The sequence below is a fragment of the Rhinoderma darwinii genome, chromosome 1, assembly GCF_050947455.1.
Source record: "Rhinoderma darwinii isolate aRhiDar2 chromosome 1, aRhiDar2.hap1, whole genome shotgun sequence".
Lineage (NCBI taxonomy): Eukaryota > Metazoa > Chordata > Amphibia > Anura > Rhinodermatidae > Rhinoderma > Rhinoderma darwinii.
Window position 1 is genome coordinate 640,133,515 of NC_134687.1, and position 288,358 is coordinate 640,421,872.

Genomic DNA, 288,358 nt, shown 5'->3' on the forward strand with positions numbered 1-288,358 from the left:
AAAATAAGTAAACGTAATCGCCACATCCGTTAAGGTCAAAATTATTGTAAATATCAAGTTATTTAACCCGCAGAAGAAATTATACGCAGTGTGACCGTCGCTGTTTTTGGTCGCCACGTTTCTCCAAAATATGGAATAAAAAGTCATATGCCCCTAAAATGTCACCAACAAAATCTACAGCTCAGAAAAAAAACAACGCCCTCACTTCCGCTCTATCACCGGAAATATAGAACGTGCTGTCTCACAATACGGCAACGTAAAACCATTTTATTTCTTGAATAAATCCTTTCCTTGTAGAAGATAAATATATATATTTGGTGTCGCCGTAATCGTATTGACCCGGAGAATTAAGGTAACGAGTGATTTTTACCGCATGGTGAACGCTGCTAAAACGAAACCTAAAAATACGATAGGATTCACTGGTTTTTCCCCTATTCCACCCCCCCATTGGTTTTTTTCCTTTTTCCCAGTACATTATAGGGGACGTTAAAGGGGTTTTCCACAATCGGACAACCGGATAGGTCATCAGTAAATTATCTTAAGGGGTCTGACACCCGGACCCCGCACCAATCAGCTGCCCGGGCTGCCTCCGGGCACCAGACGTCTATGCTGAAAGCAGATGGCTCTGGTCACGGAATATCGGCCGTGCTGCAGTAACCTGCCCGCGTAGACTGCACTCTAAAGTTATGTTCACACGGCCTAGTTTCAGGCCGTAAACGACCCGAAAAACGGCTAAAATACGGAGGCTGAACGACTCCAAACATCTGCCCATTGATTTCAATGGCAAAAACTGTGATTCGTTTCCACTGGGAATTTTTTTCCGCGCCATTTGTAAAAAAAAAAAAAACACCCTGTAAAAAAGAACTGCAGGTCACTTCTTTAGCCGTTTAAAACGCATCAAAAAACGCTTGATGCATAAAAAACGGCTGTAAATCATTGGCTGTTTTCCATTGAAAACGGCTCCATATTTTACAACCATTTTTAGTTTAGCGTGTGAACATAGCCTAAGAGAGAAGGAGAGACCCTGCCCGCATAGACTGCACTCTACAAGAGAAGGAGACAGTAGGTGAGGGTAGAAGCCGGTCATCCGGTGGAGTAGTGGCAGCTGGTTATTTCGGGATGTAACCTTTTCTGAAGAGGGGGTGATCAGGTTACTAGTGAAGGTTTGGATGGTCAGAGAGATCTGATGTGTTCGGTTAAAGAGTTCCAGATTATGTGGGATGCACGTGAGGAAGCTTCTAGATGATGATGATGATGGTCGGAACCTATAAAAGGAGAGCAAAGAAGGTCTTGTGGGGACTTTAGATTATGCGTGGGGAGGTATCAGAAGATTAGGGCAGAGATGTATGGAGGGGACAGGTTGTGGACTAGAGATTATGCGTGGGGAGGTATCAGAAGATTAGGGCAGAGCTGTATGGAGGGGACAGGTTGTGGACTGGAGATTACGTGTGGGCAGGTATCCGGAGATTGTGGCAGAGATGTATGGAGGGGACAGGTTGTGGACTAGAGATTACGTGTGGGCAGGTATCCGGAGATTGTGGCAGTGATGTATGGAGGGGACAGGTTGTGGACTAGAGATTACATGTAGGCAGGTATCCGGAGATTGTGGCAGAGATGTATGGAGGGGACAGGTTGTGGACTGGAGATTACGTGTGGGCAGGTATCCGGAGATTGTGGCAGAGATGTATGGAGGGGACAGGTTGTGGACTAGAGATTACATGTAGGCAGGTATCCGGAGATTGTGGCAGTGATGTATGGAGGGGACAGGATATTGACAGCCTTTCATGTCATTTTTAATTTAGTAATTTATGGGTGGCCAGTGACCGCAGAGGGGGAATGAGGGGAGAGATAGATTTGCAGCAGAGTTGAGAATGGGTAGGAGGGGTACAATAGTGTTAGATGGGAAGCCACAGAGAAGAATGTAGTAGATGTGGAGTAGTCTAGACGGTAGATGATGGGGGCATACAGTTCGGTCCAGAATTATTTGGACAGTGACACAATCTTCATGATTTGGGCTCTGCTGCCACCACATTGGATGTGAAATGAAACTGAATTGCATTTGAAGTGTAGACTTTCAGGTTTAATTCAAGGGGTTGAACAAAAATATCGAAAGCGCAATTAATCGTTGTCATCTTGCGAATTTTGGTTTTATCAATTATTTTTATTCCCGGTTTTAAACTGTTTCTGCATCTTCAGGACGTAGATAGTTGAATCCAATGGTAGAGCAGGGGACCATTCACTATGTATCGCTGGACGCGGGGCAGTGACGTCATCGCACCTGTCTGTGCTGAGCTGCACAGACCAGAGGAGCAGAGGGATCACCTCCACTCATCGTTGCAACGGGGTTAGGTGAGTATGTATATTATTATTTTTATAAAGGCACTATTGGGGGCAGCTGTGGAGGCATTATACAGTATGGGGGAGTTTATACTGTATGGGGTGCATTTATGAGGGCAGTAATGGGGGCATTATTCTGCAAGAAAGTTAGTTATAGAGTCATTATACTATGTAGAGGCAGTTATGGGGGCATTATACTGTGTGAAGGGCAGTTATGGGCGGCATTATACTGTGTGAAGGACAGTTATGGGGGTATTATACTGTGTGGGGGCCGTTATGGGGGGTATTATACTGTGTGGGGGCAGTTATGGGGGGTATTATACTGTGTGAAGGGCAGTTATGGGCGGCATTATACTGTGTGGAGGGCAGTTATGGGCGGCATTATACTGTGTGGAGGACAGTTATGGGGGTATTATACTGTGTGGGGGCAGTTATGGGGGGTATTATACTGTGTGAAGGGCAGTTATGGGGGTATTATACTGTGTGAAGGGCAGTTATGGGGGTATTATACTGTGTGAAGGGCAGTTATGGGGGGCATTATACTGTGTGGAGGACAGTTATGGGGGGTATTATACTGTGTGGGGGCAGCTATAGGGGCATTCTAATGTGTTGTGAGCACTATGGAGCATTATACTGTGTGGGAGCAGTGTAAGGGGGTATATTATATACAGCAGGCTCAGGGGATAAAAATGTATTGAATGGCGTAGAAGGCAAATAGGGGTGTGGCCTAAATAATCGTTCAATAATCGTAATCGAGCTTACATGTTCAATTAATCGTGATTTTGATTTAGGTCTCAATTTCTCAGCCCTACTTTGTAGAGAATCCTTTGTAGGCAATGACTGCCTGAAGTCTGGAACCCTCGGACATCACCGAACGCTGGGTGTCCTCTTTTGTGATGCTCTGCCCGGCCTTTACTGCAGCGTCTTCAGTTGTTGCTCGTTTGTGGGTCTTTCTGCCTTAAAGGAAAGCTGGCATGAATAATTATTTTTTTAAATTAATTTGTTTTTATTTAAAGGGGTTGTCCAGGAATACATTTTATTTATATTTTAACTTAATTGGACATATTTAAGTACATTTCTAATATAATGTCTGTTTGCCTGTGGCAGCGTTACACTGTTATGATCTGCGGTCACGTGACTGCACCGAGAGTAAATTTTTAATATCCTGTGATGTTCCGTGTCTTTACTCAGCCAGCATTTCCGGCTGAGAAGAGGCACGGTGCGTCCTCAACTACCTTTACAGGCAGTGGGCCGGGCGGGTGTTTCATGAGCTCTGCCTCCTCTGATCCCGCCGCCTGTAAACATAGTTGATGACGCGCCGTGTCTCTACACAGCAGGAAGTGCTGTCTGAGCAGAGACATAGGACGTTGTCTCTGCTTGTACACGCCCCCTCCTCCTCCTATCTCGGAGTTCCCGCACTGCCTGCCCGTCTCCTCTCATCTTCCAGGCTGCCCCCCTATGGCCCCACACCCCACCTGATGGTATAAACAGTTATTACAGGGGTTATTTAAATACAGGGATGATGGGGCTATCATCCCTGAATATAACTCCCATCGTCCCTGTGTATTAGCCCCATTAACACTGTATATAACCCAAACATCCCTGTTTATAACCCCCACCATCCCTGTGTATTACCTCATCATCCCTGTATATAACACCGATCATGCCTGTGTATCACCTCATGATCCGTGTATTACCTCATCATCCCTGTGGATGATGAGGTAATACACGGATGATGGGGGTTATATACAGGGATGATTTGCTAATACACAGGGATGATGGGGGTTATATACAGGGATGATGAGATAATACACAGATGATGGGGTAATACACAGGGATGATCGAGTTATATACAGAGATGAAGAGGTAATACACAGGGATGATGGGGGTTACATATAGGTTGTATACAGGTATGATGGAGTTATATCCCTGTGTATTACATCATCATCCCTGTTTATAACGCCATCATCCATGTCTATAACCACAACAAAGATTGTTGTCACAGTGGTAGCTGGTTTGAGAAGAAGGGATCACAATTGTTCCCTACCCAGATGACTGGCTAGTGAAGGCTAGATCTGCAAAGGTTTTTAAAGGACGGGTGTTGCAAAAAAAATATTTTTTTATATAATATTGCTTTTAGTATGTTAATAAAATACATTTTATTTGTGTGTTTGTGTTTTAACTTTTTCTTTTTTCTAACTTTTGCTTCACTAGGGGGGCTGCCATTTTTTTTTTTCATCTCTGTGTGTGTCGATTAATGACACATACAGAGATGGAATACGGCAGCTACAGGGCATAGGAGTCAATGAACGGCTCCCGTCCATTGCTTCTGCTCTCTGTCTCAGTACTGACCAGACGCAGGTCAGAGTCACACAGCGGAGCAGCTGTTTGCAGGGAGATAGCAGGCGCCATCATGAAGACCAGCTGCACTGCAGGTAAGGGGTGTGTCTCCCTCTCTCCTCTCTCCCGCCCGGTCCCCTGTAGTCGTGCAGGAGACTCTGTATAAAGGACACATGATGTAACTGTCCTGGGAAAGCTGGGTGATAAACAATATGCCCGCTGTTAGTGTGGCACCCAGCTTTCCCAGACCCCTGAACGATAAATCTCTCTTGTGCTGAGACTGAGAGGTTCATTAGTCACATTCCCAAACCGTCTCAGTACAACTAGAGAGATTTACCGTTCAGGGGTCTGGGAAAGCTGGGTGACCACCATTACCCTTCCTACTGGAGTGTGAGAGGTTCATTATTCAGATCCCCAAACACTGCAGTAGGAGGGGTAATGGTGGTCAACCAGCTTTCCCAGAAGCAGATATAACCAGGAAAGGGCTGGATGGACGGGCTGAGGGTGCACATGTGACTACAAATCTGTCCATAACAAGAGACAGTTCACTCAGGACAAGCCCTACCCTCATTCCATAGTTGTATGGTTCTGTCTGCAGTGATGGCGGTGGGTGGCTCTGACACCCGCCTCCCCCGTCGGGTCATCTCAGGACCGAAGGGGTGTCTGGATTGGAGACACAGCACCGCACCTGTCCTCAGGTTGTGTCTGGTATTGCAGTTCACCTCCATTGAAGTGAATAGGACAGAGCTGTGATACCACACATGACCTGAGGACAGGTGCGGCGCCATGTTTTCCTGGACGACCCCTTTAAGACTTTTCCCGTGTGTGGGTGTGGCAGAGCGGAGTGTGCACGGGCGCCGCTTATCAGCTGTTTTGAAGAATCAGCGGCGAGCTCCACACACACGCACGCAAAATCAAGTGTAATCAAGCGTTTTTTTTTTATGTGGTTTTTTGCACGTAAAATGTGCAAAAAAAAAAAAACGTGTCAAATACACGGCGTGCGAACCGGTCAACTGAAAAGTCATTCACTTCACTTTCATCATTCTAAGGGTATGTTCACACACAATGTTTTCAGCTGAAAAATCGGAAGCAGAAAGCCTACAAGCATCTGGCCATAGGTTTCAATGGGAAATACGGCGTTCTGTTCCGACAGGGCGTTTTTTACGTGGTCGTTTTCCAAAACCGGAACGTAAAAAGACGCCCACCAAAATGAAGTGCACATCACTTCTTGGGACGTTTTTGGAGCCGTTTTTCATTGACTTTATAGAAAAACGGCCGTTAAAAAACGCGAGTTTGATTAAAAAATGGCTGAAAATCAGGAGCTGTTTTCCCTTCGTTTAGTAAGCGTGTGAACATACCCTTAGCCTTTTGGGCTGTCCTATAACTTCTGCCGGCTGCAGAATCACACCCAAAATGGCTGCCAGACACCGCTTAGCAATTTGAAGACACCTTTTCCTGGCTTGTAGGAAGGGGGGGGGGGTGAGATTCCCTCCCACATTTACAGCAGCTGTGAGTCAGGTTGCTTTGCCTTATTCACCTTGCTGTAATTGTGGGAAGTGCTCCCCCCTGGTGGCCAACATAGGAAAACATGTAAAATTATTATTTAAGTTTTAATACTTTCCACCATATGGAAGAAAAAAAAAAATACAGCAAAAAACGTAAAAAATATCATAGAAATAAGTAACGACACTTAAAAAAAAAAAAAATTTAATTCGTGACACATTCTCTTTAAAGAGGCTCTGTCACCAGAATATAAGTGCCCTATCTCCTACATACTCTGATCGGCGTTGTAATGTAGATAACAGCAGTGGCTTTTATTTTAAAAAACCATCATGTTTGAGCAATTTTAGATTTAGTTTCTTAATGCCCAACTGGGCGTGTTTTTACTTTTGACCAAGTGGGTGTTGTAAAGAAGTGTATGAGGCTGACCAATCAGCCTCATACACTTAACATTGTTCCAGCCCAGCTTCTTTCACTGCACAATCACACTGTGCTGTGGATCATGCTGGGCTGGAACAATGAGAAGTGTATGAGGCTGATTTGTCTGTACTGCTCTCCTAGTATGGGTCGATATTTTGACCAACGTATCCTTCACAGGATGGGGGGTGCTCACTTGCAAGGTCTGATGGTAAATGGTCCTGGTCACCAACATAGGGAGACTCTTGTCCTCGAATCTCAGGGAGTTGAGAGCAGTTCAGAAGGCCCTGATACACATTCACCATGTCATCCAGGGGAGAGCAATCAAGATAAAGTCCGACAATGTCATGACAGTCTCCTATATAAACAACTAGGGAGGAACACGATCCATAGCCCTTCTTGTAGAAATGGAACCAATCTTGAAATGGGCGTAGATCCACCCGTGGCAACTCTCAGCTGTCTATACCAAAGGGACCAACAACACTGTAGCAGACAGATTGAGTCACAATCTACCTTTACTGGAAGAATGGTCTTTAGATCCAATGTTCTTCATAAGGATCACAGCGCATTGGGTCGCACGACACAATGCAAAGGGGACTCGGTTTCCCTGTTCAGGTACAACAAATCATTTCTGCCGGTCTCTATGATCCCAAAGATCTTTGCTGAAGATCAGACGTGAACAAGTCTCAGTGAATGCCATTTGCCCCTACTAGCGGAGAGAGCTTGGTTTTCTCAATTAATGACCATGAACACGGGAGGCTGCCCCTGATTCTGCCCCTGGTGACACAGAACTGTCAATGTTGTCCACACCTGGACCGTCATAATCTGACGGCATGGATGTTGACCGTTCCTTTTTAAGGGGATCTGGCTTTCCTCAGTCCAGAGGTAAGAGCACCAACAACATCTATCTCAGAATTAAGATAGCTTCTGTCAGGTTGTACAGAAACTAACAGGTCTCTTCAGAACATCCTTCTATCTGGGATATACAAAATTTTCTGCAAAATCAGAGTGCAGATTTCTGCCTTATCGGCAGTCCTGGGAAAGAAATGTTTAGGGGAACCCCTAATACAAAGGTTTATCAAAAAGGTCCATGGAATACGGCCTACCATCTCTGATCCAGTTCCAAAATGTGATCTTTCTCTTGTCCTTGACTAGCTTTATCCCCCTTTTGAACCTTTGCAGGAGATTGACTTGAAACATCTAGATATCAAGGTATGTTTCCTGGTGGCTATAAAATCACTGAAACATGTCAGTGAAATACAGGCATTGGACGCTGCTGACCCTTCTCTAATTTCATCCCTAAGGTGCCTTCATTGCAGAATATTAACCAGCAGATTGAACTGCCTGTCTTCTATGCAAATCTCTCCTTAGAGGAAGAGCAGAAACTCCATTCCTTGTATGTCGCTAGGGCTTTGAAAGTCCATGTAAATCGCACTGTGAATAGGAGGTCGGATTATCTTTTATTTTCCTTCCATGTCAGAAGTAGAGGCCAGAAGGTCTCTGGAGCAAATGTGTCCAGATGGATAAGGGAAGCGATTACCATCTGCTATAACCAAGCAGGTCTTCAGGCTCTACGACTTATTAGATCCCATTCCACTCAGGCAGTTGCCATGTCTTGAGCCGAGAGAAATCTTGTTCCACTTGAACAGATCTGAGGGGCGGCCTGCAGGACACGTCATATGTTGGTAAATCATTACGGACTAGACATCAGAAGAGCTGAGGAAGCAGCCTTTGGTTAAATGGTGTTAAAATCTGTGCTTAATAGTAACCCAGTGTAATGTCGGGGTGGGGAGACAGACAGATGAGCCCTAATCTACCCGCCAATCAGTCCCTGCCTACTTGCACGGCCCATCCTAGGCGACGGCGTACAACTGGGCGACGGTCCTTACGCTCAATATGTGCACGACAGACAAGGGTACACAGAAGCTAAGGGAAATTAGGCAGTTGCCCACGGCAACACCCTGAGCAACAGGAGTAGTGAATGAGCCGAGTCAAACCAGGAGTGTACGAGGTACCAAATGCAGAGCAGGAGCGTAGTCCGTAAAGCCAGGGTCAAAATGAAGCAAGGTCAATAATAATAGCAGGAGCAGCAGAGCCAGGAAAATCACAGGCAAAGGACAAGCAACAACTGAAATTATAAATAGACCGAGTGCGGGAGCTAGAACCGTCTGGCCAGGCTGTGATAGGTTCTCCCACTCCTCAGCCTCCCAGCCTGAGTGGTAGCAGATCCAGTCACTATCGGACCTAGGCACAGATGCAAACTGATTAACCACGGGCGTCGACACAGAAGCTGTGTCTGGCAGATCCTTTACAGTACCCCCCCCCTTTTATGAGGGGCCACTGGACCCTTTCTAGGTGGACCTGGCTTATTGGGGAACTGAAGATGGAACCTCTTGAGCAATACCCCAGCGTGAAAATCCCGGGCGGGTACCCAAGTCCTCTCCTCAGGCCCGTAACCTCTCCAATGGACCAGGTACTGGAGGGAGCCTTGGACCATCCTGCTATCCACAATCTTGGCCACCTCGAATTCTACCCCTTCAGGGGTGAGAACAGTGACCGGGGGTTTCCTCGAGGTAGCCAAGGACGGGGAGCAGCGTTTCAGGAGTGAGGCATGAAACACGTCGTGTATTCGAAAAGACGGGGGTAACTGCAGTCGGAAGGAGACAGGGTTAAAAGTGTCCTGGCAGTTATACATGGCACAGATCTAACATCCATCTCTCTTCTCTTCATACAGGTATATAATCCATTTCATTCCTGCATGAACCTCATCCCTGCTGTAGCTGCATTTCAAAAAGCTGAAACTTTTATTTTATGGTATATAATCCATTTCATTCCTGCATGAACCTCATCCCTGCTGTAGCTGCATTTCAAAAAGCTGAAACTTTTATTTTATGGTATATAATCCATTTCATTCCTGCATGAACCTCATCCCTGCTGTAGCTGCATTTCAAAAAGCTGAAACTTTTATTTTATGGTATATAATCCATTTCATTCCTGCATGAACCTCATCCCTGCTGTAGCTGCATTTCAAAAAGCTGAAACTTTTATTTTATGGTATATAATCCATTTCATTCCTGCATGAACCTCATCCCTGCTGTAGCTGCATTTCAAAAAGCTGAAACTTTTATTTTATGGTATATAATCCATTTCATTCCTGCATGAACCTCATCCCTGCTGTAGCTGCATTTCAAAAAGCTGAAACTTTTATTTTATGGTATATAATCCATTTCATTCCTGCATGAACCTCATCCCTGCTGTAGCTGCATTTCAAAAAGCTGAAACTTTTATTTTATGGTATATAATCCATTTCATTCCTGCATGAACCTCATCCCTGCTGTAGCTGCATTTCAAAAAGCTGAAACTTTTATTTTATGGTACTCTGCTTTCCTGTCTTGCTATATAGTCTAATGTTATCTCAAAGTTTTGTCAAAGTGTTTGATCGTCGTTAAGTTTTATGATCATCCAGACCTGCTAGTTTGTTTGTTTATCTCTGCATAGCTTTTCACCTCATGTGTCTAGTTGATTTGATTAATAGCTGAACGAGCTTAATTAGGCCTAGATCTGAGCATCTACTCCCTATAAATTTAGATGTAGCATATGGGGAAGGCACTCGTGCAGGGGGGCACGACGGCAGAAGTCATCTCTGTCTAAGTGTCCTGGCAGTTATACATGGCAGTTGGTCAGTGACAGGTAAGCTACATTACCACACCAGACAAACTAGCCCACGCTCTCAATATTAGATTTCTAACTATCTGTAAACAAACATGTTTGCCACCGCTCTCATCATTATAGCTGCTCTTGGTTTTCAATCCTATCACCCATTTAAGACTTGCCCAAAAACAGTCCGCATCAGTCCTTCTCTCCTGGCCTCACCCATGTACAGCTCCCATTCACTATTCACTTTCCTCAGTCAACTTAACCCATCTCATCCCACTGCCCAACATAAAAAACGCTCTCATAAATCACAGAACCATCTGCTGTCTCTCTCCATTCTCCTGCTATTAGCTGCAGGGGACATCTCTCCCAACCCTGGGCCTCCCTTTTCTTCTGCCAAGCTCAACCACTTACCTGCCACACATAGAAACCCTGCAAATCTTCTTGCCATTCCTTGTATGTCTTCTCCTGTCTCTTTTAACTGTGCTCTCTGGAACTCTCGGTCCGTGTGCAACAAACTCACCTTTATTCATGACTTATTCCTTTCTAACTCTCAACCTTCTGGCTCTTACAGAAACATGGCTACACCTGTCTGACACTGCTTCCCCTGCTGCTCTATCTTATGGTGGTCTCCAGTTCTCTCATCCCCCCAGAACTGAGAACAGGCAGGGTGGAGGAGTAGGTATACTTCTTTCCCCACACTGCACTTTCCAGGTCATTCCCCCGGTCCCCTCACTCACATTTCCCTCTTTTGAAGTCCACACCCTCAGACTCTTTCACCCTTTTCCCCTCCGAGTGGCAGTTGTCTACCGCCCACCGGGCTCACCCCGCCAATTCCTGGATCATTTTGCTGCCTGGCTTCCACAATTTCTATCCTCTGAAACACCCACTCTCATCATGGGTGACTTCAACATCCCCATTGATAACCCAATCTCCTCATCTGCCTCCCAGTTTCTATCTTTAACCTCGTCCCTCGGTCTGTCACAACTTACTAACTCTCCTACACATGAAGACGGGCATTCACTTGACCTGGTCTTCTCCCGGCTCTGCTCAGTTTCTGACTTTATTAACTCTCCTCTCCCGCTTTCTGACCACAATCTTCTCTGCTTTACTATCAAATATTCTCTGCCTCCTCAGGTCATCCCTACGTATCAGACATACAGAAATCTACATGCCATTAACACTGTGAAACTCATAGACAGTCTACAGTCCTCATTGTCCCCTATCTCTTCCCTCTCCTGTCCCAATCTGGCTGCCAAACTTTATAATAACACTCTCAAAAATGCATTGGATGAAGCAGCCCCCACTACACTCCGAACCACCCGACAAAGACGACGACAACCCTGGCACACGCCTCATTCCCGCTTTCTTCAGCGGTGCTTGAGATGTGCCGAACGACTGTGGAGAAAATCGCATTTGGATGCAGATTTCCTCCATTACAAATTCATGCTCAAAACTTACAACTCTGCCCTTCACCGCGCCAAACAAGTCTACTTCACTTCTCTCATCTCCACACTATCTAATAATCCAAAACGCCTCTTTGATACTTTTCACTCCCTCTTTAGTCCTAAAGGGCAGACGCCAATCACAGATCTCAGTGCTGAAGACCTGGCCAATTATTTTAAAGTTAAAATTGACAACATCCGGCATGATATTATCTCCCAGTCCCCTAGTAACATCGATCCCCTTCCCCCCCGCACTCCCTCTTCTTCACTCTCAGCATTTGACCCAATAACTGAAGAAGAAGTCTCGAGGCTCCTCTCTTCTTCTCGTCCTACTACCTGCCCTAGTGATCCTGTCCCCTCACACCTCCTCCAGCCCCTCTCCCCAGCTGTCACTAGTCACCTCACTAAAATATTTAACCTCTCTCTTTCCTCTGGTATCTTTCCCTCCGCTTTTAAACATGCCATTATAAACCCATTATTGAAAAAACCAACACTTGACCCATCCAGCGCTGCCAAATACCGACCAGTCTCTAATCTGCCCTTCATCTCCAAACTCCTGGAATGCTTGGTCTACTCTCGCCTTATCCACTATCTCTCTGCTAACTCCATTCTTGACCCCTTACAATCTGGTTTCCGCACTCTACACTCCACAGAAACTGCCCTTACTAAAGTCTCAAATGATCTCTTGGCGGCTAAATCGGACGGTAAAACCTCTCTCCTGATTCTTTTGGATCTCTCTGCAGCCTTTGACACTGTAGACCACAAACTCCTACTTAACATGCTCCACTCTATTGGCCTCAAGGACGCGGCTCTCTCTTGGTTTTCCTCCTATCTCTCTGACCGCTCATTCAGTGTGTCATTTGCTGGTTCCACTTCTTCTCCTCTTCCCCTTGATATCGGGGTTCCTCAGGGATCAGTCCTAGGTCCGCTCCTCTTTTCTCTCTACACAGCTCCTATTGGACAAACCATCAGCAGATTTGGCTTCCAGTACCATCTCTACGCTGATGACACCCAATTATATACCTCTTCCCGTGACATCACCCCTGCTCTAATACAGAACACCAGTGATTGTCCGCTGTCTCTAACATTATGTCCTCTCTCTATCTGAAACTGAATCTTTCTAAAACTGAGCTCCTTGTGTTCCCACCATCTACTAACCTCCCTAAACCTGATGTCTCCATCTCTGTGTGTGGCACTATCATAACTCCTAAGCAGCACGCCCGCTGTCTCGGGGTTATTTTTGACTCAGATCTTTCATTTACTCCTCACATACAATCACTTTCACGCTCCTGTCATTTTCACCTCAAAAACATCTCCAGAATCCGCTCTTTTCTTACGGAGGAAACTGCCAAAACTCTCATTGTTGCTCTGATTCACTCTCGTCTTGACTACTGTAACTCATTACTAGTCGGTCTTCCCCTCACTAAACTCTCCCCTCTCCAATCTATCCTCAATGCAGCAGCCAGGCTCATCTTTATGACCAACCGCTACACCAACGCCTCTAATCTGTGCCAGTCACTGCACTGGTTGCCCATCCCCTTCCGAATAAAATTCAAACTTATTACTCTCACCCACAAAGGTCTCCACAGTGCTGCACCTCCTTACATCTCCTCCCTCATCTCTGTCTACCACCCTACTCGGGCTCTACGTTCTGCCAACGACCTTAGATTAAAATCCTCCATAATCCGAACCTCCCACTACCGTCTCCAGGATTTCTCTCGTGCTGCACCCGTCCTCTGGAATGTGCTACCCCAGACAATCACATTAATTCCCAATATCCACAGTTTTAAACGTGCCCTGAAAACACATCTATTTAGACAGGCCTATAACATTCCCTAATCTGACTCCTTTCCATGGCCCTCCATTTAGATTAGTCATCAGAATAAGATTCCCTCACACTCCTTCTCTTCATGTCCGTCATACACGGATACTGGCTGGTGACCGGCTCATGCAGCTTTATGTTACCACCGCATGTGTATAAAAATGGCCGGACCATTGTACAGAACAAACACTATTACACTTTGTGTCTCCCTTATGTCCTCATAGATTGTAAGCTCTTGCGAGCAGGGTCCTCACTCCCCAGGTTTGAATTGTAAATGAACTTTGTCACTATGTAATGTCTGATATTGTTTGTTTCATGTTCCCTCTAAATTGTAAAGTGCTGCGTAATATGTTGGCGCTATATAAATAAAGATTATTATTATTATTATTATTATTATAAGGACCTCAATGACCTTGTACGGCCCTATATACCGGGGAGCAAATTTTTTGGACGGGACTCTAAGGCGCACATTTTTTGAAGGCAGCCACACCAGATCCCCGACCACAAACAAGGGGTTAGCAGAACATCTTCTATCTACCTGAGTCTTTTATATGCTCTGGGACGCCTCTAGGTTCTTCTGAACCTGGGCCCAGACTGTGCACAGTTCCAGATGAACGACATCTACCTCGGGATTGTTGGAACCACCAGGTGAAATGGAGGAGAACCGTGGATTAAACCCAAAATTACAGAAAAAGGGGGAGACCCCTGACGAGTTACTGACCCGGTTATTAAGGGAAAATTCGGCGAGGGAAATGAAGGAGACCCAATCATATTGACAGTCAGAGATAAAACACCTTAAATATTGTTCTAGGGACTGATTAGTCCTCTTAGTTTGGCCATTAGTTTCAGGATGGAAGGTCGAGGAGAAGGACAGATCAATCTCCAACTTTTTACAGAAAGCTCTCCAAAATAATGAAACAAATTGTACCCCTCTGTCAGAAACAATATTGACAGGAACCCCATGGAGACGCAGGATGTGTTTTACAAACAAGGTAGCTAACGTCTTAGCATTGGGTAGTTTCTTGAGGGGCACAAAGTGGCACATATTACTGAAGCGGTCTACTACAACCCACACCACCGACTTGCCAGATCGGTGATAAAATCCATGGAGATATGGGTCCAAGGTCTCTGGGGAATGGGCAAAGAACATAGTAAGCCCGCTGGACGGGACCTGGGAGTCTTGGACCTAGCACAAATTTCACAAGCGGCGACGTAGGCCTTAACGTCTTTAGGCAACTCAGCCACCAATAGTTTCTGGCAATGAGGTGCTTGGTACCCAGGATGCCTGGATGGCCAGATAGTGCAGAGTCATGATTTTCCCTGAGTACCCTTAGACGGAATTGCAGGGGAAGAAACAGCTTGTTCTCAGGAAGGTTCCTGGGAGCTGAACCTTCATCAGCCGCAATTTCGGAGACTAAGTCAGAATCAACAGAGGAAATGATTATACCTGGGGGCAAAACACAAGCAGGATCTTCCTCCGAAGGAGGGCTGGCCATGAAGCTACGCGACAGTGCATCAGCCTTAATATTTTTAGACCCAGCCCTATAGGTGACCACAAAGTTGAATCTAGTAAAAAACAACGCCCATCGAGCTTGTCTCGGGTTTAGCCTCCGGGCAGATTCTAGGAAAACCAGATTCTTGTGGTCGGTAAGGACCGTTACCTGGTGCCTAGCCCCCTCCAAGAAGTGGCGCCACTCTTCAAATGCCCATTTAATAGCTAAGAGTTCGCGATTGCCAATGTCATAGTTACTCTCAGTGGGTGAGAACTTCCTGGAGAAGTAGGCACAGGGACGGAGATGGGTGAGGGACCTGGTACCCTGGGACAAGACAGCACCCACTGCCACCTCGGAGGCGTCAACCTCCACGATGAATGGCTCCATTTGGTTAGGCTGAATCAGCACTGGGGCCGAGATAAAGCACTTCTTAAAGAGGCTCTGTCACCAGATTTTGCAACCCCTATCTGCTATTGCAGCAGATAGGCGCTGCAATGTAGATTACAGTAACGTTTTTATTTTTTAAAAACGAGCATTTTTGGCCAAGTTATGACCATTTTCATATTTATGCAAATGAGGCTTGCAAAAGTACAACTGGGCGTGTTGAAAAGTAAAAGTACAACTGGGCGTGTATTATGTGCGTACATCGGGGCGTGTTTACTACTTTCACTAGCTGGGCGCTCTGATGAGAAGTATCATCCACTTCTCTTCACAACGCCCAGCTTCTGGCAGTGCAGATCTGTGACGTCACTCACAGGTCCTGCATCGTGTCGGCACCAGACGCTACAGTTGATTCTGCAGCAGCATCAGCATTTGCAGGTAAGTAGCTACATCGACTTACCTGCAAACGTCGATGCTGCTGCAGAATCATCTGTAGCCTCTGGTGCCGGTGTCCTCGCTCGTCTGACACGATGCAGGACCTGTGAGTGACGACACAGCGTGATCTCTGGAGAACACGGCTGTGTCTGCACTGCCAGAAGCTGGGCGTTATGAAGAGAGGTGGATGATACTTCTATACACAACGCCCAGCTAGTAAAAGTAGTAAACACGCCCCGATGTACGCACATAATACACGCCCAGTTGTACTTTTACTTTTCAACACGCCCAGTTGTACTTTTGCAAGCCTCATTTGCATAAATACAAAAATGGTCATAACTTGGCCAAAAATGCTCGTTTTTTACAAATAAAAACGTTACTGTAATCTACATTGCAGCGCCTATCTGCTGCAATAGCAGATAGGGGTTGCAAAATCTGGTGACAGAGCCTCTTTAAGGACCTCAAAAGCCTGAACCACCTCTGGAGGCCAGTGGAGGAGATCAGCACCCTTGCGAGTAAGGTCCGTAAAAGGCTTAGCGATGACCGAGAAGTTAGCAATAAATCTCCTGTAATAATTAGCAAACCCCAGGAAGCACTGTAACGCCTTCAGGGAGGCAGGTTGGACCCATTCAGCCACAGCCTGAACCTTGGCAGGGTCCATGCGGAATTTATTAGGAGTGAGGATTTGACCCAAAAATGGTTTCTCCTGCACCCTAAACACACATTTTTCGGTTTTAGCAAAGAGTTTGTTTTCCCGAAGGGCCTGGAGCACCTTCCTGACATGCTCAATGTGGGAGGACCAGTCCTTGGAAAACACAATTGTGTCATCAAGGTACACTACAAGAAATACCCCCAGGTAGTCTCTTAAAATTTCATTTATGAAATTCTGGAAGACCGCGGGAGCATTACACAACCCAAAGGGCATGACTAGGTATTCGAAATGACCTTTGGGTGTGTTAAACGCAGTCTTCCACTCATCCCCCTCTCTGATGCGGATAAGGTTATAAGCCCCCCCGAAGATCAAACTTAGAGAACCTTTGGGCCCCCTGAACCTGATTGAAGAGATCAGGAATCAAAGGAAGGGGATACTGGTTCCTTACAGTGACCTTATTTAAGTTTCGGTAATCGATGCACAGCCTAAGACCACCATCCTTCTTCCCTACGAAGAAGAAGCCAGCACCTACCGGAGAAGTAGAGGGGCGAATGTAACCCTTGGCCAGGCTTTCCTGGATATATGTTCTCATGGCTTCACGTTCGGGACAAGAGAGATTAAATATCCTACCCTTAGGGAGCTTAGCTCCTTGGTACCAAATCGATTGCGCAATCGTATTCTCTATGAGGAGGTAACTCTTCGGAGGCCTTTTTAGAAAAAACATCAGCGAAGTCCTGAATAAACTCAGGTAGAGTGTTCACCTCCTCAGGGAGAGAAATAAAATTAACAGAAAAACATGACGCCATGCATTAATTACGCCATTTGGTAAGATCCCCAGTATTCCAGTTAAACGTGGGATTATGCATCTGCAACCAGGGAAGGCCTAAAACCAAATCGGACGATAATACCTGCATCACCAGTACAGAGCACTGTTCCAAATGAATGGAGCCAACCATGAGTTCAAATACAGGGGTATGCTGCGTAAAATAACCATTAGCAAGTGGAGTCGATACCCACTACCGGGACAGGTTTAGGCAAATCAATCAATGGCATAGTTAGAGACATGGCAAATTCCACAGACATAATATTATCAGAAGACCCTGAATCCACGAAGGCACTGCCGGTAGCAAACCTACCCTCAAAAGAGACCTGAAAGGGAAGCAAGATCTTATTAGGTTTCATATTTACGGGAAATACCTGTGTGCCCAAGTGACCTCCCCGATGATCACTTAGGCGCGGAAGTTCTTCCAGCTGCTTATTCTTACGCCTAGGACAGTTGTTCACTTGATGCTTGTCATCCCCACAGTAGAAGCAGAGACCATTCTTCCTGCGGTGCTCTCTATGTTGTTGGGGAGACACGGAGGCCCGAGTTGTATTGGTTCATCCGAGTTTTCCGTGGAAGAACGAAGCAACGGAACCTCGGGAGCCATCATGGGGGAGCCAGAGGAGAAAGCACAAAAACTTTCAAGTCGTCGTTCCCTGAGACGTCGGTCAAGACGTACCGCTAAACCCATAACCTGATCTAGAGAGTCAGAAGAGGGATAGCTAACTAACAGGTCTTTCAGAGCGTTCGACAGACCCAATCTAAACTGGCACCTCAAGGCAGGGTCATTCCACCGAGAAGCTACACACCATTTCCTAAAGTCAGAACAGTACTCCTCAACGGGTCTCTTACCCTGACGTAAGGTCACCAGCTGATTCTCGGCAAAGACAGTCTTGTCAGTCTCGTCATATATGAGCCCGAGAGCAGAAAAAAAAGGATCAACGGAGGAAAGTTCAGGGGCGTCAGTAGCCAAGGAGAAGGCCCATTCTTGGGGCCCGTCCTGGAGCCGGGACATAATTATACCCACTCGCTGGCTCTCAAAACCTGAGGAGTGGGGCCTTAGACGGAAATAGAGCCTACAACTCTCCCGAAAGGAGAAAAAAGTCTTCCGGTCCCCTGAGAACTGGTCAGGCAACTTGAGGTAGGGTTCAAGAGGTGAGGTGGGGGCCACTACCAGGGTGGCATCACGCTGGTTGCCCCTCTGAGCCAGGGCTTGGACCTGTAGGGAGAGACCCTGCATTTGCTGAGCCAGGGTCTCAAGGGTGTCCATAGTAGTGTCAGGGACCAGGGTAGAAAAGGTATATGGGCCTGTGATTATGTAATGTCGGGGTGGGGAGAAAGACAGATGAGCCCTAATTTACCCGCCACTCAGTCCCTGCCTACTTGCACGGCCCGTCCTAGGTGACGGCGTACAACTGGGCGACGGTCCCTACGCTCAATATGTGCACGACAGACAAATAGACAAGGGTACACAGAAGCTAAGGGAAATGGGGCAGTTGCCCACGGCAACACCGTGAGCAACAGGAGTAGCGAACGAGCCCAGTCAAATCAGGAGTTTACGAGGTACCAAATGCAGAGCAGGAGCGTAGTCCGTAAAGCCAGGGTCAAAATGAAGCAAGGTCAATAATAATAGCAGGAGCAGCAGAGCCAGGAAAACAGGAAAATCACAGGCAAAGGACAAGCAACAACTGAAGGTATAAATAGACCGAGGGCAGGAGCTAGACCGTCTGGCCAGGCTGTGATAGGTTCTCCCACTCCTCAGCCTACCAGCCTGAGTGGTGGCAGATAGAGTCACTATCAGACCTAGGCACAGATGCAGACTGATTAACCACGGGCATCGACACATAAGCTGTGTCTGGCAGATCCTTTACACCCAGCCTTTTTGTTCAGCAAGCTTTGAGCTTTGCCATTGCTTGATAGAAAAAAATGTGGCTAGTGGATATTCTATATAGGGTGCCTAATTAAATAATTAGTTAATTGATACTGTCTGTCCCATTTTCCAGGAGGATAAAATTCCCATTGGTCCTGCTTGGTTTAAAGCAAAGAGAATTTACGATGAGTAGAAATTACACTTTTCTGTCACTGTGTTTCAAACAGATGGATCCAGTAGGAGAAATCCACCAGATAGTCCTCTGTATTCCCAGGACTACCCAGAGGAAAATCACAATGTCCCAGAGAATCCGCAGGTAGATGAAGCTGAACCTTATACCAGATCTATATAGGGGTGTGTGGATCTTTTTGGTCCTTCGGTCATAGATTTGGGTGGTTTCTTATGTTTATCTCTTAGATTCTTCTCACTGTCTGCTGTATTGTACCGAGTTGTTACATATGTGAAATCAGGGGGAAGATCTGACTAATATTAAAGTGGAGGTTGAATCAGAAGAAGAGCGGGTGAGGGGTGATAAAGAGTGTAAAGACGCGGAGGAGGAAATTCCAGGATGTGTTACCACAGGTAAATAATAATGGATTTAAAACGTGAATTCGAGGTTTCCACATTACAGTAACACTTCAGACAATGTGTTATAGTTCAGGACCTGAGGGAGCTGTGACTTTCTCTACAAGGTGTTCTATGAATACGATCATGCACTAGTCTTAGCATCAGTTTTTGGGGGGGCACCAGCTGTGATTAGTAGCTGAACAAATGTTAGAACAGAGAGAACTCAATTTAACCCCATCCAAAAATCCGCCGCTCACAGCTTTATGAGATGAGTGTGTTGCCTGTAATTTACAGTTGACACTTCAGTGCAACAAGCAGGATCCTGCTTGTTTAACCCGTTAGATTCTACGGTCTATAGCGATTCCAGCATCTTATTTGTTAGAAACGGGGACAGATCCCTCTGATGCCCCATTGGCCCCCCACTCCACGTAATCGCTGGGTTCCGATAGTTGTAATAGCAGCCTTGGGGCCCTATGAAGGACCACGGGTCTGTAATCTTTGTGCTCCTATTAAACCCTGCCAGAAGCACAGCTTAATGGGAGCCTGTGAAAATCTCAATATTCTGCAATATATTAGTATTGCAGTATATCGTTCAAGTCTCCAAGGGCAGGGCTTCTGTTGACGCATTCCTGGCCAAAATATATTAGACTGAAGGTTTAGATTGGTGTGTCAGCAGACACCTGTCAGTACATTTATCCAGATTCAAATCCATTAGATATATCGGAGAGAAGTAAGACACAAAGAAACAACACTTTGTAAACCCAAATATACTTCTCTGCTTTATTGACAGAATGTAATTACAATAATATCTTTCAAAAGGGGATTAGGCTTGAGCTCAGCCAATCATTTACAATGTTGTGTTGGCTCTGCCTCAGCCTATCGTGTACAATGGGGAGTTGGTCGTGCTGAGCCAATCACGAGCGACAAGGACTAAAATTTCCCGTAACATGAAACTTAACCACGACTGATGGGCCATATCGACCTCACAGCTGCAAAATCACCAGCCTATTCCTTATAAAAATGGTAAACAAACTGTATTTCCAGACGGTATGAGGCGTCCGGCTCGTTTCTCATAATAAAGAACTGGTAAATATTTCGCTATATTCTCCATAACAAGGAATACTAAGAAACAAAAACCTATAATTGTTCAGACGATCCCAGCATGAACTTACTTATTTTAAAGAAACCGATGATTCTTCAAAATACAAAATGGATACTTCATACGAGATAGTCACATAAACACATTTTGCTCATTTTCACAGCTTCTCACCAGCAAACAAATACTACTGCACATTGCAAAACAAATATTACCGTGGAGCGCTTATATTACCCCCAGCAGCGCTAACCAAATATCACTATGTAGCACCAAATACCCTAGTACAGCACAAAATCCCAACTGTTAGGCTACGCACTGTGAGAAGGGTGGAGGACAGTGCAGCGTGTGCAGTACACTGTGACAAATCTCCTGGCTAATGTATGTAACCCCTGCAGAGAAAGAATTGTGTATAGTGGATGCTGCAGTTAATGCCAAAAAGGGACTCTCATCAACAGACATTAGCACTTCTTCTTCTGAAGTGCAGTAGACTACATGTCCCAGCACCACTTGTTTCTCTATACCCCTGCAGCTTAGGACAGGAGCAGGAGAGGGGAGCACTGATTGGCTGAGCAGGGGATTGTGGGACAAGGCTGAGCAGGGAGGAGAGACAGTGGCCATCTTTGGGAGATACACATGGTCAGGAGATAGGGAGACGGTGAGTGCATTGCAGAGTGAAGAGAGTCCTGCACTGGGGCACACAGCACAGAGACCCAGAGACAGTCCTGACAGCCTAGCAGCTCACTGTATGAGAGGAAGAAATGCTACAGCAGCATCACCTCTGCAAAACAGCCTGATTCCCGGGAGGTTCCCTGCTCTGCAACACAGGAGGATTTTGCCCTCCCTCTCCATTGTCGTCCATGCGTCTGAACGCTGCGGCCCTGAGCTGGATCCCAGGGGAATATCATCTTTGCTGCAAGAAGTAGTGAGTACACACTGGAACTTATTCTGCTGATATTGAGGACTTAGTGAGAGAACTGTTCTTGAGAGGAATTTCAGTATTTAAGTGCACCAACGGTTTCTGAAAAGCGCGCCAACGTCCACGGCAACAGGGCCCCAACGTTTGGACTGTGTTCATTGCATTACTACAGCCATTAGTAACAGTATAAGTGTGTGCCAGCTATTACCAGCAGTATAAGTGTGGGTGAGTGATCATTATCCTGTGTGGGTCACTGATATACTGTATATATATCTTAACTGTTTGTTATCCCCATAACATTTCAGGGAATATTGATAAGTGTTGTACCAGCCAGGCCTGGCATATAGCCCATGCCCACCACTAGGGGGGTCAATCACACAAAACTGTAACTGTTATGTCATTTGTGCTTTATTTTTGGATTTGCGTTATTCTTATTCAGATCGCCCTTGTTTACCTTTCCCTAAATAAAACGGTTGAGTAATTTCACCATAATCGCTTGTGAGTGTGTACTGAGCTCAGGTGCGGGTTTCCTGAGTCGACCCCTGGCAGAAGAAGAAGACCCTTCTGCTTTCCTATAGAGCTCCTAGCAAGATTCGGGTGGAGGCACTGCGCCATAGTGAGGTGAGAACTACACCCTGCCTACAGAGGTCGGCCCAAAGGGGTGTTACATGTACATATATGACGGCAGAACCAAGCTCTGTACATAAATACAGCACCAGAACAAGTTCTGTACATAAATACAGCACCAGAACCAAGCTCCGTACATAAATACAGCACCAGAACAAAGCTCTGTTCATAAATACAGCACCAGAACCAAGCTCTGTATATAAATACAGCACCAGAACCAACCTCTGTACATAAATACAGCACCAGAACAAAGCTCTGTACATAAGTACAGCACCAGAACCAAGCTCTGTACATATGTACAGCACTAGAACAAAACTGTATATGTTGGTATATATATATTGTAAGGGAATTAGGTATCGAGACAGTCGTCTCCTGGGGTAGACGAGCACTCGGTATCAAACTCGCCAGTAAATTTCAGTCCGCACAGCAAAGATGTGGTACTACTGGCCTCAGTTAGTTTTATTTACAGCTTTGTACATGAAATTTAAAAGAAAACAAACAAAAGAAAACTCTATACCTGTCCGGCACTAACTATACAGTAGGTATCCTAACTAACACAGTGCAGGCCTAATGCCTGGCACCATAAACCATGCAGACCATACAACCTGTTATGAACGCAGTCGGTTTGCTCTCACAAGCTCCTCTCCCCAGGCTGAGAGAGAGTGTGACTGAACTGCAGCCTTTTTAAAGGGCTATCACACCTGACCCCTGATTAATAGCTAGACAGCCCAAGACCAGGACTGTGGATGGAGTGGGGAACCACCCATCTCTCCCCACTCCAACAACCAGGCCCTTTTCCAGGTTTTAGATAAACCTATTGCAGAGGGAGAACCACATTTTCTGCTGAATTTATTCCCTGGTTGTTTTCAGATAGCAGAAGACAGAAATCTTGTCACAATATGCAGCCCCAGAACTAAGCTCCATACATAAATGCAAAACCAGCACAAATTCAGCTCGGCACAGAGGTCATTTGCAAATTCAGGTTAGCCCCATGCCATATAATTTTGTGTTGGGTAAAACTACAGCATCCAGTATGGCATGAACATTGATAACCATTTGCTGCACACTATATGCCCTCAATGTAATAGCACTATACACTGTGCCCTTGAACACAATAATGTCAAACACTGTAATGTACAGCACCACACACATGGTGCCCCCTGTACATAATGCCATTCACAATGCCTCCTGTAGATAATGCCCCCTGTAGATAGTGCCCCTCACAACGCCCACAAAAAATAAATAAACGTTATATACTCACCTGCCCCCGTTCCCGCGTCATCCTCCAGCGACACAGGCCTTGTCGCTTCTGACTAGGCCTGCTCCAGCTGAACGATTTGGTATTACTGTAAGCGTATTGACCCACAGATTAAAGCTACCATGTAGTTTTGACTGCATGTTGAATGCAGTAAAAACAAAACCCAAAAGGAGGGATCACAGTTTTGCCAAAAACTACAATTCCTGTGAAAAACAAGCCCTCATACGGCTGTATCAAAGGAAAAAATATTTTATTTAGTGATGGTTTTTAAAGGTGGGGAGGAAAAAACAAAAATGAAAAACGTGCTGCAGAGAGAAGGGGTTAGCCACTTAAACCACACACTCAATGCTGGGGGACTCCCTTTGACACTGCAAGGGTGGTATTACACACAAAAGCAACAGCCAGATGTTACATGAAAGTCCTTTAGTGATATATTAAACGAACTACAAACAATGCATTTTTCTTGCCTCTTTGAGTTTTTATGTCCATTTCACGTTTAAAAAAAATAAATTCTAAACCCAGCATGCTCTGGTTATTAAAAATTCGAGAAGAAAAACAGAGAACAAAAACTGAAGGAGGCCTAAGGGTGCAGATTTGTTGCAGATATTTTTGTGACAGTCACCTTCATACGAATGAGGTTTGTGGAAATCCATGACAGAAATAACCCTATTCACATGAATGCAACAATCTGCCACATGTGAATTTACCCTAAATGTCAGCACGTGTGTCATTCTGCAGGAACTTTACACCCCACATGTATGTCATTTTGCATAAAATGGTTAAGCACCATTTTGGGATAGTCAACAGAAATTAAAATAAAAACATAAGTTTGTAACTCCTTCCATCCAGTCGACGCCCTTCTGTCCAGAGATGTCTGCACATGCGGCCGTCTTGTTCCGCAGTGACCACCAGGGTGCGCTTGCGAGCTCAGTCCAGACTTGAGAAGCCAAAGCGCACGCATGTGGGTGATTGAGCTGATTGCTCCCTGTGCTATAAGAAGGTCCCAGTTCCATATTTCCATGCCTGACTGTTGTTTGTCGTATCCTAGTTTATCTTGCAAATGGCCTCCTAGTGGTTTCCAGTTCCAGTGTTCCTGTGTCCTGTATCCCGTGCTATCCTGTTCCAGTGCCGTGTTGTGCTGTAGCCTGTCCTGCTGCTCCACCCCTGACGTCTACCTGCTGCCTAGTCCCAGCCGAGACTGCCTTGCTACTGTCCGAGCTGCCACAGGTACCTTATACGAACTGTGACCTGCACCCTGTTGGCCAGCTGCCATACCGCCAAGGTGGTACGGCCCAGTGGGTCCACCAACCCTACGTGACAACGTTTTGGGGATTTACTTTGTAATTTATTTGGTTCTACCATTACAAATCCCCTAATAATAATAAAAACTGAGAAGAAAGGTCCCCATTATAATTCTCTATTTAATATTGGGCTGGGGACACGAATTGAGGTGTATACATCAATAATAATAATAATCGCAGCTCACACTGAAAGCAGATAAGCTCCCTGCTGACAGTCAATAAGGAGAGCAGGAGGAAATGGAACAATTGCAGACTGGACATACATCTGCTGTGTATTAGCCTTGATAGAGAAGGGGTTGGCTTAGTTAATGAACTGAGCCAGGCCGATAGACCCTTCATCACGTTGCCGACATACAAGGAGGATGGGGGGGTTCCCTGCATCCTGAGGCTGTGTTGGCACGTCACAGCTAATGGGAGAAGCTTCACTTCCAAGACCTCTTAACAGGACAAGGCAGTCTGGACATCATTGCAGTTTCGAAAGTGAAAGTATATTAGTAAGTGTCTCCATTTCAAATCTCCTAACCGATTAGGAACATTTTCTGTCATCAGACAACCCCTTTAAAGTGATGTCCAGTAGGTATTGAAGGGCCTAATGGTTTGACAGAAGACAGGCTTAATTGCCATACATGGTTGTGCTTTTCACATTTTTATGTTTTATCAAGTCCATCTTTATGTAATAAAAGTCATGTCTCTGTGTAGACTATAATCCTGTACTTTGTCATGGATGCATTTTAAAGGCTTATACAAAGCTTCATAAGGCTAGAATCACACAGACGATTTTAGGTGCACTTTTTTGAGCCAAAGCCAAGTGTGGGTTCGGTAGAAATAGCTTATACTTTTCCATTCTGCTGGAATCCCTTCTGACTTTGGCTCAATAATTTGCAGCCCTCAAACTGCATAAAAAACTGCATGTGTGTTTGCATCGTAATAAGAATGTTTATAAATGTGTCTATTTTGTTTGAACAAAAATAAATCATGATTTCCATCTTTTTTGAAATAAAATGTTTTTTTTACTGAGTTTTACAGGTTTTTTTTAAGTCGGAATGACATAAAAGAAAAAAAAAAAAAGGCAGAGATCAACATGACACATCGTGAGAAAAATAACATCGGTATTACAATCAATATTCTAAAGTAAAGACAAAGTGATAGCATACATGGAAAGAATATGATACAGTATAACTAACATGACTATTTCTGATGCAGTTAGCTTGAAAAATAAACTTAAAAGAAGAGGAAGGGAGGAGAGGGGAGAAAGAAGGAAAAAAAAAAAAACGGGGGTAGGCAAACACATACATAAAGCAGTGGTGTAGGAGATCAGGCCTGGGCATCCGTAAGGAAGACATTCAGCAGAGGAGATGAAGTGGAGCCAAAGGGACCACTTTTTGTCAACCGCTTCAGTGTGTTCCCTCCCGAAGGTGGTCAGGCATTCCATACGCATTATTTAGTTAATTATAGATAACCATTGAGGAATGGTCGGTGGTGAAATGGATTTACAAAGAGCCAGAATACATGCTCTCGCCGCATTCAGAAGGTGTCTTATAAGCAAGCGTTTGTATTTGTGCAAAGGGATATCGCTGTGATGGAGGAGGAAGAGTCCCGGCTCATAAGGAAGGGTGTAGCCTGTGACCTTAGAAGTAATGGAGTGAACTGCTTTCCAGAATGAGGAGATAAGACCACAATACATGCAGAAGAGTACCATCCTCCACTCCACATCTCCAGCATAGAAGGGAAGTTGCAGGAAATATCTTCTGTAGTACTGTCGGCACTCTGTACCAACTAGAGAATATTTTGTAATTAGTTTCCTGATATATAGAGGAGACAGTAGATTTATGAGTCAGAGTAAGAATCTTCAATTTGTGCCCAGCTGACCAAGAGGTCTGAAGGTCTCTTTCCCATTTTTAAATGAATGGGGGATACCAGTTCAGTAGGGGGGATTAAAGCCATCCATTTATCAGGGAAAGTGACCGTCGTACTGGACCCTAATCTGAGCATAGTGACTAAAATTAAGTGAGAGCGCGGTCCGTGCGGGTCGATGGAGGCAGTGAAGAGAGAAAATGTGTAAGCTGAGAAGAACGCTCCAACTTGCAAAAGAGTCTGGAGGCCAGACGTAATGTAGGTCCGATTGTCGGATGTGAGCGTATGACAGTATCAACAGGGGTTGTGAGCCAAAAGATATTAAAGTGGGGAATAAGTGTAGATGCTTGTTCCACCGCTATCCAGTATTTTTGTGAGGAATGACAACACCAGTCAATTATTCTTGTAAGGTGTGCCATGTATAGTATTTATAAGGGTCAGGACATACCACTACCCCGTGATTCTTTCCTAAGTGACAAAGTGGACCTGGCTATACGCGGCAAACCGGGATGCCAAACGAACTTAGACAATACACGACGTAGTGATTGAAAAAAGGGGGATGTGAGTAGGTAGAGCCTGAAAAAGGTATAAAAAAACAAGATGGAATATTCATCTTTATGATCCTACATCTGCCAAACCAGGAGAAAAAACCTGTTTGCCAGGAATCGAGGTCAGATTTAGTAGTAGCTAATAAGGAAGGGAAATTTAGAGAAAAGGTACATGTAAGATCCGAGGGTAGCCAAATGCCGAAGTATTTGAGTGCATTAGTGTAATGGCAGGAAGGAGGTGAAGGGAACAAGTGAGCCCTAATCTACCCACCGCCCTGTCCCTGCCTACTTGCAACGACCCGCCCTAGGCGACGGGGTACAACTTGGCGGCAGTCCCTACGCTGTCTAAGTGCAAGGGAGTACAAACAGGGAACACGCAAGGGAAGGGGCAGTAGCCCACGGAACGCCGCGAGGAAATGGAGCGGTGAATGAGTCAGTCAGGATCAGGATGTAGTGGAGTATACCAACGAGAGCACGGAGCAGGAAGCAAGCCAGGGGCAAAGCGAAGCAGGATAAGCGGAACTGAAGCAAGGCAGAAGCACGGCAGAAGCAGGCTGGAGCAAGGCAGCAGTGGGGCCAGGAATCCAAGAAGAATAACAAGCACTGAGGAAGAGAACACGTTAGGTATAAATGGACAGGGGGCGGAGCTAACTCCGACTGACCAGGCCGCGATAGGCTCTCCCACTCCTGAGCCTGCCACCCTGGTTGGTGGGAGCCGGTGTCAGTCTAAGAGGTCTGGCCTCAGGTGTCGACTGATTAATCCCGGGAGTATACACAGACGTAGTACCTGGCAGATCCTTTACAGTACTCCCCCTTTTATGAGGGGCCACCGGACCCTTACTAAGAGGACCCGGTTTAGTGGGGAAGAGAAGGTGGAACCTCCTCATCAATACCCCAGCGTGAACATCACGAGCAGGTACCCAAGTCCTCTCCTCCGGCCCGTATCCTCTCCAATGGACCAGGTACTGGAGGGAGCCCTGGATCATCCTACTGTCCATAATCTTGGCCACCTCGAATTCCACCCCCTCAGGGGTGAGAACGGGAACAGGAGGTTTCCTCGAGGGGGACCAGGACGGGGAGCAGCGTTTAAGGAGGGAGGCATGGAAGACGTCATGTATGCGAAAGGATGGGGGCAGCTCCAGACGGAAGGATACAGGGTTGAGGACTTCAATGATCTTATAAGGTCCAATAAATCGGGGAGCAAACTTCCTGGACGGGACCTTCAGGCGCAAGTTCCTGGACGACAACCAGACCAGATCCCCGACGACAAACCGGGGGTTAGCAGAACGTCTACTATCAGCCTGAATCTTTTGTACGCTCTGGGACGCCTCTAGGTTCTTCTGAACCTGGGCCCAGACTGTGCACAGTTCCCGATGAACGTCCTCTACCTCGGGATTATTGGAACAACCAGGAGAAACGGAGGAGAACCTTGGGTTAAACCCGAAATTACAGAAAAACGGGGAGACCCCTGACGAGTTACTGACCCGGTTATTCAGGGAAATTCGGCGAGGGGAAGGAATGAGACCCAATCAAATTGACAGTCAGAGATGAAACACCTTAAATATTGTTCCAGGGATTGGTTAGTCCTTTCCGTTTGGCCATTGGTTTCGGGATGGAAGGCGGAGGAGAAGGACAGATCAATCTCCAACTTTTTACAAAAAGCTCTCCAAAATAAGGAAACAAATTGTACCCCTCTGTCAGAAACTATATTGACTGGGGCCCCATGGAGACGCAGAATGTGTTTAACAAACAAAGAAGCTAACATCTTGGCGTTAGGTAGTTTCTTAAGGGGCACAAAGTGGCACATCTTGCTGAAGCGGTCTACTACCACCCACACCACCGACTTGCCCTGAGATGGAGGAAAATCGGTGATAAAATCCATGGAGATATGGGTCCAAGGTCTCTGGGGAATGGGCAAGGAACGTAGTAAGCCCGCAGGTCGGGACCTAGGGGTCTTGGACCTAGCACAAACCTCACAAGCGGCGACGTAAGCCCTAACGTCTTTAGGCAACCAAGGCCACCAATAGTTTCTGTTAATGAGGTGTTTGGTACCCAAGATGCCAGGATGACCAGATAGTGCGGAGTCATGGTTTTCCCTGAGTACCCTTAGCCGATATTGCAGGGTGACAAACAGTTTGTCCCCAGGGAGGTTCCCGGGAGCTGAACCTTGATCAGCCGCGATGTCAGAAGCTAAATCAGAATCAGTGGCAGAAACGATTATACCAGGGGGTAAAATACAAGCATGATCCTTCTCGGAAGGAGGATTGGCTATGAAACTACGTGACAGTGCATCAGCCTTAATATTTTTGGACCCAGCCCTATAGGTAACCAAGAAATTAAATCTGGTAAAGAATAGTGCCCAACGAGCTTGTCTAGGATTAAGCCTCCGGGCAGATTCTAGGAAAACCAGATTCTTGTGGTCAGTAAGGACCGTTACCTGGTGTCTGGCCCCCTCCAGGAAGTGACGGCACTCTTCAAAAGCCCATTTAATGGCTAAAAGTTTGCGGTTGCCAATATCATAGTTACTCTCCGTGGGCGAAAACTTCCTAGAGAAGTAAGCACAAGGGCGGAGATGGGTGAGGGAGCTGGTACCCTGGGACAAGACGGCCCCCACTCCCACCTCGGATGCGTCAACCTCCACAATAAATGGCTCCCTTTGCTTGGGCTGAACCAGCACGGGGGCCGAGATAAAGCACTTCTTGAGGGTCTCAAAAGCCTGGACGGCCTCAGGGGGCCAATGGAGGACATCAGCACCCTTGCGAGTAAGGTCCGTAAGAGGCTTAGCGACGACCGAGAAGTTGGCAATAAATCTCCTGTAATAGTTAGCGAACCACAAAAACCACTGTAGCGCCTTCAGGGAGGCAGGTTGGACCCATTCTGCCACAGCCTGAACCTTGGCAGGGTCCATGCGGAATTCATGAGGAGTGAGGATTTGACCTAAAAATGGTACCTCCTGTACCCCAAACACACATTTTTCGGTCTTCGCAAACAGATTATTTTCCCGGAGGACCTGGAGGACCTTCCTGACATGCTCCACGTGGGAGGACCAGTCCTTGGAAAACACCAGTATGTCATCAAGGTACACTACAAGAAAATTACCCAGGTAATCTCTCAGAATTTCATTAATAAAATTCTGGAAGACGGCAGGGGCATTACACAACCCAAAGGGCATGACCAGGTATTCGAAATGACCTTCGGGTGTGTTGAACGCAGTTTTCCACTCATCCCCCTCTTTGATGCGGATAAGGTTATATGCCCCCGTAGATCGAATTTAGAAAACCATTGGGCCCCCTGAACCTGATTAAAAAGATCCGGAATCAAAGGAAGGGGATACTGGTTCCTTACGGTGACCTTATTCAGGTTCCGATAATCAATGCACGGCCTAAGACCACCATCCTTCTTCCCCACGAAGAAGAAGCCAGCACCTACAGGAGAAGTCGAGGGGCGAATGAAACCCTTGGCCAGGCATTCTTGGATATACTCCCTCATAGCTTCACGTTCAAGACATGAAAGATTAAATATCCTACCCTTAGGAAGCTTGGCACCAGGCACCAAATCGATGGCGCAATCTTAATCTCTATGAGGGGGCAACAACTCGGAGGCCTCCTTAGAAAACACATCAGCGAAGTCCTGAACAAACTCAGGAAGCGTGTTTACCTCCTCCCGGGGAGAAATAGAGTTAACCGAAAGACATGACATCAGGCATTCACTACCCCATTTGGTGAGATCCCCAGTATTCCAATCAAACGTGGGATTATGCAGCTGCAACCAGGGAAGACCTAATACCAGATCGGACGATAATCCCTGCATCACCAGTACAGAGCACTGCTCCAAATGCATGGAGCCAACAAGGAGTTCAAAAACAGGTGTATGCTGAGTAAAATAACCATTAGCAAGAGGAGTGGAGTCGATACCCACTACCGGGATAGGATAAGGCAAATCAATAAAAGGCATTTTTAGAGACATAGCAAATTCCACAGACATGATATTAGCAGATGAGCCAGAATCCACGAAGGCACTGCCAGTGGCAGACCGGCCAGCAAACGAGACCTGAAAGGGAAGCAAAATTTTATTGCGTTTCATATTAACGGGAAATACCTGTGCGCCCAAGTGACCTCCCCGATGATCACTTAGGCGCGGAAGTTTTCCGGCTGTTTATTCTTGCGCCTGGGACAGGTGTTCAGTAGATGCTTGTCGTCCCCACAATAGAAGCAGAGACCATTCTTCCTGCGAAACTCTCTACGTTGTCGAGGGGACATGGAGGCCCCGAGTTGCATAGGTACCTCCGAGTCCTCCGTGGAAGAGCGAGGAGACGGGACCTCGGGGGGAATTGCAGGGAAGTCAGAGGGGAAAACATTGAAACGTTCAAGCTGACGTTCCCTGAGACGTCGGTCAAGTCGTACTGCTAGGGCCATAACCTGGTCTAGGGAGTCAGAAGAGGGGTAGCTAACCAGCAGATCCTTCAGGGCGTCAGATAATCCTAACCTAAACTGGCACCTTAGGGCCGGGTCGTTCCACCGAGAAGCTACGCACCACTTTCTAAAATCAGAACAGTATTCCTCAACAGGTCTCCTACCCTGACGTAAGGTCACCAGCTGACTCTCGGCTAAGGCAGTCCTGTCAGTCTCGTCGTAAATGAGTCCGAGGGCAGAGAAAAAACGATCAACGGAGGAAAGTTCAGGGGCGTCAGGAGCCAAGGAGAAGGCCCACTCTTGGGGCCCTTCCTGGAGTCGGGATATAATGATACCCACCCGCTGGTTCTCGGAACCTGAGGAGTGAGGTTTTAGGCGGAAATAAAGTCTGCAACTTTCCCGGAAGGAGAGAAAAGTCTTACGGTCCCCTGAGAACCGGTCAGGTAACTTGAGGTCGGGTTCTAGAGGTGAGGTGAGGGGTACTATTAAGGCAGCGTCACCCTGGTTGACCCTCTGAGCCAGGGCCTGGACCTGTAGGGAGAGGCCCTGCATCTGCTGGGTCAGGGTCTCAAGGGGGTCCATGATAGCGTCAGCGTAGGAGAAATGGTAGACTAGGTATGGGCTTGTTATTATGTAATGGCAGGAAGGAGGTGAAGGGAACAAGTGAGCCCTAATCTACCCACCGCCCTGTCCCTGCCTACTTGCAACGACCCGCCCTAGGCGACGGGGTACAACTTGGCGGCGGTCCCTACGCTGTCTAAGTGCAAGGGAGTACAAACAGGGAACACGCAAGGGAAGGGGCAGTAGCCCACGGAACGCCGCGAGGAAACGGAGCGGTGAATGAGTCAGTCAGGATCAGGATGTAGTGGAGTATACCAACGAGAGCACGGAGCAGGAAGCAAGCCAGGGGCAAAGCGAAGCAGGATAAGCGGAACTGAAGCAAGGCAGAAGCACGGCAGAAGCAGGCTGGAGCAAGGCAGCAGTGGGGCCAGGAATCCAAGAAGAATAACAAGCACTGAGGAAGAGAACACGGCAGGTATAAATGGACAGGGGGCGGAGCTAACTCCGACTGACCAGGCCGCGATAGGCTCTCCCACTCCTGAGCCTGCCACCCTGGTTGGTGGGAGCCGGTGTCAGTCTAAGAGGTCTGGCCTCAGGTGTCGGCTGATTAATCCCGGGAGTATACACAGACGTAGTACCTGGCAGATCATTTACAATTAGAGGCCCATTTGAAAGGAAAGTTAATACGAAGTCTGGAAAGAATAGACGTAGAGAGCTACAGAAAGAGCCTCTGAATTTTGGAAATGTATCTTAAAGTTAGATAGGTAGCTAGCTGTATGTGTTTTAGTTCTTTCATAAGGTTGGGGAGGGAAATATGGGGGTTGGTAAGTAAAAACACTTTGTGTTGACGAGAGTCAAGAGATGTCAGAATTATTACGTACTGTGTGAAGGAAAGTTCCAAGAGAAAGGACAAATAGGAGGGGTCAGGGGAGGCAACCCTGTTGTGTACTGTTTTGTATAAGAAAAGGGTCTTAATAGAAACCATTTACTTTAACTGAGGCGGCTGGGTTCGAATAAAGAGCTAAAATCCAAGAGAGCATGGAGTGTCCCAACCCCACATGCTTCAGTGATTAAGCAAGAAATTCCCAATCCACCCTGTCATACCCCTTCTCAGCATCAGTGGAAAGAAGTAACATGGGGGTATTACGCATGCGTCTATGGGAAATGATGTCCAATGCCCTCGGGGTGTCATCTCCTCCCCTATGGGAAGGAATCCTGCTTGGTCTACATGTATGAGTGATTAAAGGTGAGGTGTGAGTCTGGAGGCCGGTATCTTAGCAAGCAGTTTTGCGTCTACATTCAATAGGGAAATAGGGCGGTAACTTGCACAACGGGTCAGGTCTTTGCCCTCTTTGGCAATCACTGTGACATGTGCAAAAACTGTATCTCTTGGCATGTCAAAATCTTCAGTGAGGGAATTGTAGGCATGCAGGAAACCATCTGAGAGGGTATGGAGAAAGTGTTTTGTAGTAATTAAGAGTAAAGCCGTCCGGTCCTGGAGCCTAGCCAGTAGAGGTCTCCTTGACAGCCAAGGATAATTCCAGAGCAGTCAAGGGGGTCTCCAGTGAGGCAATGACCTGTTCTGGGAGTGAGGGTAGACCAGATTTGGTAATATAGTCCCTGATCTTCGATAGGCAAGAGGATGTTGGTGAGTCAAGATTATAAAGGTTGGCGTAAAATTGTCTGAAAGAATTGGCAATTTCCTTAGGGAGATGATGAAGTGTGTCCGACTCATCGTATATGCAGGGAATATACGTACGTGCCTGTTGTTTACGTAAGGCATTAGCTAGGTCTCCCACTCACTAAACTCTCCCCTATCCAATCTATCCTTAATTTAGCAGCCCGGTTCTGCCAACAACGTTAGATTAAGATTTACTATAATCCGAACCTCCCACTCCCGTCTCCAAGATTTTTCTCGGGCTGCACCAGTCCTCTGGAATGCACTGACAATCCGATCAATTCCCAACATCCACAGCTTTAACCCCTTAAGGACACAGCCTGTTTTGGCCTTCAGGACGCAGCCAATTTTTTCAAATCTGACATGTTTCACTTTATGTGGTCATAACTTCGGAACGCTTTTACCTATCCAAGCGATTCTGAGATTGTTTTCTCATGACACATTGGATTTTATGTAACTGGCAAAATTTGGTCGATACATTAAGTATTTAATTGTGAAAAACAAAAATTTAGCGAAAAATTTCAAAAATTAGCATTTTTCTAAATCTAAATGTATCTGCTTGTAAGACAGATAGTAATACCACACAAAATTGTTCCTAATTAACATCACCCATATGTCTACTTTAGATTGGCATTGTTTTTTGAACATCCTTTTATTTTTCTAGGATGTTACATGGCTTAGAACTTTAGCAGCAATTTCTCACATTTTCAAGAAAATTTCAAAAGGCTATTTTTACAGGGGCCAGTTCAGTTGTGAAATGGATTTTAGGGCCTTATATATTAGAAACCCCCGATAAGTCACCCCATTTTAAAAACATCACCCCTCAAAGTATTCAAAACAGCATTTAGAAAGTTTCTTAACCCTTTAGACGTTTCACAAGAATTAAGGCAAAGTAGATGTGAAATTTTCAAATTTGTTTTTTTTTTGCAGAAATTCATTTTTCATTTTTTTTTTTGTAACACAAAGTTTTACCAGAGAAACACAACTCAATATCTATTGCCCAGATTCTGCAGTTTTTAGAAATACCCCACATCTGGCCCTAGTGCACGACTGAAACACAGGCCTCAGAACAAAGGAGCACCTAGAGGATTTTGGGGCCTCCTTTTTATTAGAAAATATTTTAGGCACCATGTCAGGTTTGAAAGGCTCCTGCGGTGCCAAAACAGTGGAAATTCCCCAAAAGTGACCCTATTTTGGAAACTATACCCCTTGAGGAAATTATCTAGGGGTATAGTGAGCATTTTAACTCTGCAGGTTTTTTGCAGAAATAATTGGAAGTAGGCCGTGAAAATGAAAATCTACATTCTTTAAAAGAAAATGTAGGTTTAGCTAATTTTTTCTAATTTCCACAAGGACTAAAGGAGAAAATGCACCACTACATTTCTAAAGCAATTTCTCCCGAGTAAAACAGTACCCCACATGTGTTCATAAACGGCTGTTTGGACACACGGCAGGGCTTAAAAGGGAAAGAGCGCCATTTGGCTTTTGGAGCTCAAATTTAGCAGGAATGGTTTGCGGAGACCAGGTCGCATTTGCAAAGCCCCTAAGGGACCAAAACAGTGAAAACTCCAAAAATGTGACTCCATTTAGGAAACTACACCCCTTGAAGAATCCATCTAGGGGTGTAGTGAGCATTTTGACCCCACAGGGGTTTCATAGATTTTATTAGAATTGGGCAGTGAAGATAAAAAAAATCCTTTTTTTCCAATAAGACGTAGCTTTAGCTCAAAATGTTTCATTTTCTCAACAAATAAAGGAATAAAAGAACACCAATATTTGTAAAGCAACTTCTCTGGAGTACGGCAATACTCCATTTGTGTTCATAAACTGCTGTTTGGGCACACGGCAAGGATCAGAAGGGAAGGAGCGCCATTTGGCTTTTGGAGCACAGATTTTGCTGGATTTGTTTCTTGACACCATGCCACATTTGCAAAGCTCCTAAGGTACCAGTACAGTGGAAATTGCCCAAAAGTGACTCGATTCCCGAAACTACACCCCTTGAGGAATTCATCTAGGGGTGTAGTGAGCATTTTGACCCCACAGGTGTTTCATAGATTTTATTAGAATTGGGCAGTGAAAATAAAATAAATACTTTTTCTTCAATAAGACGTAGGTTTAGCTGAAAATTTTTCATTTTCTCAACAAATAAATGAAAGAAAGCACCCCACAACTTGTAAAGCAACTTCTCCTGTGTACGGCAATACCCCATATGTGGTCATAAACTGCTGTTTGGGCACAGAGTAGGGCTCAGAAGGGAAGGAGCGCCATTTGCTTTTGGAGTACAGATTTTGCTGGATTGGTTTCTGGGCGCTATGTCGCATTTGCTGCAAAGTCCCTGTGGGACCTAGGGGTGTAGTGAGCAGATTTTTTCCATAGATATGTCAATATGTGGTGCCCAGCTTGTGCCATCATAACAAGACCGCTCTCTTATTATTATGCTGTGTTTTCCAGTTTTAGAAACACCCTACGTGTGGCCCTAATATTTTGCCTGGACATTCGACCAGGCTCAGGAGTGAAATGTAAAATTAAGACCTAATTTGGCAATTTACAAAGTATTGGATCACAATTGCAGAGGCTCTGATGTGAAATAATAAAAGAAACTGCAGAGAAGTGACCCCATTTTGGAAACTGCACCCCACAAGGCATTTATTAAGGGGTGTAGTGAGCATTTTCACCCCACAGGCCTTTTCCATGAATGATTGCGCTGCGGAAGGTGCAAAGTAAAAATGTCAATTTTTCCCTAGATATGCTATTTCAGTGGCAATTATGTCACACCCAGCTTGTGCCACTGGAGACACACCCCAAAAATTGTTAAAAGGGTTCTCCCGGGTATGGCGATGCCATTTATGTGGAAGTAAACAGCTGTGGGCACACTGTAGGGTTCAGAAGGGAGGTAGCGCCATTTGGATTTTGGAGCGTGGATTTTGCTTGGTAGTAGTTTTGTTTGGAGTCTTACTGGTGTTTCCGTTTATAATGTCGGAGTACATGTAAGCCGGGCGGAGTATATAAGGGGCATAGTCAGGTGGTATAATAATGGGGTAAAAAAAAACAATAAAATAATCCATAGATATTTGTTACGCTGTGACACAATCCTTTCTGCACAGGCCGGTGTCTCACTAATAAATGGTCTTTACTTATTCCCCTTTTGGTCCACACTCGGCATCTTTTCAGTTTGGGGAATTCTGCTGGGAAGTGTTGTCCTGGTATAATATGGGCGCTCTCGCTTCCAGCGGATATGTTTGGGCCCTCCCCTTCCTGGTTCCCTAATTTTAGGGACCTTGATATTTCGCCACTTGAAACAGAAGAAATGTTCCCTTACGGGTCGACACAACTGCATATTTTTTCTTTCCTGACTTATTGGAGCCTTAACTAATTTTATTTTTTTATAGACCTAGTGGTATGAAGGCTGTTTTTATTGCGGGATGAGCTGTAGTTTTTATTGGTACCATTTTGGGGTACATACGACTTTTTGATCACTTGTTATCCTTTTTTTTTTTGGGAGGCAAGGTGACCAAAAACCAGCAATTGTGGTATAGTTTTTTTAGTTATTTTTATACAGCGTTCACCACGCGTTATAAATTACATGTTACCTTTATTCTGCGAGTCAGTCTGATTCTGGCGATACCTTTTATAACTTTTGTAAAGAGAATGGATTTTTTCTGTCACCAAGTTGTGAGAGCCATAACTTTTTCTTTTTATCGTCAACTAAGCTGTATGAGGGCTTGTTTTTTGCAAGACGAGTTATAGCTTTTATAGGTACCATTTTTAGGTACATGCTACTTTTTCATCACTTTTTATTTCAATTTTTGGAAAACAAAGTGACCAAAAAATAGCAATTATGTCAGTATATTTTAGGGTTGTTTTTTTTTACGGCGTTCACTGTGCGGAATAAATAACATCATATTTTTATAGTACAGGTCGTTACTGTTGCAGCAATACCAAATATGTATGGCTTTATAATTTTTTTCAATAATAAATGACTTGATAAGGGAAAAAGGGCGATTGTGTTTTATGTTATTACTTGAAACTTTTATTGTATTTTGTACAACTTTTATTTTTACTTTTTTTACACTTTTTTTTTACACTATTCTTTAGTCCCACTAGGGGACTTGAAGGTCCAACTGTTTGTTTGATGTTCTAATACATTGCACTACCTATGTAGTGCAATGTATTATAACTGTCAGTTGTTCACTGACAGCAAGCCGATCAGGCTCTGCCACCGGACGGGGCCTAATCGGCTTCCGTAATGGCAGATAAGAAGCCATTGTTAGGCCTCCTGTTGCCATAGTAGCAGTCACCAGCCTTGCCATCGCATGTCAGGCTGCCAATTTGATACAAACCACTTTGATGCAGCGATCGCATTGGATCGCTGCATTGAAGGGGTTAATGGCAGGAATCGGAGCTAGCTCTGGTTCCTGCCGATACATCGGGGTGTTCGCTGTAAAATACAGCGGACACCCACTGTTGATGACGCCGTCTCAGCTTCTGAGCCGGAAGCTGAGCCAGCGCCATCTTGCCGATGGTACCGGAAGCCTTTTGGGCCCTGCCGACGACGGAGCATAGGAGGATTTCGTTGCTGACAGACCGGGAGGTAAGTATTAGGCCTCCGATCGCCTTTGCAGCCACCGGCAACCCAGCGATCACGTTGCTGGGGTGCCGGTGGCTATAAACTCACATGCTGCGATCTCTATTGAACGCAGCATGTGAGGGGTTAGTCGGTCAGATCGGAAGCTAGCTCCGGTCCTGGCCGATACCTATCTTTGATAGTATAACGATGCACACGGCAGATGATGTCGCAAATTCTAGTTCCATCATTGGATCGAGGCCCCAAGGCACGATGAACTCTGTCAAGTTCAATTGTTTCAGTGGAGGAGCGACCCAGTAGAAAGTTGAATATTCCCTGCACTGTGGCCGCCAGATCCTCTTGGTGAAATGCTTCAGGCACACCATTGAGGCGTATGTTATTGCGCCGGCTCCTATTTTCATTATCGTCTAAGTGTAAGACAATAGTGCGCAGTGCAGCTTCTTGGGAGTCCTGTCTGCAGGCCAGTTTATTACTAAAACCAGACTTGGAGATTATCCGAGAAGTCACACAGGAAAGAAACCATTTTGATGTTTTATATGTGGAAAATATTTGACACTAGAAAAACTCACTAGAGAATTCATATTCTTGTTTGAAATGGGGGAAAAGCTTTAAAAGCAAAAAAAGTTTTTTAAGTCATCAGGTTCTTCACAGACATTAACAGCCAATAATAGTGTTGATTTTTTTTTGGGATGGAATTCGTCTCGATCTGCCAACTTCACAGATCTTTTCTCCACCGAAGGAAATGTCATAAGTATATCTATTACTATCTTAACCCCTTCCCGACATTTGTCATATGGATACGTCATGGAAAGCTAGTGCTTCCCGCATTTTGCCGTATCAATACGACAAATGGTGGACACCAGCTCAGAAGCTGAGTCGGTGCCACCATCGCCGAATGTCAGCGGTATCTTACAGCTGACATCCGTCTGTAATGGCAGGGACCAAATTAGCTTTGATCCCCGAAATTAACCCCTTAAATGCAGCGTTCAAATGCGATCGCTGCATTTAAAGGGGTTGTCCGAGATACCATCATATTTTCAATAACCCCTTTAATGCATGTAAGTTATAAATGTAACTACATTTGTAATATACTTATGTTTTCCAAAGTGGCCCCGTTTCCAGATCCTGCCGTGGGAAACTTGACTGGTGACGTCACTCTCTGCTCTGGCTCTGCCGCTTTGTTGATCTTGAATTCTTTGTCGCGTATATGACACGTCACTTGTGACGTGGTGTATATCGGCTTGTTCTGTTGTAACGCGCATGCGCGGCCCCTGCTGTTATCTCGAGAACAGCAGGGACCGCGAGAACAGCAGTGACAGCGCATGCGTGTTACAGACTGTGAAGCAGAACAAGCCGATATACACCACGTGATAAGTGACGTGTCGTATACCATCCGAGGTCTCTTTGGTACGAGACCATGTGATCGGGATACGACACGACAGTGGAGGAGGCTGAAATGGTGACGTCAGAGCTCATGTGAGCAGAAGGAAAAAGCAGCCAGAGCGGAGAACAGAAGCAAGATTGCACGGGTAAGTATATTATGCAATTGTAAATATGTGCAATGTAGGTTTTAAATGTACAAAAAAAAAAATCTCGGACAACACTTTAAGCTGTTTGCAGCTCATTAGAACCCCAGCAATAAAATTGCTGGGGTTCCGGTAGCTGAAATGGCAACGGAAGGACTAATACTGGCCTCCCGGTCTGCCTAGCACAGAAGCATTTCAGGATCCGCCCGGCGGCGGAGCGTGAAAGGCTTCCGTAGCCGACGGCAAGATGGCGCCGGCTCAGGAACTGAGCCGTCGTCCTCAGTGGTGGATGTCAGCTGGATGTTACAGCTGACATCCACCTGTAACAGCAGGAACCGGAGCTAGCTCCGATCCCTGCCATTAACCCCTTTGATGCAGCGATCGCTGCATCTTAGAGGTTGCTTGCAAATCGCCAGCCCTGGAGACTGCTGCTATGGCAACAGGAGACCTAACAATGGCCTCTTGCTCTGCCATTACGCAAGCTGATTGGGCCCTGCCGGAAGGCGAAGCCTAATCTGCTTGCTGTCAGTGAATGACTGACAGATCTAATACATAGCACTACATAGGTAGTGCAATGTATTAGAAAAAAAAATCTGACAGTTGGACCTTCAATTCCCCTAGTGGGACTTGAAAAAAAAGTGTAAAGAAAAAAAGTTTTAAAACCTATAATAAAAGTTTAAAGTAATAAAATAAAACACAATCACCCTGTTCCCTTATCAAGTCTTTTATTATTGAAAAAAATAAATAAACCATACATATTTGGTATCGCCGTGACTATGAAAATATTTGTTATTTATTCCACGCGGTGAACGGCGTACAAAACCCCCATAAAAAACTATACCAGAATTTCTGGGGTTTTTTTGGTCATTTTGTCCTACAAATATTGGAATAAAAAGTGATCAAAAAGTCGCATGTATCTAAAAATGGTACCTATAAAAACTATAGCTCGTCTCGCAAAAACAAGCCCTCATACAGCTTCGTCGACGAAAAAATTAAAACGTTATGGTTCTCACAACTTGGAGACAGAAAAAATACATTCTTTTTACAAAAGTAATTTTATGGTGCAAATAGTTGTAAAACATAAAAAAGTGCTACAAATTTGGTATTGCCGGAATCGGGCTGACCCGCAGAATAAAGTTAACATGGAGTTTTTAACGCATGGTGAACGCTGTATAAAAAAAACTATGCCAGAATTGCAGTTTTTTCGGTCCCTTGCCTCCCAAAAAATAGGATAAAAAGTGATCAAAAAATCGCATGTACCCCAAAATGGTACCAATAATAACTACAGATCATACCGCAAAAAAAACAGCCCTCATACCACTACGTCTATCAAAAAAAATAATTAGTTAAGGCTTACATAAGTCAGGAAGATGCAGATACAGTATAAATCTGAAAAAATAATTGATAAAACCGAAATTCGCAAGATGACGTCGATTAATTGCGCTAAATTTCATTTTCGATTATTTTTCGAATAGCCCTACTCTGATGCCAGATCCTTTCCTGTAGGTGGCGCCTCCAACTTTATTTGGAAGCTGGCAAAGTATAACCTTTCCTGGGGATCATGCAGTCCAATAGATTTTCATTTGCTTCCTCAGGAACGATTTCTCATACTGCTCTTTTTACATCAGGTCAACCTGTGAAGGTTTTGAGGTACTAGGCACAAGGCTCAGGGTCTCTTACTGAGAGACACTTAGGGTATGTTCACACGGCCTATTTACGGACGTAAATCGGGCGTTTTTGCCCCGAATTACGCCCGAAAATAGCGCCTCAATAGCGCTGACAAACATCTGCCCATTGAAAGCAATGGGCAGACGTTTGTCTGTTCACACGAGGCGTATATTTACGCGCCGCTGTCAAAAGACGGCGCGTAAATAGACGCCCACGTCAAAGAAGTGACCTGTCACTTCTTTGGCCGTAATTAGAGCCGTTATTCATTGACTCCAATGAATAGCAGCGCTAATTACGCCCGTAATTGACGCGGCGTTCAAGCGCCTGCACATGCCGGTACGGCTGAAATTACGGGGATGTTTTCAGGCTGAAACATCCCCGTAATTTCAGCCGTAACGGACGCCCTCGTGTGCACATACCCTTAATGTTTAGTTAGAGGCTGGACAGCCTAGGGTTTACTTTGTAAAGGTTTTGTTACACTGCTTGCTGTGTTGAAGACAATAAAGCTAGCTGTGGCTGGTTTAAACCCTTTAAACCCTGGAGATGGCGATCCTGTGAGATAAGTTATCCCTCAGGTTGTCACAATATATATATATATATATATATATATATACATATATATATATATATACACTGGTTGCAGCTCTTTAAGGGCATGCCCACACGTGGCGGATTTCCTCCGCAACTGTCCGCATCAATGCTGCACAGAATCTGCGTTGCAGATTCTGCGGCGGATCTTCCCAAAATGTGCAGTAAATTGATGCGAACTAGCTGCTGCGGACTGCGGTAAAAGTGCTTCCCTTCTCTCTATCAGTGCAGGATAGAGAGAAGGGCCAGCACTTTCCCTAGTGAAAGTAAACGAATTTCATACTTACCGGCCGTTGTCTTGGTGACGCGTCCCTCTTTCGGCATCCAGCCCGACCTCCCTGGATGACGCGGCAGTCCATGTGACCGCTGCAGCCTGTGGTTGGCTGCAGCCGTCACTTAGACTGAAACGTCATCCTGGGAAGCCGGACTGGAGACAGAAGCAGGGATTTCTCGGTAAGTATGAACTTCTATTTTTTTTACAGGTTGCTGTATATTGGGATCGGTAGTCACTGTCCAGGGTGCAGAAACAGTTACTGCCGATCGCTTAACTCTTTCAGCACCCTGGACAGTGACTATTTACTGACGTCTCCTAGCAACGCTCCTGTAATTACGGGAGCCCCATTGACTTCCTCAGTCTGGCTGTAGACCTAGAAATACATAGGTCCAGCCAGAATGAAGAAATGTCATGTCAAAAAAGCAAGACGCATCCGCAGCACACATAACATGTGCATGACAGCTGCGGACTTCATTGCGGAAATTAGAATCTCCATTGAAGTCAATGGAGAACTTCCGCCATGAGTCCGCAACCAGTCCGCCACAACTCCGCAACATCCATTGCATGCTGCGGACACCAAATTCCGCACCGCAGCCTATGCTCCGCAGCGGAATTTTCAGCCTCGTCTAAACGAACCCTACTAAATAGAAGTGGAAGTCAATGGAGAAACGGCTCCGCTGCGGATTAACGCTGCGGAGTGTCCGCAGCGGAATTCAAGAGCAATTCCGCCACGTGTGGCTTTGCCCTAACAGTTAGCCTTCTACACTCTCCAGGAGAGAGGAAACTAAAACTTTCAGTACCTCATCTGCCCAAATAACGAGCACACTGGCTCCGTTATCTCTGGGCAGAAGCGACGGAGGGGGGAGGCATTGACACACACGGGCCGAGGCATAATTGCAGACTGTTTCATTGTGAGCAGCGCTGCACTTGTAACTTAAGTTTTATAAAACAAACACGTTTGTTTTATGAAACTAAGTCAAAGAGGTGTTGGCACTTGCAAAGAGAGCCAACACATAGATTAGTGCAGACCTGCTCACGCTGAAGCAGCTTTTTCACTCATTAAACCCCGATGCACGCTGCTAATGTCTACATACGTGCTAACAGCATGGGGCAGTTAGAACGTATATCGCTGTATGGCAGTCGTGAAGGGGTTAAAGGGAAAGTATCTATATTTATTTGCCTAATTAAAACCATATAGTGAAGCATATTCTTTGTTATAATCTGTTTTGTTTTCTTATTATAGATTTTTGTTATTCTATTTTCTGTATATGATTATGGGGCATCTTGCCTGAGCTGCTGTCAACAGCATTTGGAGATATGCTTTACAGAAGACACATAGACCGTAGGAACCTGTGAACAGGAGGGGACCCATTGTGTGCTATGGGAGCGTTTTCTAGGCATGTTCTGTGACTTATGCAGAAACGGATAGGAGGGGAGCTATGTGCATCACTCATTGTCAATAGTGGATTCTGTGTTATCTATATATAGGTGTTACCTATAACAAACAGCCGACACCTGCATCGTATGGAGCGGGTTCACTCTGTGAGCACGCTCCATACTTCAGCTACCCGGCTATGACATAACTGTATGTCATATGTCGGGAAGGGGTTAATATGGGGTTAATATGGCGTTGGTCCCCATTTAGTAGCTAAAACAGTTTTCCTTTTTTTGGGAAGGCTTTCTACAAGATTTTGGAGTATGTCTGTGGGAATATTTGCACATTCATCCAGAAGATTATTTGTGAGGTCATACACTGATAATGGAGGAGAGGGCCTGGCTCACAATCTCCGTTCTAATTAATCCTAAGGCTGGGTTCACACGACCATGTTACGTCCGTAATGTACGGAACATATTTCGGCCGGAAGACCCGGACCGAACACAGTGCAGGGTGCCGGGCTCCTAGGATCATAGTGATGTACGATGCTAGGAGTCCCTGCCTCGCTGCAGGACAACTGTCCCGTACTGTAATCATGATTACAGTACGGGGCAGTAGTTTCACGCAGAGGCAGGTACTCCTAGCGTCGTACATCACTATGATGCTAGGAGCCCGGCTCCCTGCACTGTGTTTGGTCCGGGTCTTCCGGCCGAAATACGTTCCGTACATTACGGACGTAACATGGTCGTGTGAACCCAGCCTAAAGGTGTTCGATGGGGTTGAGGTTATTTCTCTGTGTGGGTAAGTCAAATTCTTCCACACCAACCATGCCTTTATGGACCTTGTGCACTGGGGCAGTGACATGCTGGAACAAAAAAGGGCCTGCCCTAAACTGTTCCCGGAAAGTTGGATACATATAATTGTCCAAAATGTCCTGGTATGCTAAAGTTCTAAGATTTTCCTTCACTAGAATTAAGGGGCCTAGGCCAACCCCTGAATAGCAAGCCCATAGCATTATCCCTCCTCCAAACTTTACATTTGGCACAATTCATTTAGGTAGGTAAAGCTCTCCTGGAATTCTCAAAACCCAGACAGACAGAGAAGCGTGAATCGCCACGCCACAGAACGTGTTTCCACTGCTCCAGAGTTTAGTGGCTGCGTGCTTTAAACCTCTCCATCCGATGCTTGGCATTGTGCTTGGTAATATACAGTAAGGCTTTCATGCAGCTATGCGAACCCACGGCATTAAACTCACGGGGCACAGTTTTTGCGCGGATGTTAAGAACTTTACAGTTATTAGGTCAGCAGAGCGTTGGCGAAATTTATGCACTAGGCATCTAAGCAGTCCTCGACCCCAGTCTGTAACTTTACATTGGTCTGTGGTTTCTAAACACTTCCACTTTGCAATAACACCGCTCAATTAATCGTGGAATATCTAGGAGGGAAGAAATTTCAGAAATTGACTTGTTGCAACGGTGGCGTTCTATTACAGTAACACACTCGAATTCATTGAGGTTTTTTTTTACAACAACCCATTCTTTGACAGATGTTTGTAAGGGCAGACAACATGGCTAGGTGCTTGATTTTACGGTGTGGTAAAAAAAAAAAAACAACGCACTTGTAATCTGGGCTGTGATGATAATGAGATGACTGCTGATAAATGATCTCTACAGAACGGGAAGGGTCAGTCTGTTATGGATGGTGAATCCTGTGTTATCTATATATAGGTGTTACCTGTCATTGTAACCCTGTGATGATCATGAGATGACTGCTGAGAAATTATATCTACAAAACAGGAAGGGAGAGTATATTATAAATGGTGGATCCTGTGTTATCTATATATAGGTGTTACCTGTTAGTGTAATCCTGCCTGTGATGATGAGATGTATGCTGAGAAATGATCTCTACAGAACAGAAAGAGTTAGTCTATTATGGATGGTGGATCCTGTGTTATCTATATATAAGTATTACGTGTCATTGCAATCCTGTGATTATAAGATGTATGCTGAGAAGTGATCTCTACAGCACAGGAAGGATCGGTCTATTATGAATGGTGGATCCTGTGTAATCTATATTTAAGTGTTACCTGTCAGTGTAATCCTGTCTGTGAGGTCAATGAGATGACTCCTGAAAAATTATCTTTACAGAACAGGAATTATCAGTCTATTATAAATGGTGGATCCTGCGTTATCTATATATAGGTGATACTTGTCAGTGTAATCCTGCCTGTGATAATAATAAAATGACTACAGAGAAAAGTTCAGTCTATTGTGAGGCTTAGGGGCCAGCGGATTTGTTTAAAATATAACTTATTTCAATGTGGAAGGGTTGAAATCCAAGGTGAATCTGCAGCAAAATACACATGTGGATTTTTACGTGAATTCACCACAAATTTTGCGGCAACAAGCCACAGCAGAAAATGTCTGTCCTGTGTGAACCCGGCCTAAATGTTTGATGGCTGCCATGTTTTGTATATGTCTCTGACTTAAAGAAGGGGTTCAAAGCACCCAGAAATGTGTAGTATTGTTGAGACAGCCAATAAAGCTTTAGGGTATGTGCACACGTAGTGACCAAAAACGTCTGAAAATACGGAGCTGTTTTTAAGGGAAAACAGCCCCTGATTTTCAGAAGTTTTTTGAGCAACTCGCGTTTTTCGCTGCGTTTTTTGCTGCGTTTTCGCTGCGTTTTTTATGTCCGTTTTTGGAGCTGTTTTCATTGGAGTCTATGAGAAAACGGCTCAAAAAACGTCCAAAGAAGTGTCCTGCACTTCTTTGACGAGGCAGTCATTTTACGCGTCGTCGTTTGACAGCTGTCAAATGACGACGCGTAAATTACAGGTCGTCCGCACAGTACGTCGGCAAACCCATTCAAATGAATGGGCAGCTGTTTGCCGACGTATTGGAGCCGTATTTTCAGGCGTAAATCGAGGCTTAATACGCCTAGTTTACGCCTGAAAATAGGTCGTGTGAACCCAGCCTTAAAACAAAGAAATGCTTTGGTGATTCTTTATCCAGATGAGGATTGCGCAAGACGAGTGCCTCTTTTCTTTTGGACACGGAATCCGGTTCAGTTGTCTGATTCCCAAATGTCCCGACGAGGTGGGTATTGCACACAAGGGGCAGCATCCTCATTACATACATGCTCTAATATAGCATTGTACCTATATAGTTGTACACCCAAAGGTAAGTCTCCCACACCCACTGATTTTATTGTGCGTGTGTTGAATGTACTCACCACTGTTCATTTTTAAGACCTTATTACTTTTTTATTTTATACTGGAACTGGATGAGATGATTTCAGCCTTCCGCCAATCCTTTGTGGATTCTAGATATCTTTGGACAGTTCTCTTTACATTTACAGTATGGAATTTCTATTCCTGTTTTGCTCATGGTTTGGACAAAATAATTTGAACAATCTCTACATTCCTGTGCAAATACGAAACAAAGTTTGGCTCTTATTTCCAAGACAAATTTCTACAGGGAACTTGGCCTCAGGACGTCTGGTTAAGAACTTTAAATTATCAAGAACTGAGAGTGGTCTAGAAAACTCTAAAATTGGCGTTTCTACAATTAAGACATCACCATGTCCAAACAAAATATAGGAGCTCCACAGTAATGGAAAATATAGCCGGTGCTAAGCCTCAAGGGATCTTGACCAAAACCCCTTCAGTAAGGCTGGATTCACCCGAATGTGGCGTTTTTGCGCGCGTGAAAAACGCAGCGTTTTGGTTGCGTGGTAGTTGCGTGTGGCATCCGTTAGGGCTGCGTTAGGACTGCGTGATTGCGTATTTTACGCGCGTATGGCATGCGGTTTTAACGCGCGTCAAAACAACGGAGGGTGGAGTAATGGAGAGGGCAGCCTACAAAAAGACACCTTCTCCAACACCTGCTTGATGTGAGCACATGTTCGCATCAAGTTTGCACCTTGCAAACTACTTTTGGCCGTGTTGGGTGGTTTTTGGCATTTTTCCAGGTAAAAAATCTACACTATGCCCTTGACTCCGCTGGGCCGTGTGCTGATATCATGGATGGTTTCTCGGAGATTTGGTGAGCGCCGACCCATGCTTCAGGAGGGAACCCGGAGAAGAGGGAGGATTTGGGTTCATCCACTTGTGGCCCAGCGCACCTCCAAACGCCATTTTAATACTCTATATGATGACCTTCGCAGCCACCCCTAGATAATGGTAATGGGGAGTTGATCACAGGGGATCAAGAGAAGGCAGAGTTACTAAATGGGTTCTTTAGCTCTGTATATACAACAGAAGAAAGAGCAGCTGATGTAGCCGGTGCCAGTGCTGTTAATATATCAGTTGATATACTGAATTGGATGAATGTAGAGATGGTCCAAGCTAAATTAAATAAAATAAATGTGCACAAGGCTCCGGGACCAGATGGGTTACACCCTAGAATTCTTAAAGAGCTTAGTTCAGTTATTTCTGTCCCCCTTTTCATAATATTCAGAGAATCTCTAGTGACTGGTATAGTGCCAAGGGACTGGCGCAGGGCAAATGTGGTGCCTATTTTCAAAAAGGGCTCTAGGTCTTCCCCGGGTAATTATAGACCAGTAAGCTTAACATCCATCGTGGGGAAAATGTTTGAGGGGCTATTGAGGGACTATATACAGGATTATGTGACAATAAATAGCATTATAAGTGACAGCCAGCACGGTTTTACTAAGGACAGAAGTTGTCAAACAAACCTAATCTGTTTTTATGAAGAGGTGAGCAGAAGTCTAGACAGAGGGGCCGCTGTGGATTTAGTGTTTTTGGACTTTGCAAAGGCATTTGACACTGTCCCCCATAGACGCCTAATGGGTAAATTAAGGACTATAGGTTTAGAAAATATAGTTTGTAATTGGATTGAGAATTGGCTCAAGGACCGTATCCAGAGGGTTGTGGTCAATGATTCCTTCTCTGAATGGTCCCCGGTTATAAGTGGTGTACCCCAGGGTTCAGTGCTGGGACCACTATTATTCAACTTATTTATTAATGATATAGAGGATGGGATTAATAGCACTATTTCTATTTTTGCAGATGACACCAAGCTATGTAATATAGTTCAGACTATGGAAGATGTTCATGAATTACAGGCAGATTTAAACAAACTAAGTGTTTGGGCGTCCACTTGGCAAATGAAGTTTAATGTAGATAAATGTAAAGTTATGCATCTTGGTACCAACAACCTGCATGCATCATATGTCCTAGGGGGCGCTACACTGGCGGATTCACTTGTTGAGAAGGATCTGGGTGTACTTGTAAATCATAAACTCAATAACAGCATGCAGTGTCAATCAGCTGCTTCAAAGGCCAGCAGGATATTGTCGTGTATTAAAAGAGGCATGGACTCGCGGGACAGGGATGTAATAATGCCACTTTACAAAGCATTAGTGAGGCCTCATCTAGAATATGCAGTTCAGTTCTGGGCTCCAGTTCATAGAAAGGATGCCCTGGAGTTGGAAAAAATACAAAGAAGAGCAACGAAGCTAATAAGGGGCATGGAGAATTTAAGTTATGAGGAAAGATTGAAAGAATTAAACCTATTTAGCCTTGAAAAAAGAAGACTAAGGGGGGACATGATTAACTTATATAAATATATTAATGGCACATACAAAAAATATGGTGAAATCCTGTTCCTTGTAAAACCCCCTCAAAAAACAAGGGGGCACTCCCTCCGTCTGGAGAAAAAAAGGTTCAAGCTGCAGAGGCGACAAGGCTTCTTTACAGTGAGAACTGTGAATTTATGGAATAGCCTACCGCAGGAGCTGGTCACAGCAGGGACAGTAGATGGCTTTAAAAAAGGGTTAGATAATTTCCTAGAACAAAAAAATATTAGCTCCTATGTGTAGAAATTTTTCCTTCCTTTTCCCTTCCCTTGGTTGAACTTGATGGACATGTGTCTTTTTTCAGCCGTACTAACTATGTAACTATATGTAACTATGTAACCCCGAGAAATTTCGCACATTTTGCCGCATGTCTGTGTCGATTTTTGATATTCTGCTGGACCTGATTTGCACAGGAATAACCTACCAGGACACAAATATGCGGTGCTGCATTTCCCCCGAGGAGCGACTCCTTGTGACGTTGAGGTATGTGTGTTTTAAACAATTGCAGCTTACAGGATGGTGTGTGGTTGTCATGTCCTACATCACGTTTATTTGTGTGTTGTGTTTTTGCATCTCGCCCATGTAGATTTCTAGCTACCGGAAACAGCTATCATTTGTTACATTTCGAATTCCTTCTTGGAGTGAGCACAATTTCGGGCATTGTGACAGGCACCTGTGTTGTGATGTGGCTGCGATTGAAGGCCACAGTGATGCCTCAGCCCACGACAGAGCACTGGCTTTCGATTTCTGACGACTTTATCACCACCACCCAATTTCCAAATTGTATTGGTGCCCTAGACGGCAAGCATATTCGGGTCAAGAAGCCCCCCCACTCAGGATCCCGATTCTATAACTACAAACAGTTTTTTTCCATCGTCTTGTTGGCCTTGTCCGACAGCAATTATTGTTTTACCATTGTACATATAGGGTCCTATGGAAGCTCAGCTGATGCCCGCATCTTTCGCACATCCAGGATGGGCCATCGTCTGATGTGCAATCTACTTTCCGTGCCGGCGCCGAGCCACCTGCCTGGCTCGCGAGGACCACCAGTCCCTTATGTAATCGTGGCAGATGAGGGTTTTGGACCCACAAGTCAAGTAATGCGCCCATTTGCTTGAAGAGGCTTGGATGACCGTCGGCGCATATTCAATTACCGGCTTAGCAGAGCACGCCGATGTGTGGAATGTGCATTTGGCATAATGTCCTCCAAATGGCGTGTTTTTCTCACCACCATGCAACTGACGCCGCAAAATGTCACCCGTGTCATACAAGCGTGTGTCGTGCTTCATAATTTTTGTCGCATACATGATGCCGGTTGTGATGCCGAATATATTAGGCAAAATGTTTCAACATCAACCATTCCGCAGCAAATTCCACTCGGAAGGGCTCAAACATCTGGGATTCGAGTACGCGACATATTTGCACAATATTTTGACAGCCCCGATGGAGCTGTGCCATGGCAGGAGGATGTTCTGTGAAGGGTGTCCTAGTGTAGATTAGTGGCCCACTGTAGCATTTTTTAGTTAAATTTGTTGTTATTTGGGGAGGGGATATTTTGATTAGGGACTCGCAAGACATGAGGACCCTTGACGTGGGTTGCAAGCTTATATCTTTGGTGGTTTTTCTTTTTATTTGGAATGTCCTCTAAACGAATTAGCATGGGAGGCAGATTGGCTTAGCCCATGTTCACTAATCCCAAGCCAAAATACATTTGTTCGACATTTCTCACACCACTGCAATGCAGGCGAGCACAATATGAGGAATGGAGGAAAACCACCAAAGATATACTAATACCTCAATCATGGCATGCAACAATCTTGCTCCGTCGGCATAATGTTTGAACATTACCTAAAAGAACCTTTTGGGGAACCTGGGTTCCACCACATAGATGGAGGCAACACATCAAATCTTACTTGCAAACAGAAAAAAAAATTAATGTGTAATTTCGAACGGTAACTTTTAACAGAAACCAGCAGGCATCCAAAAATAGAAAACGCACCAACATGATGCTACATTTACAAACTCGAACTTCGATGTTTACATCACCACATCGAGCCACCAGTAATCTGCCTACACACATCTATAAATCATGATACCGCTGTGATGGCGACTGATGGCTCTGAATTTCAGCACCACTATACTGTCCCTGGGCCTGCTAAGGATGTTCCTCAACAGCATAGTGGTGCTGATACAGAGGGTTGAACCCTGCCGGGGGGCCCTGGCCAAAGGGTGGCTGGGGTCTGACGTAGGGGGCGAAAGGGCGCTCACGAGGCACCACATGACCAGGTGACATTATGCTCACCATCGGCCGTTGGTACTGTGGCCGTGGAAAGGTGTGTGCAGGCTGGGAAGGGAGAGGTGCAGTAGAGGGCACCAAATCCTCAGGCAATCCACGCCATTGCTCTATTACCTGGAAGCACTGGCTTGGATTGTTAGGAGGAGTGGCGGAGTCAATTATAGCAAGGATGGAGCCTTGGATGCGTGCCATCCGGTAGTCCGGTACTCGCCGGAGTAGCGGCGCTATGCTACGGCCAAAAGCGTCACATCCATCCTCCGAACAGCGCCGGAGGTACTCCAGGACTCTTGAGTCCACGTTGGCACCTGCTGTGGCAACCTGGGTGCGCCGGCGTCTGGCTGGTGGCGTCCGGGGATTGTCCACGTCCCGTGGCAGCTGTGGTTGGCTGCTTAACTGGGTGGCTGCTTGTGTTTGCGTAAGCTCGGGGGTCAAGGGCAACACGGGATGTTGTTCCGTGACCAGCTGCGACTCCACATGGCCAGCCTCCTCCTCGGTGTCATTGAGATTATCACTGCATCTGCCAGAAACATTTTGCGTTACTCCTTTTAACATGTCCACAAGGGACAAACAGCCATTTTTGGCCGATTATACAGTGAACACACACATGTCATCAAGGTACAGTCAGTACATACGGCCGCATCTCCATAAGGTCCTTGAGGAACATCAGCTGTTTCATATATATGTAGGGTCGTTTTTTGGACGCCCCATCCCCACTTCGCCCTCTGCTTCCAAATTCCCTCCTGAACTGATCCCGACAGCTCCTCCACCGGGTTTTAACATCATCAACTGGACATAGGAACAGCAAACAGACAAAAAAAGGAGAACATGTGACCTAACTGAAAACTGCACTTGTCCGAAACGTCGCTAAACTTTAAACACAACTAAACATTAAACAATTGCCTAATGATGCAGTGACACACCCGCGACCAAGCACAGTAGAAACATGTGAAACACAAGGATATACACTACAGCATGGCCGATTGCATTAGCATCAATAGAGATCTGCGCTTACCTATGCTTTTGCGGTCTCTTGTGGTGCTTTTATCCCACTCCTGTCCGAAGAGGCTCTGCGCGACCTCATCCCAGCCAACCTCCTTGCCCGTGCGGTCGTGGTAGGCCTCTGCGTTGGTGTTCCACAACTGGGGTCTGTCATGGACCAAGCAGATACGTTTTTCAACATCGCATGCACGTTGCATTGCAGCAGATGTCGGTTGGAACTGTGCGCATGTGCTCAGAAAGTGAAAAGCCACTTCCTGGTTTGTACTTGTTTTGTCTAGTTTGGTCAACTCATTTACATAGACTTAACAAGTGTTGCGTGAAAAATGCTGTGCGTACGGAGGTGCTTCCATGTGCCGTGCGTTGAAAACGCAGAAAGAACGGACATGTCGTGACTTTTTTGCAACGGAGCAACGCAGCGCAAAAATCACGCACATGTCTGCACGGCCCCATAGACTAATATAGGTCCGTGCAACGCGCGTGAAAATCACGCGCGTTGCACGCACGTATTTCCCGTTCGTCTGAATAAAGCCTAAGGCAAATGCACAAATCCAGAAGAAAAAAATCAGCACTCAAAACTGTTTTAAAAGATGTTTATTCACCTAGTGCATAGGCAACGTTTCACCTACCCATTGAAGGCATTTTGAGGCAATGAATAAGTGTGTGCACAGCTTATATATAGTGTTTCAGTGATACAATCATGTAATTAGGATAATCAGATAATATTAATATAAAAGAGATATAAAGACGTATTATGATGTGACATAAAAGTTAGTACAGAATCCACACATATAATGTTACAACCATGTATAAATACAAAATACCAAGTATATAGAAGTTATGCAAAAAGTGCTAAAATTACAGTGTCATCAGTATCAGCTGGCACTCACCTCTGAGTTGTTAAACACAAGTACACATGTCTTACATAACATGAGTTGTAAATACACAGGGCATATGGGCGTCTAAGCGTTGCATAAAGCCCATTTGCGCATGCACCAAAGCATCATCTATTACGGTAAGTAGTGTCTACTCCCATGATAGGAGGAAAAGTCACCTGACCAATCACGTACTGCGCGAATGCGTGTGTGGCATAACCGGCACTATCACGCCATCTTTGTAAGGCCTTATTCACACGAACGTGTTATACCGCGTCGCGCGGACCTATGTTAGTGAATGGGGCCGTTCAGACTATCAGTGAATTTCACGCAGCGTATGTGCGCAGCGTATGAGCGCAGCGTATGAGCGTTTCCTGACTCATAAATGACACTGCAGTAATTTGTCAGGGGCTCACAGAGTTAATAGAATAGACCCTCTGGCATTCCAGAGGTCTGTGTAGACAATGCATTGATTCTGTGATCATCCTTGTCCTATCCGAATTTATTACATATGTCAATGTAAAGTGTGCAAGCACTAGTGAACGAACTTTATGGATACAATTGTATCACTATCTTAAATTGTTAAAAAGTGAAATAAATCTCACATTAAAGGTTAGGTTCTAACCAAAAAATTCCCATTGGTATTTATCCAGTGAAACACATATATTACTCAAGGGAAAAACCACGTATATTTATTATTGCACAGTGAATAAAAGCGTATGTGCGCTATGTGAAACTCACTATATGTCCTATACGTGCCCGTGTATCGCGCAGCATGCACTCATTGAAGTCGGTGGGTGCGTACAGATCGTGCACGGCACACAGAAGCACTTCCGGGTGCCGCGCGTGATGTGCGCTACTGTAGTAAAATAAATGAATGAAAACAGAAAAGCACAAGGTGCTTTTCTGTTTGTAAACATAAAAACAGTGTCATAATGATGCCGGCTGCGCGAAAATCACGCAGCCACGCACCATATGCTGATGTTACATGGACCTTTTGCGCGCGCAAACGCAGCATTTTTTGCGCGCGCAAAACGGACACGTCCGTGTGAATAAGGCCTAAAGGATATAACAACCAAATTGGCAGTTCACTACCTCTAGCCGGGGATTCTATATGGACATAGTGATGTCAGGGCTTCTGAAGCGGAATCCCCGGCGATGTGGTCGGGGATTCCACTCCAGGAGAAGTCCCTGCCTTCACTGTCCATATATGGACACAGTGACGTCAAGGACATCTGAAGCGGAATCCCCACCACTGTGGCCGGGGATTCCGATCCAGGAGAAGTCCCTCACTTCACTGTCCATATATGGACAGTGAAGTGAGGGACTTCTCCTGGAGCCGTAGGGGGGGGGTGCCATCTATGGGGGGTGACTATATACAAGGGGTCTGTGTGGCATTACCTATAGGGGGGCTGTGCGGCATTACCTACAGAGGGCTGTGTGGCATTACCTACAGGGGGCTGTTTGGCACTACCTACAAGGGAGTCTGTGTGGCATTACCTACAGGCAGTGGCGTGACTACCACCGTAGCAGCCGTAGCGGCTGCTACGGGGCCCGCGGCATGAGGGGGCCCTCCATGGCCGGAGGCTCCGCTAGCAGCCGCTATGGCTGCTACAGTGCGACGCCACTGAACTCTATGGCAGAGCAGGGAGGTATCTCCCCGCTCTGCCATTAAACAAAAGACATGTATCCCCTATCCACAGGATAGGGGATACATGTGTGATCGCTGGCATTGATAGGGAGAACGGGGGACTGAAAGTCCCCTGAAGTTCTCCATCACAAACCTCGGACTTCCGGGGTCTCTGTTGGCAGCTCCGTAGAAATGAATGGAGCGCCGGTCGCGCTTGTGCGCATGCGTGACCAGCGCTCCTTTCATTTTTATTGAGCTGCGCAGACGCCGGAAGTCAGAGGTTAGTCATTGAGAACTTCAGGGGGACTTTTGGTCCCCCATTCTCCCTATCAGTGCCAGCGATCACACATGTATCCCCTATCCGGTGGATAGGGGATACATGTCTTTTGTAGGACACACTATAGGTCGGCTTTTACAGGCGGTTACCTACAGGGGGGGCTGTATAGCGTTATCTACAGGGGGGGCTCTATAGCATTACCTACAGGGGGGGCTGTATAACGTTACCTACAGGGGGGCTGTATAGCGTTACCTACTGGGGAGACTGTATAGCGTTACCTACAGGGGGGGCTGTATAACGTTACCTACAGGGGGGCTGTATAGCATTACCTACAGTGGGGGCTGTATAACGTTACCTACAGGGGGGCTGTATAGCGTTACCTACGGGGGGGCTGTATAGTGTTACCTACAGGGGGGCTGTACGGCGTTCTCTACAGTGGGGGCTGTATGGTGTTAGCGCCATACAGCCCCCTCTGTAGATAACGCCATACAGCCCCCTCTGTAGATAACGCCATACAGCCCCCTCTGCAGATAGAGCCATACAGCCCCCACTGTAGAGAACACCATACAGTCCCCACTGTAGAGAACACCATACAGCCCCCTCTGTAGATAGCGCCATACATCCCCCACTGTAGAGAACGCCATACAGCCTACCCACTGTAGAGAACGCCATACAGCCCCCTCTGTAGATAGCGCCATACATCCCCCACTGTAAAGAACGCCATACAGCCCCCTCTGTAGAGAACGCCATACAGCCCCCTCTTTAGATAGAGCCATACAGCCCCCACTGTAGAGAACGCCATACAGCCCCCACTGTAGAGAATGCCATACAGCCCCCACTGTAGAGAAGGCCATACAGCCCCCTCTGTAGATAGCGCCATACATCCCCTGTAGATAAAGCCATACAGCCCCCATTGTAGATAACGCCATACAGCCCCCCCTGTAGATAGCGCCATACAGACCCCCCTGTAGATAACGCCATACAGCCCCCCTGTAGATAACGCCATACAGCCCCCACTGTAGAGAACGCCATACAGCTCCCACTGTAGAGAATGCCATACAGCCCCCACTGTAGAGAACGCCATACAAAACCCCCCCTGTAGAGAACGCCATACAGCCCCCTTTGTAGATAACGCCATACAGTCCCCTCTGTAGACATTAAAAAAGGCACTATCTACAAGGGGGGGTTGTGTGACACCCAGGGGAGGGGGGACCCAGCAAGAGTTTGCTATGGGGCCCAGTCTTTCTTAGTTACGCCCCTGCCTACAGAGGCTGTGTGGCACTAGCTACAAGGGGGTCTGTCTGGCATTACCTACCAGGGGGACTGTGTGGCACTACCTACAGGGGGGCTGTGGCAGTATCTACATATGGCAGTGTGTGGCATTATCTACAGAGGAAAGTGTGTGGCAAAAAATTGACAAATTAAATTCATCCTATTTTAAAACGGACAGGGAAAAAAACGGGTCAAAATCGGCAACACGGCCCGGAACGGATGCAAAACGTCCTACACTCTGACCCTGTCATGTGAATAAGGCCTAAAGGTAAAGAGTAATAAACACATGCAGGTAATGTAAGCCTTTATTCACACGACAGGGTTTCCCGGCCGGGTGACGGCCGTCCATAAATCGGCCGTCACCCGGCTGCATTAGGAACAATAGACCCCTAATGGGGCTATTCACACGACCGATTTTTTGACGGCCAGGGAAACCTGGCCGTCAAAAAATGGGACATGCCCTATTTTCGGCTGTTTACCCGGCCGCCCGGCTCCCATAGAAGTCTATGGGGCCGGGTAATACACGGCCATCACTGGAATGTGTCCCGAGTGATGGACATGTATTCCGTCGCTCGCTCCCTCCTCACAAAACAGAGTGCATGTGAGGAGGAGGAGTTGATGCCATTCGGACGAATGGCTGTACGCTGTACACTGTGTGGCAGGGCCGGGGTGTACAGCAGGTGGAAGGGAGTGCTGCGCTGGCTCCCTTCCCCTGCTTGTTTTAAAAGCGCCCTGGCCCGGCGAAAGCTTCGATGGTGCCGCTAGCAGCTGCTGCTGCTGCGGCGCTACTGTTGTTGCGACGCCACTTTAGCAGAGCAGGGAGGTATCTCCCTGCTCTATGTGCTAGCCCCACTTTAGCTCCCTGAAGGAGCGGAATCCCCGTGTGTTCGGGGATTCTGCTCCTGGACAGAGCGCTTGATGTCTCTGTCCATATCTGGGCAGTGACATCAGGGGAAACTCCTGAAGCGGAATCCCCGAACACATGGGGATTCTCCTTCAGGAATTGCCCCTGATGTCACTGTCCAGATTTGCCCGGCCCGGAACAGATGCAAAACTAATGCACACCGGCCGGGAAAAATGGCCGATTTTATCGGCCGACACTCGGGCTCAGGCGGGACCCTGTCGTGAATAAGGTCTAAGACATCATCTCGATCTATAATTTTCTGCCATTATGCAATCTTTGTTGTCTTGCCGCGCTATATGCTGTGTCGCTAACCATTTTGATATAGCAAGGTCCACTCTTCTCTGGATGTACAAATATTATGTTTGCATTTATATATATATACATATATATATATATATATATATATATATATATACAGTGAAGGAAATAAGTATTTGATCCCTTGCTAAATTTGTAAGTTTGACCACTGTCAAAGACATGAAAAGTCTAGAAATTTTAGGCTAGGTTAATTTTACCAGTGAGAGATAGATTATATTTAAAAAAAAACAGAAAATCACATTGTCAAAATTATATATATTTATTTGCATTATGCACAGAGAAATAAGTATTTGATCCCCTACCAACCATTAAGAGTTCAGCCTCCTCCAGACAAGTTACACGCTCCAAATCAACTTGGTGCTCCAAATCAACTTGGTGCCTGCATTAAAGACAGCTGTCTTAAATGGTCACCTGTATAAAAGACTCCTGTCCACAGACTCAATGAATCAGTCTGACTCTAACCTCTACAACATGGGCAAGACCAAAGAGCGTTCTAAGGATGTCAGGGACAAGATCATAGACCTGCACAAGGCTGGAATGGGCTACAAAACCATAAGTAAGACGCTGGGTGAGAAGGAGACAACTGTTGGTGCAATAGTAAGAAAATGGAAGACATACAAAATGACTGTCAATCGACATCGATCTGGGGCTCCATGCAAAATCTCACCTCGTGGGGTATCCTTGATCCTGAGGAAGGTGAGAGCTCAGCCGAAAACTAAACGGGGGGAACTTGTTAATGATCTCAAGGCAGCTGGGACCACAGTCACCAAGAAAACCATTGGTAACACATTACGCTGTAATGGATTAAAATCCTGCAGTGCCCGCAAGGTCCCCTGCTCAAGAAGGCACATGTACAGGCCCATCTGAAGTTTGCAAATGAACATCTGGATGATTCTGAGATTGATTGGGAGAAGGTGCTGTGGTCAGATGAGACTAAAATTGAGCTCTTTGGCATTAACTCTACTCGCCGTGTTTGGAGGAAAAGAAATGCTGCCTATGAACCAAATAACACCGTCCCCACTGTCAAGCATGGAGGTGGAAACATTATGTTTTGGGGGTGTTTCTCTGATAAGGGCACAGGACTACTTCACCGCATCAATGGGAGAATGGATGGAGCCATGTACCGTCAAATCCTGAGTGACAACCTCCTTCCCTCCACCAAGACATTAAAAATGGCTCGTGGCTGGGTCTTCCAGCACGACAATGACCTGAAACATACAGCCAAGGCAACAAAGGAGTGGCTCAAAAAGAAGCACATTAAGGTCATGGAGTGGCCTAGCCAGTCTCCAGACCTTAATCCCATCGAAAACTTATGGAGGGAGCTGAAGATCCGAGTTGCCAAGCAACAGCCTCGAAATCTTAATGACTTACAGATGATCTGCAAAGAGGAGTGGGCCAAAATTCCATCTAACATGTGTGCAAACCTCATCATCAACTACAAAAAACATCTGACTGCTGTGCTTGCCAACAAGGGTTTTGCCACCAAGTATTAAGTCTTGTTTGCCAAAGGGATCAAATACTTATTTCTCTGTGCACAATGCAAATAAATATATATAATTTTGACTATGTGATTTTCAGTTTTTGTATTTTTATATAATCTATCTCTCACTGGTAAAATTACCCTAGCCTAAAAATTCTAGACTGTTCATGTCTTTGACAGTGGGCAAACTTACAAAATCAGCAAGGGATCAAATACTTTTTTCCTTCACTGTATGTCCCTCAATCGTCAACAGGGATTCCCTGCGATGCGATCCAAGGGGCATCCCCCCTGCTTATTTTCCCCTTGAATGCTGCGGTCAGCTTTGATCGCAGCATTCAAGGGAATAGCGACGGAAGTCAGAGGTTTCTCTGATCTCTGCCGTTAGAGCGGGGCTGCGGCTGTTTAATACAGTCATTGTCCCACTCCTGCAATCAAGTGTGCGCATGCGGTCAGCATGAATTGAACCGTTTGAGGGTGCACGGCATCGAAATAGTATTGATATTTCGATGCATCGTGCAACCCTAGTACAGACAATTCCTCTCTTCCTCCCAGGATTCTTGAAGATTTTGCCCTGGTTGAAGGGTTTGCCGTCATGCGTGATTTCTCATTCCCAGCAGAAACAATTTCACCAGGGTTTTGGCACACCTCACTATCAGAGTCCAGCTTCCTCCAGTTGTAAGATTCATAGTCTATTTGCTAATTCTCAGTTTGAATGACAAATCCTGGCCTCTGAACACCCACACGCCAAAGAGTGAACAGTCATTTTTGGTCCCAAACAGGATAACGCTGGCAAAGCCTGTTTTAAACATTGGAACATACCTGTAGTGAGGTGGCAGCTCATGAAGGACTGAGTAAGTTCATTAGGGAAACGGTATTCAAAATACCAGATGGACCAGCCCTCTTCATCAAAATGCTCCCAGAAATAAGGCAGAGCCACTGTGTATCTTTATTAGAATATTTTCATTTAAATTGATCCATAATAATGGAACTCTTAGGGAGGTGAGCATAGTGGTCCTTTGACTTAGGCTCCACTGCAAGAGCTTTTTTAGACTCATCAAGATCATTCTCTGCGGCTGGTGCTGGGGCAGGAATGGGCTTCTCCTCTTTCTTCTGCTCTTTCTTGAGGGTTTCTTTTTTAAGCTGTAGTTCTGCAAACGTCTTAGCATCATACTGAGCCATCTTGTTACACAGCTTTACCTCTCCCAAGACTGCATGGAACTGGGGTTGATTCACACATGTGACATGCCACCTCGTGACGAGTTTATCATTACCCACATAGTGAGCGATGTAATAAAGAGTCCATGTGAGAGTCTACTGTGGGGGAATTGATGCTGGATGTAATGGGATAGCCTAATGGGTGGGTATTTTGTTTGTGAATTTTTGACAGAAGATGGATAATAGGGGGTTAAAAGATGATATATAATCTCATATTGGGAAAAAAATTCATATTTTGTTCTTTTCTTTTAGATTTGTTTTAGTGGCTTATTTTTTGTTAATTTTACAGCCTCCTCTTTTTCTTTGTGTCTTTCTTTTCTTTTTGTTCCTGTTGGGTTGTTGAAGTATTGTAAGATTGTGTTCGCTTTCGGGTTTGGAAGTTGCGGAAACAAGGGCCCTGTCAGTGACTGGGGGAGTTCTAAATAAATAAAAAAGAATAAAAAAATAAAAAGAGACCGATGACATTTCGGATGAGGTAGTGCTGATAATTGGGGTTTGACTGTGGTTATAATGAGTATTTGTCGACTGTTAAAGAAATTAATATCACTAGTTATGGTGATATGCTCCTCCTGTGTGGTAAGTCCTGAGGGATTGAGGAGATCGATATTTCTAACTTCAGCTTCCAGGTCAGCTGCTCTGATGGCTGTCATAGGTACCATATTGGATAAGGCTCTGGGTTGCGCGGCAAACCCGGTGGTCTCTAGAGATGTAACGTCCCGGGGTTCCCTGATAGTATTTGTTTTATGTGTGAGATTCTTGGGCTGGTGGGTGTTCTACGGCATTTCATGTTATTGTGTATGTGAATAGGAAGGTATAGGTTTTTGTCAGTTTTTTTTAATTAATGTATGTTTTGTTGAGGGTGGACTCAATGAATCTATTGAACACACCCTATAAATTTGTAAAAAAAATAAATCTATTTGAACCGTGTAACCAAAATAATTATATACTACGACCTGTACTAACAGTTCATAATTACCTCCACACACTTAGGCCTCATTTACACGAGCGTGTGCGTTTTGCGCGCGCAAAAAAACGCTGCGTTTTGCGTGCGCAAAAGGCAATTGACAGCTCCGTGTGTCATCCGTGTATGATGCGCGGCTGCGTGATTTTCGCGCAGCCGCCATCATAGAGATGAGGCTAGTCAACGCCCGTCACTGTCCAAGGTGCTGAAAGAGCTAACTGATCGGCAGGAACTCTTTCAGCACCCTCGACAGTGAATGCCGATCACAATATACACCAACCTGTGAATAAAAAAAGACTTTCAAACTTACCATGAACTGCCTGCTTCCTCCAGTCCGGTCTCCCGGCCGTTGCCTTGGTGACGCGTCCCTCTCTTGTCATCCGGCCCCACCTCCCAGGATGACGCGGCAGGCCATGAGACCGCTGCAGCCTGTGATTGGCTGCAGCCTGTGCTTGGCCTGTGATTGGCTGCAGCTGTCACTTGGCCTTAATTGTCATCCCGGGAGGTCGGACTGGAGGAAGGAGCCGGGACTTATCGGTAAGTCCGAACTTCTGTTTTTTTTTACACGTATATGTATATTGTGATCGAAAGTCACTGTCCATGGTGCTGAAACAGTTTAAGTCTTTGAGCACCGTGGGCAGTGACTGTCTCCTGACGTCGCGTACCCGAACATTTTTTGCCGGGTTCGGTCAAAACGAGTTCGGCCGAACCCGGTGAAGTTCGGTGCGCTCATCTCTAATTTGACACTCCGTTTGGATGTTTGTAACCAGAAAAGCACGTGGTGCTTTTCTGTTTACATTCATACTTTTGACAGCTCTTGCGTGATTTTCGCGCATGCAACGCAGGACCGTCCGTGTGGCATGCGTTGTTTTCACGCACCCATTGAAGTCAATGGGTGCGTGTTGCGTGAAAAACGCAAGAATATAGAACATGTCGTGAGTTTTACGCAACGCACTCACGCAGCGCAAAATTCACGCATCGTCTAAACAGCCCCATAGACTATTATAGGTGCGTACGACACGCGTGAAAAGCACGCGCGTCGCACGCGCGTATAATACGCTCGTGTAAATGAGGCCTAATAGTAATAATAATGTCCACCATATGTCCTAATATCGACTTAACTACCCCTACTTAAACACCCCCATTACATTATATATATATATATATATATATATATATATATATATATATATATATATATATATATATCTTTATATGTAGACATATAGATATATATACACACACACACACACACACACACACAAACACACACACATTTATACATGTTTCCATCCATCTGTGATTCCATTTATCTGTGTTTATGTTTTAGACTTATATTGATATATATGGATTTTATACTGTACTGTACTGACTAGGGATGTCACGATAACAGAATTTGGACTTCGATACCGATACTTTGTGTAGTATTGCGATTTTGATACCCAAACGATACTTTGCCAACAGTAATAAAAAAAAAAGTTCTTCCATTTTCTGATGTGAGGCGCGAGGTGTGATGATGAATTTAATCTCCATGTAATAGTGATTAACCCCATTATGTTTCTCAGTCTTAGGGCTTATTCAGACGAACGGGATATACGTCCGTGCAATGCGCATGGTTTTCACGCGCGTCGCACGGACCTATATTAGTCTATGGGGCCGTGCAGACAGGTGCGTGATTTTTACGCAGCGTGAGTCCACTGCGAAAAACTCACGACATGTCCGTTCTTTGAGCGTATTTCGCGCATCTCGCAGCCATTGAAGTCAATGGGTGCGTGAAAATCACGCGCACCACACGGATGCACTTCCGTGGAACGCGCTTGATTCGCCGAACAGCAGTAAAACTATGAATGTAAACAGAAAAGCACCACGTGCATTTCTATTTACAAACATCCAAACGGAGTGTCATAATGATGACGGCTGCACGAAAATCACGCAGCCGCGCATCATACAGGGCTGACACGTGGAGCTGTTATGTGCCTTTTGCGCACACAAAATGCAGCGTTTTTTGCGTGCGCAAAACGCACACGCTCGTGTGAATCCGGCCTTAATGTGTGAGGTACATCATGGGGTTAAAGAGGCTCTGTCACCAGATTTTGCAACCCCTATCTGCTATTGCAGCAGATAGGCGCTGCAATGTAGATTACAGTAACGTTTTTATTTTAAAAAAACGAGCATTTTTGGCCAAGTTATGACCATTTTTGTAGTTATGCAAATGAGGCTTGCAAAAGTCCAAGTGGGTGTGTTTAAAAGTACAAGTCCAAGTGGGTGTGTATTATGTGCGTACATCGGGGCGTTTTTAATACTTTCACTAGCTGGGCGCTCTGATGAGAAGTAACATCCTCTTCTCTTCAGAACGCCCAGCTTGTGACAGTGCAGATCTGTGACGTCACTCACAGGTCCTGCATCGTGACGGCCACATCGGCACCAGAGGCTACAGCTGATTCTGCAGCAGCATCAGCGTTTGCAGGTAAGTCGATCTTACCTGCAAACGCTGATGCTGCTGCAGAATCAGCTGTAGCCTCTGGTGCCGATGTGGCCGTCACGATGCAGGACCTGTGAGTGACGTCACAGATCTGCACTGTCACAAGCTGGGCGTTCTGAAGAGAAGAGGATGTTACTTCTCTTCACAGCGCCCAGCTAGTAAAAGTATTAAAAACGCACCGATGTACGCACCTAATACACGCCCACTTGGACTTTTACTTTTAAACACACCCACTTGGACTTTTGCAAGCCTCATTTGCATAATTACAAAAATGGTCATAACTTGGCCAAAAATGCTCGTTTTTTAAAAATAAAAACGTTACTGTAATCTACATTGCAGCGCCTATCTGCTGCAATAGCAGATAGGGGTTGCAAAATCTGGTGACAGAGCCTCTTTAATTACTATTAATGTGAGGCACATGGAGGTTAAATTCATCACACCTTGTGCCTCTCATTAATAAGTGAACAGTTTGTGTTTTTTCCCATTTTTTTTACAGCGTACACATCATAAATGACGCAAAAAAATTGTTGTGCAGGTTATTACGGCTGCGCTAATACAGAATATGTTTTATGTATTGAGACTTATTTTAATGTTTATTGTAAAAAAAAGGGTATGTGTATTTTTTAAAATTTAATATTACTTTTTTTTTAAACTTTAATGTACTGGCATATATCTATATGCCAGTACATTAGCCTGTGTACAGATAGTACACAGGCAGTTGTTAGGACATACCAAAGTATGCCCTAACAGGAAATATGTAAGACAGCCCTGGGGTCCTTCAATAGACCCTGGGCTGTCTTCCCATATATGGTATGTCCCTCAATCGCGTCACAGGGATTACCTGTGACGCGGTCCATGGGCATCCCCCCTTCTCATTTTCCCCTGAATGCTGCAGTCAGCTTTGATCGCAGCATTCAGGAGAATAGCGGCGAAGATGAGAGGTTTCTCTGATCTCCGCCGTTATAGAGCAGGGTTGTGTAATACAGCCATTGCCCCGATTCTGAGAATATGTGAGCGTGCGGTCAGCATGTGATGCGGCCGGCACTGCACTAATGAGCGGAGGCGCAGGCACTGAGGACAGAACATGGGGGTGTTTTTGCAGCGCGCCCGCCATGTTCGGTCTTCAGTGCTGCCGCTCATTAGTGCAGCGCTGGCTGCATCGCATCATCCTGATGGCGCGCACTTGTCAGGACTCCGGAGCGGGGCAGTAACTGTATCACACAGCCGCAGCACTGCTCTCATACATTCATGTGTTACTATACTAAGCCGTGCAGCCGCACAGCTTAGTATCGAAATGCATGAAACAACGGTATCGAATTGTTTGGGGATGCACAGTATCGAAACAGTATTGAAGTTTCGATGCATCGTGCATCCCTAGTACTGACACTATGTATTTATAGCATTAATATGCTGCTTTTTACTCAGTGTTAGGGCGGATTCAAACAAACGTGTTTTGCATCCGTGCCGGCCGCGTGGTTTTCACGCAGCTTGCGCGGACCTATACAAGTCTATGGGGTTGTGCAGTCAGGTGTGTGAGTTTTGCGCAGTGTTAGACCGCTGCGTAAAACTCGCGACATGTTCTATGTTTCGGACTTTTTCGCGCATCACACACCTATTGAAGTCAATGGGTGCGTGAAAATCACGCATGCCCCACGGAAGCACCTCCGTGGGACAAGCGTTATTCGCGCAATAACAGTAAAATAATGAATGTAAACAGAAAAGCACCACGTGCTTTTCTGTTTGCAAACATCCAAACGGAGTGTCATAAAGATGGCGGCTGCGCGAAAAGCACGCAGCCGCGCATCCATATGAACAAGGCACACGGAGCTGTCAAGTGCCTTTTGCGCACGCAAAACGCCGCGGTTTTTGCGTGCGCAAAACGCACACGCTCGTCTGAATCTGGCCTTAATCTCCCTTACATAACCAACCCCATTTTTCAACTTACCTTTGTATGGACCTGAGGAAGAAATCCTTGTCGATTTTGAAACGCATTGTCCTGAAATAAAGAAATACTTTTGCATACACGTCTGGTTAATTCCCAACCCAATAGCAGTGCTATTCTAAGAGCGATAATTTTCTACAAAATTTAATGAAACGACCTCTAAAATGTACATTAGGGAATTGCTCATATTAGAGTATTTAACCCTTAAAATGTTGGCTTTAACCTGCCTATTTTAGGTCTTCAAGGGGTGGTCCAGATTAGATAAACATGGCTGCTTTCTCCCAGAAACAGCACCACACCTGTCAATGTCTGGTATTGCAACTAAGCTGCATTGAAGTGAATGGAGCGAAGCTGAAAACCACACACACACAGCCTAAGGAGTGCCACTGTTTTTGGAAGAAGGCAACCATGTTTCTCTAATTCTAAACAACCCTTTAAGGACCAAGCATTTTTAGTTTTTTAATCCTCGCATTCCAAGAGTTATACCATTTATAGTTTCAGTCAATGTAGCAGTAGGAGGCCTTGTTTTTGCATTTTTGTTACCCGATGTTTACCATTCATTCAACATTTTTATCTTTATTCAACGGTTCTGCATGATAATGGAGATACCAAATATGTCATTTTTTTATGTTTTACTTTTGCACAATAAAAACATGTTTTATGGGGGAATTTTTTTATTTTTTTTGTGTGGATGCATAACCCATAACTTTTTTAATTCTTCATTGACATAACTGTATGAGGGCTTATTTTTTTAAACTCATTTTTAATTTTAAATTATTATTATTTTTTTTTTAAAACCGCTTACCGCCTGCTCCATGTAATTTAACAAGCTAATGCACTGGTGTCTGTGCCTGCAGCCTGTTAATTTGCGTGCTGTGTTTAATAGCACTGTGTGCTCCTGAACACAATGGCATCTGCAGGATCGGGGTGTCACACTGCAAGCGTAACCCTGTACTTTGGAAGGGCACTGAATTTATCCGTTCCCTGTCACAAAAACCCTAAACACAGTTTTTAGTGACCTATATATGAGGAAACGGCAGGCAACTCAAAGATCATCTGTTCTCTGCTAACCTGTGCCACCACAGTAAAAAAAATACAAAAAAAAAAAATCATAAATACAGTACACCATAACTATACATTTAGCAGCAATTTGTCACATTTTGCAGAAAATGTAAAAAGCCAATTTTTTTAGGGACCAGTTCAGTTTTGAAGTAGCTTTGAGGGGCCTATATGTTAGAAACCCCCATAAATCACCCCATTTAAAAAATGGCACCCTCAAAGTATTCAAAACAGCATTTAGAAAGTTTCTTCACCCTTTAGGGTATGTTCACACGGTTCAAACAGCTCCTGAATTTCAGACGTTTTTGCATGTACTCGCGTTTTTCACGGCGTCTTTTACGGACGTAATTGGAGCTGTTCTTCATTGGAGTCAATGAAAAACGTCTCCAAATACGTCCCAAGAAGTGTCCTGCACTTCTTTGACGCGGGCATAATTTTACGCGCCATCTTTTGACAGTGACGCGTAAAATTACACCTCGTCTGCACAGAACATCGTAAAACCCATTGCAGGCAATGGGCAGATGTTTGCAGACGTATTTGAGCAGTCAGTCAGGCATAATTCGAGGCGTAAAACGCTTCCATTACGTCTGAAAATAGGTCGTGTGCACATACCCTTAGGCGTTTTGCAGAAATTAAAGCAAAATGGAGGTGAAATTTACCAATTTAATTTTTTTGTAGAAATTTCATTTTAATAATTTTTTTTCTGTGACGTATAAGGCTTAACCAGAGAAACACAACTCAAAATGCATTACCCAGATTCTGCAGTTTTTAGAAATGCCACGTGGCCCTAGTGTTCTACTGGACTGAAACACAGTCCTCAGAAACGAAGCAGCACCCAAGTCGATTTTGGCGCCTTATTTTTATTAGATTATATTTTAAGAACCATGTCAGGCTTCATGAGGTCTTATGGTGCCAAAACATAGGAAACACCTACAAAAAGACACCATTTGGCAAACTATACCTCACAAAGAAATCATCTAGGTGTCTAGTGAGCATTTTGACGCCACAGGTGTTTCATAGAATTTATTAGAATTAGGCTATGCAAAGTAAAAATTATTTTTTTTTACAATAAGATGTTGTTTTAGCTCAAAATGTTTAATTTTTACAAGAATAAAGAAGAAAAAGCACTCCGACATTTGTAAAGCAAGTTCTTTCGGGTATGGCAACACCCAATATGTGGTCATAAACTGATGTTTGGCCACACGGTAGGGTTCAGAAGGTGCGTGGTTTGGCTTTTGAGCACAGATTTTGCTAGATTGGTTTCTGGGCGCCATGTCACATTTACAAAGCCCCTGAGGGACCAAAACAGTGGAAATCCCTGAGAACTGACTTCATTTGGGAAACTACAGCCCTTGAGGAGTTCATCTAGGCATGTAGTGAGAATTTTGACCCTACAGGTGTTTCATAGATTTTTATTAGATTTGGGCAGTGAAAGTTAAAAATTGTAGTCTGAGCTCAAAATGTTTCATTTTCTTTACAAACTTTTTTTTTTTACTTTATTTGTTGAGCAAACATACCCAATATGTGTTCATAAACTGGTGTTTGGGCACACGGTAGGGCTCAGAAGGGAGGAAGCGCAGATTTTGATAGATTTGATTCTGGGCACCTTGTCGCAGTGTAAACTCCCAGGAAGGCCCTCATTTTGAAAACAAAACCCCTCAAGGCATTTACCAAGGGGTGTAGTAAGCATTTTGACCTTACAGGTGTTTTCCAGAAATGAATGCGCTGCGGATGGTGCAGAGTGAAAATTGAAATTTTTACACACACACCATTTCAGTGCCAAAAAAGTTGTGGCCAGCTTGTGCCACTGGAGACACAAACCACATAAATTGTTAAAAGGGTTCTCCGGGGGTTTGGCAATGCCATATATGTGCAAGTAAACTGCTGTTTGGGCACACTGTAAAGATCAGAATTGAAGTAGTGTCATTTGGCTTTTGTAGCGCAGATTTATCTTGGTAGTAGATTTGGTTACGCTTACACTGCTAGCAAGCCTATTAGGCTCCGCCTCTGGCAGAGCCTAATAGGCTTCCATACAGGGCAGTCCTAGAGGTCATTGTTAGGCCTCCAGTTGTCATAACAGCCCTCACACCGATCGTCTACAAGCCACTTAGATGCCGCGGTTGCTATTTACTGAAGCATATAAGGGGTTATTGATGGGGATTGGACCTAGCCGTTACAAGCAAGGTGTACAGCTGACACCCACGACTGATGGAGCATGGTAAACAGTAGTAAAAAAAACATGCGTTTTTTTTATGCATTCAACGGTAAATCAACCTTAATGTCTAGCACCCTAAGAATATGTAGATATATTGTTAAGGATCTGCCAAGCACAGCTTCTGTATCCACGCCCATAGGTAATCAGTCTGCACCTGCTTCTATGTCTGTGAGACTGACTCCATCTTCCACCACTCAGGATGGCAGGCTTAGGAGTGGGAGAGCCTATCACAGCCTGGCCAGACTGAGCTAGCTCCCGCCCTCTGTCTATTTATACCTGCCTTTCCTGTTCCTCCTTGCTTGTGATTCTTCTCGTTTTGTTTCCTGGCCCTGCTGCAGCTTCTTGAACCATTTGACCCTGCTTCATATTGACCCTGGCTTACTGACTACTCTCCTGCTCTGCGTTTGGTACCTCGTACACTCCTGGTTTGACTCGGCTTGTTCACTACTCTCCTGCTCTGCGTTTGGTACCTCGTACACTCCTGGTTTGACTCGGCTCGTTCACCGTCTTGTTGCTCGCGGTGTTGCCATGGGCAACTGCCCCTTTCCCTTGCTTCTGTGTACCCTTGTATGTTTGTCTGTCGTGCACTTATTGAGCGTAGGGACCGTCGCCCAGTTGTACCCCGTCGCCTAGGGCGGGTCATTGCAAGTAGGCAGGGACTGAGTGGCGGGTAGATTAGGGCTCACTTGTCTGTTTCCTTACCCCCATCATTACATATATAAAGGCCTTTTTAGTCATTTTTTAGTGGTTGCATTTAACATTGATACAATAACTTTATTGTATAGTTTGTTTTGGGTATAGGAATATAAGTATATGCATGTTCTCTACCAATAACGGTCTTATGTGATATTTATTTTATAGTTAGATGTGAGTATAGGAATACAAGTATGTGCATGTTCTCTACCAATCACTGTCTTATGTGATATTTATTGTATAATTAAATGGGAGTACAGGAATACAAGTACATATGTATCTGTTGTCGCGGTACGAGGTGTGAACCCACTGGGCCGTACCGCGTAGCGAGATGGCAGCTGGCCAAATCGGTAAGTACACAGTTCGATAGTTCAGCGAGAGTACCTGAGGCAATCATAGGCAGTGGCGAGGCGGGCACGTCCAGGGCCAGGCGGCGGGAAGTCGCCCGGTTTTGGCGTAGCAGGGCAGCGTATGCTGTAGCACAGCACGGCAAGTAGCACAGCATGGCAATAGCACTAGGTAGCACGGAAACAGGATACGGGATACAGGAGCAAGGTACACTAGGAGGATGGAAAACACTGGGAGACCATAAGCAAGACGAACAATGGAAAACTAACAACGCTCTGGCAAAGGGCAAGAGGGCAGAGCCCTTTTATAGCCCAGGGCATCCTGGGCCAGATTGCAGATTTACTGCAAAAATGCGCGCACTGGCCCTTTAAGGCTGTGCATGCGCGGGCGGGCGCGCTCGCCGGAGACACTCAGAATCCCGAAGTGAGTGCTGGCGCCTGCCTGGGGGACGATGCTGCAGGGAGGTAAGCTGTCCATGGCAATGGCTGTCGGGGTTAATGACCGAACGACGGTGGCCATAGACGTTACAGTATCCCCCCTCTTACGCCCCCTCTTCTTGAGACCAGAGCGAGAGAGAAATTTCCTCACGAGGACAGGACCATCGATGTTCTCCTCTGGCTCCCAAGACCTCTCTTCTGGACCAAACCCCTTCCAGTCCACCAAATAAAATGTCCCTCCTCCCACCTTCTTGGTAGCCAGAATCTCCTTTACCTCGAAAATCCCTGATGAGCCACCAGGGACCACTGTGGAACTAGGAGTCCTGGAGTAGCGGTTCAGGACCACAAGTTTTAGCAGGGGGACGTGAAAGGAGTTAGGAATCCTGAGGGTAGGGGGTAGCCGCAGCTTGTAGGATACCGGGTTCATTTGCAGCAGGATTTCAAAGGGACCAAGTATGTGCATGTTCTCTACTAATCACTGTCTTATGTTATATTTATTGTATAGTTAGATGTGATTACGGGAATACAAGTATGTGCATGTTCTCTACTGATCACTGTCTTATGAGATCAAAGTTAATAAAATGTATGTTTCTCTACCAATCACTGTCTTATGTGATATTTATTGTATAGTTAGATATGAGTACAGAAATACAAGTATGTGCATGTTCTCTACTGATCGCTGTCTTTTGAGATCAAAGTTAATAAAATGTATGTTTTGTTTTGCCAAGATATTTTTAAATGGTATTTTTAATCAGTTTAACATTTTTATTTGTGACAGTGAGGAACTTCATGGTTTTGTCATGTGATGTCATATAAAATCCACAGGCAATGCTAACCCCTTCACAACATGCACTGCATATGTATAACGGAAGATGGAAGGGAAACTATTAGCTATCAGCTAAAAATGAAAAAAAAAACAAGAAAAAGTTCAATTAAAGTCAAATGAAAAAACACAAAATCAAATATTTGATTATAAAAAATTGGCTACAAAAGATGTGAATAGCAGAAGTGGGATTAAGCTTTTTTTTTTTTTTTTATCCAAGTCATTTCTCGGAACGTATTGTAGTTTTTAGTAGTGGTAAATTTTGCTCCATGCATTCGGTGTTACATAGTTAATAAGGTTGAGAAAAGACACGAGTCCATCAAGTCCAACCTATAATCCTACCGTGTTGATCCAGAGGAAGACAAAACCACCCATGAGGTCGATGACAATTGTCTCAGGGAAAAAACTCCTCCCCGACTCCAAATCTGGAAATCACAATAAATCCCTGGTTCAACGTCCCATCTCCAGAATTTAGTACCCATAACTTGTAATATTAAAGAGTACCACCAGTTATACTAACATATAGAAAACTATTATACTTCCGCAGTGTGCTAATAATAGTCTTTCTAAATTACTTGTATTACCATGTTTACTTCTAACTACAGCACGGACTGCCCATAGTCCGCGCTGCCGGCTGCTCATAACTCTGCATTAGGAAACAAAGTGTCCTTGTAATGGCAGGGGGTAGGGAGACGGACAAGTGAGCCCTAATCTACCCGCCACTCTGTCCCTGCCTACTTGCAACGACCCGCCCTAGGCGACGGGGTACAACTGGGCGGCGGTCCCTGCGCTCAGTAAGTGCACGACAAACACGACAAACATACAAAGGAACACAAGCAAGGAAAAGGGGCCGTTGCCCACGGCAACACCGTGAGCAACCAGAGTGGTGAACGAGCCGAGTCAAGCCAGGAGTGTGCGAGGTACAAAACGAAAAGCAGAAGAGTAGTCGGTAAGCCAGGGTCTGTATGGAGCAGGATCAAAAATAGCAGGAGCTGTAGCTTGGCCAGGAAACCACAAGGAAAGAAACACAAGCAATAACAAGCACCGAGGGACAGGAAGTGCAGGCTTAAATAGACCGAGGGCGGGAGCTAGCTGAGTCTGGCCAGGTTACGATAGGCTCTCCCAATCCTTAGCCTGCCAGCCTGAATGGTGGAAGCAGGAGTCAGTCTCAGGGATGTATTCTCAGGTGCTGACTGATTAGTTCTGGGAGTTAACCCTGAAGCTGTGCCTGGCAGATCCTTTACAGTACCCCCCCTTTTATGAGGGGCCACCGGACCCTTTCTAAGTGGACCTGGCTTACTGGGGAAACGCAGGTGGAACCTCCTGACCAATACCCCAGCGTGAACATCCCGGGCGGGTACCCAAGTCCTCTCCTCGGGCCCGTATCCTCTCCAATGGACCAGGTACTGGAGGGAGCCTTGGACCATCTTGCTGTCCACAATCCTGGCCACCTCGAATTCCACCCCCTCCGGGGTGAGGATGGGAACAGGAGGTCTCCTCGAGGGAGCCAAGGACGGGGAGCAGCGTTTGAGGAGGGAGGCATGAAACACGTCGTGTATCCGAAAAGACGGGGGTAACTCCAGCCGAAAGGAGACAGGATTGAGAACCTCAATGACCTTATACGGCCCAATAAACCGGGGAGCAAACTTCTTGGACGGAACCTTGAGACGCAAGTTCCTAGACGACAACCACACCAGATCCCCGACCATAAACAGGGGGTTAGCAGAACATTTTTTATCAGCCTGAGTTTTTTGTACGCTCTGGGACACCTCTAGGTTTTTCTGAACCTGGGCCCAGACTGTGCACAGTTCCCGATGAACGACCTCTACCTCGGGATTGTTGGAACTACCAGGTGAAACGAAGGAGAACCGTGGATTAAACCAAAAATTACAAAAAAAAGGAGAGACCCCTGACGAGTTACTGACCCGGTTATTAAGGGAAAATTCGGCGAGGGGAATGAAAGAGACCCAATCAAATTGACATTCAGAGACAAAACACCTTAAGTATTGTTCTAGAGACTGATTAGTCCTCTCCGTTTGGCCATTGGTTTCAGGATGGAAGGCAGAGGAGAAGGACAGATCAATCCCCAACTTCATACAGAAGGCTCTCCAAAACAATGAAACAAATTGTACCCCTCTGTCCGAAACAATATTGACAGGGACCCCATGGAGACGCAGGATGTGTTTGACAAACAAGGTAGCCAACGTTTTGGCGTTGGGTAGTTTCTTGAGGGGCACAAAGTGGCACATCTTACTGAAGCGGTCCACCACCACCCACACCACCGACTTGCCTTGGGATGGAGGAAAATCGGTGATAAAATCCATGGAGATATGTGTCCAAGGTCTCTGGGGAATGGGCAACGAACGCAGTAAGCCCGCTGGTCGGGACCTGGGAGTCTTGGACCTAGCACAAACCTCACAAGCGGCGACGTAGGCCTTAACGTCTTTAGGCAACCCAGGCCACCAATAATTTCTGGTAATGAGGTGTTTGGTACCCAGGGTGCCTGGATGGCCAGATAGTGCGGAGTCATGATTTTCCCTAAGTACCCTTAGCCGGAATTGCAGGGGAACAAACAGCTTGTTCTCAGGAAGGTTCCTGGGAGCTGCACCTTGATCAGCAGCAATATCAGAGACTAAATCAGAATCGATCGAGGAAATGATTATACCTGGAGGCAAAATACAAGCAGGATCTTCCTCCGAAGGAGGGCTGGCCATGAAGCTATGCGACAGTGCATCAGCCTTAATATTTTTAGACCCAGCCCTATAGGTAACCAAAAAATTGAATCTGGTAAAAAATAACGCCCATCGAGCTTGTCTCGGGTTTAGCCTCCGGGCAGATTCTAGGAAAACCAGATTCTTGTGGTCGGTAAGGACCGTTACCTGGTGCCTAGCCCCTCCAGGAAGTGGCGCCACTCTTCAAATGCCCATTTAATGGCTAAGAGTTCGCGGTTGCCAATATCATAGTTACTTTCAGTTGGCGAAAACTTCCAGGAGAAGTAGGCACAGGGGCGGAGATGGGTGAGGGACCTGGTACCCTGGGACAAGACAGCCCCCACTCCCACCTCAGATGCATCAACTTCCACGATAAACGGCTCCATTTGGTTGGGCTGAACCAGCACCGGGGCCGAGACAAAGCACTTCTTAAGGACCTCAAAAGCCTGGACAGCCTCAGGAGGCCAGTGGAGGAGATCAGCACCTTTGCAAGTGAGGTCCGTAAGGGGCTTAGCGATGACCGAGAAGTTAGAAATAAATCTCCTGTAATAATTAGCGAACCCCAATAAACACTGTAACGCCTTCAGGGAGGCAGGTTGGACCCATTCCGCCACAGCCGGAACCTTGGCGGGGTCCATGCGAAATTCATGAGGAGTGAGGATTTGACCCAAAAATGGAATCTCCTGTACCCCAAACACACATTTTTCGGTTTTGGCAAACAGTTTATTTTCCCGAAGGACCTGGAGCACCTTCCTGACATGCTCAATGTGGGAGGACCAGTCCTTGGAAAACACCAGTATGTCATCAAGGTACACTACCAGAAAAATCCCCAGGTAATTTCTCAAAATCTCATTTATGAAATTCTGGAAGACCGCAGGGGCATTACACAACCCAAAGGGCATGACGAGGTATTCGAAATGGCCTTCGGGCATGTTAAACGCAGTCTTCCACTCATCCCCCTCTTTGATGCGAATAAGGTTATACGCCCCCCGTAGATCCAATTTAGAAAACCATTGGGCCCCCTGAACCTGATTAAAGAGATCAGGAATCAAAGGAAGGGGATACTGGTTCCTTACCGTGACCTTATTCAGGCTACGGTAGTCAATGCATGGCCTAAGACCACCATCCTTCTTCCCCACGAAGAAGAAGCCAGCACCTACCGGAGAAGAAGAGGGACGAATGTAACCCTTGGCCAGGGATTCCTGGATATACACTCTCATAGCTTCACGTTCGGGACAAGAAAGATTAAATATCCTACCCTTAGGAAGCTTAGCTCCTGGTACCAATTCGATAGCGCAATCGTATTCTCTATGAGGAGGTAACACTTCGGAGGCCTCCCTAGAGAAAACATCAGCGAAGTCCTGAACAAACTCGGGTAGCGTATTCGCCTCCTTAGGGGGAGAAATAGAATTAACAGAAAAACATGACGTACAACATTCATTACCCCATTTGGTTAGCTCCCCAGTATTCCAGTCAAACGTAGGATTATGCAACTGCAACCAGGAAAGACCTAGAACCAAATCGTACGATAATCCCTGCATCAACGGTACAGAGCCTTGCTCCAAATGCATGGAGCCAACAAGGAGTTCAAAAACAGGGGTATGCTGTGTAAAATAACCATTAGCAAGAGGAGTGGAGTCGATACCTACTACCGGGACAGGTTTAGGCAAATCAATCAGAGGCATAGCAAGGGACATAGCAAATTCCACAGACATGATATTAGTAGAGGACCCTGAATCCACGAAGGCACTGCCGGTAGCAGACCTACCACCAAAAGAGACCTGAAAGGGAAGCAAGATCTTAGTACGTTTCATATTTACGGGAAATACCTGTGCGCCCAAGTGACCTCCCCGATGATCACTTAGACGCGGAAGTTCTCTGGCTGCAATCTTACGCTTAGGACAGTTGTTCACTTGATGCTTGTCGTCCCCACAGTAGAAGCAGAGACCATTCTTCCTGCGGAATTCTCTACGTTGTTGGGGGGACACGGAGGCCCCGAGTTGCATAGGTATCTCTGAATCTTTCGGGGAGGAACGAAGCAACGGAGCTTCGGGAGGCATCATGGGGGAGTCGGAGGAGAAAACACATAAACGTTCACGTTGTCGTTCCCTGAGACGTCGGTCAAGTCGTATCGCTAAAGCCATAACCTGGTCTAGGGAGTCAGAAGAGGGATAGCTAACTAGCAGGTCTTTCAGGGCATTCAACAGACCCAACCTAAACTGGCACCTTAAGGCAGGGTCATTCCACCGAGAAGCTACGCACCACTTCCGAAAGTCAGAGCAATACTCCTCAACAGGTCTCTTACCCTGACTTAAGGTCACCAGCTGACTCTCGGCAAAGGCAGTCCTGTCAGTCTCGTCATAAATAAGTCCGAGAGCAGAAAAGAAACAATCAACGGAGGAAAGTTCAGGGGCGTCAGGAGCCAAGGAGAAGGCCCACTCTTGGGGCCCTTCCTGGAGCCGGGACATAATTATACCCACCCGCTGGCTCTCAGAACCTGAGGAATGAGGCTTTAAACGAAAGTAAAGCCTACAACTCTCCCGAAAGGAGAGAAAAGCCCTCCGGTCCCCTGAGAACCGGTCGGGCAACTTGAGGTGGGGTTCAAGAGGTGCGGTGAGGGGAACTACCAGGGTAGCATCAGGCTGGTTGACCCTCTGAGCCAGGGCCTGGACCTGTAGGGAGAGACCCTGCATTTGCTGAGCCAGGGTCTCACGGGGATCCATAGTGGTGTCAGGGACCAGGGGTAGACTAGGTAGTGGCGGGTAGACTAGGTATGGGCTTGTGATTATGTAATGGCAGGGGGTAGGGAGACGGACAAGTGAGCCCTAATCTACCCGCCACTCTGTCCCTGCCTACTTGCAATGACCCGCCCTAGGCGACGGGGTACAACTGGGCGGCGGTCCCTGCGCTCAGTAAGTGCACGACAAACACGACAAACATACAAAGGAACACAAGCAAGGAAAAGGGGCCGTTGCCCATGGCAACACCGTGAGCAACCAGAGTGGTGAACGAGCCGAGTCAAGCCAGGAGTGTGCGAGGTACAAAACGAAAAGCAGAAGAGTAGTCGGTAAGCCAGGGTCTGTATGGAGCAGTATCAAAAATAGCAGGAGCTGTAGCTGGGCCAGGAAACCACAAGGAAAGAATCACAAGCACCGAGGGACAGGAAGTGCAGGCTTAAATAGACCGAGGGCGGGAGCTAGCTGAGTCTGGCCAGGTTACGATAGGCTCTCCCACTCCTAAGCCTGCCAGCCTGAATGGTGGAAGCAGGAGTCAGTCTCAGGGATGTATTCTCAGGTGCTGACTGATTAGTTCTGGGAGTTAACCCCAAAGCTGTGCCTGGCAGATCCTTTACAGCATGATGGATAAGTATCTGCCTGTATTTCTAAGTATTAAAGAGAATGTGTCGCGAATGAAAACATATTTTTTTAGTAAGTTACTTATTTTGATTCGTTTTCTTTTATGTATGTTTTTTCATCAACAAGGTGGGAAGTATTCAAAATTATTATTACTCACCGGTAATTTGATTTTTATTTAACCTCCACGACAGCACCACCAGGAGGGATTTCCCGCCTCCAGAAGGACAGGAATCAACAGGAAGCAGTTTAAATTCCCCCTCCTCCTTACCCTCTCCAGTTAATACCTGAGACTTGATAAAATGCAGGTTAAGAATCTTAATATTCTTCAATAAATTTAATAGAAAAAGGGTGATAAAAAAACATGGTGCTGTCCTGGAGGTTAAAGGAAAATTAAATTACCGGTAATTAATAATAATTTTTCCCTCTACACCTCCACGACAGCACCACCAGGAGGATTAACATATATTTTTTCTAGGGGCGGACAATGGCCTGTAAAACTTTACGGCCAAAGCTAAGGTCTTGGTTGGACATCACATCCAATGTATAGTGTTTAAAAAAAAGTATTTGGACTTGACCATGTCGCAGCCTTACAGATCTGCTCAATTGGGGCAGAAGCACTCTCAGCCCAGGAGGTACATAGAAACAGCTATGGTTGAATAAGCTTTAAGCAGCAAAGGAGGAGACTTCGCCGTGACTTTATAGGAATGGGAGATAGCTTCTTTGATCCATCTTGAAATATAAATCTTGCTTGCCTTGAGACCTCGGTTTTTGCCATGGATCTGAATTAACAATTGTTCCTGACATCTGAATGATTTTGTTCTGTCCAGATAGGTAAGGATACATCTTCTGACATCCAACGTATGAAATTTCGCCTCTTTTTCATTTTTACGGGAGGAGCAAAAAGAAGGAAGGGATATCTCTTGCTGAGAATAAAATCTGGATACTACCTTCAGAAGAAAAGATGGTAAGGGCCTTAGAATGATTCTATCTTCAAGGATGCTTAAATATGGAGGAGAAGATGAGAAGGATTGTATTTCTCCAACTCTGCGAGCCGATGTTATTGCTAGAAGAAAAACAGTCTTCAAGGTTAGGAATTTCAAGGAAGCATCCTGAATTGGTTCAAAGGGATGTCTGGTAAGTGCAGTCAGTACTAAATTCAGATCCCAAGGAGGAACTCTGGAAACGATTGGAGCTGCAATACGAGAAGTTGCTCTGAAAAATCTCTTAACCCACGGATGGTCTACTAGTCCATGATCCAGGAAGGCACTGAGAACTGCAGTATGGACATTTAAGGTACTGGTTCTTAAGCCTAAGTCGAGACCTGACTGAAGAAAATCTAGGATAGTGGATATCTTGGGTTGGAGAAAATAATCTGTTGAAGAGGTTCGTTTCAGAAAGGAGAGGAAGGTTCTCCAAACCCTGTGATAAATCTTGGAGGTGACCTTTTTCCTGCTCTTCAATAATGTATCTACTACCTTTTTTGAAAGGCCCTTCTCCATCAACATGCTCCGTTCAACATCCAAGCTGTAAGATGAAGCTGTTCACCTCTGGGTGAAGGATTGGACCCTGGTAGAGCAAGTCCCACCTGAGAGGTAGATGCCAGGTTTTTTTTTAGACATCCTCAGCAATAGTGGAAACCATGACTTCTTGGGCTAGTGTGGGGCTATTAGAATAACCCTTGCTTTTTTCTTCCAACACTTTCTTCAGTACCCTGGGGAAGAGGAAATGGAGGAAAAGCATATAGGAGTTTTCCCCTCCAGGCTTGTGATAGGGCATCCACTCCTGACGGTTTGTCCTTGTAGGACAGGGAAAAGAACTCCATTACCTTCTTGTTCTTCCTGTCTGCAAACAGATCTATTTCTGGCTGTCCCTATCTTTTGGTAAGGTCCTTGTAAATCTGTAGATTTATACACCACTCTCTGGGAAACAAGGTCTGTCTGCTCAGGTAGTTTGCCACCTGATTTTCTGTTCCTCTTAAATGTATGGCTGTTAGAGATAGAATGTTCTCCTCGGCTCAGATGAAGATTTGCTCTGATACCTGACAAAGAAGATGGCTTCTCGTTCCTCCTTGTTTGTTCAGGTATGCTACTGTAGAGACATTGTCTGAAAATATCCGAATGTCTTTGCCCTTTAGTAGACCTTCTAAGGCTTTCAGAGCTTCCCAGACTGCAGTTAGTTCTTTCAAATTTGATTAAGCTCTTGATGGAGAGAGGTTCCATGATCCCTGGACCATGTTTTGACCTGAATGGGCTCCTTATCCGGACTGACTGGCATCTGTGGTTATGACTACTGGGTACTTGATAAATTACCTTCTTGTGTCCACCACGTCAGAGATTGTTTTACCCTGATAGGGATCCTCTATTTGTGATTTAGAGATTTCTGGTTGTTGTCCCAACATGACAGAAGGAGTGCTGAAGAATTCTTAAGTGCGCCTGGGCCCATCTGACTGCTGGAATGGAAGATGTCAGTAACCCAAACACCAACATTATCTCTCTTATAGAAGCCGATGTTCGATAAATGAAGGAAGTGACCATCTGGAGTAGCTAATATCTCTTCTCTCTTGGAAGAAACGAAGTCTGAGCCTGAGAATCCCTAGAAATACCTTTTGATTGCTCTGGTGACTGGTCTGATTTCTATAGGTTGATTAGCCAGCCCAGGGATGACAAAAGCTGTTGAGTTGTCTTTAGAGAGTTGAGATTTAGTAACTTAATCTCTGATATGATTCTGCTGAGATTAGTAGATCGTCTAAGTATGGGATGATTAGGATCTCTTTCTGATGAAGATAGGCAGTGACCTCCGCCATAATCTTGGTGAAGATCCTGGGGTAGATGTGAGGCCAAATGGTAGTGCCTGGAACTGAAGATGATGAACCTTCCCCTTCGATGTTACCGCAAATCTCATGAATCTTTGTAAGTCTGGATGTATTGGTATATGAAAGTAAGCACCCTGAAGGTCTATTGAAACCATGAAGCAATAGGGTCTGAGCAGATTAATGGTAGAAGCAATCATCTCCATCTTGAACTTCTTGTACTGGATATGTTCATTCATTTTTTATCGTCTCTCAATACCAATAATATGAACATTAGATGGAAGTATAGTAAGTCATCCGTGGAGTTTTTGGACGTTATGATCTCTAGAGATTCTAATGGTGCTGTCTCTACAGATATTTATAGGAAAGAAACCGCGACCAACTCACTACTTCATGCCACTTCATTCCATTACCCCAAAGTCAAGAAGGCCATACCCACAGGCCAGTTTTTAAGGGTCCGGCGTATCTGCTCCAATATGAGTAGCTTCGAACATCAAGCATCTGACATGTCGGCACGTTTTCGTGACCGCGGATACAACAAGAATGACATCAAACGGGGGTATTTGAGAGCTAAACATTCCTCCCGAGAGGGACTACTGGTGAGTAAACCAAAACAGAAGCAAATGTTTGATCAGAATGTTAGGTTCATCACTACCTTCAACTCTCAATGGGTGGAAATTCGCAAAATATTACAAAAACATTGGAATGTATTACTTACTGACCAAGATTTATCTAGCAGTCTGCCCCAGAACCCCTCCATTACTTGGAGGAGGTCAAAAAACTTACGGGATCTTTTAACATCTAGTCACTATATTTCCAAGAGTCAAACCAATTATTTTGGTAGTCGGGGTCCACCTTGGGGATCCTTTAACTGCGGGAATTGTGCGGCGTGTAAATACATCCTACGCTCGTTCTTGTTCTACAATTCGAGGAGATAGAGATTACAAAATAGTGTTCAACATTACCTGTAAAAATGGAAATGAAATGGATCACCTTGCTCAATACCACCACACCTTTTGGCCACAATGAGGCCACAAGCTTCAAGCCTTTTCTTTAATTACAACCAGCGCGAATTTTAACTTTGTGGGGTTTTTGATAGATGGGAGCTTTTTTCTGCGGTTTTCTATTTTCGTGGATTTATTTCTAATCTATGTGTTTCTATATACTTTCAGTTCTAATGCATTTTCCGCTGTGACTCTGCTGAATACATATGGTCAACATTGACACCGTCCATTATGAATTTGGATCATCATTGAATCTACCTGGAAAATGTCTTTTGAGTGGATCTCTATTGTGTACATTTTTTTCTTTTTATTATTATTATTATTATTTTTATTTAGTATTCATTATTCTTTTTTATTTTTATTATTCTTTATTTATACTTTATATTCTATATTCTTTATATTTATATTTATCTTTATTATTTTTTATTATTTATCTATTATTATTGATTATTCTTTTTTATTATTTATTACTAATATTTTTTTGCCTAATAATATTTTTGGTTTGTCTTGTATACTCTTTATTATATATTTTTTTGTTTATATAATTGTTTTTATTATGTCGGGATATTTATTTACGTGGGGTGTTTTTTAGCACGGTGTCTGCTTTTCATTTTGATATTTGTGTGTATTTGTTTATTATTAATATTGTATTCATAAAATAATTTGGTTATTGCGTAATCACATTTTATTATTTTTATGTATTTATTGCACCTATTTCGTGATCACATTATTCTTAATTTATTATATTTACATATATAATATCTTTTCGATGCACACACTCTATTCATATTTATATGTACATAGATTTTTTCACTATTATTTGTCACAGTTTATTTAATTCCCTGTAGGATTTATTATTTATTACTTTTTATTAATTATAATTTTTTTTATATTCATTTTTATTTTTTATTTTTCATTTTTGTTTGCGTTTTTTCGTTGTGTTCTTTTCGTTTTTTTCATTTATTTATTACGATCTGATTAATTGTATATATGTATTTTTTGCATGTATATTTATGAAATAAGTACATATATATGGATCTGCTTTAGGAATTATGAATTTAAAATCATTGTAATTGATCATGTCGATTTTGGCTTAGGTATGATGTATGGATTTGAAATATGTGGTTATTTATTTGGATGTATGTATATGTATGTGTATTGATTCAATTATGTTTAATGTATTCACTTTTATGTATTTATTTATTAATATTGCGATGTATATGTATGTGTATATATTGTTTATATATAAAAAAAAATTATATATATATTTTTTTCTCATTTTTTACAATTATGGATATATATCTCTTTTTCTACTATATATATATTTAAAATCTAAATGATATATATCCCCTCTTTTTCTTTTTCTGCACAGTCATGTATATGTTTATATATTTATATATTTATAAGATTCATATTATTTATTATTTATGTAGTATTGTATTTCTATGGATCATGCATTCCACCTTACATGTTTTGGGACGGTAATATATTGACCACATATTCCGGTTTATATGTGTCTCAGGACGGTAATTGTAGTCCTTGCCCAACACTTTTCTCACCTGTGTGCTTTCTGCACAGACGCCTGGCGACGCATGCGCTGTGAGCGCCGCATCCCGGAGTGCCTAAAAATGTTTCTCTGTGTTACCTTGGCGATGAGCGTCTGACGAGGCGTCTCTGCGACCATGCAGTCACATGGCACTTCCGGCGATGTTTGGTGCGGATCATAATGCCCGTCACGCGCCGATTTGCGGTATCTTCCCACAGGTGAGAATCGGATTATTATTATTTTGTGCTTCCGGTGCCTCTATAAAAACCCCTTTGATTTTAAAGTAGTCAGCCTCCTGACAAAGCCGGTCCCTGGTGAAACGCGCGTCGAGGTGCTCTTTGTTTTCTGTGCCACATCCAGGTTGATGTCCATCTCCTAGCACCATGTCTATAGGTATGCTATACTTTTCTTGGTGATATGCCTTTTCCCTATCTGATTACTCTCTGTTTAGGGCTGTATATATTATCATACACGTACCTATAGTTTACTCCTTGTCTGGGCTGTGTATGCATGCTGTTTTTTTACAGCTGCACATGTCCTTTTATTACATAGGTGTCTATGTGTATTTGGCATCATTCTTCTGGATAGGTTATTCTGTATGCCCTCAGGTATTTTTTCATCAATACCACTCTCATGCTGTTCTTGGAATTTGACTTATTTTATCATTGTTAATATTTTTGCTATCACGTATCGTTATTTATTATGTATTAATAAAGATCTTTATATTTCATTTAGATACGTGTCAGTCATATATTTATAGGTATATATTCTGGGTGTTTTGTCCCCTGTGTTTTTTGGTTGTTCTGCATATAGTGGGGACTCCCTGTTTCTTCTGTTTTGAGGTCTTTTTAGGCTTATATGTTGTCCCAACATGACAGAAGGAGTGCTGAAGAATTCTTAAGTGTGCCTGGGCCCATCTGACTGCTGGAATGGAAGATGTTAGTAACCCAAACACCAACATTATCTCTTTTATAGAAGCCGATGTTCGATAAATGAAGGAAGTGACTATCTGGAGTAGCGAATATCTCTTCTCTCTTGGAAGAAACGAAGTCTGAGCCTGAAAATCCCTAGAAATACCTTTTGATTGCTCTGGTGACAGGTCTGATTTCTATAGGTTGATTAGCCAGCCCAGGGATGACAAAAGCTGTTGAGTTGTCTTTAGAGAGTTGAGATTTAGTAACTTAATCTCTGATATGATTCTGCTGAGATTAGTAGATCGTCTAAGTATGGGATGATTAGGATCTCTTTCTGATGAAAATAGGCAGTGACCTCCGCCATAATCTTGGTGAAGATCCTGGGGTAGATGTGAGGCCAAATGGTAGGGCCTGGAACTGAAGATGATGAACCTTCCCCTTCGATGTTACCGCAAATCTCATGAATCTTTGTAAGTCTGGATGTAGTGGTATATGAAAGTAAGCACCCTGAAGGTCTATTGAAACCATGAAGCAATAGGGTCTGAGCAGATTAATGGTAGAAGCAATCATCTCCATCTTGAACTTCTTGTACTGGATATGTTCATTCAGACACTTCAGGTTTATTACCACTCTGAATTTCCCATTTGATTTGGGGACTTGAAATAAAGGGGAATAATAACCTTGGTTGTGCTGCGAAGTCTGGACTAGAATCACAACCTGTTTCTGCAGTAGGATCTCTACTTCTCTCTCCAACTCCTGCTGACGGGAAAAAAGAGGTTAATATCTGTGTTAACACAAAATTCTCTGGGGGAAGGGAACTGAACTACAGCTGATAACTCCGAGACACAATATTCAATATCCATGAACTTGAAGAAATCCCTGACCATGTATGGGAGAAGAATTTTAATCTGCCCCCCCACAAATTCCTTGGCGTCATTGAGTATTTTTGGGGGGCCTTCTCCAGCGTTGGCATTAAACATAAACCCTCTGGTTTTTTTGCCTCTGATTTTGCCATCTTTGATTGCCCTCTCTTTTCTTACCCTCCTTGAGGGTTTATCCTCTGGTTCCGAAAGGGCCGTCTTTGTTGGAGGAAACGAGTTTTAGAAGGAAATCCGTTTTTTCTGTCCGAGGCTTTCTCCAGGATATCGTCTAGCCCGGAGCTGAAAAACCCTCACAGGCTATGGAACACAATCTGGATTTACAGGCCGTGTCTCCTGCCCAGGAATGAAGCTAGATAGCTCTTCTGGCAGAATTGGAGAGAGCGGCTGTTCTGGCATTAAGCCTGACAGAATCAGCCGAAGCATCGGAATTGAAATCCACTGCCCTCTGAAGTACTGGCATGGAGGCTAAAATGTGGTCTCCTGGAGTATTGGATTTTAGATAATCTTCTAGTTGCTCCATCCAAATTTTTAAAGAACTTGCCGTACATGTTGCAGCAATACTTGGTTCAAGGGCAGCTGTACTGGCCTCCCATGTTCGTTTAATAATCCCATGTCCATGAATGGTAGGGAAGTGTGTTTCGAAATTCTCGCTACCAGGGTATCAATTGTAGGGGTTTTATCCCATTTTTCTGAATCTTCCTCTGCAAATGGGTATTTACGTTTAAGTTTCTAGGGACAAATAACCTCTTCTCAGGGTCTGTCCACTCTTTTTTAATCAACTTTTTAATATTCTTGTGAACTAGAAAAACTTGTCTTCTTCTAGAGTCCAGTCCTTCAAACATTTGATCCTGGACAGACCTGGGCTCTTTGATGATGATCTTCATGGTGGCCCTGATTGCTTTAAGAAGCTGATCTGTGTCCTCTGCTAGTAATAAGGGTCTTCCAGTATTGTCATCTGATGAATTGTCAGAATCTAATTCCCCCTCTTCCTGATGGATATCAGAGTCCGTCATCTCCTGTCAGATAGATCTAGAAGGGGAAGGCATGGGAGACGGTGGGCGGCTCAGAGACAGCGCTGTATCCATCTCCTCTCGTGTCATACTTCTGATATTTTGAAGAAGGGACGGGGACTCTACACTCACAACTTTCTCCAAACATTTCTGCCATAACGCTTTATTATGTGTGGTAGGAACCGATTTTTTGCAAATTCCACATTTCTTAATAGGTCAGATCTTTTGAATTCCCTCTTTACCTCACTGAAAAAATCAAACATATGTAAGTTTTTTCAGTCAAATATTTGAGGCTTTCCAGAGGGAGGGGGTTATATAAAAATCTAACCACATTCTTACCGGGCTAGGGGCTCTGGATGGGTCAGCGTACTCTGCACGGGACATCTCGGCTGAACTCATAATATATTCAGCAAGTAGCAGCCCTTAAATAACTCAAAACTACTACCATGAGAAACCAGCACAACTGGTTTTTGAAGAGGTTTTGGCGCCAAAACACATTTAGAAAATTTAGATACTGTACTATTAAGAGGCTGGCTAAGTCGCGCGCTTATACGCTAACGACCACTGGACGCTAGATACGCCGGTTCCATGTTCAGCAAGGGATTTCCTTGCCCAAGGGAAATCCCTGAGTCTAGTGCTGCCTAGTTAGCGCTGACCCGTTACCTCGGTGGATAGGTCCGGAAGCCCAGGGCCCCCTGCACTGCAAGACTTATGCCAAGGAGCTGGAGAGGAGGCATCTGCCGATTAGAGCCCTGCTCCCTGCCCTGGTCCTTCCTGATAGAGACACCACTCGTATGTCCCGGGGAAGTGATAAGACTGGGGAGCTTGAAGAAAAAACTGATCCCACGGAGCTCTGCACGGATCCTGCTTCCCGTGTCCTAAGGGACAGGAAACAACTGGTGAGGGTAAAGAGGAGGGGAAATTTAAACTGCTTCCTGTTGTTTCCTGTCCCTCTGGAAGCGGGGAATCCCTCCTGATGGTGCTGTCGTGGAGATGTAGAGGGAAAAATTAAATAATAAGTTGACATGTTTTTCCTATGTTGGCCACGAGAGGGAGCACTTCCCAGCAAGGTGAATCAGGCAAAGCAACCTGACTCAGAGATGCTGTAAATGTGGGAGGGAGACTCACCCCCTCCCTATTTTTGTCTACAAGCCAGTAAGAGGTGTCTTCAAATTGCTAGGCAGTGTCCAGGTCCATTTTGGGAGTGATTGTACAATTGTAGAATGTGCTAATCACAGCAGCTATAGGACACACCAAAAGGCTAAGAATGATGAAAGTCAAGAGGGAAGACTCTGTGGTGAATGACTTTTCAGTTGACAGGTTCACAGGTGTGTATTTGGGCGCTTTTTACGTGCTGAAATATGCATAAAAAATGCTTGATTAAGTATGCCATTTACATCAATGGGAAAGTGCCTCGGTGGTACATACAACGCGCTTTTTTACACAAGTGTTTTTAAAAAACCCATTGCGTAAAAAAAAGTGTTGAGTTAATTCTTTGGCACGTAAAACGCGCCACATTTTCCCATAGTCCTATTACTAACTTTTTTTTGTTTTGCAGGTTCCACTGGACATATTGGACTATTGCCATAGTCCACCGGATCTACGACATAGTCCAATAGGTCCAGCTGAACCTGTAAAACAAAAAAATAAAGTTAGTAATATCAAAAATAAAAAATCTTATACTTACCTACAGCAGACTTCTGTCTTCTCTCCTGGGCCACAAATTGAAACTACAGGTCAATGAACTGTAGTTTCTATTGTGGGGTTTGGGACCTAGAAATGAGCTAGAAATACTAATAGTTATTAATAATTCTGGCGCATCATGGAGCGCCCCCCCCACAAACCTCCCCCACCGCTCTGCAAACCCATGCACTCCCGCCCCGCATGAACACCCCCAACATATCCAGCCGCTCTGAAAACCCACGCACCCCAGCCTACACACACCACACCACCCCCAAACTAAACCCCTCGCAGACACCCCTGCAACCCCACAAGCACCCCCGCAGGCACCCCCTAACACACCCATCATTCCTGCAGGCACACCCACCCCCTCCCACACACACAATCCCCCCACACACAAACACAAAACCCCCCACCATACACATGCACATACCCAACCTCACCTTTCAGTCTTGAACGGCAGAAGCATAGTTGATAGGGTCGACTCACGACTGCACTCTCCTATGCCCTGTAATGGCCATACTGCATCTGTGTATGTGTCGTGAAGAGTCACATAAGCAGATGCAATAGAAAATGGCAGCCCGCATAAAAATAAAAAAGTGTCTATAAAAAAACGGTGAAAAAATAAATAAATTAAATATAATATTTAAATAACTGAAAATACATAAAATAATAATAAAAACATTTTTTATGACACCTTTCCTTTAAGGTCACCATTAATCCTGACCAAATCCCTAGATCCATTTGCTTAAATTTAGCCCCAAACTTGCAGGGAACCTTCACCATGCTTCACTTCTGCCTGCAGACACTCATTATTGTACTGCTCTCCTGCTCTTCGGAGAACAAATTGCCTTCTGTTACAGCCAAATATTTCACATTGTGACTCATCAGTCCAGAGCACCTGCTACCATTTTTCGGCACCCCAGTTCCTATGTTGTCATGCATAATTAAGTGGCTTGGCCTTGTTTCCACGTTGAAGGTCTGGCTTTTTGGCTGCAATTCCTCCATGGCCAGACTTCTCTGAACAGTAGATTGGTGTACCTGGGACCCACTGGTTTCTGCCAGTTCTGAGCTGATGGCACTGCTGAACATCCTCCAATTTTGAAGGGAAGTAATGTGTCTTTGAGCTGCTTCACTAAGTTGCCTTGGCCAACCACTGCGTCTACGGTCCTCAATGTTGCCCGTTTCTTTGTGCTTCTTCAAAAGGGCTTGTACAGCATATTTTTTTCCTTAATGTTATTTGCATCTGCCAGGTTCTTTGTTTATAGTCCAGAAACCTGCCTTCAGCTAAATTCTTCAAGAATAATAGGTGATTAATAAGGAGGACCTGTCATGAGTAATTTTTTTTTTTTTGGCCCTCCTGTTGTACCGCTACGTCCCCCACTCTGCTTGGTGCCTAATATGCTAATTTTGTGTAAAGGTAGGTGCCTCCTGCATCACTATGATGCTGTCTGATCAGAGCAGACAGCCTAAGGGCTTTTTCAGACGAACGGGATATACGTGCGTGCAACGGACCTATATTAGTCTATGGGGCCGTGCAGACATGTGCGTGATTTTTACGCAGCGTTGGTCCGCTGCGTCCAAAGTCACGACATGTCCGTTCTTTGAGCTTTTTTCGCGCGTTAACGCACCCATTGAAGTCAATGGGTGCTTTAAAACCACGCATGCCACACAGAAGCACTTCCATGCGACCAGCGTGATTCGCGCAACAGCTGGGAAAAGGATGAATGAAAACAGAATAGCACCACGTGCTTTTCTGTTTACAAACATCCAAACGGAGTGTCATAATGATGGCGGCTGTGCGAAAAGCACACAGCCGCGCATCATACGGGGCTGACACACGTAGCTGTCAAGTGCCTTTTGCGCGCCCAAAACGCTGCGTTATTTGCGCGCGCAAACGCACACGCTCGTGTGAATCCGGCCTTACAATGATGAAGAAGACCCGCTCTGATTGGACAGTGACACGGTGATGCAGGAGGCAGCGCCTACTGAGGAGAGATGAGGTCTCCTCCTCTATGTATTTAAAATTAGAATATTAGGCGCCAAGAGGAGCAGAGGACACAGCAAGAAAACAAGAGGGCCACATTTTTTCTTTCTTACAGCGATGAAATCGAGAGGATGCCAGAAATAAGCTGACGTATATGGTTTAGAAAAAAAAAATACCTGACCTGTAACAAAGAATGCCAATCCCACCAGCAAAATGGATGACGTGTTTTAATATAGGAAACTTTATTGATATTTGGCAATGGCATCCTTGGCTCCAAAATACATTACAAAGTCACATGATATCACAACATTCCATGACATCACAAGGCTACATGATACATGATACCTAAACATGACATCACAAGGCCACGTGATACCTAAGCATTCCATGACCACACAAGACCACATGATACCTGAGCATTCCATGACATCACAAGACCACATGATACCTGAACAATCCATGATATCACCATGATGTACTTGTAAATGAAGATCATAGACTATTTCTACATAAAGAGACTGAAGTCCTGATGAGAGCTATCCACATGATTATCACCAAGAATATGTATATATGGAAGTATACAACCCACATTTATGAGCTGACATATGTCCATGCTGAGGAGATTCCGGGATCTGAACTTTCTCTATGACCACAGAACACAGTGGGGGAATTTACTATGACTGGGGTTTCATCTTCCAGTCTTAAACTGGAGTATTGATTGATATCTACATCTGCGTTGAGCAGTAGAGTTGCACAATATTTTATGCCAATTCCTGCTATGTGATGGTAAATCTTTTGGTCCATGAGAGTCCCCACTTCTCCTGTAATACCCTGCTTACTTTTCTCATCATTTTTAAAAGTGTTTGAAATGTGTGAAAAGCTGCAAATATGGCGTGCACCATAATTTGCAACTTTTCATACTCCCTAAAAGTGCTGTTAAGCATTGGATACATTTCCCTCAGTGCATGTATGTAAGTGTATATCTGTAATTACATATGTATGCTGGATGATATGTATGCTGGATGATATGTGTAACGTCTATGGCCGCTGACCGTAATCCTGACTTACCCCTGACGGCCGCGGCAATGGACGAGTGAGTGCCGGGCAGCATCTCCCTCCTGGTAGACGCCGGCACTCACTTCCGCTTCGTGGTACTGGCTCCCACAGTGTGCGCGCGCGTTGGCATGTTTGGCCTTAAAGGGCCAGTATGCGCACATGCAGAATATCTGCAAATTAGCCCAGAAAGCCTCTGGACTATAAAAAGGGCTATGCCTTTCCATTCATTGCCTGAGCGTTGTTGTGTTACCTCAGTTTGTCCCTGTAAATGGTTTCCTAGTGCCTTCCAGTTCCCGTTCCTGGTTCCAGCATCCTGTGCTACTGGGCCCCTGTCCCTCAAAGTGTTGGAGTTGTGTTGTGCTCTCTGCTGCATCTGCTGTGTTGCACCCGCCTGGTGCCTGCCTACTATCGGAGCCTCATCTCAGCCTGAAACCACCGCTACTGTCTACGTTGCCTCAGGTACCCTTTCCAGAACTATAGACATTGCCTATACCTGTTTGGCCAGCTGCTATCCCGCTACGTGGTATAGCCCAGTGGGTCCACAACCCGCGCCATGACAGTACGCTCAGGCCATCGACCCCGCTGGTCAATTCATGGGCCTGTCACCAAGCCATGAAAGCAGATCTGCAGGACCTGCGAACATGACAGGATCAACACCTTGTAGCAGTAAACGCCATGGCACAACAGCTAGGTGTGCTCACTGCTTCCTTCTCTGCTCCTGTTCCAGTTTCTCCAGCTGATCCTCCTGCTACAACTCCTGTCAGCACCAGTTTTGCTCCCCGATTCTCGCTGCCAATACCGCCTCATTTCAACGGAGACGCAAGTGCATGCAGGGGATTTCTCAATCAGTGTCAAATTCACTTCACCTTGCATGCCAGAGCATTTCCCACGGACGGCACCAGGATCACCTTCATTGTTTCCCTGCTTGCTGGCAAGGCCCTGGCGTGGGCGAACCCTATCTGGGAACGACAGGGACCTGAGATCCGTGACTTTCAGGGGTTCCTGCAGTTATTCCGCACTGTGTATGAGGAGCCTGGATGAGTCTTGTCGGCAGCTACCTCTCTACTGAACCTTCGCCAGGAGGACACCTCCGTGGGCGAGTACACCATCCAGTTCCGGACCCTGGCAGGTGGAGCTGTCCTGGAACGAGGCGTTGGTAGCTTCCTTCTGGCATGGACTGTCATCAGAGATCAAAGATGAACTGGCTGCCTGTGATCTACCACCTACCCTGGATGGCTTTATTTTACTTGCTGGTTGATATGAGGCTCAGGGAAAGATCCCAAGAGGTTCGTCGGGAGCGGAGACTCCCTAGGTTGGCTCCCAACTTCCAGCAACCCCTCTTCTCCTCATCTGTTGCCCCACCTGAGGAGCTTATGCAGGTGGATCGACTTAAACTTCCGGACTTTGTCTATATTGCGGCCTCGGAGGCCATGTCGTGCACCTGTGTCCCCAGAAGCCAAAAAACTCCAACTCCTAGGATTGGTTGGGGAGACAACCCTGGGTGACACAGCAGAGAACTTTCTTCCAAGTTGTCTATTCTTGTGACTATTGCCGTTGGCGGGAGGACCCACCTGGCCTCTGCCTATCTGGACTCTGGCTCTGAAGCCAATTTTATATGCAGATACCTAGTGGATCTCCTTCACTTTCCTACAACCCTTCTGGAGAAGCTGTTGATCGTTGCCTCAGTAAATGGACTGCCTCTGCCCGACCCAATATTGTCTGTGACCAAACCGCTGAGGCGTAAAGTGGGAGCCCTCCATTCCGAGCTCATCTCCTTTTTTGTCCTGTCCAGGACCGTCAACTCCGTGCTGCTGGGTTTGCCTTGGCTCCGTCTACACGCCCCAATCCTGGATGGGAACTCCGGAGAGGTCCTCCAGTGGGGTCCCAAGTGCCTCAACCGCTGCCTGGGGCACATCCATCCGGTTCAGCCTCCTCCGCATCAGTCATTGGCAGAGTTGCCCCCTTGCTGCTCTCAATTCTCGGATGTCTTCAGCAAGAAGGAGGCAGAGACGTTGCCTCCACAGCTGGCATATGACTGTCCTATTGACTTGGTTCCTGATTCGCCTCCTCCCCGTGGTAGAGTATACCCTCTCTACTTACCTGAGACCCAGTCTATGTCCGCCTACATCAAGGAAAATTTAGAGAGGGGCTTCATAAGCAAATCCTTATCCCCAGCCGGGTTTTTCTTTGTTAAAAATAAAGACGGATCTCTCCGACCCTGCATTCACTACTGGGGCCTCAACCGGATCATGGTAAAGAACAGATACCCATTGCCTTTGATTTCAGAACTGTTTTATCGTATACGAGGGGCTAAATTTTTTTCCAAACTAGACCTGGTCGACGAATGGAAGATGGCATTTAATACTCGAGATGGGCACTACGAATACCTGGTGATGCCCTTCAGCCTGTGTAACGCTCCCGCAGTCTTCCAGGAGTTCGTAAATGAAATTTTTCATGATCTCCTCTATGTCTGTGTTGTGGTGTATCTTGTTGACATTTTGATTTTTTTCCCCAGATCCAGCGACTCATCAAGGACATGTCCGTCAAGTTTTGCTTAGATTAAGGGAGAATCGCCTGTATGCCAAGATGGAGAAGTGCGTGTTCGAGAAAAATTCTCTACCCTTCCTGGGCTACATCATCTCTGATCAAGGTCTAAAATTGGATCCTGAGAAGATAAAGACTGTCCTGGAATGGCCACGCACTCAAGGCTTAAAGATGCTCTGTCACCAGATTTTGCAAGCCCTATCTCCTATTGCAGCAGATCGGCGCTGCAATGTAGATAAGAGTAAAGTTTTTTGTTTTTTTTAAAGCGAGCATTTTTGGCCAAGTTATGACCATTTTTATATTTATGCAAATGAGGCTTTCTAAAGTACAACTGGGCGTGTTTAAAGTAAAAGTACAACTGGGCGTGTATTGTGTGTGTACATCTGGGCGTTTTTACTTCTTTTACTAGCTGGGCGTTGTGAATGGGAGTGTATGATGCTGACGAATCAGCATCATCCACTTCTCTTCGTTAACACCCAGCTTCTGGCAGTGCACAGACACAGCGTGTTCTCGAGAGATCACGCTGTGACGTCACTCACTTCCTGCCCCAGGTCCTGCATCGTGTCGGACGAGCGAGGACACATCGGCACCAGAGGCTACAGTTGATTCTGCAGCAGCATCAGCGTTTGCAGGTAAGTAGCTACATCGACTTACCTGCAAACGCCGATGTTGCTGCAGAATCAAATGTAGTCTCTAGTGCCGATGTGTCCTCGCTCGTCCGACACGATGTAGAACCTGGGGCAGGAAGTGAGTGATGTCACAGCGTGATCTCTCGAGAACACGCTGTGTCTGTGCACTGCCAGAAGCTGGGTGTTAACGAAGAGAAGTGGATGATGCTGATTCGTCAGCATTATACACTCCCATTCACAACGCCCAGCTAGTAAAAGAAGTAAAAACGCCCAGATGTACGCACATAATACACGCCCAGTTGTACTTTTACTTTAAACACGCCCAGTTGTACTTTAGAAAGCCTCATTTGCATAAATATAAAAATAGTCATAACTTGGCCAAAAATGCTCGTTTAAAAAAAAAAAACAAACGTTACTCTTATCTACATTGCAGCGCCGATCTGCTGCAATAGGAGATAGGGCTTGCAAAATCTGGTGACAGAGCCTCTTTAAAGACCATACAGCGATTCATGAGATTTGCCAACTTCTACCGGCTGTTCACCCCCAACTTCTCCTCACTGAGAGCTCCCATCTCTACCCACACCAAACAGGGCATGAACCCCAAGGTGTTGACTCCAGAGGCAGAATTCAGGAGCTTAAAGGCCTTCACTACAGCCTATTACTCCAAGCTTTTTTCTCCTGCAGAGCGCAACTACTCGATTGGAGATCGGGAGTTACTGGCCATCAACTGGCTCTGGAGGAGTGGAGACGCCTACTAGAGGGCACTGCTCATCCAATCCTAATATTCATAGACCACAAGAACCTCACCTATCTTCAGACGGCCCAGCGGCTGAATTCCCGTCAGGCCAGGAGGTCGCTGTTCTTCGCCCGGTTCCAGTTTGAGCTCCACTACCGCCCTACCGACAAGAATGTGAGGGCCGATGCCTTGTCCAGGTCGTTTGAGACAGAGGACACTATGGAATCTCCACAGAGTATCATTGATCCATCCTGCATCATCCCTGTCAATCCCCTGCAAGTTAGAGACATTCCCCCGGGAAGGACTTTTGTGCGTCTGGCTGACAGAAGAATCCTCTGCTGGGTACACAGTTCCAAATTGGCAGGTCACGCGGGTGTCCGTAAGACCCGAGACCTGATTGCTCGTCAGTTCTGGTGGCCCACGCTGCCCAAAGACATCACGGACTTTGTCTCCTCCTGCATGGTGTGAGCAGCAAATAAAGCTGCCCACTCCAAACCGACGGGCATGCTCCAGCCGCTGCATGTGCCCGATGCCCCCTGGCAACATATTGTTATGGACTTTGTCATGGACCTTCCTCTCTCTGCTGGTTGCAATGTTGTTTGGGTGGTGGTGGACCGATTCTCCCAGATGGCTCATTTAGTTACACTGACCGGCCTACCGTCCGCTTCCCGACTGACCAATCTCTTCATCCCACACATCTTCCGTCTGCACGGCTTGCCTCTACATGTTGTGTCGGATCTGGGGGTTCAGTTCACCTCAAAGTTCTGGAGAGCCCTCTGCGTACTCCTCGGTGTGAAGTTGGACTTTTCCTCTGCCTACCATCCCCAGTCCAATGGTCCACTTTATCTCCAGAAAGAATGACTGGGTGTAGCTGCTTCCTTGGGCTGAGTTCTCCTACAACAACCACACTGGTGAGTCCACCTCTAAGAGTCCATTCTTCATTGTCTATGGCCAACACCCTTGAATACCTCTTCCTGTGTCCACAACGTCCCAGGTGCCTGCAGCTTGTCACGGTCACAGGGTATGTGGACCCACTAGGCCGCTCCGCCGTAGCGGAGAGGCAGCTGACCAGGTCAGAGTCTATATGAAAGTCAATAGTAACGCTTGGGTACCTGAACTAGTCCAGACGGTGGCTGTGGCTTCAGCACGGATGGAGGCCGGTGCAGCAAGTAGCGCCAAACGTGGTGGGCAGTATCCGATGTGGCAGAAGACACTGGACGTGGCAGGAGACACTGGAGGTGGCAAACGAGAGTAGGTACAGTAGACACGACTCCAACACTGGTAGGCACAGGAACAAGAACAGTATGGGATACAGGAACAGGTAACAGGGCACGGGTAACAACTGGAACGGGAAACACTAAGGGACCATTTGCAAGAAAGACTGGGATAAACTAACATTGCTCAGACAAGGATCAGGAGGGCTGGGGCCTTCTTATAGACCAGGAAATCATGGCAGGTGATGATGATGATTCCATTGTCCGCTGGCCCCTTAAGGCCGGGCACGTGCGTGCGCGCGCACCCTACGGGACACAGCAGAACAGAGCGGAAGTGAGCGCTGGCGTCTCCTAGGAAGGAGATGGGGATCAGCGCTCACGGATCCATGGCTGCGGGCGTCGGGAGGTGAGTAAACCCAACGGCCCGCAGCCATGGAAGCTACACAGCGGACTCTGCATTCAGGGACTTTCTACAGATCTGGCAGCAGACTCGATCTTCTATTCTGCTGGCGGTCAACCGCATGAAGAGAAAGGCAGACACAAGAAGACGAAAGCCTCCCCAGTTCCTTCCAGGCACTAAGGTCTGGCTGTCCTCTAGGAATATCCGGCTGAGGGTGCCATCGTACAAATTTGCTCCCAGGTTCCTTGGACCCTTCGAGATTTTGCAGCAGGTCAACCCTGTTTCCTACAAGCTTCAGCTGTCTCCTACCCTCAAGATCCCCAACTCCTTCCATGTCTCCCTGCTGAAGCCGGTGATCTTGAACCGCTACTCCAAGACTTCCACTCCTACAGTGGCTCCCAGCAGTTCATCAGAGACTTTTGAGATTAAGGAGATCCTAGTCACCAAGAGAGTGGGTGGAAGAAACTTTTATTTGGTGGATTGGAAGGGGTTTGGTCCTGGGAGCCAGAAGAGAACCTCAATGCCCCTACCCTCCTGAAGTTTCTATCTCGTTCTGGCCCCAAGAGGAGGTGGCGTAAGAGGGGGGATACTGTCATGCCCATGGTCGTGGGCCTTCAGGCTCACTCACCTCCTGACGCCCGCAGCCATGGAACTGTGAGTGCTAATCCCCATCTCTTCCTCGGGAGACGCCAGCTCTCACTTCCACGTCTCCCGGCCTGATCCCATAAGGGCTAGCGCACACACCTGAAATTAAATACAGAATTAGCCCATGAGCCCTGGACTATAAGAGGGGTCCAGCCCCTTCCTCCCTTGCCTGAGCCTTGTTGTCATTACCCTAGTATGTCTAAGCAATTGGTCTCCTAAGTGCTTTCCAGTTCCCAGTGTTTCCCGATCCTGCTGCCTGTATCCCGTGCTAAGTGCCGTGTTGAGCTGAAGTCGTGCTGGGATGTGTACCACACCTGTCCTGCTACACCACGCCTGGCGCCTGCCTGCTGCCAAGTCCCAGCCGAGCATGTCTTGCTACTGTTTGAGCTACCACAGGTACACTATACGAACTATAGACTGTCACTTGTGTCCTGTTGAAAAGCTGCCATACCGTCAAGGTGGTACGGTCCAGTGGGTCCACGTACCAGTGACACATAGGTGACAAATGGTAAAACGATTTAGTCAGTAAATACTGTGGAACAAGCAAAATCGTTTGGCCATTTGTCACCGCATATGGGTGTGATTTCGGGTCCGTCGACCGATTCTAATTCTAGGCCTTTAACCCCTTCCCTCTTTGGCCACTTTTGATCTTCCTGACAGAGCCTCATTTTTCAAATCTGACATGTTTCACTTTATGTGGTAATAACTTTGGAATGCTTTCACCTATCCAAGCGATTCTCGTGACATATTGGACTTTATGTTACTGTCAAAATTTGCTCGATCCATTCAGTATTTAATTGCGAAAAACACCAACATTTTAAAAATTAAGCAAAATTAAAACATTTGCATTTTTCTGAATTTAAATGTATCTGCTTGTGAGACAGGCAGTTATACCACTCAAAATTGTTGCTAATTAACATCCCCCATATGTCTACTTTAGGTTGGCATAATTTTTTGAATATTGTTTTATTTTATTTTTCTAGGACGTTACAAGGCTTAGAACATTAGCTGCAATTTCTCACATTTTCAAGAAAATTTCAAAAGGCTATTTTTACAGGGGGCAGTTTAGTTGTGAAGCGGCTTTGAGGGCTTTATATATTAGAAACCCCGAAGTCACCCCATTTTAAAAACTTCACCCCTCAAAGTATTCAAAACAGCATTTAGAAAGTTTCTTAACCCTTTCGACGTTTCACAGGAATTACAGCAATGTAGAGGTGAAATTTCCAAATTTCCTTTTTTTTTTGAAGAAATTCATTTTTAATCCATTTTTTTTTGTAACACAGAAGGTTTTACCAGAGAAATGCAACTCTTGCATTTAAAAATATCCCGCATGTGGCCCTAGTGTGTTTATGGACTGAAGCACCGGCCTCAGAAGTAAAGGATCACCTAGTGAGTCTTGGGGCTTCCTTTTTATTAGAAAATATTCTAGGCACCATGTCAGGTTTGAAAGGGCTCTTGCGGTGCCAAAACAGTAGAAACCCCCCAAAAGTGACCCCATTTGGGAAACTAGACCCCTCAAAGAAATTATCTAGGGGTATAGTAAGCATTTTGACCCCACAAGTTTATTGCATAAATTGAAAGTAGGCCGTGAAAATTAAAATAACATTCTTTCAAAGAAAATGTAGGTTTAGCTAATTGTTTTCTCATTTCCACAAGGACTAAAGGAGAAAAAGCACCGCCACATTTGTAAAGCAATTTCTCCTGATTAAAACAACACCCCACATGTAGTCCTAAATGGCTGTTTGGACACACGGCAGGGCTTAGAAGGGAAAGAGCGCCATTTGGCTTTTGGAGCTCAAATTTAGCAGGAATGGTTTGCGGAGGCCATGTCACATTTGCAAAGCCCCCGAAGCGACAAAAACCTCCCACAAGTGACCCCATTTTGGAAACTACACCCCATGAGGAATTCATCTACGGGTGTAGTGAGCATTTTGACCCCACAGGAGTTTCATAAATTTTATTAGGATTGGGCAGTGAAAATAAAACAAATCCTTTTTCTTCAAGAAGACGTAGATTTAGCTCAAAATTTTTCATTTTCTCAATAATCAAAGGAAAAAAAAGAACCACAAAATTTGTAAAGCAATTTCTCCCGAGTACGGAAGTACCCGATATGTGGTCATAAACTGCTGTTTTGGCGCACGGTAGGGCTCAGAAGGGAAGGAGTGCCATTTGGCTTTTGGAGTACAGATTTTGCTGGATTGGTTTCTGGTCGCTATGTCGCATTTGCAAAGGCCCTGTGGGACAAAACAATTGAAATCCCCACAAGTGACCCCATTTTGGAAACTACACCCCTCAAGGTATTCACCTAGGGGTGTAGCGAGCACTTTAACCCCACAGGTGTTTTGCAGAAATTAGTGTGCATTCGACGTTGCAGAGTGAAAATTGTATTTTTTCCATAGATATGTTAATATGTGGTGCCCAGCTTGTGCCACCATAAGACAGCTAACTATTATGCTGTGTTTCCTGGTTTTAGAAACACCTTACATGTGGCCCTAATCTTTTGCCTGGACTATCGACACGGCTCAGGAGTGAGAGAGTACCATGCGAAATTGAGGCCTAATTTGGCAACTTACACAGTATTGGTTCACAATTGCAGAGGCTCTGATGTGAAATAATAAAAGAAATCGCTGAGCAGTGACCCCATTTTGGAAACGACACCCCTCAAGGCATTTATTAAGGGGTGTAGTGAGCATTTTCATGCCACAGGTCTTTTTCCATAAATGATTGCGCTGCGGATGGTGCAAAGTAAAAATTAAAATTTTTCCCTAGATGTGACATTTCAGTGGGAAATATGTTGTGCCACTGGAGCCACACACCCCAAAAATTGTTAAAAGGATTCTCCCAGGTAGGGCGATGCCATATATGTGGAAGTAAACAGCTGTTTGGTCACGCTGTAGGGCTCAGAAGGGAAGGAGCGCCATTTAGCTTTTGGAGCGTGGATTTTGCTTGGTAGTAGTTTTGTTTGGAGTTTTACTGATGTTTCAGTTTATAATGTGGGGGCATATGGAAGCCGGGCAAGGTACATCAGGGGCATAGTCAGGTGGTATAATAATGGGGTAAACAATAAAATGATGCATAGATGTGTATTAGACTGTGACACAATCCTTTCTGCACAGGCCGGTGTCGCACTCATAAATGGTGTGATTACTTATCTCCCATTTGGTTCACACTCCGCACCTTTGCAGTTTGAGGAATTTTGCTGGGAAGTGTTGTCCTGGTTTAATACGGGTGCCCTCGCTTCCAGCAGATGTTTGGGCCCTCCCCTTCCTGGTTGCCTAATTTTAGTGCCTTGATAAATCGCCTCTTGAAACAGAAGAAATGTTCCCCTCAGGCCGGCACAACTGTATATTTTTCTTTCCTGACTTAGGGGAGCCTTAATTTTTTTCATAGACTTAGTGGTAGGAGGGCTGTTTTTTTTGTGGGACGAGCTGTAGTTATTATTGGTACAATTTTGGTGTACATGCAACATTTTGATCACTTGTTATCCTTTTTTTTGGGAGGCAAGGTAATAAAAAAACCAGCAATTCTGCCATAGTTTTTTTTATACAGCATTCACCATGCGTTATAAATTACACGTTACCTTCATTCTGCGGGTCAGTACGATTCCGGCGATACCTAATTTATAGAACTTTTTTATGTTTTAAAACTTTTTGCACAATAAAATTACTTTTGTAAAAATAATGTATTTTTTCTGTCGCCAAGTTGTAAGAGCCATAACTTTTTAATTTTTTCGTCGACAGAGCTGGCTGAGGGCTTGTTTTTTGTGAAACGAGTAATAGTTTTTATAGGTACCATTTTTGGATACATGCAACTTTTTGATCACTTTGTATTTAAATTTTTGTAAGACAAAGTGACCAAAAAAAAAAGCAATTCTGGCATTATTTTTTAGGTTGTTTTTTACGGCGTTCACTGTGAGGGACAAATAACATAATATATTTATAGTTCAGGTCGTTACGGACGCAGCGATACCAATTATGTATGGTTTTATTATTTTTTTTACAATGATAAATGACTTGATAAGGGAAATAGTGTTTTATGTTATTATTTGAAACTTTTATTTTTTACAACTTTCATTTTTTTTACAATTTTCTTTAGTCCCACTAGGGGACTTGAAGATCCAACTGTTTGATTGATGTTCTAATTCATTGCACTACCTATGTAGTGCAATGTATTAGAACTGTCAGCTATTCACTGACAGCAAGCCGATCAGGCTCCGGTCGGGGCCTAATCAGTTTCCGAAATGGCACACAGGAGGCCATTGTTAGGCCTCCTGTTGCCATAGTAGCAGTCGCCAGCCTTGCCCTCGAATGGCAGCCTGCCAATTTGCTAAAAACCACTTTTATGCAGCGATCGCATTGGATCGCTGCATCGAAGGGGTTAATGGCAGGAATCGGAGCTAGCTCCGGTTCCTGTTGTTACAGCGGGGTGTCCACTGTAACATACAGCGGATACCCACTGCTTATATTCTAAGCCGGAGCCATCTTGAAGTTGGTACCGGAAGCCTTTTAGGCCCCGCAGCCGAGTGGGGCATAGGAGGCTTCCGTTGCTGGCAGACCGGGAGGTTAGTATTAGACCTCCGATCGCCTTTGCAGCCACCGGCAACCCAGCGATCACGTTGCTTGGGTGCCGGTGTCTAAAAACTCCTCACATGCTGCAATCTCTATTGAACCCAGCATCTGAGGGGTTAATCGGCCGGATCGGAAGCTAGCTCCGGTCCTGGCCGATACCTCAGGGTGCCAGCTGTAACATACAGCTGACACCCGGCGGTGATGGTGCGGGCTCAGCTCCTGAGCCCGCACTATCACCACAACGTAATGGTACTGCGCTTTGCGGGAAGACCTTCCCGATTGCGCCGTATATATACACGGCGCGTGTCGGGAAGGGATTAAGGTAGTGATAAATACACTTATGACATTTCCTTTTATGGAAAAAAAAAAGGATATGTGAATTTTTATTTTATTCAATTATAAAGCTAATTTTTTTTTCGATTCCTTCACCTTTATTTTTTTATACTGTTTTAATGACCGTCAAAAATAAAAAAGTCCATATGTGTTAAAAAGAAAAAGTTTACATTGCCCTTACTATCACCCTGGATTCTCTTGCAGTAATAAGGCTGGGTTCACACGACCACATTAACGTCCGTAATGGACGGACGTATTTCGGCCGGAAGTCCCGGACCGAACTCAGTGCAGGGAGCCGGGCTCCTAGCATCATAGTTATGTACGATGCTAGGAGTCCCTGCCTCTCCGTGGAACTACTGTCCCGTACTGAAAACATGATTACAGTACGGGACAGTTGTCCTGCAGAGAGGCAGGGACTCCTAGCATCGTACATAACTATGATGCTAGGAGCCCGGCTCCCTGCACGGAGTTCGGTCCGGGACTTCCGGCCGAAATACGTCTGTCCATTACGGACGTTAATGTGGTCGTGTGAACCCAGCCTAAGAAGCAAGGTTCATGTTGACAATTTAGCTTCTTCTTTGCATGTAAACAAGTCTCTTCTTTTCTTCCTTATATCCACAATACTTTTCCTTCATCGATCCTTTCACAGTTGACATCAGGTAAATATAGTTTGGGTGTTGGAAGATCCAGGCTAACACCACCCAAAAAACTGAACAAACACTCTTATTGGCTGTTTAATATTCATAGAAAATCTGATGTGTTTAAAATTAGTTTTTTGATCATTTCCCACATTATAAAAGAGATTATTGTTTCTACTCCATGTGAATTCTCTGACAAATTAAAAAATTTAAATTTCTAGGTAAAACATCTTCCACATCTAGAACATCGAAATGGTTCCTTCCCTGTATGGTTTCTCTGATGGGCCCTAAGTTTGCCTTTAGTAGTAAAACATTTCCCACATTCTGAACACTAATCTAATCTCTCTCCTTTGTGACTTCTCTTATGTACAATAAGATTTGATTTATCAGTAAAACATTTACCACATTCTGAACATGAATACGGCTTCTCTCCTGTGTGAATTCTCTCATGAGTAACAAGGTTTGATTTTCGTGCAAAACATTTTCCACATTCTGAACATGAATATGGCTTCTCTCCTGTGTGACTTCTCTCATGGATAACAAGAGTTGCTTTTTCTGTAAAACATTTTCCACATTCTAAACATGAATATGGCTTCTCTCCTGTGTGTATTCTCTCATGTTTAATAAGATGTGATTTTCGTGCAAAACATTTTCCACATTCTGAACATGATAATGGCTTCTCTCCTGTGTGACTTCTCTCATGGACAACAAGAGTTGCTTTTTGTGTAAAACATTTTCCACATTCTAAACATGAATATGGCTTCTCTCCTGTGTGTATTCTCTCATGTTTAATAAGATGTGATTTTTGTGTAAAACATTTTCCACATTCTGAACATGAATATGGCTTCTCCCCTGCGTGTATTCTCTCATGTTTAACAAGATGTGATTGAACTATAAAACATTTCCCACATTCTGAACATGAATATGGTTTCTCTCCTGTGTGAATTCTCGCATGTGTAACAAGATTTGATTTTTGTACAAAACATTTTCCACATTCTGAACATGAATATGGCTTCGCCCCTGCGTGTATTCTCTCATGTTTAACAAGATGTGATTGAACTATAAAACATTTCCCACATTCTGAACATGAATATGGCTTCTCTCCTGTGTGAATTCTCGCATGTGTAACAAGATTTGATTTTTGTACAAAACATTTCCCACATTCTGAACATGAATATGACTTCTCCCCTGTGTGACTACTCTCATGTTTAACAAGATGTGATTTATCAGTAAAACATTTCTCACAAAATGAACATGAATATGGCTTATGCCCTGTATGAATTATTTTCTTTGTAAAAAGACCCCCTTTCTGAGCTGTACTTGTGATAATCTGTGATTTGTCAGAAGGTTCCTCATGTTTAATGAAATTATATGATAGGTCTTTACTGCGATGTCCTGGATGTACATTGAGGGTAGTGGGGTTTTCTCCTGAAGAGTGCTGGATGATATCTTCATCTTCTACTTTATAATTTAGCAATAATGTGAAGTTTCCCTCAGCATTCCTACTGGGATTTCCTGTTAGGATTAAAAATTAGTTTTGTGATTTTGTTTCAATATAAAAAAAAGTTTATCAATTTATAACATTCATATTAGGCTGGAAACACACATGTAGTGTTTTGAGCCAAAGTCAGAAGTGGATAAAGCAGGAAGAAGTTTAAGCCATGCCTTTTGAATCCACTCCTGGCTTCAGCTCAAAAACTATATGTGTGATTCCGGCCTTATAACGCTTTGTATAACACTTTCGGATAAATCCATGACAAAGTCCAGGATTCTGGTCTACACTCAGTCCCCCACTTTAAATTTATTACATAAAGCTTGACTTGATCAAATAATTTTTTTTGAAAAGCAGAACCTTGTCTGGCAATGGAGCCTGATCTCTGCCAACACATTTGGCCCTTTAAATATTACTAAGACATACAACATCTTAACTTAATATTGTTACAGACAGTCTAATATTGGGCACAGTCTACAATTAACAAGATAATGTGTCATGAGATAAAGCACACATCACTGGCTGAATTCACAGACATGATAATGAGGTCTGCATATCCTAATGGATGAACAGTCACCAGTGAGGTTATCAATCAGAATATGTAATAAAGGTTTCCAGTACATTGTAATATCACTCGACTAAGAATTCAGGCTGCTCTAAGGGGAAAGAGGGTGGTATCAAGTACTGATAATATGAACCTAATGAAATGAAGTGGCCACATTAAAGTTTTAGTCATGTGACAATTTAATAGCAAATTGTTCTATTCCTCTGCCAACCTATTTTTATTTGGTCTTGTTTTCTCAGAACATATAGGGCTTCGATATTGTGTAATAAAATAAGTGATATATTTAACTCTGATGGAGTAGGAGAGTAGAAATATCTGCTGTATGTTTTAAAAGTTCCTTTCAGAGATAGGTGTGGACCACAAGGACGTTTATAGTCTATGGGCAGTCAATAACTGGTCAAAATACCATATTTTTTGGACTAGAAGACTCACCGGACCATAAGACGCACCCTAATTTTAGTTTAAAAAAAAAAAAATTTGAAAAAAGAAATTCAGACCAAATAGTATGCTAAAAGATTTAATAGAGTAAGCAAACTATTTTTCAATAATGTTTAGGTCAACGGCAGGCTGTCAAACAAACAAGTAAGGTGAAACCTCGGACTACTGTGGATGACGCACTGTTATGGGGACATCTGTGGATGACGCACTGTTATGGGGACATCTGTGGATGATGCACTGTTATGGGGACATCTGTGGATGATGCACTGTTATGGGGACCTCTGTGGATGACGCACTGTTATGGGGACATCTGTGGATGACGTACTGTTATGGGGACATCAGAGGATGACGCACTGTTATGGGGACGTCTGAGGATGATGCACTGTTATGGGGACGTCTGCGGATGACGCACTGTTATGGGGACGTCTGCGGATGACGCATTGTTTATGAAGCTCTGTGGATGACACTATTATGGGGACATCTACAAATGAGACACTTATGGGGAGAGGGTATTTGTACCTTACTACACTTGTTCTCCTTTTCTCTAACTTGCTGTCTGATGATAATAATAGGTAACAGCAATATGTTGTTCTGTAATGATTGCTCCCTATTATTATGCCGACAGTCCGGCCAATCAAAGAATGTTGTAGGGCAGAGAAAGGTGTTTGTTTTTATTATATTTTGATTGACAGAGAGCAGAGCCCATCTCTGTCTCTCTGTGTGGTACAGTCCAAGCTCCTCCAACTGTGCTGTCCTGATGAACTCTGAGCAGCTACTGCAGAGCGATTCCTGCTGACCTCCCCCACCCGATCCCCTTCCTCTAGCTAGCACACTGCCAGAAGCCAAGGAAGGAGCAGAGAGAGAGTTTCAAACACTCTCAAAAGACTGGACAGTGCACAGAAATGATCTGTCCTGACCCCCTCCCCCAACCTCCATGCTGCCGACACTACAAATAGCAGAAGCACGGCAGCCGACGGGACACAGAATCACACAGAACGCTGGAAGGCATTTCAACATGCAATAAATCCCTCCTGCACTCCCCTGCTGCCTTAACGCCAGAAACGTCTTTAAAAAAGGTACCTGCACTCCATAAGACGTGGGTCAAATTGAAGCCACATTTTATGGGGCTCAAAACTGCGTCTTATGGTCTGAAAAATACGGTAGGTGCTTCCTCATAATCATGCAGGGGAAAACAGAGAAAAAGTTAATGCGGTCTTTAGGTGACGGCACCAGGCTAATAAGACCAATGGCAATATGTATAAAACTTGTATTTCTTTATTCGTGCAGACTACGCGTTTCAGGACCGTACCGGCCCCTTCGTCAGGTATCTGAAATTTTATGCATACTGCAATTCTTCTTACTAGCCTGGCGCCATCACCTAAAGACTACATGAGCTTTTTCTCAGTTTTCCCCTGCATTCAATCTCATCCCGACGACAAGAATTGATCGTTCCAGGCATCACAGGAGGCTGCGGTCATACATTGCTACAATATAGATTCACGACCGCTGGGTACTCTGGTGTTATGCCTACTACTAGAGAATAGGTCAACTGCTGAGTCTTGTTTAACTCATTAAATGCTGCGGTCAATAGCGACCACAGCATTTAAATCATTAGAAAGAGGGGGGCACCCCCTCTAACAGCTCATCGCACCCCCCGCAACGCAATCGCGCGGGGGGGGGGGGGGGGGGGAGCGATGGTTGCTATGGCTGCCTGGGGGCCTAATGAAGGCCCCCAGGTCCGCCATCTTTGTGCTCCTATTAAGCACGGCCTCCGGAAGGGCTTAATAGAAGCCTGTCAGAATCATGATATACTGCAATAAATTAGTATTGCAGTATATAGTGCAAGCGATCTGACGATCGCTGGTTGAAGTCCCCTAGGGGGGCTAATTAAAAAAAAAGTCAAAATGTGTAAAATAAAGGTGTTTCTTTTAAAAGGTAAAAAAAAATTACAATTTAAAAAACAAAACCTTTTCCCCATTTTCCCCCTAGAGCATAGTAAAAAAATAAATAAACATAATTGGTTTCGCCGTATCCGTAAAAGTCTGAACTATTACAATATATCATTATATTTGGTTTGCTAAACAAGTGGTTTGTATATCAAGTGGAGTTACAATACCGGATTGACTTGCTGTGTTCTTGTGTGACAAAGTGTGGGATATTGTGTGTGATATATGAATTGAGTGCTTGCTAAAAGAAGTTTGCAAAACTGACAATTTAAAACCCTTTTTTCCTTCTTCGCGTCTGTCCTGCTGTGCAGCTGACTAGGGGGAGGGATTAACTGCTCCCAGGTGGTATAAATTAGCCCTCAGTACTCTGTAGAGCCTACTCTGTTTTGGCTTGCTAAACAAGTGATTTATATATCAAGTGGAGTTATAAAACCAGAATTAAAAAGTTGAGTTAAAGCCCCTGTAAGTACTCTTCTTTTCTTTTACTTTAACAATTATTCACAGTTTTTTTGTAACTGGGATAATGGACAGCAAGATTGGAGGTTTTCTTCAGTGCACAGTTTGCCATATGTATGCACGACTGGACCCAGAGTTCCAGAGTGAATACCTCTGTGGCAGATGTGAGCATGTTGTTCGCCTGGAAGCTCACATTAGAAATTTGGAGGAGCAAAATGCATCACTGAGGGCCATAGACAATCTTGAGCGGAGCATGCTGATGACTGAACAAGCAGTGGGGTAGTACTGGAGGGTGAAGACATGGGTCAGCAGGATCAGGCAAGTAGCTGGGTTAATATACTTAGGGGCAGTAGAAAAGGGTCAAAGAGAACGGAGGCCAATCCTGTTTCTGATATTCCAAGCAAAATTGACAAGTTGCGTGATGATGCGAGTGTATCGGTCTCAGAAATGCAAGCCCTAGTGGATACTGATCTCCCTAACAGCCGGGAGAACAGCCCAGCTAGTAGTCGGCGGGATGGAAAAGCAGGTAAGGCAAGACAATTGGTAGTTGTAGGGGATTCTATAATCAGGAAGACGGATAGAATAATTTGTCGCTAAGACTGCCTCAACCGAATGGTTTGCGGTCTCCCTGGTGCCAGGGTTCGGCATGTGGTGGAACGGGTGGATAAATGAATGGGAGGGGCTGGTGATGATCCAGCTGTCGTGGTCCATGTAGGTACCAACGACAGAATAAATGGCAGGTGGAGGAGCCTTAAGAATAATTTTAAAGAACTAGACTACAAGCTGAAGGGAAGAACCTCCAAGGTTGTATTCTCAGGAATACTGCCTGTGCCATGCGCATCACACGAAGGACAGTGGGAGCTCAGGGAGTTAAAAGCATGGCTTAAGTCTTGGTGTAGAGGAGAAGGTTTTGGGTTCCTAGAGCACTGGGCTAACTTTTCATTGGGGTACAAATTGTATTTCGTAGATGATTTGCACCTAAATGGAAGGGGGTCCGCTGTGCTGGGGGAGAGAATTCTAGCTGGGGTGGCGGAGTATTTAAACTAGGGCTGAGGAGGGAGGTCAATGTAGAAAGTCAGGTTAGAGAGGGGTCAGATTATATTGGTGGGGGGAGAAAGAGACTGTGGAGGAGTAGACAACAGGATAGGGAGTTCCTTTTGTTACAAAACAGCAATGAAAATAAAAATGCCCAAATAATGTCAAATAATCACATTTCTGATAATGAAAGTGAAAAACCGAAAGCCAAGTCAAAGTGTATGTTTACAAATGCCAGGAGTCTAGCAAGCAAAATGGGGGAGCTGGAGGCCTTGGTACTGGAAGAAAATATAGATATAGTTGGTGTTGCTGAAACATGGCTAGACTCTTAACATGACTGTAAAACCCTGTAGATATATAGGCCACTTTTTCGGAAAGACAGGACAAATAGGAAAGGCAAGGGTGTATGTCTGTATGTGAGAAGTGATATGAAGGCGAGTGTGAAAGAGACATTAGAGGGTGAAGATTGTGAGGAGGTTGAAACCTTTTGGGTGGAACTAGAAAGAGGTGAACACTGAAAAAATTACTTTTGGTGTAATCGATAGACCCCCCCAATATAACTGCGAAGATGGAAGGTCAGCTATATAAACAGATGGAGCGGGCTGCACAGACGGGTACTGTAGTGATAATGGGAGATTTTAATTGGCCTTATGGTTTGGCTTCAACTGCAAAGGGGAGACATTTCCTCAACCTGTTGCAGGAAAATTTTATTGGGCCAGTTTGTGGAAGACCCGACTACAGGTGAAGCTCTGTTGGATCTGGTCATTTCTAATAATGCAGAGCTTGTTGGGAATGTCAATGTTTGGGAAAACCTCGGTAACTGTGATCACAATATAGTTACATTTTACATATACTGCAAAAAACAAACAAACAGTCTTGGAGGGCAAAAACACAATTTTAAGAAGGTCAATTTACCCAGGGTGAGGGCTGCAATTTAGGATATAGACTGGGAAGTAGGGATGTCACGATACCAAAATTTGGACTTCGATACCGATACTTCGTTTAGTATTGCGATTTCAATACCAAAACCATACTTTGCCAACAGTAATAAAAAACAAAAGGTTCTTTCGTTTTTTTAATGTGAGGCGCAAGGTGTGATGAATTTTGAATGTGCCTCACATTAATAGTAATTAACCCCATCATGTTTCTAAGTCATAATGGGTTAATGTGTAAGGTACATGATGGGGTTAATTACTATTAATGTGAGACACATGGAGGTTAAATTCATCATCGCACCTCGTGCCCCACAATAAGTGTTAAAAAATTGTTGTGCAGGTTATCACGAACGCGCCAATACCGAATGTGTATATTTTATGTTTCGAGAGTTATTTTAATGTTTATTGCAAAAAAGGTGTATGTGTATTTTTTTTATTTAACATTACTTTGTTTTTACTTTATTTTTAAACGTTAAAGTACTGGCATATATCTATATACTCATAGTACACAGGCATATATCTATATGCCAGTACATTAGCCTGTGAACTGATAGTACACAGGCAGTTGTTAGGACATACCTAGGTATGCCCTAACAGGAAATATGGTAAGACAGCCCTGGGGTCCTTCAATGGACCCTGGGCTGTCTGCCCATATATGGTATGTCCCTCAATCGCGTCACAGGGATTACCTGTGACGCGATCCATGGGCATCCCCCCTTCTCATTTTCCCCTGAATGCTGCAGTCAGCTTTGATCGCAGCATTCAGTCCATTACCGCACTAGGGCCACATGTGGGATATTTCTCAAAACTGCAGAATCTGGGCCATAAGTATTGTTGCGTTTCTCTGGTAAAACCTTTTGTTTTACAGAAAAAAAAAAAAAGGATTTTCTGACAAAAAAAAATAAAATATGTAAATTTCACCTCTACTTTGCTCTAAATTCCTGTGAAACATCTAAAGGGTTAATAAACTTTCTAAATGCTGTTGTGAATACTTTGAGGCGTCTAGTTTCTAAAATGGGGTGTTTGATGGGGGTGTCTAATATATATGCCCCTCAAAGCAACTTCAGAACTGAACTGGAACCTAAAAAAAATAAATTAGGCAATACTTCGCTTCTTACATTATACTGATAATGAGCAGCGCCCACCCCGAGATGACCCCAGTTTTGACCGTTTGTATAAACGGAGACCCCTATTAGGCCATTTCAGTGCCCGGTTTGCCCAAGCATTCACCCCCGAGAAGTGTATTTCTATTGATGAGTCCTTGGTAGATTTTAACAGGAGGCTTCAATTCCGCCAGTACCTGCCGAGTAAGAGGGCAAGGTATGGCGTGAAGATGTATGAGCTGTGTGAGAGTGCATCAGGGTATACCTACAAATTTAGGATATATGAATGGAAGGACACCAGTATTCAGCCCCCAGAATGCCCCCCCTTACTGGGAGTTAATGCAAAAATTGTGTGGGATTTGGTGCACCCACTGCTGGACCACGGTCACCACACCTACCTAGATAATTTTTATACCAGCGTCCCACTCTTCAGGTGCCTCGCTTCACGAAGTACTGCGGCATGCGGCACTGCTGGAAGAAATCTGAGAGGCCTCCCTAAGACTCTGCTTGGGCAAACACTCAGAAGGGGTGAGAGCAGGGCACAATCCAGCAGCAAAATATTGTGTGTCACGTACAAGACGAGAGATGTCACACCAGTACCCATGTACCTGTACTAGGCACCAGTACAGAGACCCCCAAACCAGACTGCATCCTGGACTATAATAGGTACTTGGGAGGGGTGGACTTGTCAGATCAAGTCCTGAAGCCCTGCAGCACCATGCGGTGTGGTATAAGAAGCTGGCCGTGCACATCATACAGATGGCATTGTACAATGCGTACGTGCTACATCGATGTGCAGGCCAGAGGGGAACTTTCCTGGAATTTCAAGAGGTGGTTATCAAGAACCTAAATGTTTAGGAACCAAGAAGGGGGGGCACCCAGTACTTCTGCAAGCGAGGCTACACACATTGTACCAGGGCAACACTTTCCAGGAGAAGTTCCCCAAACTGGCAAGAAGGGAAAAAGTCAAAAGAGGTGCAAAGTCTGCTATAAGAGGGGGATAAGGAAGGACACAATATATCAATGTGACACGTGTCCCGAAAAACCAGGGCTCTGTATGAAAGCGTGTTTTAAAATTTATCATACATCCCTTCGATTTTTGATCTACCCTGACGCACTCCGCACAGTTTATCCCACTCATCTTTCCCCTCTGGGCCCTGCTGTGTGCCAAGGCAGCTGATAACAGCCACATGTAGGGTATTGCCGTATTCCTGGAGAACCCACATTACAATTCATAGGGTGTATATCTCCGGTGGCGCATGCTGGGCACAATATATTGGACATTGAAATGGAATACATATATAGAAAATTGCAAATCTCACACTGCACCATCTGCTGCGCATTACCTTTTAGACCAGGGGTTAGGAACCTATGGCTCGCGAGCCAGATATGGCTCTTTTGATGGCCGTATCTGGCTCGCAGACAGGGCTCCTACCCAGTGGTGGATTATCATTAGGGCGTTTCGGGCGGTCGCCCGGGGCCCAAGACTGCCAGGGGGCCCAAGGAGCCTATGACCGCCCGAACCCCCTCATGCCCAGTGGCGTCGCTAGCACCGGAGGGAGCCCCGGTGCCAGGACCGCACCTGTCAGGCGAGGGGAGCTTTGCTTCTACTTAGCAGCCGTGGTCTGTGCTGCTTTAGAAGCTCCCCCTCCAGCCCCCCTTCCCTGCTCTAAACATCTCTGCTGCTAGCTGTCGGGACATGGGGGAGGGGAGACTGTCGGCGGGCTCTGTGCTGTGAGCAGGAGAAGAGCTGCAGTGAAGACATAAAAGGTAAGTGCATGTGTGTTTAATATCCATATTCATGTGTGTTTAATGTCCATATTCATGTATGTTTAATGTCCATATTCATGTATGTTTAATGTCCATATTCATGTATGTTTAATGTCCATATTCATGTGTTTACAAGGTGTACTTTGTGTATAATGTGCATACTCGTGTATAATGTGCCTACTTAGTGTATAATGTGCATACTCGTGTGTACTTTGTGTACTATGCATACTTTGTGTATAATGTGCCTACTTTGTGCATAATGTGCGTACTTTGTGCATAATGTGGGTACTTTGTGCATAATGTGCGTACTTTGTGTACTTTGTGCATAATGTGTGTACTTTGTGCATAATGTGCGTACTTTGTGCATAATGTGGTACTTTGTGTACTGTGCATACTTTGTGCATAATGTGCGTACTTTGTGCATAATGTGCGTACTTTGTGCATAATGTGCCTACTTTGTGCATAATGTGCGTACTTTGTGTACTTTGTGCATAATGTGCGTACTTTGTGCATAATGTGCATACTTTGTGTACTTTGTGCATAATGTGCGTACTTTGTGCATAATGTCCTTACTTTGTGCATAATGTGCGTACTTTGTGCATAATATGGTACTTTGTGTACTGTGCGTACTTTGTGCATAATGTGCCTACTTTGTGTACTTTGTGCATAATGTGGTACTTTGTGTACTTTGTGCATAATGTGCGTACTTTGTGCATAATGTGCCTACTTTGTGTACTTTGTGCATAATGTGCGTACTTTGTGCATAATGTGCGTACTTTGTGCATAATGTGCGTACTTTGTGCATAATTTGCGTACTTTGTGCATAATGTGGTACTTTGTGTACTGTGCGTACTTTGTGCATAATGTGCCTACTTTGTGTACTTTGTGCATAATGTGGTACTTTGTGTACTGTGCGTACTTTGTGCATAATGTGCATAATGTGCGTACTTTGTGCATAATGTGCCTACTTTGTGTACTGTGTGTACTTTGTGCATAATGTGCGTACTTTGTGCATAATGTGCGTACTTTGTGCATAATGTGCGTACTGTGTGTACTTTGTGCATAATGTGCCTACTTTGTGTACTAGTGTTTAGGTAGTGTTAGCAATAGTTACGGCGCGGCAGGGTGGTGGTGGAGAAGGGGGGCCCAAGTTTGGGTAACAGCCCAGGGCCCATGATCTTCTTAATCCGCCACTGCTCCTACCTGTCTATGGGAAGGATGCATGCACCGCGCTCCATCAGCCCGTGCACCGCGCTCCATCAGGCCGCGGTGCACGCTGATATTGGTAGTTCTTTGATGGCCTGATGAGCATTGGCGGCAGTGGTGAGCGGCAGGGAGCATGGACTACATTTCCCATAACTCCATGCATAGCCGCGCCGTCTGCAAGCACGCACCTGCGTCCCCTAGTGAAGCGGCATCTGCCTCCTCCCTTGTGTCTCCCTTGGACGTTAACGGTAGGAAGTATTCTATTCGTCGTTGGTTAGCAACAGCATTAAAACGTTATTATGTTATAAAAAAAAGAGTTCGGAGATTTGTTGTTCTTTAAAATTAAATACAAGTCAATGTGTGCACTTTATGTACAGTGAGACTATTTAATAAAGTTCAATTATTTATTACGCTGGGTGTGCCTGCTTGTATGTACCACTTTAAGTAGTAAATGCTTTAGTTCCCTATGGGTCTGAGCCTCTCTTTTTTGTTCATTTTCTGTAAGACCAACACTTTTAAAAGGGCCACTGACAGATACAATTGCTCCAGCGGTCACTTAGTACACAAAGGAGTGTTCCTCTCTGCTGCACTAAGCCACCGCTGGACCTAAACAATAATTCGTGTAAAATAATAAAATAGATAATTGACATAACTGACAATGCGTTGTGTGACATGTCCAACATTCCAGCTTCTTTCTTCTGCGAATGCCTCAAAGCTGGCATTCTCTCAACATCAGGTGGGAAGAATGCCAGCTTCCAGTCATGCGCAGGAAAAAGAAGAAGCCAGACTGCTGGACTGATGTCATGCATCGCAAGCTCACAATGTAAGTTATTTATTTAATTTTTTTACTGCTAATTACCATTGTTTCAGTCCAGTTGTGGCTTTATACAGCAGGGAGGAGCATTCCTTGCTGTACTAAGTGAACATTGGAGCGATTGATCTGTCAATGGCCCTTTAAACATATTGTACGGCTCTCGCGGAATTATATTTCAAAATATGTGGCGTTTACGGCTCTCTTAGCCAAAAAGGTTCCTGACCCCTGTTTTAGACAATACCTGTGGGATCAAAATTCTCACTACACCTCTAGATGAATGCCTTAAGGGGTGTAGTTTACAAAATGGGGTCACTTCTGGGAGGTTTCCATTGCTTTGATACTTCTGGGGCTCTGCAAATGCGACATGGCACCCGAAAATCAATCCAGCAAAATCTGGACTCCAAAGAACACATAGCGCTCCTTTACTTCTGAGACCTCCCATGGGCACTTTATCACCACATATGGGGTATTGCCGCACTCTGGACAAATTTGGCAACAAAATGGGGTGTTTTATTTTTTGTGAAAATAAGAAATTTTGAGCCAAAACGACATATGATTGGAAAAAAATTTCTTTTTTTTTTAAATTCACAGCCCAATTCAAATAAGTTTTGTGAAAAAACTGTGGCGTCTAAATGATCACAACACCTATAAATTAATTCTTTGAGGGGTGTAGTTTCCGAAATGGGGTCACTTCTGGTGGGTTTCTATTGCTTTGATACCTCTGGGGCTCTGCAAATGCGACAGGGCACGCGAAAACCAATCCAGCAAAATCTGGACTTCAAAGAGCACATAGCGCTCCTTTCCTTCTGAGACCTCCCATGGGCCCAAAAGGCAGTTTATCACCACATATGGGGCATTGCCACACTCTGGAAAAATTGGGCAACAAAATGGGGTGTTTTATTTCTTGTGAACAAAATTTCTTATTATCAAAAATTACATCTTATTGGAAAAAAAATTTCATTTTTTAAATTTCACAGCCCAATTCAAATACGTGCTGTGAAAAAACTGTGTGGTCAAAATGGTAACAACAACCATACATGAATTCCTTGAGGGGTGTAGTTACCAAAATGGGGTCACTTTTGGGGTATTCCTACTGTTGGCACCTCAACACCTCTTCAAACCTGGCATGCTGCCTAAAATATATTCGAATAAAAAAAAGAGGCCTCAAAATGCACTAGGTGCTTCTTTGTTCTAGGTCCAGTGTTTTAGTCAACGATCACACGAGAGCCACATGTGGGACATTTCTAAAAACTGAAGAATCTGGACAATACATATTTAGTAGTGTTCCTCTGGTTAAACCTTCTGTGTTACAGAAAAAAAATGGAATAAAATTGAAATTCAGCAAGAAAAATGAAATTTGCAAATTTCACCTCCACTTTGCTTTATTTCCTGTGAAATGCCTAAAGGGTTAAAAAAAACTTTCTAAATGCTGTTTTGAATACTTTTAGGGGTCTAGTTTTTAAAATGGTGTGTTTTATGGGGGTTTCTAATACATAGGCCCCTCAAAGCCACTTCAGAACTGAACAGGTACCTTAAAAAAAAGGCTTTTGAAATTTTCTTAAAAATATGAGAAATTGCTGTTTATGTTCTAAGCCGTGTAACGTCCAAGAAAAATAAAAGAATGTTCAAAAATTAATGCCAATCTAAAGTAGACATATGGGAAATGTGAACTAGTAACTATTTTGGGTGGTATAAATATCTGTTTTACAAGCAGATGCATTTAAATTCCGAAAAATTCTATTTTTTCAACATTTTCTCTACATTTTGCAGTTTTTCACAAATAAACACTGAATATATCTAACAAATTTTACCACTAACATAAAGCCCAATGTGTCACGAGAAAACAAATCTCAGAATCGCTTGGATAAGTGTAAGCATTCCACAGTTATTACCACATAAAGTGAAATATGTCAGATTTCAAAAATGGGCTCTGAGCCTTAACCCCTTCCCGCTCCTGGACATACTATTAGGTCATGGCCAGGGCCGGCCTTCGGGTAGATGGCGCCCAGTGCGAAATTATCTTTCGGCGCCCCACGCCATTATAAAAAATGCCCCATAAAAAAGCATAATTCCTCCCCACAGTATAATGCCCTATATAGTGCCCCCACACAGTGTAATGCCCCTTTAGTGCCCCACACAGTGTAATGCCCCTTTAGTGCCCCACACAGTGTAATGCCCCTTTAGTGCCCCACACACAGTGTAATGCCCCTTTAGTGCCCCACACACAGTATAATAATAATATTTAATAATGTAATATATTATAACGCCTTCAAGGACACAGTATTTTGTCCTCTAATTGTGCCCACACAGTGTTATGCCCCGTAAGTGCCACACACATTATATTGCCCCCTGTAGTGCCCCTACACAGTATGATGTCCTCCACAGAGTATAATGCCCCCACAGCCCCCTAGTAGAAAGTGCCCCCTGTAGATTGTGCCGTACAGCCTCCTTGTAGACAGTGCCATACAGCCCCCATCTGCCCCTTGTAGTGTCATACAGCCCCCATCTGCCCCTTGTAGTGCCATACAGCCCCCCATCTGCCCCTTGTAGTGTCATACAGCCCCACCTCCCTCTTGTACACAGTGCCCCCCACCGCCCCCTTGTAGACAGTGTCATACAGCACCCACCTCCCCATTGTAGAAAGTGACATACAGCCCCCACCTCCCCCTTGTAGACAGTGCCATACTGCCCCCCACCTCCACCTGACAGGATCCTTGCGTAGGCCGGCTTGATCCAGAGATGTCATCACGCCTACTGCGCAGGGATCCTGTCCCTGCGCCTCATAGGCTGCAGGCGCCGCTGTAGCCTGCTACAGAGTTTCCCAACCTTTTCGGACTTGAGCCACCCCTGGAAAAAAAAAAATCCTCAGGGCCCCCCTACCAAAAATTGTTTAGGGAAAGACAGAAAATAGCTAAAAATAAGCACTACATTCTTAGGCCCCATGCACACGACCGTAAAAAACCTCAGTTTTTGCGGACCGCAAAACGGAGCCATTCACTTTCATTGAACACTGACACCTTTCCTTAGCACTACGGAAGGGTATCCGTGCCGTGGAAATGTTCCGGGAATTATGGAACATGTCCGTTCTTTCGCAAAAGCGTCGGCAAACATCTGCCCATTCATTTGAATGGGTCTTACGATATTCTGTGCCGACGGTCATTTTTTTTACGCGCCGCTGTCAAAAGACGGCGCGTAAAAGAGACGCCCGCGTCAAAGAAAAGCCTGTCACTTCTTGAGACGTAATTGGAGCCGTTTTCCCTTGACTCCATGGAAAAACAGCTCCAATTACGTCCGTAGTGGACGCAGCGAAAAGCGCCTGCACATGCCATTACGTCTGAAATTCCGGAGCCGTTTTCTCCTGAAAAACAGCTCCGTAATTTCAGCCGTAATGGACGCTGCCGTGTGAACACACCCTAAAATGACCATCAGCCCGTCCACTCACAGTAAAACGACCATCAGCCCCCCACTCACAGTAAAACTACCATCAGCCCCCCACTCACAGTAAAAACTACCATCAGCCCCCCACTCACAATAAAACTACCATCAGCCCCCACTCACAGTAAAATGACCATCAGCCCGCCACTCACAGATGCCCCCTGCATAGTACCACACAGCCCATTGTAGGTCGTGCCACACAGCCCCCTTGTAGGTCGTGCCATACAGCCCCCTTGTAGGTCGTGCCACACAGCCCCCTTGTAGGTCGTGCCACACAGCCCCCTTGTAGGTCGTGCCACACAGCCCCCTTGTAGGTCGTGCCACACAGCCCCCTTGTAGGTCGTGCCACACAGCCCCCTTGTAGGTCGTGCCACACAGCCCTCTTTTAGTTCGTGCCACACAGCCCCCTGTAGGTCGTGCAACACACCCCCTTTGTAGGTAGTAGGGATGTCACGATACCTGAATTTGGACTTCGATACCGATACTTTGTGTAGTATTGCAATTTCGATACCAAAACGATACTTTGCCAACAGTAATAAAAAAAAGTTCTTCCATTTTCTGATGTGAGGCGCGAGGTGTGATGCTGAATTTAACCTCCATGTGCCTCAAATTAATAGTAATTAACCCCATCATGTTTCTCCGAATGTGTATATTTTATATATTGAGACTTATTTTAATGCTTATTGTAAAAAAGGCGTATGTGTATTTTTTTAAATTTAACATTACTTTATGTTTTTACTTTATTTTTAAACTTTAATATACTGGCATATATCAGATATATGCCAGTACATTAGCCTGTGTATGTATAGTACACAGGCAGTTGTTAGGACATACCTAAGTATGCCCTAACAACAGGAAATATGGTAAGACGGCCCTGGGGTCCTTCAATGGACCCTGGGCTGTCTGCCCATATATGGTATGGCCCTCAATCGCGTCACAGGAATTCCCTGTGACGCGATCCAAGGGTAATCCCCGCTCCTCACTTTCCCCTGAATGCTGCAGTCAGCTTTGATCGCAGTATTCAGGAGAATAGCGGCGGAGATGAGCGGTTTCTCGGATCTCCGCCGTTATAGAGCGGGGCTGCGGCTGTGTAATACAGTCATTGCCCCGCTCCTGACAGAAGTGCGTGCGCGGTCAGCATGAGGTAATGCGGCTGGCGCTGCACTAATGAGCGGCGGCGCAGACACCGAAGACAGAACATGGGGGTGTTTTGCAGTGCGGCCGCCATGTTCTGTTTTCAGTGCCGCCGCTCATTAGTGCAGCGCTGGCCGCATCGCATCATCCTCGCGGCGCGCTCATGTCAGGACTCAGGACCGGGGCAATGGCTGTATTACACAGCCGTAGCCCCGCTCTCATTCATCATGTATTACTATACTTAGCTGTGTGGCTCGAGCCATTTTGGGATGCACAGTATCGAAAATTCGATGCATTGTGCATCCCTAGTAAGTAGTGCCACAAATCCCCCCCTTGCCGCACAGCCCCCTTGTAGGTAGTGCCACACAGATCCCTTGTAGTGCCACACACACCCTTGTAGGTAGTGCCACACAGCCCCCATGTAGGTAGCACTCCCTTCCTGTAGATAGCGCCACTGTAGCTCCCTGTGGCTGGGGATTCCGCTCCTTGACGGAGTGCTTGATGTCTCTGTCCATGTGTGAACAGTGACACCTGGGGCAACTAACTCCTGAAGCGGAATCCCCTGTCTTCAGCGTTGCCGACGCTGTGACCTGGGATTCCACTCCAGGAGAAGCCCCTGACGTCTCTGTCCATTTAGTCGGGGGGTGCCATCTACAGGGGTTCTGCAAAAAAATCTCCTCTTCACATCCACTTTGCGCTATGAGGAGGAGGAGAGAAAGCACGTCCGTGGCAGTTGTCCAGAGGAGTGTCGCGGCACCCCTGGAGGGTTCTCATGGGAACCTCATGCTGGGAACCACCAGCCTAGTAGATCGCAGAGCAGGGAGATACCTCCCTGCTCTGCTATAGTGTTCAATAGTATCTGCGTCTTTAGCAGGGCCGTATTTACAACTCACGCTGCCCTAGGCACTAAGCCTGAATATACCCCCATTACAGGCCTATTTAGTTTAGCCAATTATCATCATGATTCACCAATTTCTGACCAATTATAATAATATTTGGTCAGTGTTAACAAAGGGTAAGATCAATGATAAAAACTTTGCTTATCGTTAATCTCTAATGAGAAAAAAAAAGGGTAGTACACCCGGCCATAGTCCTAGCGATGCGTATTCTGTTCTGAGCGTAGCCCGGCCTCCAGGGATGACTATGCATCCCATGTGACCGCTGCGGCCAATCAAAGGCTGCAGCGGTCACATGGACTACAGTGTCATCGCAGGAGGCCGGGCTACGCTCAGAGAGAGAGGGACTACGGCCGGGAGTAATAGCTTTTTTTAAAATTTATTTCTGCAGTCTTTCCGCCCAAAAAACAACACCAAAATTTGGTGCTGTTTTTCAGGTGAAATTCCCTGCGGTTCTCAGGACGTATACACTGTGTGGTTTTACGTATCCGCCCTGTGTGTCCCTACCCTTATAATCAAGTTGCTCTCCCCCACAAATATTATCTCCAATGGCTTATTCAGACGAACGGGAATTACGTCCGTGCAACCTATATTAGTCTATGGGGCCGTGCAGACATGTGTGTGATTTTTACGCTGCGTGAGTCCGCTGCGTAAAAGTCACGACATGTCCGTTCTTTGAGCGTTTTTTGCGCATCACGCACCCATTGAAGTCAATGAGTGCGTGAAAACCACGCATGCCACAAGGAAGCACTTCCATGCGAACAGCGTGACTCGCGCAACAGCTGTGAAAAGGATGAATCAAAACAGAAAAGCACCACGTGCTTTTCTGTGTACAAACATCCAAATGGAGTGTCATAATGATGGCGGCTGCGCAAAAACCACACAGCCGCGCATCATACGGGGCTGACACACGCAGCTGTCAAATGCATTTTTGCGCAAGCAAAACGCCGCGTTTTTTGCGTGCGCAAAAGGCACACGCTCGTGTGAATCCAGCCTAAGGGTAAGGCCACACAGAGTGGCCCTGACACGGTCGCAACGCAGCTAACAACCACGCCGGCACCATGTTCAGTGCGGCTGTCAAACAGCCTGTTAGTGGCCGCACGTATTCCGGTTACACGCTCATGCGCACTGCCGCTCCATTCATTCTCTATGGGAGCGCCGGAGATAGCCAAGTGCAGTGTTCGGCTTTTTCCGGCGCTCCCATAGAGAAGGGATAGGGGGTAAGCTGTTGTAATTTGCAAAATCGTGCGGCCATGAATTAATACACCCTTTATGGCCGCACGATTTTGCAGATAAAGGGACGGTTTACCCGCGTTAACGTGCGGCCATGAATTAGTACACCCTTTATGGCCGCACGATTTTGCAAATTACAACAACTTACCTCCTATTCATTCTCTACGGGAGCGCCGGAAAAAGCAGAACACTGCACTCGGCTATCTCCGGCGCTCCCATAGAGAATGAATGGAGCGGCAGTGCGCATGCGAATGTAACCGGAATACCTCTTAACAAGGTATTGGACAGCCGCTCCTACAAAGTGCCAGCGCGGTTGTTGGCCGCGTTGCGACAGTGTGAGGGCCGCTCCGTGTGGCCGTACCCTAAAGAATCCTTTCTCCCCATACATAACGCTAAGTTCCCCTCCCCATGATTCATAATAAGCTCCTACACCACAAAATAAATTATACAGAAGTCCCCCTCCCCACAAAATACATTTATAAAGAATCCCCCACACTCCTATAGCATTTAGGGCAATGTCCCCTCACCCTCAAAATCGATCTGTAAAAAATACACACTCAAAGTACCTCTAACCTAGTCTCTCCTCCCCCACAAAATCGATCTTTTAAAAAAAAAAAAAAAATCCTATTAAACATCACTAAATGCCCCCTCTCTCCCCCTCCCTCACACTGCACATAAATAGACATAGATTAAGCTAAAGCTGCTGCTCTTCTTACCTGACTCTGGAGCTCCGTGGAGGAGTCTTCACTGGGGCAGCAGCACAGCAGGAAGGTGCTGAGTGTGTGTGACACTGCAGTACAGGCTGTGCTGATTGGTGGAGCAGACAGAAGCACCTGCTGCTCCTCCAGTCAGCGCTCACTTCACGCAGCAGTGCAGAGGGAGGAACATTTCTCCTCTCTTCTGCTCGTACCCACTGGCGCCCCCCTTACAGAATGGCGGCCGGCGCCCTGTGCGACCACACGTGTCGCACATAGCTAATGCCGGCCATGGTCATGGCAGCTGTATCGTTCACGCTCCATGACGTAATAGTACGTCTCGGGAGTAACGGCCGTTTCGGCCGTCCTCCCGACACATACAGGAGCTGTGACAGCTGCTGTCTCGTACAGCAGCTGTCACAGCTCCTACAGCGGGGACCGATCTCTGTGTCCCCGCTGATTAACCCCTTAAAAGCCGCGTTCTATAGAGATCACGGCTTTTTAGGGGTTAAGCTGCCATCGCCGGCCTGCTACACGATAGCGGCCGGCGATGGTGACTATGGCAACCGGACACCAAACAATGGCGTCCGGCTATGCTTGCTGTCAGTGAGTAGCAGACAGTTCTAATACACTGCACTACGACTGTAGTGCAGTATATTAGAATTGCGATCAGGGCCTCCTGCCCTCAAGTCCCCTAGTGGGACAAAGTAATAAAGTAAAAAAAAAAAGTAAAAAAAAAAAGTAAAAAAAAGATGTGTAAAAATAAGAAAAGAAAAGTTTTAAAAGTATTAAAAGTAAAAATCCCCCTTTTTACCTGATCAGTCATTTATTATTAATAAAAATATATAAACAAACAAATAAACTATACATAATTGGTATCGCCGCGTCCGTAACGGCCTGAACTACAAAATGATTTAGTTATTTATCCCGCACGGTGAACGTCGTAAAAGAAAATAATAATAAACCGTACCACAATCACAATCGTTTGGTCACTTCACCTCCCAAAAAATGGAATAAAAAGAGATCAAAAAGTCGCATGTACCTAAAAATGGTACTGATCGAAACTACAGTTTGTTACGCAAAAAATAAGTTCTCGCACGGCTTTATTGATTGAAAAATAAAAAAGTTCTGGCGCTTAGAATAAGGTAACACAGAAAGTGAATGATTTTTTACAAAACGTATTTTATTGTGCAAACGCCATAAGACATAAAAAAAACTATAAACATCTGGTATCGCCATAATTGTATTGCCCCGCAGAATAAAGTGAATATGTCATTTATAGCGCACGGTGAACACTGTAAAAAAAAACAATAGTAGAATTGCTGTTTTTTAGTCGCCACGCCACCTAAAAATAGAATAAAAACTGATCAAAAAGCAGCACGCACCCCAAGAAAACTACAATGGATTCCTCAAGGGGTCTAGTTTCCAAATTGGGGTCATTTTTGGGGGGTTTCCAATGTTTTGGCACCACAAGACCTCTTCAAACCGGACATGGTGCCTAATAAAAAAAGAGGCCTCAAAATCCACTAGGTGCGCCTTTGCTTCGGAGGACGCTGCTTGAGTCCATTACCGCACTAGGGCCACATGTGGGATATTTATCAAAACTGCAGAATCTGGGCAATATGTATTAAGTTGCGTTTCTCTGATAAATCCTTTTGTGTTATAAAAAAATGGTATAAAGAAAATGTAAATTTCACCTCTACTTTGCTCTAAATTTCTGTGACACACCTAAAGGGTTCATAAACTTTCTAAATGCTGTTGTGAATACTTTGAGGGGTCTAGTTTCTAAAATGGGGTGTTTGATAGGGGTTTCTAATATATGGGCCCCACAAAGCAACTTCAGAACTGAACTGGAACCTAAAAAAATTAATAAATACTTCGCTTCTTACATTATACTGATGAGCCGTGCCCACCCTGAGATGACCCCAGTTTTGACCGTTTGTATAAACGGAGACCCCTATTAGACCATTTCAGTGCCCGGTTTTCCCAATCATACACCCCGAGAAGCGTATTTCTATTGATGAGTCCCTGGTACATTTTAAAGGGAGGGTTCAATTCCGCGAGTACCTGCCGGGTAAGAGGGCAAGGTATGGCGTGAAGATGTATAAGCTGTGCGAGAGTGCATCAGGGTATACCTACAGATTTAGGATATATGAAGGAAAGGCGACCCCTAAACCAGATTGCATCCTGGACTACAATAGGTACATGGGAGGGATGGACTTGTCAGATCAAGTCCTGAAGCCCTACAGTGCCATGCGGCGTGGTATAAGAAGCTGGCTGTGATCATCATACAGATGGCTTTGTACAATGTGTACGTGCTACATCGATGTGCAGGGCAGAGGGGAACTTTCCTGGAATTTCAAGAGGTGATTATCAAGAACCTAATCTTTAGGGACCAAGAAGGGGGGGCACCCAGTACTTCTGGAAGCGGGGCCACACGCATCGTACCAGGGCGGTAACACTTTCCAGGAGAAGTTCCCCAAACTGGCAAGAAGGGAAAAAGTCAAAAGAGGTGCAAAGTCTGCTATAAGAGGGCGATAAGGGATGACACAATATATCAATGTGACACGTGTCCCGAATAACCAGATCTCTGTATGAAAGAGTGTTTTAAAATTTATCATACATCCCTTGGTTTATAATTTACCCCAATTTTACTTACCCTGATGCACTCCGCACAGCTTATCCCCCCTCGTCTTTCCCCTCTGGGCCCTGCTGTGTGCCCAGGCAGCTGATAACAGCCACATGTAGGGTATTGCCATACCCGGGAGAACCCACATTACAATTTATGGGGTGTATGTGACCGGTCAAAATGCTCACTACACCTCTAGATGAATGCCTTAAGGGTGTAGTTTTTAAAACGGGGTCACTTCTTGCGGGTTTCAACTGTATTGGTACCTCAGGGGCTTCTGCATATATGACTTCACACTAGAAAATCCCCAGTAGGCCAAATGGTGGTCCTTTCCTTCTGAGCCCTCCCATGGGCCCAAACGGCAGTTTATCACCAAAAATGGGGTATTGCGGCACTCAGAACAAATTGCGCAACAGAATGGGGTATTTTGTTTCTTGTGAAAATAAGAAATTTTCAGCCAAAACTACATATTATTTAAAAAAAATAATTTGGTTTTAATTCCCAGCCCAATTCAAATAAGTTCTGTGGAAAACTATGGGGTCAAAATGGTCACAACACCCATAAATGAATTCCTTGAGGGTGTAGTTTCCAAAATGGGGTCACTTCTGGTGGGTTTCTATTGCTTTGATACCTCTGGGGCTCTGCAAATGCGACATGGCACCCGAAAACCAATCCAGCAAAATCTGGACTCCAAAGAACAAATAGCGCTCCTTCCCTTCTGAGGCCTCCCATGGGCCCAAACGGCAGTTTATCGCCACAAATGGGGTATTGCTGTACTCAGAAGAAATTGGCCAACAAAATGGGGTATTTTGCTCCCTGTGAAAATAAGAAATTTTGATCACAAATGACATTTTATTGGAAAAAATTTAAATTTTTTTCATTTCACAGCCCAATTCAAATACGTGCTGTGAAAAAACTGTGGGGTCAAAATGGGAACAACAACCATAAATTAATTCCTTGAGGGGTGTAGTTTCCAAAATGGGGTCACTATTGGGGGATTCCTACTGTTTTGGCACCTCAACACCTTTTCAAACCTGGCATGCTGCCTAAAATATATTCTAATAAAAAAAGAGGCCTTAAAATGCACTAGGTGCTTCTTTGCTTCTAGGGCTTGTGTTTTATTCCACGAGCGCAGTAGAGCCATATGTGGGACATTTCTAAAAACTGCAGAATCTGGACAATACAGATTTAGTAGTATTTCTCTGGTAAAACCTTCTGTGTTACAGAAAAAAATTGAATAAAATTGAAGTTCAGCAAGAAAAATGAAGTTTGCAAATTTCACCTCCACTTTGCTTTAATTCCTGTGAAATGCCTGAAGGGTTAAAAAACTTTCTAAATGCTGTTTTGAATACTTTGAGGGGTCTAGTTTTTAAAATGGGGTGTTTTATCAAGGTTTCTAATACATAGGCCCCTCAAAGCCACTTCAGTACTCAAGAGGTACCTTAAAAAAAAGGCTTTTGAAATTTTCTTAAAAATTTGAGAAATTGCTGTTTATGTTCTAAGCCTTGTAACGTCCAAGACAAATAAAAGAATGTTCAAAAAACGATGCCAATCTAAAGTAGACATATGGGAAATGTGAACTAGTAACTATTTTGGGTGGTATAACCGTCTGTTTTACAAGCAGATGCATTTAAATTCTGAAAAATTCTATTTTTTCAACATTTTGCAATTTTTCACCAATAAACACTGAATAGTATCGACCAAATTTTACCATGAACATGAAGCCCAATGTGTCACAAGAAAACAATCTCAGAATCGCTTGGATAGGTTTAAGCATTCCGACGTTATTATCACATAAAGTGAAATATGTCAGATTTGAAAAATGGGCTCTGTGCCTTAAGACCAAAACTAGGCTGCGTCCTTAAGGGGTTAAGGCCAAAACAAGGCTGCGTCCTTAAGGGGTTAAAGAGCTTAGTTCAGTTATTTCAGTCCCCATCTCCATAATATTCAGAGATTCTCTAGTGACTGGTATAGTGCCAAGGGACTGGCGCAGGGCAAATGTGGTGCCTATTTTCAAAAAGGGCTCTAGGTCTTCCCCGGGTAATTTTAGCTCTGTCACCACATTATAAGTGCCCTATCTCCTACATAATCTGATCAGCGCTGTAATGTAGATAACAGCAGTGGTTTTTATTTTGAAAAACGATCATTTTTGAGCAAGTTATGAGCAATTTTAGATTTTGTTTCTTAAAGACCAACTGGGCGTGTTTTTACTTTTGACCAAGTGCGTGTTGTAAAGAAGTGGATGAGAGCAGGGAGATTTGACGGCTCCCTGCTCTGTTTACTTATCCTGATAGTGCCGTAAAAAGGCATATGCATCAGAATAAAGCCCGTTAGTGGCCGCCGTTAAAAGGCGTATTGGTGGTCACTAACGGGTTAACATCCATTTAAAATTTTTGAGCGGCTATTGAGGGACTATATACAGGATTATGTGACAAAAAAATTGTATTATAAGTGACAGCCAGCACGGTTTTACTAAGGACAGAAGTTGTCAAACTAACCGGATATGTTTTTATGAAGAGGTGAGCAGAAGCCTAGACAGAGGGGCCGCTGTGGATATAGTGTTTTTGGACTTTGCAAAGGCATTCAACACTGTCCCTCATAGACGTATAATGGGTAAATTAAGGACTATAGGTTTAGATAGTATAGTTTGGATACGGTCCTTGAGCCAATTCTCAATCCAATTACAGAGAGTTGTGGTCAATGATTCCTACTCTGAATGGTCCCCGGTTATAAGTGGTGTACCCCAGAGTTCAGTGCTGGGACCACTATTATTCAACTTATTAATGATATAGAACAGGGGTCTCAAACTCGGCCGGGTAAGTGGGCCACATATAGAAAAAATGGTAAGTTGACGGGCCGCATTACTTTCAAGTTTGATACCATATTAAATTATTGTTAATCAATTAGTTATTTGATCTACTATAACAATACTACATTACATTACTATAATAATACCGCTAGGTTTAAAATTTGAGATATTTCTCCACGTGCTTATTTCAACAATCCAGTTTTCCAGTTTAAGTGTCGCTAAATGCAGTCCGGTGGCTCAGTTAGCAGTGTTTGGCACTATCTAAAAAGGGGCTGCCCAATCTTGAAATGTGTGTCTGCCACAGTGCCCTCTGTGGATGCTGCCAGATTGCCCTCTGTGGATGCTGCCGCAGTGCCCTCTGTGGATGCTGCCGCAGTGCCCTCTGTAGATGCTGTCCCAGAGTCCTCTGTACATGCTGCCACAGTGCCCTCTGCAGATAATGCCACAGTGCCCTCTGTAGATAATGCCACAGTGCCCTCTGTAGATAATGCCACCGTGCCCTCTGTAGATAATGCAACACACCCCTAGATAATGCCACCGTCTCCTCTGCACATACTGCCACAGTGCCCTCTGTAGATGCTGCCGCAGTGCCCTCTGTAGATGCTGCCACAGTGCCCTTTGCAGAGAATGCCACACACCCCCCAAGTAGATCGCTCCATTAGGGCTCCCTCTAGGAGTGGAATCCCCAGCCAGAGCGCTGCCGACGCTTTGGCTGTGGATTCCTCTACTGTTGGAGCCCCTGACGTCACAGTCCATACACAGTGACGTCAGGGGATCCTCCTGGACCGGAATGTGATATCAGGGGCAACCCCAGAGCCAGAGTCCCGGAGCAGAGCACTAGTATAGGCTCTGTGCCGGAACTCTGGGGATGCAATTAACAACAGTGTCCATATGCGAACAGCGATGTCAGTAGATTCCGCAGAGTCTCGGGGCAGAGCCTATACTAGTGCTCTGCCCGGGACTCCGCTCTGGGGAAGACCCTGACACACTGTGGGATTCACTGACATCGCTATCCATATATGACAGAGTCCCGGAGCATAGCCTATACTAGCGCACTGCCTGGGACTCCACTCTGGGAAAGACCCTGACACACTGTCCATATATGGGCAGCGATGTCAGGGAATTCCACAGAGCCCCGGAGCAGAGTCTATACTAGCGCTCTGCACGGGACTCTGGCTCTGGGGCAGCGATGTCAGGGAATTCCAGAGTCCAGGAGCAGAGTCTATACAAGCGGCTCTGCGTCCCGCAGGCTGCAGATGACAGCGTAAGGGGCCGCATGCGGCCCGTGGGCCGCGTGCTTGAGACCCCTAATATAGAAGATGGGATTAATAGCACTATTTCTATTTTTGCAGATGACACCATATTAACATCTATACCTTACTGATGTTGCTCTCCGCATATGACCACTTTTATTCAGGTTCTATATATTCATTGTTGTGATACACCATAATATACCCAAGGACATAAACTCTATATCCTTCTGGTTGTCCACTTAGCCTTGTATTTGGTTAGTTTTGCATTCTGCTGCATCCAGACTTTACTATACATATTTATTGTCATATTCTACTTCTCGTACCTATAGTTGTAGCATTGTAGCATTTAGCAATTGTTGCATGGTAGTATTTTTGAATTTAGTGGTGAGGTAGTATATGGGATGCTATTCCTGAGCTGGGTTGTTCTGTTAACCCTTGGGTATATTAACATCTATACCTTACTGATTTTGCTCTCCACATATGACCTCTTTTATGCAGGTTCTATATATTCATTGTTGTGATAACATGAATTGTTGATATCGATCATTAACCCTTTTAGGACACAGCCTGTTTTGGCCTCGTGGACACATGATTTTTTCAAATCTGACATGTGTCACTTTATGTGGTAATAACTCCGGAATGCTTTTACCTATCCAAGCGATTCTGAGATTGTTTTCTCATGACATATTGTACTTTAGGTTAGTGAAAAAATTTGGTCGATAAATTCAATATTTATTTGTGAAAAACTTAAAATTTTAGCAAAAATGTGCAAAAATTTGCATTTTTCTAAATTTAAATGTATTTGCTTGTAAAACAGATCGTAATACCACACAAAATAGTTACTAGTTAACATCTCCCATATGTCTACTTTATGTTTGCATCATTTTTTTTTCACGTACTTTTATTTTTCTAGGACGTTACGAGGCTTAGAACTTTAGCAGCAATTTCTCATATTTTCAATAACATTTCAATAGGCCATTTTTTCACGGACTAGTTCAGTTCTGAAGTGGCTTTGAGGGCCTTATATTTTAGAAACTCCCCATAAAGCACCCCATTTTGAAAACTGCACCCCTCAAGGTATTCAAAACCACATTCAGAAAGTATTTGAACCCTTTAGGCGTTTCACAGGAATTAAGGCAAAGTAGTGGTGAAATTTAAAAATTTCATTTTTTTTGCCAAAATTCATTTGTAATAAAAAAAAAATCTGTAACACAGAAGATTTTACCAGAGAAATACAACTCAATATTTATTGCCCAGATTCTGCAGATTTTAGAAATATCCCACATGTGGCCCTAGTGTCCTAATGGACTGAAACACAGGCCGCAGAAGCAAAGGAGCACCTAGAGGATTTTGGGGCCTCCTTTTTTTAGGAATATATTTTAGGCACCATGTCAGGTTTGAGGAGGTCTTGTGGTACCTAAACAGTCGAAACCTCCAAAAAGTGACCCCATTTTGGAAACTACACCCCTCAAGGCATTTTTCTAGGGGTATACTTAGCATTTTGACCCCACAGTTTTTTTGCAGAATTTAGTGGAATTAGTCTGTGAAGATGAAAATCACCTATTTTTCAGTGGAAACATAGAATTTTTTCATATTTACAAGGAATAAAGGAGAAAAAGCACCCCAACATTTGTAAAGCAATTTCTCCCGATTACGGCAATACCCCTTATATGTGGTCGTAAACTGATGTTTGGACCCACAGCAGGGCCCAGGAGGGAAGGAGCGCCTTTTGGATTTTGCAGCGCAGATTTTGCTGGATTGGTTTTCAGTGCCATGTCGGGTTTGCAACGCCCCGGAGGGACCAAAACAGTGGAAACCCCCCAAAAGTGACCCTATTTTGTAATCTACACCCCTCAAGGAATTTTTCTATGGGTATAGTGGGCATTTTGGCCCCTCAGGATCTTTTTTAGAGCTAAGGTGACCAAAAAACAGCGATTTTGGCGCTTTAAATTCTTTATTTCTTACAGCGTTCACCGTGCGCAATAAATTACGTTTTAATTTATTCTGCCGGTCGATACGATTATGCCGATACCATATGTGTATCGTTTTTTTTAAGTTTTGCAGCGTTTGCACGATAAAATTACGTTTCTATAAAATAATTTCTTTTCGGAGACACGCTATTCTGAGCCGTAACTTTTTTATTTTTTAGTCAAAAAAGCTGTGGGAGGTCTTGTTTTTTGCGGGACGGGTTGTAGTTTTTATTGGTACCATTTTGGGGTAAATGCGACTTTTTGATCACTTTTTATTCTATATCTTGGGAGGGGTGGTGACCAAAAAATAGCGATGCTGACAGTTTTCCGTTTATTTTGTTTGCGGTGTTCACCCTGCGGAAAAATGAACATTATAGTTTCATAGTTTGGGTCGTTACGAACACGGTGATACCAAATATGTGTACTTTTTTTTAACGTTTTCATTTTTTCCCTATAATAAATGGCTTATTATAGGAAAACAAAACCTTTTATTTTTACACCTTTATAAAACATTTTTATTAACTTTTTTTTACTTTTTACACTTTATATTTTTGGTTATTAACTTTTTTTTAAACTTTTTACACTTTCTTTTTTTGACCTGCAGCTCTGATCGCTGCTAGACTACATTACACTACCTAGGTAGTGTAACGTATTCCAACTGTCAGTGTGACGTCACAGTCACTCTGACAGTTGGTCTACGAGGATCAGCAGAGGCTGATCCTCATAGGCTGACATACATGGCAGACCCGGGGGCCGTTGTCTGGCCCCCGGGTGCCATCACAAGCATCAGAAGCCCCCACGATTGCATGGGGGCTGCTGATGCGCTACAAACCCGCTACATGCGGAGATCGCAATCGAGCCCCGCATGTAACGGGTTAATTGCCGAAATCAGCGGCGATGAGCAGCTGATCGGCAACACTGGAGTGTCAGCTGTCGGGGACAGCTGATCTCCAAGTTCCCGATGCACACTGTCGCCAACAGTGTGCCATCGGGAACGACACAGTGACTTCCTGTCACTCTGACAGGAAGCCTATCAGGACCAGCCGAAGGTTGGTCCTGATGGGCTTCCGTCCATGGCAGACCCGGAAGCCATTGTTTGGCTTCCGTTTGCCATAGTAACTATCGGCAAACCCCGCGATTTCGGACCGGGGTCTGCCGATATGTTAGAAACCCCCAAAATTCGGCGATTGCACCCGATTGCCGAATTTAAGGGGTTAATTTGCCAAAATCAGCGGCAAAGGACCGCTGGCCGGCAAGAGGGGAGTGTCTGCTGTCGCCCCATATGTGGTAATAAACTGCTGTTTGGACCCACAGCAGATCTCAGAAGGGAAGGAGCACCGTTTGGATTTTGGAGCGCAGATTTTGCTGGATTGGTTTTCAGTGCCATGTCGCGTTTGCAACGCCCTGGCGGGACCAAAACAGGGGAAACACCCAAAAAGTGACCCTATTTTGGAAACTACACCCTGCAAGGAATTTTTCTAGGTGTACAGTTAGCATTTTGACCCCACAGGTTTTTTTGCTGAATTTAGTGGAATTAGACCGTGAAAATGAAAAATCTATTTTTTTTGTGAAAAAATATAGAAATGTTTAATTTTTACAATTTTTACAATAAATAAAGGCGAAAAAGAACACCAAAATTTGTAAAGCAATTTCTCTTGATTACGGCAATAGGCCATATGTGGTAATAAACTGCTGTTTGGACCCACGGCAATATTTGGCTTTCGGAGCTCAAATTTACACCCCTTACGGAATCTATCTAGGGGCATAGTAAGCATTTAGACCCCACAGGTCTTTTGCAGAATTTATTAGAATTAGACCGTGAAAATGAATATCAACATTTTTTCCACAAAAATGTTGCATTTTTTCATTTTCACAAAGCATAAAAAGCACCCCAACATTTGTAAAGCAATTTCTCAGAAGTACGGCAATACCCCACATGCGGTCATAAATGTTCTTTCATTAAAAATAAATTGACCCTTTCAGGACGGATCCATTTTTGCTTTTTCATTTTAGTTTTTCCCTCTGCGCTTCCCAAGAGCCATGCATTTTTTTATTTTTCCGTCAGTAGAGTGGTGTGAGGGCTTATTTTTTTGCAGGAGAAGTTGTCATTTCTGGTGACACCATTTAAAGTACCATTTATTGTACTGGGAAACTGAAAATAAAATTCTTTGCAGGCTGAAATTGGAAAAAGCTGCGATTCCTCCATTGTTTTTAGAGCTTCGGTTTTATGGCTTTCTGACACTTAAGATTAAGGTGATACCAAAATTTATACAGTTTTTTTTTAATATATTTTACTACTTTTACAAAGTAAAAACTATTTGTTAGAAAAACAAAAACGTTTTGTTTCACCACATTCCAAGAGCCATAACTTTTTTTTAATTTCTTTGGTCGATTGACTGGTGTGAGGGCTTATTTTTTGCAGGACGAGCTGTAGTTTTTATTGGTAGCATTTCTTGGTACATACAACTTTGTGATCACTTTTTATTAAAAATTTTTTTTTTTAACGCTAAGGTGACCAAAAAAACAGCGATTTTTGGCGTTTTAAATTCTTTATTTTTTACGACCTTCACCGTGCGAGTTAAATAATGGTATATTGTGATAGTTTGTACTTTTACGGATGTAGTGATACCAATTTTGTTAATTTTTTACATTACTTTAGAGGAAAAATGGGAAAGGTTTTTGTTTTTTTTAACTTTAAATAGATTATATATTTTTTTTCCACTAATAACTTTATTTACTTTTTTTGACACATTTTATTAGTCCCCCAAGGGGACTTGAAACAGTGATCATTAGATCGCTGGTACAATACACTGCAATACTAATGTATTGCTGTGTAATGTCATTTTTACAGGCTCCTGTATCAGCTCGATCGCTGTTCCTGTCCATTAGTCCCGGGTGTCAGCAGTTGTCAAACCAACATGATTTGTTTTTATGAAGAGGTGAGCAGAAGCCTAGACAGAAGGGCCGCTGTGGATATAGTGTTTTTGGACTTTGCAAAGGAATTTGACAGTCCCTCATAGACGTCTAATGGGTAAATTAAGGACTATAGGTTTAGAAAATATAGTTTGTAATTGGATTGAGAATTGGCTCAAGGACCGTATCCAGAGAGTTGTGGTCAATGATTCCTACTCTGAATGGTCCCCGGTTATAAGTGGTATACCCCAGGGTTCAGTGCTGGGACCACTATTATTCAACTTATTTATTAATGATATAGAGGATGGGATTAATAGCACTCTTTCTATTTTTGCAGATGACACCAAGCTCTGTAGTACTGTTCAGTCTATAGAAGATGTTAGTAAATTGCAAGCTGATTTGGATGCACTGAGTGTTTGGGCATTAAAAGAATTAAACCTATTTAGCCTTGAAAAAAGATGACTAAGGGGGACATGATTAACTTATATAAATATATGAATGGCACATACAAAAAATATAGTGAAATCCTGTACCATGTAAAACCCCCTCAAAAAACAAGGGGGCACTCCCTCCGTCTGGAGAAAAAAAAGGTTCAATCTGCAGAAGCGACAAGCCTTCTTTAGGCTGGGTTCACACGACCTATTTTCAGGCGTAAACGAGGCGTATTATGCCTCGATTTATGCCTGACAATAGGGCTACAATACGTCGGCAAACATCTGCCCATTCATTTGAATGGGTTTGCCGACGTACTGTGCAGACGACCTGTAATTTACACGTCGTCGTTTTGACAGCTGTCAAACGACGACGCGTAAATTGACGGACTCTTTGCAACGTAATTTGAGCCGTTCTTCATTGAACTCAAGGAAGAGCAGCTCAAGATTTACGAGCGTCACAGACGCCTCAAAGGAGGAGCTTTTACGGCTGAAACGAGGCAGCTGTTTTCTCTTGAAAACAGTCTGTCTTTTCAGACGTAAAAGTCTCTCATCGTGTACACATACCCTTACTGTGACAACTGTGAATCTATGGAATAGTCTACCGCAGGAGCTGGTCACAGTAGCTTCAGTAGATGGCTTTAAAAAAGGCTTAGGTAATTTCCTAGAACGAAAAAATATTTGCTCCTATGTCAATGTTTAGAATTTTTTTGCATCCATTTCCCATCTCCTTGGTTGAACTTGATGGCCATGTGTCTTTTTTCAACCGTACTATGTAATACACAGCTGACACTGTAATACACAGCTGACAACTGCAGCGTATGGAGCGGGCTCAGCGCATGAGCCCGCTCCATATATAACCCCCCGCACCACGACATGCTATTGTCATGGTGCGCGAAGGGGTTAATGCGCAGCAGGTGGTGCAACGTGAAAATTAAAAGTTTCCACTGATATGCCACTGATATTAAAGCACAATATGTTGTGCCCAGTTTGTGCCACTGAAGACAAATACCACATACAATGTTGAGCGGGTTCTTCCAGGTATAAAATATCATATGTGGACGGAAGCTGGTGTTTGGGCATGCTGTGGGCTCAGAAGGGAGGGAGCGCCATTTGGCTTTTGGAGCGCAGATTTTGCTTGGTAATCGTTCTATTTGGGGTTTTGCTGGTATTTCAGTTTACAATGTGGTGGCATATGTAAGCTGGGCAGAGTATATCAGGGTATAATAATGCGGTATATAAATAATAATTCATAGATATGTGGCCAGTGTCGCACTTATAAATGGTGCCCAATCTTATCCGCTTTTGAAACGCTATGCACAATTTCTGTCACTAGATTCTGAGAGGCAGAACTTTTTTATTTCTTCTCCACCAGAGCGGTGTGAGGGCTTATTTGTTGCGGAACAATCTGTAGTTTTCATTGGTACAATTTTAGGGTACATGTGATTTTTTGATCACTTTTTTTTTTTTTTTCTGGCAAGCAAGGTGACAAAAAAAACATAAATTTTGACAATGCTTTTTGTCCTTTTTATTTTAATTTTTTTTACAGTGTTCACCGCGCGCTATAAATGACATTTTACTTTATTCTGCGGGTCTATGCGATTACGGCGATACCATATGTATATAGTTTTATTTATGTTTTGTGGCGTTGAACCAATCAGGTCCCAATCATGTCTCCGGTACCAGAGGCAGGGGTCAACAGCGCGATCTGGGTGTCAGCGCTACTCTTGAGACACCTGATGGCGCTTTAAACACCCACCGTGAATTCACGTTGGCGCTGCACAGACCCCAGTAAGCGGCGACGTGAATTTACAGTGGTCGGGAAGTAGTTAAATTACTTTAGAGGAAAGGTTTTTTTTACACCACTGAAAACTTTATTTAACTATTTTTAACACTTTCTATTAGTCCCCACAGGGGATTTGAACTAGCGATCGTCAGACATACAAATGTATTGCAGTGTATTGTCATTTTTACAGGCTCCTGCTGTCCCTCCCAAAGTCTGATGCTAAGCCTAGTGCATGACCGGAATCATAGATCACCTTGTAGAGAACTTTTATGTGCAGTCACAGCTCCCTCAGGTCCTGAACTGTGTATAACACATTGTCTGACGTGTTACTGTAATGTAGAACTAAGGAGGAACCTCACCTTAACAAACCTCCCAATTCACTTTCTAATGTCATTATTACTGACCTGTGGTAAAACCTCCTGGAATTTCCTCCTCCACTTCACTCTTACACGGTTGATCACCCCTCACCCGCTCTTCTTCTGCTTCATCCTCCACTTTAATAATAGTCAGATCTTCCCCCTGATTTCACATATGTAACAATTCAGTACAATACAGAAGAGAGTGCGAAGAATCTAACAGACCAACATAAGAAACCACCAAAATCTATGACCACAGGACCAAAAAGCTCCACACCCCCCTATAGAGAACTGGTATAGGGCTCAACTTCATCTACCTGATGATCCTCTGGGACATTGTGATTTTCCTCTGGACAGTCCTGGAAATACAGAGGACTGGGACATCTCTCTGGTGGATTTCTCCTACTGGATCCATCTGTAGGAAACGCAGTGACGGAAAAGATTGTTTACATGTTATGATGAGAGTAATATCTAGGTGACCCTCAATACAGGTTTTTCTTTACAACTAATTGAAGTCTCCCGCTCCTTACACTGCTGATCAGCCATTACATCCGTCTCCTCTTCTGCTTCATCTTTAACCTCAACCTTAATATCGATCAGATTTTCGCCCTAAACAAACAAGAAAAAAATATAGCATGAACTACGAGTTAATTACTTTATGGTCATATTTTGATGAGACCTTAGCGCCATCTACCTGATGATTCTCTGGGACATTGTGATTTTCCTCTGGACAGTCCTGGAAATACAGAGGACTGGGACATCTCTCTGGTGGATTTCTCCTACTGGATCCATCTGTAGGAAACACACAGTGACGGAATACATGACTACTGTATATCTGTCTATATATCAGACACCACTACCAAAGTAGAGGTGAAATGTACAAATTTCTTTTTTTTTGTGAAAAAATCCTTTTTATTCAATTTTTTCTGTATAACAGAAGGTTTTACCAAAGAAACGCAACTCAATATTTATTGCCCAGATTCTTCCGTTTTCAGAAATATCCCACATGTGACCCTAGCGTGCTAATGGACTGAAGAACCGGCTTCAGAAGCAAAGCTGCACCTAGTGGATTTTGATGCCTCCTTTTTATTAGGCACCATGTTTGAAGAGGTCTTGTGGTGCCAAAACAGTGGAAACCCCCAAAAAGTCACCCTATTTGCCAAACTACACCCCTCAAGGAACTTATCGAGGGGTATAGTGAGCATTTAGACCTCACAGGTTTTTTTGCTGCATTTTGTGGAATTAGGCTGTGCAATTGAAAATGACATTTTTCAGATAAAAGATACAAATTTTTATTTTTTACAAGGAATAATAATTTGTAAAGTAATTTCTCCCGATTACAGCGATACCCCATATGTGGTAATAAACTGCTGGTTGGACAAACGGCAGCGCTCAGAAAGGCAAGAGCGCTATTTGGCGTGTGGATTTTGCTGGATTGGTTTCTGGGCGCCATGTTGCATTTGCAGGGCTTCTGCGGTACCAGTACAGGGGAAACCTCTTAAAAGTGACCCCATTTTGGAAACTATACCCCTTGAGGAATTCATTGCAGTTTTCATGGGGTGCATGCGACTTTTTGATCAGTTTTTATTCTATTTTTTAAGAGGCGTGGTGACTAAAAAAACAGAAATTCTACTATTGTTTTTTTATTCTTTTTTTTTTTACAGCTTTCACCATTTGTAATAAATGACATGTTCACATTATTCTGCGGGGGCGATACGATTACGGCCATACCAGATGTATTTGATGTACCAGATTATAGTTTTTTTTATGCCTTATGGCGTTTGCACGATAAAATACTTTTTATAAAAAATTATTTACTTTTTGTGTTGCCATATGCGAAGAGCCATAACGTTTTCATTTTTCCATCAAGAAAGCCGTGTGAGGACTTGTTTTTTGCGTAACGAACTGTAGTTTCAATTAGTACCATTTTTGGGTACATGCGATCACTTTTTATTACATTTTTTGCAAGGTGAAGTGACCAAAAAATTGTGATTCTGGTATGGTTTATCATTTTCTTTTATGGCGTTCACCGCGCGGTATAAATAACAAAATACTTTTGTAGTTCAGGCCGTTACGGACGCGGCAATACAAATGAAGTATATATTTTTTTTTTTACTAATAAAGGACTGATAAAAGGGAAAAGGGGGGATTTTTACTCTTATTACTATAAAACTTATTTTTTTTAATGTTTACACAACTTTTTTTTTACTTTTATATTTAGTCTTACTAGGGGACTTGAGGGCAGGAGGCCGTGATTGTAATTCTAATACCCTGCACTACATGTGTAGTGTAGTATATAAGAGCTGTCAGCTGTTCGCTGACAGCAAGCATAGTGGGTCCTGGCTTCGTCAGGACCCACTAGGCTTCCGTATATGGCATAGCCGGAGGCCATTGTTAGACCTCCAGTTGCCATGGCAGACACCGCCACCTGCTATCATGTAGTGGGACGTCGACGGTGGTTTAACCCCTAAGAAGCTGCGATCGCTATTTAAACGCAGCTTCTAAGGGGTTAATCAGCGGGGACAACGCGATCGGTCCCCGCTGAAGGAGCTGCAGCAACTGCTGTACGAGACAGCAGTTGTCACAGCTCCTGTAAGTGCTGGGAGGACGGCCGAAATGGCCAATCCTCCCGTAACGTACTATTAGGTGATGGAGCATGAACGATGCACTTACCATGAGTAAGCGGGAAGGGGTTAAATAGGTTTTTTTATTTATTGACTTTTATTAAAACTTCTTTTTTTTAAAGTCTCCTCTATAAACAGAAGCTGGATCATTCGCTACCAGACAAATCCGTACGTACACAAGATCACAATAATGAAGAACACATCTAAGTGTGTAGATTTCTAACGTTAATCTGTTTTCTCTTCGTCCTAAGAGCAGCACAAAAATTGGGTATTTCTGCCCCTGCATACTTGTAATACAGATGGAATTTTTAATGAAATCAAACGAATTAACTAAAGTCTCCTCCCTACATAAGGGCCTATAGCCCCTCCTACCATGTGTTTATTATAAATGAGTAGCCTTGACTAGGGTGGGAAACTTGTGCTGATGTTAGGAAAACAGATTCGCGTTAGAAATCTACACTTCCCTTACATCCTACAGCAGCACAATAATGGGGTTTTAGCAAGAAGTAACCCCATAGGGAGGCCCCTCTTGACTGGTGGAACTCAAAATTGACCGTTCAAGAGCCGTCTCTTCGGAGAACCAAAAATTCAGCCTATAAAAAGGTTGATAACTCTCAAGTGCGAGCTCCAAACTGTACAGAAAATCTGATCCAGCAGGATCAGACTTTATTCAGCCCAAGAGGTGGCCACTGCTCTAGTAGAGTAGTTTTAGACGAAATGAGGTGAATTGGAGATCTAACAATGTAAGCCAATCTACTGGTACCTACACTTCATCTACATAGGGTAGGTTTGGTGTATTTTAAGTCCTTGTTTCTTTCAGGAAACAATGAATTTTCAACCTCCGTAATCTCTTACTCTTGATAGGAAGACACGTGCCAGAACACTGAAAGGGAGTTGACCTGAATTGAGGTTACAAATTAGGAACTTTGGAGTGAAGTCTGGTAGTAACTTTAGCAAGACCATGTCCTGGAGCAATCAGATGTATGGATCCACTGATGACAAGGCTTGAAGTTCCCCTGTTCTGACAGATGTTATGGTTAGGGGCGGACACCCCTCATGTGCAAACAGGCGCCCAGTATAATCTAATTAAGGGACTGAAACAATTGCTCACAGTTACTGTTGCACTGTTGAAAGGACACAACGTAGTGTGCCATGGTAAACTATTGGAGAGTATAGGATCCCACACACCCCACCCCCTACACGGGGCTCTCCACCTCCAGTGACCGCGCTTGATTATGACCTAAAGGAAATAACCCCTTAGGATAGGTAATTATGTGGGACCTCTTCCAGAGGTTCAGAGGTAGTCGATCATAAACCTCTTAGGACTAAGGCAAAGTCTCATTTTGCAATAGGTCTGAGCATAACAGGTCTCCTTTAGCAGACCGTTTCAGGAACCTTTTCACCAAGGGCTTTTGTGACAAAGATCTTACCCAAAAAGCAGACCTGGACTAAATTCGGGACCTTTAAGGTCGATAAACTCAGTCCTTTTCCGAATCCTTCCTGCTGGAAGTATAGGAAGTTGTTAAACCACGGATTGAAATTATCCACTTCTTGAGTGGAATATGAAGCTGAAACAATCAATTCGCCTTGTGTAGGTCTTCTTGATAGCTCCAGACCTGGACGGTGGGCAGGTCTTCATGAATTGATTGGAGAGCCCTTTTGCTTATAAAAGGGGCTGGTGAACCTCCAGGCTGTCTGGTTGAGACTCTTCAGGTTCTGGGAGTTTGAGTGCTCTGAGACAACAAGTTCTGCACTGGGGGAAGTCTCCAGTAACATCCTCGACTCATCTTAATGAGTTAGGAATACTATGACTTCTGTGGCCTGAACGGTATGATGGGCTTTTACCGTGGCCTGGTCTTGCCGGATTTTCATCAATAACCTAGGTGACATGGAAACCGGAGGGAATACATAGGCCAGCCTGAACCTCCTAGGGATGGACAGGGAAACTGCAGCCAAGGGATTGTGCCCCTGATAAAGGGAGAGAAATGTTTCCCCCTTAGTGCTGAACCTGTTGGCCATGAGATCAATCTCTGGCACTTCCAACATCCTGGTGATCTGCTTGAAGTTTCTAGATTCAGAGACATTGCTCCCGGGCCTGTTAGACTTCGACTCAGTCGGTCGGCAATAATGTTGGGGGAGCCTTTAATATATGCAGCAGACAGATGGGTAGGTTCAACTCTGTCCATATCAAAATCTTTCCCATCTCCCTGAGAAGGGGTTCTGATTGGGTGCCACCCTGCCTGATGTTAAGCTGTTCGATTTTACACGGACTGCTTTCCTCTGAACTATTAGAGTATATATTATGGCTTTGAGTTCCTTTGTATCAAGAACATAGAGTTCTAGAGGGTACTCTCTGAGGCCCGGACTGTATACCACTACAGGTGTACTACCAAAGTAGTTGAGATGCATCCGTAATCAACAGGATCCAGATTCTGGATCAGGGACCTCCCATTTCTAAGATGTTTCCACATCTGACGGATTCATGAGTTTGAAATGACATGGTGCAACTATTGTTTAACCACGCCGGGTTGCATAATCTTAGGTTCTCAATCTCTCTGGAAGGGTCGCAAGTGGTCTAAGGCCAAATATATACTTTCCCAATATATTAACCAACAGCGTGGGGATTACTGGACAGTAGTTTGAAGCTGGAGCATCAGATGAATCGCCCAGGTATGGAACCACAGTTATCCCATGTGTTCTCACAGGCAGCTATAGCGGCCACCACCTTAGAAAAGGTGTGAGGAGCTGAGCCGAAGAGATCCTGAACAGAAGAGCTGTGAATTGCAGGGTGCTTGACACTGCCTTTTATTTATACAGCTGTTCTTTGCCATATGCATCTTTCAAGACTAGGGAGGTCCTGAAATTTCTTTCAATGCAAATAATAGTCTCCTATATGAATTTTCTTCTTCTGAAGAATCGGATGTCGATACCTTTCTTTCCTTTGCCCAAAGGCTTAAGAGCTAGAATTGCAGGAGAATACACTCCAGCAGTTCCTCTCCCAGGAGTAGGGACCTCCTCTAGGATCTTCCTTTCTAGGAATTGTAGAAAGGAACATCCAGAATGACCTGATGTAAAGGAGCAGTATGGGAAAATTTATTGAATAGCCGGACTGCATGATCTTCAACCGTAGGGAACGATGAGGTCACCCTGTGGGTGACCTCATCGTTCCCACCCAGCTTCTTTCGCTGCAGACACACAGCATGACGTCATCCACAGGTCCTTCAACCTTGGCGTCGGACGAGAGAAGACACATCGGCTCCAGGCGTCCGAGAGGGTACAGTTGAATCTGCAGCAGCATCACCGTGTGCAGGTAAGCATAGTAAACTCCCTAGAGACGAGCATATTACCCTCTCGGACGCCTGGAGACGATGTATCTTCTCTCGTCCGAAGCCAAGGTTGAAGGACCTGTGGGTGACGTCACGCTGTGTGTCTGCAGTGAAAGAAGCTGGGTGGGAATGATGAGAAGTGTATGACGCTGATTTGTCAGCGTCATACAATTCTATTCACAACGCTCAGTTGGTAAAACGAGTAAACTCGCCCAGTTAGCAAAAACACAATACACGCCCAGTTGGTAAAACGAGAAAACACGCCCAGTTGTCCATTGAAAAGCTCATTTGCATAAATCTAAAATTGCTCATAACTTGGGCAAAAATTATCGTTTTAAAAAAAAAACAAAAAAAAAAAACGAAGCGGTTATCTACATTGCAGTGCCGATCACATTCAATAGGAGATAGGGATTTTATAATCTGGTGACAGAGCCTCTCTAAGCTAGAGAGAGTGTCTGCCAGTGGTAGATAGGGCCATTGTCCTGTCGGACACACTTACCTGTTGGGATAGTATCACCCAAGTAGTCAGGGGTCAGATTGATGATATTATCACATGTAACTCCGACATTTATATCACCTTGACTCCTTGGAGATTTCCAGAAGTCAATGGAACTAGGCATGGATTCCCAGCTAGCTCTCCCACACTGGAACTTTTGAAGATTCAAGCTGAGTAACTTCTGTGAACTAACAAAATCAGGTACCTACAGGCCTGCCATATTTAGCTTAGCTGTATGAAAAGGTCTCTTTTACTTTATTAAAAATAATGACTTTGACTATCAGGAAATGCTGGGAGTTGTAGTTCCACAACAGCTGGAGTGTCAAAGGTTGATGCGCACTTCTACGGTCTGTAATCAGGATGTTTTCCTCTACTGCCATAATAGCTCTTTTTCTAAGGCTTCATCCACTTTGAAGGCTCTAGGCCCCCTAGAGTTGGAGACTAAAGCTTTCCCCTGGTCAACATCCTGGTCCCTTCATGAAATAGACTTCAACAATTTTCATTAGAATGAATTGACTTGAGGCATTGCTCCTGGCAACGCTTAGACTATTCCTGACAGAAAGAAGATCAATTCTTCCGTTTCTGTCTGGATTCTTTAACCCCTTCCCGACTTTTGACGTATAGCTAAGTCATAGCCAGGTAGGGGAAATATGGAACGGGCTCAAGGAGTGAACCCGCTCCATACGATGCGGGTGTCGGCTGTATGTTACAGCCGACACTTCACAGTAACGAGCGGGATCGCGCTCGTTTAACCCGTTAAATGCCGCGGTCAATAGCGACCACGGCATTTAAATCGTTAAAAAGAGGGGGCGACCCCCTCTAGCAGCTGATCGTGCCCCCCGCAATGCAATGAAGGCCCCCAGGTCAGCCATTTTTGGGATCCTACTAAGCCCTGCCACTGGCAGGGCTTAATAGAAGCCTGTCAGAAAGACAATATACTACAATACACTAGTATTGCAGTATATCGTGCAAGCGATCGCTGGTTGAAGTAATATAAAATTGTAAAATAATAAAATTTTGCGTGTAAAACTTTTTTGAAAAATTAAAAGTTCAAAAAAACAACCCCTTTTCCCACTAGAGAATAGTAAAAAAAATAAAACATAATTGGTATCGCCGCATCCGTAAAAGTCTGAACTATTACAATATATCATTATTTAACCCACATGGTGTATTCCGTAAAAAAAAAAAAAAATTGTAAACGCCAGAATCACTATTTTTTTGGTCACCTCATATCCCACAAAAAATGATCAAAACGTTGCATGTACACCAAAATGATATAATTAAAAACTACAGCTTGTCCTGCAAAAAATAAGCCCTCATGCCACTTAATCGACGGAAAAATAAAAAAGTTATGGCTCGCAGAATTTGGAAACACAAAATAAATTTTATTTTTTGCTTGTAACAGTAGTAAAATATAGAAAAAACTATATATATTTGGTATCACCATAATCGTATTGACCCGCAGAATAAAGTTAACATGTGGTTTTAATTGCACAACGAATTCCGTAAAAACGAAGCGCAAAAAACAATGTCGTAATCGCTGTTTTTTACCTATTTTCTATCCCACAAATTTTTTTCCCCGTTTCCTAGTACATTATAGGGCACAATAAATGGCGCTATAACTACAACTCGTTCCGTAAAAATCAAGCCCTAATAGGACTATATCGACGGAAAAATAAAGAAGTTATGGCTTTTGGAAGGTGGGGAGGAAAAAACTAAAATTAAAATCTGAAAGTGGTTTACGACGGGAAGGGGTTAAATCACCGGTCTCTTATATAGGTGCTTGCTAGGCCCTAAACTGTATACCTTCAGTAATCAGAAAAGGGCAGGAGCCTTAGTTTAAAATAGCCATGGACATCATCTTGTAGAGTTGGTTCCTAGCTACTTTGCTCCAATATGTCTTTCGGCAGCCTGCTGAAGACATCTAAGAAATAGATTAATTAGAAATCTAAACCAAACAATAGCTGCACTCAGTGAGGCAGTGCAGCAATGTTTAGACTAAATGCATACATAAACAAAAAGAAGAGGATTCCACTTCATTCTTATCTGAGAGACGCTGAACTCTCCAGGCACTCTTTCTAGAGGGATGAAAAGGTTCAGCATAACAAATAAAAACAGTAAAAAATGGCAAGAAGCATTGTAAATGAACGCCAAGCAGGGAATACATCTACTATTCCCCTCCCCCACACCATGCTAGGAGCAGGGAGCGGACTGTACACTTAACAGTAGCTGAGTGAAACGCCGTTCACAGCTTCCTTCATTGAGACCTCAACATGGACTCAGTAGTGCAAATGCAGAGAGAAAGGAAGCCAGCCAAAAAACAGGAGTCTGTAAACGAACTTCAAATGAGTCACTAAGAACTTCCCTAACGTAAAAGAGAGAGGGAAAAAAGGATGAATCCCTAAACTCATCGCAGGTATTCGACGACACCATCTGCCCTACTCTGTCCGAAGGACAGAAAAAAACCACATGGTAGGAGGGGCTAGAGGCCTTTATGTAGGGAGGAGACTCTAGTTAATTAGTTTGATTTCATTAAAAATTCCATCTGTCCAATTAGTTCGCGGGGGCAGAAATACCCCATTATTGTGCTGCTGTAGGACATAAGGAAAGTTGATTATTCTGAGATTGTGTTTTGGGAACACATTGTACTTTATATTACAGGTAAACTTTGCTCCATACATTCTGTGTTACATAGTTAATTAGGTTGAAAAATAGACACAAGTCCAACAACTCCAACATATAATCCTACGGTGTTGATCCAGATTAAGGCAAAACCCCCCATGAGGTGGATGACAATTGCCCCATTAGGGGAAAACTCCTCCCCGACACCACATCTTTAAATTACAATAAATCCCTGGATCACCATCCCATCTCCAGAATCTAGTACCCATAACTTGTAATATTAAAGAGTACCTCCGGTTATACTGACATTATATAGAAAAACTATTATAGTGCAGGAGTGTGCACAATAATTTAAGTAATTTAGAAAAAAGATTACCATTTTTGATTGTAACTACAGCACGGACTACCCATAGTCCGTGCTGCCGGGTGCTCATAACTCTGCATTAGTTCTGCTCGTCTCCATGGCTCCCGTATTTATAACGGCGGTGTGCACTGCACAATAAGATGTGAACTCTAATCCCGAGTTCTGAGCAGCCGGCAGGGCAGATTATGGGCAGTCTGTTCTGTATTTAGAAGTAAAAATTAAAATACAAGTCATTTAGAAAGACGATTATTGGCACACCACAGTTCATTGGGAGACAAAAACCATGGGTATATGCTGTTGCCACTAGGAGGCTTGGATATACCCTGCCCACAGACACTGAGCTATTTAGTCTGTCCGCAAGCAGTAGGAGAAGCAGATACAAGCTAAGATAAGTATGTCAAACACAAGAGCGGAATCCTCCAAACTGACAAGCGTAAATGCAAAAAAGCCTTGAAAACAATTAGGTGCGAACTGCGGACCCCGCTAAACTGGACAAGAAAAGTATTTTAAGGGGAGTACTCAAAAAACTCCTGTTTTCTGTAGTTCGTTAAATTAAGGGACATAGCCCATAGGATGTCCTACAGCAGGACATGGTCAGTTATTTCACAGTTGCCTGCAATACCTAGCGACCCGGATAAACGTCTGCAGAGGAGAAGGCATGTACCTGGTAGTACATGACAAAAGGTGTGCAGAGAAGACCACGTGGCTGCCTTGCACAATTGAAGGGCAGAGGCCTAATGGCACACAGCCCAGGAAACTCCAACTACACTGATAGAATGGGCCGTGACCCAGAAAGGGGGAATCTTCCCTCGGATGCGATAAGGATTGCGAACAATCATTCAAATCCACCTAGTAATGGTGGCCTTAGAGGTCACAAAACCTTTCCTGGGACCCTGTTGGGGGGATGAAGAGGTAATCCAACCGTTGGTAGGAAGCAGTGATAAAAAGGTAAATCCGCAGAGCACGGACGGCATCCAGGTTGTGGAGGAAAACCACCCAACAGGACGGGAAACGAAGAGAGACTTCTCTCAAGGGTACAAAAGTAGCCACCCGCTGCAAAAAAAAAAAAAGTCTTTATGTCAGATGTAGACCCCCAACAGGCAACCAAATAAGATGGAAAGGGCAGACACCTGCCCCTTCAGGGAGCGGAGAACTAAACAGTGATCCAAGCCCCTTTGTAAAAAGGATAGAGTTCTGGACAAGGAAAATGCAAGGGGAGAAAGCCTCACACCAACAAAAGTAAGCCTTCCATATTAAATGCGGGCTCAAGTGGACTTTCTGGCCTTAAGCATAGAGAGCATAACACTCCCGTAAAACCACAAAACCCTCGGAATGGCAGCTCCAACAGACACGCCATTAAACAAAGCGACCCCAACATCCTTGTGGAAGGGACGTCCCTAAGAGAAAAGGTTGACACGGAGAGCTAAGGGCCAGAGGACATTAGCCAACAGGGACACAAGGTCTGCATATAAACAGCGGCGCGGCCAATCTGGATCTACCAGAATTGCAGGAATCCCTTCCGCCTTGAGCCGTCGGAAAAGCCGTGGCGGGATAGGGAGAGGAGGAAAGACATACAGGAGACTGAAGTCGATCATGACGCTACGAAAGCGGCCACCATAATCCCGAGAACCCACATGCAGAGGCGGAGTGAGGTCGTTTGGAAAAAACAAATCCCTTCCTGAGGAATGGAGAGATACTCCGGAGGAAGGAAAACCTTCCTAAAGTAAATGTCTCGAAACAGACCCCCAAAAAGACGAACTGCTGACAAGGAGATAGGAAAGACTTGGACCGGTTGATCCAACCAACCGAATGTCCCGAGTGATCGGTCGAGCCATCTCGTTGTTCTCAAATGGAGGGGAATTTGATTAGGAGGTCGCACAGGTACAGGTGATCGACCCCTCTGGTGCAAAGGAGTGCCATCATGAAAGAGAAATCTTTTGTAAACCCTCTCGGGGCTGTGGCCAGACTGAAAGGAAGGGCCACTAATTGGTAATGACGAGACAGTACCGCAAAGCAAAGCGCAGGAAGCGCTTGTGGATAGCACAGATTGGGACATGTGGATATGCCTCCTTGATGTCCACAGAAGAAAGAAATTCTCCCTGTTCCATGGAAGCGATGACAGATCAGAGAGATTCCATTCAAAAATTACGGGCCAGAACATGAGCATTGAGGCGCTTGAGATCCAGAATAGGCCGATATGAACCGTCCTTTATAGGCAGAAGAAAAAGTTGGAATAAAAGCCTGGAACTTTTGGTTCAAGGGTACTGGAATAATGACCCCCTGAAAAAGCAAAGATTGCCTGACAAAAGGGGAACAGCAGACTGAAAGAAACACACTAGAGGGAGGTTGGCAAATTCGATTTTGCATCCTAAAGATACTACCTCTTGAACCCAGGGGTCTGAAATGTGAGAGAGAAGCCTGCCCCACACACCCGACGAAAGTCGAGTCAAGGTGCACCTTTAGGCAGAAGGAGCCCTGCTTGTTCTAACCTTTACAAGTGGAGGTTGGGGATGCCAAGAGGGCTTGGGTCTTGAAGGAAGGTTTGGCCTTCTGATCCTGTTGAGTCTGCGGGCTGGAGGAAGTAGTGTTGGGGAAACAACGAAAGGAATGAAAACGGGGGCCTTTTTGCCTGAGGTACATAGTTAGTACGGTTGAAAAAAATACATGCCCATCAAGTTCAACCAAGGGATGGGAAAAGGGAAGGTAAAAATTTCTACACATACGAACTAATATTTTTATGTTCTAGGAAATTATCTAAGCCTTTTTTAAAGCCATCTACTGTCCCTGCTGTGACCAGCTCCTGCGGTAGACTATTGCATAGATTCACAGTTCTCACAGTAAAGACGGCTTGTCGTCTCTACGGATAGAACCTTTTTTTCTCCAGACGGAGGGAGTGCCCCCTTGTTTTTTGAGGGGATTTTACATGGAACAGGATTTCGCCATATTTTTTGTATGTGACATTAATATATTTATATAAAGTTAATCATGTCCCCCCTTAGTCATCTTTTTTCAAGACTAAACAGGTTTAATTCTTTTAATCTTTCCTCATAACTTAGATTCTCCATGCCCCTTATTAGCTTCGTCGCTCTTCTTTGTATTTTTTTACAACTCCAGGGCATCCTTTCTATGAACTGGAGCACAGAACTGAACTGCATATTCTAGATGAGGCCTCACTAATTCTTTGTAAAGTGGTAATATTATATCCCTGTCCCGCGAGTCCATGCCTCTTTTAATACACGACAATATCTTGTTCGCCTTTGAAGCAGCTGATTGACATTGCATGCTGTTATTTAGTTTATGATTTACAAGTACACCCAGATCCTTCTCAACAAGTGACTTCCCCAGTGTAGATCCCACTAGGACATATGATGCATGCTGGTTGTTGGTACCCAGATGCATAACTTTACATTTAATTACATTAAACCTCATTTGCCAAGTGGACGCCCAAACACTTCGTTTGTTTAAATCCGCTTGCAATTCACAAACATCTTCCATAGACTGAACATTACTACATAGCTTGGTGTCATCTGCAAAAGTAAAAATAGTGCTATTAATCCCATCCTCTATATCATTAATAAATAAGTTGAATAATAGTGGTCCCAGCACGGAACCCTGGGGTACACCACTTATAACCGGGTACCATTGAGAGTAAGAATCATTGACCACAACTCTCTGGATACGGTTCTTGAGCCAATTCTCAATCCAATTACAAACTATATTTTCTAAACCTATTGTCCTTAATTTACCCATTAGACGTCTATGAGGGACAGTGTCAAATGCCTTTGCAAAGTCCAAAAATACTATAACCACAGTGGCTCCTCTGTCTAGGCTTCTGCTCACCTCTTCATAAAAACAAAATCAGGCCTGTTTGACAACTTCTGTCCTTCGTAAAACCATGCTGGCTGTCACTTAGAATACTTTCTTTTGTCACATAATCCTGTATATAGTTCCTCAATAGCCCCTCAAACATTTCCCCCACGATGGATGTTAACCCCTTAGTGACCACTAATACGCCTTTTTACGTCGGTCACTAATGGGCTTTAGGCTAGGCTGACGCCTTTTCACGTCAGCCTAGTCTAAGTCCTGCACGGGTCTCCCGTGCAGGCAGGAGCCGGGGCTCTGCTGTCTGATGACAGCGGAGCTCCTGTTCCAACGCCCGCGATCGAAGTTTACTTCGATCGCGGCCGTTTAACCCGTTAAATGCCGCCGTCAATAGCGACCGCGGCATTTAACTTTGTTTACAGAGGGAGTGCGCTCCCTCTGTCACCCATCGGCGGCCCGCGAATGAAATCGCGGGTCTCCGATGTGGTGTCATGGCAGCCGGGGGCCTGATAAAAGCCCCCAGGTCTGCCCTGGACATATTCCTGTTAGGACGCGCCGGAGGCACGTCCTAACAGATTGCCTGTCAGATTTACACTGACAGGCAATAATGCTCTGGTATACGAAGTATACCAAAGCATTACAGCAGCGATCGGAACATCGCACAGTAAAGTCCCCTAGTGGGACTAATAAAATCAGTCATCAAAGTGAAATAAATATTATTAATAAAAAGTACAGTAAAAAAATAAATAAAACCAATTTTTTCCATAAAAAGTGGTTTTATTTAGTAAAAGTGTAAAAAAAAAAAAAAAGTACACACATGTGGTATCGCCGCGACCGTAATGACTCCATTAATAAAGTTAATATGTAATTTAAACCGCAAAGTGAACACCGTAAAAAAAAAAACGCAAAAAACCATGGCGAAATTGCAATTTTTTTCCATTGCCCCCCAAAAAAGTCATAATAAAAATGAATCAATAAGTCCCACGCACCCCAAAACTGTACCATTCAAAACTACGTCTTGTCCCGCAGAAAACAAGCCCAAAAAAATCACTACATTGATGGAAAAATAAAAAAATTACGGCTCTTGGAAAGCAACGATGCAAAAACAAATAATTTTAGTTCAAAAGTGTTTTTATTGTGCAAAAGTCGTAAAACATAAAAAAACCTCTACACATGTGGTATCGCCGTAATCGTACCGACCCATAGAATAAAGGTAACATGTTAATTACGTCGCACAGTGAACGGCGTCAATTTAAAAACGCATAGAACAATGGCGGAATTTCAGTTTTTTTTTATAATCCCCCCCAAAAAGGTTAATAAAAGTTAATATAAAAATTATATGTACCCAAAAATGGTGCCATTAAAAAGCACAACTAATCCCGCAAAAAACAAGTCCTCATACAGCTATGTAGACGAAAAAATAAGAACGTTATAGCTCTTTGAATGCGACTATAGAAAAACGAATAAAATAGCTTGGTCATTAGGGCCTAAAATAGGCTGGTCACTAAGGGGTTAAGCTTACTGGTCTATAATTACCCGGAGAAGACCAAGAGTCCTTTTTGAAAATAGGCACCACATTTGCCCAGCGCCAGTCCATCGGCACTATACCAGTCACTAAATATTATGAAGAGGGGGAAATTAATAACTGAACTAAGCTCTTTAAGTACTCTAGGGTGTAACCCATCTGGTCCCGGGGCCTTGTGTACATTTATGTTATTTAATTTAGCTTGGACCATATCTACATTCATCCAATTCAGTATATCAACTGATATATTAAGAGCACTGGCACCAGATACATCAGCTGGTCTTTCTTATATTGTATATACAGAACTAAAGAACCCATTTAGTAACTCTGCCTTCTCTTGATCCCCTGTGACCAACTCCCCTTACCACTAACTAGGGGTCCTACATGTTCAGACCTTGGCTTTTTTGCATTTACATACTTGAAGAATTTTTTGAGATTCGTTTTACTATCCTTGGCCACCTGTCTTTCATATTATATTTTTGCTGATTTTATAACCTTTTTACAGATTTTATTAAGCTCTTTATAATTTAAAAAGGCTACAGCTGTACCCTCAGATTTGTAGATTTCAAATGCCCTTTTTTTTGTCATGTATTGCCCTTTTTACAGAAGGTGTAAGCCATGTGGGGTTTAATTTTAGTCGTTTATACTGGTTACCAATAGCAATACATTTTGCACTATAATTACCCAAAGTAGATTTGAAAATCTTTCATTTATCATTTGTACCATTATTTGACATTAGTTCTATATCCTGAATTGCAGCCCTCATCCTGGGGAAATTGGCCTTCTTAAAATGAACTGTTTTTGCCCTCTCCGCCTGTGTTTATTTTTTACAGTATAGGTAAAATATATAACGATATTGTGAGCACTGTTACTGAGATTTTCCCAAACATTGACATTCTCAACAAGCTCTGCATTATTAGAAATGACCAGATCCAACAGAGCTTCACCTCCAGTCGGGTCTTCCACACACTGGCCCATAACATTTTCCTGCAACAGGTTGAGGAAATGTCTCCCCTTTGCAGTTGAAGCCGAACCATGACACCAATTAATATCCCGGTAATTAAAATCTCCCATTATCACAACAGTCTGTGCAGCCCGCTCCATTTGTTTATATATTTGACCTTTTATCTCTATATTGGGGGGGGGGGGGGTCTATAGATTACACCAAAAGTCATTTTTTCATGGTTTACCTCCCTTTGTAATTCCACCCACATGGTTTCAACCTCCTCACAATCTTCACCTACTATTGTCTCCTTCACACTCACCTTCATATCACTTCTCACATACAGACATACACCACCGCCTTCATATCACTTCTCACAAAAGAAAGAGATCAGCAGCACATCACAATCTCAGAGAGCCTTCACAAGGGGCATTTAAGCAGGAGAAAAAATAATTCAATCGGTGCAGGCAGTGTCGAGTCGTAGCCTATCCAACTCCAAAGTAGACACAAGAAGGTAGAAAAATCGCAGCACACACGGCGGTTTTTCTATCTTCTTGTGTCTACTTCTCACATACAGACATACACCACCGCCTTCATATCACTTCTCACATACAGACATACACCACAACCTTTCCTATTTGTCCTGTCTTTCCGAAATAGTCATGTTAAGAGCCTAGCCATGTTTCAGCAACACCAACTATATCTATATTTTCTTCCAGCACCAAGGCCTCCAGCTCCCCCATTCTGCTTGCTAGAGCTCTGGCATTTGTGAACATACACTTTAGCTTGCCTTACATTTTTTCACTTTCAGAAATGTGATTATTTGATGCTATTTGGGCATTTTTATTTTCATTGCTGTTTTGTAACAAAAGGATCTCCCAGTGCTCTAGGAACCCAAAGCCTTCTCCTCTACAGCAAGACTTAAGCCATGCATTTAACTCCCTGAGCTCCCGCTGTCTTTCCTGTGATGCGCATGGCACAGGCAGTTTTCCTGAGAATACAACCTTGGAGGTCCTTCCCTTCAGCTTGTAACTTAGTTCTTTAAAATTATTCTTAAGGCTCCTCCATCTACCATTTATTCTGTCGTTGGTACCTACATGGACCACGACAGCTGGATCATCACCAGCCCCTCCCAGTAAATTATCCACCCGTTCCACCACATGCAGAACCCTGGCACCAGGGAGACCGCAAACCATTCGGTTGAGGCGGTCTTGGCGACAAATTATTCTATCCGTCTCCCTGATTATAGAATCCCCTACAACTACCAATTGTCTTGCCTTACCTGCATTACCATCCCACCGACTACTAGCTGGGCTGTTCTCTCGGCTGTTAGGGAGATCAGTATCCACTAGGGCTTACATTTCTGAGACCGACCCCCTCGCATCATCATCCAACTTGGCAATTTTGCTTGGAATATCAGAAACAGGATTGGTCTTCCTTTTCTTGGACCCCTTTCTACTGCCCCTAACTACATTGACCCAGCTACTTGCCTTATCCTGCTGTCCCATGTCTTCACCCTCCAGTTCTACTCCACTAATTGCTTGCTCAGTGAGCAGCATGCTCAAGATTGTCTATCACCCTCAGTGTTGCATTTTGCGCCTCCAGATCTCTAATGCGACCTTCCAGATGAACAACATGCTCACATCTGCCACAGAGGTATTTATCCTGGAACTCCTGCTCCAGTCGTGCATACATATTGCAAACGGTGCACTGAAGAAAACCTCAAATCTTGCTATCCATTATCCCAGTTACAAAAAAACTGTGAACTGTTAAAGTAAAAGAAAAGAAGAGTACTTACAGGGGCTTTAACTCCGTTTTAGTAACTCCACTTGATATAAAAACTACTTGATTTAGCAAGCCAAAACAGAGCAAGCTCAACAGAGGCCTGAGGGCTAATTGATACTACCTGAGAGCAGTTATCCCCCCCCCCAGTCAGTTGCACAGCAGGACAGAAACTAAGAAGGAAAAAAGGATCAATTGTGTCAGTTTTGCAAACTTCTATTAGCAAGCACTCAATTCACACACAGTATCCCACACAAGAACACAGCAAGTTAATCCGGTTTGGTAACTTCACTTGATATACAAACCACTTGATTTAGCACGCCAAAACAGAATAGACATTAACAAAAGGCCTTGATTAGGCCCCCGGCTGCCATATAAGACACCAACACCCCGCAATCTTACGCAGGGCGCCGGTGGGGTGAGAGAGGGAGCTCCCTCCCTCCAAAACCACTCAGAGGCGGCACTCACTATTGAGTGCTTAGGTCTATTCTGAGGAAGATAGAGTTTGCGAGCCCAATCAGTGAAGGCTCTGATAACCCAGACAGATGCAAAAATGGGGAGAAGGGCATAGCCCGAGGCCTCAAAAGTGGTTTTAGCAAAGGAGTCCACACGGCGATCCAGGGGATCTTTGAATGAAGTCGAATCCGCCATCGGTAAGGTAGTGGCCTTGGCTAGGCGAGAAACTGGAGGATCTACCATCAGAGTCCGCACACAAGTGGAAGAATGGCCCTCTTGAAACCTCCAGATGGCTAAAATGGGAAAACTTCTTGTCCGGTAGCTTCTATTCCTTAAAGACAATACCCTCTAGTTCCAAATGGGCTGGTAAAAAAGCCTGAGGACGTTGGGGCTGAAGAAAAGAAATGGAGTCAGTGGAAGGTGCAGAAGCATTGACCTGAAGTGTGTCACGGACGACTCTAATTAGCACCTCCATTGAGGTGGGAAGAGAGGTAAAACATTTAAAACGGACAGGCATCTGCTAGGCCATGCCGGTGGCATGGCCTCGCAGGCATTACCTAAAGGCAGACCTGGGGGCCTTGATTAGGCCCCCGGCTGCAGTAGAAGACACAGACATCCCGCGATCTTATGCAGGGCGCTGGTGGGGTAAGAGAGGGAGCTCCCTCCCTCCAAAACCACTCAGAGGCGGCACTCACTATTGAGCGCAGCATCTGAGGGGTTAAGCGGGCGAGAACGATAGTAATATCGATCTCGCCCGTTCGAGAAGGTCTGCTCCCTGAGCTCAGCTACCTCTGGAAAGCCCTACTCCGCTACATTGATTTCTGTAAAAAGCTGAACAGAAACGATGCGGCTAAGCGCTCACACGAGCGCTTCTTCTGCTTCGTTTTAGCGATTGGTGGGGGTCTCAGTGCTTGGATCCCCACCAATCAAAACTTCTGACATGTCACTATGACATGTCAGAAGTTTGTTGAACGTTTAGTTTAACTTTTAGAGTTTTTCAGTCTATTTTTTTTTTTTATAATTTATGTTTTGGGGTCAGAATTTTCTATAAAGCGTTTGTTTCCAACTGCCAGCGACAGATCTATAGAATGCCGGACAGCAAGCACTTGGCATAAGAAAATAGGGACAGGGGGGGCGACCACATTATGTAATACAGAAGTACTGAGAAGAGAGGGAGGCAGTCAGTCACTCCCTGGACCACATGTCTATCACACAACGCAGTATGGAGATGTGAATTACCAAGCTGCGGATGTGTATACCCCACATGCTGACACAGAATGGGGTCCCTGACAACAATAGTTTCATCATGTTGGGAATACACACCCCTGACAAGGCAATACACACTACTCCGTATACTGCAGTCTAAAGATGTGTACTCCATGCAGTTATGGGGGAACTGTGGATGATAATAACCGAGGTGAACTGTGGCTGTCAGGACATGCTGGGAGTTGTAGTTTTGCACAGCAGGAGAGCTACAGGTTGGAGAACATTGCCCCAGGACATAAAGACGGTGTAAGTGCAGAATTAAGTGTCTACCAGCAGAACGTCTCATCCATGTGCAGAAGAGTAGACTCCAGTATTAGTAGATCTCACACTGAACCTGCAGAACATCTTTCCACACAATTGTCATGTCCGCTGTTCTCATACGGTACAACTTTACACTCCTCATGTTGTAGAGATTATAAGAGCAGCACAGATCAGTCACTGGTTATATAAGACTATGTTCACACATGGAGAAATGGTTGCAGACATTTCTGTGATTGTCCAACTCAAGTGATTGTGGTTAGTAAAAAGTCATGTACCTGCTGCAGAAACAACAACATTTAGTTATATGGAAACTTCTACAACAAATCTGTGACCATTCCCTAGTGCAGCACTGCAGCAAAGCAAGGAACGTGTGATCGGAGATCAGGAATCACATGTCTGTATATACTGCACATGATGAAATTAACACTTCAACAAAAAAATATATATATATATAAATTATATATCTCACCTTGTGCTGTTGGCGGCCGGTAGTCCTCCGTCATGACCTCCTCGTACAGATCCTTGTGTCTTTCTAGATACTTCCACTCCTCCATGGAGAGATAGACAGTGACATCCTGACACCTTATAGGAACCTGACACACACAATGATACAGTCATCACCCAGACACCTCCAGTGCTGTTACTGTAGAATTTCACAGCATTCCCAGCAGTGTCACCTCTCCAGTAAGCAGCTCCGTCATCTTGTAGATCAATTCTAAGATCATCTTCTTATTGTTCTTCTCATGTATCCGGGAGTGAGGGGGAGGCTCTGTGATGGGGCTCTGACTACTGCTCCATCCTCCTGACCCATGGAGATGGATGATGGGAGTCGTACAGTCACCCGATGTCTTCTTCACTATTGTGTACTCCTGGGTATGGAGAGAGACACTTAGAGAACTGAACACAGTATTCCCCCCTCAGTAGAAAGAGGGAGATTGTGACCCCACTGTGTAGAGCTCTAGTGACCCCACATCTTTAATACTGGAGACCTCACCTACAAAAAGACATTCAGAAAATAGAACGAGGCCAAAACTAAAAAGGAAATAATATTTGGACGACTAGATGGACCATGTGCTCTCCTCCTGCCGTCATCTTCTATGTTTCTATATAGAGGTCATCCTGATCCTCCTGGTTCCTTGTCATTCTGATTTCTCTACATTACTATTGCTGCATTGGTGACATGACACATAACTGACCATATTGGTGGCTGATCTTCAGCTTTTCTGCTGTTGGCTTCTTGCCGTCACTTGGAAGGTCTGGACGCTGTTATACAGGACTTCCTATTATGTATTGTCCCTTCCCTATGTGTGACCTGTTCTATAATGTAGAAAAGTTTACCTCTCCGCTCAACAGGTAGATGATCTCCAAGGTGAAGTCTAATATTCTTCTGCTCATCTCATTCCTGTCCTTGTCCATCCTTGGTGGGTGATTCAGGAGAAGGAACGTTGTGGAGGAGAAGATGAGAAAACTGGAGGAACTGGAGGATCTAGTACTGCAGACGTCTTTATGAAGAAAGGAGAAGATGGAGATCATACAGGGGACAACATCATGTGTGACATACAGAACCTCACTTATTGATCATTGAGAGAAACATCTTCTCAGAGCCGTCACCACATGGAATAAAGGGGTATTCCGAACACGGACATTTCTCCCCAGGATATGCCAGAAATGTCTGATAGATGCGGCTCCACCTCTGGTCATGCTTGGCTGTTTCAGGAACTCCTATACAAGTGAATAGAGAGAGTCGTGCACGTGTCATCACCTCTCCATTCTTTCTCCACCTATAGGTAGTCATCACTTCACCAGGCGGGTCCGGGGCCCCCCATTCTCCACATAGGTGTGGGGCCCCCATATATCAGACATTTATGGCTTATCCTGGAAATATAAATGATGAGATATTAGACGTGACCTCAGAGATGCGGGAACCTCAGAGACGTGTAACATTCTTATTTATTACAATAGTGGGAATATAAGTCGCCCCTTATTCATATTGTGTCCCCCTATTCCTCGTAGATTGTGATGAGGACCCTCTTTCCTCATGTAGCTGATAGTAACTGTATGTGCCCCTGTAACTAAGGCCCTGTTCACACCTGTACAACGGATAACAAGCGTGATGGACCCCAGTGACTTATAATGTAGTCTGTCGCGTTCAAGATATATTTTTTTGTTTTTTTCACACAAAACAGCGGGGAATGCAACACTATTATATCCCATCAAACACGACCAAATCTGTGACAATGGCCCCTAAGGCTCTGTTCACACGTGTCTCTGATTTTACATGGATTTTGCCATCCATGTTATTGTTGTTTCCGTAAACCGGTTCACATGCAACAGAAATTTTCCAGGTGGATTTTTTGTGCCACCACAGTAAAAAAATCTGTCATGGAAATAAATAGCATGCTACTTCTTTCTAGTAGAAACACTAAGGATTAGCCCCATTGAATGATAATGGGACTGATTATCACGCGGATCTGCTGCACACCCACAAGTCAGGCTGGAATTTCTGGCCAAAAAAAACACATCAGATTTTTAATGCTGACGTGGATGTGAACAGAGGCTTGTTGTATAGCGATGATGAAAATGTGGACATTTTATAAGGTTTGTATGGCCAGGCTGGAAGTCATAACCTACATGTACTGCACCCTGGAATGAGGAGAACTCCAGAGCATGTATCCCATGGCCTTCATCCAGATTCACAAGAATTACTATCATCAAGGTTGTTCATTCCTAGAGAGACACTCGTATTTTTCAAACTAGAAGACACACCTTTTTTTTCCCGTAAAACTGTGTAGCAATCTCCTGGTGCGTCCAAGGCCCTGTTCACAAAGAGTTTTTTTGCAGGCAGAAAAAATCTGCTTCAAAATTCCTGAAGGAATTTTTTAGCCGTGATTTTCGAGGCATTTTTCGCCCTCAGCCGAGGAGCGCCACGGGCAAAAAACGTAGCGAAAGACGCTTTCTCTGCCTCTTAATGATTTCAATGGTAGGTCAGAGGTGAAACCCCGGCAAGACAGACCATCGCAGTTTTTTTTACCGCGAGCGGCTAAAAGCCGCCACGTAGATAAAACGCCTGCCATTGAAATCAATGGGAGGTGGTTTCGGTCAGTTTTTGGTGCTAATTCTAACACGGTTTCTGTGTCAAAATCAACATCAAGAAACTTTGTGTGAACTGGCCTTATAGTCTGAATGCAGGCAGCAGCAGACTCTGAGCTCAGACTGTATGTAAGGTCCAGGCAGTGCATAGAGCGTATGCGTGTGCGTGTCTGTCTAAGGTCCCGGCATTGCGGCGTGGGCGTTAGGTCCCGGCAGTGCGGCGTGGGCGTTAGGTCCCGGCAGTGCGGCGTGGGCGTTAGGTCCCGGCAGTGCGGCGTGGGCGTTAGGTCCCGGCAGTGCGCGTAAGGTCCCGGCAGTGCGGCGTGGGCGTAAGGTCCCGGCAGTGCGGCGTGGGCGTAAGGTCCCGGCAGTGCGGCGTGGGCTCCCGGCAGTGCGGCGTGGGCGTTGGCTCCCGGCAGTGCGGCGTGGGCGTTGGGTCCCGGCAGTGCGGCGTTGGGTCCCGGCAGTGCGGCGTTGGGTCCCGGCAGTGCGGCGTGTGCGTTGGCTCCCGGCAGTGCGGCGTGTGCGTTGGCTCCCGGCAGTGCGGCGTTGGCTCCCGGCAGTGAGGCGTTGGCTCCCGGCAGTGAGGCGTTGGCTCCCGGCAGTGAGGCGTTGGCTCCCGGCAGTGAGGCGTTGGCTCCCGGCAGTGAGGCGTTGGCTCCCGGCAGTGCGGCGTTGGCTCCCGGCAGTGCGGCGTTGGCTCCCGGCAGTGCGGCGTTGGCTCCCGGCAGTGAGGCGTTGGCTCACGGCAGTGAGGCGTTGGCTCCCGGCAGTGCGGCGTGGGCGTTGGCTCCCGGCAGTGCGCCGTTGGCTCCCGGCAGTGAGGCGTTGGCTCCCGGCAGTGAGGCGTTGGCTCCCGGCAGTGAGGCGTTGGCTCCCGGCAGTGAGGCGTTGGCTCCCGGCAGTGAGGCGTTGGCTCCCGGTAGTGAGGCGTTGGCTCCCGGCAGTGCGGCGTTGGCTCCCGGCAGTGCGGCGTGGGCGTTGGCTCCCGGCAGTGAGGCGTTGGCTCCCGGCAGTGAGGCGTTGGCTCCCGGCCGTGAGGCGTTGGCTCCCGGCCGTGAGGCGTTGGGTCCCGGCCGTGAGGCGTTGGGTCCCGGCCGTGAGGCGTTAGGTCCCGGCAGTGCAGCGAGTGCATGTGTATGTAGGGTCCTGGCAGCGCAGTGTGTGTGTTTGTAAGGTCCCGGCAGTGCAAGTGGATATGCATGTTAGGTCCCGGCAGTGTAGTGTCTGTCTGTAGGGTCCCCATAGTGTAGCGATTGTGCATGTATGTAAGGTCCCGGCAGTGCGTGTGTGTGTGTACGTAAGGTCCTAGCAGTGCAGTGTGTTAGGTCCCGGCCGTGCAGCCAATACGTGTGTCTGTAAGGTCCTGGCAGCAGTGTGTGTGTGTGTGTGTGTGTGTGTGTGTGTAAGGTTTTAGAAGTGCAGCGTGGGCGTGTATGTAATCTCCTAGCAGTGCAGCGTGTGCGTGTATGTGTATGTAAGGTTCCGACAGCGTAGCATGGATGTATGTAAGGTCCTGGCATTACAGCGTGTGTATGTATGTAAGGTCCTGGCATTGCAACGTGTGTGCAGTGGATATGCATGATAGGTCCCGGCAGTGTAGTGTCTGTCTGTCTTTAGGGTCCCCATATAGTGTAACGATTGTGCATGTATGTAAGGTCCCGGCAGTACAGTGTGTGTGTGTGTGTGTGTGTGTGTGTGTTTGTGTGTGTATGTATGTATGTAAGGTCCTAGCAGTGCAGTGTGTATGCATGGAAGGTGCATGCAGTGCTGTGTGTTAGGTCCTGGCATTGCAGCGTGTGTATGTATGTAAGGTCCTGGCAATGCAGCGTTTGTATGTATGTAAGGTCCTGGCATTGAAGCGTGTGTGGGTATGTAAGGTCCTGGCATTGCAGCGTGTGTGGGTATGTAAGGTCCTGGCATTGCAGCGTGTGTGGGTATGTAAGGTCCTGGCATTGCAGCGTGTGTATGTATTTAAGGTCCTGGCATTGCAGCGTGTGTATGTATGTAAGGTCCTGGCATTGCAGCGTGTGTGGGTATGTAAGGTCCTGGCATTGCAGCGTGTGTATGTATTTAAGGTCCTGGCATTGCAGCGTGTGTATGTATGTAAGGTCCTGGCATTGCAGCGTGTGTATGTATGTAAGGTCCTGGCATTGTAGCGTGTGTGCGTATGTAAGGTCCTGGCATTGCAGCGTGTGTGCGTACGTAAGGTCCTGGCAGTACAGTGGATATGCATGTTAGGTCCCGGCAGTGTAGTGTCTGTCTGTAGGGTCCCCATAGTGTAGCGATTGCGCATGTATGTAAGGTCCTGGCAGTGCAGCGTGTGATTGTATGTAACGTTCCGGCAGTGTAGTGTGTATGTATGTAGGGTCCTGGCATCGCAGCGTGTGTATGTATGTAAGGTCCTGGCATTGCAGCGTGTGTGCGTATGTAGGGTCCTGGCATTGCAGCGTATGCGTATGTAAGGTCCCGGCAGTGCAGTGGATATGCATGTTAGGTCCCGGCAGTGTAGTGTCTGTCTGTAGGGTCCCCATAGTGTAGCGATTGTGCATGTATGTAAGGTCCCGGCAGTGCAGTGTGTATGCCTGTAAGGTCCCGGCAGTGCAATGTGTATACGTAAGGTCCTAGACGTCCACTGTGTATTCATGGAAGGTCCTTGCAGTGCTGTGTGTTAGGTCCTGGCAGTGCAGCGAGTGCGTGTGTGTGTGTGTGTGTGTGTGTGTGTGTGTGTATGTAAGGTCCTGGCAATGCAGCGTGTACGTGTATGTAAGGTTCCGGCGGTGTAGTGTGTATGTATGTAAGGTCCTGGCAGTGCAGCGTGTGTGTATGCAAGGTCCTGGCAGTGCAGTATGTATGTATGTATGTAAGGTTCCCAGCGGTGTAGTGTGTATGTATGTAAGGTCCAAGCAGTGCAGCGTGTGTGTGTGTGTGTGTGTGTGTGTATGCAAGATCCCGGCAGTGCAGTGTGTTTGTGTACATATGGTCCTAGCAGTGCGCTGTGTATGAATGTATGTATGTACAGTGAAGGAAATAAGTATTTGATCCCTTGCTGATTTTGTAAGTTTGCCCACTGTCAAAGACATGAACTGTCTAGAATTTTTAGGCTAGGTTAATTTTACCAGTGAGAGATAGATTATATTAAAAAAAAAAAAAAAAAATCACATTGTCAAAATTATATATATTTATTTGCATTGTGCACAGAGAAATAAGTATTTGATCCCTTTGGCAAACAAGACTTCATACTTGGTGGCAAATCCCTTGTTGGCAAGCACAGCAGTCAGACGTTTTTTGTATTTGATGATGAGGTTTGCACACATGTTAGATGGAATTTTGGCCCACTCCTCTTTGCAGATCATCTGTAAATGATTAAGATTTCGAGGCTGTCGCTTGGATACTCGGATCTTCAGCTCCCTCCATAAGTTTTCGATTTGATTAAGGTCTGGAGACTGGCTAGGCCACTCCATGACCTAAATGTGCTTCTTTTTGAGCCACTCCTTTGTTTCCTTGTCTGTATGCTTCGGGTCATTGTCATGCTGGAAGACCCAGCCAAGAGCCATTTTTAATGTCCTGGTGGAGGGAAGGAGGTTGTCACTCAGGATTTGACGGTACATGGCTCCATCCATTCTCCCATTGATGCGGTGAAGTAGTCCTGGGCCCTTAGCAGAGAAACACCCCCAAAACATAATTTTTCCACCTCCTTGCTTGACAGTGGGGACGGTGTTCTTTGGGTCATAGGCAGCATTTCTCTTCCTCCAAACACGGTGAGTTGAGTTAATGCCAAAGAGCTCAATTTTAGTCTCATCTGACCACAGCACCTTCTCCCAATCACTCTCAGAATCATCCAGATGTTCATTTGCAAACTTCAGACGGGCCTGTACATGTGCCTTCTTGAGCAGGGGGACCTTGCGGGCACTGCAGGATTTTAATCCATTACGGCGTAATGTGTTACCAATGGTTTTCTTGGTGACTGTGGTCCCTGCTGCCTTGAGATCATTAACAAGTTCCCCCCGTGTAGTTTTCGGCTGAGCTCTCACCTTCCTCAGGATCAAGGATACCCCCCCGAGGTGAGATTTTGCATGGAGCCCCAGATCGATGTCGATTGACAGTCATTTTGTATGTCTTCCATTTTCTTACTATTGCACCAACAGTTGTCTCCTTCTCACCCAGCGTCTTACTTATGGTTTTGTAGCCGATTCCAGCCTTGTGCAGGTCTATGATCTTGTCCCTGACATCCTTAGAAAGCTCTTTGGTCTTGCCCATGTTGTAGAGGTTAGAGTCAGACTGATTAATTGAGTCTGTGGACAGGAGTCTTTTATACAGGTGACCATTTAAGACAGCTGTCTTTAATGCAGGCACCAAGTTGATTTGGAGCGTGGTTGGTAGGGGATCAAATACTTATTTCTCTGTGCACAATGCAAATAAATATATATAATTTTGACTATGTGATTTTCAGTTATTTTTAAATATAATCTATCTCTCACTGGTAAAATTAACCTAGCCTAAAAATTCTAGACTGTTCATGACTTTGACAATGGGCAAACTTACAAAATCAGCAAATACTTATTTCCTCCACTGTATGTATAAAGGGAAGTGTCCCCTTTCAATGGAGATGGAGGGGGGGGGATGTGTAGTGTGTACACTGGCGTAGCTATAGGGGTCGCAGCGGTCGCAATTGCGACCGGGCCCCGAAGCCAGGGGGGCCCACGGCCCCCCGCACCACATCAATAAAAAGTTACTATAGTAACTCGGGCCGCGGGCCCGTTACTATAGTAACATACTTTACTTACCTTCCTGGTTCCGGATCGCAGCGGAGGTCCTGAAGTCAAGCGCTGTGCGCAGCGCATGACGTCACAGCGCTATGCGCCACGCACAGCATCGAGACGACAGAACTCCCGCCGCGGCAGAAGAGGAAGGTAAGGTTAGCACTGACTGGCGGGGTCCGACTCCCGGGACCCGCCAATCAGCTGTTTTGAAGGGGCCGCAGCACTCGTACGAGAGCTGCTCCCCTTCATTCCGGTCACTTCATTCCGGTCACACTGTGAATCCGTGTCGGCGATTCACAGTGTGAGCAAGTAGTGAAATGAAGGGGAAGCAGCTCTCGTACGAGTGCTGCGGCCCCTTCAAAACAGCTGATTGGTGGGTCCCGGGCGACACATCAGCTATTGATGGCCTATCCTGTGGCTAGGCCATCAATGTTTAGGGACTGTACAACCCCTAAGCCTACGATGTAGCAGGCTTAGGGGGCCCATGAGACAGGATCACAGATTGTGTGATCCTGTCTGCTGGGCCCTGTATCTAAGCCTACCACACTGTAGGTTTAGATACAGGGCCCCAGCACACAGTAATCTTATACTGTATAAGATTACTGTCTGCTGGACCCTGTATCTAAGCCGTCCGTCAATTACGGACGTAATTAGTGTGTGTGCACATACCCTAACACATGTGTTACTAATCATTTTTTGTGTGTTTTCTTACAGGTTCGGTCGTTGGACTACGGCGGATTCCAGGACTACTTCGATGACCGCTTTTTTTTTATTATCAATAAAATGGTTAATGAGGGTTGTGTGGGTTTTTTTTTTATTTCAATAAAATATTTTTTCTATGTCTTCGTGTTTTTTTTTTAAACTAGATTACTACCGCCTTAGTAATGGCCGCCGGCTGATTGACAGCATCCATTGCTAAGGCGGGGCTTAGTGTTAGCCGATGCAGAGGCGAACACTAACCCCCATTATTACCCCGGTACCCACCGCCACCAGGGGTGCTGGGAAGAGCCGGGTACGATCCAGTACTTGACCATCTGTAGTGATGGTCGGCCACTGGGGTGGCCGTAGGCTGGTATTATCAGGAGGGGAAAGGCCAAAAACAGTGGCCCTTCCCACCCTGGTGATGCTAGGCTGCTGCTGCTTTATTGTATCTGGCTGGTTATGAAAAATGGGGGGGACCCCACGTCATTTTAAAAAAAATAATTGGAAAGAACGATGTCGGGTCCCCCCCAATTTTCATAACCAGCCAGATACAACACAGCAGCAGCAGCAGCAGCAGCAGCAGCAGCAGGCAGCAGCAGCAGGCAGCAGCAGCAGCAGGCAGCATTACAAGGGTGGGAAGGGCCACTGTTTTTGGCCTTCCCCAGCCTAATACTACCAGCCTGCAGCCACCCCAGTGGCCGACCATCACTACAGATGGTCAAGTACTGGATCGTACCCAGCTCTTCCCAGTACCCCTGGTGGCGGTGGGTACCGGGGTAATAATGGGGGTTAGTGTTAGCCTCTGCACCGGCTAACATTAAGCCCCGTCTTAGTAATGGAGGTTGTCAATCAGCCAGCGGCCATTACTAAGGCGGTGATAATTAAGTTTAAAAAGATACAAGCACATAGAAAAAATATTTTATTGAAATAAAAAAACATAACCCTCATTAACCATTTTATTGAGAATAAAAAAAACGCCGTCATTGAAGTCCTCGTATCCGAAGTCCAACAACCGAACCTGTAAAAAAAACACAAAACACACAAAAATAATCAGTAACACAAAGAAGCAAAATTATTATTCTTACCTTTCCTGGGTCCAGCGCTGGAGCCGCAATGTCAGCGAGCTGGGCCCTGTATCTAATCCTATCATGTGTGATACAGTCTGCTGAGCTGTGTATCTAATCCAATCATGTGTGATACTGTCTGCTGGGCCCTGTATCTAAATCGTATCTTGTGTGATACTGTCTGCTGGGCCCTATATCTAATCCGATCATGTGTGATACTATCTGCTGAGCTACTGTATCTAATCCTATCATGTGTGATACTGCCTTCTGAGCCACTGTATCTAATCATGTGTGGTACTGTCTGCTGAGCCACTGTATATAATCCTATCATGTGTGGTACTGTCTGCTGAGCCACTGTATCTAATCCTATCATGTGTGATACTGTCTGCTGGGCCACTGTATCTAATCCTATCATGTGTGATACTGCCTTCTGAGCCACTGTATCTAATCCTATCATGTGTGATACTGTCTGCTCAGGCACTGTATCTAATCCTATCCATAGTTTATAGGGTCGTAGTGCTATATATATATGCTATGCTGTCTCATATACACACTTTTTTTGGGGCGGACACATGTAGTGGGGCTATTTTCCCTGACATTTTAAGCCCTGAGGGTATGTTCACACGGCAGCGTCTGTTACGGCTGAAATTACGGTGCCGTTTTCAGGAGAAAACAGCACCGTAATTTCAGCCGTAATGGCATGTGCAGGCGTCTTTCGCTGCGTCCATTACGGACGTAATTGGAGCTGTTTTTCCATGGATTCCATGGAAAACGGCTCCATTTACGTCTGAAGAAGTGACAGGCACTTTTGACGCGGGCGTCTTTTTTACGCGCCGCCTTTTGACAGCGGCGCGTAAAAAAAAAATTAACGTCGGCACAGAACATCGTAAGACCCATTCAAATGAATGGGCAGATGTTTGCCGACGCTTTTGAGCCGCATTTTCGGACGTAATTCAATGCTAAAACGCCCGAATTACGTCCGTAAATAGGGTGTGTGAACCCAGCCTTAGTGACGCCCCGGCTGCTAGTGCTGCATTGTTGGGTCACTTAGGAGACCCAGCGATGCAGCTGAAAGCGGACCGTCGGCCATGAGAAGTTTGCGGGGTGGGGGGGGGGGGGGGCAGTAAGAATTTTTGCATCGGGGCCCATGAGCCTCTAGCTACGCCCCTGAGTGTGTGTGTATATATATATATATATACATATATACATATATATACGTCCAATAAGAGACAGCACTCCAATTTGTGATAGAAAAAACGGCTTTTTATTAGCCCCTGTGCGCCGTTTCGGCTCTTTACATGGAGCCTTTCTCAAGCATACAAACAGTGTAAAAGCATGTGCTATATATGGAGACCACACAACTGCTCTCATTAGGCAAGTGATTTAACATAAAACATAAATAAGTACAAAGATACAGTCATGTTGCATCAGTAAAAAGTTATAAAATACAAAGAAGTGCCATTGTGTATATATGATGGTCCTCTATATACAGGGAAGTGCCATTGTGTATATATGATGGTCCTCAGATCAATCCGGGCCACCCAGTTTACAGCAGAAAAATGCTAATTGGTGAACAACTTTAAAAAAAGTGCAGGTGCACATAATATAACAAATTAAAAACATGACCCTTGTGTTTACCTCGGATCCATGTGTTCAGGTTGTAGTTCCGGCGCCTGAAAAGTGGGGTGGCGACTATCTATGACAGAGTAGTCTCTTGCTACAGCGCACTTTTGTGCATGCGCAGTACCACTATGAGGCAGGCGGCCATCTTAGTACAGCATACAAGGCCAACAGCGGCCATGGTTGTATAATCTTATTGTCAAAATGAAAACTTTATTCTAGGAACCGTGCACACAGTCGGTTGCGTCCATGTACAGCATAAAGGGAACTTAGAAGACACCAAAAAAAATGCAATTTAATGGAGATGACAGGGAATACACCCAGTCACCAATCATAACTGCACTGTGAGATATAGACTAATAACTTTAAGAGTCAAAAATATGTTGCGTTGAAGATGCGCATATAAATGAGAGCAGTTGATAGAGACTTAAGGTAGCCATTTATAGATAAAAAATGGCTAAATAAAAAGGGAAGACAGTCATCATACATATCCAGAAAGGATTATGATGATTATGGTAATGTTACCCCTGGGAAGATAGCAAAAAAAAATAAAATATATATATATATATATATATATATATATATATATAAAACAAGAAACTTTGCAGCACTCCAATATGAAAAAAGTGGTGGTTCATTCACTCCAGATACAACAGCAACATTTCAATCCTACAATAGGATCTTTATCAAGCCTAGTGTCACATCTAATACTGCAAACATATAATTGGTCTCATTACAATATAATAAAGTGTTAAGTGCTAAAAAACGTGGTTAATACATGGTTTAAGGTATCATTGTACATAATAAATATGATACAGAAAGTGCATATACAATAGCGTGAACGGCAATATATAATACAACAAACGTTAAAAACAGCTGATTAAAACATAATCATTTATGCCTCAGTGGTGTTAAGATACATCATCATGAACCCACTCACCAATCAGAACTTCAGATGTATCGGGTAAATCGTTAGCATGCAAAGTCATAGGCAGTGCAGTGTGCATGTATGTAAGGTCCCGGCAGGGAGTGTATATGTAAGGTCCCAGCAGTGCAGTGTGAGGCAGCAGCACGATGTATAGTCCGTTCTGTACACAGTCTGTTATCGGATCACTATACAGTCACATTACACACGGAGGATTTATTATCACATCTTATAGCTTAGAAAAGTCACAACGGTACAAAAGTTGCAGTTTGCGGTAAAAATTGCTACTTTTGAGACATTTGAGTCACTTTTCTAAAAACTAGGTTGAACTCAGCATGAAGGGGCCCCTCGAGTTCAACACAGTTAGTATAATTTGTGTCAGTGCCGGGCATACACATATATATATATATATATATATATATATATATATATATATATATTATCCTTGTAAGCGCCTCATTTATTTGGATTCGTTTTTTACTCCAGCGATCTCCATAAGACGGACGTATAAATCTCCGGTGTTACATAGTTACATAGTTACATAGTTAGTACGGCTGAAAAAAGACACATGTCCATCAAGTTCAACCAAGGGAAGGGAAAAGGGAAGGAAAAATTTCTACACATAGGAGCTAATATTTTTTTGTTCTAGGAAATTATCTAACCCTTTTTTAAAGCCATCTACTGTCCCTGCTGTGACCAGCTCCTGCGGTAGGCTATTCCATAAATTCACAGTTCTCACTGTAAAGAAGCCTTGTCGCCTCTGCAGCTTGAACCTTTTTTTCTCCAGACGGAGGGAGTGCCCCCTTGTTTTTTGAGGGGGTTTTACAAGGAACAGGATTTCACCATATTTTTTGTATGTGCCATTAATATATTTATATAAGTTAATCATGTCCCCCCTTAGTCGTCTTTTTTCAAGGCTAAATAGGTTTAATTCTTTCAATCTTTCCTCATAACTTAAATTCTCCATGCCCCTTATTAGCTTCGTTGCTCTTCTTTGTATTTTTTCCAACTCCAGGGCATCCTTTCTATGAACTGGAGCCCAGAACTGAACTGCATATTCTAGATGAGGCCTCACTAATGCTTTGTAAAGTGGCATTATTACATCCCTGTCCCGCGAGTCCATGCCTCTTTTAATACACGACAATATCCTGCTGGCCTTTGAAGCAGCTGATTGACACTGCATGCTGTTATTGAGTTTATGATTTACAAGTACACCCAGATCCTTCTCAACAAGTGAATCCGCCAGTGTAGCGCCCCCTAGGACATATGATGCATGCAGGTTGTTGGTACCAAGATGCATAACTTTACATTTATCTACATTAAACTTCATTTGCCAAGTGGACGCCCAAACACTTAGTTTGTTTAAATCTGCCTGTAATTCATGAACATCTTCCATAGTCTGAACTATATTACATAGCTTGGTGTCATCTGCAAAAATAGAAATAGTGCTATTAATCCCATCCTCTATATCATTAATAAATAAGTTGAATAATAGTGGTCCCAGCACTGAACCCTGGGGTACACCACTTATAACCGGGGACCATTCAGAGAAGGAATCATTGACCACAACCCTCTGGATACGGTCCTTGAGCCAATTCTCAATCCAATTACAAACTATATTTTCTAAACCTATAGTCCTTAATTTACCCATTAGGCGTCTATGGGGGACAGTGTCAAATGCCTTTGCAAAGTCCAAAAACACTAAATCCACAGCGGCCCCTCTGTCTAGACTTCTGCTCACCTCTTCATAAAAACAGATTAGGTTAGTTTGACAACTTCTGTCCTTAGTAAAACCGTGCTGGCTGTCACTTATAATGCTATTTATTGTCACATAATCCTGTATATAGTCCCTCAATAGCCCCTCAAACATTTTCCCCACGATGGATGTTAAGCTTACTGGTCTATAATTACCCGGGGAAGACCTAGAGCCCTTTTTGAAAATAGGCACCACATTTGCCCTGCGCCAGTCCCTTGGCACTATACCAGTCACTAGAGATTCTCTGAATATTATGAAAAGGGGGACAGAAATAACTGAACTAAGCTCTTTAAGAATTCTAGGGTGTAACCCATCTGGTCCCGGAGCCTTGTGCACATTTATTTTATTTAATTTAGCTTGGACCATCTCTACATTCATCCAATTCAGTATATCAACTGATATATTAACAGCACTGGCACCGGCTACATCAGCTGCTCTTTCTTCTGTTGTATATACAGAGCTAAAGAACCCATTTAGTAACTCTGCCTTCTCTTGATCCCCTGTGATCAACTCCCCATTACCATTATCTAGGGGTCCTACATGTTCAGACCTTGGCTTTTTTGCATTTATATGCTTGAAGAATTTTTTAGGATTTGTTTTACTATCCTTGGCCACCTGCCTTTCATTTTGTATTTTTGCTAATTTTATTACATTTTTACAGATTTTATTAAGCTCTTTATATTTTACAAAGGCTACAGCTGTACCCTCAGATTTGTATTTTTTAAATGCCCTTTTTTTGTCATGTATTGCCCCTTTCACAGAAGGTGTAAGCCATGTGGGGTTTAATTTGAGTCGTTTATACTTGTTACCTGTAGGAATAAATTTTGCACTATAATAACTCAAAGTAGATTTGAAAATCTCCCATTTATCATTTGTTCCATTATTTGACATTAGTTCTTCCCAGTCTATATCCTGAATTGCCGCCCTCATCCTGGGGAAATTGGCTTTCTTAAAATTAAATGTTTTTGCCCTCCCAGCCTGCGTTTGCTTTTTTACAGTATAGGTAAAATGTAACTATATTATGATCACTGTTACCGAGGTTTTCACGAACATTGACATTCCCAACAAGATCTGCATTATTAGAAATGACCAGATCCAACAGAGCTTCACCTCTAGTCGGGTCTTCCACAAACTGGCCCATAAAATTTTCCTGCAACAGGTTGAGGAAATGTCTCCCCTTTGCAGTTGAAGCCGAACCATGACACCAATTAATATCCCGGAAATTAAAATCTCCCATTATCACTACAGTACCCGCCTGTGCAGCCCGCTCCATCTGTTTATATATCTGACCTTCCATCTCCTCAGTTATATTGGGGGGTCTATAGATTACACCAAAAGTAATTTTTTCAGTGTTTACCTCCCTTTCTAGTTCCACCCACAAGGTTTCAACCTCCTCACAGTCTTCACCCACTATTGTCTCTTTCACACTCGCCTTCATATCACTTCTCACATACAGACATACACCACCACCTTTCCTATTTGTCCTGTCTTTACGAAAAAGTGTAAAACCCTGTAGATTTACAGCCCAGTCATGTGAAGAGTCCAGCCATGTTTCAGCAACACCAACTATATCTATATTTTCTTCCAGTATCAAGGCCTCCAGCTCCCCCATTTTGCTTGCTAGACTTCTGGCATTTGTGAACATACACTTTAACTTGCCTGTCAGTTTTTCACTTTTATTATCAGAAATGTGATTTGACATTAATCGGTCCTTTTTATTTACACTGATGTTTTGTAACGAAAGGATCTCCTTATCTTGTTGTCTAGTCCTCTCCCCACATTCTGTTTCTCCCCCCACCAATATAGTCTGACCCCTCTCTAACCTGGCTACCCCTTTTTTTTCTACATTGACCTCCCTCCTCAGCCCTAGTTTAAATACTCCGCCACCCCAGCTAGAATTCTCTCCCCCAGCACAGCGGACCCCCTTCCATTTAGGTGCAAATCATCTGCAGAATACAGTTTGTACCCCAATGAAAAGTCAGCCCAGTGCTCTAGGAACCCAAATCCTTCTCCTCTACACCAAGACTTCAGCCATGCATTTAACTCCCTAAGCTCCCGCTGTCTTTCCTGTGATGCGCATGGCACAGGCAGTATTCCTGAGAATACAACCTTGGAGGTCCTTCCCTTCAGCTTGTAGCCTAGTTCTTTAAAATTATTCTTAAGGCTCCTCCACCTACCATTTATTCTGTCGTTGGTACAGACATGGACCACGACAGCTGGATCATCACCAGCCCCTCCCAGCAATTTGTCCACCCGTTCCACCACATGCCGAACCCTGGCACCAGGGAGACAGCAAACCATTCGGTTGAGGCGGTCTTGGCGACAAATTATTCTATCCGTCTTCCTGATTATAGAATCCCCTACAACTATCAATTGTCTTGGCTTGCCTGCATTACCATCCCGCCGACTACTAGCTGGGCTGTTCTCCCGGCTGTACAATGCCACTACTGCCAGTATGACACGGGTTTCTTATTTATGGGGACAGTATTTTTATTTCCCTGGTTCAGGACTATGAAGAACTTATTACATTACAACGTCCCGGGACTGAGGAGACCAGCCGACAACAGGAAAAACTGGCACAAAGATGGCAACCAGGAGTGTGATATAAAGGGTTAATGACGCGGTGTTCCTGCTCTCGTGTTTAGCTGTTGCTATGGAGCATTTGTCACCGTCTCCAGGGTTAATGACTGGGTCACTGACCTAACACTCTGCCCCCCCTGTATATATAGACACAGAACTGTGTTCTCCCGTGGACCTTCTTCCTCGCCAATGACGACTTATATAAGTTACCTACAGATGTGTCCTCCATTAATTTCTTGAAATCCGACATAACCCAAGATGTATGGCATGAGATATTCAAAATGTAAGATACCGTATCCCTCTGACTTAAGCCATATAATAAATATTTTTACATTTATTGTATACGTTATTTACTGGATGGTGCGAGATGGATTTATCCCCTTAGTGACCAGCCTATTTTAGGCCCTAATGACCAAGCAATTTTTTTCGTTTTTCTAGTTGCATTCAAAGAGCTATAACTTTTTTATTTTTCCGTCTACATAGCAGTATGAAGACTTGTTTTTTGCGGGATTAGTTGTACTTCTTAATCGCACCATTTTGGGGTGCATATAATTTTTTGATTGACTTTTATTAACTTTTTCTTGGGGGGGGGGGGGAAATAGAAAAAAAAAACGAAATTCCACCATTGTTCTATGTGTTTTCAATTGATGCCGTTCTCTGTGCGGCATAAATAACACTTTACCTTTATTCTATTGGTCGGTACGATTACGGCGATATCACATATGTAGAAGGTTTTTCATGTTTTACGACTTTTGCACAATAAAAACACTTTTGAACTAAAAAATTATTTGCTTTTGCATCGTCGCTTTCCAAGAGCCGTAATATTTTCATTTTTCCCTCAATGCAGTGATTTTTTAGCCTTTTTTTTTTGTGGGACGAGACGTAGTTTTGATTGGTACTGTTTTGGGGTACATGGGACTTATTGATTAACTTTTATTATTACTTTTTTGGGGGGCAATGGAAAAAATAGCAATTTCGCCATGGTTTTTTGCGTTTTTTTTACGGTGTTCACTTTGCGGTTTACATTACATATTAACTTTATTGTTTGAGTCATTACGGTTGCGACAATACCATATATGTGTTCTTTTATTTATTTTTTACACTTTTACTAAATAAAACCACTTTATATGGAAAAAAAAGTATTTTTTTATTGTAATTTTTATTTCACATTACTTACTTCTTTTTTTAGTCCCACAGGGGGCTTAACTATGTGATCTTTAGATCGCTGCTATAATGCTTTAGTATACTTGGTATACCGGAGCCTTATTGCCGGTCAGTGTAAATCTGGCACGTCCTAATAGGCATATGCCCAGGGCAGACCTGGGGGCTTTTATCAGGCCCCAGGCTGCCATGACAGCCCATCGGAGGCCCCCTCTGTAAACAAGTTAAATACCGCGGTCGCTATTGATCTAAGCACTTAAATGGGTTAAACTTCGATTGCGGGCGTTGGAGAAGTTGACGGCTGTCATCAAACAGCCGAGCCCCGGCTCTAGCCTGCACGGGATACCCATGCAGGACGTGGACCGGGCCGCCGTCAAAAGGCGGCGGCCTAGCCTAAGGCCCCTTAGTGACCGCTGTGAAAAAGGTGTATTGGTGGTCACTAAAGGGTTAATTGGTCAGAACATATTTTATCATTTAGGCTAAGTTCACATTTGCGTCGGAGGCTCCATGGCAGATATGATCAAAAATGGCGGATAAAATAGCACAGCATGCCATGACACAAACCCGACAGAACCCAATAAAATCAATAGGTTTTGTCAGGTGCCGTTGGTTTTCATCATGTAACGGATTTGGCGCTTGCAATATTTTTGCTGCTCTGCTCTTGTTACGGACCACAAGAACAGAAACACTGAAAGCAGATGTGAAGGAAGCCTTAACACCATTCAAGAAGTAATGGAGGACACGTCTGTAGCCCGTAGCGTGAATATCCTGACTACAGAAGTATTGGTAACTGGCAGAGCTGGTCCAGCCGACTACACGCAGAAAACCGAGGTCACACACACGTACGACTCTACCTTGTAATTACAGGAGGATATCCGGACAGTGAGTGCTTGGAGACGGTGACAAATTCTTCATAGAAACAGCTAAACACGAGAGCAGGAACACAGCATCATTATCCCTTTATATCACACTCTTGGTCGCCATCTTTGTGCCAGTTCTCCGTATGCCAGTTGTGCGTATGTCTTCAGCAAGCGAGAGGCTGAGACGTTGCCTCCACATCGGAATTATGACTGTCCCATTGAACTGGTTCCAAATGCTTCTCTTCTCCGTGGACGGGTATATCCTCTCTCCTTGCCAGAGACTTTATCCAAGTCAGCCTATATCAAGGAGAATTTGGAGAGGGGTTTCATACGAAAATCCTCCTCCCCGGTCGGGGCCGGGATCTTCTTCGTTAAGAAGAGACTGATCTCTTCGACCGTGCATTGACTACCGTGGGCTCAACCAGATCACGTTCAAGAACAAATACCCGTTGCCACTTATATCCAAGCTGTTTAACCGTATACGAGGAGCCAGAATTTTTTCAAAAGTAGACTTGTGGGGCTTATAATATGATTCGAAGACGTTAAGGGGACGAGTGGAAGACGGCGTTCAATACCCGAGATGGGTACTACGAATACCTGGTGATGCCCTTCGGACTGTGTAACGCTCCCGCAGTCTTTAAGGAATTCGTCAATGATGTCTTCCGAGATCTCCTCTATGTCTGTGTTGTGGTGTATCTCGCTGATATTTTGATTTTCTCCCCAGATCTGATGACCCATCGGAGGCATGTCTGTCAGGTTCTACTGCGACTAAGGGAGAATCGCTTATATGCCAAGTTGGAGAAGTGCGTCTTTGAAAATAAGTCTTTGCCCTTTCTGGGCTACATGATCTCGGATCAAGGCCTTAAAGAGGCTCTGTCACCAGATTATAAGTGCCCTATCTCCTACATAATCTGATCGGCGCTGGAATGTAGATAACAGCAGTGGTTTTTATTTTGAAAAACGATCATTTTTTAGCAAGTTATGAGCAATTTTAGATTTAGTTTCTTAATGCCCAACTCGGCGTGTTTTTACTTTTGACCAAGTGGGTGCTGTAAAGAAGTGTATGAGGCTGACCAATCAGTGACATACACTTCTCATTGTTCCAGCCCAGCTTCTTTCACTGCACATTCTCACTGTGCTGTGGATCATGCTGGGCTGGAACACTGAGAAGTGTATGTCACTGATTGGTCAGCCTCATACACTTCTTTACAACACCCACTTGGTCAAAAGTAAAAACACACCCAGTTGGTCATTAAGAAACTAAATCTAAAATTGCTCATAACTTGCTCAAAAATGATCGTTTTTCAAAATAAAAACCACTGCTGTTATCTACATTCCAGCGCCGATCAGATTATGTAGGAGATAGGGCATTAATAATCTGGTGACAGAGCCTCTAAGTCGGATCCTGAGAAACTAAAGTCTGTCCTGGAATGGCCACGTCCTCAAGGCCTGAGGGCCATACAGCATTTCCAGGGATTTGCCAATTTCTAATGGCAGTTTATTCTAAACTTGTCATCCCTGACGGCTCCCATCTCTACCCTTACCAAGAAGGGTGTGAATGCCAAAGTGTGGACTCCAGAGGCAGAGTCCACATTTATTATCCTCAAGAAAGCCTTGACTTCAGCCTCGATCCTCCATCATCCAGACCTATCTCGGCAGTTTTCATTGGAGGTGGACACTTCTTCTGTTGGTGCAGGTGCACTTCTGTTCCAGAGGAGCTCCAAAGGGAAGGCAGTAGTATGTGGCTATTACTCAAGACTTTTTTCTTCTGCAGAGTGCAATTACTCTTATGGGGATCGGGAGCTACTGGCCATCAAATTGGCTCTGGAGGAGTGGAGACATCTTCTAGAGGGCGCAGCTCACCCAATCTTGATCTACACCGACCACAAGAACCTCACCTATCTCCAGTCCGCTCAATGACTAAATCCCTGTCAAGCCTGGTGGTCGCTGATCTTCACCAGTTTCCAATTCGTGCTCCACTACCGACCCGCTGACAAGAATGTGAGGGCCGATGCCCTGCCAGGTCATTTGAGACAGATGACACGGTGGAGCCCCTTCAAAGTATCATAGACCCGTCCTGCATTGTCACTGCCAACCCTTTGCAGGTTAGAGACATCTCTCCGGGGAGGACTTTAAGTTCGGTTGGCAGACAGGAGAAGAATTCTCCGCTGGGGACACAGCTCTAAACTAGCTGGGCACGCTGGTGTTCGTAAGACCCGGGACCTGATTGCTCATCACTTCTGGTGGCCCACGCTACCCAAAGATATTGTGGACTTTGTCTCTTCCTGCACGGTGTGTGCTTCTAACAAGGTTACTCACTCCAGGCCTGCTCCAACCTCTGCCTGTACCCAATGCCCCCTGGCAACACATTGCGATGGACTTTGTCACAGACCTTCCTCCCTCAGCAGGATGCAACACTGTCTGGGTGGTGGTGGACCGGTTCTCGAAGGTGGCACATTTTATTCCACTAACCGGCCTACCTTCTGCTCCCCAACTGGCGTGTCTCTTCATTCAGCACACCTTCCGCATGCATGGCTTGCCCCTTGTCCGATCGGGGGGTTCAATTTACCTCAAAGTTCTGGAGAGCCCTCTGTAAACTCCTAGATGTGAGATTGGAGTTTTCCTTGGAATATCACCCCCCAGTCCAATGGGCAAGTCGAGAGGATCAACCAGATCATGGAGTATTATCTCCGCCACTTTATTTCCTTGCAGCATGATAACTGGGTACAGCTTCTTCCATGGGCCGAGGTCTAATACAACAACCACACAAGTGAGTCCACCACTTCCACTCCATTTCACATTGTGTACAGTCAACATCCTAGAGTTCCTCTTCCAGTGTCGACCACATCTCAAGTACCCGTTGCGGACTTTGGATATGGGGACTTTCTGCCAATCTGGCAACAGACCCGGTCCTCTATTTTGCTGGCAGTCGATCGCATGAAGCGAAAAGCAGATACAAGGAGAAGAGAGCCGCCTCAGTATCTTCTGGGTACCAAAGTCTGGCTGTCCTCACGGAACATTCGTTTGAAGTTGCCTTCATACAAGTTTGCTCCCAGGTTACTCATCCTTTTGAGATTCTGCAACAGATAAATCTGGTCTCCTATAAGCTGTGGTTGCATCCTACCCTCAGAATCCCCAACTCCTTTCATGTGTCCCCCTTGAAACCAGTGGTCCTGAACCTGTTGCAAGGTTCTGATAGCACTAGGTTTAAACGTAGGTGCATGCGTAGGGGGTCAACACGATCAAATAGAAAGAAAGTACTATGCACACCAGATGGGGAATTTTTCTAAATAAATGATTTATTATAGCCAGTAACAGTGCGTGCGACGTTTCGGTCAATACCATGACCTTCCTCAGGCACTATAAAGTTTACAAATATATATATATATTTTTAGATTCCATAACGTATAGTATATAATGTCATAAGTAATAGTAGAATCGAATGTACAAATCACAAATGCAAGTAAATCTTCATCAGAAGCAATATTTAAGGTAAGTGAGTACAGTACGACCTATGTGTCACAGATTACATTAGGTCAAAGGAGAAAAGTTACATCAAATGCATTTTGTATTGTACATATTCCAATATGTACACAAAGGTGCGTTTCATGCAGAAAATACGTCAATTGCAGAGAAAGGTTGCCTGTACTCACTTACCTTAAATATTGCTTCTGACAAAGATTTACATGCATTCGTGATTTGTACATTCGATTCTACAGTTACTTATGACATTATATACTATACGTTATGGAATCTAAAATTATATATATATATATATATATATATATATATATATATATATATATATATATATATATATATATATAATTGTAAACTTTATAGTGCCTGAGGACTGTTATTGGCTATAATAAATCATTCATTTGGAAAAATTCCCCATCTGGCGTGCAAAGTACTTTTCCAGTGGTCCTGAACAGCTACAGTAAGACTTCCAGTTCCTCGATTGCTCCCAGCGGTTCTTCTGATTTGTATGAGGTGAGGGAGATCCTGGACTGCAAAATGGTAGGAGGAAGGACTTTCTATTTGGTGGACTGGAGAGGGTTTGGTCCTGACGAGGGGTCCTGGGAGCCGGAAGAGAACCTCAGTGCCCCTGCTCTCATTAAGAAATTACTCTCTCGCTCTACTCCAAAGAAGAGGGGGCGTAAGAAGGGGGGATAATGTAGCGTCCAGGGCCGCGAGCCGTCGGGTTCACTCACCTCCCGATGCCCACAGCCACGGGATCAGTGAGAGTCGGCTCGCATCTCCTTCCTAGGAGTCGCCAGCGTTCACTTCCACTCCGGTCCGCTGTGCCCCGTAGGGTGCGCGCGCACACTCGTGCTCGGTCTTAAAAGGGCCAGCGTGCGCACATCTGAAAATCATCATCATCATCAACTACATATGATTCCTGGACTATAAAAAGGACCCTGCCCTTCTGATTCTTGACTGAGCGTTGTTAGTGTATCCCAAGTCTGTCTTGCAAAAGGTCTCTTACTGTTCTCTCGTTCCAGTTGTTACCCGTATCCTGTATCCCGTGAGGCATTCTCGGAGTGTTGGAGTCGTATCCTACTGCACCTGCTGTCTTCTACCACGTCCAGCGCCGTCTGCCACGTCCAGCGCCGTCTGTCACGTCTGGTGCAACCTGCTGCACCTACCTTCATCCGTGCTGAAGCCACAGCCACTTTCCATATTAGTTCAGGTACCCGTCTGTTAGGAACAGCTATAGACTTTTGTATAGACTGACTAGGCCAGTTGCCTCTCCGCTACGGCGGAGCGGCCTAGTGGGTCCACATACCCTGTGATCGTGACAGCCATCATGTCACTACTGCATCTGTAACGATTATATTGTATTCTATACATCATATTACAGTAACTCCACATGTAACACGTCATCTCACCACCGCCACCATGTGACTATAGCGCCTGTAACAATTATATTATATTCCACACATCATATATTACAGTAACTCCACATGTAACACGTCATCTCACCACCGCCATCATGTGACTACTGCGCCTGTAACTATTATATTATATACATCATATATTACAGTAACTCCACATGTAACACGTCACCTCACCACCGCCATCATGTGACTACTGCGCCTGTAACTATTATATTATATGCTATACATCATATATTACAGTAACTCCACATGTAACACGTCATCTCACCACCGCCATCATGTGACTACTGTGCCTGTAACTATTATGTTATATACATCATATATTACAGTAACTCCACATGTAACACGTCATCTCACCACCGCCATCATGTGACTACTGTGCCATTAACAATTATATTATATTCTATACATCATATATTACAGTAACTCCACATGTAACATGTCATCTCACCACCGCCATCATGTGACTACTGCACCTGTAACTATTATATTCTATACATCATATATTACAGTAACTCCACATGTAACAGGTCATCTCACCACCACCATCATGTGACTACTGCACCTGTAACTATTATATTATATTCTATACATCATATATTACAGTAACTCCACATGTAACACGTCATCTCACCACCGCCATCATGTGACTACTGCGCCTGTAACTATTATATACATCATATATTACAGTAACTCCACATGTAACAGGTCATCTCACCACCACCATCATGTGACTACTGCCCCTGTAACTATTATATTATATTATATACATCATATATTACAGTAACTCCACATGTAACACATCATCTCACCACCTCCATCATGTGACTACTGTGCCTGTAACTATTATATTATATACATCATATATTACAGTAACTCCACATGTAACACGTCATCTCACCACCACCATCATGTGACTACTGCGCCTGTAACTATTATATTATATACATCATATATTACAGTAACTCCACATGTAACACGTCATCTCACCACCACCATCATGTGACTACTGCGCCTGTAACTATTATATTATATTCTATACATCATATATTACAGTAACTCCACATGTAACACATCATCTCACCACCGCCATCATGTGACTACTGCCCCTGTAACTATTATATTATATTATATACATCATATATTACAGTAACTCCACATGTAACACATCATCTCACCACCTCCATCATGTGACTACTGTGCCTGTAACTATTATATTATATACATCATATATTACAGTAACTCCACATGTAACACGTCATCTCACCACCACCATCATGTGACTACTGCGCCTGTAACTATTATATTATATTCTATACATCATATATTACAGTAACTCCACATGTAACACATCATCTCACCACCACCATCATGTGACTACTGCGCCTGTAACTATTATATTCTATACATCATATATTACAGTAACTCCACATGTAACACGTCATCTCACCACCGCCATCATGTGACTACTGCGCCTGTAACTATTATATTATATTCTATACATCATATATTACAGTAACTCCACATGTAACACGTCATCTCACCACCGCCATCATGTGACTACTGCACCTGTAACTATTATATTATATTCTATACATCATATATTACAGTAACTCCACATGTAACACATCATCTCACCACCGCCATCATGTGACTACTGCACCTGTAACTATTATATTATATACATCATATATTACAGTAACTCCACATGTAACACGTCATCTCACCACCGCCATCATGTGACTACTGCGCCTGTAACTATTATATTATATTCTATACATCATATATTACAGTAACTCCACATGTAACACGTCATCTCACCACCGCCATCATGTGACTACTGCGCCTGTAACTATTATATTATATTCTATACATCATATATTACAGTAACTCCACATGTAACACATCATCTCACCACCACCATCATGTGACTACTGCGCCTGTAACTATTATATTATATACATCATATATTACAGTAACTCCACATGTAACACATCATCTCACCACCTCCATCATGTGACTACTGCACCTGTAACTATTATATTATATTCTATACATCATATATTACAGTAACTCCACATGTAACACGTCATCTCACCACCGCCATCATGTGACTACTGCGCCTGTAACTATTATATTATATTCTATACATCATATATTACAGTAACTCCACATGTAACACGTCATCTCACCACCACCATCATGTGACTACTGCGTCTGTAACTATTATATTATATTCTATACATCATATATTACAGTAACTCCACATGTAACACATCATCTCACCACCGCCATCATGTGACTACTGCACCTGTAACTATTATATTATATACATCATATATTACAGTAACTCCACATGTAACACGTCATCTCACCACCGCCATCATGTGACTACTGCGCCTGTAACTATTATATTATATTCTATACATCATATATTACAGTAACTCCACATGTAACACGTCACCTCACCACCACCATCATGTGACTACTGCGCCTGTAACTATTATATTATATTCTATACATCATATATTACAGTAACTCCACATGTAACACGTCATCTCACCACCACCATCATGTGACTACTGCGCCTGTAACTATTATATTCTATACATCATATATTACAGTAACTCCACATGTAACATGTCATCTCACCGCCACCATCATGTGACTACTGCGCCTGTAACTATTATATTATATTCTATACATCATATATTACAGTAACTCCACATGTAACACGTCATCTCACCACCACTATCATGTGACTACTGCGCCTGTAACTATTATATTATATACATCATATATTACAGTAACTCCACATGTAACACGTCATCTCACCACCGCCATCATGTGACTACTGCGCCTGTAACTATTATATTATATTCTATACATCATATATTACAGTAACTCCACATGTAACACGTCATCTCACCACCATCATGTGACTACTGCGCCTGTAACTATTATATTATATACATCATATATTACAGTAACTCCACATGTAACACGTCATCTCACCACCACTATCATGTGACTACTGCGCCTGTAACTATTATATTCTATACATCATATATTACAGTAACTCCACATGTAACATGTCATCTCACCGCCACCATCATGTGACTACTGCGCCTGTAACTATTATATTATATTCTATACATCATATATTACAGTAACTCCACATGTAACACGTCATCTCACCACCACCATCATGTGACTACTGCGCCTGTAACTATTATATTCTATACATCATATATTACAGTAACTCCACATGTAACACGTCATCTCACCACAACCATCATGTGACTACTGCGCCTGTAACTATTATATTATATTCTATACATCATATATTACAGTAACTCCACATGTAACACGTCATCTCACCACCGCCATCATGTGACTACTGCGCCTGTAACTATTATATTATATTCTATTCATCATATATTACAGTAACTCCACATGTAACACGTCATCTCACCACCACTATCATGTGACTACTGCGCCTGTAACTATTATATTATATTCTATACATCATATATTACAGTAACTCCACATGTAGCACGTCATCTCACCACCACTATCATGTGACTACTGCGCCTGTAACTATTATATTATATTCCATACATCATATATTACAGTAACTCCACATGTAACACGTCATCTCACCACCGCCATCATGTGACTACTGCACCTGTAACTATTATATTATATTCTATACATCATATATTACAGTAACTCCACATGTAACATGTCATCTCACCACCACCATCATCATGTGACTACTGCGCCTGTAACTATTATATTATATACATCATATATTACAGTAACTCCACATGTAACACGTCATCTCACCACCACCATCATGTGACTACTGCACCTGTAACTATTATATTATATTCTATACATCATATATTACAGTAACTCCACATGTAACATGTCATCTCACCACCACCATCATGTGACTACTGCGCCTGTAACTATTATATTATATTCTATACATCATATATTACAGTAACTCCACATGTAACACGTCATCTCACCACCGCCATCATGTGACTACTGCACCTGTAACTATTATATTATATTCTATACATCATATATTACAGTAACTCCACATGTAACACGTCATCTCACCACCGCCATCATGTGACTACTGCGCCTGTAGCTATTATATTATATTCTATACATCATATATTACAGTAACTCCACATGTAACATGTCATCTCACCATCGCCATCATGTGACGACTGCACCTGTAACCATTATATTATATTCTATACATCATATATTACAGTAACTCCACATGTAACACGTCATCTCACCACCACCATCATGTGACTACTGCGCCTGTAACTATTATATTATATTCTATACATCATATATTACAGTAACTCCACATGTAACATGTCATCTCACCATCGCCATCATGTGACTACTGCACCTGTAACCATTATATTATATTCTATACATCATATATTACAGTAACTCCACATGTAACACGTCATCTCACCACCGCCATCATGTGACTACTGCGCCTGTAACTATTATATTATATTCTATACATCATATATTACAGTAACTCCACATGTAACACGTCATCTCACCACCGCCATCATGTGACTACTGCACCTGTAACTATTATATTCTATACATCATATATTACAGTAACTCCACATGTAACACGTCATCTCACCACCGCCATCATGTGACTACTGCACCTGTAACTATTATATTATATACATCATATATTACAGTAACTCCACATGTAACACGTCATCTCACCACCGCCATCATGTGACTACTGCGCCTGTAACTATTATATTATATTCTATACATCATATATTACAGTAACTCCACATGTAACACGTCATCTCACCACCGCCATCATGTGACTACTGCACCTGTAACTATTATATTCTATACATCATATATTACAGTAACTCCACATGTAACACGTCATCTCACCACCGCCATCATCTGACTACTGCGCCTGTAACTATTATATTATATTCTATACATCATATATTACAGTAACTCCACATGTAACACGTCATCTCACCACCGCCATCATGTGACTACTGCGCCTGTAACTATTATATTCTATACATCATATATTACAGTAACTCCACATGTAACACGTCATCTCACCACCACCATCATGTGACTACTGCGCCTGTAACTATTATATTATATTCTATACATCATATATTACAGTAACTCCACATGTAACACGTCATCTCACCACCACCATCATGTGACTACTGCGCCTGTAACTATTATATACATCATATATTACAGTAACTCCACATGTAACACGTCATCTCACCACCACCATCATGTGACTAAGGCGCCTGTAACTATTATATTATATACATCATACATTACAGTAACTCCACATGTAACACGTCATCTCACCACCGCCATCATGTGACTACTGCGCCTGTAACTATTATATTATATTCTATACATCATATATTACAGTAACTCCACATGTAACACGTCATCTCACCACCGCCATCATGTGACTACTGCACCTGTAACTATTATATTCTATACATCATATATTACAGTAACTCCACATGTAACACATCATCTCACCACCTCCATCATGTGACTACTGCACCTGTAACTATTATATTATATTCTATACATCATATATTACAGTAACTCCACATGTAACACGTCATCTCACCACCGCCATCATGTGACTACTGCGCCTGTAACTATTATATTATATTCTATACATCATATATTACAGTAACTCCACATGTAACACGTCATCTCACCACCACCATCATGTGACTACTGCGCCTGTAACTATTATATTATATTCTATACATCATATATTACAGTAACTCCACATGTAACACATCATCTCACCACCGCCATCATGTGACTACTGCACCTGTAACTATTATATTATATTCTATACATCATATATTACAGTAACTCCACATGTAACACATCATCTCACCACCACCATCATGTGACTACTGCACCTGTAACTATTATATTATATACATCATATATTACAGTAACTCCACATGTAACACGTCATCTCACCACCGCCATCATGTGACTACTGCGCCTGTAACTATTATATTATATACATCATATATTACAGTAACTCCACATGTAACACGTCATCTCACCACCGCCATCATGTGACTACTGCACCTGTAACTATTATATTATATTCTATACATCATATATTACAGTAACTCCACATGTAACACGTCATCTCACCACCACCATCATGTGACTACTGCACCTGTAACTATTATATTATATTCTATACATCATATATTACAGTAACTCCACATGTAACACGTCATCTCACCACCGCCATCATGTGACTACTGCGCCTGTAACTATTATATTATATACATCATATATTACAGTAACTCCACATGTAACATATCATCTCACCACCACCATCATGTGACTACTGCGCCTGTAACTATTATATTATATTCTATACATCATATATTACAGTAACTCCACATGTAACACGTCATCTCACCACCGCCATCATGTGACTACTGCGCCTGTAACTATTATATTCTATACATCATATATTACAGTAACTCCACATGTAACATGTCATCTCACCACCTTCATCATGTGACTACTGCGCCTGTAACTATTATATTCTATTCTATACATCATATATTACAGTAACTCCACATGTAACACGTCATCTCACCACCGCCATCATGTGACTACTGCGCCTGTAACTATTATATTATATACATCATATATTACAGTAACTCCACATGTAACATGTCATCTCACCACCGCCATCATGTGACTACTGCGCCTGTAACTATTATATTATATTCTATACATCATATATTACAGTAACTCCACATATAACACGTCATCTCACCACCACCATCATGTGACTACTGCGCCTGTAACTATTATATTATATTCTATACATCATATATTACAGTAACTCCACATGTAACACGTCATCTCACCACCGCCATCATGTGACTACTGCGCCTGTAACTATTATATTCTATACATCATATATTACAGTAACTCCACATGTAACACGTCATCTCACCACCGCCATCATGTGACTACTGCGCCTGTAACTATTATATTATATTCTATACATCATATATTACAGTAACTCCACATATAACACGTCATCTCACCACCGCCATCATGTGACTACTGCGCCTGTAACTATTATATTATATACATCATATATTACAGTAACTCCACATATAACACGTCATCTCACCACCGCCATCATGTGACTACTGCGCCTGTAACTATTATATTATATTCCATACATCATATATTACAGTAACTCCACATGTAACAAGTCATCTCACCACCGCCATCATGTGACTACTGCGCCTGTAACTATTATATTATATACATCATATATTACAGTAACTCCACATGTAACACATCATCTCACCACCACCATCATGTGACTACTGCGCCTGTAACTATTATATTATATTCTATACATCATATATTACAGTAACTCCACATGTAACACGTCATCTCACCACCACCATCATGTGACTACTGCACCTGTAACTATTATATTCTATACATCATATATTACAGTAACTCCACATGTAACACATCATCTCACCACCTCCATCATGTGACTACTGCACCTGTAACTATTATATTATATTCTATACATCATATATTACAGTAACTCCACATGTAACACGTCATCTCACCACCGCCATCATGTGACTACTGCGCCTGTAACTATTATATTATATTCTATACATCATATATTACAGTAACTCCACATGTAACACATCATCTCACCACCGCCATCATGTGACTACTGCACCTGTAACTATTATATTATATTCTATACATCATATATTACAGTAACTCCACATGTAACACATCATCTCACCACCACCATCATGTGACTACTGTGCCTGTAACTATTATATTATATACATCATATATTACAGTAACTCCACATGTAACACGTCATCTCACCACCACCATCATGTGACTACTGCGCCTGTAACTATTATATTATATTCTATACATCATATATTACAGTAACTCCACATGTAACACGTCATCTCACCACCGCCATGATGTGACTACTGCGCCTGTAACTATTATATTATATTCTATACATCATATATTACAGTAACTCCACATGTAACACGTCATCTCACCACCACCATCATGTGACTACTGCGCCTGTAACTATTATATTATATTCTATACATCATATATTACAGTAACTCCACATGTAACACGTCATCTCACCACCACCATCATGTGACTACTGTGCCTGTAACTATTATATTATATTCTATACATCATATATTACAGTAACTCCACATGTAACACATCATCTCACCACCACCATCATGTGACTACTGCACCTGTAACTATTATATTATATACATCATATATTACAGTAACTCCACATGTAACACGTCATCTCACCACCGCCATCATGTGACTACTGCGCCTGTAACTATTATATTATATACATCATATATTACAGTAACTCCACATGTAACACGTCATCTCACCACCGCCATCATGTGACTACTGCACCTGTAACTATTATATTATATTCTATACATCATATATTACAGTAACTCCACATGTAACACGTCATCTCACCACCACCATCATGTGACTACTGCACCTGTAACTATTATATTATATTCTATACATCATATATTACAGTAACTCCACATGTAACACGTCATCTCACCACCACCATCATCATGTGACTACTGCGCCTGTAACTATTATATTATATACATCATATATTACAGTAACTCCACATGTAACACGTCATCTCACCACCACCACCATGTGACTACTGCGCCTGTAACTATTATATTATATTCTATACATCATATATTACAGTAACTCCACATGTAACACATCATCTCACCACCGCCATCATGTGGCTACTGCACCTGTAACTATTATATTATATTCTATACATCATATATTACAGTAACTCCACATGTAACATGTCATCTCACCACCACCATCATGTGACTACTGCGCCTGTAACTATTATATTATATTCTATACATCATATATTACAGTAACTCCACATGTAACATGTCATCTCACCACCACCATCATGTGACTACTGCGCCTGTAACTATTATATTATATTCTATACATCATATATTACAGTAACTCCACATGTAACACATCATCTCACCACCACCATCATGTGACTACTGCTCCTGTAACTATTATATTATATACATCATATATTACAGTAACTCCACATGTAACACGTCATCTCACCACCACCATCATGTGACTACTGCGCCTGTAACTATTATATTATATACATCATATATTACAGTAACTCCACATGTAACACGTCATCTCACCACCACCATCATGTGACTACTGCGCCTGTAACTATTATATTATATTCTATACATCATATATTACAGTAACTCCACATGTAACACGTCATCTCACCACCACCATCATGTGACTACTGCGCCTGTAACTATTATATTATATTCTATACATCATATATTACAGTAACTCCACATGTAACATGTCATCTCACCACCGCCATCATGTGACTACTGCGCCAGTAACTATTATATTATATTCTATACATCATATATTACAGTAACTCCACATGTAACACGTCATCTCACCACCGCCATCATGTGACTACTGCACCTGTAACTATTATATTCTATACATCATATATTACAGTAACTCCACATGTAACACGTCATCTCACCACCACCATCATGTGACTACTGCGCCTGTAACTATTATATTATATTCTATACATCATATATTACAGTAACTCCACATGTAACACGTAATCTCACCACCACCATCATGTGACTACTGCACCTGTAACTATTATATTCTATACATCATATATTACAGTAACTCCACATGTAACACGTCATCTCACCACCACCATCATGTGACTACTGCGCCTGTAACTATTATATTATATTCTATACATCATATATTACAGTAACTCCACATGTAACACGTCATCTCACCACCACCATCATGTGACTACTGCACCTGTAACTATTATATTCTATAGATCATATATTACAGTAACTCCACATGTAACCCGTCATCTCACCACCACCATCATGTGACTACTGCGCCTGTAACTATTATATTATATTCTATACATCATATATTACAGTAACTCCACATGTAACACGTCATCTCACCACCACCATCATGTGACTACTGCGCCTGTGACTATTATATTATATTCTATACATCATATATTACAGTAACTCCACATGTAACATGTCATCTCACCACCTCCATCATGTGACTACTGCGCCTGTAACTATTATATTATATTCTATACATCATATATTACAGTAACTCCACATGTAACACGTCATCTCACCACCGCCATCATGTGACTACTGCGCCTGTAACTATTATATTATATACATCATATATTACAGTAACTCCACATGTAACATGTCATCTCACCACCGCCATCATGTGATTACTGCGCCTGTAACTATTATATTATATACATCATATATTACAGTAACTCCACATATAACACGTCATCTCACCACCACCATCATGTGACTACTGCGCCTGTAACTATTATATTATATTCTATACATCATATATTACAGTAACTCCACATGTAACACGTCATCTCACCACCGCCATCATGTGACTACTGCGCCTGTAACTATTATATTCTATACATCATATATTACAGTAACTCCACATGTAACACGTCATCTCACCACCGCCATCATGTGACTACTGCGCCTGTAACTATTATATTATATTCTATACATCATATATTACAGTAACTCCACATATAACACGTCATCTCACCACCGCCATCATGTGACTACTGCGCCTGTAACTATTATATTATATTCTATACATCATATATTACAGTAACTCCACATATAACACGTCATCTCACCACCGCCATCATGTGACTACTGCGCCTGTAACTATTATATTATATTCTATACATCATATATTACAGTAACTCCACATATAACACGTCATCTCACCACCACCATCATGTGACTACTGCGCCTGTAACTATTATATTATATTCTATACATCATATATTACAGTAACTCCACATGTAACACGTCATCTCACCACCGCCATCATGTGACTACTGCGCCTGTAACTATTATATTATATACATCATATATTACAGTAACTCCACATGTAACACGTCATCTCACCACCGCCATCATGTGACTACTGCGCCTGTAACTATTATATTATATACATCATATATTACAGTAACTCCACATGTAACACGTCATCTCATCACCTCCATCATGTGACTACTGCACCTGTAACTATTATATTATATTCTATACATCATATATTACAGTAACTCCACATGTAACACGTCATCTCACCACCACCATCATGTGACTACTGCGCCTGTAACTATTATATTATATTCTATACATCATATATTACAGTAACTCCACATGTAACACGTCATCTCACCACCGCCATCATGTGACTACTGCACCTGTAACTATTATATTATATTCTATACATCATATATTACAGTAACTCCACATGTAACACGTCATCTCACCACCGCCATCATGTGACTACTGCGCCTGTAACTATTATATTATATACATCATATATTACAGTAACTCCACATGTAACACGTCATCTCACCACCGCCATCATGTGACTACTGCGCCTGTAACTATTATATTATATTCTATACATCATATATTACAGTAACTCCACATGTAACACGTCATCTCACCACCACCATCATGTGACTACTGCGCCTGTAACTATTATATTATATTCTATACATCATATATTACAGTAACTCCACATGTAACACGTCATCTCACCACCACCATCATGTGACTACTGCGCCTGTAACTATTATATTCTATACATCATATATTACAGTAACTCCACATGTAACACGTCATCTCACCACCGCCATCATGTGACTACTGCGCCTGTAACTATTATATTATATTCTATACATCATATATTACAGTAACTCCACATGTAACACATCATCTCACCACCACCATCATGTGACTACTGCGCCTGTAACTATTATATTATATACATCATATATTACAGTAACTCCACATGTAACACATCATCTCACCACCACCATCATGTGACTACTGCGCCTGTAACTATTATATTATATTCTATACATCATATATTACAGTAACTCCACATGTAACACGTCATCTCACCACCACCATCATGTGACTACTGCACCTGTAACTATTATATTCTATACATCATATATTACAGTAACTCCACATGTAACACATCATCTCACCACCTCCATCATGTGACTACTGCACCTGTAACTATTATATTATATTCTATACATCATATATTACAGTAACTCCACATGTAACACGTCATCTCACCACCGCCATCATGTGACTACTGCGCCTGTAACTATTATATTATATTCTATACATCATATATTACAGTAACTCCACATGTAACACATCATCTCACCACCGCCATCATGTGACTACTGCACCTGTAACTATTATATTATATTCTATACATCATATATTACAGTAACTCCACATGTAACACATCATCTCACCACCACCATCATGTGACTACTGTGCCTGTAACTATTATATTATATACATCATATATTACAGTAACTCCACATGTAACACGTCATCTCACCACCACCATCATGTGACTACTGCGCCTGTAACTATTATATTATATTCTATACATCATATATTACAGTAACTCCACATGTAACACGTCATCTCACCACCGCCATGATGTGACTACTGCGCCTGTAACTATTATATTATATTCTATACATCATATATTACAGTAACTCCACATGTAACACGTCATCTCACCACCACCATCATGTGACTACTGCGCCTGTAACTATTATATTATATTCTATACATCATATATTACAGTAACTCCACATGTAACACGTCATCTCACCACCACCATCATGTGACTACTGCACCTGTAACTATTATATTATATACATCATATATTACAGTAACTCCACATGTAACACGTCATCTCACCACTACCATCATGTGACTACTGCACCTGTAACTATTATATTATATACATCATATATTACAGTAACTCCACATGTAACACGTCATCTCACCACCACCATCATGTGACTACTGTGCCTGTAACTATTATATTATATTCTATACATCATATATTACAGTAACTCCACATGTAACACATCATCTCACCACTACCATCATGTGACTACTGCACCTGTAACTATTATATTATATACATCATATATTACAGTAACTCCACATGTAACACGTCATCTCACCACCGCCATCATGTGACTACTGCGCCTGTAACTATTATATTATATACATCATATATTACAGTAACTCCACATGTAACACGTCATCTCACCACCGCCATCATGTGACTACTGCACCTGTAACTATTATATTATATTCTATACATCATATATTACAGTAACTCCACATGTAACACGTCATCTCACCACCACCATCATGTGACTACTGCACCTGTAACTATTATATTATATTCTATACATCATATATTACAGTAACTCCACATGTAACACGTCATCTCACCACCGCCATCATGTGACTACTGCGCCTGTAACTATTATATTATATACATCATATATTACAGTAACTCCACATGTAACACGTCATCTCACCACCACCATCATGTGACTACTGCGCCTGTAACTATTATATTATATACATCATATATTACAGTAACTCCACATGTAACACGTCATCTCACCACCACCACCATGTGACTACTGCGCCTGTAACTATTATATTATATTCTATACATCATATATTACAGTAACTCCACATGTAACATGTCATCTCACCACCACCATCATGTGACTACTGCGCCTGTAACTATTATATTATATTCTATACATCATATATTACAGTAACTCCACATGTAACACATCATCTCACCACCACCATCATGTGACTACTGCTCCTGTAACTATTATATTATATACATCATATATTACAGTAACTCCACATGTAACACGTCATCTCACCACCACCATCATGTGACTACTGCGCCTGTAACTATTATATTATATACATCATATATTACAGTAACTCCACATGTAACACGTCATCTCACCACCACCATCATGTGACTACTGCGCCTGTAACTATTATATTCTATACATCATATATTACAGTAACTCCACATGTAACACGTCATCTCACCACCACCATCATGTGACTACTGCGCCTGTAACTATTATATTATATTCTATACATCATATATTACAGTAACTCCACATGTAACATGTCATCTCACCACCGCCATCATGTGACTACTGCGCCAGTAACTATTATATTATATTCTATACATCATATATTACAGTAACTCCACATGTAACACGTCATCTCACCACCGCCATCATGTGACTACTGCACCTGTAACTATTATATTCTATACATCATATATTACAGTAACTCCACATGTAACACGTCATCTCACCACCACCATCATGTGACTACTGCGCCTGTAACTATTATATTATATTCTATACATCATATATTACAGTAACTCCACATGTAACACGTCATCTCACCACCGCCATCATGTGACTACTGCGCCTGTAACTATTATATTATATTCTATACATCATATATTACAGTAACTCCACATGTAACACGTCATCTCACCACCGCCATCATGTGACTACTGCACCTGTAACTATTATATTCTATACATCATATATTACAGTAACTCCACATGTAACACGTCATCTCACCACCACCATCATGTGACTACTGCGCCTGTAACTATTATATTATATACATCATATATTACAGTAACTCCACATGTAACACGTCATCTCACCACCACCATCATGTGACTACTGCACCTGTAACTATTATATTATATTCTATACATCATATATTACAGTAACTCCACATGTAACACGTCATCTCACCACCGCCATCATGTGACTACTGCGCCTGTAACTATTATATTATATACATCATATATTACAGTAACTCCACATGTAACACGTCATCTCACCACCACCATCATGTGACTACTGCGCCTGTAACTATTATATTATATTCTATACATCATATATTACAGTAACTCCACATGTAACACGTCATCTCACCACCATCATGTGACTACTGCACCTGTAACTATTATATTCTATAGATCATATATTACAGTAACTCCACATGTAACCCGTCATCTCACCACCACCATCATGTGACTACTGCGCCTGTAACTATTATATTCTATACATCATATATTACAGTAACTCCACATGTAACATGTCATCTCACCACCACCGTCATGTGACTACTGCGCCTGTAACTATTATATTATATTCTATACATCATATATTACAGTAACTCCACATGTAACACGTCATCTCACCACCACCATCATGTGACTACTGTGCCTGTAACTATTATATTATATACATCATATATTACAGTAACACCACATGTAACACGTCATCTCACCACCGCCATCATGTGACTACTGCACCTGTAACTATTATATTATATTCTATACATCATATATTACAGTAACTCCACATGTAACACGTCATCTCACCACCGCCATCATGTGACTACTGCGCCTGTAACTATTATATTATATTCTATACATCATATATTACAGTAACTCCACATGTAACACGTCATCTCACCACCACCATCATGTGACTACTGCGCCTGTAACTATTATATTATATTCTATACATCATATATTACAGTAACTCCACATGTAACACGTCATCTCACCACCGCCATCATGTGACTACTGCGCCTGTAACTATTATATTATATTCTATACATCATATATTACAGTAACTCCACATGTAACATGTCATCTCACCACCACCATCATGTGACTACTGCGCCTGTAACTATTATATTATATTCTATACATCATATATTACAGTAACTCCACATGTAGCACGTCATCTCACCACCGCCATCATGTGACTACTGCACCTGTAACTATTATATTATATTCTATACATCATATATTACAGTAACTCCACATGTAACACGTCATCTCACCACCGCCATCATGTGACTACTGCACCTGTAACTATTATATTATATTCTATACATCATATATTACAGTAACTCCACATGTAACACGTCATCTCACCACCACCATCATGTGACTACTGCACCTGTAACTATTATATTATATACATCATATATTACAGTAACTCCACATGTAACACGTCATCTCACCACCGCCATCATGTGACTACTGCGCCTGTAACTATTATATTATATTCTATACATCATATATTACAGTAACTCCACATGTAACACGTCATCTCACCACCACCATGTGACTACTGCGCCTGTAACTATTATATTATATACATCATATATTACAGTAACTCCACATGTAACATGTCATCTCACCACCGCCACCATGTGACTACTGCGCCTGTAACTATTATATTCTATACATCATATATTACAGTAACTCCACATGTAACACGTCATCTCACCACCGCCATCATGTGACTACTGCGCCTGTAACTATTATATTATATTCTATACATCATATATTACAGTAACTCCACATGTAACACGTCATCTCACCACCACCATCATGTGACTACTGCGCCTGTAACTATTATATTATATACATCATATATTACAGTAACTCCACATGTAACACGTCATCTCACCACCGCCATCATGTGACTACTGCGCCTGTAACTATTATATTATATTCTATACATCATATATTACAGTAACTCCACATGTAACACGTCATCTCACCACCGCCATCATGTGACTACTGCGCCTGTAACTATTATATTATATTCTATACATCATATATTACAGTAACTCCACATGTAACATGTCATCTCACCACCACCATCATGTGACTACTGCACCTGTAACTATTATATTATATACATCATATATTACAGTAACTCCACATGTAACACGTCATCTCACCACCACCATCATGTGACTACTGCGCCTATAACTATTATATTATATACATCATATATTACAGTAACTCCACATGTAACACGTCATCTCACCACCGCCATCATGTGACTGCTGCACCTGTAACTATTATATTCTATACATCATATATTACAGTAACTCCACATGTAACACGTCATCTCACCACCGCCATCATGTGACTACTGCGCCTGTAACTATTATATTATATTCTATACATCATATATTACAGTAACACCACATGTAACACGTCATCTCACCACCGCCATCATGTGACTACTGCGCCTGTAACTATTATATTATATTCTATACATCATATATTACAGTAACTCCACATGTAACATGTCATCTCACCACCGCCATCATGTGACTACTGCGCCTGTAACTATTATATTATATTCTATACATCATATATTACAGTAACTCCACATGTAACACGTCATCTCACCACCGCCATCATGTGGCTACTGCGCCTGTAACTATTATATTATATACATCATATATTACAGTAACTCCACATGTAACACGTCATCTCACCACCGCCATCATGTGACTACTGCTCCTGTAACTATTATATTATATACATCATATATTACAGTAACTCCACATGTAACACGTCATCTCACCACCGCCATCATGTGACTACTGCACCTGTAACTATTATATTCTATACATCATATATTACAGTAACTCCACATGTAACACGTCATCTCACCACCACCATCATGTGACTACTGCGCCTGTAACTATTATATTATATTCTATACATCATATATTACAGTAACTCCACATGTAACACGTCATCTCACCACCACCATCATGTGACTACTGCGCCTGTAACTATTATATTATATTCTATACATCATATATTACAGTAACTCCACATGTAATGTCATCTCACCACCGCCGTCATGTGACTACTGCACCTGTAACTATTATATTATATTCTATACATCATATATTACAGTAACTCCACATGTAACACATCATCTCACCACCGCCATCATGTGACTACTGCACCTGTAACTATTATATTATATTATATACATCATATATTACAGTAACTCCACATGTAACATGTCATCTCACCACCGCCATCATGTGACTACTGCACCTGTAACTATTATATTATATTCTATACATCATATATTACAGTAACTCCACATGTAACACGTCATCTCACCACCACCATCATGTGACTACTGCGCCTGTAACGATTATATTATATACATCATATATTACAGTAACTCCACATGTAACACGTCATCTCACCACCGCCATCATGTGACTACTGCGCCTGTAACTATTATATTATATACATCATATATTACAGTAACTCCACATGTAACACGTCATCTCACCACCACCATCATGTGACTACTGCGCCTGTAACTATTATATTCTATACATCATATATTACAGTAACTCCACATGTAACACGTCATCTCACCACAACCATCATGTGACTACTGCGCCTGTAACTATTATATTCTATACATCATATATTACAGTAACTCCACATGTAACATGTCATCTCACCACCGCCATCATGTGACTACTGCACCTGTAACTATTATATTCTATACATCATATATTACAGTAACTCCACATGTAACACATCATCTCACCACCGCCATCATGTGACTACTGCACCTGTAACTATTATATTATATTCTATACATCATATATTACAGTAACTCCACATGTAACACGTCATCTCACCACCACCATCATGTGACTACTGCGCCTGTAACTATTATATTATATACATCATATATTACAGTAACTCCACATGTAACACGTCATCTCACCACCACCATCATGTGACTACTGCGCCTGTAACTATTATATTATATACATCATATATTACAGTAACTCCACATGTAACACGTCATCTCACCACCGCCATCATGTGACTACTGCACCTGTAACTATTATATTATATTCTATACATCATATATTACAGTAACTCCACATGTAACACATCATCTCACCACCGCCATCATGTGACTACTGCGCCTGTAACTATTCTATACATCATATATTACAGTAACTCCACATGTAACACGTCATCTCACCACAACCATCATGTGACTACTGCGCCTGTAACTATTATATTATATTCTATACATCATATATTACAGTAACTCCACATGTAACACGTCATCTCACCACCGCCATCATGTGACTACTGCGCCTGTAACTATTATATTCTATACATCATATATTACAGTAACTCCACATGTAACACGTCATCTCACCACCACCATCATGTGACTACTGCACCTGTAACTATTATATTCTATACATCATATATTACAGTAACTCCACATGTAACACATCATCTCACCACCACCATCATGTGACTACTGTGCCTGTAACTATTATATTCTATACATCATATATTACAGTAACTCCACATGTAACACGTCATCTCACCACCACCATCATGTGACTACTGCGCCTGTAACTATTATATTATATTCTATACATCATATATTACAGTAACTCCACATGTAACACGTCATCTCACCACCGCCATCATGTGACTACTGCGCCTGTAACTATTATATTCTATACATCATATATTACAGTAACTCCACATGTAACACGTCATCTCACCACCGCCATCATGTGACTACTGCGCCTGTAACTATTATATTATATTCTATACATCATATATTACAGTAACTCCACATGTAACATGTCATCTCACCACCGCCATCATGTGACTACTGCACCTGTAACTATTATATTCTATACATCATATATTACAGTAACTCCACATGTAACATGTCATCTCACCACCACCATCATGTGACTACTGCACCTGTAACTATTATATTATATACATCATATATTACAGTAACTCCACATGTAACACGTCATCTCACCACCGCCATCATGTGACTACTGCGCCTGTAACTATTATATTATATTCTATACATCATATATTACAGTAACACCACATGTAACATGTCATCTCACCACCGCCATCATGTGACTACTGCGCCTGTAACTATTATATTATATTCTATACATCATATATTACAGTAACTCCACATGTAACACGTCATCTCACCACCGCCATCATGTGGCTACTGCGCCTGTAACTATTATATTATATACATCATATATTACAGTAACTCCACATGTAACACGTCATCTCACCACCGCCATCATGTGACTACTGCTCCTGTAACTATTATATTATATACATCATATATTACAGTAACTCCACATGTAACACGTCATCTCACCACCACCATCATGTGACTACTGCGCCTGTAACTATTATATTCTATACATCATATATTACAGTAACTCCACATGTAACACGTCATCTCACCACCGCCATCATGTGACTACTGCACCTGTAACTATTATATTATATTCTATACATCATATATTACAGTAACTTCACATGTAACACGTCATCTCACCACCGCCATCATGTGACTACTGCGCCTGTAACTATTATATTATATTCTATACATCATATATTACAGTAACTCCACATGTAACACATCATCTCACCACCGCCATCATGTGACTACTGCACCTGTAACTATTATATTATATTCTATACATCATATATTACAGTAACTCCACATGTAACACATCATCTCACCACCGCCATCATGTGACTACTGCACCTGTAACTATATTATATTATATACATCATATATTACAGTAACTCCACATGTAACACGTCATCTCACCACCGCCATCATGTGACTACTGCGCCTGTAACTATTATATTATATTCTATACATCATATATTACAGTAACTCCACATGTAACATCATCTCACCACCGCCATCATGTGACTACTGCGCCTGTAACTATTATATTATATACATCATATATTACAGTAACTCCACATGTAACACGTCATCTCACCACCGCCATCATGTGACTACTGCACCTGTAACTATTATATTATATTCTATACATCATATATTACAGTAACTCCACATGTAACATGTCATCTCACCACCGCCATCATGTGACTACTGCGCCTGTAACTATTATATTATATTATATACATCATATATTACAGTAACTCCACATGTAACACGTCATCTCACCACCGCCATCATGTGACTACTGCGCCTGTAACTATTATATTCTATACATCATATATTACAGTAACTCCACATGTAACACGTCATCTCACCACCACCATCATGTGACTACTGCACCTGTAACTATTATATTATATTCTATACATCATATATTACAGTAACTCCACATGTAACACGTCATCTCACCACCGCCATCATGTGACTACTGCACCTGTAACTATTATATTATATTCTATACATCATATATTACAGTAACTCCACATGTAGCACATCATCTCACCACCACCATCATGTGACTACTGCGCCTGTAACTATTATATTATATTCTATACATCATATATTACAGTAACTCCACATGTAACACGTCATCTCACCACCGCCATCATGTAACTACTGCGCCTGTAACTATTATATTATATACATCATATATTACAGTAACTCCACATGTAACATGTCATCTCACCACCGCCATCATGTGACTACTGTGCCTGTAACTATTATATTATATTCTATACATCATATATTACAGTAACTCCACATGTAACATGTCATCTCACCACCGCAATCATGTGACTACTGCGCCTGTAACTATTATATTATATACATCATATATTACAGTAACTCCACATGTAACACGTCATCTCACCACCACCATCATGTGACTACTGCACCTGTAACTATTATATTATATTCTATACATCATATATTACAGTAACTCCACATGTAACATGTCATCTCACCACCGCCATCATGTGACTACTGCACCTGTAACTATTATATTATATACATCATATATTACAGTAACTCCACATGTAACACGTCATCTCACCACCACCATCATGTGACTACTGCGCCTGTAACTATTATATTATATTCTATACATCATATATTACAGTAACTCCACATGTAACACGTCCTCACCACCGCCATCATGTGACTACTGCTCCTGTAACTATTATATTATATTCTATACATCATATATTACAGTAACTCCACATGTAACACGTCATCTCACCACCACCATCATGTGACTACTGCGCCTGTAACGATTATATTATATACATCATATATTACAGTAACTCCACATGTAACACGTCATCTCACCACCACCATCATGTGACTACTGCACCTGTAACTATTATATTATATACATCATATATTACAGTAACTCCACATGTAACACGTCATCTCACCACCACCATCATGTGACTACTGCGCCTGTAACTATTATATTCTATACATCATATATTACAGTAACTCCACATGTAACACGTCATCTCACCACAACCATCATGTGACTACTGCGCCTGTAACTATTATATTATATTCTATACATCATATATTACAGTAACTCCACATGTAACATGTCATCTCACCACCGCCATCATGTGACTACTGCACCTGTAACTATTATATTCTATACATCATATATTACAGTAACTCCACATGTAACACGTCATCTCACCACCACCATCATGTGACTACTGCGCCTGTAACTATTATATTATATACATCATATATTACAGTAACTCCACATGTAACATGTCATCTCACCACCACCATCATGTGACTACTGCGCCTGTAACTATTATATTATATTCTATACATCATATATTACAGTAACTCCACATGTAACACATCATCTCACCACCGCCATCATGTGACTACTGCACCTGTAACTATTATATTATATTCTATACATCATATATTACAGTAACTCCACATGTAACACGTCATCTCACCACCACCATGTGACTACTGCGCCTGTAACTATTATATTATATTCTATACATCATATATTACAGTAACTCCACATGTAACACATCATCTCACCACCACCATCATGTGACTACTGCGCCTGTAACTATTATATTATATACATCATATATTACAGTAACTCCACATGTAACACGTCATCTCACCACCACAATCATGTGACTACTGCGCCTGTAACTATTATATTATATACATCATATATTACAGTAACTCCACATGTAACACGTCATCTCACCACCGCCATCATGTGACTACTGCACCTGTAACTATTATATTATATTCTATACATCATATATTACAGTAACTCCACATGTAACACATCATCTCACCACCGCCATCATGTGACTACTGCACCTGTAACTATTATATTATATTCTATACATCATATATTACAGTAACTCCACATGTAACACATCATCTCACCACCGCCATCATGTGACTACTGCGCCTGTAACTATTATATTATATACATCATATATTACAGTAACTCCACATGTAACACGTCATCTCACCACCGCCATCATGTGACTACTGCGCCTGTAACTATTCTATACATCATATATTACAGTAACTCCACATGTAACACGTCATCTCACCACCACCATCATGTGACTACTGCACCTGTAACTATTATATTATATTCTATACATCATATATTACAGTAACTCCACATGTAACACGTCATCTCACCACCGCCATCATGTGACTACTGCGCCTGTAACTATTATATTCTATACATCATATATTACAGTAACTCCACATGTAACACGTCATCTCACCACCACCATCATGTGACTACTGCACCTGTAACTATTATATTATATTCTATACATCATATATTACAGTAACTCCACATGTAACACATCATCTCACCACCACCATCATGTGACTACTGTGCCTGTAACTATTATATTCTATACATCATATATTACAGTAACTCCACATGTAACACGTCATCTCACCACCGCCATCATGTGACTACTGCACCTGTAACTATTATATTATATTCTATACATCATATATTACAGTAACTCCACATGTAACATGTCATCTCACCACCACCATCATGTGACTACTGCGCCTGTAACTATTATATTCTATACATCATATATTACAGTAACTCCACATGTAACATGTCATCTCACCACCACCATCATGTGACTACTGCACCTGTAACTATTATATTATATTCTATACATCATATATTACAGTAACTCCACATGTAACACGTCATCTCACCACCACCATCATGTGACTACTGCACCTGTAACTATTATATTATATACATCATATATTACAGTAACTCCACATGTAACACGTCATCTCACCACCGCCATCATGTGACTACTGCGCCTGTAACTATTATATTATATTCTATACATCATATATTACAGTAACTCCACATGTAACACGTCATCTCACCACCACCATCATGTGACTACTGCACCTGTAACTATTATATTATATACATCATATATTACAGTAACTCCACATGTAACACGTCATCTCACCACCGCCATCATGTGACTACTGCACCTGTAACTATTATATTATATACATCATATATTACAGTAACTCCACATGTAACACATCATCTCACCACCGCCATCATGTGACTACTGCGCCTGTAACTATTATATTATATTCTATACATCATATATTACAGTAACTCCACATGTAACACATCATCTCACCACCGCCATCATGTGACTACTGCGCCTGTAACTATTATATTATATTATATACATCATATATTACAGTAACTCCACATGTAACATGTCATCTCACCACCACCATCATGTGACTACTGCACCTGTAACTATTATATTATATTCTATACATTATATATTACAGTAACTCCACATGTAACACGTCATCTCACCACCGCCATCATGTGACTACTGCGCCTGTAACTATTATATTATATTATATACATCATATATTACAGTAACTCCACATGTAACATGTCATCTCACCACCACCATCATGTGACTACTGCGCCTGTAACTATTATATTATATTCTATACATCATATATTACAGTAACTCTACATGTAACACGTCATCTCTCCACCACCATCATGTGACTACTGCGCCTGTAACTATTATATTATATTCTATACATCATATATTACAGTAACTCCACATGTAACACGTCATCTCACCACCATCATCATGTGACTACTGCGCCTGTAACTATTATATTATATACATCATATATTACAGTAACTCCACATGTAACATGTCATCTCACCACCACCATCATGTGACTACTGCGCCTGTAACTATTATATTATATTCTATACATCATATATTACAGTAACTCCACATGTAACACGTCATCTCACCACCGCCATCATGTGACTACTGCGCCTGTAACTATTATATTATATTATATTCTATACATCATATATTACAGTAACTCTACATGTAACACGTCATCTCTCCACCACCATCATGTGACTACTGCGCCTGTAACTATTATATTATATTCTATACATCATATATTATAGTAACTCCACATGTAACACGTCATCTCACCACCACCATCATGTGACTACTGCGCCTGTAACTATTATATTATATTCTATACATCATATATTACAGTAACTCCACATGTAACACGTCATCTCACCACCATCATCATGTGACTACTGCGCCTGTAACTATTATATTATATACATCATATATTACAGTAACTCCACATGTAACACGTCATCTCACCACCGCCATCATGTGACTACTGCGCCTGTAACTATTCTATACATCATATATTACAGTAACTCCACATGTAACACGTCATCTCACCACCACCATCATGTGACTACTGCACCTGTAACTATTATATTATATTCTATACATCATATATTACAGTAACTCCACATGTAACACGTCATCTCACCACCGCCATCATGTGACTACTGCGCCTGTAACTATTATATTCTATACATCATATATTACAGTAACTCCACATGTAACACGTCATCTCACCACCACCATCATGTGACTACTGCACCTGTAACTATTATATTATATTCTATACATCATATATTACAGTAACTCCACATGTAACACATCATCTCACCACCACCATCATGTGACTACTGTGCCTGTAACTATTATATTCTATACATCATATATTACAGTAACTCCACATGTAACACGTCATCTCACCACCGCCATCATGTGACTACTGCACCTGTAACTATTATATTATATTCTATACATCATATATTACAGTAACTCCACATGTAACATGTCATCTCACCACCACCATCATGTGACTACTGCGCCTGTAACTATTATATTCTATACATCATATATTACAGTAACTCCACATGTAACATGTCATCTCACCACCACCATCATGTGACTACTGCACCTGTAACTATTATATTATATTCTATACATCATATATTACAGTAACTCCACATGTAACACGTCATCTCACCACCACCATCATGTGACTACTGCACCTGTAACTATTATATTATATACATCATATATTACAGTAACTCCACATGTAACACGTCATCTCACCACCGCCATCATGTGACTACTGCGCCTGTAACTATTATATTATATTCTATACATCATATATTACAGTAACTCCACATGTAACACGTCATCTCACCACCACCATCATGTGACTACTGCACCTGTAACTATTATATTATATACATCATATATTACAGTAACTCCACATGTAACACGTCATCTCACCACCGCCATCATGTGACTACTGCACCTGTAACTATTATATTATATACATCATATATTACAGTAACTCCACATGTAACACATCATCTCACCACCGCCATCATGTGACTACTGCGCCTGTAACTATTATATTATATTCTATACATCATATATTACAGTAACTCCACATGTAACACATCATCTCACCACCGCCATCATGTGACTACTGCGCCTGTAACTATTATATTATATTATATACATCATATATTACAGTAACTCCACATGTAACATGTCATCTCACCACCACCATCATGTGACTACTGCACCTGTAACTATTATATTATATTCTATACATTATATATTACAGTAACTCCACATGTAACACGTCATCTCACCACCGCCATCATGTGACTACTGCGCCTGTAACTATTATATTATATTATATACATCATATATTACAGTAACTCCACATGTAACATGTCATCTCACCACCACCATCATGTGACTACTGCGCCTGTAACTATTATATTATATTCTATACATCATATATTACAGTAACTCTACATGTAACACGTCATCTCTCCACCACCATCATGTGACTACTGCGCCTGTAACTATTATATTATATTCTATACATCATATATTACAGTAACTCCACATGTAACACGTCATCTCACCACCATCATCATGTGACTACTGCGCCTGTAACTATTATATTATATACATCATATATTACAGTAACTCCACATGTAACATGTCATCTCACCACCACCATCATGTGACTACTGCGCCTGTAACTATTATATTATATTCTATACATCATATATTACAGTAACTCCACATGTAACACGTCATCTCACCACCGCCATCATGTGACTACTGCGCCTGTAACTATTATATTATATTATATTCTATACATCATATATTACAGTAACTCTACATGTAACACGTCATCTCTCCACCACCATCATGTGACTACTGCGCCTGTAACTATTATATTATATTCTATACATCATATATTATAGTAACTCCACATGTAACACGTCATCTCACCACCACCATCATGTGACTACTGCGCCTGTAACTATTATATTATATTCTATACATCATATATTACAGTAACTCCACATGTAACACGTCATCTCACCACCATCATCATGTGACTACTGCGCCTGTAACTATTATATTATATACATCATATATTACAGTAACTCCACATGTAACATGTCATCTCACCACCACCATCATGTGACTACTGCGCCTGTAACTATTATATTATATTCTATACATCATATATTACAGTAACTCCACATGTAACACGTCATCTCACCACCGCCATCATGTGACTACTGCGCCTGTAACTATTATATTATATTATATTCTATACATCATATATTACAGTAACTCCACATGTAACACGTCATCTCACCACCACCATCATGTGATTACTGCACCTGTAACTATTATATTATATTCTATACATCATATATTACAGTAACTCCACATGTAACACGTCATCTCACCACCACCATCATGTGATTACTGCGCCTGTAACTATTATATTATATTCTATACATCATATATTACAGTAACTCCACATGTAACACGTCATCTCACCACCACCATCATGTGACTACTGCACCTGTAACTATTATATTATATTCTATACATCATATATTACAGTAACTCCACATGTAACATGTCATCTCACCACCGCCATCATGTGACTACTGCGCCTGTAACTATTATATTATATTCTATACATCATATATTACAGTAACTCCACATGTAACATGTCATCTCACCACCACCATCATGTGACTACTGCGCCTGTAACTATTATATTATATACATCATATATTACAGTAACTCCACATGTAACACGTCATCTCACCACCACCATCATGTGACTACTGCACCTGTAACGATTATATTATATTCTATACATCATATATTACAGTAACTCCACATGTAACACGTCATCTCACCACCGCCATCATGTGACTACTGCGCCTGTAACTATTATATTATATTCTATACATCATATATTACAGTAACTCCACATGTAACACGTCATCTCACCACCGCCATCATGTGACTACTGCGCCTGTAACTATTATATTATATTATATACATCATATATTACAGTAACTCCACATGTAACACGTCATCTCACCACCGCCATCATGTGACTACTGCGCCTGTAACTATTATATTATATACATCATATATTACAGTAACTCCACATGTAACATGTCATCTCACCACCACCATCATGTGACTACTGCGCCTGTAACTATTATATTATATTCTATACATCATATATTACAGTAACTCCACATGTAACACGTCATCTCACCACCACCATCATGTGACTACTGCGCCTGTAACTATTATATTATATACATCATATATTACAGTAACTCCACATGTAACACGTCATCTCACCACCACCATCATGTGACTACTGCGCCTGTAACTATTATATTATATTCTATACATCATATATTACAGTAACTCTACATGTAACACGTCATCTCACCACCACCATCATGTGACTACTGCGCCTGTAACTATTATATTATATTCTATACATCATATATTACAGTAACTCCACATGTAACACGTCATCTCACCACCATCATCATGTGACTACTGCGCCTGTAACTATTATATTATATACATCATATATTACAGTAACTCCACATGTAACATGTCATCTCACCACCACCATCATGTGACTACTGCGCCTGTAACTATTATATTATATTCTATACATCATATATTACAGTAACTCCACATGTAACACGTCATCTCACCACCGCCATCATGTGACTACTGCGCCTGTAACTATTATATTATATTATATTCTATACATCATATATTACAGTAACTCTACATGTAACACGTCATCTCTCCACCACCATCATGTGACTACTGCGCCTGTAACTATTATATTATATTCTATACATCATATATTATAGTAACTCCACATGTAACACGTCATCTCACCACCACCATCATGTGACTACTGCGCCTGTAACTATTATATTCTATACATCATATATTACAGTAACTCCACATGTAACACGTCATCTCACCACCGCCATCATGTGACTACTGCACCTGTAACTATTATATTCTATACATCATATATTACAGTAACTCCACATGTAACACGTCATCTCACCACCGCCATCATGTGACTACTGCGCCTGTAACTATTATATTATATTCTATACATCATATATTACAGTAACTCCATATGTAACACGTCATCTCACCACCACCATCATGTGACTACTGCGCCTGTAACTATTATATTATATTCTATACATCATATATTACAGTAACTCCACATGTAACACGTCATCTCACCACCGCCATCATGTGACTACTGCACCTGTAACTATTATATTATATACATCATATATTACAGTAACTCCACATGTAACACGTCATCTCACCACCGCCATCATGTGACTACTGCGCCTGTAACTATTATATTATATTCTATACATCATATATTACAGTAACTCCACATGTAACACGTCATCTCACCACCGCCATCATGTGACTACTGCACCTGTAACTATTATATTATATACATCATATATTACAGTAACTCCACATGTAACACGTCATCTCACCACCGCCATCATGTGACTACTGCGCCTGTAACTATTATATTATATTCTATACATCATATATTACAGTAACTCCACATGTAACACGTCATCTCACCACCGCCATCATGTGACTACTGCACCTGTAACTATTATATTATATTCTATACATCATATATTACAGTAACTCCACATGTAACACGTCATCTCACCACCGCCATCATGTGACTACTGCACCTGTAACTATTATATTATATTCTATACATCATATATTACAGTAACTCCACATGTAACACGTCATCTCACCACCACCATCATGTGACTACTGCGCCTGTGACTATTATATTATATTCTATACATCATATATTACAGTAACTCCACATGTAACACATCATCTCACCACCGCCATCATGTGACTACTGCGCCTGTAACTATTATATTATATACATCATATATTACAGTAACTCCACATGTAACACGTCATCTCACCACCGCCATCATGTGACTACTGCGCCTGTAACTATTATATTATATTCTATACATCATATATTACAGTAACTCCACATGTAACACGTCATCTCACCACCGCCATCATGTGACTACTGCACCTGTAACTATTATATTCTATACATCATATATTACAGTAACTCCACATGTAACACGTCATCTCACCACCACCATCATGTGACTACTGCGCCTGTAACTATTATATTATATTCTATACATCATGTATTACAGTAACTCCACATGTAACATGTCATCTCACCACCTCCATCATGTGACTACTGCGCCTGTAACTATTATATTATATTCTATACATCATATATTACAGTAACTCCACATGTAACACGTCATCTCACCACCACCATCATGTGACTACTGCACCTGTAACTATTATATTATATTATATACATCATATATTACAGTAACTCCACATGTAACACGTCATCTCACCACCACCATCATGTGACTACTGCGCCTGTAACTATTATATTATATTCTATACATCATATATTACAGTAACTCCACATGTAACACGTCATCTCACCACCGCCATCATGTGACTACTGCGCCTGTAACTATTATATTATATTCTATACATCATATTACAGTAACTCCACATGTAACATGTCATCTCACCACCACCATCATGTGACTACTGCGCCTGTAACTATTATATTATATACATCATATATTACAGTAACTCCACATGTAACACGTCATCTCACCACCACCATCATGTGACTACTGCGCCTGTAACTATTATATTATATACATCATATATTACAGTAACTCCACATGTAACACGTCATCTCACCACCACCATCATGTGACTACTGCGCCTGTAACTATTATATTCTATACATCATATATTACAGTAACTCCACATGTAACATGTCATCTCACCACCACCATCATGTGACTACTGCGCCTGTAACTATTATATTCTATACATCATATATTACAGTAACTCCACATGTAACATGTCATCTCACCACCGCCATCATGTGACTACTGCACCTGTAACTATTATATTATATTCTATACATCATATATTACAGTAACTCCACATGTAACACGTCATCTCACCACCACCATCATGTGACTACTGCACCTGTAACTATTATATTATATACATCATATATTACAGTAACTCCACATGTAACACGTCATCTCACCACCACCATCATGTGACTACTGCGCCTGTAACTATTATATTATATACATCATATATTACAGTAACTCCACATGTAACACGTCATCTCACCACCGCCACCATGTGACTACTGCACCTGTAACTATTATATTATATTCTATACATCATATATTACAGTAACTCCACATGTAACACGTCATCTCACCACCACCATCATGTCACTACTGCGCCTGTAACTATTATATTATATACATCATATATTACAGTAACTCCACATGTAACACATCATCTCACCACCGCCATCATGTGACTACTGCGCCTGTAACTATTATATTATATTCTATACATCATATATTACAGTAACTCCACATGTAACACATCATCTCACCACCTCCATCATGTGACTACTGCGCCTGTAACTATTATATTATATCCTATACATCATATTACAGTAACTCCACATGTAACATGTCATCTCACCACCGCCATCATGTGACTACTGCACCTGTAACTATTATATTATATTCTATACATCATATATTACAGTAACTCCACATGTAACACGTCATCTCACCACCATCATGTGACTACTGCGCCTGTAACTATTATATTATATACATCATATATTACAGTAACTCCACATGTAACACGTCATCTCACCACCACCATCATGTGACTACTGCACCTGTAACTATTATATTATATTCTATACATCATATATTACAGTAACTCCACATGTAACATGTCATCTCACCACCGCCATCATGTGACTACTGCGCCTGTAACTATTATATTATATTATATACATCATATATTACAGTAACTCCACATGTAACACGTCATCTCACCACCACCATCATGTGACTACTGCGCCTGTAACTATTATATTATATTCTATACATCATATATTACAGTAACTCCACATGTAACACGTCATCTCACCGCCGCCATCATGTGACTACTGCACCTGTAACTATTATATTATATTCTATACATCATATATTACAGTAACTCCACATGTAACATGTCATCTCACCACCACCATCATGTGACTACTGCACCTGTAACTATTATATTCTATACATCATATATTACAGTAACTCCACATGTAACACGTCATCTCACCACCGCCATCATGTGACTACTGCGCCTGTAACTATTATATTATATTCTATACATCATATATTACAGTAACTCCACATGTAACATGTCATCTCACCACCACCATCATGTGACTACTGCACCTGTAACTATTATATTATATACATCATATATTACAGTAACTCCACATGTAACACGTCATCTCACCACCGCCATCATGTGACTACTGCGCCTGTAACTATTATATTATATTCTATACATCATATATTACAGTAACTCCACATGTAACACGTCATCTCACCACCACCATCATGTGACTACTGCGCCTGTAACTATTATATTATATACATCATATATTACAGTAACTCCACATGTAACACGTCATCTCACCACCACCATCATGTGACTACTGCACCTGTAACTATTATATTATATACATCATATATTACAGTAACTCCACATGTAACATGTCATCTCACCACCACCATCATGTGACTACTGCGCCTGTAACTATTATATTATATACATCATATATTACAGTAACTCCACATGTAACACGTCATCTCACCACCGCCATCATGTGACTACTGCGCCTGTAACTATTATATTATATACATCATATATTACAGTAACTCCACATGTAACACGTCATCTCACCACCTCCATCATGTGACTACTGCGCCTGTAACTATTATATTCTATACATCATATATTACAGTAACTCCACATGTAACACGTCATCTCACCACCGCCATCATGTGACTACTGCGCCTGTAACTATTATATTATATACATCATATATTACAGTAACTCCACATGTAACATGTCATCTCACCACCATCATGTGACTACTGCGCCTGTAACTATTATATTATATACATCATATATTACAGTAACTCCACATGTAACACGTCATCTCACCACCGCCATCATGTGACTACTGCGCCTGTAACTATTATATTATATTCTATACATCATATATTACAGTAACTCCACATGTAACATGTCATCTCACCACCACCATCATGTGACTACTGCGCCTGTAACTATTATATTATATTCTATACATCATATATTACAGTAACTCCACATGTAACACGTCATCTCACCACCACCATCATGTGACTACTGCGCCTGTAACTATTATATTCTATACATCATATATTACAGTAACTCCACATGTAACACGTCATCTCACCACCTCCATCATGTGACTGCTGCACCTGTAACTATTATATTATATTCTATACATCATATATTACAGTAACTCCACATGTAACACGTCATCTCACCACCGCCATCATGTGACTACTGCGCCTGTAACTATTATATTATATTCTATACATCATATATTACAGTAACTCCACATGTAACATGTCATCTCACCACCGCCATCATGTGACTACTGCGCCTGTAACTATTATATTATATTCTATACATCATATATTACAGTAACTCCACATGTAACACGTCATCTCACCACCACCATCATGTGACTACTGCGCCTGTAACTATTATATTATATACATAATATATTACAGTAACTCCACATGTAACACGTCATCTCACCACCGCCATCATGTGACTACTGCACCTGTAACTATTATATTCTATACATCATATATTACAGTAACTCCACATGTAACACGTCATCTCACCACCGCCATCATGTGACTACTGCGCCTGTAACTATTATATTATATTCTATACATCATATATTACAGTAACTCCACATGTAACATGTCATCTCACCACCACCATCATGTGACTACTGCTCCTGTAACTATTATATTATATTCTATACATCATATATTACAGTAACTCCACATGTAACACATCATCTCACCACCACCATCATGTGACTACTGCGCCTGTAACTATTATATTATATTCTATACATCATATTTTACAGTAACTCCACATGTAACACGTCATCTCACCACCACCATCATGTGACTACTGCGCCTGTAACTATTATATTATATACATCATATATTACAGTAACTCCACATGTAACATGTCATCTCACCACCGCCATCATGTGACTACTGCACCTGTAACTATTATATTCTATACATCATATATTACAGTAACTCCACATGTAACATGTCATCTCACCACCACCATCATGTGACTACTGCACCTGTAACGATTATATTATATTCTATACATCATATATTACAGTAACTCCACATGTAACACGTCATCTCACCACCGCCATCATGTGACTACTGCGCATGTAACTATTATATTCTATACATCATATATTACAGTAACTCCACATGTAACACGTCATCTCACCACCGCCATCATGTGACTACTGCACCTGTAACTATTATATTATATACATCATATATTACAGTAACTCCACATGTAACACGTCATCTCACCACCACCATCATGTGACTACTGCGCCTGTAACTATTATATTATATACATCATATATTACAGTAACTCCACATGTAACATGTCATCTCACCACCGCCATCATGTGACTACTGCGCCTGTAACTATTATATTATATACATCATATATTACAGTAACTCCACATGTAACACGTCATCTCACCACCGCCATCATGTGACTACTGCGCCTGTAACTATTATATTCTATACATCATATATTACAGTAACTCCACATGTAACACGTCATCTCACCACCGCCATCATGTGACTACTGCGCCTGTAACTATTATATTCTATACATCATATATTACAGTAACTCCACATGTAACACGTCATCTCACCACCGCCATCATGTGACTACTGCGCCTGTAACTATTACATTCTATACATCATATATTACAGTAACTCCACATGTAACACATCATCTCACCACCACCATCATGTGACTACTGCACCTGTAACTATTATATTATATTCTATACATCATATATTACAGTAACTCCACATGTAACACGTCATCTCACCACCACCATCATGTGACTACTGCTCCTGTAACTATTATATTCTATACATCATATATTACAGTAACTCCACATGTAACACATCATCTCACCACCACCATCATGTGACTACTGCGCCTGTAACTATTATATTATATACATCATATATTACAGTAACTCCACATGTAACACGTCATCTCACCACCACCATCATGTGACTACTGCACCTGTAACTATTATATTATATTCTATACATCATATATTACAGTAACTCCACATGTAACACGTCATCTCACCACCACCATCATGTGACTACTGCGCCTGTAACTATTATATTATATACATCATATATTACAGTAACTCCACATGTAACACGTCATCTCACCACCACCATCATGTGACTACTGCGCCTGTAACTATTATATTATATACATCATATATTACAGTAACTCCACATGTAACACATCATCTCACCACCACCATCATGTGACTACTGCGCCTGTAACTATTATATTATATTCTATACATCATATATTACAGTAACTCCACATGTAACACGTCATCTCACCACCGCCATCATGTGACTACTGCGCCTGTAACTATTATATTATATTCTATACATCATATATTACAGTAACTCCACATGTAACACGTCATCTCACCACCGCCATCATGTGACTACTGCACCTGTAACTATTATATTATATTCTATACATCATATATTACAGTAACTCCACATGTAACACGTCATCTCACCACCGCCATCATGTGACTACTGCGCCTGTAACTATTATATTATATACATCATATATTACAGTAACTCCACATGTAACACGTCATCTCACCACCGCCATCATGTGACTACTGCACCTGTAACTATTATATTATATACATCATATATTACAGTAACTCCACATGTAACACGTCATCTCACCACCGCCATCATGTGACTACTGCACCTGTAACTATTATATTATATTATATACATCATATATTACAGTAACTCCACATGTAACACATCATCTCACCACCGCCATCATGTGACTACTGCGCCTGTAACTATTATATTCTATACATCATATATTACAGTAACTCCGCATGTAACACGTCATCTCACCACCGCCATCATGTGACTACTGCACCTGTAACTATTATATTATATACATCATATATTACAGTAACTCCACATGTAACACGTCATCTCACCACCGCCATCATGTGACTACTGCTCCTGTAACTATTATATTATATTCTATACATCATATATTACAGTAACTCCACATGTAACACGTCATCTCACCACCACCATCATGTGACTACTGCGCCTGTAACTATTATATTCTATATATCATATATTACAGTAACTCCACATGTAACACGTCATCTCACCACCGCCATCATGTGACTACTGCGCCTGTAACTATTATATTATATACATCATATATTACAGTAACTCCACATGTAACACGTCATCTCACCACCACCATCATGTGACTACTGCGCCTGTAACTATTATATTATATTCTATACATCATATATTACAGTAACTCCACATGTAACACGTCATCTCACCACCGCCATCATGTGACTACTGCACCTGTAACTATTATATTATATTATATACATCATATATTACAGTAACTCCACATGTAACACGTCATCTCACCACCACCATCATGTGACTACTGCACCTGTAACTATTATATTATATACATCATATATTACAGTAACTCCACATGTAACACGTCATCTCACCACCACCATCATGTGACTACTGCGCCTGTAACTATTATATTATATTCTATACATCATATATTACAGTAACTCCACATGTAACACGTCATCTCACCACCACCATCATGTGACTACTGCGCCTGTAACTATTATATTATATACATCATATATTACAGTAACTCCACATGTAACACGTCATCTCACCACCACCATCATGTGACTACTGCACCTGTAACTATTATATTATATTCTATACATCATATATTACAGTAACTCCACATGTAACATGTCATCTCACCACCGCCATCATGTGACTACTGCGCCTGTAACTATTATATTATATACATCATATATTACAGTAACTCCACATGTAACATGTCATCTCACCACCTCCATCATGTGACTACTGCGCCTGTAACTATTATATTCTATACATCATATATTACAGTAACTCCACATGTAACACATCATCTCACCACCGCCATCATGTGACTACTGCGCCTGTAACTATTATATTATATTCTATACATCATATATTACAGTAACTCCACATGTAACATGTCATCTCACCACCGCCATCATGTGACTACTGCGCCTGTAACTATTATATTATATTATATACATCATATATTACAGTAACTCCACATGTAACACGTCATCTCACCACCACCATCATGTGACTACTGCGCCTGTAACTATTATATTCTATACATCATATATTACAGTAACTCCACATGTAACACGTCATCTCACCACCGCCATCATGTGACTACTGCGCTTGTAACTATTATATTCTATACATCATATATTACAGTAACTCCACATGTAACACATCATCTCACCACCGCCATCATGTGACTACTGCGCCTGTAACTATTATATTCTATACATCATATATTACAGTAACTCCACATGTAACACGTCATCTCACCACCACCATCATGTGACTACTGCGCTTGTAACTATTATATTCTATACATCATATATTACAGTAACTCCACATGTAACACATCATCTCACCACCACCATCATGTGACTACTGCACCTGTAACTATTATATTATATTCTATACATCATATATTACAGTAACTCCACATGTAACACGTCATCTCACCACCACCATCATGTGACTACTGCTCCTGTAACTATTATATTATATTCTATACATCATATATTACAGTAACTCCACATGTAACACGTCATCTCACCACCACCATCATGTGACTACTGCGCCTGTAACTATTATATTATATTCTATACATCATATATTACAGTAACTCCACATGTAACACGTCATCTCACCACCACCATCATGTGACTACTGCGCCTGTAACTATTATATTCTATACATCATATATTACAGTAACTCCACATGTAACATGTCATCTCACCACCGCCATCATGTGACTACTGCGCCTGTAACTATTATATTCTATACATCATATATTACAGTAACTCCACATGTAACACATCATCTCACCACCACCATCATGTGACTACTGCGCCTGTAACTATTATATTATATTCTATACATCATATATTACAGTAACTCCACATGTAACACGTCATCTCACCACCACCATCATGTGACTACTGCACCTGTAACTATTATATTATATTCTATACATCATATATTACAGTAACTCCACATGTAACACGTCATCTCACCACCACCATCATGTGACTACTGCGCCTGTAACTATTATATTATATTATTTACATCATATATTACAGTAACTCCACATGTAACACGTCATCTCACCACCACCATCATGTGACTACTGCGCCTGTAACTATTATATTATATTCTATACATCATATATTACAGTAACTCCACATGTAACACGTCATCTCACCACCGCCATCATGTGACTACTGCACCTGTAACTATTATATTATATACATCATATATTACAGTAACTCCACATGTAACACGTCATCTCACCACCACCATCATGTGACTACTGCGCCTGTAACGATTATATTATATTCTATACATCATATATTGCAGTAACTCCACATGTAACACGTCATCTCACCACCACCATCATGTGACTACTGCGCCTGTAACTATTATATTATATTCTATACATCATATATTACAGTAACTCCACATGTAACACGTCATCTCACCACCACCATCATGTGACTACTGCACCTGTAACTATTATATTATATTCTATACATCATATATTGCAGTAACTCCACATGTAACACGTCATCTCACCACCACCATCATGTGACTACTGCGCCTGTAACTATTATATTATATTCTATACATCATATATTACAGTAACTCCACATGTAACACATCATCTCACCACCGCCATCATGTGACTACTGCGCCTGTAACTATTATATTCTATACATCATATATTACAGTAACTCTACATGTAACACGTCATCTCTCCACCACCATCATGTGACTACTGCACCTGTAACATTATATTCTATACATCATATATTACAGTAACTCCACATGTAACACGTCATCTCTCCACCACCATCATGTGACTACTGCGCCTGTAACTATTATATTATATACATCATATATTACAGTAACTCCACATGTAACACGTCATCTCACCACCGCCATCATGTGACTACTGCACCTGTAACTATTATATTATATACATCATATATTACAGTAACTCCACATGTAACACGTCATCTCACCACCGCCATCATGTGACTACTGCGCCTGTAACTATTATATTATATTCTATACATCATATATTACAGTAACTCCACATGTAACACGTCATCTCACCACCTCCATCATGTGACTACTGCACCTGTAACTATTATATTATATTCTATACATCATATATTACAGTAACTCCACATGTAACACGTCATCTCACCACCACCATCATGTGACTACTGCGCCTGTAACTATTATATTATATTCTATACATCATATATTACAGTAACTCCACATGTAACACGTCATCTCACCACCGCCATCATGTGACTACTGCACCTGTAACTATTATATTATATACATCATATATTACAGTAACTCCACATGTAACACGTCATCTCACCACCGCCATCATGTGACTACTGCACCTGTAACTATTATATTCTATACATCATATATTACAGTAACTCCACATGTAACACGTCATCTCACCACCGCCATCATGTGACTACTGCGCCTGTAACGATTATATTATATACATCATATATTACAGTAACTCCACATGTAACACGTCATCTCACCACCACCATCATGTGACTACTGCACCTGTAACTATTATATTCTATACATCATATATTACAGTAACTCCACATGTAACACGTCATCTCACCACCGCCATCATGTGACTACTGCGCCTGTAACTATTATATTATATTCTATACATCATATATTACAGTAACTCCACATGTAACACATCATCTCACCACCGCCATCATGTGACTACTGCTCCTGTAACTATTATATTATATTCTATACATCATATATTACAGTAACTCCACATGTAACATGTCATCTCACCACCACCATCATGTGACTACTGCTCCTGTAACTATTATATTATATTCTATACATCATATATTACAGTAACTCCACATGTAACATGTCATCTCACCACCACCATCATGTGACTACTGCGCCTGTAACTATTATATTCTATACATCATATATTACAGTAACTCCACATGTAACACGTCATCTCACCACCACCATGTGACTACTGCACCTGTAACTATTATATTATATTCTATACATCATATATTACAGTAACTCCACATGTAACATGTCATCTCACCACCACCATCATGTGACTACTGCGCCTGTAACTATTATATTATATTCTATACATCGTATATTACAGTAACTCCACATGTAACGTCATCTCACCACCGCCATCATGTGACTACTGCACCTGTAACTATTATATTCTATACATCATATATTACAGTAACTCCACATGTAACACGTCATCTCACCACCGCCATCATGTGACTACTGCGCCTGTAACTATTATATTATATTCTATACATCATATATTACAGTAACTCCACATGTAACACGTCATCTCACCACCGCCATCATGTGACTACTGCGCCTGTAACTATTATATTATATACATCATATATTACAGTAACTCCACATGTAACACGTCATCTCACCACCACCATCATGTGACTACTGCACCTGTAACTATTATATTATATTCTATACATCATATATTACAGTAACTCCACATGTAACACGTCATCTCACCACCACCATCATGTGACTACTGCGCCTGTAACTATTATATTATATTCTATACATCATATATTACAGTAACTCCACATGTAACATGTCATCTCACCACCACCATCATGTGACTACTGCTCCTGTAACTATTATATTATATACATCATATATTACAGTAACTCCACATGTAACATGTCATCTCACCACCACCATCATGTGACTACTGCGCCTGTAACTATTATATTATATTCTATACATCATATATTACAGTAACTCCACATGTAACATGTCATCTCACCACCTCCATCATGTGACTACTGCACCTGTAACTATTATATTATATACATCATATATTACAGTAACTCCACATGTAACACGTCATCTCACCACCGCCATCATGTGACTACTGCGCCTGTAACTATTATATTATATACATCATATATTACAGTAACTCCACATGTAACACGTCATCTCACCACCTCCATCATGTGACTACTGCGCCTGTAACTATTATATTATATTCTATACATCATATATTACAGTAACTCCACATGTAACACGTCATCTCACCACCACCATCATGTGACTACTGCGCCTGTAACTATTATATTATATACATCATATATTACAGTAACTCCACATGTAACACGTCATCTCACCACCACCACCATGTGACTACTGCGCCTGTAACTATTATATTATATTCTATACATCATATAATACAGTAACTCCACATGTAACACGTCATCTCACCACCACCACCATGTGACTACTGCGCCTGTAACTATTATATTATATTCTATACATCATATATTACAGTAACTCCACATGTAACACGTCATCTCACCACCGCCATCATGTGACTACTGCACCTGTAACTATTATATTATATACATCATATATTACTGTAACTCCACATGTAACACGTCATCTCACCACCACCATCATGTGACTACTGCGCCTGTAACTATTATATTATATTCTATACATCATATATTACAGTAACTCCACATGTAACACGTCATCTCACCACCGCCATCATGTGACTACTGCGCCTGTAACTATTATATTATATACATCACATATTACAGTAACTCCACATGTAACACGTCATCTCACCACCACCATCATGTGACTACTGCGCCTGTAACTATTATATTATATTCTATACATCATATATTACAGTAACTCCACATGTAACACGTCATCTCACCACCACCATCATGTGACTACTGCGCCTGTAACTATTATATTATATTCTATACATCATATATTACAGTAACTCCACATGTAACACGTCATCTCACCACCGCCATCATGTGACTACTGCACCTGTAACTATTATATTATATACATCATATATTACAGTAACTCCACATGTAACACGTCATCTCACCACCACCATCATGTGACTACTGCGCCTGTAACTATTATATTATATACATCATATATTACAGTAACTCCACATGTAACACGTCATCTCACCACCACCATCATGTGACTACTGCGCCTGTAACTATTATATTATATTCTATACATCATATATTACAGTAACTCCACATGTAACACGTCATCTCACCACCTCCATCATGTGACTACTGCACCTGTAACTATTATATTATATTCTATACATCATATATTACAGTAACTCCACATGTAACACGTCATCTCACCACCGCCATCATGTGACTACTGCACCTGTAACTATTATATTCCATACATCATATATTACAGTAACTCCACATGTAACACGTCATCTCACCACCACCATCATGTGACTACTGCGCCTGTAACTATTATATTATATTCTATACATCATATATTACAGTAACTCCACATGTAACATGTCATCTCACCACCGCCATCATGTGACTACTGCGCCTGTAACTATTATATTATATTCTATACATCATATATTACAGTAACTCCACATGTAACACGTCATCTCACCACCGCCATCATGTGACTACTGCGCCTGTAACTATTATATTATATACATCATATATTACAGTAACTCCACATGTAACACGTCATCTCACCACCACCATCATGTGACTACTGCGCCTGTAACTATTATATTATATTCTATACATCATATATTACAGTAACTCCACATGTAACACGTCATCTCACCACCACCATCATGTGACTACTGCGCCTGTAACTATTATATTATATTCTATACATCATATATTACAGTAACTCCACATGTAACACGTCATCTCACCACCGCCATCATGTGACTACTGCACCTGTAACTATTATATTATATACATCATATATTACAGTAACTCCACATGTAACACGTCATCTCACCACCGCCATCATGTGACTACTGCGCCTGTAACTATTATATTATATACATCATATATTACAGTAACTCCACATGTAACACGTCATCTCACCACCACCATCATGTGACTACTGCGCCTGTAACTATTATATTATATTCTATACATCATATATTACAGTAACTCCACATGTAACACGTCATCTCACCACCTCCATCATGTGACTACTGCACCTGTAACTATTATATTATATTCTATACATCATATATTACAGTAACTCCACATGTAACACGTCATCTCACCACCGCCATCATGTGACTACTGCACCTGTAACTATTATATTATATACATCATATATTACAGTAACTCCACATGTAACACGTCATCTCACCACCACCATCATGTGACTACTGCACCTGTAACTATTATATTCTATACATCATATATTACAGTAACTCCACATGTAACATGTCATCTCACCATCGCCATCATGTGACTACTGCACCTGTAACTATTATATACATCATATATTACAGTAACTCCACATGTAACACGTCATCTCACCACCACCATCATGTGACTACTGCGCCTGTAACTATTATATTATATTCTATACATCATATATTACAGTAACTCCACATGTAACACGTCATCTCACCACCACCATCATGTGACTACTGCACCTGTAACTATTATATTATATTCTATACATCATATATTACAGTAACTCCACATGTAACACGTCATCTCACCACCGCCATCATGTGACTACTGCGCCTGTAGCTATTATATTATATTATATACATCATATATTACAGTAACTCCACATGTAACACGTCATCTCACCACCGCCATCATGTGACTACTGCGCCTGTAACTATTATATTATATTCTATACATCATATATTACAGTAACTCCACATGTAACACGTCATCTCACCACCGCCATCATGTGACTACTGCACCTGTAACTATTATATTATATTCTATACATCATATATTACAGTAACTCCACATGTAACACGTCATCTCACCACCACCATCATGTGACTACTGCGCCTGTAACTATTATATTATATACATCATATATTACAGTAACTCCACATGTAACACGTCATCTCACCACCGCCATCATGTGACTACTGCACCTGTAACTATTATATTATATTATATACATCATATATTACAGTAACTCCACATGTAACACGTCATCTCACCACCACCATCATGTGACTACTGCGCCTGTAACTATTATATTCTATACATCATATATTACAGTAACTCCACATGTAACACATCATCTCACCACCGCCATCATGTGACTACTGCGCCTGTAACTATTATATTATATTCTATACATCATATATTACAGTAACTCCACATGTAACACGTCATCTCACCACCACCATCATGTGACTACTGCACCTGTAACTATTATATTATATTCTATACATCATATATTACAGTAACTCCACATGTAACACATCATCTCACCACCACCATCATGTGACTACTGCGCCTGTAACTATTATATTATATACATCATATATTACAGTAACTCCACATGTAACACGTCATCTCACCACCACCATCATGTGACTACTGCACCTGTAACTATTATATTATATTCTATACATCATATATTACAGTAACTCCACATGTAACACGTCATCTCACCACCACCATCATGTGACTACTGCGCCTGTGACTATTATATTATATACATCATATATTACAGTAACTCCACATGTAACACATCATCTCACCACCTCCATCATGTGACTACTGCACCTGTAACTATTATATTATATTCTATACATCATATATTACAGTAACTCCACATGTAACACGTCATCTCACCACCGCCATCATGTGACTACTGCGCCTGTAACTATTATATTATATACATCATATATTACAGTAACTCCACATGTAACACGTCATCTCACCACCACCATCATGTGACTACTGCGCCTGTAACTATTATATTATATACATCATATATTACAGTAACTCCACATGTAACATGTCATCTCACCACCTCCATCATGTGACTACTGCGCCTGTAACTATTATATTATATACATCATATATTACAGTAACTCCACATGTAACACGTCATCTCACCACCATCATGTGACTACTGCACCTGTAACTATTATATTATATTATATACATCATATATTACAGTAACTCCACATGTAACATGTCATCTCACCACCACCATCATGTGACTACTGCGCCTGTAACTATCATATTATATTCTATACATCATATATTACAGTAACTCCACATGTAACATGTCATCTCACCACCACCATCATGTGACTACTGCGCCTGTAACTATTATATTCTATACATCATATATTACAGTAACTCCACATGTAACACGTCATCTCACCACCACCATCATGTGACTACTGTGCCTGTAACTATTATATTATATTCTATACATCATATATTACAGTAACTCCACATGTAACACATCATCTCACCACCACCATCATGTGACTACTGCACCTGTAACTATTATATTATATTCTATACATCATATATTACAGTAACTCCACATGTAACATGTCATCTCACCACCACCATCATGTGACTACTGCGCCTGTAACTATTATATTATATTCTATACATCATATATTACAGTAACTCCACATGTAACACGTCATCTCACCACCACCATCATGTGACTACTGCGCCTGTAACTATTATATTATATTATATACATCATATATTACAGTAACTCCACATGTAACACGTCATCTCACCACCGCCATCATGTGACTACTGCACCTGTAACTATTATATTCTATACATCATATATTACAGTAACTCCACATATAACACGTCATCTCACCACCACCATCATGTGACTACTGCGCCTGTAACTATTATATTATATTCTATACATCATATATTACAGTAACTCCACATGTAACACGTCATCTCACCACCACCATCATGTGACTACTGCACCTGTAACTATTATATTATATACATCATATATTACAGTAACTCCACATGTAACACGTCATCTCACCACCGCCATCATGTGACTACTGCGCCTGTAACTATTATATTATATTCTATACATCATATATTACAGTAACTCCACATGTAACACGTCATCTCACCACCTCCATCATGTGACTACTGCGCCTGTAACGATTATATTATATTATATACATCATATATTACAGTAACTCCACATGTAACACATCATCTCACCACCGCCATCATGTGACTACTGCGCCTGTAACTATTATATTATATTCTATACATCATATATTACAGTAACTCCACATGTAACACATCATCTCACCACCGCCATCATGTGACTACTGCACCTGTAACTATTATATTATATACATCATATATTACAGTAACTCCACATGTAACATGTCATCTCACCACCACCATCATGTGACTACTGCGCCTGTAACTATTATATTCTATACATCATATATTACAGTAACTCCACATGTAACATGTCATCTCACCACCGCCACCATGTGACTACTGCGCCTGTAACTATTATATTATATTCTATACAACATATATTACAGTAACTCCACATGTAACACGTCATCTCACCACCGCCATCATGTGACTACTGCACCTGTAACTATTATATTATATTCTATACATCATATATTACAGTAACTCCACATGTAACACGTCATCTCACCACCACCATCATGTGACTACTGCGCCTGTAACTATTATATTATATTCTATACATCATATATTACAGTAACTCCACATGTAACATGTCATCTCACCACCGCCATCATGTGACTACTGCACCTGTAACTATTATATTATATTCTATACATCATATATTACAGTAACTCCACATGTAACATGTCATCTCACCACCACCATCATGTGACTACTGCGCCTGTAACTATTATATTATATACATCATATATTACAGTAACTCCACATGTAACACGTCATCTCACCACCGCCATCATGTGACTACTGCGCCTGTAACTATTATATTATATTCTATACATCATATATTACAGTAACTCCACATGTAACATGTCATCTCACCACCTCATCATGTGACTACTGCGCCTGTAACTAATATATTATATTCTATACATCATATATTACAGTAACTCCACATGTAACATGTCATCTCACCACCGCCATCATGTGACTACTGCGCCTGTAACTATTATATTATATTCTATACATCATATATTACAGTAACTCCACATGTAACATGTCATCTCACCACCGCCATCATGTGACTACTGCGCCTGTAACTATTATATTATATTCTATACATCATATATTACAGTAACTCCACACGTAACACGTCATCTCACCACCGCCATCATGTGACTACTGCACCTGTAACTATTATATTATATTCTATACATCATATATTACAGTAACTCCACATGTAACACGTCATCTCACCACCACCATCATGTGACTACTGCACCTGTAACTATTATATTCTATACATCATATATTACAGTAACTCCACATGTAACATGTCATCTCACCACCGCCATCATGTGACTACTGCGCCTGTAACTATTATATTATATACATCATATATTACAGTAACTCCACATGTAACACATCATCTCACCACCATCATCATGTGACTACTGCACCTGTAACTATTATATTATATTCTATACATCATATATTACAGTAACTCCACATGTAACACGTCATCTCACCACCACCATCATGTGACTACTGCGCCTGTAACTATTATATTCTATACATCATATATTACAGTAACTCCACATGTAACACGTCATCTCACCACCACTATCATGTGACTACTGCGCCTGTAACTATTATATTATATTCTATACATCATATATTACAGTAACTCCACATGTAACACGTCATCTCACCACCACCATCATGTGACTACTGCGCCTGTAACTATTATATTATATACATCATATATTACAGTAACTCCACATGTAACACGTCATCTCACCACCGCCATCATGTGACTACTGCGCCTGTAACTATTATATTATATACATCATATATTACAGTAACTCCACATGTAACACGTCATCTCACCACCGCCATCATGTGACTACTGCGCCTGTAACTATTATATTATATACATCATATATTACAGTAACTCCACATGTAACACGTCATCTCACCACCACCATCATGTGACTACTGCACCTGTAACGATTATATTCTATACATCATATATTACAGTAACTCCACATGTAACACATCATCTCACCACCACCACCATCATGTGACTACTGCACCTGTAACGATTATATTATATACATCATATATTACAGTAACTCCACATGTAACACGTCATCTCACCACCACCATCATGTGACTACTGCGCCTGTAACTATTATATTCTATACATCATATATTACAGTAACTCCACATGTAACACGTCATCTCACCACCGCCATCATGTGACTACTGCACCTGTAACTATTATATTATATACATCATATATTACAGTAACTCCACATGTAACACGTCATCTCACCACCACCATCATGTGACTACTGCACCTGTAACGATTATATTCTATACATCATATATTACAGTAACTCCACATGTAACACATCATCTCACCACCACCGCCATCATGTGACTACTGCTCCTGTAACTATTATATTATATTCTATACATCATATATTACAGTAACTCCACATGTAACACGTCATCTCACCACCACCATCATGTGACTACTGCGCCTGTAACTATTATATTATATTCTATACATCATATATTACAGTAACTCCACATGTAACACGTCATCTCACCACCGCCATCATGTGACTACTGCGCCTGTAACTATTATATTATATTCTATACATCATATATTACAGTAACTCCACATGTAACACGTCATCTCACCACCACCATCATGTGACTACTGCGCCTGTAACTATTATATTATATACATCATATATTACAGTAACTCCACATGTAACACGTCATCTCACCACCGCCATCATGTGACTACTGCACCTGTAACTATTATATTCTATACATCATATATTACAGTAACTCCACATGTAACACGTCATCTCACCACCGCCATCATGTGACTACTGCGCCTGTAACTATTATATTATATTCTATACATCATATATTACAGTAACTCCACATGTAACACGTCATCTCACCACCGCCATCATGTGACTACTGCGCCTGTAACTATTATATTATATTCTATACATCATATATTACAGTAACTCCACATGTAACACGTCATCTCACCACCGCCATCATGTGACTACTGCACCTGTAACTATTATATTCTATACATCATATATTACAGTAACTCCACATGTAACACGTCATCTCACCACCGCCATCATGTGACTACTGCGCCTGAGAAAGTCAAGTTCCGCAACAAACACCATTGTTCCCAGAATCCTCTGCGGCTCCACCGCGTGAACGCTGCAGGTTACACATATAGAAAAACGAATGTGTCATGTGCCCCCTGCAGCCAATCACAGGCTGGAGAGGTCACATGTCATTATAGGGGTCTCCTGGACACAGAGCAGCCGGAAGAACAGGGACGTGTTGCTATGGTAACGCTCGGAGAGGTGAGGATCGGCCTTGCTGTATTTCTGTAGTAGATATTCGGGAGGATTATACGTCCACCATTTGGGGTGAATATTCGGGGTGATTTCCTGGCGTGTTGTGGGTCGTATTCGCTACGTGTGAACATTCCCTTAAACCGCACGGTGAACGACATTAACAAGAAATGTATAAAAGTCAGTGAATAAGTCGTAAGTAGCGAATATTATGTCATTACAAAATACGACTCGTCCCACAAAACACCCGACCACTACAAAGACCAGAAATAACCACTTACCCCAAAGAGGCCGGCACTGGAGGGGTTAAATCCCTGCTCAGTCTGGGTGAGTCCAGTGGGCGGGGTCACTCAATGATTGACAGCTCTCTGTATACACACTCATACAGGGATGACTGATAACAGAGAGAACACCCGACCAGCGCTGCTCTCCACCTCATACACGGAAATAGCGCAAGGATTGTGATGACGTTCCAAGGTGACCAGGGCAGGAGGGGCGGAGCTGATCAGTGGAGAGAGGTGGTGGAGGAAGGACCTGTGATATCAAGATCACGTGACCACTGCATCAGCGGGCGGAGCTTAGAAGTGGAAAGCTTGAGCGATGTATGAAGGACCTGTGATGATTACCACGTGACATGAGGGGGTTATGAGGATCATGTGACCGATGAAGGAGTAATAGGAGCAAAGCAGTGCAAAATATAATGACCTGTGGCTAAAGGACCTGTGATGACGTCACCACCATGTGACCGGGACAGGAGGGGCCGAGTTTATCGGTGGAATTAGACGTGGAGGGTAAAGGTCCTGTGATGTTGATCACGTGACATGTTGGGCGGAGCTCTGCCAGGGGGCGGGGCTGATGTGCTGTGTGGAGAAGTGATCCATTCGGTGTTTTCTTCTATAGGTTGTCAGCAGTTGTGTGAGAGCTGGAGCCAGAGGAATGCTGGGAGTTGTAGTCCTCTCCTCTTATACCTCCTCGCTGTAATGTCCTCTGATATCACATAATAGTCTAGAAATGCTGGGAGTTGTAGTCCTCTCCTGATATCTCCTCCCTGTAATGTCCACTGATATACCATAATAACAGTCTGGACATGCTGGGAGTTGTAGTTCTCTTGTCCTTCCTCCCTGTAATGTCCTCGGATATCACATAATAACAGGCTGGACATGCTGGGAGTTGTAGTCCTCTCTGATACCTCCTCCCTGTAATGTCCTCTGGTATCCCATAACAACAGCATGGACATGCTGGGAGTTGTAGTTCTCCTCTGATATCTCCTTCCTATAATGTCCTCTGATATCCCATAATAACAGCCTTGACACGCTGGGAGTTGTAGTCCTCTCATCTTATACTTTCTTACTTTAATATCCTCTGATATCCCATAATAACAGACTGGACATGCTGGGAGTTGTAGTTCTCTCCTCTTATATCTATTCCCTGTAATGTCCTCTGATATCACATAACAGCCTGGATATGCTGGGAGTTGTAGTCCTCTCTGATATCTCCTCCCTGTAATGTCCTCTGATATCACATAATAACAGTCTGGACATGCTGGGAGTTATAGTCCTCTCCTCTTTTACCTCCTCCCTGTAATGTCCTCTGATATACCATAATAACAGCCAGGACATGCTGGGAGTTGTAGTTCTCTCTTATACTTCCTCCCTGTAATGTCCTCTGATATCCCATAATAACAGCCTGGACATGCTGGGAGTTGTAGTCCTTTTCCGTTTATCCTTCCTCCCTGTAATGTCCTCCGATATCACATAATAGTCTGGACATGCTGGGAGTTGTAGTCCTCTCTGATACCTCCTAATAACAGGCTGGACATGCTGGGAGTTGTAGTTCTCTTTTATACTTTCTCCCTGTAATGTCCTCTGATATCACATAATAGTCTGGACATGCTGGGAGTTGTAGTCCTCTCTGATATCTCCTCCCTGTAATGTCCTCTTATATCCCATAATAACAGGCTGGACATGCTGGGAGTTGTAGTTCTCTGTACTCTGGAGAACAATTTCTGGGGTGTGTCTGGACACAACATATCGGGCACTGAAGTTACGTCTCTATGGAGAAATGGCAATTTTCAATCTGCGACAACTATAGTGTAATAATTTCTGCTAAACATCTGTGGGGTGAAAATGCCGACTATACGTCTAGATGAATTCCTTGAGGGTTGTAGTTTCTAGAATGGGGTGACTTCTCGGGGGTTTCCGTTGTACTGGTACCTCAGCCCAATGTAACATGGTGTCCGAAAACTAATCCTGTAAAATCTCGACTCCAAAAAGCAAATGGCGCTCCTTCCGTTTATAGCTCTTCCGCGTGTACAAATAGCAGTTTTCGACCACATATGGCGTGTTGCTGCACTGGGAGAAAATACTTTACAAACATTGGGTGGCTGTTTTTCCTATAGTCCTTGTGAAAATATATATTTTTTTATTTTCACATCCCAATTCTAATAAATTCAGCAAAGACATGTGCGGTCACAATGCACACTATGCCTCTAGATGAATTCCTTGTGGGGTGTAGTTGCTAAAATAGGGTGTTTTGTTTGTTTTGGCACCACATGACCTCTTCTAACCGGACATGGTGCCTAAAATATATTCTAATAAAAAGGAGGCCCCAAAATCCACTAGGTGCTCCCTAAGGCCGGATTCACACGAGCGTGTGCGTTTTGCGCGCGCAAAGGTTCCGTGTGTCATCAGCATATGGTACACAGCTGCATGATTTTCGCGCAGCCGGCATCATGAAGACACTAGTTTTATGTCAATAAAAAGAAAAGCACGTGGAGCTTTTCTGTTTTCAATCATTTATTTTACTGCTGTTGCGCAAATCACGCGCGACACCCGGAAGTCCTTACGTGTGCCGAGCGCGATTTGCACGCACCCATTGACTTCAGTGGGCGCGTGCAGCGTGAAACACGGGCAAATGTAGGACATGTCATGAGTTTCACACAGCAGACATACGCTGCGTGAAATTCACTGACAGTCTGAACGGCCCCATTCATTAACATAGGTCCGTGCGACGCGCGTGAAAATCACGTGCGTAGCACGGACGTATATCACGCTCGTGTGAATAAGGCCTTACTGTGTCTCAGCTCTGTAGCACACGAGGGCCACACGTGGGATATTTCTAAAAACAAGAATCTGGGCAATATTTGTGTTTCTCTGTTATCACTTGCTGTGTTACAGAAAAAAATGGATTCAAATTGAATTTCTGCAAAAAAAAATGAAATTTGTAAATTTCACCTCCTCTTTGCTCTAATTACTGTGAAACGCCTAAAGGGTTAGAAAACTTTCTAAATGCTGTTTGAATACTTTGAGGGGTTCAGTTTTTAAAATAGGGTGATTTATTTGGGTTTTTAATATATAGGCCCCTCAAAGCCACTTCAGAACTGAACTGTTCCCTAAAAGAAGTCTTTTCAAACTTTCTTGAAAATGTGAGAAATTGCTGCTAAACTTATAAGCCTTGTAACGTCCTAGAAAAAAATGACATTCAAAAAACGATGGCAACATAAAGTAGGCATGGCGTATGTGAACTAGTAACTATTTTGTGTGGTATAACTATCTGTCTTACAAGCAAATACATTCAAGTATAGAAAAATGATCATTTTTGCCAATTTTCTAAAAATGTTGGTGTTTTTCACAAATAAGCAATTCATTTATCAACCAAATTTTACCCCTGACATAAAGTACAATGTGTCACGAGAAAACAGTCTCATAATCGCTCAGTTACCACATAAAGTGACACATTACAGATAATATTAATTAAAAGGCTTTACCAGTCCCTAAAAATTGATGGCCTATCCTCAGGATAGGCCATCAATAGCTGATTGCTCGGGGTCCGGCCCTGCCGATCAGCTGTTTTAAAAGGGGAGAAGCGCTCTACTTGCTCACTGTCAATTGTCCACACATGTAGCGACAATTCACAGGTATTGCAGCCTTCTCCCTTTGGAGTAAATGGGAGAAGGCTGCAATACCTGTGAATCGCTGTTACAGGTGTGTCGAGGATCTACAGTGAGCAAGTAGAAATGAAGGGAAAGCAGTGCTCGTACAAGTAGGGTTGCACCATGCATTGAAATTTCGATACTGTTTCGATAGCGTGCACCCTCAAACGGTTCACTACCGTTATTTCATGTATTTCGATACTAAGCTGTATAGTAACACATGAATGTTGTTAGAACGGGGCTGCGGCTGTGTGATACAGGTGTAATACAGCCATTGCCCCGCTACTGATTCCTGACAAGTGTGCACGAGGTCAGCATGATGTGATGCGGCTGGCGCTGCACTACTGATTGCCGGCACTGAAGACAGAACATGGCGGGCGCACTACAAAACACCCCCACGTTCTGTCTTCAGTGTCAGGAGCGGGGCAATGGCTGTGTTACACAACCGCAGCCCCACTTTAAAGGCAGATATCGGAGAAACCTCTCATCTACTCCACTATTCCCTTGAATGCTGTGATCAAAGCTGACCACAGCATTCAAGGGGAAAATTAGAAGGGGGTGCCCTTTGGATTGAGGGACATACCATATATGGGCAGACAGCCCAGGGTCCATTGAAGGACCCCAGGGCTGTCTGACCATATTTCCTGTTGTTAGGGCATACTTAGGTATGTCCTAACAACTGCCTGTGTACTATCAGTATATAGATATATGCCAGTACAGTAAAGTTTAAAAATAAAAAAGTAAAAAATGAAAATAAAGTAATGTTAAATAAAAATTTTTATTTTTTTTTTACAATAAACATTAAAATAAGTCTCAATACATAAAATATACACATATTCGGTATTGTCGCGACCGTAATAACAGATTTATATTGTCATTTATTATGTTTACGCTGTTATAAAATAAAAACTGCTTTCTATCACTTATTAATGTGAGGCACGAGGTATTCTGAATTTTTAACCTCCATGTGCCTCACATTAATAGTAATTAATCCCATCATGTACCTCAAACATTAACCCAATGTTGTTCATTATGACTTTGAGGTACATGACGGGGTTAATTACTATTAATGTGAGGCACATTGAGGTTAAAAATTCATCATCACACCACGAGCCTCACATCAGAAAATAGAATAACTTTTTTTTTTATTATTACGGTTGGCAAAGTATCGTTTTGGTATCAAGTATTGCATGTTAACCCTACGTACAAGTTCTGCACCCCCTTCAAAACAGCTGATCGGCGGGGGTCCCGGGAGTCCTGAGGATAGGCCATCAATTTTTAGGGACTGGAAAACCGCTCTGTCGGGAAGTTTAAAACCGGCTGCAGCGACAAGGGGTTAATAATAAATTAATTTTAACATTATTTTTACCGCTATTAGGGGACTTTTATTTTGAACATTTTATATACCTATAGTGTAATGTCATATGTCTATATAGTACTTTAAATTACTGCTTCCAGGATCTAGAAATTTTTCTCTGTACCTGACCGGGGGACATAATGGATCTGACTTTGGATGAGAAGATTGGGGGTCCGTGTTCCTTCATGGTGATTTTATTTTAACACGGGTGAGTGACAGGAAAGAGTTTTATGGCTAAAATGCAGCTGTCAGAAGTGGGATTAGAACCCACGCCGTCACTTGGAGACCAGAACACGACCATTAGTGAAGGGTTTACTCCTGAGTCTGGTGCCTTAGATCACCCGGCCATCCTGACAGATTATGTTTGTATGTGTTATGTAATTTCTAGATATCTTCTATTCTGAGGTATCGAAATATTATCACAAAGTGGTTCAGCACAATGTCAGAATGTGTTATATTGTGTAGTATTATAGAAAACCGCAGCAGTGTATGTGACAGGAACCAAACACCCGCACCTACATAGATTTTATATTAATATCTCTGTGTAGATAATGTAGGTAATGCCCTCACATGTCTGGAGATATCTGTGCCTTACAGGTCCCTTATTGGGTATTGATGTCACCTGGGACGTCCTCGTTGTTGTCCGGAGGTTCCTTTTATTGCAGAATCTCCAGGTTTGGAAACAGATATAAATCCACGGGGACGATGAAGGGTTTATGTGAAGTTAGTTTTGTGAGCTCGCCCGGGCACATGTGCAGTGGATTATGTGCAGGGAGCGGGAGGAGAGGGCCTGTCCTAGGGCTTAGTGCTTATGACCTAAATCAAAATCACAATCAATTGAATATGTAAACTTGATTACAATTAATAAGCGATTGTTAGGCCACACCCCTATTTGCATGCCACACTATTGAATTAATTGATCCCCTAAACCTGCTGTGTAGTACTGTATATAATATATGCCCTGACACTGCCCCTTACACAGTATAATGCTCCTATAGCTGCACCCACACAGTATAATGCCTCCATACAGCCCCAATAGTGCCTAATGCAAATAATAAAATACGTACTCCCCTTACCCCATTCTAACGACGAGTGGAGGAGATCCCTCTGCTCCTCTGGTCTGTGTGGCTTGGCGCATATTTTCAGATTCTGCTGGACTGCCATATATCAGTGAATAAAACAATTACGATATTCCAAATACCCCCTACATTAAAGTGGACTCTAAATAAAGAAATTCACTATGCAGAATGCTTTAGTGTGGATTGTCACACTATGTATATAATTACATAAGTGTACAGACCTACCCACACATTATATTAAACTCACCCATTACGTATAGGCCTATATGCGCACATTCAATATCCTAAGCGTGCTCAACCCATTTAGTTAGGCTGTGCACATGGGAAGGGTGGAGGACAACTCTCCCGGCTAATGCACAGATATGGTGCCAGGAGCAAGCTCAGTGCATATATACAGCACCAAAACCAAGCTCAGTACATATATACAACACCAAAACCAAGCTCAGTAAATATATATAACGCCAAAACCAAGCTTAGTACCTACATACAACACCAGAACCAAGTTCAGTACATATATACAGCACCAGAACAAAGTACAGTACATATATACAGCACCAGAACAAAGCTCAGTACATATATACAACACCAGAACAAAGTTCAGTACATATATACAGCACCAGAACAAAGTACAGTACATATATACAACACCAGAACAAAGCTCAGTATATACACTAGTCCTTCTTATCATCAAAAGTTTATTGATTTCAGTAATTAAATTCAAAAAGTGTCTCCCATATATTATGTAGATTCATTACACACAGAGGGATCTATTTCCAGCATTTTTTTCTTGTAATGTTGATGATTATGGTAACCGTTAATGAAAACCCAAAATTTAAGTCACTCAGAAAATTAGAATATTATATAAGCCCAATTTAAAAAAATTATTTTTAATACCGAAATGTTGTCCTACTAAAAAGTATGTCCAGTATATGCACTCAATACTTGGTCGGGGCTCCTTTTGCATGAATTACTGCATCAATGGCGTGGCATGGAGGCGATCAGCCTGTGGCACTACTGAGGTGTTATGGAAGCCCAGGTTGTAATATAGCGGCCTTCAACTCGTCTGCATTGTTGGGTCTGGTGTCGCTCATCTTCCTCTTGAAAATACCCCATAGATTCTCTGTGGGGTTTAGGTCAGACGAGTTTGCTGGCCAATCAAGCGCAGTGATACTGTGGTCATTATACCAGGTATTGGTACTTTTGGCAGTGTGGGCAGGTGCCAAGTCCTCTCCATAAAGCTTGTCAGCAGAGTGAAGCATGAAGTGCTGGGAAATGTCCTGCTAGACGCTGCGCTGACTCTGGACTTGGTATAACACAGTGGACCAACACCAGCAGATGACACGGCCCCCAAACGATCACTGACTGTGGAAACTTCACACTGGACCGCAAGCAACTTGGATTGACACCTCTCCACTCTTTCTCCAGAATCTGGGACCGAGATTTCCAAATGAAATGCAAAATTTACTTTTTGAAGTTTCCACAATCAGTGATGAAGCAACCTGGGCCTCCATAACAGCTCAGCAGTGCCACAGGCTGATCACCTCCATGCCACGCCGCATTGATAAAGCCTCAGCAGTGCCACAGGTTCATCGCCTCCATGCCACGCCGCATTGATAAAGCCTCAGCAGTGCCACAGGTTGATCGCCTCCATGCCACGCCGCATTGATGCAGTAATTCATGCAGAGTCGGAGCTCTACCAAGTATTGTGTGCATATACTGTACATACATTTCAGGAGGACGACATTTCGGTATTCAAAATCATTTTTGAAATTGGGCTTATATAATATCCCAATTTTCTGAGACACAAAATTTTGGGTTTTCATTAACTGTTCCCATAATCATCAACATTAAAAGAAAAAAATGCTGAAAACAGATTACTCTGTGTGTAATGAATCTATAGAATATATGAGTTTCACTTTTTGAATTGAATTACTGAAATAAATTAACCCTTTGATATTCTAATTGATTGAGATGCACCTGAACAAAGCTCAGTGTATATATATATATATATATATATATATATATATATACATATATATCTATTTATAAAAATTGGTTGTTCTCATGTGTGTACTGAGCTTTGTTCTACTACTGTATATATGTACTGAGCTTTGTTCTGGTGCTGTATATATGTACTGAGCTTGGTTCTGGAGCTGTATTTATGTACTGAGCTTGGTTCTGGAGTTGTATATATGTTCTGAGCTTTGTTTTGGTGCTGTATTTATGTACTGAGCTTGGTTCTGGAGTTGTATATATGTTCTGAGCTTGGTTCTGATGCTGTATTTATGTACTGAGCTTGGTTCTGGAGTTGTATATGTGTATGAGCTTTGTTGTGGTGCTGTATTTATGTACTGAGCTATCTTGTGGTGCTGTGTTTATGTACTAAGCTTTGTTCTGGTGCTGCATTTATATGTTGAGCTTGGTTCTGGAGTTGTATATGTATTCTGAGCTTCTCTTTGGTGCTGTATATATGTATTGAGCTTGGTTGTTATGATGAATATAACTCCAGAACCAAAGCTCAGTACATATATATACAGCACCAGAACCAAGCTCAGTACATATATATAGCACTAGTACAAATACAGCTCAGTACAGAGATAATTTGCAAATTTAGTTTAACCCCTGCCATATACGTTTGTATGGAATAAAACTACAGCTCCCAGCATAGCCAGAACGATTGTAAGGATATGCTGGGAGTTGCGGTTTCACAAAAAAGAACGATACAAACGTCATCTCGCTGCAGATCATACAGTGACTACAGAACTGAGAAGTCACAGGGAGAATAAACATTTACATTTAGTGATTCGCTGGTGACGACTTCTCAGATTCGTTCTTTTTCTCTTACTTTTCCATCTGGTCCAGAACTCTATGATGCCTCCTGGCCATGACCCATTTCTCTGGAAATGGGTCAATTTGCTCAATCAGATGTCTTCGGAAGCTCACTTTTTCAACATTTCTGCACCTATAAACAAAGAGCAAATTCTTATGGTGCCACACTTTATGCCACTAAATATAATTGTATCATACACTGTATCCCTAAATATAATAGTGCTACACACTGTGCCCCTGAATATAATAGTATCATACACTGTACCCATGATTATAATAGTACCATACACTGTACCCGATTATGATAGTACCATATACTGTGCCCATGAATAAAATTGTGTCAAACACTGTAAAGTAATGCATCACACACAGTGCCCCCTGTAGATAGTGCCCCTCATAAAGCCCCCTGTAGATAGTGCCCCTCATAGAGCCCACTGTAGATAGTGCTCCCAGTAGAGCCCTCTATAGATAGTTCTCCCCATAGAACCTGCTGTAGGTAGTAGCGTTCCCTGCAGATAGTGCCCTATGTACGAATAACCACCTCCGTAAGTTGGAAACTGAAGACATGCATGGAAGAAATATACCAGGAGACAAGTTGGTACACATCCTCCCTCAGTGAAGCAGGAAGTAAGACAAAATTTTATTGAACAAAGAAACACAAAAGTTTCCTCCCTAGAGATGTAGGACGTGCTTAAGCCCCATTAGCTCTATTCAGCTGTAAGTTCATCTGTACACTCCTCTTGCATTCCAAAGGCGGTGTCTCCATAGGAGTGAACCTTATGCAGCCTCAATCTTGTTTCATTTACAAATCTTTGTGGAATATACTGATATAAAGCAATAATGTTTTTGCAAACAATATACAGGCTAATGATCCCTGACACCGTTCGCTGCAGACAGGGCCTACTGTAGCTTTCCCTGTAGATAGTGCCCCCTGTGGCATTCACTGTAGCGTTCCCTTATAGTGCCCCCTGTAGATAGGGCCCCCTGTGGTGTTCCCTGTAGAGCCCCCTGTGGCTTTCCCTGTAGATAGGGCCCCCTGAGGCATTCCCTGCAGATAAGGGCCCCTATATAGTCCCCTGTAGTTAGTTCCCTATATAGTCCCCTGTAGTTAGTGTTCTCTATATTGTTCCCTATATAGTCCCCTGTATTTACTGTTCCCTATAGTCCCCTGTAGTAACTGTTACCTATGTATTGTCCCCTGTAGTTACTGTTCCCTATATAGTCCCCTGTAGTTAGTGTTCTCTATATTGTCCCCTGTGGTTAGTTCCCTATATAGTCCCCTGTATTTACTGTTCCCTATAGTCCCCTGTAGTAACTGTTACCTATGTATTGTCCCCTGTAGTTACTGTTCCCTATATAGTCCCCTGTATTTAGTGTTACCTATAGTCCGTGTTCCCTATATAGTCCCCTGTAGTTACCATTCCTTATATAGTCCCCTGTAGTTAGTGTTCCCTATAGTCCCCTGTAGTTACTGTTCCCTATAGTCCCCTGTAGTTAGTTCCCTATATAGTCCCCTGTAGTTACTGTTCCCTATATAGTCCCCTGTAGTTACTGTTACCTATGTATTGTCCCCGGTAGTTACTGTTCCCTATATAGTCCCCTGTAGTTACTGTTACCTATGTATTGTCCCCTGTAGTTACTGTTACCTATGTATTGTCCCCTGTAGTTACTGTTCCCTATATAGTCGCCTGTAGTTACTGTTCCCTATGTATTGTCCCCTGTAGTTACTGTTCCCTATATAGTCCCCTGTAGCTACTGTTCCCTATATAGTCCCCTGTAGCTACTGTTCCCTATATAGTCACCTGTAGCTACTGTTCCCTATATAGTCCCCTGTAGTTACTGTTACCTATGTATTGTCCCCTGTAGATTATGTTCCCTATATAGTGCTCTGTAGTTTTGTAAGTTACTGTTCCCTGCATAGTCCCCTATAGATAAGGCCCCCAACGCTGCCCACGGTAGAAGGAAAAAAACAACATTATATTCTTACCGGTCCCGTTTTCGCTCCGTCCTCCAGCAGCGCCAGTCCTCCAGTGGAACGATGCAGCAGCGCGATGATATCATCGCCGACTGCATCATCACTAAAGCGCCGAATGGCGAGGCATCATGTGCCTCGCCAGGGCAGCGCTAGTGAAGTCGATTGTATCCGCGTCCTAAGGACGCAAATACAATTGAGTGCCGGGGACCGGTTTCCCGCTTCAGCAAACCGGATGTAATTTTAACAACCGGTTCTGGAGAACCGGGGTGAACCGGACGGATCCCACCCCTACATGGATCAATAAGATGACTGAAATTACTGTATATGGCAGAAATGCAGCAGACTCTGAATGCATGCATGCTGAGCCGCTCAGCACAGACAGGCACTAAGCAGTGACGTCATCACGCACGTCTGCACAGAGCCGTGAGTGGCCAGCGTTATGCAGTAAATAGTATAGGATTCAGCCATATCTGTGTCCTGGGGACGCTGATACAGTTGAAACCACAAAAAAAAAACAGAGAAAACCGACATGCACTAGATGACGTTGGTTATCTGCACTAAATTTTGGTTTCGTTTTTTTCTGATTAATTGCCAAGCGCTAGTCTATCCTCAAGGCCTGTTAATAGTATGCCGGCTAAAACAGGGCCATGTAATTACTGGGTGAAACCGGACTTACTTTAGGTTTACTGGATAAAGACATATAACCCATGTTTTCATTAGTGTTCAGACTCTCCTGGATATGAGATGGGATTTGAAGCACCAAGTGGCAGTAGATGTCTTTGATGACAGGGCTGGGATTCAAACTCATGCCCCCAAAGTTAATGTTTTTTAATATTGGACTTTCAAGCTAAAAACCTCAAAATCAATTCAGACCCAATCCAGACCACTAAATTAATCCAGACTAGACACCAAAATTAATCTAGACTAGACACCGCAATTAATCCAGACCTCAGACCAGACACACCAAAATATATTCAGACCCCAAAATAAAACACGGACCCCAGACGAGTCCAAAATGAATTCAGACCTCAGATCAGAGTACAATAAATCTTAGATCCCTCTATTTACTATTTCCAGATTCTCTTCACTTCTAGGTGCCGGCCAGCGTGTTTATATGTAGAGTCCATTCCTTCCCTGAAAGCTCCTGAACACTCCATCTCTATTTCCATGTAAAGTGCAGCGAATAAAATCTATGGATACTTTCTACAGTTTTCTTCTCTATTCTTCATTCTCCTTCTGATCTGGCATGACAAGCGCTACACTTGGGCCATGAGTACTGTCATCGCTATGATTAACATGCCGCGTCAGGCCATCACATGGGTGTATAAACGGATGTGCCAGGGGACCCGAACACTCTCAGCAGGGAACATTGAAGAGTAGGGTCACCATCAGGAATGTCTGGGCCATATACAGCCAAATATTCAGCGACATCTGCTATTTAAGAGTCTAAAAGGGCAGTTAGTGAAAATGCTGGCAGTAATAGTGTAATCCAAGTCATTTACTTCACTCTTATTATTAGATTGGACAATTATCCAGTTGAGCTCTCTTTATCTGGAACTAGAACATGCCATGGGTTTTAGGGGGGATTCACATGAACGTGTATTTGGTCCGTGCGGGCCGCGTGGTTTTCACGCGCCACGCACAGACCAATACAAGTCTATGGGGCAGTACAGACAGTCCGTGCTTTTTGCGCAGCGTTTGTCAGCTGCGCAAAAAGTGCGACATGTTCAATATCTCCGTGTATTTCACGCATCACGCACCCATTGAAATCAATGGGTGTGTGAAAACCACGCAGGTCGCACGGAAGCACTTCCGTGCGAACCGACTGAAACAGCGCACCAGCTGTCAAAAGGATGATTGTAACCAGAAAAGCACCACGTGCTTTTCTGTTTCCAAACATCCAAATGGAGTGTCTTTGAGATGAGCGAACCCGGACAATCGAACCGAACTAGTTTTGGCCGAACCCGGCAAAAAAAATTCCGGTACGCGACGTCAGGAGATAGTCACTATCCAGGGTGCTGAAAGAGTTAAACTGTTTCAGCACCATGGACAGTGACTACCGATCCCAATAAACATGAACATGTAAAAAAAAACGAAGTTCTGACTTACCGATAACTCCCGGCTTCTTCCTCCAGTCTGACCTCCCGGGATGACAATTCAGTCCAAGTGATAGCTCCGGCCAAGCACAGGCTGCAGCGGTCACATGGACTGCCGCGTCATCCAGGGAGGTGGGGCCCGATGTCAAGAGAGGCGCGTCACCAAGGACGCGTCACCAAGGCAACGGCCGGGAAGTTCTCGGTAAGTACGAACTTTTTCTTTTTTTTAACAGGTTGCTGTATATTGTGTTCGGCATTCACTGTCGAGGGTGCTGAAAGAGTTACTGCCGATCAGTTAGCTCTTTCAGCACCTTGGACAGTGACGGGCGTCGACTAGCCTCATTTCTATGATGGCGGCTGCGCGAAAATCACGCAGCCGCGCATCATACATGGATGACACACGCAGCTGTCAAATGGTTTTCGCGCGCGCAAAACGCCGCGTTGTTTGCGCGCGCAAAAACGCAACGTTCGTCTGAATCTGCCCTTACTTTGAGAAAGAGATTATAGGCAAATAACCCAGATGGGACTTAAGCCCACAATCCCTGGTTTAGGAGAGCAGCACCTTATCAACGTGGGCTGGATCTTTGGTTAAAGCACCGTGCACTGATCGATTCCGCCACTAGATATCCTTTTTACATGTGTCCGTTTTACATTAAATGTAAAACACAATAGCTTTTAAAACAGATGACAGTGAAAATAATTCCAGTCATTTACTTCACTTTTATTGATTTATGCAATAGAATAAACAGAAAAAAGGAAGGAGCGCACAGATACCAGCCACAATAATATTTTCCTCTTTAATAAAGTGGTATATTTTCCCAACTTATTCTCTGTGAGTGGCAACTAAATTACCACACGCAAATAATCCAAAGCAGACAGAAATAAACTTATTTTCCAGCCGTTGCAATCCTCCTGGAGTCCTTCGTTATTAGGTTCCGTATAAACAATACAAAGACATAGGAGACTTTGGAGAGCGGCTGTATTGAAGTTCAATGCAATGCAGTGAAATTAGCATGCAAATAGAATCATACTCACATGTGTCAGGAGAGCCAGGCACACTTTTATTGTTATATGATGGGACAAGTTTCCAGTATATCAAGAACTTGAAATCAAATTGGATCTCTCTGCACAAGTTCAAATCCTGTATATAAAGTATAGTGTAAAAAAAAATCTGAAATTAAATAATAAGGATATGTTAAGACGGCCTATTTTCGGGCCGTAAACGCCCGAAAAACAACCGATAAAATCGGAAGCAGAACGCCTCCAAACATCTGCCCATTAATTTCAATGGGAAAACGGTGTTCTGTTCCGATGCAGCGTTTTTTTTACGTGTAAAAAAAACAGCCACTAAAAAGAAGTGCAGGACATTTCTTGGGACGTTTTTGGAGCCGTTTTCCATAGACTCTATTGAAAAAAGCTCCAAAAACAGCTGTAAAAGAACGCTGCGAAAATCGCGAGTGGCACAAAAAACGTCTCAAAATACGGAGCTGTTTTCAAGAGTCTATGGAAAACGGCTCCAAAAAGTTTTTGACTCTGCGTGTGAACATACCCGAATTGTCTTTTCTTACCTTTTTTTTTTTTTTTCTAAATACATAGATCAGTCAGTGTGATTTGTGTAACTTACTAATTCGTTTTTATTAAAAACTCATTTTACATTTGGAGATATAGCTGTTCTGTATTCTCCATACAGAGCATCTGTATCCTTCGCTATTCACTAAATTCGTCAGTCCCACGGACCTGACGGGTTCAGTGAAAGTGGGTCCTGTATGTCTCTGACACGCAGGATCCACCGGTTATCTATCACATCTAAGTTCTGAACAGTCAGAGACATGCAGGATCCACCGACACTTAACCCATGAGCTCCACGTCAGGTGCGCTCCAAAAATAGATTTTTATTTTTTTATAAAAACGAATTAGTAAGTTACACAAATGAAATTGACCTATGAAAAAAAAAAAGCACAAAAAAAAGCCCTCAAAGGTGTACATACGGTAGGCTTTAAAGTGAATGTGTCGCGAATAAAAAAAATTCTAAGTAAGATACTTATTTTTATTACATTTTTTTATGTTTTTTGCTGTATTATTTTTCTTTCTTGGTGGGATGTATTAAAAATTAAATAATTTGACATGTTTTCCTATGTTGGCCACCAGAGGGAGCACTTCCCAGAATTACAGCAGGGCGAATAAGGTAAAGCAAGCTGACTCACTGCTGCTGTAAATGTGGGAGGGAATCTCACCGCCTCCCTATTTTTGGCTACAAGCCAGGAAAAGGTGTCTTCAAATTGCTAAGCATTGTCCAGCACTCAGTTTGGGAGTGATTGTACAATGCAGCTTGTATACGCTACAGGACAGCCCAAAAGGCTAAGGGTATGTTCACACGGTTACTAAAAAACATATGAAAATACAGAGCTGTTTTCAAGGGAAAACAGCTCCTGATTTTCAGAAGTTTTTTAATCAATCTCGCAATTTTTGTTACGGCCGTTTTTGGAGCTGTTTTTCTATAGAGTCGCGGGCGTCTTTTTACTTGCCATTCTTTGAAAATGAGCCATAAAAAAATTCCCCGTCAGTACAGAACGCTGTATTTCCCATTTACATCAATGGGCAGATGTTTGTAGGCGTACTGATTCTGATTTTTCAGTAGTTTTTCGAGACGTTTACGGCCCGAAAAACGTCTGAAAACACTACGCGTGCACATACCCTAAAGGGTATGTTCACACACTATTTACGGACGGAATTCGGGCGTTTTTGCCCCGAATTACGTCCGAAATAGCGGCTCCATAGCGTCGGCAAACATCTGCCCATTCATTAGAATGGGTCTTACGATGTTCTGTGCAGACGGTCATTTTTTTTTACGCCCCGCTGTCAAAAGGCGGGGAGTAAAAAAGACGCCCGCGTCAAAGAAGTGCCTGTCACTTCTTCAGACGTAAATGGAGCCGTTTTCCATTGACTTCATGGAAAAACAGCTCCATTTACGTCCGTAATGGACGCAGCGAAATAGCGCCTCAACATGCCATTACGGTGTGGTTTTCTCCTGAAAACAGCCCCATAATTTCAGCCGTTACGGACGCTGCCGTGTGAACATACCCTAATAATGATGAAAATTAAGTGAATGACTTTTCAATTGACAGGTTCACATGGCGTGTATTTGACATGGTTTTTTGGTGCATTTTACGTGCCAAAAACCACATAAAAAAACGCTTGATTACACTTTTCATTTACATAATTGGTAAAGTGTGCTGTTAGTACATACAACACGCTTTTTTACAAAATGCGTTGTGTAAATAAAGAAGTGTTGAGTCAATTCCTTTGCACGTAAAAACACACCAAATGTTACCATAGTCAATGGGAGTCCTAATTATGCGCCAAAAAGCACACACAAAATGCGTAAAAGAAACACACAAAAAAAGCGTCAAACGCTTGATTAAGCTTCTCATTTACATCAAAGGGTAATAGAGCCGTTAGTTTTTACGCAAGCGTTTTTAAAAAACATTTTGCATAAAAAAGAACAGTGGGGGGGTTGTGTGTGGCGCAGTTGCATATTTGGGGGGACTTGTGGGGGGGTGCTCATCGCTGAATCTTCAAAATAGCTGATAAGTGGCTATGAAGGATCAGCGGCGCCCGTGCATACTCCGCTGTACAAAAATAGGACACAGCTCTGCTGCGCGCACACACACAGCTCTGCTGCGCACACACACACAGCTCTGCTACACACACACGGTTCTGCTACACACAAACACAGCTCTGCTGCACACACAGGTCTGCTACACACACATCTCTGCTACACACACAGCTCTGCTATACACATGCACACACATACAGTTACAGCTGGTGTGCGGGGTGCAGAAGTTGTCAACATTCCTCCTGGAAAGACTTTTGTTCCTCTCAGTTTACGAAAGCAAATTCTTCATTAGGGTCATTTCTCCAAGTCCTCCAGAAATACAGTAGTCAGGAAAACATTTAATCTTCTATCTCAATACTGGTGTCCCTATATGTCCCGGTACATTAAAAACTTTGTCACTGCATGCACAGTCTGCGCACCAAATTACGTTTCCCACAAATGGCCCACTGGGTTGCTTCATCCCTTACCAGTACAAGATTCTCCTTGGACACATATAGTTATGGATTGTAATACAGATCCACCTTCTTCAATTGTACTGTGATTTGGGTTGTGGCTGTTTTATCCATGAAAATTTTGCATGAAGTTAGTGCCACTAGGTGAGGGACACACGGACGCTGCTGCTTATAGAAGTCTATTAAAAAGGTAGGGGAAGCAGGAGGAGCGAGCAGGAATACAAATACACAGATGCTGTTGCCAATAGAAGTCTTTTTGAAGAGGGGAGGGGGAGAATAAGCAGAGACGAGACATAAGCTGCTGGTAAGAGAGTTATATGTCACCCCAGTACTGGATTTTCCGCTGCACTGCTCCTTACTGCTGTATGATGCGCTCCATGCTGCAGCATCTTCTAAGGGTGTGCTACAGAGAGGTAGTGGACCAGGATTATTCTCTGCTCTGTGTGTGCAGTGGATAGAGGACATGATAGCAGTTAGACTCCATTACGTCAGGGAAAACTAAGAATTAAAGGTAGAACCTGCAGAGCGAAAACTGCTAAAAGAATGATATACAATAGTGGCAGGACATGACCCTTAATCTAAAAAGTAACCTTTAATGGATTTATTTAAAACGATACAAAAAATAAACACCCTGGTGTGAAAGTGTTTAAAATAAAATACTGACCAGTGTTTGGGTATGTTCACACGCTAGCTGGCTTTTACGGCTGAAATGACAGCCTGTTTTCAGAAGAAAACAGCTGCGTCGTTTCAGCCGTAAAAGCTCCTCCTCGTAATATACCAGGCGTCTGTGACGCTCGTATATCTTGAGATGCTCTTCATTGAGTTCAATGAAGAACGGCTCAAATTACGTTGCAAAGAAGTGCCCTGCACTTCTTTGCCGAGGCAGTCAATTTACGCGTCGTCGTTTGACAGCTGTCAAACGATGACGCGTAAATTACTGGTCGTCTGCACAATACGTCGGCAAACCCATTCAAATGAATGGGCAGATGTTTGCCGACGTATTGTAGCCCTATTTTCAGTCGTAAAACGAGGCATAATACGCCTCGTTTACGTCTGAAAATAGGTCGTGTGAACCCAGCCTCAGAGTCTCAGGACTGTATCCACTAGTGTCACTTTCTTATTGTGTGCACTAGGGACCGACTAACGTCTACATAATTCCCATACCAGCCTGGACCCTGATCACAAGTCTTTTTGTTTGTGTGGGAGTTGAATTCCTTTCCTCTGTATATATTGGAGGCTGCTGGTTTGCTCTGACATGAGCGGCCTCCAGACTCCCAGAGCTTCAAATCTATTCTGGCACATTATCCCTATATTAAAGAGGCTCTGTCACCAGATTTTCAAACCCCTATCTCCTATTGCAGCTGATCGGCACTGAAATGTAGATAACAGTAACGTTTTTCTTTTTTTTAAAACGAGCATTTTTGGCCAAGTTATGAGTATTTTTATATTTATGCAAATGAGCCTTTCTTATGTACAACTGGGCGTGTTTAAAGTTATGTCCAACTGGGCGTGTATTGTGTTCATTACATCTGGGTGTGTTTACTTGTTTTACTAGCTGGGCGTTGTGAATGGAAGTGTATGATGCTGACGAATCAGCATCATCCACTTCTCTTCGTTACCACCCAGCTTCTGGCAGTTCACAGAAGCACAGCTTCCGACGCGCTAAAGTTCCTGTGGGAGGAAGTGAGTAACGTCACAGCGTGATCTCGCGAGGACACGCTGTGTGTCTGCACTGCCAGAAGCTGGGTGGTAACGAAGAGAAGTGGATGATGCTGATTCGTCAGCATCATACACTTCTATTCACAACGCCCAGCTAGTAAAAAATACACGCCCAGTTGGACATAAGAAAGGCTCATTTGCATAAATATAAAAATGCTCATAACTTGGCCAAAAATGCTCGTTTTTGTAAAAGAAAAACATTACTGTTATCTACATTGCAGCGCCGATCAGCTGCAATAGGAGATAGGGGTTTGAAAATCTGGTGACAGAGCCTCTTTAATTTCACTGCTCCAACATGTTTCAGCAGCCTCTTTTACTGGCTCTTCAGGGAGAAAACTGGCAGCATTACAACGGGACAGCTTTGATAATGGAAGTGGCAACCTGATCACAGCATTGCTGCTGCTATATACTCATAGACACGCCCCCTCCCTGTTCACACCCCCCTGTATCCAATCAAAAGTGAGATAGAGTAACCATGGGGACCAAACAGCGCATCCCCACGGCTCAGAAAACATAAAGGAGCGGTCAGATCTCCTGATCAGGAAATACCGCAGCAGAGTACATTGCAGATAAATCTTGCAAACCATTTATCCAGTGACCGTATGAGCAGGGACTATAGTTAGATAGTATTAAACCAGTCTCCTTAAACTCACACATTATCTGGACATATTAGATGGATATATGTGACACCCTGTGATACTTCACTTGTGTGGGTGACCCTCTCAGGTAGAATCAAATGCAGGTCTGTGGATCAACACAAAATAGGGTGGCTGCATTATGCTAATGATGCATAGGTCTAGACTCCTATTATTTTTCTACACCTCACAAAAAGCAGCCAAAACGGACATTCTCATTAAGTCCTGCCAGACTAACAGATTTCATCCAGTGGATCCATCTGCATTCTATCTGAAGTATCCTTTTATCCCAGTTACCCTCTTGTACAATTTTTGGGAACAACCTGGATTCCTGTAAATTTGATAGAAGCAGGATTACCCTGATGTACCGTATGGACATGTCGTAAGATTGATGTATCTCACTCATTTTGGATATCATTGAAGTGATCCCGCATCCTGCGTCTAAATTCACGTTTGGTTTTACCAACATAGTCCATCGGACACTCACATCTAGCCAGGTATACAACCCCGCTGGATTTACAGTTAATGAAATCTCTGATTTCAAACTATTCACCAGTAGCTGAGCTAGTAAATGTGCGTGAGGGTGGTAACTGGTCACAGGCAAGACATGTTCCACATCTAAACGTCCCCATTGGCTTTCTGGACAGCCAATTATCCTGTGGCTATGGTGGGGCATAATGGCTGTTGACTAGGCGATCCCTTAGGCTCTTCCCTCTACAAAAGATAAATTGAGGTCTTGGGCCTAGGATATTACCCAGGTCCTTGGTCATGCAACAGAATCCCCCAATGTATTTCCAGGATCTTTCTTATTTTTCCATGAGCCTCATCAAAAATCCCAATTACCCTGAACCGTTTATATTCTTGTTCTATTTTAAGTTTTGGGGATAATAGGGAATTTCGTTCCTTGTCTATAGCCATTTCAAATGTCTCCCGCAAATTGCGATCAGGATATCCCTGTTTTAAAACGACTATGAAGATCCTGAGCCTGTCTCTTGAATGTTGAGGTTTTAGAACAGTTCCTCCTGAGACGGAGTTATTGCCCCCTAGGTATACCCTTTTTAAGATCATATGGATGTGAGCACATTATATTTTGTTTTGTTTTTTTATACGCCCTTGCGCGATGTCTTTTTTGTATGCCACTGTCAAGTTAAATATATTCAATCCAAAAATACTCAATTCGGGCTACATATAGAAAATATATTAAAGATAGTATATATATTTTTTGTAATCATTAACTTTTCCAATACAATCAAGCTACGATTTTACGATGGACGCTTGAAGTATATATACATTCATTAGCTTACCTTATGTAGATGATTTCCAGATCCCTGGTAAATTCTGCCCTATAATAAGGTGTGCTATAATAAATTTATTTTCCTTTTTACCGGATATAAATCTTGACTGACTGCATCACAAACAGACACGAGCCATGAATAAGGACAAGAGTGTTGTCCGAAACGCATAGGCTGCTGTCACCACCCCCATGCACTTTGAATCATTTTAACCATTGGAAATAAACTTGGAACACGGTTTCCTTTTAAAATTCTACCAAAGTGCTGGATCATTCCTCTCTTTTTTTTCCTGTTAACAGAAGAAGACAATAATTTCTAGCACCAACCTCCTTTTAAGGCAACCAGTCTGATCTCATAATTCAATCAGCATGACAGAGTGATATCATCTGCCTTAATGCTTTCTCCGGAGCGAACGAGATTACTGAAATTATGCTAGTAGGTCAGTTTGTGACATGGCTGAAAATGCAGTGGATTGGGTTTTTTGTGATTAAGTTAATTTTCATGGCAAGAAATGACTTTGCAATTAATTGCAACTTATCTGATTACTCTTCATAACAATCTAGAGTGAATGCAAATTGCCACAAAAAAAAACCCCGAAACAGCAAACTTTGTGAAAACCAAAATTTCTGTCAGTCTCAAAACTTTTGGCCAGGACTGTACAGCTCTACATACATGTAGAGCAGTTTGTGGAAATGCTTGTCCAAAAGTGCTGTATCTATGCTGCAGATATCGGGAAAGGTTAAAGGACGTTTGAATTAATCTCACAAAATGACACATCAGATCGCCAAGGGGTTATTGTCTGTTAATAACCTGATGAGTTAAAAATATTTTTTTGCTCATAACTATTCCCATATTCCAAACAAAAATAAGGTGTTTTTTTTAAACATTTTTATTTCAATATAAAACTTTTTCCATATATAGAACATCCCCTCTGTGAGTTTTCTCATGTTTAACAAGATTTTATTTTTGTGAAAAGCATTTCCCACATTTTAAACATGAAAATGGCTTCTTTCCTGTGTGAATTCTCTCATGTACAACAAGATGGGATTTATGTCCAAAACATTTCCCACATTCTGAACATGAATATGGCTTCTCTCCTGTGTGAATTCTCTCATGTACAACAAGATGGGATTTATGTATAAAACATTTCACACATTCTGAACATGAAAATGGCTTCTCTCCTTTTTTACTTCGCTCATGTGAAACAAGACTGGATTTTTGTGAAAAGCATTTCCCACATTCTGAACATGAATATGGTTTCTCTCCTGTGTGACTTCTCTCATGTCTAACAAATTGTGATTTATCTGTAAAACATTTCCCACATTCTGAACATGAATATGGCTTCTCCCCTGTATGAGTTCTTCTTTGCTGAAGACCTGAGATTTTTGTGAACTGTTTACCACATTGAATCCTTTTACCCCTTTTCTCAGTTGTACTTGTAGTAACAATATTGGATTGGTCAGGAGAAGGTTCCTCATGATTAGGGAAATTATATGAAAGATCTGTAGTGTGAAGTCCTGGCAGTACATTAAGGATAAGGAGGTTTTCTCCTGAAGACTGCTGTATGATATCTTCATCTTCTACTTCATAATTTATCGATAACGTGAAGTTTACCTCAGAGTTCATACTGGCATCTTCTGTAAGGATTAAAAATTGATTTTTATATTTTTAAAACCACAAAGTAGACAAATTTATAACAAATTAGGCTGCATTCAGTTTTTTTTTATAGTCAATGAGTGGATCCAGCAGGAAGGAAAGGTTTGAGCCATTTCCTTCAAACCCACCACTGACTTTGGCTCAAAAACTGCACCAAACACTGCCCCAAAAACCGAATTCCTGATTCCAGCCTTATAAATCCTTAAAGGGTTATTCCCAAGTTGATAAATGTAGCTAGTTAGCTTCCCCATGAAAAGATAATAAGTTTTCTAATTACCTGTCTGTCGTCCAGCGATGTCGTTTTCTTGATATCCTTGATTGAAGTTGCGGTCAGTCCCTCTTTGTATCCTGCTCGTTGCCTAGGTTCCCGGCCACCGCTATTTACCTTTAGCGGTGGCCCTGCATGCGTAATGACATCCTCTGCGTCCTGAGCAGAGGTTGTCATTTACTCGTGAACGCGCATCTCGGTGCATGCGCAGGAGATGCCGAGGAAGACACCCGTCGCGTGGAGAAGTCTGCGCTCCAGTAAAGGTAAGTATATGTGTGTGTGTGTGTGTGTTTGTTTGTGTATATCTGTGTGTTTGTGTATATGTGTGTGTGTGTGTGTGTGTGTGTGTGTGTATATATATATATATATATATATATACACACTACCGTTCAAAAGTTTGGGGTCACCCAGACAATTTTGTGCTTTCCATGAAAATTCACACTTATATTTATCAAATGAGTTGCAAAATGACTAGAAAATATAGTCAAGACATTGACAAGGTTAGAAATAATAATTTTTATTTGAAATAATGATTTTCTCCTTCAGACTTTGCTTTTGTCGCTTCATTTGCAGCAATTCCAGCATTGCAGACCTTTGGCATTCTAGCTGTTAATTTGCTGAGGTAATCGGGAGAAATTTCACCCCATGCTTCCAGAAGCCCCTCCCACAAGTTGGATTGGCTTGATGGGCACTTCTTGCATACCATTCGGTCAAGCTGCTCCCACAACAGCTCTATGAGGTTGAGATCTGGTGACTGCGCTGGCCACTCCATTACAGATAAAATACCAGCTGCCGGCTTCTTCCCTAAATAGTTCTTGCATCATTTGGAGGTGTGCTTTGGGTCATTGTCCTGTTGTAGGATGAAATTGGCTCCAATCAAGCACTGTCCACAGGGTATGGCATGGCGTTGCGGAGTGATAGCCTTCCTTATTCAAAATCCCTTTTACCTTGTACAAATCTCCCACTTTACCCTAGACCATCACATGACCTCCACCATGCTTGACAGATGGCGTCAGGCACTCTTCCAGCATCTTTTCAGTTGTTCTGCATCTCACAAATGTTCTTCTGAGTGATCCAAACACCTCAAACTTCCATTCGTCTGTCCATAACACTTTTTTCCACTCTTCAATGTCTGTGTGCTTTTGCCCATATTAATCTTTTCCTTTTATTAGCCAGTCTCAGATATGGCTTTTTCTTTGCCACTCTGCCCTGAAGGCCAGCATCCCAGAGTCGCCTCTTCACTGTAGACGTTGACACTGGCGTTTTGCGGGTACTATTTAATGAAGCTGCCAGTTGAGGACCTTTGAGGCGTCTATTTCTCAAACTAGAGACTCTGATGTACTTGTCTTGTTGCTCAGTTGTGCAGCGGGGCCTCCCACTTCTCTTTCTACTCTGGTTAGAGCCTGTTAGTGCTGTCCTCTGAAAGGAGTAGTACACACCGTTGTAGGAAATCTTCAGATTCTTGGCAATTTCTCGCATGGAATAGCCTTCATTTCTAAGAACAAGAATAGGCTGTCGAGTTTCACATGAAAGCTCTCTTTTTCTAGCCATTTGGAGAGTTTAATCGAACCCACAAATGTAATGCTCCAGATTCTCGACTAGCTCAAAGGAAGGTCAGTTTTATAGCTCCTCTTAACAGCAAAACGGTTTACAGCTAACATAATTGCACAAGGGTTTTCAAGTGTTTTCTAATCATCCATTAGCCTTCTAACACAGTTAGCAAATACAATGTACCATTAGAACATTAGAGTGATGGTTGCTGGAAATGGGCCTCTATACACCTATGTAGATATTGCATTAAAAACCAGATGTTTGCAGCTAGAATAGTCGTTTACCACATTAACAATATATAGAGTGTATTTCTGATTAATTTAATGTTATCTTCATTGAAAAAAAAAAACTGTGCTTTTCTTTCAAAAATAAGGAAATTTCTAAGTGACCCTAAACTTTTGAACGGTAGTGTATTAGAAAAAAATCTGACAGTTGGACCTTCAAGTCCCCTAGTGGGACTTGAAAACAAGTGTAAAAAAAATGAAAAAAAAATACGTTTGATAACATAATAAAAGTTTCAAGTAATAAAATAAAACACAATCCCCCTGTTCCCTTATCAAGTCCTTTGTTATTGAAAAAAATAAAAATAAACCATACGTAACGACCTGAGGTATAAAAATATTATATTACTTATTGCATGCGGTCACTTTGCTCTACAAATATTGGAATAAAAAGTTATCAAAATGTCGCACGTATCCAAATATGGTACCTATAAAAACTATAGCTCGTCTCGCAAAAAAACAAGCCCTCATACAACCCCGTCGACGAAAAAGTGAAAAAGTTATGGTTCTCACAACTTGGCGATAGAAAAAATACATTCTTTTTACAAAAGTAGTTTTAAAACGTTGTAAAACATAAAAAAGTGCTATAAATTAGGTATCGCCGGAATAAAGATATAAATTACATGTTAACGCGGTGTGAACGCTGTATAATTTAAAAAAAAAAAAAAACTATGCCAGAATTGCGTTTTTTTGGTAATCTGGCCTCCCAAAAAATACGATAATAGGTGATCAAAAAGTCGCATGTACCCCAAAATGGTACCAATAAAAACTACAGCTCGTCCCGCAAAAACACAGCCCTCATATCACTACGTCTATGAAAACATAAAATTAGTTAAGGCTCCAATAAATCAAGAAATAAAAAATATGCAGTTGTGAGGGAAACATTTCTTCTATTTCAAGAGGCGATTTATCAAGGCCCTAAAATTAGGGAACCAGCAAGGGGAGGGCCCAAACATATCTGCTGGAAGCGATTGTGCCCGTATTATACCAGGACAACACTCCCCAGCAAATGTCCCCAAACTGCAAAGGTGCGGAGTGTGGACCAAAAGGGGGATAAGAAAGGACATTTATCACTGGCCTGTGCAGAAAGAATTGCTTCAGAGCGTAACACACATCTATGGATCATTTTAGTGGGTTTTTTACCCATTATACCAACTGACTATGCCCCTGATATACTCTGCCCAGCTTACATGTACCCCCACATTATAAACGGAAGCACCAGCAATACTCAAACAATCTACTACCAAGCAAAATCCGCTCTCCAAAAGCCAAATGGCGCTCCCTCCCCTCTGAAACCTACAGCGTGCCCAAACAGCAGTTTATTTCCACATACAAGGCATCGCCATACCCGGGAGAACCATTTAAAAAATTTTGGGGTGTGTGTCTCCAGTGGCATAAGCTGGGCATGACATATTTGCCACTGAAATGGCATATCTAAGGAAAAATATTAATTTTTTATTTGCACCATCCGCTGCGCATTCATTTATGGAAAAGACCTGTGGGGTGAAAATGCTCACTACACCCATTAATAAATGCCTTGAGGGCTGTCGTTTCCAAAACGAGGTCACTTTCTTTTTATTATTTCACATCTGAGCCTCTGCAATTGTGAACCAGTACTTTGTAAATCGCCAAATTAAGCCTCAATTTTACATGGTACCCTTTCACTCCTGAGCCTGGTCGAATGTCCAGGCAAAAGATTAGGGTCACACGTAGGGTGTTTTCTAAAACCGGGAAACACTGCATAATAATTAGAGAGCTGTCTTTTTATGGTGGCACAAGCTGGGCACCACATATTGGCATATCTATAGAAAAAATCCCATTTTCACTCTGCAACATCGAGTGCACTCTAATTTCTACAAAACACCTGCAGGGTTAACATGCTCACTACACCCGTAGGTGAATGCATTGAGGGGTGTAGTTTCCAAAATGTGGTCACTTCTGGACGGTTTCCACTGTTTTGGTCCCACAGGTGTCCAGAAACCAATCCAGCAAAATCTGAACTCCAAATGGCGCTCCTTCCCTTCTAAGCCCTTCCGTGTGCTCAAACAGCAGTTTATGACCACATATGGGGCATTGCTGTACTTGGGAGAAATTGATTTACAAATGTTGAGGTTCTTTTTTTCCTTTATTTGTTGAGAAAATGAAAGATTTGGAGCTAAATCTACGTCTTATTGAAGAAAAAGGATTGTTTTTTTTTTCATTGCCCAATTCTAATAAATTCTATGAAACACCTTGTGGGGTCAAAACGCTCACTACACCCGTAGATGAATTCCTCAAGGGGTGTAGTTTTCTAAATGGTGTCCATTTTTGGTCGTTTTCATTGTTTTGTCCCATCAGGGGCTTTGCAAATGCGACATGGCCTCCGCAAACCATTCCTGCTAAATGTGATCTCCAAAAGCCAAATAGCGCTCTTTCCCTTCTAAGCCCTGCCGTGGGTCCAAACAGCCGTTTATTACCACATGTGGGGTATCGTTTTACTCGGAAGAAATTACTTTACAAATTTTGCGCAGCTTTTTCTCCTTCAATCCTTGTGGAAAGGAGAAAAAATTAGCTAAACCTACATTTTCTTTGGAAAAAAAAGTAGATTTCCATTTTCACGGCCTACTTCCAATAATTTCTGCAAAAAAACTGTTGGGTCAAAACGCTCACTATACCCCTAGATAATTTCTTCAATGGGTGTAGTTTCCAAAATGGGGTCACTTGTGGGAGGTTTCCACTATTTTGTCCCCTCAGGTCAGGAGCTTTGCAAATGTGACATGGCCTCCGCAAACCATTCCTGCTAAATTTGAACTCCAAAAGCCAAATGGCGCTCTTTCCCTTGTGAACCCTGCCGTGTGTTCAAACAGCTGTTTATGACCACATGTGGGGTGTTGATTTACACGGAACAAATGGCTTTAAAAATTTTGCGGTGCTTTTTCTCCTTTAGTCCTTGTCGGAAGTGAGACAAAAATTGCTAAACCTACATTTTCTGTAATGTCGGGCTAGGGAGACAGACAGGTGAGCCCTAATCTATCCGCCACTCAGTCCCTGCCTACTTGCACGGCCCGTCCTAGTCGATGGCGTACAACTGGGCGACGGTCCCTACGCTCAATATGTGCACGACAGACAAACAGACAAGGGTACACAGAAGCTAAGGGAAATGGGGCAGTTGCCTGCCACAACACCGTGAGCAACAAGAGTAGTGAACGAGCCGAGTCAAACCAGGAGTGTACGAGGTACTAAACGCAGAGCAGGAGCGTAGTCAGTAAAGCCAGGGTCGATATGAAGCAGAGGTCAGTAGTATTAGCAGGAACTGCAGAGCCAGGAAACAAGAGAGAATCACAGGCAAAGACAAGAAGCAAATGAAGGTATACATAGACCGGGGGCGGGAGCGAGAACCGTCTGGCCAGGCTGTGATAGGTTCCCCCACTCCTCAGCTTACCAGCCTGAGTGGTAGCAGCTCGAGTCACTCTAGCAGACCTACGAGCAGATGCAGACTGATTAACCACGGGCGTCGACACAGAAGCTGTGTCTGGCAGATCCTTTACATTTTCTTTGAGATTTTAATTTTTACGGCCTACTTCCAATAATTTCTGTAAAAAACTTTGTGTTACAAAAAACATGGATTAAATAAGAATTTCTGCAAAAAAAACAAACTAAATTTGTAAATTTTACCTCTACTTTGCTTTAATTCCTGTGAAACGTCTAAAGGGTTAAGAAACTTTCTAAGTGCAGTTTTAAATACTTTGAGGGGTGCAGTTTTTAAAATGGGGTGACTTATTTGGGGTTTCTAATATATAAGGCCCTCAAAGCCACGTCACAACTGAATGGGCGCCTGTAAAAATAGCCTTTTGAAATTTTCTTGAAAATGTGAGAAATTGCTGCTAAAGTTCAAATCCTTGTAACGTCCTAGAAAAAAAAAAAGGATGTCGAAAAAACGATTCCTAACTAAAGTAGACATATGGGGGGTGTTATTTAGCAACAATTTTGTGTGGTATAACTGCCTGTCTTACAAGCAGATCCATTTAAATTGAGAAAAATAAAATGTTTGCATTTTTTCGATTAAAATTTTGTGTTTTTCACAATTCGAGCAAATTTTGCCAGTAACATAAAGTCCAATGTGTCACGAGAAAACAATCTCAGAATCGCTTGGATAGGTGAAAGCATTCCGACGTTATTACCACATAAAGTGAAACATGTCAGATTTGAAAAATGAGGCTCTGTCAGGAAGGTCAAAAGTGGCTAAAGAGGGAAGGGGTTAAGTTAATGTGCTTGAAACATGGAGAAGTGTAAAATGACAAGGGCCAAATTGGTCAGATTATCCCCAAAAACTGCCAGTCTTGTGGGGTGTTTCTGTTATGTAAAGCTTCTTGCCTACTAAAAGTGCTCAGAGGAAGGAGAACCAGTGTACCGGCAACAGGGTAAATGGCGGTCAAGACTCATTAATGTGTGTGGGGAGCTCATCTGGTCCCAACCCACAGAAGAGTTACTGTACGACAAATTACTGAAAAAGCACTGCTGGCTATAATAGAAAGGTGTCAGAACTAGGGATGCGCAACGCATCGAAACTTCTATACTGTTTCGATACTGTGCATCCCCAAACGGTTCGATACCGCTATTTCATGTATTTCGATACTTAGCTGTGCGGCTGCACAGCTAAGTATAGTAACACATGAATGTATGACAGCGGGGTTGCGGCTGTGTGATACAGTCATTGCCCCGCTCCTGAGTCATGACAAGTGCGCGCCGTCATGATGATGCGATGTGGCCGGCGCTGCACTAATGAGCGGCGGCACTGAAAACAGAACATGGCGGCCGCACTGCAAGACACCCCCATGTTCTGTCTTCAGTGCCTAAGCTCATTAGTGCAGCGCCGGCCCCATCACCTCAGGCTGAACGCACGAATGTCAGGGGGAATGCCCCTGGATCGCATCACAGGGAATTCCTGTGACGCGATCGAGGGCCATACCATATATGGCCAGACAGCCCAGGGTCCATTGAAGGACTGTCTTACCATATTTCCTGTTAGGGCATACTGAGGTATATCCTAACAACTGCCTGTGTACTATCAGTACACAGGCTAATATACTGTAATATAGGTATATGCCAGTACATTAAAGTTTAAAAATAAAGTAAAAACATAAAGTAATATTAAATACATACACCTTTTTTACAATAAAACATTAAAATAAGTCTCAATACATAACATTTACACATATTCGGTATTGGCGCGGCCGTAATAACCTGCACAACAATTTTTCTGCATCATTTATGATGTGTACACTGTATAAAAAATAAACACTGCTTTCCTTCACTTATTGTGGGGCACGAGGTGTGATGAATTTAACCTCCATGTGCCTCACATTAATAGTAATTAACCCCATCATGTATCTCACACATTAACCCATTATGACTGAGAAGCATGATGGGGTTAATTACTATTAATGTGAGGCACATTCAAAATTCATCATCACACCACGCGCCTCACATCAGAAAACGGAAGAACTTTTTTTTTTATTACTGTTGGCAAAGTATCGAAATCGCAATACTACATGAAGTATCGGTATCGAAGTCCAAATTCTGGTATCGTGACATCCCTAGTCAGAACAAGCAGAGCATCGCAGCTTACTGCATATGGAGCTGTGTAGCTTCAGACCAGTCAGAGTGCCCATGCAGACACCTGTCCAACACCAAAAGTGCCTAAAATAAGCAGTATCAGAACTGGGCAATGGAAGAAGGTGGCATGGTGCGATAAATCCCGTTTTATTTTACATCATGTGGACGGCTGGGTGCGTCGCTTACATGGGAAAGAGATGGCAGCAGGATGCATTATGGGAAGAAGACAAGCTGGCGGAGGCAGTGTGATGATCTGGGCAACGTTCTGCTGGTCCTGGCACTTATGTAAATGTGACACGTACCACCTACCTAAGCATTGCTGCAGACAAGTACCCCCCTTATGGCAGCGTTATTCCGAACGGCAGGATAATGCCCCCGCCACAGCAAATATTGATCAGGAATGGCTCTTGGAGTTGACTTGGCTCCAAATACCCCAGATCTTAGTCTGATCGATCATCTGTAGGATGTGCTAGAAAAATAAGTCGGATTCATGGAGGCCGCACCTCACAACTTACAGGACTTGAAGGATCTGCTAACGTCTTGTGCCAGATACCATGGAGATGCCACGTCTCCATGGGTCGGAGCTGTTTTGGCAGCACGTGGGCGACCTGTTAGGGATCTGCCAGGTACTTCATCTAGCTATACTCCTGGGATTAATCAATCCACACCTGAGGCCAGACCTGCTCGACTGACACCATCTCCCACCAACCAGGGTGGCAGGCTCAGGAGTGGTAGAGCCTATCGCGGCCTGGTCTCTCGGAGTTAGCTCCGCCCCCTGCCCTTTATTACCTGCCCTGTGCTCTCCCTCAGTGCTTGTAATTCTTTTGGATTCCTGGCCCCACTGCTGCTTGCTCCAGCCTGCTTCTGCCGTGCTTCTGCCTTGCTGCAGTTCTGCTTGACCTGCTTGCTTGCCCTGGCTTGCTTCTGTCTCCGTGCCTGCTCGGGTGTACTCACTTCGTCCTGGTCCTGACTGTTCGTTCGCCGCCCCGTTTCCTCGTGGCGTTCGTGGCTACTGCCCCTTCCCTTGCGTGTTCCCTGTTTGTCTTCCTGTGCACTTAGCCAGCGTAGGGACCGCCGCCCAGTTGTACCTCGTCGCCTAGGGCTGGTCGTTGCAAGTAGGCAGGGACAGGGCGGTGGGTAGATTAGGGCTCACTTTCCCTTCACCTCCTTCCTGCCATTACACGACCTACATTATATTAGGGAGGTGGTTTTAATATTAGGGCTGATCGGGATAGACAGAGAGAGACATTTTACATAGTTATTGGGTTAAACAAGGTCTAAGTCCATCAAGATGAATACCTATACGAGTATAGACCATTGGCATGCGCCAAACAATAATGCGTCCACACAAATCATAAAACAAATATCAATACCTATACCAGAATGTGAAGACTACTAGTATATCCAGAAAATGAAACACACATAGCACAAGTCATGTACCATGACAATATAAAATAAACTTTATTGAAATATACATAACACATTGGCCATCAAAATATAAAAACAATATAGCACACAGTTAAAAAGGAGAGTATGGAGGAGCTGCGTGAATAATCCAATATATATGCTACCATACTATAAACATCCTGTGATGTGGTAACAAATGCAGATATCTATAGAAAAGAGAATCATATAGATCAAGTATTTGGACAACAGAAGCACATAAATATATTTAGCACCTAACAGAAGAGCACACAATTGTGCATGCATATAAGAGTATACAGCTAGAGCTCCAAGTTGCACCCAAAACAAAGACCATGCTTTATAAATAAAGGATATTGCACAAACCCATGGACTGCATGATAGGAAGCACGCAGGAACACTCCACACTGACCGCCCCCGACGCACGTTTCGCCGTCAGAGGCGGAAGCGCCTGAAGATAGGGCATGTCGCTTCCCCCTCCCACGAGGCAGTTTTACTGCTCGCGGGAAAAAGACGCCGACGCCTCCCATTGAAATCAATGGGAGGCGTTTTCGGGCCGTTTTTGCCGAGTCTTGCGACGCGGTTTCCGCGTCAAAAAACTTGGCAAAATACTCCGTGTGAACACAGCCCAAATGTGCACGGACGACGGAAGCCACATCCGTCTCTGCGGACGCCATCATACCTGCTTGGCGCATGCGCACCGGCACTGATCCGGATGTCGGAAACTGTGCCATGGACAAACTGCAAACTGCGCGTGCACGCTGCAAAAAGACTAAAAGGGAGGGGCTGGCATTATACAGGGAAGGGTTAGTGGCCATTTTAGAGCCTGGCAGTTATGTCAGAAGCCCAAACATGGGATAAAGGTCATGTACTGACCAGGAGTGCCGTATATAGCACTAAAACAATCTATCCCGGGAAAACATATAAATAGTAAAAGCATAGTTAATACATTAGTCGGTACTCCCGAGTACCTGGGTATCTCTCAAGGTAGTTGAGACATTATCACTGGACAGCTGGAGCACGCACATAAAAATCCCATATACATAGACATGAATGAATATACATACATACATACATACATAAATACACAACAATATCAATATTTTACACATATTAGCACATCACTGTAAATAGCACCATACAATTAAAAATTCCACTTTATTTTACAATAAATACCATCGTAATAAAAATATACATATATAAATATACAATGTACCCCCATATAAACAAATAATAGTAAATAGTGTAAATAGAGTGCAAGGGGAGTGAGGAGAGGTGAGTGAACACACGTGCTCGTGATAGTGAAAAGAAGTGAGGAAAAGAAAAAAAAATAAAAATAAATAAATAGTTAGATTATGTGAAGGAGTAAAAAAGGACTGCACCTGAAAAATATATAGCCATTATTAAACATGCAGAAATATAAACATATTCAATATGAATCATTATATAATGTATTGTATAAATGACAAAAATGTGAAAACCTATATAAAAATATGAAAATGATGCGACTCAATATGAGCGTGTTAGAGACCATAAAAATAATCAATGCATCATGACTGAAAGTCATCAAAATGTAAGTGATCTAATAAGTATAACTGAACACATGTATACAATTAAAATCCATACATGTGGCAAAAATATATATATACATATTCAAAAAAATGTGTAGTGAATATACGTGGATATAATATAATGGATAAGAAACATGAAACAATATATATAGATTCATGCATGATATATAAAATGTGATAACGTGTATAGACTTAGGTATATAAATATGTTAATTAATTAGTGTATATAGAGTAGTAAAAATATATAAAATTGGTACACTAAAAGTGTATACACAATATGTGCATGTAGTAATCATGATATCATACAAGAAATACAATAATAACAATATGTAAATTCATATAAACATGTGTCAGTAAGAGAGAAATATGGATAAGGTACGTGTACCAGTACCAATACCTACCCCTTGAGAAAGCTGAGAACATCCCAAAATACCAAACATATACAAAAAAAGGGTATAAATGTATAGCAATATATACATAAAATGACATTCCCATGCATACACTAAGCCCACATATGATAATAGCATGCAGAAGAAAGCGGGAACGGGCACAATTTGGGCATCATAAAGCAACTCCGCTATAACAGGTCAAATGAGCCAATGTATCCATATCGCCTGTAAAGAGATTGAGAATTTGAGATAGTGTAGAATACTCAAAAATAGTCCAACCTGAGTGTATATACCTCACACCGACAGAACATTGCGTCCCCACCGCAACAGCATGATCACAGAAATGTATCAACCAGAAGTACCGACTATTGTATTAACTATGCTTTTACTATTTATATGTTTTCCCGGGGTAGATTGTTTTAGTGCTATATACGGCACTCCTAGTCAGTACATGACCTTTATCCCGTGTTTGGGCTTCTGGCATAACTGCCAGGCTCTAAAATGGCCACTAACCCTTCCCTGTATAATGTCAGCCCCTCCCTTTTAGTCTTTTTGCAGCGTGCATGCGCAGTTTGTAGTTTAAGTCCATGGCACAGTTTCCGACATCCGGATCAGTGCCGGTGCGCATGCGCCAAGCAGGTATGATGGCGTCCGCAGAGACGGATGTGGCTTCCGTCGTCCGTGCACATTTGGGCTGTGTTCACACTGAGTATTTTGCCGAGTTTTTTGACGCGGAAACCGCGTCGCAAGACTCGGCAAAAACGGCCCGAAAACGCCTCCCTTTGATTTCAATGGGAGGCGTCGGCGTCTTTTTCCCGCGAGCAGTAAAACTGCTTCGTGGGAGGGGGAAGCGACATGCCCTATCTTCGGGCGCTTCCGCCTCTGACCTCCCATTGACTTCAATGGGAGGCAGAGAAAGCGTGCTTCGCGCTGTTTTGTGCCCGCGGCGCTCAATGGCCGCGGGCGAAAAGCGGCGCGAGAATCGCCGCTTAAATCGGCGTGCAGGGTGAGGAATGTCTGCCTTGGACTTATAAACTGAATTTTGAGGCAGATATTCCTCCTGCAAAATACCCTATGTGAACATAGCCTAATGGTGCCTGCAGCATGGTAGGTGTAATTTGATCTGTGATTGCAGATCTCCATATGCTGTGAACACTGATTAGTGTTTGGCTATTCGTGTAGTTCCCTCCCCATGCATTTTATATTTAAAACAACCACTATCCCATCAGTCAGTACCCCTTGAGAAAGCTGACGTCGAAACATGCGTCGGGGGCGGTCAGTGTGGAGTGGTCCTCCGTGCTTCCTATCGTGCAATATCCTTTATTTATAAAGCATGGTCTTTGTTTTGGGTGCAACTTGGAGCATTAGCTGTATACTCTTATATGCATGCACAATTGTGTGCTCTTCTGTTAGGTGCTAAATATATTTATGTGCTTCTGTTGTCCAAATACTTGATCTATATGATTATCTTTTCTATAGATATCTGCATTTGTTACCACATCACAGGATGTTTATAGTATGGTAGCATATATATTGGATTATTCACGCAGCTCCTCCCGTCGCCTAGGGCGGGTCGTTGCAAGTAGGCAGGGACAGAGTGGCGGGTAGATTAGGGCTCACTTGTCCGTTTCCCTACCCCCATCATTACATAATCACAAGCCCATATACCTAGTCTACCCTGGTCCCTGACAATACTATGGACCCCCTTGAGACCCTGGCCCAGCAAATGCAGGGTCTCTCCCTACAGGTCCAGGCCCTGGCTCAGAGGGTCAACCAGCCTGACGCTACCATGGTAGTGCCCCTCACCTCACCTCTTGTACCCCACCCCAAGTTGCCTGACCGGTTCTCAGGGGACCGGAGGACTTTTCTCTCCTTTCGGGAGAGTTGTAGGCTCTACTTTCGCTTAAAGCCTCACTCCTCAGGTTCTGAGAGCCAGCGGGTAGGTATAATTATGTCCCGGCTCCAGGAAGGGCCCCAAGAATGGGCCTTCTCCTTGGCTCCTGACGCCCCTGAACTTTCCTCCGTTGATCGTTTCTTTTCTGCTCTCGGACTCATTTAAGACGAGACTGACAGGACTGCCTTTGCCGAGAGTCAGCTGGTGACCTTACGTCAGGGTAAGAGACCTGTTGAGGAGTATTGTTCTGACATTAGGAAGTGGTGCGTAGCTTCTCGGTGGAATGACCCTGCCTTAAGGTGCCAGTTTAGGTTGGGTCTGTCGAATGCCCTGAAAGACCTGCTAGTTAGCTATCCCTCTTCTGACTCCCTAGACCAGGTTATGGCTTTAGCGGTACGACTTGACCGACGTCTCAGGGAACGACAACTTGAAAGTTTTTGTGTTTTCCCCTCTGACTTTCCCATGATGCCTCCCGAGGTCCCGTTGCTGCGCTTTTCCACGGAAGACTCGGAGGTACCTATGCAACTCGGGGCCTCCGTGTCCCCCCAACAACGTAGAGAGTTCCGCAGGAAGAATGGTCTCTGCTTCTATTGTGGGGATGACAAGCATCAAGTGAACACCTGTCCTAGGCGTAAGAATAAGCAGCCGGAAAACTTCCGCGCCTAAGTGATCATCGGGGAGGTCACTTGGGCGCACAGGTATTTCCCGTAAATATGAAACGTAATAAAATCTTGCTTCCCTTTCAGGTCTCTTTTGGTGGTAGGTCTGCTACCGGCAGTGCCTTCGTGGATTCAGGGTCTTCTGCTAATATCATGTCTGTGGAATTTGCTATGTCTCTAGCTATGCCTTTGATTGATTTGCCTAAACCTGTCCCGGTAGTGGGTATCGACTCCACTCCTCTTGCTAATGGTTATTTTACACAGCATACCCCTGTTTTTGAACTCCTTGTTGGCTCCATGCATTTGGAGCAGTGCTCTGTACTGTTGATGCAGGGATCATCGTCCGATTTGGTTTTAGGCCTTCCCTGGTTGCAGTTGCATAATCCCACGTTTGACTGGAATACTGGGGAGCTTACCAAATGGGGTAATGAATGCTTGACGTCATGTTTTTCTGTTAATTCTATTTCTCCCCCTGAGGAGGTGAACACGCTACCTGAGTTTGTTCAGGACTTCGCTGATGTTTTCTCTAAGGAGGCCTCCGAAGTGTTACCTCCTCATAGAGAATGCGATTGCGCTATCGAATTGGTACCAGGAGCTAAGCTCCCTAAGGGTAGGATATTTAATCTTTCTTGTCCCGAACGTGAAGCCATGAGAGAGTATATCCAGGAATGCCTGGCCAAGGGTTACATTCGCCCCTCTACTTCTCCGGTAGGTGCTGGCTTCTTCTTCCTAGGGAAGAAGGATGGTGGTCTTAGGCCATGCATTGACTACTGTAACTTGAATAAGGTCACTGTAAGGAACCAGTATCCCCTTCCTTTGATTCCTGATCTCTTTAATCAGGTTCAGGGGGCCCAATGGTTCTCTAAGTTTGATCTACGGGGGGCTTATAACCTTATCCGCATCAAAGAGGGGGATGAGTGGAAGACTGCGTTTAACACGCCCGAAGGTCACTTCGAATACCTCGTCATGCCCTTTGGGTTGTGTAATGCTCCTGCGGTCTTCCAGAATTTCATAAATGAGATTTTAAGAGATTACCTGGGGGTATTTCTTGTAGTGTACCTTGATGACATACTGGTGTTTTCCAAGGACTTGTCCTCCCACATTGAGCATGTCAGGAAGGTGCTCCAGGTCCTTCGGGAAAACAAACAGGAGATACCATTTTTGGGTCAAATCCTCACTCCTCATGAATTCCGCATGGACCCCGCCAAGGTCCAGGCTGTGGCGGAATGGGTCCAACCTGCCTCCCTGAAGGCGTTACAGTGTTTCTTGGGGTTCGCTAATTATTACAGGAGATTTATTGCTAACTTTTCGGTCATCGCTAAGCCTCTTACGGACCTCACTCGCAAAGGTGCTGATCTCCTCCACTGGCCTCCTGAGGCTGTCCAGGCTTTTGAGGTCCTTAAGAAGTGCTTTATCTCGGCCCCGGTGCTGGTTCAGCCCAACCAAATGGAGCCATTTATCGTGAAAGTTGATGCATCCGAGGTGGGAGTGGGGGCTGTCTTGTCCCAGGGTACCAGGTCCCTCACCCATCTCCGTCCCTGTGCCTACTTCTCCAGGAAGTTTTCGCCCACTGAGAGTAACTATGATATTGGCAACCGCGAACTCTTAGCCATTAAATGGGCATTTGAAGAGTGGCGCCACTTCCTGGAGGGGGCTAGGCACCAGGTAACGGTCCTTACCGACCACAAGAATCTGGTTTTCCTAGAATCTGCCCGGAGGCTAAACCCGAGACAAGCTCGATGGGCGCTATTTTTTACCAGATTCAACTTTTTGTTTACCTATAGGGCTGGGTCTAAAAATATTAAGGCCGATGCACTGTCGCGTAGCTTCATGGCCAGCCCTCCTTCGGAGGAAGATCCTGCTTGTATTTTGCCTCCTGGTATAATCATTTCTTCTATTGATTCTGATTTAGTCTCAGAAATTGCGGCTGATCAAGGTTCAGCTCCCGGGAACCTTCCTGAGGACAAGCTGTTTGTTCCCCTGCAATTCCGGCTAAGGGTACTTCGGGAAAATCATGACTCCGCACTATCTGGTCATCCAGGCGTCCTGGGTACCAAACACCTCATTGCCAGAAACTATTGGTGGCCTGGGTTGCCTAAAGACGTTAAGGCCTACGTCGCCGCTTGTGAGGTTTGTGCCAAGTCCAAGACTCCCAGGTCCCGACCAGCGGGCTTACTACGTTCTTTGCCCATTCCCCAGAGACCTTGGACCCATATCTTCATGGATTTTATCACCGATTTGCCTCCATCTCAAGGCAAGTCGGTGGTGTGGGTTGTAGTAGTCCGCTTCAGTAAGATGTGCCACTTTGTGCCCCTCAAGAAACTACCCAATGCCAAGACGTTAGCTACCTTGTTTGTCAAACACATCCTGCGTCTCCATGGGGTCCCTGTCAATATTGTTTCTGACAGAGGGGTACAATTTGTTTCATTGTTTTGGAGAGCCTTCTGTAAAAAGTTGGAGATTGATCTGTCCTTCTCCTCTGCCTTCCATCCTGAAACTAATGACCAAACTGAGAGGACTAATCAATCTCTAGAACAATATTTAAGGTGTTTTATCTCTGACTGTCAATATGATTGGGTCTCATTCATTCCCCTCGCCGAATTTTCCCTTAATAACCGGGTCAGTAACTCGTCAGGGGTCTCCCCCTTTTTTCTGTAATTTTGGGTTTAATCCACGGTTCTCCGTTTCACCTGGTAGTTCCAACAATGCCGAGGTAGAGGTCGTTCATCGGGAACTGTGCACAGTCTGGGTCCAGGTTCAGAAGAACCTAGAGGCGTCCCAGAGCGTACAAAAAACTCAGGCTGATAGAAGACGTTCTGCTAACCCCTTGTTTATGGTCGGGGATCTGGTGTGGTTATCGTCTAGGAACTTGCGCCTTAAGGTCCCGTCCAAGAAGTTTGCTCCCCGGTTTATTGGGCCGTATAAGGTCATTGAAGTCCTCAATCCTGTCTCCTTCCGACTGGAGTTGCCCCCATCTTTTCGAATACACGACGTGTTTCATGCCTCCCTCCTTAAACGCTGCTCCCCGTCCTTGGCTCCCTCGAGGAAACCTCCTGTTCCCGTTCTCACCCCTGAGGGGGTGGAATTCGAGGTGGCCAAGATTGTGAACAGCAAGATGGTCCAAAGCTCCCTCCAGTACCTGGTCCATTGGAGAGGATACTGGCCTGAGGAGAGGACTTGGGTACCCGCCCGGGATGTTCACACTAGGGTATTGGTCAGGAAGTTCCACCTTCGTTTCCCCAATAAACCAGGTCCACTTAGAAAGGGTCCGGTGGCCCCTCATAAAAGGGGGGGGGTACTGTAAAGGATCTTCCAGGCACAACTTCTGTGTATACTCCCATAGGTAATCAGTCTGCACCTGAGTCTATGTCTCTGAGACTGACTCCATCTTCCACCACTCAGGATGGCAGGCTTAGGAGTGGGAGAGCCTATCGCAGCCTGGCCAGACGGAGTTAGCTCCCGCCCTCTGTCTATTTATACCTGCCTTTCCTGCTCCTCCTTTGCTTGTGATTCTTCTCGTGTGGTTTCCTGGCCCAGCAACAGCTTCTAACTATTTGATCCTGCTCCATACTGACCCTGGCTTACTGACTACTCTCTTGCGCTGCGTTTGGTACCTCGTACACTCCTGGTTTGACTCGGCTCGTTCACCACTCTTTTTGCTCACGGTGTTGCCGTGGGCAACTGCCCCATTTCCCTTAGCTTTGTGTACCCTTGTCTGTTTGTCTCGTGCACTTACTGAGCGTAGGGACCGCCGCCCAGTTGTACCCCGTCTCCTAGGGCGGGTCGTTGCAAGTAGGCAGGGATAGAGTGGCGGGTAGATTAGGGCTCACTTGTCCGTTTCCCTACCCCCATCATTACATCTGGACAGTGAGGAAAAAAAACTTGTGCTTGCTGCTCTGTTGTAGTGTCATTTGTTATTTAGTTGTGTAAAATTGTTGAGGATTAATAGTTGTTCTGTTACCCGTTTGTCTGGGATTATAGTTGGGAGGTACTGACTGTTTGTAGGTGACAGAGAAGTTGGATATTTGTAAGTAATATCCTGCAGTACCACAAGGGCTTCAATGGTTAAGTCCTGATAATGGAGAATCCAGTGCAACAGGGAAAACTTTGAATGTTATATTGAATAATCCTCTATACACTTTTAGCACTCACTGCCATCTTGTAATACGGTGTGTAAGGGTCCTTCTGTATGAACCAAAAGCTATACCCCGGCAGTGAGGAGTTTGTAGATGTTTGAAATGAATGTGACCAACTCCTGTTTGAATCAATGGAGGTTCATGAATGTCGATTGTGTTGAAGAATTTGCTCTTGCAATTGTTGATTGGCAGCATTTTGTCTGTTCTTGATGTTCAATACAGTGAGGGATCAGAGGAAAGGGGATCCTACTGCTTGAATGTCTGGAGGAACGACTTTTGATATTGTATTGGTAAGACAGTCTAGGAGATAGACTGGTCTGAGATATCTGTCGGCAAACGTGGCCAGTTTGCCTGGAGGTGGGGGATTTACCGGAAATCACCCTACTGCTCTCCGACCATGGGGTCAGGAGGAAGGTGAGACAAAAGGTTTGGGGCACGGGTCCTGGCCATCATTATAGCAGAATGAGCAAAAGGAGCTGGGGCTTTAATTGTAAAGTATGTGAAGGCAAAATAGCACACTGTAAAAAAATTGTTGAAGAAGCTGGCAGCTGTAAGATGGATGTTTGCATGTGATAAATAGAATGGTTTGTGGAAAGTTGAGAAAGTTAAAAGGACAAAGTAAGTGATTACAGGTAGTTACAAGTAAGTTGATGTGAGAAAGAACAATTTAAATACAGGTGTAAATTTTGATAGGAAGAGTGAAGAAGATGGAGCAGCCGGGTACATTGCAGTGACTAATGTGGGTCAGAATGGCGGGAGTGTCATGTGAACGGGTGTGATGTGTGAGACGTGTGTAATGTAACATGTGTGAAACTAGTGGCCACACTAAAGCAGATATATATTGTATGTTCTTATTTTTAACAGCAGTAATGTCTATAAAAAAAATAAAACAATTCTTTGTGTTTTGTGTATGGGGTTAAAATCAGTTCCTCCTTTCTGTGTAAAGGAATGTTTCTTATCTTTGCGCATGCGCTGTTGTCCGTAACTACATCAAGCGAGAAAAATATTACAGCCGGCTGGATTTGTCTGCAAAAAGATAGAAGTTACGTTGCATATTTATGTGTTGTGATGTGATAAGATTTAATGTTGGAATGTTTTGATCTTAATTTAAATGAATTAAAATACAGATATTGTGAGACACGGGGTCTTGAAAATGTATGTGCCCCCACTGTTCCCTATTCTTATGTATAGTTTATTGGTTTGCAGTAATTAATATTACCAGATATATTATTTTCTGTGTTATTGAATAACTAATTACAATTGTTTTGTTTTTGTTTTCACACATGAGGCGCGTGCTATAGTGCTGCCTAAATGTTATTTTTGAAAATGTGAGATGTTTTACAGGTAAATGGTTGCAAGTCATTTTAAAGATAAAATTTATTTTAGTCGGGAGAAAGTTATTTTTGTTCCAGGCTGTTGTGTATTACAGAGGGTTAAACTAGTGCCCCCCGGATAGAGTGCCCGACTTTATTATGTTGAGATATGTAGTTTTGAACTCTGCTACATTACTTTTGCAGAGTCCAAATAGGAGGGAATGGTGAAGGGACTGATCAGGTAGTTTTGTTTTGTGTTTTATTTTGTTTTGAATTCATGAATTTAGTTCTAGGAGGTTTACAAAATGTGTATGAGACCCCAATGAGTAATCCAGATTAAATGTGTATGACCGTAACCTATATTTTGAGGTTTTTCTGTATAGAAGGTTCCAGATCCTTCCAGAATGGTAAATATGGCACTGGGTAGTCTGTGCTGTAGTCTCCACCCAATATGAGGTATTGTGTAAGAGACCATTTTCCTCCAGCAAATTTACACAGGAGGCCGAGGTGACGTTACTCACAGATGAGTCTTTACAGATTTAGATGGGGGAGAAGGCAAAACAAAAAAAATAAAATTGTCTGAACATTGTTTATTTTATACCAGATTTCAGTAACATAATTTGTTTGTTTTTGTATTGATCAGGTATTTACAGGACCTTGTAGGTGGGATTTACAAGTGTACTGGATCATCAAATGTTCTATCTATATGTGACATGGGTTTCCAATGTAAATTTGTAATGTAGAGATACTTGATCATATACAGTATGTACAAGACAGGATACGGTGCACCAGGTAAATAATCCAGAAACCACTCTCACCTTCTTGTTCATCTCAAGAAGCGGAGCTGGAGTTGCTCGCCTAGGCTTGTAACCTGGCAGAAGGTAAGACGACCGACATTTAAACTGACTCTAGGTACACTTTTGGCATCGCTCACAATTGTGGGCCCATTGGTAGTAGGAACTTTATTGGATCATCGGGTAAGCCAATTGAGAGAGCAGTAAATTGGCTTGGCCCTGGATACAATAATTCCACCACTAGGTTTGTAGCAGCCTGCATGATATGCGCACGGCTTGATATAGATAAAACAGTAAAGGTACCTGTGAAAAGTGCAGCCCAGCCAGATTACCTGTCCCAGCAACTGCAGAACATACAACTACCCGAGGTAGAAGTGTATGACAATGTGCTCTTTTGTGTAGACCTGTTCTCAGGGAGGCCTGAAGCCCGGCCTGTATCTTCCCCACTGCAGAAGTTGTGTGTAGTGACAGGGGAATCGTTTTTATCCCAAGTATTGAACTGGTGTTTGTACAATAAGATATCAGCAGTTCTCCAGATGTTATCCCAAAGTTAGTTTGTTTAATAACTGTATTCAAGAAGTGTTGTGGGAATCTTAAATACTGAGGTTAAGTTTTATGTAAAGTTCTGGACCAGCCTTAGTATTGGACTATTGGAGGCATGCGTTAGATAAAAGGTACAGAAGCGGAATATTCCCATTTGAAAACAACATTTTTATTTTTTTGTTATTGTTCTGAAAGGAAAATTTTAGAGCAGAAAATTCTGTGCAGTGTATGTAATATATATATATATATATATATATATATATATATATATACATATATAAGAAAATTGAGTTTGCATGTATCGCTTCTAGTTATTGCTCAATGTGAACATTTAATGTAAAGATGTTATTTGTTGATGTTTTTCTTCAAATTAATTATTCGATTAAGATCAATTAATGATTATACAATGAAAAAGATTGTTCTCCACAGGAAGTCTCCAACTGGGAGCGGAAGGCGTGAGAACCAGATTCTAACAGAATGTGGACGGATAAAGGAAGGTAAACCGGTAGCACCCAAGGCACTCTTGATGGCACTTATATTGATGGTGTATGACCTCACATATGCCCCAAGACGGCAAGGATCGATTTGGTAAGATCTAATTGTCCCAGGCTTTACAGCTGTTGCTGCTAAATTCTGTTAGAGCTGTTTGATTTACCTACAGAACAGTCCTGGCAGACCGGTGCCAACCTTATCATACCCGCCTCCCACGAAGAGAACAGACCTTGAAAGGCCTTCCCATGCAATACAAATCAGAGTAAAAAAAATTGGTTTGCGACATTTGTCAGATAAACATGTGGTATCTGTGTATATTTCTGTGAATAGGAGCTGTTCCAGGCAATCAGCTCAGATCAAGGTCCAAATCCTGCTGAAAAGAGTAACACCAAGTGCAAATAAAATGTACCAGTAACTACACATCTTCTAGGTGCCATGTCCATTGTAACAGAGAAGTTTTTTTTATATAAAGGTGGGTTTGATTTAGTTTAACCCCTTAAGGACGTAGCCACTTTTGGACCAAATGACAGAGCCTCATTTTTTAAATCTGACGTGTGTTACTTATGTGGTAATAACTCCGGAATGCTTTTACCTATCCAAGCGATTCTGAGATTGTTTTCTCGTGACATATTGTACTTTATGTTAGTGAAAAAATTTGGTCGATATATTCAATCTTTTTGTGTGAAAAACACCAAAATTTGCAAAAAATTAGCATTTTCTAAATTCAAATGTATCTGCTTGTAAGACAGATAGTTATACCACTCAAAATAGTTACTAGCTAACTTTTCCAATATGTCTACTTTAGATTGGCATCATTTTTTGAACATTCTTTTATTTTTCTAGGACGTTACAAGGCTTATAAGTTTAGCAGCAATTTCTCACATTTTCAAGAAAATGTCAAAAGCCCATTTTTTTTTAGGGAACAGTTCAGTTGTGAAGTGGCTTTGAGAGACTTATATATTAGAAACCCCCACAAGTCACCCCACTTTAAAAACTGCACCCCTCATAGTATTCAAAACAGCATTCAGAAAGTTTTTTTTAACCCTTTAGGCGTTTCACAGGAATTAAAGCAAAGTAGCGGGGAGATTTACAAATTTCATTTTTTTTGCAGAAATTCCATTTTAATCCTTTTTTCTGTAATACTGAAGGTTTTTACCAGAGAAGCACAACTGAATATTTATTGCCCTGATTCTGCAGTTTTTAGAAATATTCCACATGTGGCCCTAGTGCGCTACTGGACTGAAACACCGGCCTCAGAAGCAAAGGAGCACCTAGAGGATTTTAGGGCCTTCCTTTTCTTAGATTATATTTCAGGCACCATGTCAGGTTAGAAGAGGTCTTGTGGTGCCGAAACAAAGGAAACACCCCAAAAAATACCCCATTTTGGAAACTACACCCCTTGAGGAATTCATCTAGGGGTGTAGTGAGCATTTTGACCCCAAAGGTGTTTCATAGATTTCATTAGAATTGGGCAGTGAAAATGAAAAATTACATTATTTTCCAATACCATGTAGCTTTACCTCAAAATGTTTAATTTTTTTCAACAAATAAATGAGGAAAAGCACCCCAACATTTGTAAAGCAACTTCTCCAGAGTACGGAAATACCAAACATGTGGTCATAAACTGCTGTTTGGGCAAGCGGCAGGACTCGGAAGGGAAGGCACGCCATTTAGCTTTTGGAGTGCTGGATTGATTTCTCTGCACCATGTCGCATTTGTAAAGGTACCAGTGCAGTGGAAACCCTCCAAAAGTGACTCCATTTGGGAATCTACACCCCTCAAGGAATTTTTCAAGTGGTATAGTGAGCATTTTGACCCCACAGGTGTTTCATACACTGGGCAGTAAAAAAATAAAATGAAATTTTTTTCTAAGAAAATGTTGCTTTAGCCCCAAATTCATCATTTTCACAAAGGGTTAAAAGAGAAAAAGCACCCACAGTTTGTTACGCAATTTCTCTTGAATACGACAATACCCCATTTGTGGAGATAAAATGCTGTTTGAGCACATGGCAGGGCTCAGAAGGTAAATAGCACCATGCAACATCTGAGGCCTAGTACAATGGCATTTACTGCCCTGTGTCATGAAAACAGAGGCTCTGGGGTATCCAAAACATTAGAAACCCAGAAAAGCGACCCCATTTAGGAAACTAAACCCCTCAAAGAATTCATCTAGCGGTGTAGTGAGAAGATTTATATTGTAATGTAACACATTTCAAGGTATTCATCTAGGGGTAAAGTGAGAATTTTTAATTTGTGAAGTGACAACCCTCTAGGTATTCATCTAGGGGTATAGTAAGAATTTTTAAATTGTGAAGTGACAACCCTCTAGGTATTCATCTAGGGGTATAATAAGAAATACTTTAATTTTAGTAACTAAGGAGGGCAACCTTTAAAACCCGCAATGGAGGGAGAGGGAATGGCAGGTCCCACTACCAACCTACCCACCATTCCATAAAATCTAGCCTAAAAAATAAATCAAAGGCCTCAGCAGAAAAAGATTTGCTGAGACAACCAATCTCATCTGGATTTATTCCTGTCACCCAGATTTGCTACCTAGATGAGACAGACACTCCCTCGGGTCCTTGGTATAGTGAGAATTTTTAGGTTTGTTTTAGGTGTTTTTTGACAAATTTTAAATGATCAAATTTTAAATGGGGCTGGTCAGTAAAAAAATGAATAATTGGTCGTGGCCAATATGGGAGACAGAAAAGGTGAATGAAGAATAAATAAATAAAAAATCTAAGGAGGTATGGTATATTTTGAAACATTGTTTCATACACAGGCCGGGATTTGTGGGACACGTCTCACATTGGTATGTGGTGTCCTTACGAATGCCTTGCTTGGCGCACACACGGCATTTTCTTGGGGCTTCTGTTTTTTTTTTCAGTGGGGGGGATTTCTGTGGGGAAATGCTGGCCGGGAATTATCCTGCTGATGGAAGAGCCGGATGAACTGCCCTCCCCTTCCTGGTCACCAAATATCAGGGACTTTATGACATTTTCCTGAAATTGCAGGAACGTATCCCCACTGCCAGCATATCTTCATAGGACAAAGGCGTTGTATAAAGCCATCTGTGTAAGATGCACAGACAGCTTTTTATACCATAACTTGGTCTTGCGCATGGCGCTGTATAGTTTTATGACCTGGTCAGACAGCCATATGTTTGTTGTACTCCTGTACACAATATGGTTTTGGGACTTGGGTGGTGGATTCGCGTACAGGGACTAGGCTGCCTCTGCTGTCGTGTATGCTGGTCAGCATAAGGACGTCCCTTTTATACTTATACTTTAGCAGGAGCAGATCGTCGCTGCAGACAGCTCTGCTCTCTCCTAATTTTAGTATCTGACCCAGCAAAGTTTTGGGGAGGCCCTTCTGATTTTTGCGGATTGTTCCGCACACCAAGGTGGATCTGGACGAGAGAACTTTTAACAATGGGACACTGTTGTAAAAGTTGTCCAGATATAAATGATATTCTTTGCCGAGCAAAGGATGGACAAGATCCCATACAATCTTTCCACTAATTCCTAGGAAGGGGGGGGCATTCTGGGGGATCTATTTGGGAGTCTTTTCCCTCATAGAGAGTTTGTACAGTTTTATGCCGTACCGGGCTCTTTTATTGGGTAGATACTGCCTGAAGTGCAGTCTACCCTTGAAGCTCACTAATGATTCGTCTACCGAAATATTTAGTTGGGGGGTATAAACTTGGGAAAAACTTTGGGAGTAGTGGGCAATTAATGGTCATATTTTATAGAGCCTATCAAAATTTGGGTCCTGTGGGGGTAGGCAGTGACTATTGTCATTGTAATGCAGGAACTTTAGGATGTCTTCGAATCGCATCCTCGTCATTACTGTGCGATAAAGGGGGGTGTTATATAAAATATCAGGGGACAAATAGTCTCTTATACTGGGCGTGTTTACGAGACCAAAGCTTAAAAATAAGCCCCAAAACTTCCGCAATTCCACTGCGTTTGTGGGGGTCCAATTTTGGCCTCTCCCATAAAAAGAGTCAGGGTTCTGGGCGATAAACTGTTCCACATAGATGTTGGTCTGCTGGACCATTAAATCTAAAAGGGCGTCCAGAAAAAAAAACGTTAAAATAATCAATGGGGCTGAAACCCGTAGTGTCAATTTGAATGCCTGAGGGGGCTGTAAATTCAGGCACCTGGGGGCATAATTGTCCGCAGCTTCCCATTTCCGCTCAGGCTAAGCAGGACTTATGACTCTTCTGTGCTGACGGGCGGGTGCAGACTCAGAGTCACTGGATACAGATGAAGATGTAAGCACGAACTGTACTTCACCTTCACTTGCGCTGTCCGTATCGGAACACCTCATTTGAGATGCAACCTCGGTTGTGAAGACTCTTTTGGCCATATTAAATAATTTAGTTCAGCTAGTAACTAACGAACAAATTTTTTTTGTAACTTTTTTTTTAAAACTTTTTGAAACGGCGCTACTCTCAACTGGGGAATGAGAACAGACCAGCGACCCTGCTGTATTCAATGTGTAAGGGTACCCTACCTACCAGGGGAAAAACTAAATGAGATGTGGCATTGCTACCTAACCGGAAGCTCGGGCAGTGGGAAATCTAGGGACACAGCAGGGTGATGGTGACTGCGACAGGTGATAGCTGGGCGCAGATCACAGCACGACAGAAGAACACTGTGGGTGACTGAAATTATATAATTATATATTTGATAACCAGTGGGCACCAAAGAGGGTGATTACTGGTCAGTGGGCAGAAAAGGGTCAGATCGCGGGTTTTTTTTGTTTGTTTTTTTTTTAACACTCTTGCACCGTATTCTCACTGGCTTCCTACTCTGACAAGCTCTCTGACAGAAATGAGCTTGTCGGAGCCGGAGATGCCTTCAAAACAAGTCTCCTGCGCTGTGATTGGCCAGTCAGTACTGACTGGCCAATCACAGCTCTTGTCGGCACGGGACCGCTGTGATTGGTCCTGTGCCGTGAGTCCTGCTCGGCAACTGTCTATGACAGTTGCGATCAGGACGCTGTCACCGTGTCTATTGACATGGTGACAGTTTAAAGCTTGGGCATAATTGTACACCCTATTGCGGGAACTCACTTTGATTCCGGACGTACAGTCACGCCCAATCGCGGGAAGGGGTTAAAGGCTACGCACACCTCCTGTTGGCAATTTATTTATTTTTTTCTTAAATATTTGTTTTTCTTTATAAGAGCGGGTCCTGTGTCTCTAACACACAGGATCACAATAACTATGATCACATCTAAGTTGATTAACATGGATACACAGGACCCGGGCTCAGTCGTCCGTTTACTTCGCTTACGGAATCGGATGATATCGAATTATCCAGCTTCTGTGTATAGAGGAGACATAACAGCTGTATAGTAAAAACTAAAACAGTAAATGAAAAAATATATATGTTTAACCCCTTCCCGCACCTTGATGTAACTGCACGTCAGGGTGAGCAGTAACTTCGCGCACCTTGATGTGCAGTTACGTCTGTACTTTGACAGTTAACCGCCATGCGGCGCTACACCGCAGTGGCGGTTAACAGTGCAGGGTGTCTGCCCTGAATTCCCTGTTGCCGATCAGTGGCCCATCACCGCTGATTTCGGCAGTTAACCCCTTCGATGCGGCGGTCGATTGCGATCGCCGCATTTAAAGAGTTTAGCGGAGATCAGCAGCCGCCACATGAAATCACGAGGGCTAGCGATGGTTCCCATGGCAACCAGACGCCAGACAATGGCTTTCGGGCTGCCATGTACAGAAGCCGGAGGCTGGTCCTCATAGGCTTCCTGTCAGAGTGACTGTTACGTCGCAATGACAGTTATAATACATTACACTACATAGGCAGTGTAATGTATTCTAGCAGCGTTCAGAGCTGCAAGTCTAAGTGTCCCCTAGTAGGACAAGTAAAAAAGGTAAAAAAAAGATAATAAAAATGTTTTATAAAAGTTTAAAAATAAGTTAGAAGTTACATAAACAAAAAATGCTTTTTGTTTCTATAATAAGTCTTTTATTATAGGAAAAAAATGACAACGTAAAAAAAAGTACACATATTTGGGATCACCACGTTCGTAACGACCCAATCTATAAAACTATGTTATTTTTAAAATACAATGCCAGAATCACTATTTTTTGGTCACCACCCCTCCCAAACGATACAATAAAAAGTGATCAAAAAGTCGCATGTACGCCAAAATAGTACCAATAAAAACTACAACCCGACCCACAAAAACAAGCCCTTACACAGCTTTTTTGACTGAAAAATAAAAAAATTATGGCTCTTAGAATATGGTGACACAAAAAATAAATAATTTTATAAAAAAGTGATTTTATCGTGCAAACGCTGCAAAACGTAAAACAAACGATATACATATGGTATCGCCGTAATCGTATTGACCTGCAGCATAAAGTAAAATAGTCATTTATAGCGCAGGGTGAACGTCGTAAAAAAAAAAGAATAAAAAACAGAATTGCTGGTTTTTGGTCACCTTGCTTGCCAAAAAATGGAATAAAAAGTGATTACAAAAAAAACGCATGTACCTCAAAATGGTACCAATGAAAACTACAAATAAGCACTGACACAGCTCCGGTGGAGAAAAAATAAAAAATTCCTGGCTCTCAGAATATAGCGATGCAAAATTTGTAGGGTGTCCAAAAGCGGATAAGATTGGGCACAATTTATCAGTGCGACACTGGCCACATATCTAAAAATTATTATTTATTTACCCCATTATATTACCCTCTTATTATGCCCTGATGTTCTCCACACAGCTTACATATACCTTGATGTACCCCGCACAGATTACATGTGCCCCCACATTATAAACTGAAATACCAGCAAAAACGCAATACAGAACTACTACCAGGCTAAATCTGCGCTCCAAAAGCCAAATGCCGCTTCCTCCCTTCTGAGCCCTACAGCGTGCCCAAACAGCAGTTTACGTCCACAGATTTGGCATCACCATACCCGGGAGAACCTGATTAATATTTTTTGAGGTATTTGTCTTCAGTGGCACAAACTGGGCACAACATATTGTGCAATCAAATGACATATCAGTGAGAAATTGTAATTTTCACTCCGCACCACCCGTTGCGCATTAACTCCTTCGTGCACCTTGACTTAATAGCATGTCGTGGTGTGTGGGGGGGGGGGGGATATATGGAGCGTCTCACACGCTGAGCCCGTGCCATACTTTGTGGCTGTCAGCTGTGTATTACAGCTGATACCCAGGACTAACGGACAGGAACAGCGATCGCGCTGTTACAGGAGCTTGTAAAAATTAATAAAATGTGTATTTAACTCACACGGTGAACGGCGTAAATAATAAAGAATTTAAAACGCCACAATTTCTGTTTTTTGGTCACCTCAGCTCTAAAAAAAAAAATGTTAATAAAAAGTGCTCAAAAAGTTGTACATAACAAAAAATGGTACCAATAAAAATTACAGTAGGTCCCGCAAGAAATGAGTCCTCACACCACTTTATTGACGGAAAAATAAAAACGTTATGGCTCTTGGAATGCGGGGAGTGAAAAACGAAAATAAAAAAAGCAAAAAAATGGATCAGTCCAGAAAGGGTTAATTAATTTCTAATAAAAAAACATGACCACATGTGGGGTATTTCTGTAATCGGGAGAAATTGCTTTAGAAATGCTGAGGTTTTTTTTTCCTTTTATTCCTTGTAAAAATGTAAAATTTCTACGTTTTTTCCAGAAAAAAAAGTAGATTCTCATCTTCACAGACTAAGGCCTCATTTACACGAGCGTATTATACGCACGTGCGACGCGCGTGCTTTTCACGCGTGTCGTACGCACCTATAATAGTCTATGGGGCTGTTTAGACGATGCGTGAATTTTGCGCTGCGTGAGTGCGTTGCGTAAAACTCACGACATGTTCTATATTCTTGCGTTTTTCACGCAACACGCACCCATTGACTTCAATGGGTGCGTGAAAACAACGCATGCCACACTGACGGTCCTGCGTTGCATGCGCGAAAATCACGCAAGAGCTGTCAAACTCCTGAATGTAAACAGAAAAGCACCACGTGCTTTTCTGGTTACAAACATCCAAACGGAGTGTCAAATTCGAGATGAGCGCACCGAACTTCACCGGGTTCGGCCAAACTCGTTTTGACCGAAACCGGTAAAAAATGTTCGGGTACGCGACGTCAGGAGACAGTCACTGTCCACGGTGCTGAAAGCGTTAAACTGGTTCAGCACCATGGACAGTGACTTCCGCTCCGAAAATCCATGAACCTGTAAAAAAAAAAAGACGTTCTGACTTACCGATAACTCCGGTCCGACCTCCCGGGATGACAGTTCAGTCCAAATGACAGCTGCAGCCAATCACAAGCCAAGCACAGGCTGCAGCCAATCACAGGCCAAGCACAGGCTGCAGCCAATCACAGGCCAAGCACAGGCTGCAGCCAATCACAGGCTGCAGCGGTCTCATGGACTGCGGCGTCATCCTGGGAGGTGGGGCCGGATGGCAAGAGAGGGACGCGTCACCAAGGCAACGGCCGGGAGCCCGGACTGGGGGAAGCAGGAAGTTCTTGGTAAGTATGAAAGTCTTTTTATTTTCACAGGTTGGTGTATATTGTGATCGGCATTCACTGTCGAGGGTGCTGAAAGAGTTACTGCCGATCAGTTAGCTCTTTCAGCACCTTGGACAGTGACGGGCCTCGACTACCTCATCTCTATGATGGCGGCTGCGTGAAAATCACGCAGCCGCGCATCATGACACACGGAGCTGTCAAATGCCTTTTGCGCGTTTAAAACGCAACAAGGCTGCGTATACGCAGTGCATACGCCATGCATACGCGCGCAAAACGCAGCATTTTTTGCGCGCGCAAAACGCATACGCTCGTGTAAATGAGGCCTAATTCAAATACATTTAGCATAAAAACTGTGGGGTCAAAATGCTAATTATACCCCTAGATAAATTCCGCGAGTGGTGTAGTTTTCAAAATGGGGTGACTTTTCGGTGGTTTCCACGGTTTTTCGTCCCTCCAGTTCATTGCAAACGTGACACGGCACTGAAAACTAATCCAGCAAAATCAGCACTCCAAAATCCAAATGACGCTCCTTCTCTTCTGAGCCCTGCTGTGGGTCCAAACAGCAGTTTATTACCACATATGGGGTATTGCCGTACTCGGGAAAAATTGCTTTACAAATGCTAGAGTGTTATTTCTTCTTTATGCCTTGTAAAAATTAAAAATGTCTATATTTTTTCAGAAAAAAAGTAGCTTTTCTTCTTCACAGACTAATTCAAATACATTTAGCATAAAAACTGTGGGGTAAAAATGCTAACTATACCCCTAGATAAATTCATTGAGGGGTGTAGTTTCCAAAATGGGGTCACTTTTTTTTTTTTACTGTTTTGGCACCACAAGATCTCTTCAAACCTGACATGGTGTCTAAAATATATATTAAAAAAAATCCTCTAGGTGCTCCTTTTCTTCTGAGGCATGTGCTTCAGTCCATTAACACACTAGGGCCACATGTGGGATATTTCTAAAAACTGCACAATCTGGACAATATATGTTGAGTTGCATTTCTCGTGTAAAACCTTCTGTGTTGCAGAAAAAACTATTACAAATGAATTATGGCAAAAATAAATGAAATTTGGAAATTTCACCTCTACTTTACTTTGCTTTAATTCCTGAGAAACGCCTATGGGGTTAAAACACTTTCTGAATGCTGTTTTGGATATTTTGAGGGGTGTAGTTTTCAAAATTTGGTGAGTTATGGGGTCTTTCTAATATATAAGGCCCTCAAAGCCGCTTCAGAACCGAACTGGTCCCTGAAAAAATGGGCTTTTGACATTTTCTTGAAAATATGAGAAATGGCTGCTAAAGTTCTAAGCCTTGTAACGTCCTAGAAAAATAAAAGAATGTTAAAAAAACGATGAAAACATTAAGTAAACATATGGGATATACGAAATAGTAACTATTTTGTGTGGTATTACTGTTTGTCTTACAAGCAGATACATTTTATTTTAGAAAAATGCAAATTTTTGCACATTTTCTAAACATTTTGGTATTTTTCACAAATAAATATTAAATTTATCGACCAAATTTTGTTACTAACATAAAGTACAATATGTCATGAGAAAACATTCTCAGAATCACTTGTATAGGTAAAAGCATTCGTAAGTTATTACTGCATAAGTTAACACGTCAGATTTTAGAATATCGGCTTCGTCCTCAAGGCCAAAACAGGCTCAGTCCTGAAGGGGTTAATCACCTAAAACCAATATAAAAATATTGATAAAAAATTATTGTAAAGAAAATTTTGACCATAGAGGTGTACACTGCCTTTAAGAGGTTAATAAGCAGGTGACACCCTGACACTTTATTTGATCGGCAGGGAACTCTTAAAATAGAGGCCCCCTGTGTCCCGCCACTTTCAAGTGTATCCGCGTCCACAGTGCTCAAATACAGTTAAATACTATGGCGGAGCAGAGCGCTATCGGCACCCCGCTGTCTGCTCTGGTAGGCCACAGTCTACTTTAGGCCTGTGGATTACAAGGCACAGGGACCTTGACACGTAGTGAGGAACTCAACATTGGAATTTTGGTTTTCATCAATAAACATAGAAGTGTAGAGGGAAATGTCTGATATATAGACATATATACAGTATTCATGTATTCAGTCAGTATGTGTTTCCTACAGAGGGATCGAGTAGGAAAAATCCACCAGAGAGATGTCCTAGTCCTCTGTATTCCCAGGACTGTCCAGAGGAAAATCACAATATCCAAGAGAGTCATCAGATAGATGAAGCTGAGCCCTATACCACATCTATATAGGGAGTGTGGAGCTTTTTAGTCCTGTTGTCAATGATTTTGGTGGTTTCTTATGTTGATCTGTTAGATTCTTCACACTCTGCTGTATTGTACTGAATTGTTACATATGTGACATCAGGGAGGGAAGATCTGACTAATATTAAAGCGGAGGATGAAACAGAAGAAGAGCGGATGAGGGACGATCAACCGTGTAACAGTAAAGTGGAGGAGGAGAATTGGGAGGTTTGTTAGGGTATGTTCTCACACAGTGTTTTCAGGCGTATTTTGGGACGTTTACGCCTCGAAAAACGCCTGAAGAAAAGGAAGCTGAATGCCTACAAACATCAATGGGAAAAACCGCATTTAGTTCACACAGGGTGTCTTTTTACGCCACTGTTTTAAAAAAAAATGGAGCGTAAAAAGACGCTCCGTAAGAAGAAGTAGCATCACGTAGCAACGCCTCAAAAGAAGCCTGAAAGAAGCCTCAAAAGAAGCTCCAAATTCATTTTCAGCTTCAAAAACGCCTGAAAATCAGGAGCTGTTTTCCCTTGAAAACAGCTACATATTTTCAGACGTGTTTGAGTTTGCGTGTGAACATACCCTTGAGGTGAGGTTCCTCCTTAGGGTATGTGCACACGTAGTGACCAAAAACGTCTGAAAATACGGAGCTGTTTTCAAGGGAAAACAGCCCCTGATTTTCAGACGTTTTTTGAGCAACTCGCGTTTTTCGCGGCGTTTTCGCTGCGTTTTTTACGTCCGGTTTTGGAGCTGTTTTCATTGGAGTCTATGAGAAAACGGCTCCAAAAACGTCCAAAGAAGTGTCCTGCACTTCTTTTGACCAGGCTGTATTTTTACGCGTCGTCGTTTGACAGCTGTCAAACGACGACGCGTAAATGACAGGTTGTCTGCACAGTACGTCGGCAAACCCATTCAAATGAATGGGCAGATGTTTGCCGACGTATTGTAGCCCTATTTTCAGACGTAAAACGAGGCATAATACGCCTCATTTACGTCTGAAAATAGGTCGTGTGAACCCAGCCTTAGGGTATGTGCACACGAGAAGTGCCTTTTACGTCTGAAAAGACAGACTGTTTTCAGGAGAAAACAGCTGCCTCGTTTCAGACGTAAAAGCTCCTCCTCGCATTATGCGAGGCGTCTGTGACGCTCGTAAATCTTGAGCTGCTCTTAGTTACATAGTTACATAGTTAGTACGGCTGAAAAAAGACACATGTCCATCAAGTTCAACCAAGGGACAGGAAAAGGGAAGGAAAAAATGTCTACACATAGGAGCTAATACTTTTTTGTTCTAGGAAATTATCTAACCCTTTTTTAAAGCCATCTACTGTCCCTGCTGTGACCAGCTCCTGCGGTAGGCTATTCCATAGATTCACAGTTCTCACAGTAAAGAAGACTTGTCGCCTCTGCAGGTTGAACCTTTTTTTCTCCAGACGGAGGGAGTGCCCCCTTGTTTTTTGAGGGGGTTTTACATGGAACAGGATTTCACCATATTTTTTGTATTTTATATAAATTAATCATGTCCCCCCTTAGTCGTCTTTTTTCAAGGCTAAATAGGTTTAACTCTTTTAATCTTTCCTCATAACTTAAATTCTCCATGCCCCTAATTAGCTTCGTTGCTCTTCTTTGTATTTTTTCCAACTCCAGGGCATCCTTTCTATTAACTGGAGCCCAGAACTGAACTGCATGAAGAACGGCTCAAATTACGTTGCAAAGAAGTGTCCTGCACTTCTTTACCGAGGCAGTCAATTTAAGCGTTGTCGTTTGACAGCTGTCAAACGACGACGCGTAAATGACAGGTCGTTTGCACAGTACGTCGGCAAACCCATTCAAGTGGATGGGCAGATGTTTGCCGACGTATTGTAGCCCTATTTTCAGACGTAAAATGAGGCATAATACGCCTCGTTTACGTCTGAAAATAGGTTGTGTGAACCCAGCCTAACAAAGCTTCTTTTTACGCTCCTTTTTTTACAGCAAAGCGTAAAATAAAGGCTCGTGGGAACAGAACATCGTAATTCCCATTAAAAGCAATGGGCAGATGTTTTAGGGGCATTTTTTCAGGCGCAATTCGAGGCGTAAAACGCCTCCATTACGTCTGAAAATAGGTTGTGTGAACCCAGCCTCAGGGTATGTTCACACTCTCAGGGTATGTTCACACGGCCTATTTACGGACGTAATTCGGGCGTTTTTGCCCCGAATTACGTCCGAAAATAGCGCCTCAATAGCGCTGACAAACATCTGCCCATTGAAAGCAATGGGCAGACGTTTGTCTGTTCACACGAGGCGTAATATACGCGCCGCTGTCAAATGACGGCGCGTAAATAGACGCCCACGTCAAAGAAGTGACCTGTCACTTCTTTGGCCGTATTTGGAGCCGTTATTCATTGACTCCAATAAATAGCAGTGCCAATTACGTCCGGAATTGACGCGGCATTCAGGCGCCTGCACATGCCGTTACGGCTGAAATTACGGGGATGTTTTCAGGCTGAAACATCCCCGTAATTTCAGCCGTTACGGACGCCCTCGTGTGAACATACCCTTAGGCTGGGTTCACACGACCTATTTTCAGGTGTAAACGAGGCGTATTATGCCTCGTTTTACGTCTGAAAATAGGGCTACAATACGTCGGCAAACATCTGCCCATTCATTTGAATGGGTTTGCCGACATACTGTGCAGACGACCTGTAATTTACGCGTCGTCGTTTGACAGCTGTCAAACGACGACGCGTAAATTGACTGCCTCGGCAAAGAAGTGCAGGGCACTTCTTTGCAACGTAATTTGAGCCGTTCTTCATTGAAGTCAATGAAGAGCAGCTCAATATTTACGAGCGTCACAGACGCCTCGCATAATGCGAGGAGGAGCTTTTACGTCTGAAACGAGGCAGCTGTTTTCTCCTGAAAACAGTCTGTGTTTTCAGACGTAGAAGCCTCTCATCGTCTGCACATACCCTTAAGGGTATGTGCACACGGTAGCAGGCTTTTACGTCTGAAATGACAGACTGTTTTCAGGAGAAAACAGCTGCCTCATTTCAGACGTAATTGCTCCTCCTCGCATTTTGCGAGGCTTCTCTGACAGCCGTAAATTTTGAGCTGTGCTTCATTGAGTTCAATGAAGAACGGCTCAAATTACGTCTGAAAGAAGTGTCCTGCACTTCTTTTGATGAGGCTGTATTTTTACGCGTCGTCGTTTGACAACTGTCAAACGACGACGCGTAAATGACAGGTTGTCTGCACAGTACGTCGGCAAACCCATTCAAATGAATGGGCAGATGTTTGCCGACGTATTGTAGCCCTATTTTCAGACGTAAAACGAGGCATAATACGCCTCGTTTACGTCTAAAAATAGGTTGTGTAAACCCAGCCTTACAAAAAAGTCTGAAAATACGGAGCTAATGTCAGAGAAAACAGCCTTTGATTTTCAGGCGTTTTTGAAGCTGAAAATGAAGTTTGGAACTTCTTTTGAGGCTTCTTTTCAGACGTTTGTTGAGGCGTTTTTTGAGGCGTTTTTCATAGTGTTCAATGGAAAATCAGCTCCAAAAAACGCCTCAAGAAGTGACATGCTACTTATTTTTATGGAGCGTCTTTTTACGCTCCGTTTTTTGAAAGCGACGCGTAAAATAAAGGCTCGTGGGAACGGAACATCGTACTTCCCATTGAAAGCAATGGGCAGATGTTTTTAGGTGTATTAGGGGCGTTTTTTTCAGGCGTAATTCAAGGCATAAAACGCCTGAATTATGTCCGTAAATAGGGCGTCTGAACATACCCTAAGGCCTCATTCACACGAGCGTGGCGTTTTTGCGCACGCAAAAACGCAGAGTTTTGCGTGCGTAAAAACCACTTAACAGTTCCGTGGGGCATCAGCATATGATGCGCGGCTGCGTACTTTTCGCGCAGCCGCCATCATTATGACACTCCATTTGGATGTTGGTAAACATAAAAGCACGTGGTGCTTTTCTTTTCTGTTTTCATTCATCCTTTTGACAGCTGTTGCGCGAATCACTGTGCGGCATGCATGGTTTTCACGCACCCATTGACTTCAATGGGTGCGTGATTCACGCAAAACTCCGAAAGAACGGACATGTCGTGACTTTTTTTCTGCGGACTCACGCTGAGTAAAAATCTCGGACATGTCTGCACGGCCCCATAGACTAATATAGGTCCGTGCAACGCGCGTGCAAATCACGCTCATTGCACGGACGTTTTTCATCTGAATAAAGCTTAACACTTCAGACAATGTGTTATACATAGTGCAGGACCTGAGGGAGCTGTGACTGCACAGAGAAGTTCTCTACAAGGTGTTCTATGAATCCAGTCATTCACTAGGCTTCGTATCAGATTTTGAGGGAAGGGGGGCAGCTGCGATTAATAGCTGCACTAATAGCCGGGATCTGATGTCCACTCTGTATCAAAGCGCATATACACTTATTTAATTTTGTTTTCCACTGTGTGTTTGTCACAAGGATTTTTTGGATGCGGCACCCTTTTGGGACCCTCCTGAGATCTAGGGGGGAAAATGTGTGGCCTTCTGCAACCCGGCCGCCCTTCTTCAGAGGGGAGGTGCTACTTCCATGCAGGCTCCTAGGTGGACACTGGGGTGGCAGCCCAGCTAGAAGCCAAGGAGTGTTGTTGGGTCTCCGTAAGCTT

At 42.8% G+C, this 288,358-nt stretch overlaps 1 protein-coding gene and 1 pseudogene across 1 annotated transcript; both read right to left on the bottom strand.

Annotated features, from left to right (window-relative positions):
• Positions 1-38,698: 38,698 nt before the first annotated feature.
• Positions 38,699-61,526, bottom strand: LOC142694373 (elongation factor 1-gamma-B pseudogene; annotated as a pseudogene).
• A 40,842-nt stretch (positions 61,527-102,368) lies between these two features.
• On the bottom strand, positions 102,369-229,846 carry LOC142660898 (uncharacterized). Its single transcript, XM_075837989.1, has 9 exons — positions 229,670-229,846; positions 156,614-156,777; positions 155,953-156,144; positions 155,745-155,868; positions 136,483-136,580; positions 136,319-136,397; positions 136,106-136,203; positions 135,837-135,951; positions 102,369-104,003 (listed from the first exon to the last, which is right to left on the bottom strand). The coding sequence occupies exons 2-9, from the start codon at positions 156,689-156,691 to the stop codon at positions 102,820-102,822; spliced, it is 1,968 nt and encodes a 655-aa protein (XP_075694104.1). The 5' UTR covers positions 156,692-156,777; positions 229,670-229,846; the 3' UTR covers positions 102,369-102,819.
• Between the last annotated feature and the right edge of the window lie 58,512 nt (positions 229,847-288,358).

Coding starts and splice junctions, on each gene's coding strand:
- LOC142660898 (XM_075837989.1), bottom strand. CDS start 156,691: ATGGACAAGGACAGGAATGAGATGAGCAGAAGAATATTAGACTTCACC. Junction 156,145..156,613: donor TCTACCTGTTGAGCGGAGAG/GTAAACTTTTCT, acceptor CTCCATACCCAG/GAGTACACAATAGTGAAGAA. Junction 135,952..136,105: donor ATGTCCCAGAGGATCATCAG/GTAGATGAAGTT, acceptor ATGTGAAATCAG/GGGGAAGATCTGACTATTAT.